This window comes from Lotus japonicus, chromosome 5 (genome assembly GCF_012489685.1).
Source record: "Lotus japonicus ecotype B-129 chromosome 5, LjGifu_v1.2".
Lineage (NCBI taxonomy): Eukaryota > Viridiplantae > Streptophyta > Magnoliopsida > Fabales > Fabaceae > Lotus > Lotus japonicus.
This window is the reverse complement of record NC_080045.1, coordinates 60,900,361-61,143,241: the sequence shown is the minus strand read 5'-3', so window position 1 is coordinate 61,143,241 and position 242,881 is coordinate 60,900,361. Positions and strand designations below refer to the sequence as shown.

The 242,881-nt window shown below is 36.4% G+C and overlaps 22 protein-coding genes, 5 long non-coding RNA genes and 3 pseudogenes across 41 annotated transcripts; 13 read left to right on the top strand and 17 right to left on the bottom strand.

Annotated features, from left to right (window-relative positions):
* Positions 1 to 7,298: 7,298 nt before the first annotated feature.
* On the bottom strand, positions 7,299 to 8,906 carry LOC130717309 (acidic endochitinase-like). Its single transcript, XM_057567491.1, has 2 exons — positions 8,733 to 8,906; positions 7,299 to 8,238 (listed from the first exon to the last, which is right to left on the bottom strand). The coding sequence occupies exons 1-2, from the start codon at positions 8,842 to 8,844 to the stop codon at positions 7,466 to 7,468; spliced, it is 885 nt and encodes a 294-aa protein (XP_057423474.1). The 5' UTR covers positions 8,845 to 8,906; the 3' UTR covers positions 7,299 to 7,465.
* Positions 8,907 to 10,672: 1,766 nt separating this feature from the next.
* LOC130719935 (uncharacterized) lies at positions 10,673 to 26,290 on the bottom strand (annotated as a pseudogene).
* Positions 26,291 to 29,036: 2,746 nt separating this feature from the next.
* Positions 29,037 to 32,604, bottom strand: LOC130720719 (uncharacterized). 3 transcript variants are annotated; one of them, XM_057571406.1, is made up of 7 exons: positions 32,360 to 32,604; positions 32,207 to 32,271; positions 31,436 to 31,521; positions 30,168 to 30,656; positions 29,845 to 30,072; positions 29,636 to 29,760; positions 29,037 to 29,550 (listed from the first exon to the last, which is right to left on the bottom strand). In XM_057571406.1, exons 2-7 carry the CDS (start codon positions 32,207 to 32,209, stop codon positions 29,381 to 29,383), a joined length of 1,101 nt encoding a protein of 366 aa, XP_057427389.1. In that variant the 5' UTR covers positions 32,210 to 32,271; positions 32,360 to 32,604; the 3' UTR covers positions 29,037 to 29,380. The 3 variants fall into 3 exon arrangements, with proteins under 3 accessions (XP_057427389.1, XP_057427390.1, XP_057427388.1); XM_057571407.1 differs by having other exon boundaries at positions 32,207 to 32,266; XM_057571405.1 differs by having other exon boundaries at positions 32,207 to 32,604.
* Positions 32,605 to 33,507: 903 nt separating this feature from the next.
* Positions 33,508 to 35,833, bottom strand: LOC130720348 (L-type lectin-domain containing receptor kinase S.6). Its single transcript, XM_057570974.1, has one exon. The coding sequence runs from the start codon at positions 35,737 to 35,739 to the stop codon at positions 33,664 to 33,666; it is 2,076 nt and encodes a 691-aa protein (XP_057426957.1). The 5' UTR covers positions 35,740 to 35,833; the 3' UTR covers positions 33,508 to 33,663.
* A 1,659-nt stretch (positions 35,834 to 37,492) lies between these two features.
* On the top strand, positions 37,493 to 41,346 carry LOC130716829 (receptor-like protein EIX2; annotated as a pseudogene).
* Positions 41,347 to 46,672: 5,326 nt separating this feature from the next.
* LOC130716828 (PH, RCC1 and FYVE domains-containing protein 1) lies at positions 46,673 to 54,061 on the top strand. The gene is made up of 9 exons (XM_057566836.1): positions 46,673 to 47,168; positions 48,138 to 48,224; positions 49,035 to 49,124; positions 49,259 to 49,345; positions 49,448 to 49,567; positions 49,979 to 52,102; positions 52,275 to 52,421; positions 52,783 to 53,309; positions 53,552 to 54,061. Exons 1-9 carry the CDS (start codon positions 47,121 to 47,123, stop codon positions 53,697 to 53,699), a joined length of 3,378 nt encoding a protein of 1,125 aa, XP_057422819.1. The 5' UTR covers positions 46,673 to 47,120; the 3' UTR covers positions 53,700 to 54,061.
* Positions 54,062 to 62,669: 8,608 nt separating this feature from the next.
* LOC130720671 (RNA-binding protein 2-like) lies at positions 62,670 to 66,454 on the top strand. 2 transcript variants are annotated; one of them, XM_057571348.1, is made up of 6 exons: positions 62,670 to 62,893; positions 64,496 to 64,635; positions 64,721 to 65,012; positions 65,127 to 65,188; positions 65,309 to 65,390; positions 66,107 to 66,454. In XM_057571348.1, exons 1-6 carry the CDS (start codon positions 62,812 to 62,814, stop codon positions 66,208 to 66,210), a joined length of 762 nt encoding a protein of 253 aa, XP_057427331.1. In that variant the 5' UTR covers positions 62,670 to 62,811; the 3' UTR covers positions 66,211 to 66,454. The 2 variants fall into 2 exon arrangements, with proteins under 2 accessions (XP_057427331.1, XP_057427332.1); XM_057571349.1 differs by having other exon boundaries at positions 62,672 to 62,893; positions 64,724 to 65,012.
* Positions 66,455 to 83,086: 16,632 nt separating this feature from the next.
* Positions 83,087 to 85,190, top strand: LOC130716904 (extensin-like). The gene is made up of 2 exons (XM_057566943.1): positions 83,087 to 84,554; positions 84,854 to 85,190. Exon 1 carries the CDS (start codon positions 83,119 to 83,121, stop codon positions 84,544 to 84,546), a length of 1,428 nt encoding a protein of 475 aa, XP_057422926.1. The 5' UTR covers positions 83,087 to 83,118; the 3' UTR covers positions 84,547 to 84,554; positions 84,854 to 85,190.
* Positions 85,191 to 89,292: 4,102 nt separating this feature from the next.
* On the bottom strand, positions 89,293 to 99,959 carry LOC130717452 (serine/threonine-protein kinase STY46-like). Of its 6 annotated transcripts, none has more exons than XM_057567678.1 (16): positions 99,558 to 99,951; positions 99,297 to 99,411; positions 98,147 to 98,247; positions 97,910 to 98,032; positions 97,038 to 97,110; positions 96,409 to 96,519; positions 95,688 to 95,738; positions 94,997 to 95,136; positions 94,770 to 94,877; positions 94,484 to 94,560; positions 92,930 to 93,105; positions 92,248 to 92,343; positions 90,987 to 91,097; positions 90,832 to 90,882; positions 90,007 to 90,144; positions 89,293 to 89,763 (listed from the first exon to the last, which is right to left on the bottom strand). In XM_057567678.1, the coding sequence occupies exons 1-16, from the start codon at positions 99,740 to 99,742 to the stop codon at positions 89,731 to 89,733; spliced, it is 1,689 nt and encodes a 562-aa protein (XP_057423661.1). In that variant the 5' UTR covers positions 99,743 to 99,951; the 3' UTR covers positions 89,293 to 89,730. The 6 variants fall into 6 exon arrangements, with proteins under 6 accessions (XP_057423661.1, XP_057423662.1, XP_057423663.1 ...); XM_057567679.1 differs by having other exon boundaries at positions 94,484 to 94,557; positions 99,558 to 99,950; XM_057567680.1 differs by having other exon boundaries at positions 97,910 to 98,023; positions 99,558 to 99,950.
* Positions 99,960 to 100,935: 976 nt separating this feature from the next.
* Positions 100,936 to 104,974, bottom strand: LOC130718650 (uncharacterized). The gene has a single exon (XM_057569271.1). It carries the CDS (start codon positions 104,972 to 104,974, stop codon positions 101,447 to 101,449), a length of 3,528 nt encoding a protein of 1,175 aa, XP_057425254.1. The 3' UTR covers positions 100,936 to 101,446.
* Positions 104,975 to 113,604: 8,630 nt separating this feature from the next.
* LOC130718652 (serine decarboxylase 1-like) lies at positions 113,605 to 116,007 on the bottom strand. Its single transcript, XM_057569272.1, has 6 exons — positions 115,857 to 116,007; positions 115,456 to 115,650; positions 115,083 to 115,314; positions 114,759 to 114,952; positions 114,481 to 114,617; positions 113,605 to 114,272 (listed from the first exon to the last, which is right to left on the bottom strand). The coding sequence occupies exons 1-6, from the start codon at positions 115,891 to 115,893 to the stop codon at positions 113,697 to 113,699; spliced, it is 1,371 nt and encodes a 456-aa protein (XP_057425255.1). The 5' UTR covers positions 115,894 to 116,007; the 3' UTR covers positions 113,605 to 113,696.
* Positions 116,008 to 121,084: 5,077 nt separating this feature from the next.
* LOC130719934 (serine decarboxylase 1-like) lies at positions 121,085 to 126,439 on the bottom strand (annotated as a pseudogene).
* Positions 121,936 to 124,703, top strand: LOC130721446 (uncharacterized). 2 transcript variants are annotated; one of them, XR_009013450.1, is made up of 6 exons: positions 121,936 to 122,166; positions 122,242 to 122,301; positions 123,889 to 123,935; positions 124,057 to 124,171; positions 124,295 to 124,420; positions 124,569 to 124,703. It is a non-coding gene; the product is annotated as an uncharacterized LOC130721446 (long non-coding RNA). The 2 variants fall into 2 exon arrangements; XR_009013449.1 differs by lacking the exons at positions 121,936 to 122,166; positions 122,242 to 122,301 and adding an exon at positions 123,472 to 123,602.
* Positions 125,672 to 127,109, bottom strand: LOC130721445 (serine decarboxylase-like). Its single transcript, XM_057572242.1, has 3 exons — positions 126,985 to 127,109; positions 126,677 to 126,877; positions 125,672 to 126,597 (listed from the first exon to the last, which is right to left on the bottom strand). The coding sequence occupies exons 1-3, from the start codon at positions 127,019 to 127,021 to the stop codon at positions 126,443 to 126,445; spliced, it is 393 nt and encodes a 130-aa protein (XP_057428225.1). The 5' UTR covers positions 127,022 to 127,109; the 3' UTR covers positions 125,672 to 126,442.
* Positions 127,110 to 127,879: 770 nt separating this feature from the next.
* On the bottom strand, positions 127,880 to 133,173 carry LOC130719933 (uncharacterized). The gene is made up of 4 exons (XM_057570527.1): positions 132,430 to 133,173; positions 130,537 to 130,937; positions 128,992 to 130,430; positions 127,880 to 128,874 (listed from the first exon to the last, which is right to left on the bottom strand). Exons 1-4 carry the CDS (start codon positions 133,171 to 133,173, stop codon positions 127,880 to 127,882), a joined length of 3,579 nt encoding a protein of 1,192 aa, XP_057426510.1.
* Positions 133,174 to 135,803: 2,630 nt separating this feature from the next.
* On the bottom strand, positions 135,804 to 138,369 carry LOC130721543 (serine decarboxylase 1-like). Of its 2 annotated transcripts, none has more exons than XM_057572343.1 (6): positions 138,105 to 138,369; positions 137,724 to 137,924; positions 137,413 to 137,644; positions 137,093 to 137,286; positions 136,849 to 136,985; positions 135,804 to 136,614 (listed from the first exon to the last, which is right to left on the bottom strand). In XM_057572343.1, the coding sequence occupies exons 1-6, from the start codon at positions 138,139 to 138,141 to the stop codon at positions 136,042 to 136,044; spliced, it is 1,374 nt and encodes a 457-aa protein (XP_057428326.1). In that variant the 5' UTR covers positions 138,142 to 138,369; the 3' UTR covers positions 135,804 to 136,041. The 2 variants fall into 2 exon arrangements, with proteins under 2 accessions (XP_057428326.1, XP_057428327.1); XM_057572344.1 differs by having other exon boundaries at positions 137,093 to 137,205.
* A 13,757-nt stretch (positions 138,370 to 152,126) lies between these two features.
* On the top strand, positions 152,127 to 154,779 carry LOC130716645 (serine decarboxylase 1-like). The gene is made up of 6 exons (XM_057566630.1): positions 152,127 to 152,279; positions 152,414 to 152,620; positions 152,725 to 152,956; positions 153,429 to 153,622; positions 153,760 to 153,896; positions 154,073 to 154,779. The coding sequence occupies exons 1-6, from the start codon at positions 152,243 to 152,245 to the stop codon at positions 154,643 to 154,645; spliced, it is 1,380 nt and encodes a 459-aa protein (XP_057422613.1). The 5' UTR covers positions 152,127 to 152,242; the 3' UTR covers positions 154,646 to 154,779.
* Positions 154,780 to 163,726: 8,947 nt separating this feature from the next.
* LOC130716640 (uncharacterized) lies at positions 163,727 to 164,277 on the top strand. The gene is made up of 3 exons (XR_009012108.1): positions 163,727 to 163,814; positions 163,943 to 164,050; positions 164,184 to 164,277. It is a non-coding gene; the product is annotated as an uncharacterized LOC130716640 (long non-coding RNA).
* A 9,191-nt stretch (positions 164,278 to 173,468) lies between these two features.
* LOC130716821 (uncharacterized) lies at positions 173,469 to 175,838 on the top strand. Its single transcript, XR_009012203.1, has 4 exons — positions 173,469 to 174,053; positions 174,132 to 174,344; positions 175,078 to 175,295; positions 175,420 to 175,838. It is a non-coding gene; the product is annotated as an uncharacterized LOC130716821 (long non-coding RNA).
* Positions 175,839 to 176,850: 1,012 nt separating this feature from the next.
* On the bottom strand, positions 176,851 to 178,289 carry LOC130721537 (uncharacterized). The gene is made up of 3 exons (XR_009013494.1): positions 178,156 to 178,289; positions 177,989 to 178,039; positions 176,851 to 177,065 (listed from the first exon to the last, which is right to left on the bottom strand). It is a non-coding gene; the product is annotated as an uncharacterized LOC130721537 (long non-coding RNA).
* Positions 178,068 to 180,484, top strand: LOC130721536 (serine decarboxylase 1-like). 4 transcript variants are annotated; one of them, XM_057572337.1, is made up of 6 exons: positions 178,068 to 178,161; positions 178,268 to 178,525; positions 178,756 to 178,990; positions 179,083 to 179,276; positions 179,422 to 179,558; positions 179,782 to 180,484. In XM_057572337.1, exons 2-6 carry the CDS (start codon positions 178,273 to 178,275, stop codon positions 180,352 to 180,354), a joined length of 1,392 nt encoding a protein of 463 aa, XP_057428320.1. In that variant the 5' UTR covers positions 178,068 to 178,161; positions 178,268 to 178,272; the 3' UTR covers positions 180,355 to 180,484. The 4 variants fall into 4 exon arrangements, with proteins under 4 accessions (XP_057428320.1, XP_057428319.1, XP_057428321.1 ...); XM_057572336.1 differs by having other exon boundaries at positions 178,071 to 178,161; positions 178,242 to 178,525; XM_057572338.1 differs by having other exon boundaries at positions 178,087 to 178,161; positions 178,272 to 178,525.
* Positions 180,485 to 181,239: 755 nt separating this feature from the next.
* LOC130719932 (lysine-specific demethylase JMJ26-like) lies at positions 181,240 to 194,004 on the bottom strand. Its single transcript, XM_057570525.1, has 12 exons — positions 193,659 to 194,004; positions 190,248 to 190,502; positions 187,720 to 187,833; positions 187,238 to 187,301; positions 186,424 to 187,159; positions 185,066 to 185,395; positions 184,192 to 184,668; positions 183,474 to 183,546; positions 183,295 to 183,380; positions 182,377 to 182,496; positions 181,823 to 181,881; positions 181,240 to 181,682 (listed from the first exon to the last, which is right to left on the bottom strand). The coding sequence occupies exons 1-12, from the start codon at positions 194,002 to 194,004 to the stop codon at positions 181,655 to 181,657; spliced, it is 2,688 nt and encodes an 895-aa protein (XP_057426508.1). The 3' UTR covers positions 181,240 to 181,654.
* An 8,876-nt stretch (positions 194,005 to 202,880) lies between these two features.
* LOC130719931 (UV-B-induced protein At3g17800, chloroplastic-like) lies at positions 202,881 to 204,002 on the top strand. The gene is made up of 2 exons (XM_057570524.1): positions 202,881 to 203,167; positions 203,702 to 204,002. Exons 1-2 carry the CDS (start codon positions 202,881 to 202,883, stop codon positions 204,000 to 204,002), a joined length of 588 nt encoding a protein of 195 aa, XP_057426507.1.
* Positions 204,003 to 204,102: 100 nt separating this feature from the next.
* On the bottom strand, positions 204,103 to 205,312 carry LOC130717519 (uncharacterized). The gene is made up of 3 exons (XR_009012337.1): positions 205,176 to 205,312; positions 205,037 to 205,087; positions 204,103 to 204,944 (listed from the first exon to the last, which is right to left on the bottom strand). It is a non-coding gene; the product is annotated as an uncharacterized LOC130717519 (long non-coding RNA).
* LOC130717518 (serine decarboxylase 1-like) lies at positions 205,112 to 207,498 on the top strand. 2 transcript variants are annotated; one of them, XM_057567764.1, is made up of 6 exons: positions 205,112 to 205,181; positions 205,288 to 205,545; positions 205,770 to 206,004; positions 206,097 to 206,290; positions 206,436 to 206,572; positions 206,796 to 207,498. In XM_057567764.1, exons 2-6 carry the CDS (start codon positions 205,293 to 205,295, stop codon positions 207,366 to 207,368), a joined length of 1,392 nt encoding a protein of 463 aa, XP_057423747.1. In that variant the 5' UTR covers positions 205,112 to 205,181; positions 205,288 to 205,292; the 3' UTR covers positions 207,369 to 207,498. The 2 variants fall into 2 exon arrangements, with proteins under 2 accessions (XP_057423747.1, XP_057423748.1); XM_057567765.1 differs by lacking the exon at positions 205,112 to 205,181 and having other exon boundaries at positions 205,293 to 205,545; positions 205,773 to 206,004.
* Positions 207,499 to 208,253: 755 nt separating this feature from the next.
* LOC130717517 (lysine-specific demethylase JMJ26-like) lies at positions 208,254 to 216,580 on the bottom strand. The gene is made up of 13 exons (XM_057567763.1): positions 215,947 to 216,580; positions 215,604 to 215,707; positions 215,198 to 215,297; positions 214,975 to 215,113; positions 214,252 to 214,315; positions 213,438 to 214,173; positions 212,080 to 212,409; positions 211,206 to 211,682; positions 210,488 to 210,560; positions 210,309 to 210,394; positions 209,391 to 209,510; positions 208,837 to 208,895; positions 208,254 to 208,696 (listed from the first exon to the last, which is right to left on the bottom strand). Exons 1-12 carry the CDS (start codon positions 216,385 to 216,387, stop codon positions 208,890 to 208,892), a joined length of 2,676 nt encoding a protein of 891 aa, XP_057423746.1. The 5' UTR covers positions 216,388 to 216,580; the 3' UTR covers positions 208,254 to 208,696; positions 208,837 to 208,889.
* A 1,686-nt stretch (positions 216,581 to 218,266) lies between these two features.
* On the bottom strand, positions 218,267 to 219,948 carry LOC130720396 (probable transcription factor PosF21). Its single transcript, XM_057571034.1, has 3 exons — positions 219,712 to 219,948; positions 219,059 to 219,143; positions 218,267 to 218,941 (listed from the first exon to the last, which is right to left on the bottom strand). Exons 1-3 carry the CDS (start codon positions 219,895 to 219,897, stop codon positions 218,667 to 218,669), a joined length of 546 nt encoding a protein of 181 aa, XP_057427017.1. The 5' UTR covers positions 219,898 to 219,948; the 3' UTR covers positions 218,267 to 218,666.
* A 297-nt stretch (positions 219,949 to 220,245) lies between these two features.
* Positions 220,246 to 220,809, bottom strand: LOC130719929 (transcription factor VIP1-like). Its single transcript, XM_057570523.1, has one exon. It carries the CDS (start codon positions 220,807 to 220,809, stop codon positions 220,246 to 220,248), a length of 564 nt encoding a protein of 187 aa, XP_057426506.1.
* Positions 220,810 to 227,992: 7,183 nt separating this feature from the next.
* On the top strand, positions 227,993 to 229,145 carry LOC130721147 (vacuolar iron transporter homolog 2-like). The gene has a single exon (XM_057571888.1). It carries the CDS (start codon positions 228,082 to 228,084, stop codon positions 228,757 to 228,759), a length of 678 nt encoding a protein of 225 aa, XP_057427871.1. The 5' UTR covers positions 227,993 to 228,081; the 3' UTR covers positions 228,760 to 229,145.
* A 702-nt stretch (positions 229,146 to 229,847) lies between these two features.
* Positions 229,848 to 231,587, top strand: LOC130719928 (uncharacterized). Its single transcript, XM_057570522.1, has 2 exons — positions 229,848 to 230,577; positions 230,686 to 231,587. The coding sequence occupies exons 1-2, from the start codon at positions 229,848 to 229,850 to the stop codon at positions 231,585 to 231,587; spliced, it is 1,632 nt and encodes a 543-aa protein (XP_057426505.1).
* The last annotated feature ends 11,294 nt before the right edge of the window (positions 231,588 to 242,881 follow it).

Genomic DNA, 242,881 nt, shown 5'->3' with positions numbered 1-242,881 from the left:
TTTTGTCTTCTATCTGTAGTACCCACAGGATTTTGCAAGTAATCGACAATTGGCTTTCTCCAATCATTAGGTGCCATATTGTCAATGACCAGGATGTCGAGGTTAGAGGGGTTTAGTTTTTCCTTTGACCTCGATAAGCTCTTTTAACCTACATTTATCGACCATATATCCTGACTCGATTTGTGCCAATTCATTGGCTTCTTGATTGTCCACTCTGGAAACGTGACCTAGCCTAGCTTCGTCGAATTTGGCCAACAAATTGCTAGCTTTCGTGTAATACCTAGCTAGATTTTCACTAATGCACTTGTATTCCTTGGTAAGTTGCTTTATTACCAACTCAGAGTCCCTTTTACGACGACATTCTTTGCCCCAAGGGCTATTAGGATCTCGAGGCCTGATGTTAATGCCTCGTACTCAGCCTCATTGTTTGAGCAGTTACTCTTAATCCTAAACTTGAATTTCGTGGGGATGCCCCTTGGGGATACTATGAACATCCCGATCCCAGTACCATTCTTATGGCTAGAACCGTCGAAAAATAGCTTCCAAGGTTGGATGCCTACGTAAGTTATGATTTCTTGAGGCAAAGTATGGTCTGCCAGGAAGTCAGCAATTGCTTGTCCCTTAACTGCCTTTAGTGGGGCATAAGTTAGTGAATACTCGGTTAGGGCTAAAGCCCATTTACCAATTCGACTATGCAAGATAGGTTTGGATAACATGTGCTTTATTATATCATAATGAGAAAAAACCATTACATCGATTGGCTTTATATAATATTTCAGCTTTACGCAAGAGAAGTACAAGCATAAACACAATTTTTCGATCATGGTGTATCGAGTTTCTGCATCATTTAACACCCTGCTTAAGTAAAATATGGCTCTTTCTTTGCTATCTTCATCTTCTTGAGCCAACATGCTTCCGATGGTTCCATCCGTGGCAGAGATGTACAGCTTCATTGGCTTTCCTCTTATAGGTGGTGCCATTATAGGTGGGCTAGACAAGTACGCTTTGAGTTCATCGAACGCTTTTTGATGCTCTGCTTCCCAGCGGAACGCATCTTCCTTTTTAAGTCGAAGAAGTGGGGAAAATGACTTGGTCTTCTCACTGAGGTTAGCAATGAATCTCCTTAGGAAGTTAATCTTTCCCAATAGTGATTGTAGTTGTTTCTTGCTAGTTGGTGGACTAGTGTCGAGAATGGCTTTAGCTTTGTTCTTGTTGATCTCGATGCCCTTTTTATGCACCACAAAACCCAAAAAATCACCTGCAATAACACCAAAGGCACATTTAAGGGGATTCATCTTCAAGCCATATTTTCTCATCCTCTCAAAGGATTTCCTTAGATGCAACAAATGGTCATCCCTTGATGGGGATTTCACCACAATGTCATCAGTATAAACCTGCATGAAGGTTTCTATAAAATCATGAAAAATGGTATTCATTACCCTTTGGTAGGTCGCGCCAGCGTTTTTCAACCCAAATGGCATGACCACCCACTCGTATGTCCCCAAGGCACCAGGACATCGAAAAGCTGTTTTCGACACGTCCTCTTCTGCTATGAAGATTTGGTTGTAGCCTGAGTAACCATCCAACAAGCTTAAGTATTCGTGACCAGCAGCTGAATCCACCATCATCTCAGCAATAGGCATGTGATACTCGTCTTTTGGAGTGGCAGCGTTAAGATCTCGGAAATCTATGCAAACTCTCATCTTTCCATTCTTCTTGATTACTGGAACCACGTTGGCTAACCAGTCCACATATCGAGCTGTTCTGATAAATTTACACCTGAGGAGTCTTTCGATTTCTTCCTTGATTTTCACCAACACATCTGGATGGAACCTCCTGGGCAATTGCTTGACTGGTTTCTTGTCTTCTTTGATGGGTAACTTCAATTCCACCACTTCTCGACTGAGGCCAGGCATTTCATCGTAATCCCAAGCGAAACAGTCTTTGAATTCCTTGAGTAATTTCACCATCCTGTCTTTTAGCTCCGGGTCAATGAGAGCACTGATGTACGTTGGCCTCTTTTCTAAGCCATCACCCAGGTCCACTTCTTCTAAAGGGTCTTGCGCTTCCATTTTCTTGGAAACATCGACCACTGGCTTCTCGAAGCCCAATGGGCCGTCATCATAGATGCAATCTAGCCTCAGATTGCAAAGGTCCTCGAATCCGCATTCCTCGGCACTCTGCTCGTTTTCTTCTATGCACGTGTCATCCTTATTTGTTGTTGCCTCCTCCTGGGGTGTCAATTCGACGGGCAGGATTGAGACACTAGCTTCATCTATAGCCATTTCTTTGGCCATCCTCTCGGCCTCCAAGGCCGTTCTTATTTTGTTTTCGGCTGCGTAAGCCGAAATTCGAGCCATGCTCGAATTAATCATCTTTATCATTGGCTTGCCACCCAACAGTGGCATCTTTCTCTTCATCACTGTGCCATCCACTCATGGCATCAGGTTTGCATGCTTCATTGAGGTTTAGGCCCCGGATGGGATCCAACGTTACTGAGTACTCTGAGTAGGGGTTGAAGTATTGGCTAGCCACTGTGTCTAAAGGAGCAATTGTGGCTAAACTCTTCTCGAAATTCTTCTTACCAACGTAGCTTGTTTCTGCTAAATAGTAGCTTTGATCTGCTTGTACATTTTCGACAACTCCATCAGCTTTCCAAATGGATATACGTTGGTGTAAGGTCGAAGGCACTGCCCCCACGCCATGAATCCATTCTCTTCCCAGCAGCAAATTGTAATTGGCCTTTGAAGGGACCACAATGAACAATGTGGAACGGGCTACTGTTCCTACGGTTATGTTCAACATAATTGCCCCTAGGGAAGAACCTGTCTTTCCTTCATAATCAGAAAGCGCCATGTCATGTGAGATTAGATCCGCTTCAGTTTTACCTAACTTCTTGAGCATAAATCCGGGCATGAGGTTGATTGCAGCTCCCCCGTCGACAAGGACTTTGTTAACACCCTTCTCCTCGACTCTGGCCCAAACAAATAGCGGTTTCAAATGGCTCTTCATTTGCTCGGTTGGCCTTTGGAAGATAGCTCTTTCATCTTCGACAGATCCTCTCTGCATCACATAATAACACAAAGGATTGTCATCTGGTTCGTCGTCGACATAGTAGTCTTCCTCGCTTTCAGTGACCTCTGAGATTCTATCGAATTCTGCAGGTAGGATGGACACGATGCAGATGATGTTAAGCTCTTCTCCATCACTGTCGTCGAAATCTTCGAGCATGTCTTCATCCTCATCTTCGACAACATCCTTCCCTTTTTCCTTAGCTGGATTTGGTGGTACGATTGTTCCTTGTTTGATGGCGTGGTCCAGCTGGTTGATAATCGACGCCACACTAGGTTCATTGCGAGAGTTGTCTTCTGGCTTTATGTCCCATAGTGAACGGAACTTGCCACCTCTTTCCCTCTCAGCTTTCCTTTTCCTCAAAAAACGCATGAACTGAGTCCTGGTCATTTGTTCAGGAGCATAGTAGTTCCCAGAGCCATAGGAGTAGCTTCGTGACACACGGGAATTGTTGATGTAAGAGGATCCCTGGCCTAAGTCGATTTTCTGCCACTTAGGGTATGGTTTTGGCCTTGGAGGCGCTGGCCCGAACCATTGGTTTCTTGGCAATCCAGCATTGGGGAGGTAAGTTTTGTCTTTATTGCTTGCTTTCTGGCCTTTATGGCCATCGAGTTCCTGGTCTCTCTCGACCCACTCCTCGTGAGGGTACTTCAGTCTCCTGGATACAGGAGTCTTCCTCTGATAATGCCTTTTCATTTCTGAATCTTGATAGGCCTTGGCTGCGGATTTGTCGAAAACAGCGCTGCATCGAGGGCACAGCATAACTTCTTTCTCGCCATTTTTGCTGCGGGATAAAAACTCGACAAGGGTTTCTCCAGCCTTGGGGTAAACCTCTTCCAAGTTCACTTCTTTCTCAACCTCTGGTTCTTCGACAGCTATGTTTTCCTCTCTTACTTCTCCCAGCGTCAAACCCAAACTCAGCTTTTCGGAAATGTCGACCATGCCAATGTAGAAGGGCTCTACATAGTTGGCCTCAGCTATCTGCAGTGGATCAGAGTCGATCTTCATTTGACCTTTGGCTTTTTCATCATACTTGAGTCTTCCTGAGTCCAATGCTCCCTGCACAAGGTCCCTGAAACGAACACATTGTGAGGTCCAATGACCAAAAAAGTTGTGATATTTGCAATATTTCTTCCCTTTCCTTTGTTCATGAGAAGGAAGTTTTTGGTCTTTAGGGACCACAAGCAAACCATCAGACACAAGTATATCATAGATTGCATCGCATTTGGCCACATCAAAAGTATAAGTTTTCACAGCAGGAATCGTGTTCTTGGGGTTTTCCTCCCCAAGTTTGTTTTCACGTGGTTTCAATGCTTTACAAACATAAGGATCCCCTGGCTGAAGTTCAGCCAGATTGACGTCATTCAAATCGACGTCCGCCGGGACTTCTCGATAGACACATGGACTCTGACCTACTGAATCCGCATCTATGTACGCTACCTTCTCCTTCTTTGGCCACTTAGTAGTCTTGGCCCTTTCCTCTGACTTTTCGGCCTTTAGCAATTCGATGTGCCTCACTCTATCTGCGAGTAAAGACATATCTCGAATATACTGAGTGTCGATTTTCTTTCTAATGGAATATTCTAGACCACCAGCGGCTAAGACAACTAGCTCGTGTTCAGGGACATGGGTGAAACATCGGGATTTAAGCATCCTAAACCTGTTTAGGTAATCATCAATAGACTCTGCTGGCTTTCTTTTAACACTAGCCAGATCCTTCAAACTTACTTTGCACTCTCCCCTAAAGAACTGTTCATGGAAAATTCTTTCCAACTGAGCCCATGTATGGACTGACCTAGGAGCGAGGGTGGTGAACCAGGTAAATGCATTTTTGGTTAAAGAACTCGGGAAGTACTTCATTTTTAAATTTTCATTGATGGCTAAGTCTCCTGCTTTGATTTGGTACCTGGCTATGTGTTCTACCGTGGACTCTCCTGAATCCCCCGAGAACTTAGTGAATTTGGGGACCTTCCAGCCTCGAGGAAGTTCTGATTCGAGAACCTCCTCTGTAAAGGCTGACACAAAATGGGGTCTATTCGCGAAACCCACGTTGAAACCATGTTGGTTCAACAATTGCTCCACCACAGCAGCAACATTTTGTTGCCCCCCAGCGTTCTGGTGTCGAATTCTTTCTAGCACACCATCAGCTTGTTCTTCCCTGTTTACCATATACACATTTTGCAATGGTGGCTGCACTGCCTCGTACAAAGGGTTTGCCCTCATCTCTTGGTGTTGCGGCGCCTGATAGCGCACCGGGGCAGGGACATGGTTAGGCAACGGGATTTGGTTAATCCCTGGTGCCGGTTGGATTTCGACTGGTGCCCCCAGGGCTGTCGCCAAACGATCCATCTGTCGTGCCAAATGCTGATTATTGGCATTATTATTTTGGAGCACAGGGTTGATTAGCTCACCTATCTGTCGAGATAGCATGTTAACCATTTCATGGTTACTATCATCTACTTGCTGCCTAATGGCTTGAAGTGAACCATTATTCATACCTGTAGATAAATAAATTTGTGAACTAGATCCAGGAATAGGGGGACTAACTCGACTTCCCAAGTTTAACATTGTTCCATTTGCCCCAAAAGGGGGTATGCTGAATGGGGGAACATTTTCAGGGAACGTCGAATACGTGCCTTGTATGCCTTGCATCATAGATGTAGGCATACCATAAGGCATGTCCCTCGTAATCGTTGGAACAATTTGTGCCTGTACTGATGTAGATACAGGCATTTCTGCAACTGCAGAAATTGCCACGTTCTGGGTTGGCATACTGGTGCCATGCCCCATTCCAGTAGAAACTTCTTCATTATTGTTACCGCTACTTCCCCCAGGGCTACTCTGATTACCCACGTTAGATCCTTGAGGAGAGGTTCTTCCTCGATTACTTGCCATACTCAAAGTCTTACCACTTCTCAGGTGCATATAAATCACAATCAAGACAAGTAGCAAATACCAAATAGCATGCAATAAACCCAAACACACAAAATGCTTCTGTAAAACTTAGTTTTCACAAAAACGGTCCCACTGGGCGTGCCAATTTGTTTACACGGATTTTTGGTAAACAAATATCCTCTTAGTTCGACTAAAGGAAGTTTAGATTCGGGGTCCTTTTGAGAAAACGCTTTGCCAAAGTGTAGTGTGTGAACGAGTGTATTCTCGACAACAATAAACAACTCAAACGAAACTGGACTTTATTGAATATGAGTCGATTACAAAACAGTCAAGCAAACTAAAATAGCATGAAAGCAAATTTCGACAAAACAAGCTACACACAAGAACTGGAAATCAACAAACTGAAATGCAGGGAAACTAAAGCGTTGGTTCTGCAACATACTCCTCCATCATCACGTTCTGCTCTCGAAGTCTCATTGATGCGGACGTTTAGAGCTTTTGGTGAATTTTCAGAGTTTTTAGTTGGGAACCCCTTCTTCTGCTGCTGCTTCCTCTATTTATATTGTTCTTTCTGCCCATGTTCTTGGCGGTTTTCCTTGGATGCACGATGGCTTCGTGGGTTTTGAATTTTGGCGCCATACCCCACGTTTAGCCGATGGTCTTCGCGCACGTGACTCTATTGCCACGTGGATGGTTCTGAGTCGTGGGCAACCGTTGCTATTCGTGGCATCGTGGGTGTACGCACGTGCTTGTAGTTGCTTGTTATTCGGTAACTGCCTCTTCCATTAAGATGATCGAGATTTCTTCATCTTCTGAGTGTGTCGAGTTATGGCTTTTACTAACTTGTCTTTGAGGGACATCGTGTGCTGAGTTGCCGGCTTCGCCCAACCCTTTCTGTCGAGAAACCACTTTTGCACCATGGTGTCGAGAATTGTGGTACTTGTAATTTTGGCTTCACAATGGGCATCTAGTCAAATGGTGTAAGGCAAGTCACCAGTGATAAGGCTTGGCTTTTGGCTTGGTTGAGTTTATCTAGGGACAATGGAGCTAACTTGATACTTACTCCATCTTTGACAAAAGAGTAAGTGTTTTAAAATACATGGTAGATAATCTTCCGATCAAACTACTAGGGGCATCCTAGAAGGATATGGCAGACATCCATGGAAATGACATTCACCACACTTGATTGTGATGTTTTTTCTCAATTGAGAGTGCTACTAAAGGTCATTATTCAGCTTTAACTTCAATGCATTCTTTAAGCAGTTGTAGGCTTGTAGCTTGTATGGATGCAAGAGTGATGAAAAACCACATACACAAGTAACAAGTTCATGTTTCACGAAAGTCGAATTATTTCAAGGTGATTTAATGTTATTTTTAAGTATAATGAAGTGATCACATACAGTACTCAACAATATGTGTAGCAACAAAACCACCTAAATGTGCTACTTATTCCAAACATGTAGAGTTTTAATTAATTATATAACCTGAGACTAACTAATCAGACACTGCCCTTAATAGCAGTACTGTATCCGTTTTGGCCATCATTGAACCTGTCCCAAAGCATGACTCCACCATACTTAGGAGAACTCTTGACAGAAGGAAGAACCTGAGAGTTCAGCACATCAGCAGGAACAAAACCCCCACTAGGAGCAGCACCTTCAGAAGCTGGTAACCCCAAAAACACTTGCTTAATTTCACTAACGTCAGTCCACTGTTTCCATGAATTTAGAAGATTGTTAGTGTTCCCACTAGAGTACTGGCATTGAGGGTTGTTGTAGAACTGAACCCAGACATGATCAAAAAGCCCTGTTTTGATAGCAGAGTCCAAATGAGCATCAGGGTAAGGACACTGTGGTGCTGCAGCTAAGATCACATTGTGTTGTTTAAGTGCCCTTGCAAGTTCATCAAAGTGTGCTCCACCAGCCTCAATGTCAAAATCTATGCCATCCAACACAGCATCACCCAGTGGCCTTGAATTTGAACTCCCACCAAGGAAATTGTCCCACAAGTAGTTTGCAAGCTGTGTGGCTTCATCAGCTGAGTTGAGAGAGTAGCTTCCAGCACCACCTCCTAATGAGAGAAGCACTTTGATGCCTTTGCCTTGGCATGTTTTGATCTCAGAGCTGAACTTGGAGCACCCATTGGTGGTTGCATCACAGTGGCCAGCAAGGTTTATTTGTGGGGTAGCCCCGTTGCCAAATGTGGACAGGAATGCTATGTTCACAAATTGGTAGTTGCCAGTGTTGCAAGCATCTTCCAGGGAGCCCTCACCTGTGTTTTTTGCCAATTAACTTTTAGTTAATCTGAACTTCTAATACTTGCATGGTAAGATACATGGTTTGTTTTGTAAAACAGGCATGCAATTAACTTAATTAAATATATATATCACTTCTGAAAAAATGTTCTTCCATCAACTATGTTTTTACAAACATTCAGTAACATAACATGTTATTTACAATATGCTCCTTATGTGCTAAAATTAATCCACATAGTAACTCTTTTAACTTATCAACCATGTTTTTCTTGGTTCACGGTAAACAAAGTCGCCTTAATTAATTAACTGGTTAATAGTTTTTAATAATTAATTAGTGGAGTAAGAGCTATAATTACATTTTTCAGTACATTGACACATATTCTTTAGTAGTGACCAATTTTTTATTGAGGAAGCTAAACAATTAACTAATTAATTTTAACTACTACTATAATTTAAATGAAATAAAGTTATATTAAATAAACTAGAAAGAACTAAAATTTAGAGCCCTGACCTGTGTTTTGGCCCCAGTAGACAGCAATGCCAGCAGCATGGGAGGACTTGAAGAGGGAAATGAGGAATAGAGGGAATAATAATAGGACTGAAACTTGTGTGAGGGAAGCCATGTTGTTTGTGTGTAATTAACTAGTATTTGCTCTGTTGGTTTGGTTCAAGGAATGTAGAGAGGGTTGCATTATATAGGTGTTGGAGGGGAAGCATGTAAGTACAAAAGTTGGGTGAGAAATGGGAAAAACAGAGAACCGTGCCTTATGGGTTAGAAACTGCTAGCATTAGGGAAGAAAAGTAAACAAGCGTGTTACGTTTTTCCCGTATGTTCTGGTGTAGAGTCTAGTTGACTAATTCAAGTTCAACTATCATTTTGAAGTCAAGTTCATGAGGGACCAGCGAAGCAAATTAAATACTTTAGTATGTTTATGGATATTTTCATTGATGGTCAAGTTGGGATTCATATGATGCTTTTGAAGTTTACATATGCATTTTTGGTTTTGAATTAGTCAAATTAATATGCAGAAAACGTTCCAAGCTGGGAATGGGAGCCACCAATGTTGAAATATGTGTTTGTAAATTTGGCCGTGATAAGCGGGAAATAGATTATGTTGCCTAATCATCCTCATAAGACCATTTGTATTTTGTATTGTATTGGTTTTCTTGTTTAGGGATCAGGGCATCTAGAACACCAATGGATCCTATCAAGCCATAACAAAACCCACTAAAAATAAAGACCCTTCTTGACGGTGCAAATCCGCAAGATCAACATCATAACATCGATAAAAAGTTAAGAAAACCGAAACCACGATGACACAAATCAGAAAACAAAACTTGAACATTAAATCTAAAAAAAAGATAACATGGCCAAATGCCTTGACATAAATAACGCAATCATTGGCCATACAAATCAAAGCCACAACGCGAGAGACCTAACCCACATCTTGAACCTCCAAGCTACCACTAGCTTCGAGATCGAAATCCTAGTAAAGTAGCACAACCAACAAGAATGAAATAACCAACAATCTTGATCTCAACAAAACGCATGAAATGAAGATCCCGGTCTACTCTACACTTAAGGTTTCCTCTGCTCCGATGAACAAACCATTGACCACCGCGAAGCAGACATCGTAGTCGTCGTCATTCCAGCCTTAGAGCACCTCTTGCTTTGTCTTGCCACGCTCAGCTACGGCCAGCCAACGCGAGTTCGCTCCTCCATCGTGAATTTAAAATGAATGTCTTTAACATTAAAAAAATGTTTATTCTTGAATTCTTATTTATTACTCCCTCGGTTCCTATTTAACTGTCCAGGAAGAGAAGAAACACACATATTAAGGAGTGCAATTAATTTTGTTACTTTTCATAAAAGTATTATTTGATTTCCTATTGCACCCTTTAAAATGTATATTATCTTTCCTCATTTATTGTTCCTGCAAGGGCATTTCTTGGAAAAACATCATCTAATGCTCTTTTGAAACTCTAAGTGGACAGATATATAAGAACAAATTTTTTTCTTCAAAGTGAACAGTTAATAAGGAACGGAGGGTGTATAAATTTCGATATATATTAAATTGAATTAATAGTAGATATAGGTCACTTAATCTTTAGAGAGAAACTCACTAGTCACTTCAATTAAGTTTATTGATGTTTTAACCTTTAATTTACATTTCCAAAAAAAAAAACCTTTAATTTAAATCTTTTTCTAATAAATGAGCTTCAAAATAAGCGGATTTGAACTTTAATTATATGGCTTTTCTGTAATATTTTGTATTTTTCCCATCATCTAAGTTTTTTTGTCCGAAATGATTTAAAAAATTCACTATCAATAGTACAATGTTGGGCTTGTAGTGTTTTTCATGAACCAGATGATATGGCCCAACGGGACCCATGTCACGATCTGAGCCCAACTCATATATCTTTGACAAAAAAAAACTGAACACTAGGAAATTAAAAAAACAAACTCCAATTTTCACAAGAATGAAATTATAAACAATCATTCAGGATGAGGTAAGGAGCCATAAATGGTACATTTGAATCCCTATGCACCATTTTCTTCCAATTTCTTCCCCACTTCTCAGACCTCACTATTTGTACAAAATATAATACTACATTTTACATTCTACTTATGTTTACACTTTCTTGAATTCTAAGCATTTTCAACTTCAAAGAGATTCTGCAGACTGAAAATGAGACCAATATTCTTTGACAAGCTTCCCAAACAGTGATCCTTCTCTCTTCATCAAGTTCATTGGCTCATCATAATCTGCCAGTTTTCCTGAAAAACACAATCAAACAGTTTACTCTCTTAGAACAAAATAAAAAAAGGATCCAATGTTTGGTTCATAAAACAGTTTGAAAAAAAGCATGTATTCATTGAGAATGATCAGGTAGAGGATAATTAACATGCAACGTACCATCACTTATGGCAAGAACCTTTGTGCAATCCATCACAGTTGGAATCCTGTGAGCAACTGTAATTACTGTACAATCTGCAAACTCAGTCCTAATGGTTTTCTGCAGAATCAAATCAGTTGCATTATCGATTGAAGCAGTCGCTTCATCGAGCACCAATATCCGACTTCTCCTTAGGAGAGCGCGCCCTAAACAGAATAACTGCCTTTGTCCCATGCTCCAGTTTGCCCCATCTTCAACAACTGTATAACAATTTAGTAATAGTCATCATTATTAATTAATAATCACTGGAAAGTTGTAATAGAAAAACATGGAAGTGTACCTGAGGAGTCTAAGCCCCCTTTCTCTTTGACAGCTTCATGCAATTGACACTTCCCCAGAACCTTCATAAGGAAGCTACAATTAGTCCACATTTGCTATGGAAAGTGAGATAACCAAACAGAGAGTTCATCTTGTAAAAAATCAAAGTCTTTCATTTGGTGGTATGGGATTAGGGTTATAACTTATATGAATCAAAGGACACACTGAACAACATGCTCAAAAGACTAATGTAGCAGGTATTACCTCCCATATAAATTGATCAGAGTGTTGAGATAACGGGTCCAAATTGTATCTGACAGTCCCATTAAAAAGAGTAGGGTCCTGAGGTATAATACCAAAACGCGACCTCAGATCATGAAGTCCAATTAAACAAATGTCAATGCCATCAACTGTGATTTTTCCACCTGCTGGCTCAACAAGACGGAATAAAGCACCAATTAGGGTGGACTTGCCACTGCCTGTCCGGCCAACGATACCAATTCTGTGCCCTCCTTCAAATGTGCATGTGATCCCACGGAGCACTAGGGGTGCATCAGGCCTATATCGTAGCTGTTTTGATAAGAAGAAGCATAATATCAAAATGTTTTCAGTTCAACTCTCATTTTGCAGGACATTATGCAATGTGTTCTAAAATAGTGGCAAATACCTGCAGTTCATTTATTTCAACTCTACCAGCAATTGGCCAATTAACAGGAGGGCTTTTTCCTTCTATTACTTCTGGAGCTTCACTTGGTATATGCATATATTGATTTAGCCTCTCCACGGATATTATATAATTCGCAATGTTGCATTGATTTTGAATTGAAGCTACTAGCGTAATGTTAAGTGAAAGGCCATAAGAGAGAGCCATGCCAATAAATCCTGGAATAACATCAGATATTGAAATTGAAATACTTGCATTAGACAGAGCCATTGTTTATGGTTTGAGAGACATTTCAAAGTATAAAATAATAGAAGTCTCACCAGAGTTGAAAGTCCCAGGTGGAAGTATAACCATGCCAAGTGCCGCAGATGCAAGAACAACTGCACTTACTGTTTCCAACCGTTGGATCAACCACTCATTTGCTGCAAAACTATGGAAGAAAGGAGTAGAATTTACATCAATTAGGTCAAGGTTCTTCACAAAAAAGCGATCTTCCTCCTCAAAAGCCCTTATTGTCATAGCTCCAGCAACAGATTCAGCAATATGGTTAGCTACAAAGGATTTAGTTGTGCCATTCATCCGCATCAGTTCTTTTGCAGAAGCGAAATAATATTTCTGTAAATGTAAGGAACTTTTAGCTTATACTTTCCAACAAGAACATTATAAATCGATGAAAAGTCTATGAAAAAAACCTTGCTAGTAACTAACATGCAGAATTGAGAATAAAAACAAGAAGGATTAAATAAAAAATTATTGGCATCAATTACAATTTGATGTAAACTCTTATTTGTTAAACACTAACAATGAAAAAACGCAGCATGATTGCTATTACTTCTAGTACTTTAGGAAAATAGAAATCATGAAAAGCAACACGTGCCAATACTGATTTTCTGCATTCCACATTTGTTTCACCAGTGACTAGGCTTTCAGAAACCACATTGAGAATTATTTTCTTGAGAACAAAACTTTGTCTATTAATGGCTGAACACCGGCACAACCCCTCTACATACCTTAATTTTTAAGTGGAATCCTAACTGCATAATAAACTATTCATTCATTATTGTAAAGTTCACAATTTTCAGGATAGAACAAGTTTCAGACCTAAATTGTCCAAAAATACAGGTGTGAAGTCTACTTATACTGTATCATGCAGGATGTTTTGTATGTGCTCGAACAATAGCATTGCATGGTTAGATATCACGATGGACTCAAATTAATTAAAACACAACACCAAATCATCACTTCTATTTAATTTCCAAGAACTTGTTCATTACCTGCAAGCGAATTGCAAAACAAATCATTGGTATGGAGACAAACAAGACTTGCCAAGTAACAACTGCTAAAACTGACAGACTAGAAAAACAATTTGTAGTAGCTCCCACAGTAAAAAGAAGGCCAAATGGAATGTCTAGATCAACAATGCTGAGATCAGAAGAGACCTGAGCAATGAAACAACAGTCAAAACATCAATACTTCCATTGATTGCATTGTAATGCGTAGGAAAAATCGCTGTTTAATATGCTTACCCTCGTAAGAATCCGTCCCAAAGGTGTGGAGTCATAAAATGACATTGGTGCACGAAAAAGAGAGTTCAGTAGCTGTAAAAATAAAGATTTTGATGATTGAAGGCCCATAGCAACGGTGAAGAGACTTCTCATCAATAAGAATAATGTTGAAGTAACTCCAATCAACAAGTAAACCAGAATCAATTTCAAAGTGCTGACTTGAGGATTGTCAACATTAGCAGCCATCCATGAATTTTGCAATATCTGGCCAATCACAAATATAAGGTGAGAAAGGGAAGCTACGGAGAAGTATATATATCCTTTGTTCTGATTAAGATACTGTAAGTAAGGCTTGAACCCTTGGTCTCCTGTCTCTTTCTCTTCTTGCTTAATCAATTGATCTCCTTTTGATGCTTCAACATGCTTCTCCTTATCCACATAAGTTTCTCTAATCTCTCTACCACAACTTGAATGTCTCTGGGAAGAAGTAACATCCACAAGCCGGTCAGAACCCGCAGTCTCTTTGTGAGCATTCACAAGTTCCTGAAATTCTTTGCTTGAGGTCAACAAATGTTGATAAGGAGCAGCTTGTATGATTTCCCCATCTGACATCAACTGTAAAGTGTAAAAAAAAGTAATTATGCTCATGAACAATTTTCAGTTAGTCAAATATCAAAGCAAAACCATTACTTTGAACTCTTTTGTACAAGTTTCTTCTCTTTTTTTTCCAAGTTTCAAATGAAAATTAACAACTGTTGATTATATGCAGAAAAAGAGAAATAGACAGAACAGTGACATAATGAATGCTTTTAAGATGAGAGAAATTACCAAAACAGAATCAAATGCTGGAAGGAAGTCAACTTGATGAGTCACGAGCAAGACTGTCTTTCCAGCAAGTCCTTCCATAATGTATTCCTGTCCAGTTAAAAGTCCATCTATCAGTAAATAACACTTGAGTAATAAACTGAAAATTATTAAACCAAAGTTGAAAGGGCTATGGGATAAAAACAATTAAGGGGTTCAATTCATACTAAACATTTCTCCTCCATTTTAAGCTTTAGTGCTTTACACTATGGTAACTTTATTTTCTATGATACTGGTACCTTTGAGGATTAGCCAAGCACTTATTGGTTATATTTGACGTTCAATAAGTATGATCATAGCCAAAAAAATGTTTGCATTGTAATAAAGGTTCCAGAACCTAGGACTACACACACACACACACACATATATATATATATAGAGAGAGAGAGAAGGAAGGAAGCGATATTACATAAACATGAAAAAAGTAAGTTGTCCTTACAGTAAACAAATTTGTGGCAGTTTGTGCATCAACAGCACTAAATGGATCGTCCAAGAGATATATATCAGCATTCTGATACAGAGCACGTGCAAGTTGAATTCGCTGCTTTTGACCTCCACTTAAGTTAACACCTCTCTCTCCTATTTCAGTGAGATCTCCATGGGAAAACAACTCAAGATCCTTCACTAGTGAAGTCCTATGAAGTGTTTCTTGATATTTTTGAGCATCCATAGCTGATCCAAACAATATGTTATCCCTGATTGAACCTGTCTGTATCCATGCTGTTTGAGAAACATAGGCAAATTTCCCATAAACGTCAATCTGTAATCCAGAAAAGTGAAACACACACCCTTTAGTATTGCTACTCAAATGAATGGCAGAATTTAATTTGTGTGCTAACTTATAATAACACTACCAGCAGAAAATAGAAATGCCATCCAATTATCACAGATTCACAGTTTATATAAGCAAAAAGAGAATAATATCTTACTGTTCCCTGAGTAATAGGAATTTCTCTGAGAATTGCTGCTAAGAGAGTTGATTTGCCTGAGCCAACCTCTCCACAAATAGCTACCTTTTGTCCAGGCCTAACCTCCAGAGTTATGTTTCTCAGTGTAGGCTTTGGTACATTATCTTCCCATGAAAAGTCAGCAGACTTAACTGAAATTGAGCCCCTCATATTGTCAGTAAAACACCTCTTCGTAACATTCTCACTCTGCAGTTCAGGTGCCTTTAGGAATTTTACAATCCGGGCAAATGCAACTTTTGCCTGAATAACCACCCCAATTACATCAGGGATGGTTCTAATTGGATCTTGAACAAGGCGCAACGTTGCCACAAAAGTGAAAACATTATTTGCATGCAAAGGAACACCAAGAAAGTAACATGCTCCGAAGGTTGCAGCTGAGACCAAAACAGGTGAGGACCAAAAGAGAAAGGTGTTGTATCCTTTTCTCAACTGCACTCCAGACAACCATTTGAGCTCCACATTCCTTAATCCTTCTATAGCATTTTTAAAGTTGTTTTCCCATGCATACAACTTCAACACCTTCATATTCACAAGGGCCTCAGACATAGCCTTCAATCTCTCATCTTGTGCCTCCATTAGTTTGCTCTGAAACTTGTGTTGTAACTTTGCAAGTGGAGCATTGCAAAGTACTGTGATAACTATCACCACCAAGGAAGCAACTGTAGCTAGCCCAACAGCGCGGTAAAGTACTAATATTGAGATACATAGCTGGAAGCTAGTTGTCCATGTCTGGTGAAACCAATAGGAAAATTCTCCAATTCTATAAGCATCCACAGTCACATAATTCATTATCTCACCACCAGAGTGCATCAATCTAGCAGAACTTGATAACCTCAATTGCTTTCTATAAATGGCTGCAGTTAGCAGTGACCTAACTTTCAGACCAACAAGTCTAGAGCGGAAGTACCACTGCCTTTGTGACAGTGATTCTACCATTTTGATAAGGAAAAGTGATATGGCCAACACAAAACCTTCATACTTGAAACTTTCATTACCCTCAGCAACCAATATAAAGGAATTCAGAAGCAGAGGTCCAGAAGACAGAGCAATTACCTTGAGCATTGCAAAGAATCCTGATATCAGGATTTCCCTCCGGTGGCATAAAAATATTGTCCTCAAAAGTGATGTTTGTGAGAGTTTATCTTTCTGTTTCTGCTTGCTCAGTTGGTCTAGAAACAGTGAATAACAACTTTCTGCTTTGTCTTCTTCCCGCAACGAAGGGACATCCTCATCCTGAAGAGTTTTCTCTTTACCCCTTTTCATCAAGGGATTAAGCCACCAAAATGACAACCTACTTAAGAATCCAGCTTTGGCAAATAGGGTTACATTGCTAATAGAATCATCTTTATTGGACTCACCATTTAAAGGGGTGTAAAGGCTGTCATCGTTTTCTCTATTTCTAGAGACCTTAAATGCACATAATCGCAGTAAAAATGCCCCGGGAAAAGATAGAACATCTAATGCTACTTTGAGGGACAGTTCTCTCATTTTGATTGCATAAAACAAAGATGAACCACAGAAAATCCCAGAACCCCACAAAATTAGAATAGAAAAAAGCCTTAACCACACTCTTGGAAGTTGTTTCAACTTGAGACTTGAAGTTAAACCCACTAACAGCCATGTTAATCCCTGAAAGAATTCTAACAACCAGAAATCAAGAGGCAACACGGTTCGGCTTTTCCTCAACTTCTCTTCTAAAACCCAAATGCCTAAAACCAAATGCACCAACCCAAGAGCAGCATTCACAATAGTGGAAACTAGCTGCAAATTTGAAAATCTTTCCCCCCTTATTAGACCCTGAAATGGTTTTAAGGATGGCTTCTGGAACATTAAAAATAAGAGCATGATAAGCAGCAACACATCAAAGCAAGTGATCATCAAATGGTTGATGCATGCAGAAGGATCAAGGAGAAACTTATAATCATAGCTGCAAGCCTTTGTTCCAGAACAACCGGATTCCCCACAAAACAAGACCAAAATTCCCTCCATTTTGTCTTTGCTGCTCTAACTCTGTAAAAAACCATAAATCACAACAAAATTATGCCTTTGTCCGAAAGGTTGGAGATTATTTAAACCTAAAAATAGTTTATTAACAAGGGTTTGCAAAAGAAACACACTTGAAATCAAATCATGTCTCCAAGTTGATTGTTAATGGTGGAAAAAGGAGCCAACTAGATTGAACATTGTCAATAATTTAAAGAAATAAATAAATTAGTATATGTATTGTCAAATAACCAATGTCAGAGTCTTCCGATGTATAAAAAAAAAAACCAATATCAGCTGAGTAAGAGTCGTATGAATGATTTTATATCATTATTTCGAATAGGTCACTCACGCAAGAGCGAAGCGTGGGAAATGTACAGGTTCACCTACCATGTTCACCTACCAAATGCTTTAATTCCTTTTGTATTAGAAGAATTGAGGGCGGCAATAATCGAACTCTAAATGGTTCTGATAACATGTTAAACTATAATATAACATTTAAATCTCAGGATAGGAATAAAATTTTGTAATTAATTACAATGAAGACTCAAATTGACAAATTTGGTAGTTATTATCAGTTACCATGAACCAAGAGTAGTAGACACGATCGTAGCAAGTGACAATGGAGAACACCACCACCGTGTGGTTCTGTGGAGTAACGCCATTTCAGAGCATCATGCAACTCCAGAGAAGAAATGGTTTCAGCGTTGTCTTTGGTGAATGGTGATACAGCCAAATACCTTCACTTTAGACAGAAAAATGATGAGAAAGAATCAGAAATTTCTAAAGACCAATCAATGAAGAATGAAGAACGTAACTGATAATCATGAAGAATGAAGATGATGATTGGAGAGAATGAGAAGCTTCTTCTACACGCATCAATGAAGAAACACACTTACATTACCGAGAGTGAAAAGAACGAAGCGTTTATGATGATGATAGAAATCAAGAAATCAAATATATAAGAATTTTGGAGAATGCAGAATGAGTGAGTTAATCAATAGACAATAAAATGCCAAAAGATGGTCAATAACAAACCAGAAGCACTATGACCCATTGGTGGCACGTGTTGGACCTGTAGATAGCACGTGTTTGATCACTCAGTCTTGTATTACAAGTTACAATACTTTTATATTTTAACTATTTTCATTATTAAAAAAATAGTTTAATTATTTTTAATGTTTTATAGAAATAATCATATTAAAATGTATGAGATAATGTTTACCAAATTCAAGGAAAAAAAATGAGTATTTAAAAAATAATTTGTGGTGAAAATCATGGTTAAAATAGTTTTTGATTATTCAATTTATATAATTTTATAAAACTATTTTTCTAATATCTACATTACTTATTTATGCTCCCTCAATCTCTCTATATACTCTCTTCTGACTTAAGCGTCAAAATACTCTATCATGTCAACACAATACTCTTGTGCCGAAAGATCCTTCAAGACCGTGCACCATCATGAGAGATTCTGAGCATCTTGCAACTCTAAAAGAACAATAGTTCAAGAGAGGCTACAACTCATGACGAAAAAAAAAGGGGGCTCTAACTCTGTTGAGTAATCCTTCATCCAGATATGTTCATCTGAAGGTAAACCATGCAACCTCCCTCCTTCCACGTTATCATTCTAGGAAAGAGAGCTTTGGCTTTATAAAGCAACATTAACGTAGGTTTTGATTGTACCCAAAAAGTCAACAATGGCATTAAAATTTATTTTTAAACGAGGAAAGTAGAAACGAATCTTGAATCTAAGTTGATAGGTCATTAATGAAGGAGGAACTCCATTCTTGATAGATAATCAGTCAATCTGTTATAATGAGTCAACTTTGAAATGTTACATTTGAATCCCTTTGCGCCATTTTCTTGTAATTAAGTCCCTCTAATTCCTTTCCCATTTCTCAGGCCTAAGAATTGTCCAAATATAATAATACATCTTACATTACATCCAACTTCTATTTACACTTTGTTTGGAAGATCTACACTTCAAAGCATTCAGCTTCAAAGAGATTCTGCAGACTGAAAATGAGACCAGTACTCTTTGACAAGCTTCCCAAACAGTGATCCTTCTCTCTTCATCAAGTTCATTGGTTCATCATACTCGACCAGTTTTCCTGAAAATACAATCACACATTTTATTCTCTCAGAACAAAATAATTAACAAATGACTGTTTAATTCATGGATCAGTAATTTAGATGCAGTTAACTCACCATCACTGATGGCAAGAACCTTAGTGCAATCCATCACAGTTGGAATCCTGTGAGCAACTGTAATTACTGTACAATCTGCAAACTCAGTCCTAATGGTTTTCTGTAGAATTAAATCAGTCGCATTATCGATTGAAGCAGTCGCTTCATCGAGCACCAATATCCTACTTCTCCTTAGGAGGGCGCGCCCCAAACAGAATAACTGCCTTTGTCCCATGCTCCAGTTTGCCCCATCTTCAACAACTGCATAACAGTTTAGTACTAGTCATTAGTAATTAGTAATCATTGTAAAGTTAATGTCATAGAAAAACTTGAAAATGTACCTGAGGAGTCTAATCCCCCTTCTTTCTCTTGGACAGCTTCTTGCAATTGACACTTTCCCAGAACCTTCATATGGAAGCTACAACATTAGTCTACATTTGATATGGAATGTGAGATAAACATACAGAAAAAGGTTTGATCTTATAAACAAGCCAAGTCTTTGATAAGGGTATAAGAATAAAAAAAGACACTGAATAACATGCTCAAAAATAATCTAGTACGTATTACCTCCCATATTTCTTGATCAGAGTGTTGAGATAAAGGGTCCAAATTGTATCTGACAGTCCCATTAAAAAGAGTAGGGTCCTGAGGTATAATACCAAAGCGCGACCTCAGATCATGAAGTCCAATTGAACAAATATCAATGCCATCCACGATGATTTTTCCACCTGCTGGCTCCACAAGACGGAATAAAGCACCAATGAGAGTGGACTTACCACTGCCTGTCCTGCCAACAATTCCAATTTTGTGTCCTCCTTCAAATGTGCATGTGATCCCACGGAGCACAAGGGGTGAATCAGGCCTATATCGTATCTGTTTAGATAAGAAGAAGCAGATTATGTTTTCAGTTCATCTCTCATTTTCCAGAACATTATGCAAAGAGTTTTAAAATAGAAATATACCTGCAGTTCATTTATTTCAACTCTACCAGCAACAGGCCAATTAACAGGAGGACGATTTCCTTCTATTACTTCTGGGGCCTCACGTGGTATATGCATGTACTGATTTAGCCTCTCCACTGATATTATATAGTTTGCTATATTGCATGTATTTTGAATTGTAAATACCAAGGAAGCATTAAGTGAAAGGCCATAAGAGAGAGCCATGCCAATAAAACCTGGAATAACAATAGAAATTGAAATTGAAATGCATTAGACAGAAATATGGTTTAAGGAGAAAGAACATGACTTGGTCGATATCCGAATCAAACACTCAGTGACATTCAAAGGCTATAATTTCAGAAATGTTACCAGAGCTGAAAGTCCCAGGTGGAAGTATAACCATGCAAAGTGCTGCAGATGCAAGAACAACTGCACTCACTGTTTCTAACCGTTGAATCAACCACTCATTTGCTGCAAAGCTATGAAAGAAAGGAGCAGCATTTGAATCAATTAGATCAAGGTTCTTCGCAAAAAAGCGATCTTCCTCCTCAAAAGCCCTTATTGTCACAGCTCCCGCAACAGATTCAGTAAGATGGTTAGCTACAAAGGATTTAGTTGTGCCATTCATCCGCATCAGTTCTTTTGCAGAGGCGAAATAATATTTCTGAAAATATAAGGAATTTTTAGTTTATACTTTCCATCAAGCACATTTGAAATTGATTAAAAATCAATGACACCTTGCTACTAAAACGCAATTGAGAATTGAAAATTAAAACTAGAAGAGCAGACTAAAAAACAATTGGCGTCAATTACAATTTAAAAGTAAATTTTCATTTGTTAAAAATTAACAATGTAAATAAGCAGCATGGTTCCTGCTGCTTCTGTTTCTTTAGACAACTAGCAAGCATGAAAAGCAAACATATGTTCAAATACTAATTTTCTGTATCCCACATTTGTCTCACTAGTGACTCGACTTTCAGAAACCACATAGCTTATTTTTTTTAATGGTTATTTTCTTGTGAACAAAACTTTGTGTATATCTGAACACCAGCACCACCCCTCTTCATTTGTTTCTTTAATTTGTAAGTGGAATCCTAATTGAATAATAAACTTTTCAGTAATTATCAAAACAAGTCTACTTTGTATTCGTCTGCTGTCAGACAATAGCAATGCATGGTTAAATATTATGATGTTCTCAAAATAACAAGGTAACACCAAATCGTTGCTGCAATTTAATTTCAAAGAATTTGTACATTACCTGCAAGCGAAATGCAAAGAAAATCATTGGTATGGAGACAAACAAGACTTGCCAAGTAACAACTGCTAAAACTGTAAGACTGGCAGAGCAACTTGAAGTAGCTGCCACAGCAAAAAGAAGGCCAAATGGGACATCAAGATCAACAATGCTGAGATCAGATGATACCTGAGCAATGAAATAACAGTCAAAGCATTAAACTTTCATTATACTGCTAAGTGAAAATAAACTGTTTGATATGCTTACCCTACTGAGTATCCGTCCCAAGGGTGTGGAGTCATAGAATGACATTGGCGCATGGAAAAGGGAGTTCAGTAGTTGTAAAAATAAAGACTTTGATGATTGAAGGCCCATAGCAACAGTAAAGAGACTTCTGATCAACAAGAATATTGTTGAAGTAACTCCAATCGACAAGTAAACCAGAATCAATCTCAAAGTACTGACTCGAGGATTATCAACATTTGCAGCCATCCATGAGTTTTGCAATATCAGGCCAATCACAAATATAACTTGACAAAGGAAAGCTATGGAAAAGTATATATTTCCTTTGTTCTGATTCAGATATTGTAAGTAAGGCTTGAACCCTCGGTCTCCTGTTTCTCTCTCTTCTAGCTTAATCAGTTGATCGCCTTTGGACACTTCAAATTGCTTCTCCTTCCCCACAAATGTTTTTTTAATCTCTCTAGCACAATTTGAATGTCCCTGGGAAGAAGTAACATCCACAAGCCGGTCAGAACCAGCGGTCTCTTTGTGAGCATTCACAAGTTCCTGAAATTCTTTGCTTGAGGTCAGCAAATGTTGATAAGGAGCAGCTTGTAGGATTTCCCCATCTGACATCAACTGTTAAGTGTAAACAAAAAATAAATATGTTTTTGCATAATTTTCAGATAGTCAAAGATCAAGACAAAACCATGACTTGAACTCATTAAAGATTTACAAGTTACAACTAATCAATTGTATGTAGAAAAAGAGAAAAAGGAAGAACAAAGACAATGAATAATTTAAGATGGTTGAAATTACCAAAACAGAATCAAATGCTGGAAGGAAGTCAACTTGATGAGTCACAAGCAAGACTGTCTTCCCAGCAAGTCCTTCTACAATGTATTCCTGTCCAGTTAAAAAGCCATCTATCACTAAATAAGTAGAAAAATTATTAAACCAAAGTTGAAAGGACTATGTGATAAAAAAAATTGTCCTTACAGTAAACAAATTTGTGGCAGTTTGTGCATCAACAGCACTAAATGGATCATCCAAGAGATATATATCAGCATTCTTATATAGAGCACGTGCCAGTTGAATTCGCTGCTTCTGACCTCCACTCAGGTTAACCCCTCTCTCGCCTATTTCAGTGAGATCACCATGGGGAAACAACTCAAGATCCTTCAGCAGTGAAGTCCTATGAAGTGTTTCTTGATACTTTTGAGCATCCATAGCTGATCCAAACAATATGTTATCCCTGATTGAACCTGTCTGTATCCATGCTGTTTGAGAAACATAGGCAAATTTCCCATAAACGTCAATCTGTAATTCAAAAAAGAGAAACAGGCACCCTTTAATATTACTACTCGAGTGAATGACAGAAAAAAAAACTAGAGTTTATGTGCTAAGTTATACCATAAGACTTCCTGCTGAAAATGAAAATGCCATCCAATTATCACAAAGTTAATATAAGAAAAAGGGAATAAATCTTACTGTTCCCTGAATTATTGGTACTTCTCTGAGAATTGCTGCTAAGAGACTTGATTTTCCTGAGCCAACCTCTCCACAAATAGCTACCTTTTGTCCAGGTCTAACTTCCAAATTTATGTTTCTCAGTGTTGGCTTTGATACATTATCTTCCCAAGAAAAGTCAGCAGACTTGACTGAAATTGAACCTCTGATATTGCTATTGGAACACCTCTTCCTAATATCAGCACTCTGAAGTTCAGGTGCCTCCAGGAATTTTACAATCCGAGCGAATGCAACTTTTGCCTGAATAACCACCCCAATAACATCAGGGATGGTTCTAATTGGATCTTGGACAAGGCGTAGCGTCGCCACGTAAGTGAATACATTGTTTGCATGCAAAGGAATGTTAAGAAAGTAACATGTTCCGAAGGAAGCAGCTGAGACCAAAACAGGTGAGGACCAAAAGAGAAAAGTGTTGTATGCCCTCCTCAATTGCACTGCAGAAACCCATTTGAGCTCCATATTCCTCAATCGTTCTATAGAATTTTTGAAGTTGGTCTCCCAAGCATACAACTTCAAGACCTTCATATTCACAAGGGCCTCAGACATAACCTTCAATCTCTCATCTTGTGCAACCATAAGTTTGCTCTGAAACTTGTGTTGCAACTTTGCAAGTGGAGTATTGCAAAGTACTGTGATAACTATTACCACCAAGGAGGCAACTGTAGCAAGTCCAACAGCTCGGTAAAGTATTACTATTGAGATACATAGCTGGAAGCTAGTTGTCCATGTCTGGTGAAACCAATAGGCAAATTCTCCAATTCTATAAGCATCTACAGTCACATAATTCATTATCTCACCACCAGAATGCATCAATCTAGCAGAATTGGACAATCTCAGTTGTTTTCTATAAATGGCTGCACTTAGCAGTGACCTAACTTTGAGACCAATTAGTCTAGAGCGGAAGTACCATTGCCTTTGAGACAGGGATTCTACAATTTTGGTTAAAAAAAGTGATAGGGCCAAAACTAAACCTTCATTCTTGAAACTCTGATTACCCTCAGCAACCAATATAAAGGAATTCAGAAGCAGAGGTCCAGAAGACAGAGCAATTACCTTGACCATTGCAAAGAATCCTGATATCATTATTTCTCGCCGGTGGCATAAAAAGATTGTCCTCAAAAGTGTTGCACTGGCATAAAAATTACCTTGTGAGGATGGATCTTTCTGTTTCTGCTTGTTCAGTTGATCAAGAAACAATGAATAACAAGTTTCTACTCTTTCTTCTTCCCGCAACTTCGGGACATCCTCATCCTGAAGTGTTTTCTCTTTACCCCTCTTCATCAATGGATTCAGCCACCAAAACGACATCGAACTTAAGAATCCAGCTTTGGCAAATAGGGTTATATTGCTACTAGAATCATTTTTATTGGACTCGCCATTTAAAGGGGTGTAAAGGGTTTCATCAATTTCTCCATCAGTGTCTCTATAACTAGTGCCCTTATATGCACATAATAGCAATAGCACTGCCCCTGGAAAAGATAGAACATCTAATGCTACTTTGAGTGGCAATTCTCTGCTGCTGATTGCATAAAATAAAGATGAAGCAGAGAAAATACCAGAAACCAAGAAGACTAGAATAGAAAAAAGCCTTAACCATGTTCTTGAAAGTTGTTTGGACTTGAGACTTATAGTTAAACCCACTAGCAACCATGTTAATCCCTGAGAGAATTCTAACAACCAGAAATTAATAGGCAATGCAGTTTGGCTTTTCCTCAACTTCTCCTCTAAAACCCAAATTCCTAAAATCAAATGCACCAACCCAAGAGCACCGTTGATCGCGGCAGAAGCTAGCTGCAAATTTGAATACCTTTGCACCCTTATTAGACCCTGAAGTGGTTTCAATGATGGCTTCAGGAGCATTATAAACAAGAGCATGATGAGCAGCAAGACATCATAGCAAGTTATCATCAAATGGTTGATACATGCAGAAGGATCAAGGAGAAACTTATAATCATATCTGTAAGACTTTGTTTCGCCACAAAACATGATCCAAAATCCAGCCATTTTCTCTTTGCTGCTCAAATTCTACAAAAAAAAAAAAATAAGCAACCAATATTATGCCATTGTTAAGTAAAACCAAACAGATAGAACACAGTCAGAAATTTAAACAAATATATAGTGTGCATAATACATGTTAACATCTGATCTCAGTATGAATAATATTCTCTTATTATGTACAGCAAAGAGTCTTATTTAACCATGAGGTCCGGGTTTGCGAATACTCGCGACGAATGGATTAGTCAGTGTTGTCAGCAGCAGCGATGTGGATTAAAAAAAAAAAAAACATGTAAAGACAAATTTGCAACTGTAATCAGTAATCACCATGTAAATATGATTGTAGCAAGTTACACAATACAGTGTGCTTCTTCTGTGGACTAAGGCGACGGAGACCTTTCCGTCATGCAATAGTCACAGAAGAAAATGATGATGAGAGAGTGAGAAGATTCTACACGCATCAATAAAGAAACTTAAGAAAAGAATAAAACAAACACATACCAATAAATTTAAAGGCCTTTATTTTTTATGGTTCAGTTTTACAGGGGCTTAGTGGAATAGTGGGGAGAAAAAACGTATGGACAGTTGAATCATAATTGTAATCATGATAAAAAAATAAGATATTATTTTTTGAGACAGGACCATCCACATCATGGTTGAACTAACTCTTTCGGTGAAAGTTTTTTCATACACAATACTCGAGGAAGAAGAAGAAGTTTAAACGATGAAAATTGCAGGGAAGTGTAAGTATGTAAGTGCAAGACTGCAAGTGTAATCACAGAAGTACATGTATGTATATGGCAAACTACATCTCAGAGTCAGAGCAGCTCAGCACTATGTCGTCACGGCTCACGTCTAATATTATTCTGTTTTTTTGCGGTTCAAAATATTTTTAATTTCCAACCTACAACTTTTATTTTTAATTCATTTCTTACAAAAATTAATTTTTTTTGGACGGATTCAAGACATTGCTAACTCCTTCATTCTTATGAGTCACTATCAGGCGAACAACTCCACGGTCTGGCCTGGCGAACGATTTTCTATTTGGCAAGCAACTTCCTATCTTACACTCGACGAGCCATCAACTACGACTCGAGAATGTCTAACACAATTAGTAGATGGTTGACTTTTTTTTTACAATAGATAGTTGACCTTAATTAAGTACTTGGTCAATAGTTCTTTCTTAATAAGCGTATATAACAAAGATTTGTTGGTAGAGACTTCTCATTAATTAGTCTCATGAGTTATGACTACCGACTAGATGGATATACAATTTTTAAACTTAAATAATAATAATAATAATAATAATAATAATAATAATAATAATAATAATAATACACTACGTGTTACGTGGGTCATCAGATTATACCTTTCAACGATTTTAAAATTAATAGTAGAGTAATCAGTAATCACTTTTATATGTTTGACGTAATCATGTAAAACAATTAAATAATGTATATGTTAACACTATCGAATGTCCCCAACATATAAGTTAACACTAATCTCTACTGCCATTTTAATTATTTGATTTGGAAATTATAGAAAAGAAATTAAATAGTATTTTGGTGATTCAAATGTTTTTTAAATCATCTTGCCAAGAACATGAAGTCATTTTTGTAAGGACATTGTTGTCATTATCCCCTTTTCATTGTTGGATCTGAAATCTCCCTGAAAGATTACATAGTGGACAGGTGATCCGCAATTTTAACTATTGTTTCAGGATCGTCAATTAAAAATTTATTATATTAACGGCTAAAAACTTGGGTTCACTGTTGAACCACTTAAAAAATTATCATTTTCAAATACTTACTAGTTACTTCTTTTCTTTGTCTCATTTTTTTATCACTTCACATTTATCGGGTGAATGGTCACTTTCGTCCCTAAAGTTACAAGCGTCGGGCATATTAGTCTCTATTCTATGGAAATGTCGCCCGTAGTCCTTAATATTGCAAAACGTCAAGCACGTTAGTCCCTGGCTTGACTCCCGTTAGTGAACGTTAACGGAAATGATGATTTGACACGTTATGTGCCCCAGTGGAATTTCCACATGGATTTAAATATTGGATAAATTTTGTGAAAACTTAAAAACTTCAATTTAGTCCCTAAACAAAATCCCTAAATCAAAAAAACTTCAAATCTCTCCATCATCTTCTTCCTTAGAATTCCAGAAACATCTCCACCTCTGATGCATCTTCAACCTCCTCCTTCCATCTTCTTCAACCATACCCATAAAATTCATCCCCCTTATGAGGAGACATTAATTCGTTTCCCAACAGCTTCAAAGTAACTAACAAGAGCCACCTTCTGCAATATGTAAGAACAAGAAGGCTTAGGCTTAAAGGTTGGATTTTTAGGGCGAAAATGGGTAAAAAGTGAAATCCTTTTTAACCTGGAAGAGCGGGGAGTGGGATCTGAGGGTTGGAGTGACGACCCACTTCACTTCACCTTCCTCCTCAATCTTTTTCTTTTACCCATTTTTCATTTCATTCGAATTGGTGAAATGGGTTTTGTGCTAAATTGTTGTTTGTGGTGGTTAATGATTCTTCCACTGTTTTCTCCCTTTTCAAGTTTTAATTCTTTCAGTTAGATTTGATGGTTATTGAATGTGTATTTTGCTTATTGTTTTTAGAGGTGAATGGACTTTGATGGTGGGAAAAAAACAGGGAAGGGGTGAGGCGAGAACGGTTGAACAGACATGGTGGTGCAGTGCTTCAAATGGAAGAAATGTCAAATCCTTCTTCACAATTCCTGGAACTTCAAGGCCAAATTTAAAAATTTTCTTTCTGGAATTGATTTTTTCTGGGCTAGATGTGAGGAGGAAGAAGATGATGGAGAGTTTGAAGCTTTTCTGATTTGGGGATTTTGGCCAGGGACTAAATTTAAGTTTTTAAGTTTTCTAAAAAATTTCCCCAATATTTAAATCCGTGTGGAAATTCCCCAAGGGCACATAACGTGCCAAATCACCATTTCCGTTAACGTTCACTAACGGGAGCTCAACCGGGGACTAACGTGCTTGACGTTGTGCAACATTAGGAACTACGAGCGACATTTTCAAAGAATAAGGACTAATATGCCCGACACTTGTAACTTTAGGGACGAAAGTGACCATTCACCCCACATTTATCATTGCTTTTTCTTCTCTATTTTTTGTCGTTTTACTTATTTTATGTGTACTCAAATGGGTATCTACTGCCATTTTTCTATTTACATGGAATGGAATGTTGGTCACCACGTGGTAGTTGGATATGAATCAGATTATCTGACTCTGGCTTCATCATTCCCTCGATGTATGATGTGAATTGTTTAAAAAAAAAAAGTGGGGAAATTTTGTTATGTATTTAATTCTTAAAAAACTACTTGCCAATTTTTTTATGAGAACAATAAACATTTATGTATAAACTTTCACCTATCTGAACAATCTTATACATTGATCCAACTATGGCCTCTGCTCCAAGAGATCAATATCATAATTATGTATTTAGAAAACTAGAAATACCAGTCAATACCAGAACACAAGAATCCAGAGACTCCACCCTTCAAACTTCTCAACATAGCCAGAAAGTTACATGCCAAACCTCTCTAAAGATAGAAGTAACATTGTGATGAGAAACATAATAGACCAAGCCTTTAGCAAATCATACCTGGCACTTGCTCTAATCCTAATTATCTCTTCTAAGCAGTTAAATGCATGTTTGGAAACACTTCTTCAATTGATTATGAAGTCGAAATTAATTTTGGGGAGAAACTTATGGGAGTATTTCATAATTGATTTTGATAAAAAAGAAGTTCATCCTAACATCGTCATGTTCATGTATATGTTAATTAAGTGAGCAGAAGCACAAGAGTACTATGTAGAACCATAACCACCACTATTTCTCGAAGTATTTGACTGGCTATGTTTATGCCATGTTAAGCGCTTGTGAAAATCAGCAATCTCTCTGCACTCAGCATCATTTGTCCCTGGTAAAGTTTGCTTTCTTCTGAAGACGCCCCACAAGTAATACTTAGCTTGAAACCCTGCTCAAAGGATAACACATGTTAACATGAAATCTTAAATGAGATTGAAATGTGCCACCAAAGAGTGAGAATAAATGAAGCTCACTTCGATGCGAGGGGGGAAGCACAGTAGAAGGAAAAATTAAAAGCTCTGCATTTTCAGCTATAACTCTTATAGCAAGTTGAATCTGAATAATGTCATCAACCAGCTTGTCAAAGACTTTCTCATCTCTGTAGGGGAAACATCACTTAGATATATCAAATTAAAGCAAGAGCAACCCAGTAACAACACGTAAAACCGGTCTCGGAAACCACCTTTCATTCTTGGGAAAGAAATAAAGAGCGATACTCTGATCTGTTGGCCCCTCGTTCTTGAAACTATTAGGCCACACCATAGATCTCGGAAGCAAATCTGCGCGAAGCACTTCCGGGAAAAGCAGTGTCTCCTCCTGAACTTTGGAGCATGCTAGACTCGACAAATAGGCCTCAAGTCCATTGACAGTCACAGTACCAATAGTTTTGTTGCAGAAGTAGAGACTTCCCCTATGAACCAGAAAATTAAACTTCAGATGATATTTACTGTAAAAGCTATAGAAGTTCATGAATTTCAACTGAAAGTAGCAAAACATATTTCACACCGCCAGATTGGATTGGCAATAGGAAGCGCCTCAACACGACAATGTGATTCTACGCAATTTGAATTATCATCGATAGTTACTTGAGCGACTTGAACAGATTTGGCCTCTTCATTAGAATTGCTTGTATCTCTTGAAACCGGTCCACTTTTGATTTTAAGCTCGCTTTCTTCTGCGCAGTTGATACTACATTGAGGGATCCCAAGCTCAGGTGACCTGTGACTATCAGATAACGGGACCTTTGCTTTCTTCTTCACGGCTTTTTTCTGCTTCTTTTGTCGCTTTTGATTGCTTATTTCCACTCTATTATTGCAATGTTTTAGTTCTCCGCTGGCTTGAATTGCATCATCAGCCAACTTCACAAAGTCACATGTTTCAGGTGAAAGAGGTGTAGATTGGTCATGTGAATATGGAACTACTAGCTTTGCTTTGCAATCCTCACAAGACCATGAAACATCATCATAAAAAATCACAGGCCCATCTAAACAGTACCTGAAAAAAAAAGGACGACTAAGGAATCGAAGTCATCAATGCTAACATGAACTTGCAACTTTATAAATTGCAAACTTTATATTTTATACAACATTCGGGGGGGCAAAGTCAGATTCAATTTAAAGTCAGGGTGTTAATCGTGTTGTGTATCTATTCAGTAATCTTTTGGTTTTGGTTTAACCCAACCGAGGAGTAGTGGAATGGTCCACTCCCCTGTCTCACCTTCAATATGAGTAGGAATTTTAAGAATGCCCATATTTCAATAAAAAGAGAGGCATCTATAGCTATTAAGGATGATACTGAAGTTATAGGATCGGGATCCTACTCAGGATCGGAAGGGGGGTGAAAGATTGTACATCATAAAAATCGGGATCGGATGGTAAGATCCTACTAGAAATGCAAAATATACTTAATAAAATACGCATAGATAGAAAATTACTTAGAGGATGAAAATAACCTGCTACCAATGTAGATCATAATTTTTAAAAAACTTTTACTGAAACCCAAAATCATTATTCTGCTTTATATATAACATATGATACATAAAAAATCATCACTCCAAAACAAATTAGGTACAGTAGGTGCAATGAGTATCGTTCCAGGTATTCCTCAGATACTCCAACTATAGGGAGTCCACTCCCACCTCTACAACTCTCAAATGGAAATTTGAAAGGATGCTCAAGTGAAATTAAAGGTGGTGGTATCAGTAGCAAAGTATGATGACAAAATTTGCTATAGGTGCATCAAATAATGCAGAGAAAAGGAGTAGAGAAAAGTACCTATGCACAGAATAAGACTGACACTCATTGCAAGAAACCAATGTCTCCGAATAGCCTCTATCACCACACTTGAAACAAACAGGTTCCTACAACAGGTGTAGTGTAGGAGTTTTACTGAAATGGTTCATAAGAGCCGATGTGAAACTCCAAATATGCACTCATTTATAAAACACTATAAAGCCATGAATTCTAAGCACTAAATAGGTTTAGTTTTGAGTCATGCATGTTTGGTGCAAAAACAACTCCTACAAGTTAACTAAACTAGCACCACTTCTTGCTCCAACATTTCTGCTTGAGATCAGAAGGCTATTTACTTGTCACAAAAAAAGCTAAATTATTCTTCCGCCTCTAATTTCAATTTTGATTATCATGTTTACCCAGTTTTCAAAGCAATCCTCAGCGCAATCAAGCTGTGGAATCAACCTCTAGCAAAAATGCAAAGTAAGGCTACCTTCATTAGATCACAAAGTGGGTCCGGCCCCTCCCTGGACGTGGACATTCACCCAATTTTAAAACAGAAGGAATCTCTAAAATGGTACCGAATCGATTAATTCTTCTAATGCTATAAGCTAAACCAGCTGCAAGGATTCTAGCAGAACTGTTATTGTTGGTTTGGAAAAATCCAAGTTAACCAAAATCTATAGGTTCTTCACTGAGTCTAAATAAATAACAGTTCATCATCTACCTCACCACTAAAACCATTACATTAAACCCAAAATTGAAAAACTATACCTCTTAAGAAACAAAAATTGTATAAAATTGAAATCATACCATGATTGTGGATTGCCAGCAGACACTGAACTTCTAGAATGCCACTGAAACTGTGCTATCCTGATCTATGAAACAAACACAACAAATGTTACTGCATTACATGGGAGTAATCAAAACAACAACAATTCAATAATGGCATGAAAGAAACGAAACTGAGGAATGTGGTGTTGTGAAGGGTTCTAGAAGAAGAGCGAAGGGCGTGAATGAAGCCAGAACAGAAGCTCTGTACGACACCGTACGAACCCAACCCACTGTGAATGAATTGGACGTGGGAAGCCAGAAAGGACTCCGAAAGTTAATCACAGAATTGATTGAAATATATAAAGGAAGGAAATATTTTTGAAATTTTAGAAAATAATTTATTTCTTGATATAAAATATTTTTGATTGGAATCAAGATGAATAAGATTGGAGAATGTAGGTCGTTTTGAGGATATTTAGAACTTAATTTTGGAAAGTTCAAAAGAAAATTGTAATCAATGATTATTAAATATAGTACCAACTGCCAAGTTTAGTATCATACTATCTTTCTATTCTATAGTATCATACAGGAAAAGATATGTTTAAAAAGAAGATGAAGAGAAAAAAATATTGATAAGTAATAAAACCTGTAAAAAAGAATTAAATAAAGGATATTGACACGAATATCCCACTCACATCTAGTACGATACATGAAGATAATATAGAAAAATAAAAAATATGATGTGTAATTTAGTAGGAAAATAAGAAGAGATATGAACATAAAATAAATTGGAAGAAAAAATACGGTGTGACAGAATAAAAAACCCTTAAGGTGTGTTTCTAAGTTTTTAGGGAGAGAAGAGGAAGGTTTTGAGGGAAAGAGGAGGCATGTGATGGATAAGGGGGTAAGTCTTCCCTTGTTTGCAAGTTCAAAATTCTCTAAACCAGACTGGCCACTGAAGAATGCTCTTAGAGGGGTATTAAATCAAAGAATATAGTAGTACTTCCATTGTTTTATGTCGAGTCTATTTTAAAAAAGTGGAGTTTCTCATTTTATAGTCATGATATCATGTTATATAACATAACTGTTTCATACATATTACTCAAATCTAAGACCTTGTTTAGAATTGAGTATGTATTACTTGAACTTTTTGTAAATTCAACAAAAATGGTATTGCTATTAGAAGAAAAAAAACCTTAAAAGAACCTGATAAGATTCATTGATATCATTCTTTACAATGGAGGGAGAGGTTCTCTTTCTCACTGGTGAAAAAAGTTGATTTCATAGATATGAAGAAATGAGCCAATTAGTTGCAAAAGGGACTCCAATATGTCCAAGTATTTCAATCAGATATTGTCATTAAACAAGAAAACAACCACTTCTCCTAATGGTTGAAAGCATTACAAGACCCAATTATTATTCACATTCCTGACACTATTTTCTCACAAAGTCACAAACTAAGAATCTAAAATAATCTGTACTTCAATCTACAAATTCTAGTAAAACTGGCTTCTAGGAGTCAAGTATGGAGCATCATCTGTACTAATCCAATCCCCAGCAACACTTTGTGTTTCACTTATAACACTTGGACAAATAGGCCTAATTCTCACCCTTGGTTTCTTATGAGGCAACACTGGAAGAGGTGCTTCTTTCTTAAGAATCCTAGTTGCTTCTCTCACTGTTGGCCTCTTTTCACAGTCAGGGTGCACACAAAGAAGCCCCACCAGTAGCATCATTTCCATCTCTAGTTCATCAAACTTCCCCATCAGTCTTGGATCAGCACCCTCAATGAGCTTGGTCTTCTCCCACAGTTTCCAAACATAATCAGCCACCACAGTGCCATCGTCTTCCACAGGCTTCCTCCCAGTGGCCACTTCAATCATCACTACCCCAAAGCTGTATACATCAGTCTTCACAGTAGGAACCCCAGAGTAAACATACTCAGGAGCAAGGTACCCCATTGTTCCTGCTGGCACAGTAGCATCCCTTGTGCTGCAACTATGCTCATACACTTCTGCAAGCCCAAAATCCCCAAGCTTGGCAGTGAAATCTGCATCAAGCAATATGTTACATGTCTTCACATCCCTATGAATGATTTGCCTCTCACATTCCTCATGAAGATAGGTAAGAGCAGAAGCAACCCCAAGAACTATGTTAACTCTTTGCTCCCATGAAAGGACAATTGAAGAATTGAAATTCCTATGCAGAACTTTGTTTAGGCTTCCATTGGGTAGGTACTCATAAACCAGAACCAACTCATTCCCCTCACAGCACCATCCCTTAAGCTGAACCAAGTTTTTGTGCCTCAAGTAACCAACCATTGTAGCAAACTCAGTAGCAAAAGGGTTATGCATACAGTCTAAATCATCAGCTCTCTCAAACCTTTTCACAGCCACATCCCCTCCATATGGAAGAAACCCTTTATAAACCTTTGCTGATGCACCTTCCCCAACAAGCCTATCTCGATTGAACCCCATTGTTGCTGATTTGATCTCTGAAAGTGACAATCTCATAGGCACCTTGTTATCTGTCTGAAATCTACAACTCTGGCTTTCCCTTCTTCCCTTTCTAACAAAACCCTTTTTCTTTGTCACCCAGATAACAGTCACCACTGCCAAAACTGACACCACAAATGCTGCTATGCCAACCAATCCAAGAGCAACCTCCTCAATCCTTTTCCTCCTGTTATCTCCACCATTGTTGTTCTTGGTGGCTGTGGTTGAATCTGAATCCCCTGGATAACACAAGAAACAGTCCCCTTCTTCTACATTCTCCATAGGACTCACAGAATTGGAGTAACTCAGAGTCTTGAACTGCCAATGATGAACTAGGTGAATACTTGAGCCCTGCCCATTAGAAGCAGAGAACCCCACATGCATGAAATCCTTGAATCTCTGAGAAAGGTCAATCTGTGAAGCGAGAATCGGAGTTGGAGGCCTAGTTGAAGAGTAACCAACCCACACACGAACCATCTTCATGGAATCCCTGTACTCAATCCACGCAGTGATCAACTTCCCACTCTTCAGATCAACCCCACGAGACAGAGCATCCACAGAAGCAAAAGAAACAGCACTTCCAACATCAACTCCAATATGGTTCCCATTGATGTCACCAAGAGAAGGATCAAGATTGGTGTCAAACTCCACTGCAAAATATGAATCTCTCTGGTTCAGAACCGGTCCAGGAAGACCCAAGTACCCACGAGAGAGGCTTCGGAAGTCAGTGTTTGCTGCTATGATGAAGGCAATGCCGTCGCCGGAGGGGCAAGAAGATGAGGAGATGATGGAGAAGGTGAAGCGGCATGAGAAAGAAGCGGTGGAGTTTGTGAAAGGATCAAGAAAACGAACTGGGTATGCGTAGAAAGCTCTTCCGATTCCAGAAGAGGAGGAGGAAGAAGGAGAAGAATGGCAGGTGAGTTGGTTGGTGAGACTAATGGCGGTGTCGGTGTAGAAGGCGTCACCGAAGAGTGTGACGTTTTCTGAAGGGACAGAGAGTGAGAGTGAGAGGGGAATGAGGTTGGTGAAGAGGAAGAGGAAGAGAATGCATGGGAGTTGCAGAGAGTGGAAATGCATGGTGAAACAGAGAATGGTGGTGGTTGTGGTGGCAAGTTTTCAAGATTGGTGCTTTCATGGTAGGTGGTTTAGTTCGTTGAAAGCCCAAAGGCTAGCACGGTTTTGTATCATATTCTGCAATTGGGCTGAACTTTTTTCTTTTTAATAACATAAACTCGATTGGACAAAACTATTACTATTAGTGTGATGATACATAAACATACATTTTTCATGAGACCTACTATTTTGTGACGATTTTTAACTCTGAGAAGTTGCGCGAAGTAGTATATCTAAAGGATGTATGCAAAAAGGCGTAAAATGTTTGTTTATGACTCTGTATATTTTAACGAAACGGTTAATAACATCCTCAGACATTATCCCAACATCCCCATTCTTAAAAAACCTAAAGTTATCCCTAACTTCAAAACACATTCATGATCCCCTCCCATCCTCTCTCATCCCAACATACCGTACATACCACTTGCTCTCACCATCCCTCAATCTTCTCTCTCGAACATTCACCTTTTCACTAACATTCACTATCTTATTCTTCAACAAATCAAGGACGCTCTTTTTCTATGAATCTTTCATCTTTTGCCCAGGTCGTCAATAACGTTATCGACGGCCTAACCTTCGGTAACAATGAGATTTGCGACGGTTTTTAAGTCGCTGGTAAAAAGCTGTTGGTAAATACGTGTTTTCTTATAGTGGTAGCCGTGATTAGTGGGAAGAGAGGAGAAGATTCGATGGTGGTGTTGTTGAAGGATGGTGGAGGCCGGGAAGGGTGGTTAGGAGTGGTGCTGTTGGAGGGTCTGGGGGCGAAGTGGTGGGATAGGGGTTGGGTGGGGTCGTAACATGATTTAGGAAAAGTTTTGGCTAGATTTGAACAATACTTTTAAAAATAACTTCATTACACTTTTTGTCTTTATAGTTTCAACAGTGCGTGATTTTTTTTTTTTTAAAAATAAGAGTGTGTGATATTTTCTAAGGTATCTCACAGCTAGTAATCATAACACTAATTCCCTAAGAGTCTCGAGATTATCGGTGAGTAGACATTTTCCAACAAATGTATCACCGGAATTTGATTTTATTTTTGCTTTTACTGAATGAGGTTTTCTAAGGAAGCCACTTGCCTCGCTTGGTCCTCTTTGACGGCATCACCACACCACCATTGGAGGAAGATCATCAGATGACCCATGTCCCTGTACGATCCTTCCACTCTCTTTGCTTCTTTTAATGTTTTCACTAGGTGAGTCTCGAACATTACTAGCAGAATTGGTAATGTGTTGCCTAATTCGTAAACCCCATTTGACTCTTTATCACTATGTCATCCTCATCAAGAAAATTTTCATCATTTTTACAATTATACTCATACTCTATATTACTCTTTATTCAACTCTCATATTATTTGAACTGGACCACTTTATATAGAGGAATACACATATTCTCTTTCCAAAATGAGTTCTTGGTGTCTTTCATTTTCTAATTTTTTTTATTTCTTTCTGTCAACAATGGAGTCCTATCTTTAACCATGACCATAGTTTGTGCATTAGATGTTTGAACTTCGAAGAAATAACATGTCTTCTAGAAATGCAAATTAAATAATCAACAATCATGATTCACTATAAGAAAAGTAAAGTAATGTGAAAACTGGAAAATGCTAAACGAAAAGGCGTCTGATGGTCAAATTAACAAAGAAAATCGATAAAAAAAACTAATTAAGAATCAAAGTTTAAGAAGGGGAGAATAAAATGTAGCAGAACAGACATTTATACTTTTCTTGAGCACAGTTCTATCTGAAACTTCAATCTGTTTTCTTGGTGGTACTATAATGAGGGGTTATATTCTTTTACTCCATGTGTTATTGGTGTTCTTCAGTCTTGAGTTTAACTCAGCAACCAAGGACGGAGAAACCAAGTGTATGGAGAGGGAGAGACATGCACTCCTCATGTTTAAACAAGGTCTACAAGATGACTATGGCATGCTATCATCATGGAAGGAGGATCCTAATGCAGATTGTTGCAAATTGAAGGGTGTCCAATGCAACAATGAAACAGGCTTTGTTCAAAGGCTTGATCTGCATGGTTCGGATGCTAGTTCATTGAGTGGCAAAATCAATCCTTCGATAGCTGAGCTACAACATCTGACATATTTGGACCTCAGTTATTTATACACTAGAAGTAATGTTCCAAAACTCATTGGCTCCCTCAGCAATTTACAATACCTTAATCTCTCATATGGTGGTTATGTTGGCCAGATTCCTTATCAACTTGGAAATCTCTCCCAATTGCAAGTTCTTAGTCTTAGAAACAATAATCTTGTTGGAGCAATTCATTTTGAACTTGGAAATTTGCCACAATTGCGAGTTCTTGATCTTAGAGGAAATAATCTTGTTGGAGCTATCCCTTTTCAACTTGGAAATCTCTCACTATTGCAACATCTTGACCTTTACAGCAATAGGCTTGTGGGAGCAATTCCTCTTCAATTTGGAAATCTCGCACCATTGCAACATCTTGATCTTGCCAACAATAAGCTTGTGGGAGCAATCCATTTCCAACTTGGAAATCTCTCACAATTGCAGTATTTAGATCTTAGCCACAATAATCTCGTTGGAACAATTCCTTTTCGACTTGAAAATCTTTCATCGTTGCAGCATCTTCATCTTAACCATAATTTTCTTGATGGAGCGATCCCTTTCCAACTTGGAAATCTCGTACAATTGCAACATCTTGATCTTGGCAACAATGGGCTTGTGGGAGAAATTCCTTGTCAACTTGGGAGTCTTCCATGTTTGCAGCATCTTCATATTTCCTTCAATTATCTTGTTGGACCAATCCCTTTTCCACCAGGACATTTCTCACAATTGCAAGTTCTTGATCTTAGCTACAATTATCTTGTTGGAGCAATCCCTTTTCAACTTGGAAATCTCTCACAATTGCAATATCTTGATCTTAGCGTCAATAATTTTGTTGGAGTTATCCCTTTTCAACTTGGAAATCTCTCACAGTTGCAGTATCTTGATCTTGGCGTCAATAATCTTGTTGGAGTTATCCCTTTTCAACTTGGAAATCTCTCAGAATTGTGGTATCTTGATCTAAGCTGGAATAATTTTGTTGGACTTATCCCTTTTCAACTTGGGAATCTTTCACTATTGCAACACCTTGACCTTAGTGATAATTATCTTGTTGGAGCAATTCCTTCTCAACTTGGAAATCTTTTCCAGTTGCTAGTTCTTAATCTTAGCCACAATAATCTTGTTGAATCAATCCCTTTTCAACTTGGGAACATATGCACCTTGCAAGAATTTTGGGCTTTTGAAAACCGTTTGAGTGGAGAGTTTTCAAGTTTTATTTATAACTCTTCAAAGTGCATTGGATCCTCATTACAGTATCTGTGTTTATGGGACAATCAGCTTCATGGTACTTTGCCTAACCTTTCAATCTTCACATCTTTAAAAAAGTTGGCCCTTAATGACAATCAGTTAACTGGAGAAATACCTACAAGCCTTGGATCACTTGTGAAATTAAAGTATTTGGACTTGAGTGGAAATTATTTTGAAGGTGTCATCTCTGAAACCCATTTCACTAACCTCTCCGGATTGGAAGTCCTATTGCTAGACATGTCTGATAACTTGCTGACTATGAAGGTTAGTACTGATTGGGTTCCTCCTTTTCAATTAAGATATTTGTCTCTAGTATCTTGCAATTTGGATTCCAGATTTCCTAATTGGCTCCAAACTCAAAACAACTTAATCTATCTTGACATTTCAAATGTTGGAATTCTGGGTCTAGTACCTCAATGGTTTTGGGGGAAACTGCAATCACTAAGGACCGTGATAGATTTGACCTCAAATCAACTTGAAGGTTCCATTCCCTTGTTTTTCTTGCAAGCCTTTGCACTGCATCTTTCCAACAATAAATTTTCAAATTTAAATTCATTTGTATGTGGCAAAAGCATGCCTAGTACTACTACTACTGATTTGGAAATTCTGGATGTATCAAACAATCAATTAAGAGATAAGTTGCCTGATTGTTGGAATAAATTAAACTCATTAAAGGTTATTGACCTGAGCAATAACAAGCTGTGGGGAGAGATTCCCTTCTCAATGGGTACACTTGCAAAAATGGAGGCTTTGGTTTTAAGAAATAATAGTTTGACTGGTCAATTACCATCCTCCTTGGAGAATTGCTCCAAGTTGGTTTGGTTGGAGTTGGGAGAAAATAAATTTCATGGTCCAGTACCTTTATGGATTGGAGAGAGCTTACAACAATTAGCAATCTTGAGCCTTCGATTCAATTACTTCTATGGAAGCCTATCTTCAAATATTTGTTTTCTGAAGAAACTTCAAGTCTTGGATCTCTCACTAAATAACTTATCGGGAGAAGTCCCAACATGTGTAAAGAATTTCACTTCAATGGCTCAAGAAATTGCAAGCTCTGCTCCATCAATGGATCGTGTATATACATACAATACTACATATGGGGTTTATACTTTATACTGAAGAATATGATTTATACCTATTCTTGATGTGGAAAGGTGTAAATCATGGCTTCAAAAATGCAGATAGATTTCTGAAAAGCATTGATCTCTCAAGCAATCATCTCACAGGGGAAATACCAACAGAAATCGGGTACTTAACTAGATTGGTTTCATTGAATTTATCAAGAAACAATCTCAGTGGCAAAATCATTTCAAAAATTGGAAATTTGAAGTCACTAGAGTTTCTTGATTTGTCAAGAAACAATCTTTCAGGCAGGATTCCTTCTAGTATGACTCAAATTGATCGTCTAACTATGTTAGACCTGTCAAGCAATCAACTCTATGGGAAAATTCCAATTGGAACGCAGTTACAGAGCTTTAACGCTTCCAGCTTTGAAGGAAATCCCAATCTTTGTGGAGAACCACTTGACAAAAAATGTTCAGAAGAAGAGCCAATGGAACATCAGAAGCCACCAGGGCTTGCAAGAGATAATAATTCAGAATTTTTAGAAGCATTATACATGAGCTTGGGGCTAGGATTCTTCACAGGCTTCTGTGGCTTCATAGGAACAATATTAATACTACCATCTTGGAGAGATTCCTTAGGCAGGTTCTTGAACGCTTTGATAATCAAAATCTGCATGTGTTGGAAGCAGTGAATGTGGCTACTGGATGAATAATGAGCAGGTAATTATTTATGTTCTTTCATACTCTTTTATTTCCACTTTTACAGTTTAATTGAATCATGGTTGATTGTGTCTAGTACATAAAAATGCAAGAATTGTTAAAGCTATACATTGAAATTGCTTTGCATTAGTTTAATGTTGTTTCCATGTACTTAAATTGAATTTCTTTTGCAGGATTTCTTATTTCTATTGTATGGGATGAATGCATCTTCTGTTATTAACCATAGAACAACTGTACTCTGGTTAGCATGCTGCAGCATGTTTAATTATGTATAGGATGAATGCCTCTTCATGTGTACTAAATAAAATGAATGGCATTTAGTTAAAATTTTCCTTTGATTGTGTTTGGTTGCGTTTTGTTAGAATTTCAAGTATTGTGCTTTTGTAGTTTTTGAAAGGAAATGTTGTTGTTTCTGCTATCAAGTTATAAGTGATACATTCTCTAAACATAATCAGAAATGATTCTTCGCAATTTAGAATTGTTACTAGAGCCATTCTTTCTTGAAATAAGTTTTCCTACACTAACCATCCCTTTCTCTTACTATCAGATAAAAAAATGGAAATAGGCACACTCTTGTCTATGAAAACTATCAAATGAAAATTCTTTCTAATTTTATTTTTCTTATTGTTAATGATATATATCTGATATTCTTTATCCTATAGTAACATTCAACATCTAAGACCTTAAAGAAGAGAAGCGAGAGAACAAGTCATGGACTATGATATGCAACCCAGATAACGTGAAATAAGCTGTCTTTCCCCAAATAACAGTATGGACTATGTCTTGAATACTGAATCATCAAAATATCTCACAACAAAGTTATGATCACCATTTGAATTTAACATATTGGTAAGGTAAAAATTCACGCAATTTAGTCAAAATCACATGTTAACATTATCATAGTAATATAGACAAATGAACAGATTTTTCTTTTGTGCTGAAATGAACAGATGAATTTAACATTGCAAAATATTACATGTTTCAAATTATCTAAAAGAACTAGCTCTAAAATATTTCAGCAATGCTATCTATAGCCTGAAACAAATAAACACTAATTTAACAAAAGCTATTTTAACTTTGCGGGTTTGTTAGTTGTAACCATACATACATGATAGGCTGATTAGCTATTATCGAATGAAACATACAAAACTCAGATAATGATCTTTATACAATAAAAAGTAAGAATTTCATTTCTTGCCATATGGCATTTCTGAAAATGATGATATCAATTACTAACAAAGTGCGTAATTTTTTTTTATCAATAGTATTAAGTGTTGTGAAAAGGACAGTAATCAATTTTTCGCAATGCTCGTCATTAATTTTGTAAAGTAACAACTCGCCCTTAATAATACTCCCCTAAAGAGGTAACATTTCCAATGATTTTGGGAACACAATGCATTCACTTGAATATCTTGACATATCAACTAACAATCTAGAAGGCAAGATTCCAAAATCCATTGGAAACATATACACATACCATACCTTGCAAGAATTTTGTGCTACTGATAACAGTGGTTTGGGAACATACGCACCTGAGAGTTACAAGTCTAGGCAACAACAATGTCAAGGTTTCACAGCATAGAACACACTCAATTCTCCTTCCCAACAATTGGAATCCTTCAGGTCAATCTCTATCTGCAAGTAACAGTGTTGGGGAATTTCACCAAACACCTTCATCCTATTCCTACCTCAAGCTCGCTCGTTGATGTAAGATTGTGCCCCTCATAGCCTCATCTCCATTCGTCATTCATGTCCATGGCACCATGCATAAGTAAAAAAATTTAGCATCTTGAGCGAAATGTCTTCTAACATGTCTCAAGTTAGTTACTAGTTGTTTGTGAATCAACCTCGTAACGTGATTTCACCTTTAAAAGTATCAATGGATAAGTTATATTGTAATTTGTCATGTTGGGTACCTGAATTAGAGAAGTGAAATTTTGACACATGGACTTCAGTGTGGATTTATGTCGAGTTCAATGGACATACAAAGTACAAACATACATTTAAAATTGATGAATCATTAGGATAAGATAATGGCAAATTTCGTGATACCCACAATAAGTTATTTAATAGATTATTACTATGTTGTTCAATGTAAATTTTACATCTTCAAATTTTATTTTACTTTTCAATTAACTTCATTCCATAGAATTCACTTTTTAATGAAAAATGGACGAGTGGTGGAGATGAACAATGGTGGTACCGATGCGCGTCAAATGACCATATTTGACGGAATAACAAAGGTTAAAAAACACAACAAACAAATTTCACGTCTCTAACAATGGAATACTACATTACTATGATATAATGAAATCGAACTTTTTACGGATATATAAATTTTTACTACTATTTTAACTCATTTTGGGTACCACGCCTTGAATTGAGTCAAGGTACCACAACAAGCACCTAAAATAAGTTATCACAACACAACCATCAACATTAATTAACATATTAATGATTGTGATCATCTACTTGCACATTCATAATAACTTATTGTGTTCCTTAAATTACAATCATTGATTTCTTAATTAATGGATGTGATAGTTTATTTGTATTCTAAAAGTGAACTATCATTTTATAAGAGTCAAATTTGTAAACAATGGTTTTTTTTTCTTCTGCAGGTTTAATGTTATTTGAGTTGGGTATGACCACTATGGGGCTAAAAGCTCTTCATACAAAGATTTAAAGAAAATGCCTTCACATAAACTCAAACATGAGGCTTCTATTTAAGTTAGATCAATCGCAATTCAGTTAATCCAAGTGTATGAACAAGTTAATTAATTAGCGTCAACCTTTAATTATTTAGAATAGTGGAGTCACTTACGATAACGATTCCAACATTCAAAGTACTCCCTATGTTTCTATTTATAAGTCACAAATAACTAATTCTCTTAGATTAAGAAAAGTAGTTAGTAACAATAAATTTGTCAAGGAAATGATTAGCTTTCCTAGACTACCCTTATTTACTTTCCTATGATTTTCTCTCTCCATGTTAATATTCAAAAATTTCATAATCTCTTTTATATTAAATATGAGGGTGAATTTGGAAAAAATTATTTAATTAATGCTTCCTAGATATTAGAAAGTGGCTTATATTTAGGAACAAATTTTTTTCAAAAAATGTGACTTATATTAAGGAACGGAGGGAGTAGTTTAAGATGATCATAGATATGTAGAAAGTATGCATTGATTGTGACTAGAAATAACTTCGTTTTAAAAAAGCAAGGTTGTTTACCTTGGTGGTTATTTCACCCTATTTGGATAGTCTAGATATTCAGAGATGAATTTAAGAAATAAAGTTTATATCTCTTTGATTCGATGATATCCATAGCATTTGGGTCATGTTGGTCCTAATCAAGCTTGTCAGTAGAGCTACTCGATCGGTTGAACCAAATAGGCAGAGCCGAAACAAGTTAAACCGACATATTTCAGACCTGATATGAACTGGGCCAATGCAGGATGAACGAGTGAGGTCCATCACAACATTCTTTTTCCTCCCTCAAATTGACCAAATAGGTCCCATAAGCATAACAAGAGACCGACCAAGGCTTGTTGGTTACCGTGATTGTGTTAAATCAAGTGGGGACCTTGGTCATATAATTTTGGCTTCTTGTCCCCAAAGCAAAGCCTTTGGATTTTGGAACCGTCTCATCTTCATTCTCTTTTTCATCATTCCAAGCTTTGCTTCCCTTGCATCGAGCTCTTACTCACTTTTTCACCCACCAAAATTCACACCAAATCAACAAAGTCGGCTTTCAAGGTGATCATGTTCCTATTATTGTAATTATTTCAATTAACCACTAGCTCCCAAGTAACCTGCACGTAGCAGCCACCAACTTGAGATCTTTTAGGTTATCAGCAAAGTTAATGTTGGTTTTGTAGTATGGCCTTTCTTCATTCTACACGTATATGTGTTTCGGTGCTAAACAAAAAAGGTTGGGGAAGTTGTGGCTAATTCTTTATAAAAATGTCAATTAGTTTCATTAATTTATGCAATGGATTCTTTTCAAAGCACCGAAAAAGAATATGCAATGAATATTTTAACCAAATAGGATACATTTCATTCTTCCATTATGAAAATTTATAATAAATTAAAGGAGTTAACTAAAGTTGAATATCATTTTTCATCGGACTAAGTTTGGACCCAACAACTTTTTTAAAATTAAGGAACTAAGAACAAATTCTCAAAATTTTTATATAATGAATATGAATTAAAGGGTGTGCATTAATGTCAGTGTAAAATTTATTTACACGGCCAACCAATTAATTTCTGCTAAATAATAAAATGTATTTTTATTTTAATTAAAATTAAAAAAAAAAGTAGTTATTCATTCTACGTCGCATGATGTGATTGAATAATTGTAAAACTATTTCACACTGACGGCGTATATCCATTAAACTTAATAAATATTTGAGTAGATTTCCAAAATAAATAAGAAAATATATGAACATCTAATAATAGAAGTGTCCATTTTCCCACCACAAATTTATTAAAGTTTTTAAGTTATGAAATCACGAAGTGTAACGTAATGGTTGCTCATCAGTTTATTTTTTAGTTATGATGTTGGAAATTCAAGTTTTATTTCATCAAAGTAAAATATATTTTGTGATGAACTATTACTTCTCGTTTCTTGTTGGAAACATTTGTGATTGAAGAATTAATGAGTGAGGTTATTGATAGATACTCTTGGGTCACAAGAAAGGAAACAAGTTATAGCTAGGGGCTTCACTCTCTCTGCAGCATTAAATTAGAAGGAGGTGTTTCTGTTTTACGTCTATATCAAAGTTATAAATATTATTCCTCTTTCAGAATAATCAGTATAAATATAATCAAAAAAATATATAATATTTTTTTTTGAAAAGAAAAAAAAATAATAAAACAATTTACAAACATATAGTAATATTACTCTCTTCCCATGGTGTGCCTTCCAAACATGGGTGAGAATGTGAGATTGGAATCTCAGCTACATCTCTCTTTTCTATTTATTTCTTGTCCAACTCTGCTCAAAGAAACAATACATAAAACAAGTTACGACTATTTTTTTTAGGCCAAATTACAATTTACAACTTTTAACAAAACATTGACATTCAATTAACAGTACTTAATCCCTCCAAGTTAGAATTCTTAAATTATAACTTTAAACATACAGTTATATGGAATATCTAAAGACATTATTTTATTACCCATATAATAATCCAACCACAGTTTTTTTTAGATATCCAACCACAGTTAAGTATGTTGGCTATAGCGATGAATGAATGGTAATAGAAAAAGAAAAAGAAAAAGAAAAAGAAAAACACCTGCCTTGTCCCCTATCAGATTACCAAACCTCTCACCTACGTGCCTCTTTCCCAGACATAAAATAAAATAAAAAAAATGTTATTTAACTTTTTGAGTGAGAAATAAAATAAAATAATTTAACTTTTATAAATAACATTTTTTTTATTTTTGAAAAAAAAATGTGCTTTGTAAATGTCTTCTCATTTCTTTTTCTTTTCTTCATATTTTTCTCTTCATTCTACTTCTTCCACCTCAAAAAAAAGATATTCTGTTATAGTAACTTTAACATGATCAAAACTCTCTCAAAAAGTACAACTCATAGCAACCAAGCTCTCAACCTTACCCGTTCAAACAACTATCTTTTGACACATCATGTCTTTCGGGTCCAATCCAATTTGATCTTTTTCACTTCTAGTTTCAGGAGAATTTATTTATGCTTTTCCTCATTACCTCATATAAAATCATTTTTAATTTAATTTTAATTATTTTCTTCATGTGTTCTTCTTTTTGACTAGTTGTACTTTTTACACGCTCCGATTCTCTCTCTCTAAACTCTGTTTCTCCCTCCTCTGTCTGCTCCCATCACCCGCTTCGGCGACACCGCCGGAACTCGTACTCGTTGCCGGAATTTCTCTCCCGCCGCCGCAAACCGCCTCCTTCTCACACTTCCAATCAAACCGCTTCAACCGGGTTTCCTTTCGTTTCTCTCCCTAGTCCAAGTCGCTGCATGAGTTGAAGAATCAACGAGTTTGACTTGGAATTGTCAATGGGGTTACTGGGTTTCTAGTTTCTTTGCATAGGAACAGATCCACGAAGGTTTTTCGCATTCTAGAGCGAGAATAAGAAGTGGGTTTTGATTTTCAGAGAGAGAGATTGAGGTTGAGGTTTATCATGTACGGAGCTCTGAACAGCGATCGCAGAGGGTGGTGGAGTTCCGGTGAATCTTTCACCTGGAATGGCAGATCTTGTTAGCCACAGGAATGCCGACCGTGACATCGACCAGGTGAGTTACTAGTTCAATGTGAAAGTTCAACGTTGTGATTTTTCAGTCAAATTTTGTTGCTATGTTTCGGTTTACGGTCAAACATGGGAACTGGTTTTATTGTTGAAGGTGTTTTTTTTTTCTTATTTGGTGGCTAGGAATGTTATGATCATATGATCAAGTTGTTTTGTGTGTCTACTTGTTTGAACTGATTGGGAAATTTGAGGGAAGTGAGAAGCTGAGAATATAGTGAAGACATAGCGTGTGAATTTATGTATTGCGGCGTCTATGTTGTTTTGGGATGCCAAAATTAGGATGAAAATTTTGATGGGTTTTTGGCCCTAAATGGTGTGGTTGATTTAAAGGAATTGTTCCTTTATCAGCTGTGTTGGAATGGTGTGTCTTGAAAAGGAAAGATATGGCCGGCACCCTTGGGGCCGTGATATGGTTTGACTGACTTGAATTAAATTGTTAAAAGGTAAGTGCTAACTCTGTATGAGGGTAGATAAACTTTTGATGCCATCTTTTAATGATAACATTGTGAAGGGCAGCTCCTTATGAAAATGTCTTGGATCATTTGATTCGTGATGTTGTACCTTAAATCAGTTTTCTTGTAATGGCTGTACTAAGTAATAACTAGATGGAGTGATGTCTGAAGTAGCATTTGGATAATGAAATGGAGCCTACAATAATGTTGATTACTTGAAGAATAATAGTTATGTCCCTAGAAATATCTGTCCTGTAAAACAATTTTCAGCCATCTATTTTGGTGAAAATATTAAGTGGAAAACAGATTCGTCCAGAAGAAACTGAATGTTGTGAAATTACAGGAATTCTTATGAAACTTTACAAAATTTGTGTTATAATATGGCTTAAATCATGGTTATATTTCATTACTCCCGGTCCAGGCCAGCTATATATCTTACATAAATAATTGTTTGTCTGTTTAATCTTTCATTTGGTTTACCATGTTACCTTTTCATTGTGCAGGCATTGATTGCTTTGAAAAAGGGTGCTCAACTGCTTAAATATGGTCGTAAGGGAAAGCCTAAGTTTTGCCCATTTAGACTTTCCAGTGTAAGTTACATAAAATCCTTTTCAGGGAAGTGTATGTGGATTCTCTATATCGCTTGCTAATTATCATTGTGGTTGGACAGTACACAACTCATTATATTCTCAATTTCAATTAATCTGTGATAGATAGGTACTTCCACATGTTAGTTGATGTTATATGAATCACATAATAGGAAAGGACATTTGAATTGTATTTTCTATACTTTTATCTGCTCTTTTATTACACGTTAACGCTATTTTTAGGTGTCTTGCTCAGGAGAAATGTACTGATTGAAACCATTAAAAAGACCTAGTTTTAAATGGTTTTGTTGAAAACTGGTTTATGACAATGTTAAAGTTATAGTGGTACTAATGATATCAAATGCAATTGACGTAAGATTTCTGTGAGTAGACCTTACAGGGCACCATTCAATTCTTCTATAAGATTGATGTCTGTCATACACTCCTACTGTTTATCTTTTTTGTTTCCATATCCTTAATTTCATTAGCTAGGAGTGATTATTAAGGCTCTGTTTGCGAATCAGTACTGTACAACGCCATGTTAATGGAAAAAATATTTGCTTTGACGTTTTTGATCTTGGAAATTTGAATCCTACTTTCTGAGACATATTAAATGGATGTTTTGCTTAAAACAAACATACTCTAAGTTGTGATCTCTAGCTAACTTAATGTGTTGGTTGTAGATCCTGCTCCTAGTCTTTTAGTGCCCATTTTCTGTCTTTCCTTCTTTTGATGGTGCAGTCTATCCTTGTTTACTGCATTTGACAGTCATGTATTTCTAACTGTACTCATTATAATCTCCATAAACCACAGGATGAATTGTCTTTAATCTGGATTTCAAGTAGTGGAGAAAAAAGTCTGAAGCTATCTTCGATCTCAAGAATTATTCCTGGACAAAGAACTGTGAGAATTCTACCCTATTACTTTATATCATTCTAACGCCTGAGAGTTCTTTGTGATTAGCTAAGTGATTTTTAAGAATTGTTCTATAAATGTTTCTTCTCTGTTATTTGATTGTTTTTCTTATCTTCTGGCAGGCTGTTTTCCAACGATATCTGCGTCCTGAGAAGGACTATTTGTCCTTTTCACTTATTTATAACCACGGGAAGCGATCCCTTGATTTGGTTGGTGCTCAGCTCTGAAATTCCATGGAAAACTACACCATCTTTTATTTCTATTTTCTGCATTTTCCATTCTAACGAATAATTTTTCTTGTTGTGTTTCAGATTTGCAAGGATAAGGTTCAGGCAGAATTGTGGATTACTGGTCTCAAGGCACTGATTTCTTCTGGTCAAGGTGGGCGTTCCAAAATAGATGGATGGAGTGATGGAGGCCTATGTCTTGATGTAAAATTCCTACTTGTTGTCTTGTCTATGTAATTATTTCATCATTTTCCTTGAAATAAATGTTTTGGTGAATCTCAACAGGGAGAACTTATTGATTTTCTGCTTCATCAGAAAACTAGTTATTGTTTCCTTTGAGGGAAAAATAATCTTTATGTAATGGATTTGCATGACTTATCTTGAAAAACATTTATACTATAGTTTTTTGAAACAACAGTTTAGGAATAGTTGCTTTTGGCATTTGCCTATTTTAGTTTTTCTGTGCTGATTTCATTTGTAGGGAAATTATGGACTGACTGTATTAGAATTTTTAAATGCATCTATTTCTTATGATGCCATTATTCTCTGTAATAGCTTGAATGATTAAATGCATGGAATCTTGCATATAACTTTGTCTGGCTCAAAAACTTTCAGGATAGTAAAGACTTGACATCGAGTAGTCCTAGTGAAAGTTCGGTTAGTGCTTCACATACACAGGACACCAGTTCTCCTGATATTTCTGTTAGTGTGCCGAATACTTCTCCAAAGTCATTTCAACCTGAGAATACCTTAAATATTGAGAGGTCACATGCACCATCAAACCCGTCAAATATGCAAGTGAAAGGATCCAGTTCAGATGTTTTTCGTGTTAGTGTCTCAAGTGCCCCCAGCACATCCAGCCATGGGTCTGCACCAGATGATTACGATGCTCTTGGGGATGTATACATATGGGGGGAGGTTATCTGTGAGAGTGTTGTGAAAGTCGGTGCTGATAAAAATGGCAGTTATTTAAGCCCAAGGGCAGATATTCTCCTCCCCAAGCCATTGGAGTCCAATGTGGTTTTAGATGTACTTCAAATAGCATGCGGTGTTAAACATGCTGCTCTAGTTTCAAGGCAAGGTGAAATGTTTACATGGGGTGAAGAATCTGGAGGACGCCTTGGGCATGGTGTTGGGAAGAATGTGGTTCAACCTCGTCTAGTTGAAGCACTGGCTTCTACAACTGTTGACTTTGTTGCCTGTGGGGAGTTCCATACATGTGCTGTTACAATGGCTGGGGAACTCTTTACATGGGGTGATGGTACTCATAAAGCTGGACTTCTTGGTCATGGAACTGATGTTAGTCATTGGATACCAAAGAGAATTGCTGGTCCATTAGAGGGGCTTCAAGTTGCTTTAGTCACTTGTGGTCCATGGCACACAGCTTTGATAACTTCAACCGGGCAGCTCTTCACATTCGGTGATGGAACATTTGGTGTCCTAGGCCACGGAGATAGGGAAAATGTTTCATATCCTAGAGAAGTAGAATCCTTGTCTGGTTTGAGGACAATAGCTGTTGCATGTGGAGTGTGGCATACTGCAGCTGTAGTAGAAGTTATTGTGACACAATCCAGTGCAAGTGTATCGTCAGGTAAATTATTTACTTGGGGTGATGGGGATAAGAGTCGTCTTGGACATGGAGACAAGGAGGCCCGGCTTGAACCAACTTGTGTACCTTCACTAATTGATCACAATTTTTATAGAATTGCTTGCGGGCACAGTTTGACGGCAGGCCTGACCACGCCTGGACAAGTTTTTACAATGGGAAGCACTGTTTATGGTCAGCTTGGGAATCCCCAGTCTGATGGAAAGCTACCTTGTTTGGTTCAAGACAAGCTTGCTGGAGAACCCGTTGAAGAAATTGCATGCGGGGCTTATCATGTAGTTGTTTTAACATCCAAAAATGAAGTTTATACTTGGGGAAAGGGTGCAAATGGGAGATTAGGTCATGGAGACGTTGAAGATAGAAAAGCACCCACTTTGGTTGAAGCCTTGAAAGATAGACATGTGAAATATATTGCATGTGGTTCAAACTACTCTGCTGCCATATGCCTTCATAAGTGGGTTTCTGGTGCTGAGCAGTCTCAGTGCGCTGCTTGTAGACAGGCATTTGGATTCACTAGAAAGAGGCACAACTGTTATAATTGTGGACTTGTGCACTGCCATTCATGCAGTTCAAGGAAAGCATTAAGAGCTGCCCTGGCTCCTAATCCTGGGAAGCCATACCGTGTTTGCGATTCTTGTCATGCGAAGTTGAACAAGGTTATAGATTCTGGCAATAATAATAGGAGGAATGCTATGCCTCGTTTGTCAGGTGAAAACAAGGACAGATTAGAAAAGTCTGATCTGAGATTGACTAAATCAGCAGTGCCTTCTAATATGGATTTGATAAAGCAGCTAGATAGTAAGGCAGCCAAACAGGGGAAGAAGGCCGATACATTCTCTCTGGTTCGTGCCTCTCAAGCACCGTCTTTGCTACAGCTCAAAGATGTTGTCTTGTCTACTGCTGTTGATCTGAAACGCACAGTTCCTAGACCTGTTCTTACACCATCTGGAGCAAGTTCCAGGTCTGTCGTGAGTTCCAGGTCTGTCTCCCCTTTCTCTAGAAGATCGAGCCCCCCTCGTTCAGCTACACCTATTCCAACAACATCAGGACTTTCCTTCTCAAAAAATATTTCTGATAGTCTGAAGAAGACAAATGAACTATTGAATCAAGAAGTGCTAAAGTTACGCGCTCAGGTATGTTATGCTTCCTTCATTTGTCTTATTGGTTTGAGTTTGGCGAATAAACAATGTAAAACATGAGCAGTATCATGCCAGAAATGTTAATTTCTTGTCTTCGTGCTTATAATGTGATGTGCACTTATTACGGTATCAAGAGAGATCTAAGTTCTAATGTAAATCTTGTTAGGTTGAGACACTGAGACAGAGATGTGAACTGCAAGAATTAGAGGTTCAAAGGTCAGCAAAAAAGACTCAGGAAGCTATGTCACTGGCTGCTGAGGAATCTGCCAAATCTAAGGCTGCAAAAGAAGTTATAAAGTCACTTACAGCACAGGTTAAATTTTTTGTTAATTTTACTGCTTCCTGAAGTGTGATGTTTATTTTCATGTGACACTTTTTCATTTATGGCTTTATTGTGCTGGATCTTATTTTATTTTTTGTAGTTTTCATTCGAAGAAAATGAAAACCTAAATTAAACCATCTATCAAATTGGAACCTCTAATTGTAACAAAATACCAAGAGTTGGTTTTTGAGCAATGACTTTCGCTTTCACATATTATATTAACACCTACACTCCACGCTGAATACTGTTTTCCGTTTTTTTAAGAAAAAAATTCCCTACAGTTCCATTCCTTTTCCCTTTCATTGTATTTTTGTTCTATACTTGTGCTTATTGGTCTGTCACATTGTTTCAGCTCAAAGATCTGGCTGAGAGGCTTCCTCCTGGTATTTATGATGCTGAAAACATCAGACCTGCTTACGTGCCGAATGGTCTGGAGCCAAACGGCATCCACCATCCAGACTTAAATGGGGAGCACCACACCAGAGCAGAGTCAATCAGTGGCTCTAGTTTAGCTTCTGTAGGACTTGAATACTCTCTGATGAGTAGAATCGAGGGGACTTTGCCTGGAAGCTATGGTCTTTACCAGCAAAACCGCGGGCCTGTGACCACCAACAGAACAGAAGATTACCCGGACGTCAAATTGCCTAATGGCAGTAGTGTGATTCAGGCAAGCAACAGTAGTGTGTCAGATACTGTTGATGGTAGGGATTCTGGGAATTTCCAAGATGACGAGAGTGGTTCAAGATCAAGGAATGCTGTATCGCCTGCTGCTAGTAATCATGTTGAGGCAGAATGGATTGAACAGTATGAGCCCGGCGTCTATATAACACTGGTTGCCCTGCGTGATGGAACTCGAGATCTAAAGCGAGTGCGCTTCAGGTAATAGAAGAATTCTCCACAGTTCCAGGTTATGTTTATCTGGTTCAACTGGTATTTGTGGCTGCCAAATAAATTATTGGTTAATTGCCTTGTAAATAATTTTATTTCTTTCACTAACTCTGCATGTGGGTTGATTTTTTACTCCTGAAACCCTATCCATGTTTTAACTAAGATATTGCTTAAATTATATTGCAATCATCATCTTGCATGTGTAACATGTTTGATAATTAATGTGTATGCAGCCGGAGAAGATTTGGCGAGCACCAAGCAGAGACTTGGTGGTCAGAGAACCGCGAAAAGGTATACGAAAAGTACAATGTTCGAAGCACAGACAAGTCTACGGGCCAAGCATCACGCAGGGGAGAGGGTGCTGGTTCACCTGTTCTATAATCTTAGGAAAATAGATGGAGGGAAGTTCTCCATTAACATATTTTGTTGCAGTGAGCATCGTTTTAGGAAATCAAGAATATGAAAGGAACCAGGCACCCTTTTTGAGCTTCATTGTCTATCATTGTTCCCTTCAATCTTCTCACCATTTCTCTTAAGTTAAACGTCTTCATTTTATTTGGGCAAGTGCCCTTTACTGTTGTATTGTAGTGTATATAAAATCATCAATCGATATAACCTTCGTATTTTCTTTGTTTTCCCTCCTTGTCTCATCTCTTTTCTTAGCACTAGATGTATATCTCATGCATAAGATGTACTTGGTGATATTTTTTGTAAATCGATATTTAATTATTAGAGGGAGTAGTAATTTGTACTTGATTTAGCATTATTCTTTGTAAAGAAGCGTCCCCAGTTACGGAAAGCACTTGCAGATGTCATCATCAAGATACGAATGAATGTGCAGGTTGTGTGTATGTTTGGGTGCAAAACCCTTGCTATAAGTGGATATGGAAAGTTGTGTATGTTTTTAAATGTGTTATTCTAAGGAGCCCTTTTCAACAGAAGCTTCAAATACTGGTGTAGATGAGCAAGAAGCCCTGCATGCTTGTTAAGTGTTAACCACCTTTGACTTGCTCACATTTGATACAAATGATGAATGATTCTAAATTCCTCTCTAGAACATGTAACTTTTTCTAATAATATCGATAGATGCTTAAAAAAATTATGGGTTGGCTATGTTTTGGCTGCAGGGCTCTTCTTGTTTCTTGGCCTATTCATGACGAGCATGTTTCCCTAGATACTTTTTTACATGGTGGCTATGACTGGGAATTTGTGACACATGGACCGATTTCTCCAAACCGTTGAGTCATTACTCAATGTGTTTAACAAAATTTTCCAGCTTCGGCATATGATTCTCTGTGTGGCCAAATCCGCCAAAAGGAATTGGCTCTTCAATGAGTTCTTCGCGAGGCATTCCCAAAAAAATGTTTCTTCCATGGTGACTCTTCATCGGATTGTTGCCTCTACGTGTTTGAACCATTGTGATGGGAGTTGATTATCTTCCCCACATGCGGGCACCAAAATGTTATTTCAAAATCCAAGTTGCAAGATGCTCTAGATCTCTTGCGATGATGCACGGTTCTGAAGGATCTTCTAGCACAATAGTAAAGTGTTGACTCGGTGGGGGAGGTGTCTGCAATGGCACTCGGGTGCTCAAGTGAGTATGAGAGTGTTTCGAGAGAAGCTCAAAGTCATAGAAGAACAATGAGATAACAAAACGAGTAATGAACTACCAAACTTGGATTTATAATAGGCGTTGTAAGGTTCATGCTCGACGTTGTGCTTTGATGAATTGCAGTACTCTTTATGTAAGTCTTCTGAGATAACGTTTGTTCGTAAGTAAACCTTGCAGTGATGTTACATACGTGTCAGGTTAAGGTCGCTCGGCTGTAAGTTGGACAAAATGAAACTCGCTTCTGATCGTCTCGGTTGGCCAACATGAGTTATGGATCAATTAGTTATGGATCATTTGGGTTGCCTTCAAACGATATCGCATCGCAATTATGTACATATCTGAACACTATCAACACCCTGCATACACTTTTTTTCTCTATCCAATTATTTTTATTACATTATATTATATATCACGTCTCTTGATTATCTCATATAAGTGAATGTATAAAATCCGTTTTCCGGCCTCTTTCTTATATTAAACCAGCAAGGTCCACAGAAGAATAGGCATTAAAGGTGAGCAAAAGGATACAAAGTTGAAGCAACATAGTAGGTGCAGTGTAGTATAGGATAGCTCGGAAAACAAGGGTGTCCTCGTACGAACATTTATTTGCTACACTAGAAATCAAATCAAAACGCAACTATAGACGATTCGCACGTCAATTCCCGAAATTTTATGAGAATGTATGGTCACTCCGTGCAACAGTTACAACTTCTTATCAGCTTCAAAAGCTACTGCAGATTTCACACAAGGAAACTCAAGTTTTCAAGAACCACAAGAACAACAGTACTACAACTCATGATGAACTTGAAGCAGCAAACTAAATTCCTAATCTAACATTTACTTCATGAAAATTCATGGACAAGTTGCATATTGTTTTCTCCAAGAAGAAGAATAATGACAACACATGCATTTCCAGATCAAAAGTTTAGTACGTGTTTAGATATCAATTAAGTGCAACATGAACTGTTTACATATCGGTGCAACAAGTATCTAAAGATAGTGTTGCTTGTTAGATACACCCCAGAAGTGGATACACATAATTAAGCTTAATTTCAAAGGCTTTTCATCACCTTTATCTCTTTGCTTTCACAAGATCTTCAACCGAAGTCACAAAACACTTTCTTGGTTTGAACCCTCAAGCGTGTTCTACATGTATCCTTTACTTTGTCCCTTGAAAATGATATTAAAAATATAAACAGAAAAAGGTAAAGACAAAATATAATTAAGACACAATATACATTATGATATAAAAATAATTTTAAGAAATATTGGCCATGTGAATAAGAGCAGATATCCATCTATGGTTTCCCCAATGAGCTTTGCAATCCAATGCTGTTGTGCCTCCTAGAAGGCCCTGAAGGAGGGATTGGCATTGCTTTTGGCAACAAACCAAAGAAATTTGGAGGTGAAGAAGTGTGAGCCTTAGGTTGCACCCTGAAAACATGAGTGTGTCTAGAGCCATAACTATGGCCAAAGAAGCATAACAACAAAAGCAGCAGCACAAGCAACCCATGAAGGTGTCTTTTCTCCATTTTGTCCAACCAAGTGAGTACTTCCTTTATAGCAAGAGAAAGTGAAGGAGTTAAGAAGCAAGACAGAGAATTATAATGAATGGTGCAAGCTACAAAGATCTTTTGTTACATAATAAATGAAAGAATTTAAGGAGTGATTGTAGTGGCAAGAGAAGCTTGTTGGTGAAGTATATATGAAAGAATGGAAATGCTACCAAGTGCCATCGGGTGGAGTAAATGCAGCAGGGTCATGTGCTTTAGGATATGGTAGGTTGTAGCAATAAATGAGACAACATGAAACAATAGGACTTTTACCCAATTAAAACCAAGAGACTAGGAAAGCATTTAAGAGGCCTTGGAACGGGTCCTCGCTCCTCAGGGAGGGTGTTCTGAGTCTTAACAAGTTGTGACAGTTGAAACAAGCCAAAAGAGTATAACCAAAATGCCCAAACCAAATGAATTAAGAATGTGTTTGTTTTTTAGTTGAAAACACATTATAATGACATATTTGACTTTTTAAGACAGTTTTCCAACTGAGTAAAGTTGTTGGATTGAGAAAAATTATATTCACATTCTATTTAATGAATAAACAAACACACATTTAGTGAATGGGAGGAGAGGAAAACAATGGTACATATTCTTGTGTTTACATAAAGGATACATGTATTGAGAGCAAATTGGGGGGAGTTTTGTCTGGTTAGGTGGATCAGTGGGCCTTCATGGAAATTAATGGCCGACTAAGGTTCTGAAAGTCTGAATCTGTTGTGCTAAGTCTCCCACAGCAGCATGTAAATATGTCCCTCATCAATGACTTGGGTACTTCAGGGCATTCAATGAAGTGATGTCATATGTGGCTCTCTTTGTCTATCTCCTCCATGCTTTCTTTGGTGCAAGGTGAGAAAATGTTTTCAAGTTATTTGGTAAAATAGAAATAGAGGAGAACACAATGCAAATCCTCTAATTCCCCTTTGATCAGACCAGTCTAGTCAAATTACTGCAAGAGTGTTGAGATGGGAGGAACTGACAACTTTTCGATGGTTTGGATGGAGTGTCATGGCTCCGTCATCAACAACGTCTAGGAGTGGGTTCTAGCAATGACACTTTGATGCCTATGTTAGATATTGGGAAGAAGGGGATATTGCAATTATGAGTTGGGGAAAATGTATGTCTACAGTTACTCCTTTAGGCACCTTTCATGTGGGAGTGAGAACTTGAGATATACAGGAGGTAATTAGTGCGGGCTATGATCCCGAGTGTTCGTCGTTGGATCTCTTGTCCATCCCTTGAATCAGAGGGCTAGGTTTCGCTCGTGTGCGATGCTCGAAGTTGCGAGCTCCACGTCTACGCATGAGGCTAGAGGATGAGACCTTTGATAGGACGTAGTGAGAAGACGTAGGTAAATGTCCTCGTTCGTGAAGTCAATGGTAAACGTAGGTAAAGATGATGAGGAAACTCATTAGTTGGAGAGTTGGGGTTGAGATGATCGGGAGGCCTATGATCGTTGAACGGCATGGCCTGGTCGAGTTTGGATGAGATCGGAATAGACATAAGAAAAGTGTCCCTCAACTCTAGTACCCAGTCAAGCGAGTGCCAAGAGTTGCAAAGAGGTTGAGATTGGGGAGCAGTGTTGCCTGGTTGGGTGATATTATGGTCGGAGTGATCGTCGGAAACTCTCATACCCCATAATAATGGGTCAATAAGGTTGTATTACTCATATTCAACATCAGAGACCTGCCCAAATTTGTTTGCATGACCAAGAATATTAAAAATAGGGGTAATATACCAATTTTAGTTTCCCTTTGTAAGGATTTTTATAGGAAAATAAATTATATGATTAAATATCCTTACTCATATATTAAAACTCAAAATCATTGGCTTGTGATGTAGTCGATCGTATTAGGAGCATGATGGTGAGATTTCAAAGTATTCAGATCAATCATGTGAGCGGGAAAGGAATAATACAGCAGACTGTTTAGCTCGTGAGACGGGGAGATGTGGCACCCTAGTCTAAGTTTGGAGGAGACCTCCTTCCTTTTCTTTGCATCTTGTATTTAGATGTTGTTAGCTAGTTTTTCTTTTTTACTGTTAATTTTCCTCATGTAATTAAAAAAAATACATATTTTGAAAGTATGGGCGAAATAAGTAAATTTATTTAATATCCAAATTTCTTCTTGAACCAACTATAGAAGATTTGTTTTCTCACCTTCTCGCTCTTGGCAAGTGCAACTTGTTCATATGCTGCGTGAAGGAAATGCATGTGCTGACTTACTCGCGAAGCATGGTGCTAACCAGGAGGAGGAGTTGGTGATTTTACAGAGTCCCCCAGCAGAGTTGAGTAGCTATCTCCTGGCGGGCGCGTTAGGAGTTTCGTTTCTGAGGCCTTAGCCTCGTTTTTCTTGTTTCTGTATTTCTTTTATCCTTGCACCAAAAAAAAAGAGTTGGCACTTGCGCAGGTGAGGGATGAGGAGTGTCTCCTTGTTCCCATCTCCGCACCCCTTCTCTTATCCTCATCCCATTCCAAATACTTGCATAGGGATATTTGACCCTCGTCTCCATTCCTGGCCTCCCCATATGTCCTTGTGGAAACCTTTATTTATCTTTGAAATTTATAAAAATGAAAGAAGAAAGTGAATAACATAAAAAATATGCACTAAATTTAAAATCACAAATGAATGTATATTTTGCTACATTAAGTTCATCATAATTCTACAATTAATTTCAATTAAAATTTAACATTAATAACTATGTGAAATCTTTAAATTTTCCGGTGTAAAAAAAAAAACTATGTGAAATCTTCAAAGTAAACAATTTGAAATGTAAATGTTAGCATTTAAATTTTAATTAAATGATTCTCCCCTCCCCCCAGGTTAAGGTCTTTATTATATTTTTATCTATTTTTTTTTGTCAAGGATATTGTTATATTTTCATACACATGGGGCGAGAACTCTGTAAGAGTAGGAAGTATGATCTCTATCAGTCTATCTTCATCGTCATATTTGTGTCGATGAGATTTTCACTCCATTGTTATCTCATATGGAAAAAAAAAATTCCAAAATGGGATCCAAACTCCAAATGGGGTAACCAAAAAATTAGGTAGTTTGTGCAGGGATCTCCATCCTTATGTTATTTTTTTAAATTGACCTGCATTTAAATTAAATCAAACTAGGCGAATACGCCATTACATCATTGATCACCAAGTGATCCACAATATTCATCTTATGTAAAAGTTATGGTTCATATTATACATTTTCTCTATTTTTATCTAAGCAGCTACCATGTTTGAGTAATTTTCACATTGGCGCTCCTCCCTGAAAATCCCTTATCTCTCACAATCTCCTTTGAACCAAAGATAGCATGTGACAAAAATATAATTTGGTGCAATTCTTCTTCTTTAAAATTTATTAAAACTGATAATGTCCCTTATTTTAAATGGAAAGTCTGCCTGCGTACACACAGAAGATCAGGGAATTGAATTTGATGAAGGAGGCGAGCACTGCATAAGCAGCAGGGTCGGCAAAAGGATTGGGGTTTCTTTGACATAATTAAGTTAAGGGCCCCATGAATTGAGGCACATATATAGAGTTGGACCCACGTGCTCTGTGAAAATAGGGACAAATTGATGAGAATGAGATGGTTGATTGTGTTGTAACTTGTAATAACTGCTTATAACTTCTCACCACAAGGAAATATCCATTCACAAAAGAAAAGAAAATGTTATCATTACATACAATTGACGTACTAGTTAGCAGCAGTTTTTAACCGTAACTAGCTAAGTGATATGTCGATTGAATGAATGTCATAAATCACATGTACATATATAATCATTTATTCACAAAATGCAGAGAGTGAAGTGAGTTGCATGAATGAAGTAGGATTACAATATAACCCTAGAAATAAAAGTATTAGATTACTACTTACTAGTTTACTACCATTATTACTTTTGGGTTTTTTGACTCTCTTTTATAGACTGTAAACTCTTTAATTCAACACTTAACTCATCAACATGAGAGCATCTGGGTGTTGATGAAGAGAATTTTCTATTTTTGAATGGAGAAACCTATAACAAATTAGTAAAGCTATATAGATGCAAATAAATAAAGAATTGTAACGCAAAATTTAGTAATTCTACAATATTTGTAACCTGATTTCTATAGGACACGTGATTGCATATATGTGAGTTTCATATATTTTTATCTTCTTCTTCTTCTGAGTTGCAAATAATTTATTTTTTCAAACATGTTTGTAAAAAAATCTGAACACTGGGATACTGCACTCACACACACTGTTAGTTTGTTCTTTCCCTCATTTAGTTTCCAAAAGGCAAACACAATTTGAAACCTTTTCATACCCAACACTACTGAAATAAAGAAAAGAACAAAATATGGGAACTACACTTGCCATTTGTTTGGGTACAAATTGGAACTACAGTTATACTCAAGTGAATAATGATCCTTTATTTTCTACAGACCTTATATGCAGTTTGAGAATGAACTTGCAGTATTCCAGAATCAATATGGTAACTGTAGCTACATTGACAAAAAATAGAGAATATATTCCATCCAAAATAAGGTAAAGAAAGAAAAAGCTACTGTGTGTTTTTCTTTTCCTGGTACTCATTCATTTATCTGTAATCTCTTATGAAAAGAAACAAACATATACAGAACTACCACACTCTGTAAACGTCTATAGCAACCTACAATTGTAAAAAAAAAACAAAAATGTTGATTTTCCTTTGACATATTGTGACCAATTTGCCATATGATAGAACTTTTTTTTCTTGATTCAATGATTCTAAGATGGGTAGGAAGTTGGAACTTGAAGGCAGCAATTTTTTGGGCCTTTATCTGGCTGGTTGAACATATGTTGGGCTTTTAAGTGGAAAGTCACTTTCGGCCAGATTTAGCTTGCACATGAGTTCTGCACTACAAAACCAGACCTCTTCTGTTCAGTCTTGAGACTACACTCTCTTGACTTTGTTTGATTTGGGCCTGTCTTTTGGTGAGCTTAGATGTGGGGTGGCCCCAATAGTTTCGCCCAAAGAGAATTGCTAAAAAAATATTTTGCAGCATCAGTTCACTTTCTATTCTATTTCTATTTTAAGAGACTAAAAACATATATAATCTAAATTTGAAGTGCAAGGATGAACAATGTTGCTTTGTTGGGCAAACCGGCAAACATATATGGAGATTGATCTAGCAGGCTCATAAGTTTTGGGTTCAAATCATGACTTCTAAGTATGTTGTAAGAAGTGATTTCATGACTTCTACGGACAGTAGACTCTTTATTTTAAAATCATTTTAAAAATATAGAAATACGTTGTCAGATGTTTTTAATTTTTTATTAGGTCATGTGAATTCTTTTTTCTGGTATTCCAATTGGTCTATTGGTATCCCTTGGAGTGAGAAGGTTTTGTGTGTTGATATTCATTATTCACATATTATGTTCAAGATGTCTTCACTTCTAGTCATTTTGATGATTCTCGGTTGTTAACTTTTTCTTCCTCCTAACCTGTCTCATTTCTTATCTCAGTTCCAACAAGTTATTTTTATGATGATATTCCAGCAAGACTGTGATTGCAAATGTGTTTCACTCTTTTGTGTCGGTTAGGTAGAGCTTTCTCGCGCTTAATATTGATACAATTCTTTGGGCAATATGGGGTTGTCGAGTTTTGGTAGTGCGGTGCAATATGAGGATGAAGGCTGCTTTCTTGGATATATCGGTCACGTTTGTATTGCTAATAGCTTGCATGCTGAGCTGTAAGCAATTCTTTATGGGCTAAATGTTTGTTGGCAACACGATTTTAGGCAAGTTGAGTTTCTTTGTCCTGATTCTAAGCTTGTTCAAGCTTCATTATGCTTCAATTAAGCTGTGTAATTCCATCATTCGCAAGGGTAATGCTATTGAAGATTTATTAGCTAAGTTCATTATTTTTTTCTTCATCTTAGGTTAACAATTTGGGACATTCTTCTAGAGAGACGTTCCCTCTATTATGGACAAATTCTTCGAGTACAGCATTCTTCGAGACGACCGTAATTTTTTAGTTTTTTTATTTTACTTCATGAAAAATAAAATATCCATAATGCGACATTAAGTATTTGCCAAACTTGACACTTTATATTTTATTTTAATGTATTTAATTATTTTCGCAATTTTGAGCAGGATTCTATTTTATTTTGTTTAACTTGACTTATTATATTTAGTTTAAAAAAACTTGACTTATTATATTTAAAAAAAAACGAAAACGAAAAGAGAGCTCTCGAATTGTTCCTTTCTTCATTCTGCAGGCGAGTCCAGAATTAGGGTTTGGTTTTGTGCAAATTAGGGTTTCTGATCAGCATCTCCTTGTTCACATTCATCTTCATCTCTCGACATGACGGACGGCTACTGGAATCGGCAGCAGGCGATGTACCCCTCTGCCGGCGGCATACTCAAACGACCGCGTACTGAATACGGTTCGCTCTTATCTCTTTTTCTCTGCTTTTTGTTTCGACACTTCATAAATTTGAGGCAATTTGTGTTTGGCTTTTCAAAGTTTGGATTTTGCAGCTAGGCTTGTTAGGGTTTCATAATTTTTTGATTGTGGGCATGCCTTTATGTTCTTGAACTTTTAAATTCAGTGTTTGATGTTATAATTGAGTAAGGATATGGATGCTGTTGCTGGGGTTTTTGGGTATATCATAGGGAAAGGGAAGTCTTTTTATGATTTTGGGCAAATTGGTTTTAATTTGAGCAACAGTCAACACTGACTGAGTGATAGATAGCTTTGAGAAGATTAAAGTTCAACTCTAAAATTGTCACCCATACATATATTAAGTTACTTTACCATCCTATGTTATAAATTCTGAAAATCCTTTTGCTAGCATGTATTATGTATATATACACTATACAGGGTGTCATAATTTAGTTTTTGGTTGAACTCAATGGCATAGTGTGATCCATATAGCCGACCTCACTTAGCGAGATAAGGCTTTTGTTGTTGTTGTTGTATATATACAGGGGTGGAACTAGAATTACAGTTTTGGTGAATAAATGTATTTTTTTTGGAAGGGCCAAAACTATATATTTCCTACATGGGTGAATTTTTTAGGAGTAGTATTTAAAATTTCCCTCCCCCAATCAACAAGATAGGTCCATATCTCTCAATTCTGTACTTATATGGATGTGGTAAGTTTTTTTTTTTTGCTTTGATGATCATAGCTTCCCACGTTGGGGCATTTTCAACTCAATTGCATATATATGCACTGAGCGGGTAAAGGGTTGATAGGTGAACATATCATCATTCTGTTTTGTGCATGCAATCTGGGTAGAATACTTAGAAAACTTAAAAAGGACCTAATCAAAATTTGGGTCAAATGGAGACCTCAGCTACCCTGAATCTTTTCTGTTTTTTTTTTGTGTGACATGAATCTTTTTCTCAGTGATGTGATGGGGATATTGGCAGTGAATATTATGAGCTTTTTAAGGTTGATAAGAAGCATTGGCAGGGTGGAGTAATCTGCTGAAAGCTTACAGCTCTGGTCGAACATGAGGGTTTAACAGTTGACCTGGTAGAATTTTGATTACAACCATCACTAGTGGCTCCCATTTTATCAGTTGAACGAGAATCGTGAGAACTGTCCACAGAAGTGTAGTGGATCTTTAGGAGTTTTCCCTTGCCCCACCCTCGAGGACAAGGTGGATCTTTGAGGGTAGGGTACTCGTAGGAACTAGACCTCTTAAGGAGATGCTTTTTGTAATTAAGTAGCCAATAGTTATAGTTAGCAGAATGGATAGTTAGTTATAGGGAGTGGGTTAAAAAGAGAATGGTGTAAGGCTATTATAAATAAGAGGGAGAAGGATTAAGGAGGGTATCAAGATTGTAATTAGGGAATTTTAGGGAGAGTACTGGTTCTCTCGAACAATCAGTAACCGTTGTAGTACTAGTAGTTCATTTTTAATGTGTTTTTCAACTTTTATTTTGTATACTGTGAATAAAAGGAAACTCTTAATGTGTTTTTCAACTTCAGTTATTTTTGCTGAAGCATGTTGTGATACTAGATTTTGTTACATTGCAGATATGTCACCTTCGGGTCTTACTTCAGCTAATGACATGCATAATTTTATTTCACGAGATAATGACCGTACTGGTCACCAGGGGATAAAGGACACAAAAACTCTTGGGTCTGCTTATGACCGCTACCTTCAGAGTGCGGGGGTAACGTATTTACCAATATATATAATGTGTGTGCCTGCGTGCTTTCTTTGTTTGCTAAAAGTGTTCAACGTGTTTTGTTTTGAAGCAGCTTACTTCATTTAATTCTGGGGAAGCCAGCACAATTGGTGGTGTTGGATTGGGAAGGGGTGTTGGTGGGTTGCCAGGCCATTCACTAGGTGATCCTGCGGTCATGGGGCATCTGGGTGGTGGTGGCCATGATCTTGCACGAAATGGACGGAATGCCAATTACGGCGGTCAGTTACCAGTAGATGCAGTTTCCAGGCCTGGACCTGAAACAGTTCCTCTACCTCCAGATGCTTCGAGTACTTTATATGTTGAAGGTCTTCCATCGGACTGCACAAAAAGGGAAGTGGCCCGTATCCTTTTTGTTCTGAGATACGCTTTAGGAGTTGTACCATCATGATTTTATCTGTCTCCTGAGCTTCATTCCTTTTAACTCAGTTATTTAGGTTCCTCAATGTGATCTTTAGATATTTTTCGCCCTTTTGTTGGATATAGAGAAGTGAGACTTGTGACCAAAGAATCCAAACATGTAAGTGCGCCATTCATAACAGTTGTGCTTGTCCACCTTTGACATGGTTTGTCATTGCTCTGGTTATTGGTTGAAAGTTCCATTGTCCTATCTTAATGGTGAAATGCTTGTTTATTGCAGCGAGGTGGAGATCCTTTAATCCTTTGTTTTGTAGATTTTGCTAATCCGGCTTGTGCAGCAACTGCTTTGAGTGCCTTACAAGGTATAACTTATAACTTGCTGACTTAAGGAAATCGATTTCATGTTTTAGTTGTGGAAGTCATTTAATAAAGAATCATATCACCATGTTGAAGACTGCCCTTTGGATGTGGTTATTAAGTCATAATGAATTTTCGATGTTTATAAGCAAGTGCATCAGTATGATATTCTTTATCTAACTCAATTTGCTGAACTAAAAGGATTTCAACATGGAAAGTTTTTAATTGCTCTGTTATGCTGAATGTCTATATGTAAGTTACCTGTGATGTAAAGGTTTGTTCAAATGAGTGCCAATGAGTACCCACATCCATGGTTCTATTGGTTATTTTATCATTCAAAGTACTTAATGAACACACACCAAGATATCTATTCTGTTCTATTAACTATCATCATCACTTCTGAAGTTGTTATTGTTCTGCACTCTTGTTGTGTACGTCTTCTTTGTACTAATGACCATCACTGGGAGTGTGTTTTCTCTAATAAAAGTTTGACATTTTCACCATCAGTGTCACCAGTATCATGATTTATTTCTGGAAGTCACCTAAGTAAGCTCCAAAGTTCTGCAATAGTCAGCCGTGCATGTCGTTGGCAAACTAATGACCATGCTTCTGAGTATCTTAGTCACTCAAACTTATAGGATTTTTGAACTCGATGATGTATTCACATATTTATGTACCCAAATTTCATTATGTTTGCTGACATTATGGTTGGATGGCACAGGTTATAAAGTTGATGAACTCAGTCCTGAGTCTAGTCACTTGCGGCTTCAGTTTTCTCGGTTTCCCGGTCCCAGAAGTGGAGCTGGACCTCGTGGCAAGAGGTGAGCTGATTCACCTTAGGGCGTTTTGGTTATACATAGGGTTGGTGTGCACTATGTGCAAATTTAGTCTCTCCTAGCTAGAATCCTAGTTAGAGCTCGTGAGGTGCACATAGTATTAACGAGCTGAGATCAAACTACTATTGCATTTGAGAAAATGTAACACATGGGCATTTTTGGGATGGTCACTGCTGTTGATTGTGTTGTATCAATGTTGGTAATTTTAATATGAATCTGATGTCTTATTTCTAGTAGCGTTTGCTTTTTTGTTGCCAAAATGTTACATGATATCTCGGTCCATAGCTAAAAAAATTGGTAATCTGATTGCTATTGAGATTGATATGGAGAAGCATATTCTCTGTTTCTCTTCCACAGCCTACAGCTATTTTCCTTGGTGAGATAGGTCATAGGTATAATAATTTAGGGAAAAAATTGCTCCAATAATCTTATTTTCCCTCAAGAGATGCAAATCCGTCTTCATACATAAGAGACTTTTTGGACGCCTTTTTTGACCTGGTTTGATAGGTTCTTTTATAATTCAACTTTTCCTTTATGTAATTTTTTTTATATACTAAGATGATATCATTGATATTTTAACTAATACAAAATTTTAATCATTTTAATTATATTTATTAAAGGTGTTAAACAAGTCTTTTTAGTATTTCTTAATTATTTAAAACGTGCAGTATCATAAAAAAGCTATATAATTTGGAGGTTGGAACTTAAATCGTTCTGCAATTTATTTTTAAAGTAACTAAAAAGAATTTCTTATCATAAAGAGGATTTGAAATTTGGATATTGTCGTTAAGTCTATTATTATTATCAAGAAAATCAATATGCTTTCTATTATTTGTTGGTGTGATGTTTTTTGGTAAAATGCATTTGAGAATGCTGTGTGATTTTGAAGCAAATAGTCATTTACAATAATGAGAATGCTTTCACTTTCCAAAAGCAATTTCACCTTGAGGGGAAGGTGGTCCATTCTGCCTCTTTGACGTACAAAAATAATACAAGTGAAAGAAATAGATATCATACAAATTAAAGCAATTATTGTGGGTGTCAGAAAAGTTATGGTATTGATGTTGTTTTATTGTAATTATTTTCCAGACTAAAATAATTTCGATCGTCATCATTTGAAAATAAAATAAACACCCCATCAAGTAATAACCAACCTATGAAAATTCCCATCAAGAGCAAACACATGGTACCTCATAGTTAGTCTCATGAAGACATGAATCTTCAGCATTAATGCATTTTCTGGGTTGTTAATTCATCAATGAGCTGTGTTACTTTTCTTTCTAGTTGCTACTACAGGAAAAATGTGATAACTCGGAATGGTATGAGAGCCTAAATTGAAATGATGGAAGATGGATAGTTACATGTCTTAAATTTGTTAAAGTAGTAGAGTTCTGTTACTTTCAATCAATCTTTTGGTGTCATCCATTGGCGTCATTTTTGGAGTTGGTGGCTGACTTTTCTTCTGATTTCCTTATTTAAGCATATTGTTAGTATATGAAAGTATTGCATAAGGAAGCAAAAATAATAAATGATTGTGGGACCTTGCCTTAGCCAGAGCTCGCATGGTGTTCCCTTTTTATTCGTTAAGGGAAATTACCATGGGGTCTTGCTTGATGGTACTAGTACTGTTCGGGGGACCAGATTGATTGTAGTCATTTTTTTATGTACTCACAACAATAACTCGATATGTTTCGCTAGATTTAAATTTGATGGCTCCTATTTGATTCATTGAATAAAAAAAAATTATAAGCAAAAATATATAAAGAGGTACAAGGAGTACTCCTATCTATATACATTAAAAGATATCATACAAGACTTAAACCAGCCGGGGATACTATATAAATACATGCTTAAAATATGATCCATCAAATCTTAATTAAATGCGTGACTTGCATTTGTGACTTTGATGCAATCAACCCCGGTAAACCCATATTTGTGTCATCCTTTAGAGTTGGCAAAGTAGACTAACTCGTAATGACCTGTTAAATTGTCTTAAGCGGTGTGAACAAGTTAACCCACCAAAAATTTAGTGCAAATTGACGGGTTGATCGGCCATACAATTTAAAAATAAGCAATGTAACTTGAAAGAGTTACAAAAACATTTTTTTGAGAGATGGAGAGTTAACATGCTAAAATATTTAAAATTACATTTAACAAAAATGAAAAAAAAAAATGTTATGTCAAGTTGGATCGGCCGCCCCGTTCTTCCCCTTGTCGTTAGCTCATCGGGCAGGACAATGAGTTCCTTCGCCAAACCCGTCTCGTTTGCATGGCAGGTTAGAACCTATTTGAATAACAGTTGGAATGAAAGTAAACATTCATTTATCAACGTTGCAAGTAAGATTTGTTCGCTCACTTTGCTCTAAAAATCATGATTCATACTTTGAACAACATTTCAACTAACTTGAACACAAAAGCAAACACACACTAAGTGAGTTGTTCCGTGCCTTGAACCCACTTTATCATTTCGTCCCGATCTAGAGTAATGGTACTAGTGTAACTTCTAGAGTAATTGTACTAGCATTGCCAAACCTATATATTTGGGCCAAACCTACATATTTGGGCCTGAAGTTGTCATGTCATGGAAGTAGCAAAAAAGCAAAGCAAAAGTTGTAAGGACCTAAAACAGAGATAAGTAATTTTGGAAATTATGCTTTGTTGTTAGACAGAATGCATTTGGCTGGTTTACTGGAAAAAACGATAGGCTAATTGATGCTGTGCATGGCATGCACATGATTGCACTCATTCAGGGCCAGAGATGAGGGGAAAGTGAAAAAGGCAACATGTAATCCCCCACTTGCCCCACATGTGCAAAAGCATTGTTTCAAGCTCATATCTTTTCTTTACTCTACTTGGCATCTCCAAAGGCATATACTTGATATCATTGTCTTGCCTAACTAATGTTAATTATCAACCTGAGTTGCGTGCAAGAACAGAATTTGGTTAAAAGCAAAAATACATTAATCCGAGAGACCGCAGTATATGCTATTTCTATTTTCACAGTAATACTATCTTTGTATACCATAAATATGGTTTGCTTTATACTAGTTATTTTGTTTAATTAATGCATAAACATTTAATATATGTATGGATTTAAAATTTTACATGTAATATTTTATTTTTTATAGATAAGGCAGTTCTATAGTGAACTGTGTTAAAAATTAATCCCTATATAATTTTTTTATAGGTAGATTAATTTTTAACACATGTTATTTACAATATATTTCTGATCAGAAGCTATCTTATGAACCATTTTTTATCTGAATTATGTTGTAAATTTATATATATATATATATTAACTCAATAATACCTTTAAAATATTTTATTATAGAATAATAAAATTTGTTATGAATCGACAATTTGGTTGAAAAAAGATATATATATATATATATATATATCATGCTAACAACTTAAACTCACATCTTAATTTTGTAAAATATGTCAAATTCTATATTTAATCGTTAGAAAGTTGAATATAATCAACCCACAATAAGGATGAAAGCAAGTATATATACATAAACTTAGTATTATTGGGGTGGCCTTTTTAAGGCCATAGTTTCTTCTGTCTTTTTTTCTTTTCTTTGCTGTCGTTATCAAAAGAAAACCCAACACTAACACTATTAATTGGTATATAATTGAGTTTTCTAAGCATTTAATTGAATATTGTTCCATCCTTAAATGATATGTGTGGAGAAGAATTTATTGAGAGAAACTTACTCAGTTAATTTAATCTCTTATATAGTTTCGAGATAATTTACTATACTTTAATAATAAATTTAAGATTTTTTATCTTATTCCATTAAATTACATTCTCATTTTAAAGACTTAATAATTTTGTTTGGAAAAAATATAATAAAATAATTGTAATTTTTAATTCATTTATTTCTTGTCCATTTAGAATAGAATTATTTAACTTTATACAAAATAAATTAGACAACCACCAAAACACTTGTATTTTTTTTCAAGTGTCCAAAGATATAAGACAACCAACGGACGCGTTTACTATGGACCAGTTTTTGCTGGTCCATGGTTACACCACCTGCTTTTTACCTGCTACTACAGGTTTTGTAGGTAATTTGTAATTTTTCAAAAATAAAATAATTAATATATTATAGTATAATTAGTTATATAATTAGTAATGTTAATGTATGATTTAAGCTAATAGGATCAGTTCATTCATCATCAACAACCTTCACCTCTTTCCTTTTGTTCCTCATCTTCAACTCCAGACCACCATCCCCAAGAACCCACCAGAACCAGAACCAAAGTTTATGCATCTTAAGTCTCTTTTTTTCTTTCACCAGATCGTTTTCTGGGTTTTATAAGTTCACAAAAAAAATCAAATATTGCAGTAAAGATTAGGCTAAAAAAAACACCATAGAACACAAAAAACGTAAGCAAAACAACTGCTTGGAAACACCAGAAACTATCTCAAAAATTATGAAATTGGGAAGAGACAAGATGCAAGTTCCCATTTTTCATCACTGTTACAACATCTATGTTTTACCAACACAACAGAAACCACTGGTTTGCAGCCATGGTGGTGCGTCGTCTCATCTCAATCTGTCTCGATCTGGGTTTGTCGTGGTGGGTATGGCTCGATCTGGCTCTGGTTCGTCTGGATCTTGCTCAAACAGGGTCAAGAAGGAGGTGGTTGGTGGAAAGGGGGAGCTTTGGGGGTGAGGGAGGGAGGGTTTGAAGGAGATGCAAACAGCCAAGCCACACCCACCTAGCTTGGTTTACTCAGGGACAATAGCAAGAGGAAAAGAGGAAGAAAAGGAGAAAATTTTACCATCTGCTTGTATCGTTTGTCAACCTGGAAATAATAGGATTTTGAAGGAGGTTGAGTGGTGGAACTTCCAGATCCTGTAGGCACTAATCATTCTATTATATATTAATTAGCCCTAAACCTTTTCGAGTTCTTGATTGTTGGCTAGATGATTCTTCCTTCAAAAAGTGTGTAAAGGATAGTTGGGGTAGAACAGGGATAGATGGTTGGGGAGCTTATGTTTTAAAGGAAAAATTAAAAAGACTTAGGAAGGACTTAAGGGACTGGTCCAAGAATTCTTTCGGGGATCCAAGGGTTCATATAAATAAAATTGTTGAGGAAATAGGCAGGCTGGATGCGTTAGATGAGAGGGGTGAGCTTGATGTTTCCGGCATTAGTAGAAGAAAGGAGCTGACAGCAGAATTTTGGAAGATGGCTAGAATTAATGAATCTATACTATATCAGAAATCCAGGTCTAGGTGGGTTAAGGAGGGGGACACTAACACTAAATATTTTCATGCTGTTATTAATAAGAGAAGAAGGGTTAATGCAATTACTGGGCTAAAAATAGAGGATGAGTGGGTTGAAGAGCCAAATAGGGTTAAAGAAGCTGTTAGACAATTCTTTGAGGTCAAGTTTAGATCTGAAAAGTGGGACCGTCCACAGCTAGATGGAATTAGTTTTAAATCTCTAAGTGAAGGGGATAGAGAATTCTTGGTAACAAAATTTGATGTCCAGGAAATAAAAAATGCAGTTTGGGAATGTGAGGGTAGCAAGTGTCCGGGTCCTGATGGGTTTAATTTTAACTTTATTAAAAGTAATTGGGACTTGGTGAAGCCTGAGATATGTAGGATGTTGGACGAATTTTGGGAACATGCTAGGCTGCCAAAGGGATGTAATTCGTCTTTTATCACTCTAGTTCCTAAAGTGGAGGCACCTGCAGGGCTAGGAGACTATAGACCGATCTCACTGATTGGCTGTGTCTATAAGATTATTGCCAAAGTATTAGCTAGAAGGTTAAGAGAGGTCATAGGCTCGGTAATTGAGGAAAATCAGTTTGCTTTTGTGGGGGGTAGGAACTTACTAGATGGGGTGGTCATTGCAAATGAAATAGTAGATGAGGCTAAAAGAGAGAAAAAATCTTGTTGCATTTTTAAAATTGACTTTGAAAAGGCATATGACACTGTGGACAGGGATTTTCTGTATTACATGCTCGGGAGGATGGGGTTTGATGGGAGGTGGGTTAGGTGGATGAAGTGCTGTGTGGAATCTGGGTCTGTATCTATCTTGGTCAATGGTAGCCCATCTGATGAATTCACCATGCAGAGAGGAATTAGACAAGGCGATCCGCTTGCCCCTTTCTTATTCCTAATAGTTGCTGAAGGGTTGGGGGGTTTGATGAGGAGAGCTGTTGAGTTGAGTTTGTTTAAGGGGTATAAGGTGGGTAAGGATAATGTTGAAATCTCCCACTTGCAGTTTGCGGATGACACGTTAATTGTGGGTGAGGTGTCTATCGGGAATATACTCACAATGAAAGGAGTGCTGAGGTGGTTTGAATTGATATCAGGACTTAAAGTTAATTTTTTTAAAAGTAATCTGCTTATCTTGGGAGCACCAGAACCTATGTTGTGGAACTATGCTGGACTGTTAAATTGTAGGACGATGAACACCCCCTTTAAATACTTGGGGGTGATGATAGGGTCTAACCCGAGGAGGGCTTCAACTTGGGACTTTATTATTCAGAAGTTTCGGAAGAAGTTATCCCCCTGGAAGGTGAAAAATCTGTCCTTTGGTGGCCGCATTTGCCTGGTAAACTCTGTTCTGACTTCTCTTCCTCTTTTTTATCTTTCGTTTTTTAAAATCCCTATTTCTGTGGCAAGGAAACTAACTATGTTGCAGAGAAATTTCTTGTGGGGGGGGGGAGTGAGAATGAAAGGAAGATACCTTGGGTTAAGTGGGATAAGGTGTGTTATCCAAAAGAAAAGGGGGGGTTGGGAGTTAAGGACATAATTGGGTTTAATAGGGCTCTATTAGGGAAGTGGAGATGGAGGCTAGTAGTAGAGAGAGGGAGTCTTTGGTGTAAGGTGTTGGTATCAAGGTATGGTGAGATGAGAGGGATGGGTAACTCAGGAGCTTTCTCGCAGGGTTCTATATGGTGGAGGGATTTGGGTAGAGTAAGTGAGGGAGGTAATCATGGGGAGTGGCTTATGAGTAGCATGAAAAGGAGGGTTGGGGAGGGGAGGGAGATAAGATTCTGGTCTGATTGCTGGGTGGGACACCACTGTCTGGAAGTAAAGTACAAAAGGTTATTTGATGTCTCAAATCAGCAAGCATTGAGTATAGCTGAGATGGGACATTGGGATGGGGATGTGTGGCTTTGGGATTTTTTATGGAGGCGACCATTCTTTGAGTGGGAAAAAGAGATTTTTACTAACCTGTTGCAGGAACTGAATGGGATTCAATTAACAAGGAATAAAAGAGATGGCTGGCAGTGGATATGGGACCCCTCAGGAGTTTATACTGTCAAGTCTGCATACTGTCAGATTATGGTGCCTAATGATCAGGAGTTGGCTGTGACTGAGGCTGCTTTCTTCAAGGAAATATGGTGCAAATTTGTTCCTTCGAAGGTGGCAGCTATAGGGTGGAAGATTGGGCTGCACAGAATGCCAACTCTGGATAACTTGATCAAAAGGGGATTGGTTTTGCCTTCTAGCACCTCTGCTGTGTGTGTCCTCTGCAGGGAGCAGCCTGAGACCATCTCGCACCTGTTCTTCTCATGCAAGGTTGTGTACAATATATGGATGTTTTGTTACAATTGGATAGGAATTCAAGGTGCCTTGCCGCAAGACGGAGTGCTGCACTTTCAACAACATGTGCTATTGGGAAAAGGGAAGAAAGTAAATGGGTTGTGGAAGACCATATGGTTTGCTGCAATATGGACTGTGTGGCTGTGCAGAAACGCCTATATTTTCAAAGCAAGAGCCATTGATATGGAGGAGCTAGGCAGCTTGATTAAATGGAGAGCTTGGTTGTGGCTTAGGGCGAAAGCTCACACTTTTAAAGCATCTTTTTATGAGTGGGAAAATGATCCTGGCTACTGTTTGACTAAGGGAACAGTGTCGTAAATATGATTTGGGTGGGCTTGTGAAGGCAAATAAGTAGTATTTATAAGATGCTGTTACTTTAGTGGGTGGGTCTGTTCTTTTCATTTTCTTCTTTGGTTAGGATGGTCATGTACAGCTATTTTCTTCTTTCATCTTTTCTTGTTCAAATCTTTTGCTTTGTATTATGGGTTGGAGTACCCCTTGTACTCCCTTATAATGCATTCTTATTTGGCTTTTCAAAAAAAAAATTATTTTTTTTCAAAATTTCAAAAAATACAAAATTACCTCCAATAACAGGTTATCAGGTAGTGGTCTAAGTTTACACCAGTGAAAAGTGGTCCATAATAAATTTTTCCGACAACCAACATGGGTATCTACTTGTAAAATTAAATTATATCTGTGATTAATAATGGGTGGATTGAAGCGAGTTAAAAATTAAAATTAAGTAGCTGCCAATTGGAATTGGAAAAGGAGGTGTCAACGCCAATAAAGTAAAATTTGGATTTTCTTAAAATATCATCGGATTCTTCGGTGAGAGCTAGGCAGCAAAAAGAGGTAAAAAGTTGGAGAGATAAGAGACTAGAGAGAGACCTTACACAGTCATACTGTAAATAGATGTGGTCCACTTGAACACACAACAACGTACGTACATGCATCATATTACAAGATGGCTTTGGCAAAATCAGTAAATTCAGTATGCATGCAGTTACTGCAGGTTTCCCTGCTAATATTTTCAGATAATTTCAATAAGGAAATGATTATACTCACACCAACTCACACTCAATTTTTTTTCTCTTATTTAATCATCATTCATTATATTTTAATTATATAAATCAGTGGTTGATTCAAACCGTAAGTTTGATATCTCTTTAATAAGGTCTCAATTTCGAGTTTTTTTTTTAATGGAAAAAATAATAGACAAACTACAAAGCTAAAACATCTCAGGATAAAAGCGAGACAACTATGTTCGGGAGAACATCAAAACAAGTAAAATCACACTGCTGAAAAGCTCCAAACCCCGCCAAACAATTCGCCGGCCCATTAGCGCGTTTCACGGGGAATATGACGAAGCCTAATATTCCACTGCTAAGCCAACAAAAAATGAATGTCCATATGAACATACTAGCACATTCATGCAAACAAAACCGCTCCTTGGTGAGAAGATCAACAACCTTCTTACAATCAGACTCGCAATACGCCTTACGAATATTCTTCTGCCAGAGTAGATGAAGACCCCATACGAAGAGTTGTGAGCTCCGCAGCTAAAGGGTCGCCCTCAGACATACCAGCACAGAAACCAAATTTCCACACCATACTGATCTCGAACCACACCTCTCATGCCCATACAACGACGAGCATGATCATAAGCACCATCTATTGCAAGAGACACAAAGCCAGCAGCCGGGGGGCCTCCACCGCTCAATCTGCAAGGGGTCCATAATCCTATCTTGATCTTTGGTAAGGTATAGATTATACTCCCTCTTTTGACCAAAAAAAAGATTATACTCCTCTCCTCATTGCAAACCCAAGAATAAGTGAAATCCACCGTCCACTTGGCTTTCGCGAGCACCCTCTCATTCCTCCACCACCATATGGTGGAGACAAAAAAATTCTGCTGAAAAAATTAATCCCAACATAATTAAAATGTTTAGAGTCAAATAAGATTATCTCATATTATCTCTATAAGAGTATAAGATATTGTAAGAAAATAAATTTTTTTTTCTATTTTCTGATTGATTGAGTGTGAATCAATTATTTTCCATTTTTGGACATTATTGCTTTGCTCCCATGTGTTTGGCGACTGTTCAAACTCGAGAACTTCACAAAACACCAAATTTCAATAAAAATAAAGCATAAAGATATGTGTTGATGTGAACCTTCTTTGACTTTTGCTTCTGGATTTTCTGTCTCTGTGACGTGGTGGATGCTGTAGTGACTCACTCTCATTTCGATAGCTCCATCTGCTCAATTTGTAGCCGTTGGATACATCATATGGTCATGATATTGCGTTGCATGTCCATAATGTGCAGTGAGCTCTCACGTTAACATTTCACTGTCGGTAACATGATTTATATATTTATATCTACTAGTTTCTCTAAAAAGTTTGGAAGAGAAATTGCAAATGTTTTCTTTACAGCTTTTCAACCAATTATATATATTAATTTCCACTTAAAAAAATATTTAAAATGTAGAAAAAAATATCTTAGAAATTTAATTAATTAATGTATAAAATTAGTACATAAAATTAAGTTTTACATTTGTTAATGATTATAAACCCATTCATAAAACATACTACTGAATAGTTTCTCGCAACATGAATTTAAATTAGAGTCAACACACTTACAAGTTACAATAATATACTAGCTCTTGCATATCATATCAATATCAAATAACAAATTGAGCTCAATAAGAAATCTATTTATTTTTTATTTTTTTTGTCCTTATCAAATGTGCTCAATTTTCCACCTACGACACGACTGCAACTAAACAAGTGTTAAATAATGATAATAATACATATCTTTTCTTTTCTTCTTGTTTGTAACGTTGTCTATATTTTTTTACCGTTTTTGATGCTCGTACAACCAATCAAGATAATATTTTTCTTCATCGTCACTAGGATACTAATTCCAAATCTCTCGCTTTCAAACTGTTAACAAAATCAGACACAACCATTTGCCCGCACATATTTATTTGACACATTTTATATATAATCGTCAATTAATCATACAAATAAAATTGAAGGAATTGTATTCCATGAATATTATTGATGAGCCTAATTACATGGCTAATTAGATAAAGAATATTGTACCCTAATATTCTATTATATTCTAACAATCCCCCGCAGTCGAAGCTGGAGGTTCGTCGATGCTGAGACTGGAGCGAAAATCATCAAAAAGAGAACACGAGGTAGGCCTGTCGTGAAAATAAATTACCCTTCAAACGCAAGAGCGGCCGGAGAAAACTCTAGGTGACTTGAAGAGGAGGAACCATTGTTGGCGTAAGGAACAACCGTTGGCGTCGGAGAGCCGGGATCGAAGTGTGATATGCCATATAATGGATAAGAAAAAAATATATATTTAAAAAACTTTTTTTTTGGATTGCTGCTGAACCGGTCTAGAGAGCGGTTCAGGGTTTTCTGATTGAACCGGGCGTGGTCGGGTTGAACCGGTCTGGAGAAGGGTCCATGGTTTTTTTTTTGGGGGGCTAGGGTTTGAAACGCGGGTCAAGCCTTGGTTTGGCTACGACCCGGATCTTGAAGAAGAAAGGGACGCCGGGTCTGCTTAGGCGGCGCGCGAGGCGGCCGGGCTCGCGACAAGGAAGGCCGGCGCGGGCAGGGGACGGTTGTTTGGATGAGGGCACGAGCCAAGGAGATCGGGGCTCGGCTGGTGCAGACCCGATTCCTTATGCAGTGCGGGCGAAGCTCTCGTGGGACAGAGGCTTGCGGTGGAGCGGGCGCTTGACGGAAGAGCGGCGGCTGAGGGAGGATGCGACGGCGACGGGGCTAAGAGCAGCAACGGCAGTGGCTTTTGCAAAGGAAGGAGAAGGGAACGGATCTGTTGTAGGGCCCTGTTGCAGATCCGGTGCTTTTTGTTTTTTTTTGTTTTTATTGAAATAAAATAAAAAAGGCGGCGGCGACGCTCGACTCTAAGAGAAGAGGGCGGCGGCCCAATCACGGCAAGGATTGCAAGTGAGAGCGAGCGGCGGCGGCGACGCTCTAAGGGTAGAGGGCAGCGACGCTCTAAGAGTAGAGTGCGTAGGAAGGGGGCTCAATCACGGCGAGGGTCGTGCACGTGAGAGCAACGGCGGTGGCAGCGCTCTAAGGATAGAGGGCGGCGACGACGACTTTAGCACGCGGCGGCGACACGTTCAGGAGAAGGTGCGGCGGTGGCTGCCAAAAGAAAATGAAAAATAACAAAAAAATAAAAGAAAAATAAAAACTGGGTTATAAGATCGGAACCAGCTTCTGATACCATGAAGGAATTGTATTCCATAAATATTATTGATGAGCCTAATTACATGGCTAATTAGATAAAGAATATTGTACCATAATATTCTATTATATTCTAACAAAAATAACCTAGCACATGAGTAATTTTGTGCTTCAGATTTGTCCTAGCTGTAAAAGATTATTCAATTTTCAAGATTTGTGGCCTCTAGCGGGCTGTACACACTTCTTGCAGACATCTTGATTCAAAATTGTCCAAATTCACATGCTATCTACCCTACTGATTTTGATATTATTTTTTAAAAAAGTAATTTAATCAATTAATCATTAAGTCTATTAAAAAAAAGAGTAGTTTTTATCAACAAACATGGGCGTATGTTGGCACGATGGGAATATATGGGCCAAGCTAAGGAACAAGGATTAAGAATCCTAACAAAAGTCTTCCCCAAATAACGAGACCACGATTTTGTTGAATAGAAAAAACCTAGCTAAATTAACTATGCAGGTCGACCTAATAAAATCACTTGAGGTTTTATCTTAAAATTCGATCTGCTTGATCTGTTTCGGAAAGAGAAATCAATTTTTTTAGGAGAGCTATCTTTAAATTCGATCTTTTCGATCGGTCTAGTCTCGCATGTTATGATATGTTTATGTTTTACTTTCTCTTGCAATTTATTTTCACTTATGACTCATTTGGTATACTGCACTAGTCATGATATTATAAGATTATACAATATATTATAGATTTGCTAACATTGTATTGTATAAATTTACCTGTCAATACTCTTTTATACAGTAAAATGATGAATTATTTATTTCACTTTATAAATGATGGATAAGACATGATAATAGTGTATTGTATAAGTTGCATGAATATACTTAATCAACTGCCACAATTACAATCCTCCACCGCCACCACCACCACCCTCCATCTCCGTCACCACCGCCTCCTCCAACACCACGGCCACCCCCGCTATTGTTATTGCTACAACTACTACTGTCGTCGCCGCCGCCATCACTACCACTACATCATTGCCATCACCTTCTAATGTCACAACCTCCACTACCACCACCACAACACTCTCCACCCATACCATCCACCACCACCACCACTATCGCCACAATTCACAATTCTACCAGTCTGCCATCCTCCATCACCACCATTGCCGCCCATCATCACAATTTTCACGACCCAATAATATCATCATTATCTATTTCTATACTATCTATCATTGTTCAATATTTCTCAAACATAGGATTATATGAATTTAATCGATATGATAAGGTATACAATGTATAATCAAATGTTGTATAGTACTCCCTCCGTTCCTAAATATAAGACCTAGTTTCAAAATTTTGAAGTTCCTAAATATAAGACCTAGTTACAATAATCTAACAAAAGGTTTTGTACTCTTCCATTTTTACCCTCCACATTAATTATATGTTTTCAATTCCTAAGTTTTGATTACCACTTATCATTAATTAGTGAGAGAAAATGACAAAGGGTAAATATGGAGGAATGTATGCATTTTTAAAAAACCAATACACTAATTGAACACATTTAATGTTTTCTTAATAAGCGCAATTTTTTGTATTAGGTCTTATATTTAGGAATTGAGGGAGTATTAAATATTTATCAAATTTTATCTATCGGACATAAAACTATTAAATTTTGTGCTATAAAGTCTTATACTATATCACATACCAAACTGATTCTTAATTTTTTTGAAATCCCCACCTCTATTTTTATACCTCTCGTATCATCTATATATCTCTCTTTATTTCTATATTGCTTTAAAAGTATAAAATGGACAAGTGTTAACAAAAACTTAATTGAAAAACCTCTGGTCAATGGAAATATGCCATTAATTAAGTGATCATACTAATAAATGTCAGAGACATGCAGAACTGGATCAGAATACCAAATATTTTTTTCTCCTTTCGAAATGTTTACATATTCTTTAATGTATACGTCCATAATTGCTTGTGACGGTGAAGGAAAAAAAGTTCTTTTGAAAACATAAAAGTCCTAACAACATGCATGTTGATTAATTGGTGCCTGGAAAAAGGTTGCCGGGAAAAGTGGTTTTGAGAAAAGATTGTGGCTGTAGAAAATCAAAATGGAACTGTATATATATGATCTAAAATTGGCTTTTGTGTTCAAATAATTAAAAGTGAATCTAAAAATGCTATTGGTTAATTATCAATTAAAATTAACCACACAATTACCGTTTTAGATTCGATCAATTAAAGTTCAGCAGGTAATCAACGTAGACACGTAGTAATTGCCAGCTAGCTAGCCATACTATTTTAAAGTATTTTTAAGGTAGGCTACCTAATAAAGTAAACATCTAGCTACATTGATTTGTTAGCTGATATTATAAATTTCCGTCTTTTAGTGTGCAACGAATAACCATTCAAAAGTAATTATATGATTGTGGTAAAAAAAATAACTTCCACCAAATTTTACTGCTAGAAGAGCATGAAATTAATAGGCAATTATGTCCACTTTGCTTCCAACTTATTAATTAATATAACAATTGATACAAGATTCCCATCCCTCTACTTTTTGTGGAACCTTTACATCGCATATAATTAGAGAAATGTTCTCTCCCTGTGATCACACCTCTCAACCTTATCCTACAAGCTACCAACCTTCAAGGGGTGCGATTCTTTTATCCATTTAAATTCAAATTTAGTCAAGAAAACAGTAGTATAAGTTGCAATTATTTCCATATATATCAATTGATTGAATTTTAAACCTACTCCATGTAAGGAATTTCAACCAAGCATGACGAAAGAGTGGTATTTTTATAAGAAATATATGACGTATATGACGTATGGCGTAAAGAATTTTCTTTTGCGTTAAGATCTCCAGACACCTTACGATTCCATTGCTTCATCAGTTTCTCTTTGATCACAGTTCACAAACGCTCTACATCCCTGGACATGTATATTCCTTCATTCTTCCTCCACAAGTTTGGATCTGGGGTTTGTGAGAGTAAAATCTTGAATACAAAAAACTCAAAACTTTGATGATGACAGTGGGTGGATTTGAATGCAAAAGCACTGATTTTAAGAGATTGAAGAGATGAGATGAAGTGTTGTGGTGATGGAAGAAAAGGTGGACGATGGTTGGGTGGGAGGAGTGGAGAAGGAGGACATGAGGAGTTGGATTGAATTGAAGATGATGATGAACAACCACTTTTAATTATAATGTGAGTTATTCACTAATTAATTCACTAATCACACACTAATAATTTTATTGTTTAAATTTTTGAAAAATTCTAATTTACCTAGAAACCTTCTGCAGCATGCAGCAGATCAAAAGCACCTTGTGCATGATAAATTCGTCCAAAAATATGACCATTACCATTAGTTTCAAAAAGAGTACAAAACATGGTGTAATATATTTTTGAGAGTAAAAAACTAAAAAGCTGAAAAGTAAAGGTGTCATAGTCTACTCTTGTCTTTATCCCAAAAGGACTAAGCTGAATCAATGCCATGCAGAATGTGCAAGACGTGGGAGAGTGTAGAATCGAGAATCCCCGGCCCCAAAAGCCAATTACAGAGAGAAAGAGGCGGAATAAATCAAGGCTTTTTTCTATTCCGAACCAAGAAATACATAATTCATAAATTCAAAGTATTTCTTTACAAATAGATTTTAAAACATAAAAAGTATATTAAACATATACTAAATGCTACTATCATTTATGGACTAGCTAGTTTAACATGGTCCACCTTAAAAGTGTCCCTAACTAAATTAAAAGTTACCAAGAAAATTTACTTTTTATGGAGATTAAATAGGTGAGATTTTATTTAAATTTACAAATATTATTTATAAAGCAGATCAATAAATATATAAAAAATTGGTAAAAATGTAACTTTATAAAAATTTCACGTGGAAGTGTCGTCCCAAATAATCATTGAGGCTGCTATGGACCCGGTTGTACTAGCTTCTTAAGTCTTCTAATGAAACAAACATCGCACGAAGTTAGGTGGCCGAACAAGTATTTTCTAAGTTGGCCTTCTAAGTTTTCAAAGACTAGTAGGATATTTGAAAGACGATAATTGAGGAATTAAAAATAATCAATGATTAATAATGACTTTGTGCTTGAAAATATCTCTGATACCGTTAAAGTAATTAACAGTGTAATTTCTCAATTACTAGCTATATTATTTCACTAGTGATACATAAACCATCAAAGGTTTTGGGAGATGGTATGATAAGTTAAAGGTTCGAGCACGTGTTGTTCCTTTTGGTGAGGTATGTGAGTATTTTATAAGTGTTTTTAAGTCCGACGACATTTCCTACACGCCTTGAATTGGGGACAAATTAGTCAAAAGAAAATGTATTTGTATTTTTATTAGCACAAATTTCAAAATAAATAAAATGTACTTTTGACCAATTCACGTCTCTTTTATCATTAAAGTGAACTTACTTTTCACCAATTTTGAATGTTTATAATACAAACAATACTCTAGCTATGACTTAGTTTTTGTTTTTTTAATTAGGTCCCTTTCCAATATACATTTGTGTGAAGTCGGAGGCATAACGAGTTAATTAGGTTAATTTAGCGCTCGTTTGCACTCACTCAACATTATATTTAAACAAAATACACACTCAACTTAGATTCTTCGATACTAATGTAAATAGAGTGATTACTTACTCAAAGATAAAAGTGGTGAATTAAATTATCTTTATTGATCGAGATCAAAACTACATTTAAACTGTAAAAACACAATAAAACATTTGTTTATTTAATATACATCATCATTACTAAAGTTGTCCAATTAAATATAAACAATGTGTGACAAAGTTGATCAACACTATTTTCTATTCTAATGGTGTGTTTTTTGTGCTAAACTATGCATTAGCTTTTTATTGGAACATTTGGGAATGCCACAAGCCCACATGTAGCAAGAACACCTTATTGGTATCCGGATTTTGGCATGTCTGAAGACAAAAATTACCATTACCAAAAGATGAATATTGAATAGTTGGCAATGTTGAATGAGGGTAAAGAAAGAATCTATATAAAGGGTATCACTTGGCTTGGTTTAGAGCACAGAGCAAACATGGGGTCTCTGATGGTCTCTGCTACTCTGACTCTAGTCTTGGCCATTGTGTCCCTCACCTTGCCATCTCAAATCTCTGCCGACGGCTACATTTACTCCTCACCTCCGCCACCTAAGGAGTACCCTCCGGTGTCTCCACCCTACCACTACCACTCACCACCTCCTCCAGTTTACTCTCCTCCACCACCTAAATACTACTACAAATCACCACCACCGCCACCAAAGAAGCCGTACAAGTACCCTTCTCCTCCTCCACCAGTGCATGTCTACCCAAAACCCACTTACCACTCACCACCACCACCACCAAAGAAGCCATACAAGTACCCTTCTCCCCCACCACCAGTGCATGTCTACCCAAAACCCACTTACCACTCACCACCACCACCACCACCTAAGAAGCCATACAAGTATCCTTCTCCACCACCACCAGTGTACTATCCCCCAAAGCATCCTTACCACTACAAATCTCCACCACCACCACCAAAGAAGCCATATAAGTACCCTTCTCCTCCTCCACCAGTGCATGTCTACCCAAAACCCACTTACCACTCACCACCACCACCACCAAAGAAGCCATACAAGTACCCTTCTCCACCACCACCAGTGCATGTCTACCCAAAACCCACTTACCACTCACCACCACCACCACCTAAGAAGCCATACAAATACCCTTCTCCTCCACCACCAGTGTACTATCCTCCTAAGCATCCTTACCACTACAAATCTCCCCCACCACCCCCGAAGAAGCCATACAAGTACCCCTCTCCCCCTCCACCAGTTTATGTTTACCCAAAACCACACTACCACTCCCCACCACCACCACCCCACAATCCATACAAGTACCCATCTCCTCCCCCTCCATCTCACCCACTCCCTCATCCTTACCCACACCCACACCCACACCCACACCCGGTTTACCACTCTCCTCCTCCACCAGTTCACCCACATCCTTACCCTCACCCACACCCTGTTCCACATCCAGTGTACTCTCCCCCTAAGCATCCTTACCCTCACCCACACCCTGTTCCACATCCAGTGTACAAATCTCCCCCACCATCCCCCAAGAAGCCATACAAGTACCCCTCTCCCCCTCCACCAGTTCATGTTTACCCAAAACCACACTACCACTCCCCACCACCACCACCCCACAAGCCATACAAGTACCCATCTCCTCCCCCTCCATCTCACCCACTCCCTCATCCTTACCCACACCCACACCCAGTCCCACACCCAGTTTACCACTCTCCTCCTCCACCAGTTCACCCACATCCTTACCCACACCCACACCCACACCCTGTTCCACACCCAGTTTACCCACATCCTTACCCTCACCCACACCCTGTTCCACATCCTGTGTACCACTCTCCTCCACCTCCAGTACACAAGCCTTACATCTATGCATCTCCTCCCCCTCCTTACCACTCTTAGATCACTATGTAAGCTCAACTAGCTTCTTCATACAATCTACATTGTGATCTAGTTAATTAATTTTCACATTTTCAATTTCATGTATCTTTGTCTGTAGTACATCTTGTACTTTACCTTTTTTTTAATAATATTTATGTTTCCAAAACTGAGCAATAGCCTTGATTCTTGTCAAGGTTTATGTTGTATCATAATTAATAGCATTTTGGTCTGCGTTTAAGAATTGTTTATTTTTATGTTTATATAATTTAGATTTAGTTGAGGGACCAATTAATTAATATGCGTGCGTGTTTTATGGCTTGTTTTGTAGGATATGAAGAAGAATATTTGGAAATAAAGAAAGCGATGGAAGGAAGAAGCGCTTCATCATCATAATACAGGAAAGAGAAGAAGAAAGGAAGCAAAGTTTCCGCGTTTTGTCGTGAATGATCATAAGATCGAACAAGTGTTTATTTATTATGGTAGGATTGATTAGTATATGTATGTTTTTATTTTATTTTGAAATTTGACAGTTGTAAAGCACTGCGTTTTCCGCTATGGTCCACGTAGTAGTACGAGTACATGCATGGCATGCTGTGTAATTCTCAACCTGCTGCATTTGCAGAGGTAGCAATCAATCATATTGTAATAAATTATAATATTTTCTCTCTCGTTGTATCACTCTAATTATTAAGCCTACCATTGTGTAAAACCATGGTATATGTGCATTATCAAGCGGTCGGATTAATGAAGAAAAAAAAGTTTATAGTAGACTCAAATTGTTTTAAAACATAAACTAAAAAAAAGACAAGTTAAAACCATTTATATCTTTTTAAACGTTTAAAATTGTGATATGTGTTTAACTTTTTCGTTAATTATTGGATACCGAATCAAATATTTGTATTAAATTTGTTCAATTTTGTAAGTAAAGACTTAGGACCAAAATTATGCCTTCTTGAAACTAAATGGAGTAAAAATGTATTTAAGCTTAATATTTAATATTCTTGATTTTTGGTGGTGTGTATTGTATAAACTATAAAGTATAAACAGTGAAGAGTGAAGACTGGAAAAGGGGGGAATTTAAAAAGGACAATTTGTGGCGAGGCAGATCTGATACAGTAGGGTCTAGTGGTTCCATCATAATTATTATGATCCTGCTACAATAAAACCGGGACCTCTTCCGTAATTAAAAATTTATTGTGAAAGACCCTTTTTTAAAATTCTTTATAATATTAACTTTTACAAAAAAACAGGTTAAGTATGTTATTATCACTCTAAGTCGGTCAAATTGAGGTGTGAAAATATAATTATTACGGTCGAATTTAGTAATTTTTAATTGAAGTATAATCTTTTTTTTTTGAAATAGAAGTATAATCTTATTTGAGTCTCTGTAACTTTGGAAATTTATAATTTTAATCCTCACGGCGGTTAATTTTACTTTTTCTAATACTTTTATTAAAATCTCAAAGTAAGTATATGAAAGAACAAGAGTTATGGAAGAAGTGCAATAATAGCACTTAAACTGAACCTAAGAGTCTCAGATATCCCAAGAAAACAAGAATTTGCAACCAAAAGTAGTTAAAAAGAAGATTCACAATTGATGAAAATGATGTAGTTCTTATACTTAATGACTACTGACAAGTGCTCAGCATAAACAAACATGTCCACATGGAAACAGCATTCATCCTACTTCATGACTCTGGTTTCAGATTAGTGTCTTGTTTAGGCATTCACCATGTCTTATTATGTATCGTTTTTTCCCCATTTCATGTGGACCATTCTAATCTTGTGTTTCTTTAATCGCTGAATAATCAATGTATAATTTACGAGTTATAATAGCACACGGCGAAAAAAAATATGTTTGAATATCTGTTGTACCCGTATAAACAAATGTAAAAACACATTTAAAAGTAAAATATGAACATATATATTCAAATAAATTGAGATAAAAATTCATTTACAAATTAAACACACTATTTGTTTCTATTCTAAAATCACATACGGTTGCCCTCAAATACACGTATGGTTCTTACACTGTGGGTCTTTCTCGTTGACGCATGTGCTCCTCACCTAAATCCACGTGCCATATGAGACATCTTCAATTTTACATCAAGATCGAAAATCACGAAACCACGAAATTTCAGCCTTGCAAATTGCCAAAACAAGAGTTGATGTGATGTTGTACCTTTTACATGTCACGCTTTTTCCCGACAATTTTTTTTACCCAATTTTAATCTTTTTACACATATATATAAAGTATGATTAGTTAGTCCCAAAATGATAGATCAAATGCTAAAGGGGGTTTTGGCTTCGGTTGGACAGTTTCCAACTGTCCCATGGTGGTGCAGTTGAATAGTAGCCATTAGATATATTAATTTTAAAATTGAACAGCTGAGATTGATTAGGATTAAAATGTTAATTTACAAAAATATCCATTACTCATATTACCCATTTACCCCACCATTCTCATCTGAGGTTCCATTTCATCCTACCTCTATCACCATGCTGGTTGCTTGGCTACTGTTTCTTAGATTAGGAGTGATCGGGTGTGCTTGGGTCGTTGTCTCTGATTTCAGTTTTGGTGTGGGTGGCGATATCATGGACATTGTGGGGGCGTTGGAAAGCTTCTACGGGGCTGCTGCTACCTTCGTTGCGTGATTGAATTGTGATTTGTGATTTTAAGACTTTTCTACCCTGTTTTGTTCCTGTTTTCTTTCCATCTGTAGTGTGGGTTTTCCCTTCTTTTGTTTGCTGTGTTTGTTCTTATGTAACCATAACTTGTTATTTCAGATTTCTTTCTTAAATATATCAATTCTTATTTTGTGAAAAAAATCTCAATTTTGAATGAGTAGTGTGAGTAAAAGAGATAACCAGGTGTGAGTAAAAGAGGAGATGGTGAAGATGGGGATACTATTGTCCAAGGAAGAAATAAATTAAGGGTATTCATGTCCTTACAATTAAAATTTTCAAGTGTACCACGGGGTGTCAATAAGCTCACTGTCCCACCAAAGACATCATCTGCTAAAGGCCGGTGTATATATAATGTTGAGGAAAAGGCACAACTTGATTCAGACAGTACGATAGAGCGAGAAAACACAAATAAACTACACATAAACTTTGTTCACGCAGTTCGGCTAATTGTGCTACCTCTGCGGCTATAGAGTAGCTATAGCTCCCTTTATTGATTCTCAATAATCAATTGTGTTTACAATAGCAGTTTATATTGTTATGTGTCATCGCACACCGTCAAATTGCGGCGCACTCCGCACACATCTGATGCACACTAGCACACTTTTAGGGTTAGGGGTTTTATCTATTAGACACTACTAACTCTAGTATTAAAAGATAATATAATCTTAACCGATAAGATATAATCATATCTAAACCCATAAGATAAGATAGAATCCCTCTACACCCATATTACAATCCCCTTAAATCAAATCTAAATAACTAATAAGATAATGAGCCAATCCCAACAATCTCCACCTTGGCGAATTCTCGAACACTCGTGAAGATCAACTGATAAGCTCTTGAATCTTGATTTTCGGGATTGTGTTCTCTATTAAATCAAATCCTAATAAACTGAAAATTTAGCCTCAAAATAAAATCCGTGGGCCCCAGATTTTCCTAATGAGCCAATTCCCAACATATAAATTGGAGAGGAGGAGGACAAAAGATTAATCCCAAATAACAATAATTTATTTTTTCGATGTACCAAAAATATATTATCAACCACAATATAATTCACCAAGAAAAGAGATAATTGCATATCAGATTAATTTGTAGGAGGATTAATATGACAAATAATTACAATTATTCAAGTTAAAAATCTGCTTGTTACTCACTAATTATAATTTTTTCAAGAATTATAAATCTGCGTAATATTTAACCAAATTTTAGTTGAACTATTGATTACTAAGCAGAGAATAAATTTCGTTCCCAGACATTTAAATGAAAAGAAAGTCGATGAAGTCTTTTTGTTTTTGAAACAAAATTCAATGAAGTCACTTAGAACCTGCTTGCAAATGATAAAAAAAGGAAGAATCATTCAGATGAATGAGATGATACTGGACAATGTGTATCTAGACACGATCAAGGGATTATTCATCTTGATAAAAAAAAGGATTATTCATCTCATGGAAATTGAAAGCACCTTTATATTTTTCGCAGGTGCAAGCAAAATGAACTTAGACGTGATTTGGGTACCCATCCCCATCCCATATTTGTTTAGCTTATAATTTGGTACTAATCATACTTTATCACACTTTTTTTTACATAAATATCCTATTTAATGTATAAGTAAATAAGAAAATACAAACACTTGAAAATTCGTATACATATTTGCCATAATTATTTCACTTGTTTAATCAATAATTTTAACAGTTTCATATTTTACAACAAAAAGCTATTAGGCCTTATAAATGTGCCAATAGTAGACACAGATTGATGACAAACGAAAGAAGTTTAATTACAAATTGATGTGCCTCTAATTCAATGCTCATGCAATTTTAGTCCTTAACTTTTTTTTCCCCCAAATTCAGTCCTTTTTCAAGATTAAAAATAAAAGAGACTTGTCCATTAATTTTTTTTGTGCCTACACAGATCCTCCATGAGAGACAATCCTATTCGAATCGGAAACATTCATAATTGTCCATCAATCCACCGTCACCCATTTAACGGAAGTTTATAACGTGGGAGACATTTAACATCGATAGAATGTTAAACAGAATAACATTCTGATGATGATAGTAAGGAAGACAAAGGGAACACTTTGCATTAAGCTAAGTTTAGATACCTGAGCTCATCACTCCATACCTGACATTAATATACAGTATGAAACATTCATGCTCAACAGAATAGCACCCTCACTATATACACTTAACATTTTAATTGATTTTAAGTAAATTGAAAGAACACATTGATAGCAGCGTGGAATGAGTTCTTACAAAAACAACTTTTTCACAGTGAAGTTTGACGTGATTTTGCAAGGATATATATTTGAACACTAGTATGCCTCTTTACATTTTCTCATTTTGTATTGGTCAGCTTCTGTGAACACCTTTTTCCGTCGGTGCAAAAAGGAAGGGAACGAGTAAAACTCTACAACTACTTGAATAGCCAAAGCAGGAAGGGGAGAAAGAGCTGATCTCACCCCAACTGCCTGAAAACAACTGGGATCTAGTCATCTAGTAGTTTGTGATGAAAATGTCAAGGACCATTAGTTTCTGAATCATTCTGCAACTGGCATATTAAAAAAACATTAATCAGGCCATCTAAATTAAACGTTAATAAGAAAATATGGAATAATTTTTCATAGCCAGTTTCTAAGCAAGGATAAAGGAGGAAGGCCGTGTTAGGCCTGCGGCAGGCTATGAAAGCTGTGTCTTTAATATGGAACAAGTGATCCATATAGGCTATAGCTGACCTGACATAGTGTGATATGATTTTTGTTCCATGCTATGTGTAACAATTGATATAATTTACCTCTGTTTGCAAAAGACTTTCAAGCTCAACTCTGATCTCATTAAAGGATGGCCGGTCGCTTGGAATTCCTTCCCAACATCTTTGCATCAAATCTAATAGTTTAGGGTGCCCATGCTTTGGAAGTTCAGGTCGCAGTCCCTGAAAGGATGTACAACATCACAGCTGGGTCAGACCCAAAGTGGATACTCCTAGTTGAAACACTGAAATTTACAAACATTACCAAAAAACATGAATAAAGGTCAAACCTTAACTTCTAGTGCATATATGTTATCATAATTGCCTATGTTCACTGCCAAATATGAAGAATAGTGAAAAGATAGAAATACTTGTACATCATTGACGAACCTCTTACTGACTATAACCTATGACTCCTATCATGTCAGCTTTTCGTAACTTGAAATTAATTCAGCATTTATCTCTTCCTAGTATAGTATATGAGATATGGTAGAAGCAATCACTGAAAACTATTAGAGATTCTGTATACTTAAAAACAAGTCAAGTACTCTTAAGGTTGAGGGCAGAACTTATTCCTGCCATGATATCCTCGGTAAGACTGTAACAATCGCACAAAATATAGTTATGAAAACGAAGAATCTTTTACTCAACCGATATGAAACATAAATACATCACATGCACTTTTCTTTAGTCGATGGTAGGAAAAGCCAAGCATAGTTTTGTATCAGCAAACCCAGTTCACGATTTACAAACAAATCGAGCAATGTAATACTACTGATGCAATTAGGTATGGTGTTTGCAGCAAAAAAATTGAGGTTTCAATTTGTAAAACATTATTCTTAGACAATCTTATTAATAAATAGAGTGAACCTGTCTCACACCCAATGCAGCTTGTAGAGGAGTCATGGTATCATATGGCACCTGAAATACCAGAATACGAAAATTGTTTACAAGAATCTCCTTAATACATAAAAGTCAGTTTAAACAATGGGAAAGGAATATATTAAGATATTAAAAAATTATACCTTTGCTGTCACTAGTTCCCACAGTACTATGGAAAAACTGAAAACATCTGCTTTCTGATCATAGGGCTGATGGTTTATAACCTTGTGAGAAAATCCAATAGCAGTAAGATACTGAAAGTAAAATCATATCAAAACAAAAATATTACATGGCAAGTATTTCTAGTAATAATGAGAAATCTATGAGTGTAGAAATGAGATTCTGAATGTTCATTTCTTCTCCTAAGTTGCTTCTATTGTAGCTTAAGTTTAGGCAGAAAAGGGAATGGACAGAAAGTAAAATGTGTCATGTCCATTAAGCTTAAATTATAAAAGATGATAAATAAAACATCAGTAGTGAATAGGAATTTACTCTCACACTACCCAGCTGACACTTATGTAAGAAATTATAGTTTTGTGCTAGGAACCTAGGGCGGGAGAATTTTTAACTAGTTCTGATTAGCTACAAAAATTGTTTGCAGGAAGTAATGAGGAAAGATTTATAATGGAGAGTAATAGGTCTGATTCTTTGCTGTAATTGTATGGACACCAGGGAGATATATGTATATATATTTATTGTCAGATAGGATTGTATTTATGTACTCATTTTGGTGGTCACCACATGCCAAGGTTCCTTTTATTATGAGGATCAAATCTCATGGGCATACGGGAAATTCAAGAGCTCGTCTATATTATAAATGAATTTTTTTCAGAGCATTGTTTAAAGAGAATACAATATCCCCTCGTTGTTTGTACTCCAGACCTTCCTTCCTTCTAATAAAATCTCTTCTTTATCTTATACACGACAAAGGCATAATAACAAAAAAGGTAACAGATACATAAACAGTTGGAAAAAGAAGAAAAAAAAAGTCAAGGCCAAATATCAATATGGATATTCTAAGATACAACCTTGTAGAAATTAGAAAACATTAGATAGAAAACAGAAATTTGTGCACAAAAAATGTCAATATTTTTCCAGAAACTTCACATTTAAAGTGTCATAGAACAAAGCATGCGCTGTCCTCTTCATCAGATGTACAAATTTGATTCTGTAGATAAACTTTTGTAATTCACAAGAGTCTATCATGGTTTAAGTTGAAGAAGTAAATGAAAATGAAAATTATAGAAGCCAATTCTATATAACAGGTGAAGAAACTCAAGTAGGCAACAGAAGAAACATTTAGTTTTCATCATTAACAGACCAGCAGCATTACAATGTTCATTACTTAAGCACCATCATTGATATGAAATATCAAAAAGCACAACATTTTTTTTAATAACCAACCTCTGGTGCCATCCACCTATAAGTTCCAGTTTCGGCTGTCATCACTCCCCCCTGAGTTAGGAATCGAGCAACTCCAAAATCTGCCACTTTAACAACCTAATTGGAAATGTAAAAAAATATTAAAAACCGAAATGATATAGAATTTTATTAAATTATAAATATGCAACCAATATTTCCACCAAAAACAAAATAAATGTAATTGTCAATCACAATTCAGCAAGAGCAGCTCATTCAAACAAAAAAGCAAGTCATTATGCATATAAACCGATGATTTTGTGAAACAAGGTGCACTCCATGCACTGTTTCTGAAAGTTTCATTTTCCCCAGGCCCCAAACTTCATATAATATTTTCAACTTATACTGTTTGTCACATACTTTGGGTGAATCATACTGTCAAATGAAGTGTATTATGAACATTTTTATTTTGGATACAAAGGAAAGCTAAAAAGTGAGTGTATTATGAATATATGATAATTATAAACATTTATCATTTATCTCATACATTAATAAACTATTCACAACAACCTAATCTACCACACAACAGAATAAAAATGCACCCAAAGTTAATTGCATAGATATGGTTCGTTTATGTTGCTAGCTTACAAGAAAACACCCATTTTGGTAAGGATATTGTTATATGTTGCGGAAAATTAGAAGTTTCAAACATTCAGTAAATTTTTACACTGTGTGTATCCATCAGCAAATTGGCTGTCTTCAGATCCCTGTGAATTATGTTGTTTGCATGCAAATACTCCATACCCTTGCAGACATCAAGTGCAAACTTGAGTAATTGAGACAGCTCCAAAACATTATGATTTTTGTGCAAGTAATCATACAGACTTCCACCAGGCATATACTCTGGAAGAGAGAACAAAAATCTCAAAAACAAATTTTGATAGATTAAACTGAAAAGAAAAGACAAATTTAACAATTAACAGACCATATGCACAGTTTTCAAAGTATCAATTATATATTCCTAAGCCTAAGTGGATATAATTATTTAAAGCCATATTTAGGGTTATGCCTTCACATAATTTGAACTAAGACATTCTGTCAAATACTTGGGCACAAAAGGTCCACAAGAAACATTACACGTTGTTCCGTACTAGGGAGTTCTGACGTCGGAAACTGACAGAAAGTAAACCCTAGCAGAGTGCTAAAAATATCACAAAAGGAATATTCTCATTAAATGTTCGAAAGGTACTTTTTACAAGGGGTTGACCTCTCCTTTTATAGAGGGAATGATCATAACATGGACTGTCACTGTACTTGGGCCTGACAACCGGGGCCCAAGCCTCTATACATATAAGACAAAACTAAAGGAATCTTCCAGCTGGCGCGTGGATCCATCCAGAAGACGGGCGGGCTTCGACGTTGTTCCCTAATCCCGCCATGGCTGCTTTCGTTCATCTAAATGCTTGATTTGGGCGGGAATAAGGGATACTTATATCCCGCCCAGTCCACACGTTGAAAAAATGAATAAAGACATAAAACACTGCCAGTATGATGGTATATATCATATGGGTGAAGTCAGTTAGGAAAAACTCTCAAATGCAGGGGAATAAAGAATGCTGAAGCAGTCCCAGTTGATTCAATATTTTAGTTTCACAGCCAATGCCATTAGAAGGAATTCAAATCCAAAATCATTTCAGTAGGTTTAGTTCATTAGAGTTGGTAAACGAAGTCCAAGAAGTGCACTAGTTTAGAATCAACACATTGTGGATATTATACTTTCAGATATGTTCACAAGAACGAGAATCTAAAACATGACACCCAAACATAAAGGAACATATTCTCCGTAAGATATTAATAGCTGATGCCATTAATTCGTGAAAACGGATTAATTGTGATTGATTTTCAGACCATTTTTGTGGCATCATAAAACTGATTGCCAACATTGATTAATTTATATACCTCAAGTCTTGTAGCATTATTTGCATTATAAACAAGAGGTGCATTAATTGGTGCATTATAAACAAGTCATATAGACTTATTTTCAAAGACCACAGAATTCTGGGCAAATAAGAGGTGTATTGAGGTAAGTACTTTTTTTTTCCTCTTTTTGAAGCGGGGTTCAACTTCAAACCTCAATTTTTTTTTTGGAAGGGGCAGTCAGGAAAGTATTTAGTAACGTAAAATACATCCCCATAGGCAATAAAGGATGGCCTATTAATTGCACAAATTAATTGGATAATATACAACTATATATTGCAGAACCAAATGGATAGATCTATACCTGTTACTATGCACAAATGTGGACACTTTGTGCATGCCCCAATGAAACGAACAACATTTTCATGATGCACCTGCCTGCTTTTAGAAATACAAAAGTCAAATTGTCAAAAGATTTCCATGAAAAAGAAAAGAAAACATAATTATGAGTTTAAAATAAATGAATTCTACTAAAGAACAGACAAGAAAGATGTTCAACAATTTTTAAAAAAAGAACTCATAAGAAAATTTAAAAAACATGTTATGCAATTTGCACTATGGCCTTAAACTAAGAGCGGCAAAACACTGACCTCAGAATTGCCACTTCTTGAGCAAACTCATCCTCTAAGGAATCATTCAGTTGCTCATTTCTCAGAACCTTAACAGCAACCTCTTCACCTAGATAAACTCCACGATACCTAAGTATGAATCATAAAGCCAATTAGAAGCAAAAAATATAAATACCATGATATAGAGAGGAATAGAAAGTAAAAAAAGTAAAATAAAATAAATTTAATAGCACAACAACCCAACTTACAAATCCCCATAGGATCCAGATGCTATTCTTTCTCCTATCTTTAGCAATCTCCTGTCTATTTCCCAATCTCCAGATTTTCCTTCTGAAGCTGAGGCTTTCTCAACAGCTGAATGAGAATCTGAATAACGAGACCATGATCCCTAGAGAGGAAGAATATTGGTTACAATCTTACAGGACTTGATAATATACAAATGAAGTGTTACCAACTAAAGATTATTACTGAATCCCAAATATCTGGGTAAAATTCAAAATACCAGCTTAAACTTTGGTTGATGTGTAATTTTCCAGAAATTCGAGTGGAGTAAACTAAAAGCCTCCTTCAACTTACTAGATGTGCAAAAATATAAAAGAAATTTACTCAATATTTTTAAAATTCCCCTCATGCATTTGAATAACTTTATCAATATAAAATTCAAATGTACCTAAGATGATCATTTGAAAAAGAAAAACTCTGAAGTATCAGTGAAGCCACTCACTTGCATAACCTTAGTTAAAATTTCATTCTTTTGTTCAACTATGTATTAATTAAGATTTGAATGAAATTTAACATCAAACTCCTTTATTTTAAAAAATAATGTCTATTGCTAATATAATGTCAATCATTTATTTATTCTGTAGAGATATAATTCAACATCTCAAGCAAAAGCAACATATGAAAGTGTCGATACAAAGTCAAGGAGACACGGTGCACCTCACTTCTTGCTACAGCCTTTTCCATAGCATCATACAAACCACCTGTTTCCTGAGCACAAGATTGCAAAGTCAGCAACATTGGGACTCAGCACAATCCCTGTCACATATAATAACAATGTTCCTTAAAAACCTACAAGCTCAACTCCCGGCCGATTTTTTTTATCTAAATTAAAAAGTTTGTTAAGTAAATATTATTTGTAAGTAATTAAGATGCAAATGAAAATTTGTGAGTATAAATAATTGGGTTCACACATGATCTGTCATCAACACCCAGAAAACAGTAGTCGAGTTGATTGCTTGAATCACCCAGTACATAATTGTACAATGAATTAGGCGGGTTACCAAGTGCATGCAGCAACACAAATGCCATTGTAAAACTAACATTAATAGATACGGACAGGTTTCAAAGATGCAATTTTGTAGATGTGTTTGGTGGAATTGGATTTGTGTTTTCTTCATGTATATATATTATGTTTATATGTGTTATCATGTATGCTTAGCATGATGATTAACCTCCATGTTTAATTGGTTCAATAAAATTGGTTAAGTCAAAGTAATATGATAACTCAGATTTAATTAAACGACACGTCCAAGTTAATAAAAGAATTTTTTAAAATTTCTACTACAAATTCATATCAGATTGGTTTGAGTGTAAAGGAACTAAGGAAGTGCAAGTAGGTAGGGAAATAGCACGAAATTCATCAAATGTAGCAGTGTACCTCTACTGGCCATCCATCTACCACAAAAACATCAAGGGAGTAGCCATCAGTTGTGCAAAATACATGTGCTTCACGGATGTTGAGCCCAATATCAGACAGCAATGCAGACAGCTAAAAGAAATAATATCCATCAATTATATTTGAAGGCAGCAACAAATTAGAACCGCACACTTGATTACGGTAACAGAATGAAGCTAAGTTTACAAAGGAAAGCCCCAATTTCAAACCATTGTAAAATCCACTCCAGTTTTTATTTTATATCCTCGAGCTACTTTCTAGCCATTGTTGCCGGATTATGTAAGAATAACAATGATTGTTCACACCAGAAAACAATGATACAGAAAGACTTTTGATTAAAACATTCGTATCTAACATCCCACATAAGCTTCATTTTATCTTTGCTTTATAGGTCAATATACACTGGAGTTCTTAATAAATGTCTACTTATTAAAGACTATTAATTTTGAGGAAATTTTCCTTTTCATTCCACAAATTCGACAGATAAGTTAAATCAAGAAAACGGTGGAATAATTGAAAATTTTCAGCTATTTTGTTTTGGATTTTCAATTTAATTTAGAAAGTATTTACATTTTAATAATACACAGATAAGATAAACTTTGCAAACATACCTGGCTTAAAAGCTTAGGCCTGTCAACAGAGGAAAATATTATTTCGTGAACTGGGACACTTGAATGTTCATGGCTGCATGTTACATTATAATGTTTTAACTTATTTTCCACAAGCAAAGATATCTAATTATGCAGGTAACATTTGGCACACAAGTAATACTTCAAGTAGCAGTATAATTAGATCACATGTTTAAAAGGTCCAACTCCTCCAACAACTTGGAAGGAGGTCAGACTCTGACATTCATAATAATGAAAATATACCTGAAACATGTAAGTCACATGTAAATAACAAACATGCATACACTAGTGTAACCCCAAAATTAAAAAAATTATAATTATTTGAAAAGATAAGCAACTTCGTTAGTATAAAGCAAATTTTCCAACCTGAATGCATTTGTTATAATGCACATGATGTTCTTGTTGGGGCATCCTGTCTATTTTATATGAATCTATAAATGGGTTGATACTAGAGAAAGAATGTTTCTTTCACATATTTCCCCCTCCCTTCACCCATAAAAAAAATTCTTTGCTTTTCTTCCTTTAAGAGTTGGACATGCATGGAGATGAAAAAATGTTCAGGCCATACAATCTAGAAAATATGTTTTTAGTTACAACTGCTATCAACACCAGTGCTCCATCAGGACATACTAATTCAACTCATAAATTTCAATTCTAGGGGGTTTTAATCTTAGAAAATAAACAGAAATATTTGACACTCATAAATCTGGCAATTGGCATAGAGCTACTTTCCTTCTCTCTCTCCAAAGAGGGGAAAAAACAGCAGTTATTGCCAGTTCGGATGAATGTAACAATATAGTTATTTCAAAATTAAAAGAAAACTAATCAGAATTATAATTTTATTCAGATGGAACCTCTGGGAAAAGTTGTCGGTAAGAAATTTTTCCTCTGTCTCCTTGGAGTTCTTTATGACATCCAAATTTAGGTCCTCAAGCTTCGAGCAAGGCTCAAACTCAGTTGCAAGATCCCTGGTTGTACTGATTGAATTAGATTATTAAGAGACCGAATTGATACTTACAGTAAAGGAAACCTTCACGTGAATGTGTGAGCATATATATAGTATACACTTCACATTTCACTGGATACCATACCTCTGATGAGATGACGCAGCTCCACCATTTATTGAATTGGAAGAGCTAGGATGACTATTTACAATTTGTTGATCCTCATCATCTGATCTAGTAGAAATATTCTGCCAAAGAAATTTTGGTATAGACATGAAAAATGTATGACAGACTCACTGATTAAATAAAAAAATCAGGCACATGAAAAGAGATTTAGTATTTAAGTTCAAAAGCATTATCGCTTCATGAAAAGAAAAGATCAACAATGGATGTATTAAAGAAAAGCTTGGAGTAGCACATATTAAGAAAACAATGACAGAATCTTGATTAAGATGGTTCAGCTACAAGGAGAAAATTGATAGATGTCCCACTAATAAGAGTTATTAGATGAAGCATAGTCCACGAAACAGAGGCGAGGAAGAGCAAGGCAGGGAAAACCAGCAGCCTAACTACCATTGCCAATATATATATATATTATATCGTTGAGTGTCCAACTAAATACGTAGATGCACAAGTCAGGAGAGAGTAGAAAGTAGGATTTTTACAAAGAATTCTTGTAACAAAGAAGCAAAGACAATTGTTGTAGTTGCCTAAATGTAAAAGTACTTTAACTTCAAAGGAGAGCTCTAGCTCCTTCGACATTTTGACATTGGAGAATGTACTTTTCCTTTATGATCACATTGGAATTGGAAAGAACGTAAGTTTGTGTGTTTTCCAAAGTCCAAACACATACTAAACAGGCAATCTATCACAATTATGTGCTTAAGTAATGTTAGAATTACAAGCTTCATGGCATCATGCCCAGGTCAAAGAGTTCACAAATTCAGAACATGTGTTTTCTAATTTTTTTTTCTTAGGATTCATTCATCAAGTATTCATGTTACATCACATCATAACTCCTGATACCAGCATAGTATCTATCTGCACTGACATGATCCATGCAAACCTCTACGAATTATTACGATCATAAAAAAGGATCGTTCTTACGCGCTAATAATCGCGATATTCTAATATTCGGAACCAAACTAATGGCATGTTTCGACTTTCAATCAACTTATTTTTTCTCAGAATCAATTCGAACACTCAAAGCTACTCCCATTTTCTCCATTCTCCATAATTGATTTTGGTTTTAGAATCCATTACAGAAGAATTTTCAAAGAATTACTAAGAGCAGTACCTCCAAGAAGCGTATATGGTAGACAGGGCGTTTGTCCGGGTCTCTTGCCTGAGCAAGAAGGTTCTGATGCAACAACACATCTTCAGCTTTATCAATATTCACATCAAGTCCATAACTGAAAAGGAAAACACAGCAACAAATTGAAACCATGGCACAAAATTCTAACGAACACATCCAAATTTAGAAATCTTGAAAAATTGACAACATCAAGAAGAAGAAGCGATGGAATGGAATTGATGAAGAAGATGAACGACGAAGAACCTTGGAGGCAAGCGATTGAAGTGAGCTTCCAACTGTTGACGAAACTCGGGATTGGAGACGGCTTGGTCGTGACCGGTTTGGAGCAAGCGGTTGAAGACGTCGTTCTTGACATCGGAGTTGGTGTAGCCGGCGAAGGCGGCGCGTGGAGGCGAGTTGCTCTCTCCGATGCCTTCAGCAAAATCCATCGCTGTGTGTAACCGTCGCTCTCAGTTTGTTGAGTCAATGGGAATAAGAGGGAAAAGAAAGTGCGAGAAATCAGGGAGAATTGTCGTGAGAGAAAGAAAGAGTGTGTGTTTGACTGTGGTGTGGAAAAGGAAGGGAAAATGTTGGGAGATTTCAACGGAGAGTAAAATTCGGTGGTGCTATGCTAAGCCTAAGGCTAAGAGGCTAAGACATAGAGGAAGAATCTTATTAGGAAGAGAGAAAAACAAAAGGTAGTTGGGAATGTCATTATTCGACAAACATGTCTAGTTGATTCTTATTAGTATAATAATCTATCATTTTAATCCCTCCAATTAAGAAGTTTTAGCATAAGTTTTGTCGGTAAATAGGTTGCTTGTGTGTAAAATGAGTTATGTTATTAGGGATTAACATAAACTCCAATGTAACTTTACATCCGATCTCAAGGCGATGTGTACATATAAATATTTGTTGAAAATTTTAGTTAGTCAACATAATTTATGAGTCTTGGAGAGATTAATCTTATAGCTGTCACCTGTGAAATATCTTGAGAAACTAAAAATTATTTGTTAATTTTCATGAATCAATATTATATATTTTTTATAAATAAATAGTTTAATGGATATGGAGTGTCGGTGTAAAACAGTTTTACACTGACAACCAATCACAACATGCCATATAGGAAGAACAATAAATTTTATTTTAAATTTTAATTAAAACACAAATATTTTGTATGATGTGGCAGAATTTAATTGGATGTCTGTGTAAAATTTGTTTATACTGACGGTGCACATCGTTTTAATTCGAATAAATATGAATTTTTTATTTCATATATGTTTTTAAAGACTGAATTAATTGTAACAAAAAAAAAGACTGAATTAATTTCACTTCCTATATAACCAAAAAAGATTGAACTAATTAATATTAACACATTTAGAAACTTTTTGATGAAAAAAGTTCTTCCATAAATTAAAGTAATCAACATCTACAATTTCAGGATTAAAATGAGATTTGATCATGGTCTATGATTTAGGATATTTATATTTTTGTTACATGAGTTAACAAGTACTCCAAGAATATAAGGATAAATGGCCTTTAAAATATTTATTAGGAGAAATCTTAATTTTTAACGCATATCATAATTTTTTTTTTCAGTTTGGTTTGGGTTCAGCCATTAACCCATAAAAAAATCCATGAATTTAGTTTTTTTTTTTGGTCAAAGATATCAATCTTCAAATAAACAGGCCAGGCAGCCAAGGCCCACTAACGGGGAAGGAACAAGGCCAGCAAAAGCCCAAGAAGCAGAGAGCAGAAAAAACAAGGAAAGGGAGCAGTTACAGATACAACCGACACAGGTAAAGACAAGATGGCCAGCTTTCACATGGTACATATTCAGCTTTAAATGATCTAGTAAAATTCCACCCACCTAACGTTAAGATGGTTTAGATTCCCACTCAAAGCACTGGCACCAAGGCCATTAACAATTCTTTGCACTATCCTCCAGAGTACCATTATCAATTCAAACAGTTAACAATTTCTTCTTTCCTGTGAACAGTCATTTCTTCTTTCCTCCAGACAAACCGCTGCCCCAAATCAAAATCTCTCCGCACCTTCTTCTCAAAACCATAGATGGAGGGACTGCATTAGAGAACCAGATCAACAAGAGGCCAAACAAAGAAATGAGAGAGGAAACGAATGTTTAGGCTCCATCAGAAAGATCGCCAACTCGGGAAGCCATTCTTTGACGCTGCCACCATAGCATCATCAACAAGGGCCTTCTGAAGCTCCTGAGGGGGCATAAACAGCCAATTCCATTCCAATAATCCTTGCATGCAAGACTTTGCAACGAGGTGAGCAACTTTATTTCTTTCTCTATTAGTCCAAGAGAAGACACAACTATGGAAATGTCCTTTGAGATGAGAGATGTCTTGCAAGATAGAACTTACTTCACCAATTAAGAATCCTGATCTGCATGCATCCATAAGAGTTTTGTTGTCTGATTCCAAAATAATCTCTGTGCAGCCAAGATTGTAGGCCAGGTTCAAGCCTTCTCTGATAGCATACGCCTCTGAAATCAGTGGAGAAGAGCTGTAGATCCTCGCATGGGAGCCCGATAGGAGGGTCGAAAATTTGTCCCTGATAAGCACTCCTACTGCAGAAAGAGGTAAGCTCTCTACCCAGCTCGCATCCACATTAATTTTGAGGGCATTCCCTGGAGGGGGAATCCAGTCTGAGGGGCGAGCTCTTTGGCTTTGAGCACAGTCACTAATTCTATCTTCTTTCACTGGTTTTGCTAGATCCATAGTGGAGAGGATTATAGTCGCTTGTTGGATGGCAGATTCTGGGTTAGGTCTTACTGCTTTAAACACCGAGTTGTTTCTCCCTCGCCATATGGACCAAAGGAGACTCGCCAGGATGGAGAAATCTTTGTTAAAATCCTGGGACATACCTTTCAGAATGTTGATCCTCTGCCAGAGCCAAGTATCAAAAGAGCTCAATCCTTCCAAGGAAACAATCCATTGCATAGAAGACCCAAACCACACAGCACGAGTCCAGGGACAGATCAGGAAAAGATGTTCCACGGTCTCAAGGCCCTCTCCACAAACAGGGCAAATACCACAAGGTGAAATTCTTTTCTTCCACAAATTGAATTTTACTGCCAGTGAGTTGTGACTTGCTTTCCATAGAAAGACTTTAATTTTTTGTGGGATATTAGATTTCCAAATCGTCTTCCAGAGTTCATCTGGGATGCGATGAGAACAAGAGCTTTGAGGTTGTTGTCTGATCGTGTTTTGTCTGGCAACTTTGAACCCAGAATTAACTGTATAATCACCCCTCGGTGTATGAGGCCAAAACAAAACATCTGGTTGGTGTAACATGCTGGCTGGAGTTTGAAAATTTTTTGTTGCTAGTTCTGGTTGGAATAGACCCCTGATCAGGGCGTCATTCCAGCCTTCCCCAAAGGGAGAAATAAGCTCACTGACCTTCATATCAGGAGCATTAGTAGGTTTTACCAGGCAATCACCCGAACTCAACCAGTTATCACCCCAAACATGTATAGAGTTACCATATCCCACAGCCCATCTGCTGTATCTGTTAATGAAGTCCCTACCTGCTAATAAACTCCGCCACATCCAAGAAGGATTCTGACCCAGTTCTGCCTTCATAAAATTGGTGGTTGGGAAGTAAAGGGATTTCAAAACACAAACCCATAATGCATCTGGATTTGTTAGAACACGCCAAGCTTGTCTAGCTAGGAAGGCTAGATTCTGGATCCTGAAGTCTCTGAAACCCATTCCCCCCTCATCCTTGCTCATAGTCATTTTTTCCCAACTACGCCAATGTATACCCCGATCCTTCCCTTGGCTTTTCCACCAGAAATTAGCCACCAAAGCATTAAGGGAATTGCAGAATGTTTTAGGGAAATGAATAATCGCCATAGCATAAGAGGGAATTGCCTGGATGATGGCCTTGATCAAAACCTCCTTACCTGCTTGGTTCAATAAAGTCTCCTTCCAACCTTCTAGTTTCTCCTTAATCCTCTCTTCTATCCAAGCTAGGGAATGGCACTTATTTCTCCCCCAGGTAGCTGGCAGACCCAGATACTGTCCAGGATTAGTCCAAATAGGCATATGAAGCAGATTAGCTATGTCCCTCTTGTTGTGATTAGAAGCCAACTTCCCAAAAATAAGGCCAGATTTTGCAACATTTATTTTCTGACCCGAAGCACTATTGAATAAATTCAACACATGGATAAGGCTCGTAGCTTCACTAATAGATGCTTCAGCAAACAGCAAGGAGTCATCAGCAAAAAAAAGGTGAGTTAGAGCTGGAGAATCGATTGAGAACCTGAGGCCAGAAATCTTCCCTTCTTGTTGGGCTTTAGTCAACATAAAGGACAGAACATCTGTGACAAGTACAAAGAGATAGGGAGAAAGGGGATCTCCCTGTCGTAGTCCTCTACCCGGAATCAGAGGTAGGCTTAGAAAACCATTTACTTTCAACATGTAGGTAGCCCCTCTGACAAGAGTTAAAACTCTTTCAACCCAGATGGGATGGAAACCGTAGGCCAAAAGAGTCTTTTCTATGAAGACCCACTCTAATCTGTCATAAGCCTTGCTCATATCAACCTTAATTGCCATGTAATTCTTCGATCTTTGTCCCCCTTTAAGTAGCAAGTGAAAGGCTTCCTGAGCTACAGAAATATTGTCCTGAATTAATCTCCCACCTACAAAGGCAGATTGGTTAGGGGAGATAAGGGAATTCAGGTCTTCCTTGAGTCTCGAGACCATTATCCGGGAGATGACCTTAAGAATATAGTTGCAACAACTAATAGGTCTAAATTGCACAACGCTTTCTGGAGAGTCAACCTTGGGAACTAAGGCCACTATCGTCTCATTAATCTCAGAAGATAAATTCCCAGATCTGAATAACTCCTGAATAGCAGGGCAAACTGTGCCTTTGATTGTATCCCAATGGTTTTTAAAAAACAGGCCATTTAGGCCATCCGGCCCCGGAGCTTTCAAGCCTCCTAAATTGTTGACTGCCTCAGTGATTTCAGAATCTGAAACTGCCAAAACCAACTTATCATTCAACTCTTGGGAGACCTTCTTAGGGAAATTTTGCAAGTAGACCTCAATTTGGCTAACCCCTTCAGTCTGAAAGATATCCTCATAGTGGGAGATAAAGGCCCCCATCACTTCCGATTGGCCCTCCTTCCAAACCCCCTGTGAATCACGAACCCTATCAATGCGATTCCTATTCCTTCTCTGGATAGTTGAAGCGTGGAAAAATTTGGAATTTTTATCCCCATATCTAGCCCATTTAATTCTGGATCTTTGGCCCCAAAACAACTCTTCTTGCCTCCAAAGAGTGTCAATTTTCAATTTAATATTATTGACCTCGGCCCAATCAACAAGGTGGTTTGGTTTATCCTCCAACCAATGCAGATCTTGTTTCAGTCTTAGGATTTCCTTGTCCGCAGCTTTAAAAGTTCTCTTCTGCCAAGACCAAAGGTTATGTTTAGAGCTTTGAAAATCGATTAGACAAATTAGTCCAGCAATCTTCATGATGAATAGGCAAAGTCCATCCCTGGGTGACAATATCATTACATTGCTCATGCTCATCCCAGAAGATTTCATATTTGAAGGGAGTCTTGCTCCAAGAAAGAGGAACTGGGGTGAATAGGATTGGGGAATGGTCAGAAGTAATTTGTGGGTAAGCCAAAGCAGTCGCATTAGGGAAGAGGTTTCTCCAAGCCCAGCTAGCCATAACTCTATCAAGCTTTTCTCTTGTCACAAACCCATCCCTAGGGTTGCTCTTCCAAGTGAATCTGTTGCCTTTAAGAGCCACATCCATGAGGCTCGAATGATGAACAAATTCTCTAAACCTTTGCAAAATAGCAGGGGGTTGTGGCCTAATTCCTTCCTTCTCATGGGCAAACAGAATGTCATTATGAGACACCAAGGGGTATCCTCACTATGTCTGAGGGCTGAGATTTGGGGCCATAGGAATCTTCTTCTATGTGGCACTGGGTCTCCATACACAAAGGTGCAATCCCAAGCAAGGGTGGAACCTAGAGCATTGATTGAAGTGTGAATAAAATTATGAGAGGAGCGGAAAATCTGTATGTGTGTAGCCTTCTTCCAGAACAAAGCTAGTCCACCAGAGAGGCCCCTCGGGTTTACCGTGAACAGAAAATCAAAACCCAAGCTCCTTCTTAAAACTTCTAAGTTATCCTTCCTTGAACGAGTCTCCATTAAGAAGATAATAGCAGGCTTATTCTTTGAACAAAGGCTTCTTAATTCCCTTGCCGTCGGGGTGGCCGCCACACCCCGACAATTCCAACTAAGGATCATCATGGGGACAGGTGGGGCGTGGTCTGGCCCGCCTCCTCAGCCTCAATTTGAGCTAAATAAAAGGAATCCTGCACCTCTCCATCTCTCCCAGCTTGTTCTTTTCCAGTCCTGACCTTCTTAGTCGTATACTTGGTGGAGACAACTTCTGAATCAGCCTTGTTCATAGGGCCTTCTTGCCAAGTCCTCTTTAGAGATAGTGAAACAGCTAGTTCAAGGCTAAGTTGGGCTTCACTCTCATTAGTGATTTGTTTTACTTGAGTACTCTCACGATCCTCTTTCTCCGGGGGGAAATCAACAAAGTATTCTTGATCAAGCCCCCTTGTCCCTCCTTGATCAGTAGGTATCTTCCCCTTCTGGTTTTGCACAGGGCAGTGGTGTCTCCTCAATCTTATTTTTGCAATCTCCTCAGCTCTTTTCCTCCACCCAAAAGCACCCAGCTCCTCATTAATGAGTCTGATTCTCCTCCTGGCCTTCTGTTTCTATTCTTCACTTAGGAAAGCAGCAAATGGGCTAACATACTTATCTGACTCCTCAAAGCTCTCCACCACAGAGTTATTCTCGAAGCTGGGTTCTGGATAAGGCCACTCAAATTGTAAGGTACTCTGGCCAGAGCTAGAACTTGACTCCTTTGAAGGATCCACCTCCTTAGCAGGACTCTCTTGTTGCTGGGGTTCTCTCAGTGGGGCACCTTCCTCTTGACTTATTTCAGGAGCTCTAACTGAAGCCTGGGGGCATGCTATAGCAGTCTGCAAAGGCTCATCCATCTCCACTACCTGTGCCTGTAGGCCTAAGGGCATATCTTGCAGGGGCTGAGCATCATCAGCGACATGTTGTGGAAGTTTCCCTTTATCCTTGGCAGCCCCTGAACCAGTGGGTATAACATAAGAGAAGGGGTTCCCTTTTTCCAAGGGTTCCTCTAAAGGCTGATGTCCATCCCTTGAGGCTTCAGTAGATATGCTTGTATGTGATCTACTTTCCCTGGCCTGAAACTCATCACCCCTCTCAACTTCAACACTTGAACTTGTCTAGGCAGAACTTGACTTCTCTGAGGCATTGCGCATCATTGAAGAAGCCTGCAGGTTAGATAATGATCTGCACGGTGGAACACTGAGAGCAAGCGAGTATCTGGGGTAACTTGGATTATTCACTGACATGGCTTTATTTTTCTTGCAGGTTGTTTGTTCATGTCCAAATATCCCACACTTGAAGCACAAGCCCTGGAGTTTCTCATACTTAACTGAAACCCAGGCCTTTGGTAGATGTTGTCTTGGTACCCAGAAACCTGTAACAAGAGCATTCTCAACATTCAGAAGAACTCTGGCTCGATAATAAGTGCGGAGGAGACATCCATCAACCTTAGGATCCTCAAGCTCTAATGGCTCTCCCACTACGCTCGCCAGTTTCCTGACATTAGCATCAGTCATGAATTCCATGGGAAGATCATGGAACTGTACCCAAAACTGAACAAGATTAAATTTAACTTCAGAAGCTGAGAGCTTTGGATCCCAGTTCTGCAAGCTTAACAGATTCCCCATGACATTCCAGGGGCCTTCAGCCAAAATATTATTGGCAGTCAAGCTAGTGGGAAAAGTGAAGGTAAAAGTATTCTGGTTCAAGTTACCCACTTGTAGGCCTTGTGGGTTTCCCCAAGCTTTCATGGCAGCTTGCTTCACTGCTAATTTGTTCAGAGATTTGTTGGTAATAACCCGACCCACCAGCATTCTCCGAGCCAGATCCACAGTCGTGGTAAGGCCAGGCTCCAGGGAGATAGTGAGGCCATCCAGATCTGTTCTCACATCCATCATATGGTCTTGCTCCATCATCGACTAAGCGTCAAGGAGTCAGTCAACAAAGAGCCAAGAAAGCACTCAGATCAGTGCTTAAGAAGGAGCACAAGCACTCCAAAAGTTCCACAAAAGGAAAGAAATCCAGCTATACTGGAAGAAAGCTCTTCTTAGATATTCTTCCCTCTAGAGATGCCCTAGCAGAGGAGAGACCTAAAAGAGAAGATTTTTTATCCATGAATTTAGTTCAACATAGCTAATTATGTCTTAATTAGGGAGAGGGGTTATTTGACTTCTTATTATCTAAGCCCAGCCCAATGTTCAAGGTGGTCCAACGTAATTTTTTTTGAATTATGGTCCAAAGTAACTCAAACGAGACTAGAAGCGGAAGAGACAAAGCCTGGCAAAAAAAAAATCCCAATGTTCAACGTGCATGGACCAAAGTATTTGACACTAGCTTTTTTATTTTTATTTTTATTGGCAATAGAAATATATATATTGAATTGAAGCACAAAGGGTACTTCAACCCAATTCAAAAAAAGAGATGATACAAGAACAAACCTCATTAAAATCTTACTAGGATAAACCCCATTTTCATCCACCCCATTATTGAAACCAATTTCATTAGTACACGTCCGGTTGCGAACCACTCTCGTTTTAACCATCATTTCATCTCTAAACACCAATAACTATTCCTCTCAATACTAATGAGTTGGTAGTGATATCCAGTCACAATCAAATACAAATACAGTCGACTAACTTTGACCCCTAAAAATGTATGTGTAGAATTAATCTAGAATGTTTGTTGTCTGAATAGAAAAGAGAACTAAAATCAATATAACAATGCTAGGACCAACCACTGTCAGTGCCTATTTTCCGCTTGTGGTGTGCGGGCATGCATGCAAATTAAAATGCAGCCAAAACCAAACAAAACATGCAAAACACACACTGTGAAGCAGCTAAACAGATAGACAGAGATCAGTAGAGACAAAAAAGAGAATCAAATATTCAGAGTCATGAAGGATATCATACTTGAATCCCTTTTACAACTAGGCAAATCCCTTCACCATCGATCCTTTGTTTCTTTTGATCTTTTTCAATAAAATATGTTTTACTTCTGCGTAATGCTTAATGACACGACAATGCCACACACACTTCCATGAGCTAGTTGTATTAGAAAATTAGTAAAACAGAACTACAGAAGTTAATTTCCTGTTTTATCAATCTTATTTTATGAAAATATATATGATTTGTTGTTACTTTAGTATTGTACGTCATGTTGAGTAGTGTCTTATAGCACTGCTGTTTATGTCTATAAAATTTGGAATTACTAGTTTTCGCTTCTAATACAATTTTATCTACTTTTAGTAGTTCTGCAAAATGAAAACCGTGTGATTTCAGTCACTCACTACAAAAAAAACGTTATTTAGTGGGGGTTTTTTAGCGGGGGTTTTGATAACCCCCGCAAATGTCGTTGCTTTTTAATAGTTAAGGGGGGTTTTAATAACCCCCGCAAAATTTTCATTAATTACCCCCTCGTTCTCGTTCTCCATCACTCTCAGTCACTCTCACTCGTTCGTTCTCGTTCTCAACTCTCACTCGTTCGTTCAACCATGGATTTCCACCGATTTGATCTCGATTTCCACCGATTTCAACCTGATTTCCACCGATTTCAACCTGATTCCACCGATTCCAACCTCCCGATTCCAACCTCCCGATTTCCACCGATTTCTTCTGTTTCGAGCTCCCTTCGATCACTCTCTTCGATCTCGCTTCTCAATTCTCTTTCAGATTGCGATTTAGGGTTCTACGCAAACGTTGATAATTTCCTCTGCACATTCCTCTCCATTTCCATAGAATCGCGATTCGCAATTTGAAGATCTGTGTTGTGCCGAGTCTTCGCGTCAAGCTTGGGTGGTGAATATCTCAGGCAGCCGCGGACGGCGGCGACGATAGCGGCGGCGGTTGGTGGAGGAGCTGGAACGGGAAGAGAGGTGGATAATTGTGATCGGAGAAGAGAATGATGTATTTGAAGCAGCCTAGGATTTCGCAGAGCATGGAGTTGTTGTTGTTGTTTGATTTGGTTGTTTGCGTTTCTGTGTGTGGTTGTTGCTGTGGCTCCTCCTCCACCTTGTGTTAGAGGTGGTGATCTTGTGAAGGGAAATTCAGGTGGCTACTGTTTGCATGCAATTTTGATGGTTTCCCTCTGAGCCTGTGGCTCGGGGGATCTGAGAGTAGCTATAGCCATGGCGTCGTCAGAGAATGAGGCTTCTTCTCAGTCTTCTTCTCCTCCTGCTTCTGCACCTTCCTGTATGAACAAGTTTAGGCTCTATGAGACTCTATCGGTATGATGCTATGCACTTTTATTCTTCTTTCTAGTGTTTGTGGATATTAAGTATTCCAGTGAATTTATTATCATTGGTGGTTCTTCTTTGTTTTGAAATTGCAATGTTAAATGTTTGAATCAGGAAACTATGTAATCATTGGATTTCTTTTGTTACAGGCCTCAATGTATAGGTTCACTATTTTACAGGATGAGAATTAGTTGACTAAGTAGACAGAAGTAGATAAATTGGTAAACTAATTCCATTGTCTGATTTAGCTCTCATTCTTTCACTAATTTGATGTTTTTATACGTACCCTATTGGATGCAAACCAAAGAGCACTTATTGGAGCTTATTTAGTGCATTTTCTAGTAGATAATCTCCAATAAGCATATATACATATACCCTTTACTTCCAAAGTGAATTTGAATGTAACTTTTATTCCCTGGCAATGTGAGCATCTATGCGAATACTTCCTATTTCTATTTGACCTTGAAATGGGATTTGCCTTAAATTTGGAAGGGGTTATCTTCTGGCCTCTGTTTATGATTTAGATACTTGGTTTGGAAATATGGCCCTAGAATTACAATGCCTGTCTAATCCAATGTTTATATTTAACTCTTGATATCCCATTTGAGATATACTGAATTACGTGCTTGGATGTGCTTTTGTTTTTATGTTTGTGCCACAGAACTTTTACATGATAGGAAAGGACAAGAACAGGACATATTGGAGAGTGCTAAAGATTGATCGGCAAGATCCATCTGAGTTAAATGTGTGCGAAGATTCAACCACGTATACAGAAAGTGAATGTTCTGACCTGTTGAGGCGTATCAATGAGGGGAACAAGTCCACAGGTGGACTGAAATTTGTTACAACTTGTTCTGGAATTGTTGGTATGTAGATCCAATGTGTTTTTTATATTGTGATTTTTTGTTGTTGGTTTGTGTCTAAATTGTAACTGTCAGTGATTGGTTCCGTCATTTTATCTTGCTGAATTTAAATTAACCCAAAAGATCAGTCAAATCATGTAGAGACAGATTAAGCATGTTAGTTGTGAATGAATTGATGATAATAAGAAAGTAGCTATATGAGTCATGAGATTTAAAAAAATGGGTTGATGATAATTAGAAAGTAGCTATATGATACTCTCTGGTTAGGCTACCCTTGTATAACTTCTTTTCTTGGGTATGGCTCATCCATTTTCTTTTATTCTTTTGCAGGCCTTGGTCTCTATCATCTTGGTTTCCCAAAGGTATAAAACAGTTATCTTATGTTCTATAGAGTCTAACTTTCTCTAAGTTTAGGACTTGAGAATAGGAATATGTGATTTCTTCCCTTTATTTTGGCCAATTACTGTTGCAGCTGGCAAAGTGTGTTGAATAAATGGTGACAGGAATGTGATTATCTAAGGGCTATAGCCCTCCATCGCCAACAAATTTTAACACTAGTGGATACCAAGACTGGAAAGGTACATTGACAATTTTATTTTCTTTTGAAAATTTATTTTTACTGGTCATGGCCATCAATAGATGTTATGATAGAAATATATCTCAAGCAGAGTCTAGAAGAGGAGAAATAGCAGAATGTAGGGGATCACTACCCCTGATAGAGACTGTTATTGTAACAAGATAGCTGATAGTTGTTATGGTTAGTTAGTTGGTAGAATAGTTAGTTAAAGGGAGTAGGCTAGATAATGAGTGAGGAGAGGCTATAAATAGTGGGGAAGGGGTAATAGGTAGGGCAATTGGTTGACCAAGGTGTTTTGTGGAGAGTGTTATTTCTCGAATACCAGTAGGCATTGTACTCTTGGAGAGTGAGTTGTTTCAGTAGTAACCATTCCATTTGGGTGCTCTATCTGATCCAGTTTCTATCAACTGGCATCAGAGCTTCTTTAAACCAAAGCACGGTTCTAGTTTGAGGTCATTCATATAATTTTGAGCTAATCATGAGAAAGTAGTAAAATTGATTTTGCCTCTTCCAACATGGCCAAGCAACTGCAGTCAGATGTTTCTTGTACTGCATAAATAGACTAAAATGAAAAGGAAATCCATATCAAAGAAAACATGGAGATGTAGCACACTTGTAGCATGTGGGGTCATTTGCATTTATAAACATGTATTTCTTCACAAATCATGATGATATTTCTGTCTTCCACAGGAATCAAGAGTGATGTCAGGACAAGCTCTGGTATGTTTTTGACTCCTGAAGAAAGAAAATACCCTACGATACATGTAAGTTATCGAGTTTAGTCTTCCTTGGCTCTTTTGTTTTGTCTCTATGTTCAATTTGTCATCAAACCAGTGTTAAAACCTGAACTGTACCAGTTGATGTGATAATAAAAAAAGATACTGAGTTAACCTTTGGCAAATTGACTAACACTACCTAAATTCTAGTAAAAGAAGCAACTCATAGAAGATTTTAGGATAGATGGAGTGTGTGATTTATGAGGAGAGAAGATGAATGGAACCAATGGGAGTAGTTGGAAAACCCTGTTATTACAAACACCATGACATTGGTTTTCTGCTATCTTATTTTTATATGTAGCTTTCTATATGGATGGCTGGCGTGGAACAACAGCTACTACAAGTATTTTCATTGCTGCTTCGGTTACAGATTGTCTTGATGGCTATATTGCTCGCAAGGTACTCACTCAAACTGAATTCAAATACGTACCAGACATTCCTTTTTCATTGTTCCATGTTTGAGATGTTTATCACTTGTCTTTTCTATATTTGCAATGCAGATGAAGTTAAAATATTCATTTGGTGCGTTCTTAGATCCCGTAGCTGACAAGGTATCTATTACTACTCTTTGGACTACTTGATGCTTACATACAAGTCTCTTTAAGTAATAACATATTTCGATTCCTCAGAATCAATTCTGTCACCCATAAGCTTCTCCCACAATTGGTTTTGGCTTTGCGATAAATAGTAGAATGATTTGCAAACATACTATAAGTGACATGTCAAAACCGTGCTTTCGTTATTTTCTGTAAGTGAATGATTTTCTATTGAATGCAGCTTATGGTTGCTGCAACATTGGTTTTATTATGTACTAGACCTTTGTCTGTTGATGTTTTTGGACAAGCACCCTAGCTACTGACTCTCCCTTCAATTGCCATAATTGGTAGAGGTAATGCTACTTAACTTATTGCATCTTTGATTTCTATGACATGCAATACCTTCAAGGTATTGCTCACAGGGAACCTTACAAAGGGTCGCACATCATCACCAAAATCATGCATCTTCATTGTTATGGATTCCTTATCCCTTCTCTCTGCTGTTATTTTTTCTATGATGTTCAATTTGTAATGTGTCAATTGGCTCTTATTCTAGGTTAAAAATGTCCCTAGAATAAACTTTGGTAGCCAAGGCAAGTTTAAAGCTGTAAATAATCTCTTGCATTTAAGGGGGTTGAAAACTCCCGTTAAAAAAAGCTTGCGGATAAGGGAGGTTTAAAACCCCCGCTAAAAAACGCCGCTAAATGTATATGCAGGTACCAGGGTTTGCTGAAAAACGCCGCTAATAATTTGTGGCGAGTGTAACTTCGGGATTTTTCAAAACCCCTGCTAAGTAACTCGCGGGGGTTGAAAACCCCCACTAATTGCAAGAAAAAAACCCCACTAAAAAACGTTTTTTTTGTAGTGACTCATGACAATGTCTTGCAATATTTCAGCATCCAAAGACTATTTACTTCAGGTGGTTCAAAAAGTTGATAAACCCTCTAGAGAAGAAGAGAATGGAGAAATTCAAGAGAATAGAAGAGATATGAGCCTCGCTATCACGAAAAGTAACGGGGAGACACGTGCCAATTTAGCTAAAATAATTGCCAAATACGTGGTGATGCTATATCAAAACAAATTGCGTTGTTTAGGTATGTAGTATAATGTCATCTAGCATTATATCTAAGAATATTTATAAAAGGAAGTATAACAATTCATGAGTACATCCATCTTGTCAATTACATTTGTAATATCCAAGGCATTCCCTGTCAAAATGAATAATTATGCAGTGCACAAGCACAATTTTTCCCACCAACATTGTTCGCGATGCAAGGAGACTTTTTCTGTCCGCCTTGAAACCAAACTTTCCGTTTGTTAACAAGTTCACTTACAAATGAGTCTAGCATTTCAATTTTGACATGTTGCATCACAACCACATGTGCAATATTTCCTTCACAAGACAAATTCCACTTTCGCACAAAGTCATCATCTGGAGGTCTTTCAAATAAAACTGTATTACTAAACTCATTTCGCATTGCACCAATACCATTATCATGTAGTTTATCCAGTAAGTACTGTGCACTTGTGATGCACATTTGTGCTTCTCTCTTAAGTCCGATTAAACCTCTTTCTTGGAGAGCATACCAGAGGTAGATTGCTGCAAGCCCACATCGACTACCTGTGATTGTGACATCCCTTGATTCAATGTATTCAACGTCTCTAGAAAGAGCATTGACATGTTCTGAACATGTTAATATAACACCACAAGGAATTGGACATCCTAAGAACTTATGGCCAGAAATAGATATACTTCCAATGGGCTTCTTGAAGTTAACCCTTGGAGCCTGCACGACCATCCAAACAATTTATAAAATGAGTTATATTGAACAAGGAATCATGTATATTTTTTTTTTCAATTTGTATTAATCTGAAGCATGCAACTTTCGCCATTCATAATTCGTTGCAATTTTTTATTGTTCTTTGTATGTGAACCATCATCAAAGTAATATCTTTATTAAACTTAAAAATTTAGGGTTAAGGATTTTCACTCACTTGTTTAAGAAATGGTAACATTATTCCAGAAAGAGCTCCATCACAATGGATATAGAATCGATCACGAGGGTAGCCACAGTCCTCAAGTGTTTGGACTACGAGATCAATGTCATCAATAGCTCCTTTCATGGTTGTTCCTATATATTTTAAGTACACAAAAGAAATATAGATTTAGCCAAGTGTGTATATATTTTGTACATGGGGTTGTATTGTGGGTGCGTGATTAAGCTCATTAATTATATGTTGTGCACATAAGTAAGTTATCAAAGATGAGATACCTATGTTTAGGTTGATGATGACTGGTTTGTCCTTGTGAGATAGAAGTAGAGCCTTTAAATCAGCACAATCAATCTCGCCAGAGGTCAATGTGTTGACCTTTACACATTGCATTCTGTACATCATTGCAATTTTGAATAATGAATAATGCGAGTTCTCTGAGGTATATAGAATCCCATCTTGAAATTTTTCCCTCCTACAGATAATAAAGACGATATTTAACGATCTTGTTTGGAATATGCATAAACCTATACAAGAAGCATTATTTCTACTTAATAGTAAAATTTCAAAAGGCTTTCTAGAATTGAAATTCAACAAAAACTTACCCCATTAAAATTCCATGTAAGTTTCCTTCGGTTCCACCTGTTGTAACATATCCCCAATATTCACCCTTCTCCATTTGCCATAGTTTGGCAAACCAGTCAAGCACACTAACTTCAAATTCTGCTGAATTTTGACCATAGCCGCTCCCAAGAAATGGATCACCAGCATTATTTAAGTGATAATGCAACAACGGTGTCAATGCATCATAGTCAAATTCCTGGTTAACAGGGAATCCTGCGGTCGTGGATAATGTTAGCGAAAACAGTACACAAATTTGTGGATATTTACTTTGGGATCAATGCTTGCTATATCGAATAAAAAAAAGTATGATAAATACACAAATCAATTAGAAAAGTCAATAAATATCCTACATACCTAAACAACGTGATTTGTTTTGATCTAGCTTCACCACATAATTGGCAATCGTTTTAGATAAATTGGCTCGTGTTTCTCCGAAGCACTTCGTGATGTCGAGGTCCATATGTCCTTCTAGGATTTCCCCATTCTTCTCTTCTTCTCGGGTGGACATTTTGATTTTTGGAACCTCCTTATGTAAATACTCTTTGAATGCTGGAATATTGAAAGACATTGTCATTAGGGACTAAAATCAAGATAAATTTGTTTTTAATAAGACTAAAACTAAATAAAATTTTATTAGAAACTAAAACTGAGAATTTTAAGTTTAAAAGTGATAGATGCAAAACAGATTTTATCCAAAGGAAAAAAAGAGAAACAAATTAAAGGATGCAGAGAAGGGGAAGAGAATTAGTTCTTACCTGCTTGTAAAAGGGATTCAAGAATCATGTCCTTCATGGCTGCCTCCGAATATATATCTGATTCTCCTTTCTGAATCTCTCTCTGTTTTAATTGCTTTCTCTCTAGCTAGCTGTGAACTTCACTCTGTATTTTCTGTTTATGGTGGTGTGTGGTTTCCACTGCATTTATATGTATAAGGTGCAGAAAGGGGAATGTTCCTACTTACTACACTGGTGGTGGGTCCTCGTATTAATACATTGACCAGCTAAGAAAATGTGATTTTATTTCTTCTCTTTTTTTTATTTAACACAACAAACAAACATGTTTTACACGTAGTAGGAGTCAAAGCTAGTTCACTGTATTATTTTCTTTACTTTAATATAGAAAGCCTGCATCATCATATTGCTTCTAAAATAATGTAAGTTATCATAGAAGAATAATGAATCATTGTTTCAATATTGAACAGCTTAAAATAGTATTTGGAAAGAAATAAAATAAAGCGTGGGTGTGTTTCAACTGAGGCACGTTCCAGTTTCAGAAGTTTCTACTTTCTAGCTACTTTGGTTTGGCATCTAAATGAACAATTGCATAAGATATTCGTATCGAGATTCTTTAAATCACCTATGTGGGTAATTTTATTCAAGCCTAATTGATCAATGATTTCAAGTAAAGTGGATTTAAAATTTTATCAAAGAATTATTTATTATTTTATAATAATTTATTAGTGGTAATATGGAAACCATTGAAAATGTCTGGACACTCACTTTTATGATGGTTTAAGACAATCATAAGGGGAAAACGTGAAAAAATTAAATAAAAAATAAACATGTTTTGTGGCGGTTTCAACACGTGTTTGGCGTGTTTACCACTGTAGAGTGAAACACCAATCATTTTTGTAATCTTATTAATCTATTAAACTTTAGTAAAATTTCTCACATCAGTGATTTAAATAACCATTCTTGTAAAATGCCTAATTTCTTTTCTTTGTGAAACTAAGAAAAACGACTGTAAATTAAAGGTTAATTTAATTGCTTCATTTTTTTAGGACTATGTATTATCTGACAGAGAGTTCTGCCTTTGATACCTACAGTGTACAGCCTTTGGCGGTCTTGAACATGCAGCCGCAGTTCACTTGTCATATTTTTTTGTTGTGCTTACTTTCTCCCTCACCTCATTCCCTACAATATAACTCAACATAGTCCCTTTGTTGCCCTCTTTCGACAATGATAGGGTGTTGAAACTTGAATGAGACTCTTATACAACTTATATATATCTCTGATTTTGTGACCGGAATTTAAGCCATCACAAAATTGTAGGGAATAATAAAAAAAAAATTCGTGACGGATTATAGAAAGAGAGGTTTCTGTCGCAAATCCGTCACAGAAATTAGTGACGGATCATTCCGTCACTAGTTTCATTTTATTATCCACTAAGAGTTTGTGACGGATGGATTTTCTCGTCACAGATGTCCTGTCGGAATTTGCGACAGATGCTTCCCTTACAGCATTTCGTCGCTAATTTCTTTTTATCATTCACTAGAATTTTATGACGGATTAATTTTCCGTCACAAAATCCAAGTCATAAAGAAATAAATCAGGAAAAGAGTCGCCAATCATACTGGCGATTTCAGTAAAAAAAATATGAAGTGTTGCCACTCTCTGTGGTGATTTTAGTATTTCAAAAAAATGTGTCGCAATTGCTTAATTTGTGAGAAAGTAAGTTGAAAGTAAATATTTTATATCTGACCATAATTCTTAAAATACCCAATTCTGTGTGGTGTTGTAATAGCACATTCAGAACACGCCAATGTCATATCTAGGGATGTTGAATACATTGAATCAAGAGATGATACAATCACAAATAGCCGTTGTGGGCTTATTATGCCAATCTATCTTTGGTATGCACTTCAAAATAGAGGTTTAATAGGATCGACTTAAGAGAGAAGCCTAAATGAGCATCACAAATGCACACCACTTATTGGATAAACTACGTGTTAGGGGAGTAACAACGGAGTGTAATAATCTATAATGGAGTACACCCTCCGGTCATTATTATAAGCAAAAGTTAGTTTTACGTTCATTCAATACATGATGTATGTGACCATTTTAATGACTACATACATCATTTATTAAATGAACCTAAAAAACTAACTTTTGCTTATAATAGTGATCGGAGGGTGTACATTATAATTGTCCACATAATTAATATGATGTATATATACTACCCTGCAAGCTGATGTTAAAACTTCCCCTTCATGAATCCAAGGCCAGCGTTAATCTCAAGTTCACTTGAAGCTAGCATCCATATTGATCTTGATATAGTCCACTGCAGGGGCACTGAATGGCTGAAACAGAGTTATGGTCGGCAATAGCAAGAGTCTGATCAACAGTCATGATGGATATATTAAAATGTTCCATGTAACTACTTTGCCAAATAGTCCAAGCTAGCTAATATAGAAATAAAGGTCGAAAACAGCCTCGGTTTTGTTGGGAAACAACAGAGCTGAAGAAAAATAAAACACAATCACAACACAAGAAAATTATGTGGAAACTTCAAAACCGGAGAAAAAACCACGACCGTTGTCTAAACCGACAACCAGAGAAATATCACTATGTGAAAATTGTTACAACACATAGACTTCTCTCACTCTCACTCTCACCCCAATGCCCCAGTACAACCACACTCTCACAAAGCAAATATTAAACTAAGTCAGATATAAGCTTAAAGTGCTACTGACTGGTGCATTTAAAAACAAAGAGCCTAGATCCAATATATAGCCTTGGTCTTCCCCTTGCTTCACCACACTAAGCGATGTGAGACTTCTCCAATAGCTAATTTTTAACCTCCTTCTTTATTTTAGAAACTTGGGCAATGTGGGACTTGACAATCAACCCCAACAATCTCCACCTTGATTGTAAGAGTTACACATCTTCCGCTTGCATTGTCTATACCGACAATCATACTCCACCATAAAAGAGTACACTTTACTTGGAAACAAACCATCCCAAGAATTTTCTTCACTTGGAACTAAACCATTCCAAGAATTTCCACATGTCGAAACCTTGCTGAAATTTTATGGTGCAACTCCCATGTTGGCTTCCAGGAAGTTCTTCAGCCATCGACACCTTTCACCACAGACCTTGCATAAATGCCAACCAATGCCCGTGTGTTGTTTCTGAATCCGCTAGCAATAACTTGTCCTTTTCCATGGTATAGCGGAAATACCATAAGGATAAACTGTATCTTCTAGATGAGATCATCACCATCATCTCCCAAAACAAGGGAGACAGTGCTAGCACTTACCTCAGAGTCTTTTTCAGATACTGCTCCACCTGGACAATTTCTCTTCACATGCCCAGACTTTCCACATTTCCAACACGCCAGATTCTTTGCAAGGATCTTCTTCCCATTAGCCCCACCTCCAGTTAGCAATATTGAGCTTGTTGAAGTGCTTTCATCATTTTTCATTCTCCTTTCTTCCGAAATAATTTTAGTTGCAACTTCTTCAAAACTCAAACTTTCCTTCCCATACATCAAAACAGGTTTAAGATGAACATAGGAAGATGGAAGGGACAAAATGAGCCTTAACGCTTTATCTTCATCATCAATCTCTACTTTGATAGATTCCAGCTCGGAGATAATATTATTCAAAGTACTCAGATGATCAGATATTTTCGTACCTTCATCCATGCGCAGATTGTGGAATTGCTCCTTCAGCAACAACCGATTTGAGATGCCCTTTGCCTGATATAACCCTTCAAGCTTCTCCCAGAGCTCCTTGGCTGATGACAAATTCTGCACATTTGCAAGAACATTCTTTTACAAACACAGACGAATTGCACTTGCAGCCCTCAAATCTAGTTCCTCCCACTTGTCGGCCTCCATGTTAGAAGTGTTTCCTTTCAGCGCCTTGTGTAACCCTGATTGTATCAGCACATCCTTGACTTGTACTTTCCACAAGCCAAAGTTGATTCTTCCATCAAACTTCTCTATGTCAAACTTCATAGCGCTCGAGTAAGACATAGCAGCTGCAAACTTCTTCTTCAGCACCTCCACAATATCACACTTCTTTTCTGGTGTGGAAGATCAGATAATTCTGCGACCACAGAGCATATTAAGAATTGTGATATCTCATCGAACCGAAGCTCTGATACCACTGTTGGGAAACAACAGAGCTGAAGAAAAAATAAAACACAATCACAACACAAGAAAATTACGTGGAAACTCCAAAACCGGAGAAAAAACCACGACCGTTGTCTAAACCGACAACCAGAGAAATATCACTATGTGAAAATTGTTACAACACATAGACTTCTCTCACTCTCACTCTCACCCCAATGCCCCAGTACAACCACACTCTCACAAAGCAAATATTAAACTAAGTCAGATATAAGCTTAAAGTGCTACTGACTGGTGCATCTAAAAACAAAGAGCCTAGGTCCAATATATAGCCTTGGTCTTCCCCTTGCTTCACCACACTAAGCGATGTGTGACTTCTCCAATAGCTAATTTTTAACCTCCTTCTTTATTTTAGAAACTTGGGCAATGTGGGACTTGACAATCAACCCCAACAGGTTTCAGTTTGACTGATCTGAAATGTATTATTTTGGTGATTACTTCTTGCTTTATACTAATATTATTATATTCTTACATAAGTTTTGGTTTCTGGCTCAGTATATTATTGTGCTACTTGCTCTTTATACCTAAAAAAGAAATGACACTTAGATCATGAATAGTTGATGAGTACCTCAAGGTGTAAGTGTAATTAACTTGATGCTCGTGAAAAATCACAGTAAGGCTACAAAGTAGTGAAACAACAGATTAATTAACCTTTTATTTTTTTTACTATTTGTTCTTATCATGGTAGACAATGAAAATGTTGTTTGATCACAATGTATGGTACTTTTATGCTTTTATACATACATTCTAAACCAGACTAGAAGGTTCAGTTGCAGTTTTTGAATGTCAGAAGAGCTCTGTTGCAACTCAAATGTTAGGAGGACTAACAATATTTAAGATATTTTATAAATAATTTTAATAGTCCACTAAGTAGTGTTAAATAACCTCATTAGATAAATTAGACAACTAGTATATATTTTCAAGTTGTCCACAAGATTCTCTATGGAACAAAATTTTGTTTTGCTTTAAAAAAATTTATAAATCTTTGTAATGATTGAAGAGTACATTAATCTTGTCAAATACAATAGCATGGATCTCATTTATATTGTTCAAGACATTCCTCCTTCCCTCAAAATGAATTATGAGATCCACAAGCACAATTCTTTCCACCAACGTTGTTCGCGATGCAAGGAGGCATTCTTTGTCCATCTTGAAACCAAACTTTCCGTTTGTTAACTAGTTCACTAACAAACGAATCTAGCATTTCAATGGTGACATGTTGCATGACAACCACATGTGCAACATTTCCTTCACAAGATAAATTCCACTTTCACACAAAGTCATCATCTGGAGGCCTTTCAAATATAATAGTATTACTAAACTCATTTCGCATTGCACCAATACCATTATTATCACTACCAGAAATTCGCTGTTTAGTGACTGATTTAGTGACCGAATTAATTCGGTCACAGTTGTGACCGATTTTGTGACCGAATTAAGGTTTTTTTTCACTACCTCCAAATATGAACGATTAGTGACTGATTTTGTAACGGAAAAGTTTGTGACGGACTATTTCGTCGCTATTTTAAGTAATTCATCAATTGATAATTCGTCGCTATTTTTGTGACCAACTTTTCCGTCACAAATTCACGTTAAAATTCTTTGTAAAATTAGAATATAATACAAAAGTCTCTCAATTGGGGATTCGATCCTTGGCCTCTTTTGAATAGGTGTACTAACCTTGCTTCCACTTGCCAACTGGACTGAAATCTCTTCTAACCTGTGTAACGCGTTTGTTTTTGTTAAGTGTTTTATAAAACACTGGAAACAAAATCCTCAATCTTACTAAACACTCGAACCCTGATAGTTTCTTTCTCAGTACATCTTTGACTCTTTCTCTCAAACTCAACGCTGTCGCTCCTTTGCTCTCCGCCGCGGCTGCACCGTCCTCCGTCGAATGGAGGAGGGGAGATGGTTTGGATCTGGGTGGCTCGCTGGAGGTTCTGGGTTCGTGGGGTTGTTCTGGAAGGGTTCTAGTGCCGAGGAAGGGAGGATCGTGGTGGTTCGTGGCTGGTTGGGTTTGGTTGTTAGTTAGGTGGTGCGGTGGTGTGGTGGGTAGTCTCTCTTCCAGTTCACAACTCTGCATCTGAGTTATGGAACCAGTTGCAGCAAAATGTCTCTAAGCATTCCTTCGATACCCCTCTTTACAGAGTAACCAACTACCTCATCTTCTTCTTCTTCAATTCACTACTTTTATTGATTCACAATTTCACATTAATTTCGCAGTTCAACATCCCCAATCTCCGGGTCGGAACCCTAGACTCTCTCAGCGATGATCTCGCCGAAGTAAGTCCCCCTTTTCCCCCTTCTCGATTTCGTCGGAACCCCACCATGTCTCCGTTGAAGGAGATCGTAGATGGTATACAAGAATCTCATGGTTTTTATTTTGTTTTCCACCCTTGAATCTAGTTAGATTTAGGAGATGTGTAGTTAGTTAGTTTTGAGCATAGTATAAGTCTTTGTTATTCATGGTCTGTGTAGTGATAAATCATTGCTTTATAGTGATATAGCATCTCTATCACCCAGCTATATGTGATTTGATTAAGTGATGCAGAGTTGAATACTCAGTTTGTGGAGTTTTTATGTTTATTTAGTTTAATGGGTTTGGGGGAGGAGAAGAATGAGGCTAAGTGGAGATTATAAAATTGAGAATAAATTTTTTTCCCTTAACCCACTGAATTGATTATAGTCAAATTTCACGTATTTATGTCACCTGCAATGGTTCTCTTGCTGCTCTCCCCCCTTTGTGTCTCCTTTCTTCATTAACAGATCAAAAGACCTTTCTTTCCGGCAGGGGGAGAGGGGCAGGGGGTTGTTAAAAGATCTTATGTGTAATTTTAGGAAGGTCTTACAAGTTAAAATGGTTTCCCCTTATCCCTGATTATATATTTTTTTTTTGCAAGAGAAATGCCTTTCCATTTTATATATTACATTATTCTTATCTGTTGATGCTGATCATCATGAGAGCAGCATCAATAATACAGGGTAAATAATATATACAGTAATATACAGTCATTTGCAACAAATTATAGGATCCAAAAGGAATGAGATATACAAATTTGGAAGAATCAACTTCATAAATTTTCCTGCTGTGTTAAGAATGTAATGTAACTCCTCTTTCCCTGCTCAGAATAACCTTATCTAGACTACATTTGTTGACAGTGAAACGATATTTATGTAGAAGCTGTTTGCTGGAACACGAAGTACTTGTTGCAGAAAGCGTGCTGCAAGACGCTGAGTGATGCCACCCATAACACTCCCCCCAAGTCTTCGTGCCTCAGGTTGCTGAAGGACCTGTAGTATAGGTAGCAAAAGTGCTGGATCAAAATCATTAGAGGACTGCAGAAGTCTCCATATCCTGAATACTTGATCTCTAAGCTCTATCATGTATTGTAATTCAGCTTCTGACATCATAAGGGGTGCATTCGCATTGCCATTGAAAACAAGAGTCCTCATAAAATCAGGAACTGACTTGAATGAATCAGAAATTGTGCTAAGAGTAAAAGCTTCAGTGACACGAACAACCTCTTTGATAACAAGAGTCCTGAGCACTTCTCCATCAGAACTCAATAATACCTTTAGGACAGGTTGTAAAGATTCTTTAGCAGAGAAATCTCGGTCCACTCTCCCCTGAACAAGAAGCTCTGATTATATATTTTGCTCTTTTCTGAGGAATATAGTAAATAATAACATCTACTTTTTTGCATGATATGGATTGAATTTTCTGTTTGACCCTTAAAATACCAGCAAGTTGTTGGGAGGGAGTGTATCTAAATCAGTCCCCAAAAACCTTGTTTCTTCTTATTTCATTTATGATTTTTGTAGCCATCATGCCTTCTATCCTAAAACTCTTCTCTCTTTGTCTACTTGTAGGCTTACCAAATATTGCAGTATGTGGAATCATATCAGAAAGAAAATAGGTTCAAATCCATGTCTATTGTACTCTGAGTGAGTTTATTGTTTGAATTACTAGTGATATTTGAATTTCTACTGGAATCAGATGTCCTTATAGTTTGAACTCCATGTTTCAATATAATGCAGTGACTGGAATGGAAGCAAGCTTGGACATGTTTACAAGTTTCTTAGGTCCCAGAGGTTTGATTCATCCTATGATATTGCTAATAAATACATTGACAGTTATGCAGATGCTCACAAGGTAAATTATCTCACATTCTCACTAGTAGATAAAATTGTACGTATGCTTTGCTTTCAAATTATTAAAAGCACAAGGTTAACTGATTTTTATTTTCCATGGATTTTTATTTTCCTAAATCGGCAGTAGGTTAGTCATCAAAATCCTAGAGGAAATATCTGTGGTGTTGACTTCATTTGTATTTTCAATCCTAACCAAGCACTCAAACCCTTGAAGACAAGCTGGGCTGAAGCTGTTTTAACAATAATAAAGGTGAGTGTTTTCTGTTGTCTTATACCTCTAGAAATAGGTAATTAAAGCTGTTGTAAAACTGTTTGATACTGTTATGGATGCTGTTGGAAACTAACGTTTTCTAGTTAAAGATTATAATAGGTCTTGGTTTGGTTTGCTTTTGATATAGATGTACAACAGGGGTGATCATGGAGCTTGGCATTTGGAGCATACCAGTTAGGTTTCTAGCTATATTTTGTAGATTAATTTAGTTCTATCACATACTTTCTACAAGACATAATTTCATGAGATAGTCTTTGAATAACAGGAAAGATTGGTTTGAGTTTGATCCTTGAAAGGTATTATACTATTATGTGTAGGTGCTTAGATAATTCATGAATTGTATCATGTCTATGTGCTTAGATAAGTTGTTGGACCTAAAATGATAGTGTGTATTAGATTTGATATCATCAATGCTACTGAACTAGCCGGCTAATACTAGACTGCATGCCATGTTGGAAACAACAAAAAAATTATATCTATTACGACGGTTTTATGTGCAACCGTGGTAGTAGAGGATGGAACAAATTCAGTCACTAAATCAGTCACTAAATCGGTCACTAAATCGGTTACTAATTCAGTCACTAATTCGGTCACTAAAACGGTTGCAAAATCAGTCGCTAAATTCGGTCACTAAATCAGTCGCTAATTCGGTCACTAAATCGGTCGCTAAATTCAGTCACTAATTCGGTCACTATTTCGGTCACTAACCGTAGCGACCAACGTTTTAACCACTGATATAATTCGGTTACTAAATCGGTCACTAAATATTTTAGTGACCGATTTTACCCATTTAGTGACCGATTTTGCGGTCACTACAAGACTGTTTTCTTGTAGTGCATGTAGTTTATCCAGTAAGTAACGTGCATTTGTGATGCACATTTGTGTTTCTCTCTTAAGTCCGATTAAACCTCTTTCTTAGAGAGCATACCAAAGGTAGATTGCTGCAAGCCCACAACGGCTACCTGTGATTGTAACATCCCTTGATTCAATGTATTCAACATCTCTAGATAGAGCATTGACATGTTCTGAACGTGTTAATATAACAACACAAGGAATTGGGCATCCCAAGAACTTATTACCAGAAATAGATATACTTCCAATGAGCTTCTTGAAGTTAATTCTTGGAGCCTGTATGATCATCCAGACAATATATTAATTATATTGAACAAAAAGTTATGTAGATACTAAAAAAAGTTAGATACAAATATATTCAGATTTCTATTTGGGATCTATTTGCAACATTTCTCGTTGTTATTCATAATTTGTAGCACTTTTTCATTGTTCTTCGTATGTGAACCATCACTGAAGTAATACATATGTTAAACTTGACATTGAGGTTAATAACTTTTATTCACGTGTTTAAGAAACGACAACATTATTCCGGATAGAGCTCCATCACAATGAATATAGAACCGATCACGAGGGAAGCCACATTCTTCAAGTGTTTGTATTACAAGATCAATGTCATCAATTGCTCCTTTCATAGTTGTTCCTATAGATATTCAAGAAAAAGTGAGTTAGCAAAGTGTCTATATATTTTCTCTACATGGCTATATTGTGGGTGTGCCAAAGTAACTTATCAAATATGAGATACCTATGTTTAGGTTGATGTGATGGCTGGTTTGTCCTTGTGAGATAGAAGTGAAGTGTTGAAATGAGCACAATTAATCTCACCCGAGACAAACGTGTTGACCTTTACACGGCACATTGCATTATGTACATCATTGCTATTTTGAATAGTGAATAATGTGAGTTCTCTGAAGTATATAAAACCCCGTCTTAAAAATTTTCCTCCTACAAATAATAAACACAATATTTAACGATCTTGTTTGGAAAATGCATAAACCTATACAAGAGGCATTATTTCTACTTAATAGTAAAATTTCAAAAGGCTCTCTAGAAATGAAATTCAACAAAAACTTACCCCATTAAAATTCATTGTAAGTTTCCTTCAGTCCCACCTGTTGTAACGTATCCCCAATATTCACCCTTCTCCATTTGTCATAGTTTGGCAAACCAATCAAGCACACAAACTTCAAATTCTGCTGAATTTAGCACATAGCCGCTCCCGAGAAATGGATCACCTGCATTGTTTAAGTGATAATGCAATAACGGTTTCAAAGCATCATTGTCAAATTCCTGATTAACAGGGAAGCCTGCATTGGTGGATATCATTAGTGAAAAGGTCTCAAGCACAAATCAATTAGAAAAACCAATTAATGTGATACTATGTACCTAAACAACGCGATTTGTTTTGGTTTAGCATCACCACATATTTGGCAATAATTTTAGATAAATTGACACGTGTCTCCCCGAAACACTTAGTGATGTCAAGGTTCATGTGTCCTTCATTCTCTTGAATTTCCACATTCTTCTCTTCTTCTCTATAGGGCTTTTTGATTTTTGGGACCTCCTTATGTAAATACTCTTTGAATGCTGGAATATTGAAAGAAATTGTCATAAGGGACTAAAGTCAGAAATTTTATCCTAAGAAAAAAAAAAAGAAACAGAGGATGGAGAAGGGGGAAGAATAATATGCTTGCCTGCTTGTAAAAGTGATTCAAGAATCATGTCCTTCATTGCCTGTGATTGTGTGAATATGATTTTCCTTTCCCTCTGTATTGCTTTCTCTCTAACTGTGAACTTCACACGTACTGTATTTTCTGCTTATGCTGTTTGTGTTGTTTGGGACTACATATTTATATAAGGTACTGCAAAGTGGAAAGTACCTCCCCGGGTCACGGGTGGGTTATCGCATTTATAAATTTACCAGCTATGAAAATGTGATTTTCATTTTTCTCTTTTTTTTTTGATACACAAGAAACATGTTTTTGTGTTTTAGACGACGTAGTAGGAGTCAAAGTTAATCCACTGTGTGTGATTCTTTCTCTTAATTAGTAGATGAGCCTACATCATCATCATATTACTCAAAAATAATTTAAGTTATCATGATTAAAGAGTGAATCATCATTTCAATATTGAACAGCTTAAGTATTTAAAAAAATATATGGTATGTCCTGAATTGAGGCACGTTCCGTCTTGCAACAACTATTGTTTTTATACAAATTAAACAAGTGAATATGTTAACATTACGTTTCATTAAACGACAAAAGAATTTTTTTTGACCGACTTAGTAATAGAAAAATGAGTTGGATTGATTCCGATGCGTAAATAACAGTCCGCTAACGTGGAGCATGGTAATGTGGTGATGACACATAGAGGAGAATATTGAGAATTTTTTTTTTTGAAAGCAACAAGCCACTAAATTCATTAATCAGGAAAATCTGCAGCAAGGTGTAAAAGGATACCCACAGGGGGATCACCCCACCAAGTACAATCACAGTACAAATAACTCTCAGCTGCTAAAGCATGAGCAACTAAATTGGTGTTCCTACTTTCAAATTGAAAAGTGCATTTACTAATAACAGAACTAAGATGCTAGCAGTCTAGCAGGATTTGATGCAAGGAAGGGAAATCAAGACATTGATGGAAGGCTTTCACCAGTTGCTGGCAATCAGACACAATAACTAAATTCTCCAGATTCCATTCTACGGCTAACCGCAAGGCCCATCTGAAACACAAAGCTTCTGCAACAAGAGGGTCCATCCTATGGTCTTCATAGTGAGATGCTGCAGCTTGAAACAGACCTTTATCATCCCTAATGACCAAACCAAAACCCGAGCCTCGATTACCCGACCAGCCTGCATCGAAATTCAGTTTCATGTAGCCTGAAGGGGGTGGTATCCACACAGCGCTAGGCATAACCGTTTTAGCAGAAATTGGTTGGTGACTTAGCCATTCTACTCTCATATTAACTGCCATATCTAAAGTCTTGCGCACATCAGGCTTGATTCTCTTAAAGGTGCTGTCATTACGTGCCTTCCATATGCTCCAAAGTAGCATAGCAACTTGGTCAATAACCTCTCTTTCTCCTGCGGAGGACAACAGATATAGCCACTTATCTATGTCAACCTGAATATCCCCATAACGAATGGACATAGGAGAGGCGAACCAAACTTGCCTAACCCAATTACATTGCAGAAAAATGTGAGAAGGAGTCTCCTCTAAGCACTCACCACAGAGAGGACAAATAGGGGCCACAAGAACACCTCTTCTTTTCAGATTGTGCTGGCAAGGGAGAGATTTATTAACCAGTCGAAAAATGAAGTGCTGCACTTTCTTTGGAATTTTTAATTTCCATACAAATATGCAATCAGTTCTCAGAGAAGAAGAAGATGCTACATTAGAAACCTTATGTTCGAGTATTATAGAATAAGCTGATTTAATAGTGAAAGCACCAGTAACAGTATGTCTCCAGCTGAGAAGATCATTTCTATCAACCCAAGCGAGAGGGATATTCTTTATTCTCTCAGCTTCAGCAACCACAAAAATCTGATCCACCACATCACTCCTCCATTTTCTCTGCTCATTATCTATAAGAGAGGCAACTTTGGCTGTTGAAGGGAGCTATTTAACCGGGCTAAGAATTTTTCCTGAACTGGGGCCTGGAAGCCATGAGTCTTCCCATATAGAGATTGATTTTCCATTACCCACTTTCCACAGTGATCCCTCTGTGATTATTTTCCTCGCTGAGCATATACTTCTCCAGGCAAAACTTGGTCTAAAACCCACTGGAGCACTAAGAAGAGAAGCCCTTGGAAAGTATCTTGCTTTGAGACATTTGTACAGTAGAGAATCTTCCCGCTGGAGTAATCTCCATACTTGCTTGGCCAACAAAGCCTCATTAAAGCTCCTGAAATCTCTAAAACCCAAGCCACCACAAGATTTTGGCTTGCATAAGTTGGCCCAACTCATCCAGTGGATCTTTTTTTCAGAGTTCTTTTGCCCCCACCAGAAATTAGCCATTTGAGAAGCCATAGAGTCACAAATATTATCTGGAATTTTAAAGCAACTCATGATGTAGATGGGAATTGCTTGAGCTATAGATTTAAGTAAGACTTCTTTTCCAGCCTTTGAGAGGTATTTTTCTTTCCATCCTTTTAGTTTTTTCACCAATCTCTCTTGTACCTTGAGGAAAACCTCTTTCTTGGACCTACCTATAACCGTTGGCAAACCAAGGTATTTATCATGAGAGCCCACAACCTTAACATCCATCCTATTCCGGATTTGATTACAAATCTGTTCTGGCACATTTTGGCTGAAGGACAACTCAGTCTTATCAAAATTGACCCTTTGTCCAGAGGCTTCCTCGTATCTCTTGATGATAGTGAGAACATGCTCAGCTTCCACAAGGTTGGCCCTCATAAAGAGTAAACTGTCGTCCGCGAAAAAAAGATGAGAAATCTGAGGAGCTCCTCGAGCTATCTTAATTCCATGGATATTATTTTGAGCAACTTGTTCATCAATCAGACCCGCAAACACTTCTGCACACAAAATGAACAGGTAAGGTGAAACCGGGTCCCCTTGGCGGAGACCCCGGTGGGGTGAGAACCAATCTCTTGGCTCACCATTCAGTAAAATGGCATATTTAACTGAAGAGACACACTTTAGGACAAGGGAGACAAAATGAGAAGGAAAATTCATAGAATTCAGCACCTCCCTTAGGAACTCCCATTCGATACGGTCGTAGGCTTTGGACATATCAAGCTTGAGTGCCATCCATCCTTTCTTCCCATGTTTCTTTTTCTTCATGTAATGGAAAACCTCCATGCCTATAAGAGCATTGTCAGTGATGAGCCTACCTGGTATGAAAGTACTCTGCGTTTCTCCAACCAGATCAGGTAGAATGCACTTAAGCCGATTAGCAATACACTTTGTGACTATCTTCATTAACACATTGCATAGGCTTATTGGCCTTAGATCCTTGGGGGTCTGAGGTTTAGAGACCTTAGGGATTAGACAAATATAGGTCTCATTCATGTCTGCCACTTCTCTTCCATTGTTTAACACATCCAGAACATGTGAGGTAACTGCACCCCTACCAAATCCCAATAGCGCTGAAAGAACAAAGCGGGAAGGCCATCTGGGCCTGGCGATTTAATAGGATGAATTTGGTCAATGGCATACTTGACTTCTTCCCTGGAGAAAGGTCTGTTCATGTGCTCGAACATTTTTTGATTCAATTTAAATCTGACCCTCTTACAAGTATCCTGTATATTCTGGGGGTTCTCAGAGGAGAAGACCTGCTGAAAGTGACCTTGGATAACTTGTGACACAGCTTCATCACCAAAAACCCATTCATTCTGCTCATTTTTAATCTTCTTGATGTTGTTGTGTTTCTGTCTTTGAGAGGCCTTTTTGTGAAAAAATTCTTATCTCCTTCTCTCAACCATAGGGCCCTTGAACGTTGCTTCCAATATATTTCTTGTTTGAGCAGCAGGTCATCAAATTCCTTTTGTACTGCTATCTTCTTGCTTAGATTTTCATTGGAAGCTAAACCCTTTTCAATTCTAATCAATTCTCTTTCCTTTCGATCAATCTGTCTCTGAAGATTGCCTTGTTCTTTACGAAAAGGCACCAGGACCTCTTTGACAGCCTGCACTCTTTCAATACAACAAGCCCCAGGTCTAAACCATGCCCCATGAATAAGTTGTTCACATTCTTCTGAATTAGCCCATGTTTCTTCAAATCTGAAAGGCCTTTCTTTCTGATGACCCGGGTTTATATGATGTTTTTAGGGTTTTTCTTTGTTAGTTTTGAGTCTTTTTCTTATGTCTCATATAGTGTTTCATGCATTCTCATGCATTTTAACTTTTATTTGTGCATTTGCATTAGTTTAGTAATTTTGTAGTTTTATAAGGGCTTTAGTTGCATTTTAGTATAGTTTGAGTCTTTTGTTAATTGTCATTAGTTTTGAGTCCCTTGTGCAATTAAATGGTTGGTATTCTTGATATTTTTCCCTGAGCTTTGATGAGAGTAATCAGGTCTGAAATTGAAGAAGAAGGAAGGTCAAGAAGCTTGGTGAAATGAAGGGAGGCTTTAAGAGGCATAAAGATGAGTTAAAATGAAGATCAAGGGACTTTCCAGCGAGTCTGAGAGCCTAGGCATGCTCCATTGGCGCCTAGGCGCCAATTGCCCTGTTCCAGAAATTGGAATTGGCGCCTAGGCGCTCTGAATTGGCGCTCAGGCGCTCTGAATTGGCGCTTAGGCGCCAATTACCTTCCAGAGGCACTTTTTCAGCATGGAATTGGCGCTCAGGCGCTCTGAATTGGCGCCTGAGCGCCCAGAACAGCCCAGCCTCGTTTATTTTGCCTATACATAGGATTTTAGTCATTTTCTTTTAAAAATCCTTGATACTACTTTCATTTTTACATAAACTCAGAGGTAGAGGAGCATCTAGGAGAGTGTGAGAGGGCTTCTAAGCTTGTAATTCAGGTTTTTAGCCAAGCATGCCATGCTTGGCCAATCTCTCTACTTTCGCTTTGGATTTCTTTGTAAGACTTTTTATATTTGAGTTATAATCTTAAGTTCTTTCCCACATGTTCTTCTTCTTCCCTTGAATATCCCATTTTCTGAATTTCAATCTAAGCTTGTATGCATGCTTGCTTTATACTATTCTATAATCAGAACGGAAGTTTGTTATAGATTAGGGAACCGATTTGGGATTACCCCTTCTATACTTGCTACTAGGAATAGAGGAAGGGTTGGGGTTTGATGGCCTGAAATTGCATGATCTAAAACCTCATATAAATGACTAAGTACACAAGGAATTTGGCTTAGCTTTTAGTATGAGAGAATTGCTTATGTGAGGAATCAATAAGTGAGTAACTAGGCTATATTATCAAGGAGAGATCCATGAGAACATGTGCATAGAATGATGTGCTTAAATTGACTAGTTGAACAAGAACCCAAAGCATGTTATTTTCTGAATTGTCTTTTTATTTTCCTTTTTCCTTTTTACTACTTCAACATATCTCTTATTCAATAAAACAAACCTTCAAACTCAAAGCTTGAACCGAATCTATTCACTCACAATCCCTGTGGTTCGATATTTAAAACCGGGTGGATTCGTACACTTGCGGATTTACCAACACTTTCCTAACTCTTGTTTCTTGTTGTTCTATACCATTCTTCAGAGAAATCGCTAGAACAGTATGATCGGATCCATAGCTACCCATATGTTCAACATAGACACAAGGGAAGCCAGTACTAAAATCAGAATTTGCCAAGCACCTATCTAATCTTTCCTTAATGTTTTGATCACCATCCCTTCCATTGTTCCAAGTAAAAGGGAAACCAGTAAAGCCCAAATCTGTTAGACCACATTCTTCCAAAGTGTCCTTGAACTGCCTCATTTGGTTTAGATTCGCAGTTCTACCCCCACTTTTTTCAGAGGAATTGCAAATTAAGTTAAAATCTCCAAGGCATATCCACATACCCTGATACTGGGATCTTAGGGAGCCTAGCAGCTCCAAAGTCTTAACCTTATTCTCTTCTTCTGGATAGCCATAAACTCCGGATAAGCACCATTTTTGGTCCCATTCATCAGTGACAATCACACTAATATGATTTGCTGAACAGGACAGAAGGTTCACATCCAAATTGCTTTTCCAAAGCATAGCAATCCCACCTGCTCTCTTCCTACCTGAACAATTCATAGCCAAACAACAGTCCAAACCAGTGACATTTTTAACTCTATCAAATTCTGTTACATAACTTATAGTCTCCATTAAGAAGACAATTTGGGGTTTAAGTTTTAAAGAGAGCCTTGACAAGGCTCTAACTGCCCGTGAATTCCCCAATCCACGGCAGTTCCAGGATAGCATTTTCATGGCTGTCGGCGGGGCTGGTCTCCAGCCTCCACCGTTAGCTCTTCACAAATTCGTTTCTGAGGGGCACTGTAGTCGTTATTATCCAGAACCATAGGGTCATCCAAGACACAACACTTTCTCTTAGAAGCTTCATGAGAGGGTGTCTCAGCAGTCCCTAAATGTATCTCCCTTGCCTTCTTCTTCCACTTGCTCCCACTGACCTTTGCTCAATCCTGTTTCCCCAAGGAAAACTTCATATCTGGAATCACCTTATCTGCATACGGTTCAGGCTCCTCCACCTCAGTTGAAGGATTTGGGCAGACAGTGTTGTCCCTATTCACCAACTCCTCGGAAAAAGCTTCAATCAAAACTACATTCTTTCCCACCAACTCTGCCCTTCCACCGAGAGCATCCTCAGGTGTTTTCACTTGGAGCTCATTTTTCTCTGGTACAGAAGCATTGGAACACCCAGCAGAAAGAGCTGCTTCCTTCCCTGGGGCCAGCACCAGCTGAGAGCTCTCAACAACCTCCTTTTGAGTCTTCTGCTCCATATTAACCTTTGCTAGAGTAGAGACTAGGGCCTCCACTGAACCTTCAGACCCAGCCACTTCCTCACCCAATAAATCACCAACCACCCCCGACACAACCGAAACTTTATGGTTGTTGTGCGGGCTACCATTAAGATCCTGCACACCCGAGTTTGAGACATTTCCACGAATCCCAGAAACCACATTAGAGCGTAGCGGTGGTGCCCGGATCCAGGCACCGTAAGGCAGATCCACCGAACCCACTTCATCTTCATCGCCAGCAGAATTCTCACAGTCTCTAAGCACATGGTCAAAACTACCGCAAATATAACAGAAATTCCCCAAGCGTTCATATTGGAACCAAACTTTCATTGGTTCTCGTCCAGGTCGGGCAATCACTGTCCCTCTCCTTAGAGGACCAGTTATCTTTACCCAAGATCTGAACCTCAGGAAGACTCCCAAACGATTGTCCTCATTCTTGTCCCATTCTAAGTATCCTCCCAGTGAATCGCTGATAGATTTCGCCACCGACTCCCTACGCCAAGCCAATGGGAGATCATGAACTCGGATCCATAAAGGGATACGATCTAGAACCACCTCAGACGGATTCGCCTGAGGATCTAATATCTGAATCGCTACTAGAAAACGGTCAAAAGACCAAGGACCCTACTTCAAAACCCAGGCACGATCCTTCTCATCAAAGAATTTGAAAGTGAAGAGATTCTTTCCAGCTTCTCGGATTTCCACTCCGTTCTTCACTTTCCACACCTGAGCTATGGTGTTTTTGAAGGCCCTTACATTAAAGTTGTGTTGGGTAACCACCTTACCCACTAGCCAGTATTCAGAATGTTGAGAGGGGCCATCGTCATCAGCGATTTCCGTAATCAGGAGAGGTTCGGTCTCCTCTTGCGTAAGAACTAAATTTTTTCCACGATCCGACGCCATAAATATAGAAAGAAAAGTTAAAAAGTAGATCTGACCAAGTCAGAGGGTGACAATGACAACACACAAGAAAAGAGGAAGGAAAAGGAGACCCACGCAGGGTAGGTAAGACCAAGATAAGAACTTGGGGGAAAAACTCTCACGAGGTCATCTCGCTAGAAACCCTAGCAGAGAGGAACGAAGAGAATTAGAATATTGAGAATTTAAGTGTGAGTTGAAATCCTTCTTTAGTTAAGAATGAGTGAGGTGAAGACTTTATAATAAATATGACTCATAAATCAAATGCCTTTAGATTTTAGGTAAATATCTAGCTTCAAATTCCCTTTGTGTCTTTGTTTACTTGACCCATGGGCTCCCATATCTCACAACAATTTATCATTTCAACCTTGAGTTGATTCGAAACCCTCTCGTTGACAAAAATAAATATTTGACTCTTTGATATGGGTTTTACCCTTTATGATCTTTTACTTTAATGGCCTCATTAAGTTTCTTTTATATTTATGTATGAAGGTTACTCTTCTTTTATATTTTCTTTTAGAGTTAAAAATTAGCGTCGGCCTGGCGCTGACTCAACAACGTAAAACGATAAACAAAACCACTTAATTTTAGCTTCGGCCTAAACAACGTTATTTAACGTCGGCTTACTATCAATTAGCGTCTGTTCTAATAGCCACTGAAACTAACGATCAACTCAGCGTCAGTTGAGACAGATGGTCATGTCAACTAGGTATGACCCATTTCACAAACCCACATTGACTTGTCTTCCCAATCTTCCTTATAAACCCCTTCTTTCCTTCAAACCTTCACATTCTCTATCGTCCCTGCCGCCCCCTTCAGTTCTTCACTGGTATACTGGTCTAATTTGTGAGTTTTATTTTGCTTAACATATTATGAATGCAAATTTGTATGAGTTTTATTTTCCTAGGTTGTGGTTATCAATAAAAAATTTACAACGACACTAATTCCAATAATTAAATAACAAGGGTATGACCAATCTCTGTTCATAACTCAGTATATGTGATAGAATATCTTGAAATAGACTTAGATATGTACATTTTTTTGGTTACTAGTAGCTTACATCTTTTTAAAGACACCGAGAAAAATACCTTAGATGAATTGTAGAAGCATGCAAGACATTAAGAAAGAAATTGTTGTTGGGGAAGTAGTAAGAGGCAACGAGGATTGAATGAACAAGCAAAACCTCTACTACTCTTGAGAAACAAAATTTTGAGATGATACATGAAACAAAATTATGAGATTTTACATGGAACTCGACAATAAAGATTATGAAATTATAATTTTCTTTTGCTTAAAAAAATTATGAATCTCAGTAAAAAAAATTGAGTAATGATTGATGACTACATCCAAATTGGTAATTACATGGTTCACATTTATGTTGTTAAGAGCATTCCCCCTTCCCTCAAAATGAATTATGCAATCCACAAGCACAATTGTTTCCACCAACGCTGTTCGCAATGCACGGAGACTTTCTTTGTCCATCTTGAAACCAAACTTTCCGTTTGTTAACAAGTTCACTAACAAATGAGTCTAGCATCTCAATGGTGACATGCTGCATCACAACCACATGTGCAACATTTCCTTCACAAGACAAATTCCACTTTCGGACAAAGTCATCATCTAGAGGCCTTTCAAATATAACAGTATTACTAAACTCATTTCGCATTGCACCAATACCATTATCATGTAGTTTATCAAGTAAGTGACTTGCATTTGTGATGCATATTTGAGTTTCTCTCTTAAGTCCGATTAAACCTCTTTCTTGGAGAGCATACCAGAGGTAGATTGCTGCAAGACCACATCGACTACCTGTGATTGTAACATCCCTTGATTCAATGTATTCAACATCTCTAGATAGAGCATTGACGTTTTCTGAACGTGTTAATATAACACCACAAGGAATTGGGCAACCCAAGAACTTATGACCAGAAATAGATATACTTCCAATGGGCTTCTTGAAATTAATCATCGGAGCCTGTACAACAATCCGGACAATATTGTAAAATTAGTTATATTGAACAAGAAATAAAGTAAATACTAAAAAAAGTTAGATGCCTCCATATTCAGATTTGCACTTGGGATATATTTGCAACATTTCTCGTTGTACTTAACAATTTTGTAGCACTTTTTCATTGTTCTTTGTATGTAAACCATCATCGAAGTAATACTTTTGTTAAACTTAAAATTGAGATTAATAACTTCCACTCACTTGTTTAAGAAACGGCAACATTATTCCGGATAGAGCTCCATCACAATGAATGTAGAACCGATCACGAGGGAAGCCACATTCCTCTAATGTTTGTATTACTAGATCAATGTCATCAATTGCTCCTTTCATAGTTGTTCCTATACATTCAAGAAAAATGGATTTAGCAAAAGTAACTTGATAATTATATGCTTAAACTTGATAATTATATGTTGTGCGCATAATTAACTTATCAATGATGACATACCTATGTTTAGGTTGATGATGGCTGGTTTGTCCTTGTGAGATAGAAGTAACGTCTTGAAATGAGCACAATCAATCTCACCCGAGACCAACGTGTTGACCTTAACACATTGCATTCTGTACATCATTACAATTTTGAATAATGAGTAATGAGAGTTCTCTGAGGTATATAGAATCCCGTTTTGAAATTTTTCCCTCCTATAAATAATAAACACCATAGTTAACGATCTTGTTTGGAATATGCATAAACCTATGTAGGAGGCATCATTTCTACTAATAGTAAAATTTCAAAAGGTCTAGAAATGAAATTTAACAAAAACTTACCCCATTAAAATTCCATGTAAGTTTCCTTCAGTCCCACCTGTTGTAACATATCCCCAATATTCACCCTTCTCCATTTGCCATAGTTTGGCAAACCAATCGAGCACACAAACTTCAAATTCTGCTGAATTTTGTCCATAGCCGCTCCCGAGAAATGGATCACCAGCATTATTTAAGTGATATTGTAACAACGGTGTCAATGCGTCATAGTCAAAATCCAGATTAACAGGGAAGCCTGTGTTCGTGGATATCATTAGTGAAAAGGTCTCAAGCACAAATCAATTAGAAAAACCAATTAATGTGATACTACATACCTAAACAACGCGATTTGTTTTGGTTTAACATCACCACATAGTTGGCAATGATTTTAGACAAATTGGCCCGTGTCTCCCCGAAGCACTTAGTAATGTCGAGGTTCATATGTCCTTCATTCTCTTGCATTTCCCCATTTTTCTCTTCTTCTCTAGAGGGTTTGTTGATTTTTGGGACCTCCTTATGCAAGTACTCTTTGAATGCTGGAATATTAAAAAGATATTGTAATGAGACTAAAATCACGTGAATTTTACATACCATATAGCACTAAAAATAAATAAAATTGTATTTCAAACTTAAACTGATTTTTCTAGGGATGTAACAAGACATTTTATCTAAAAGATGAAATGAAACAAGGTGGAAAGGGGGAAAATAGTGCTTGCCTGCTTGTAAAAGGGATTCAAGAATCATGTCCTTCATGGCTGCCTCTGAAATCTGAATATCTGATTCTGTTTTCTTTCTCTCTGTATTGCTTTCTCTCTAGCTGTGAACTTCACACTCTATGTTCTGCTTATATGCTGGTGTTTGTGTGTGGTTTCTCTCTAGCTGTGAACTTCACACTCTTTTCTTTCTCTCTGTATTAATTGCTTGCTCTCTAACTCTGAACTTCACTCTGTATTTTCTGCTTATGGTGGTGTGTGTGGTTCCTACTGCATTTATATATAAGGTAGTAAGGTATTGCATCATATATATCCCCACACGGCGAAAGCGGAAACTCCCTTCGCTAGTGGGTCCTCTCATCTATATAGATACTATATATACAGTGTGTGACTGTGTGGTCTTCTTTTTTCCTTATTTTATTTGAGACAACAAACATTCTTCACGTGGATATATAAGGAGTCAAAGTTAGTACGTAGATGTATTAATTCTATATTTGTAACTGGGTATCACTAGCTTAGCAGCTTGATATTAGTCCCTTAGTTACAAATTCAGCCGCGTATGCATGTACTCAATGCTTAAAAATGAGAGTGAAGTGATTTTTTATTTTGTCTTTGACCTTTGACCGATGTAATCACTAAATCTACATCTTGATGTTAGAATGAACTGGATTAATAATAATAGACACGGAGGACTTCCGTCGCAAATAAATTTTTGTTGCTTCATATTTTCCGACCGAAGTCTTCTCACTCCACATTCTGTCACTAATGTTGTTTGTATTTTGCACTAGATTTTGGACGGACTTTCCGTCACAAAAAAAGTGGTATAAAAAAAGGTATCGCCACTTAGAATAACGATTTACACCATTTTAGTAAAAGAAGTTACAAAAGAATAGTAATTTACTAAACCTTATATTTTCCCCCTCTGATTAGTATATAAGAAAGCCTACACCAGTACATCATCATATTATTAGTTCTAAAATAATGGAAGTTATCATAAGATAATATATTTATATGTATATACTAGTACTTTTACCCGTGCGATGCACGGGGATATTCATTTTAATTTATTTTGTGGGTTTTAATGATTTTTACGTTATTTTCTAAAATATATTTTCGTATTAATATATTATTTTTATATTAGAATTTTTTTTTTGATAGATGTGTTTTTTTTTGTTTGGTTGTAGCATGATAATAGATTTAATGTGTTTGTAGTGTCTTGTCTCCCCTAAGACGACATAACACATACTTTTAACTTGTCTTATTTTATAACCCTTGTCATGTATTGGGTTGAAGTACCCTTGTACTTCTTACAATACAAATTTGGCTTATCAAAAAAGAAACAACCCTTGTCGTTTGTGTGTTGCTTTGGTAATATATATATTGGATTGTATTACCTATATGCAGGATTTTATATGTTTTTTTTTACTTTGGCTAATATTGGTAGTGCAGGTATCCTCATGTCTTTTTTCTACACTGTTCGGAAGGATCCAAATAATATGTATCGTCACATTGAGTATTTTGTTGTGACATGCTGCTGCGTGGTGTCCATATTTGGTGACAACAAATACCTCATATGCGCCAAAATCTCCAGGGAGCTTCCTCCCCGGCATGTGCTCGACATCCTCCAGATTTGGTGAAGGTCAATTTTGATACAGTATGCGTCCATATTTTTGTTTTGAATTAATATTTTCTTGAAATTTGTGATACAATATTTTCATGTAGGTTGAAGCTTTCAGTTGTTCTTGTCATTCCACAACAACAACTTCTCCTCCAAAAGGTTGGTTGAAACTGTGCTTATTAGTAAATATTATAATATCTCCGAGTATTCAATCTACAATTTCAAAATAATGCTTGTGAGTAATGGGTTCTTCATCCTTTGATCTTATAACTGTTGTTCATGTTCTCCAAATAAAAGTTCTCTCTGTTCTCTCCAAATAAAAGTTCCCAATTTGAGTCATTCAGGGAAGACGTCTAATGACATGTTGTTGCTCTGTAATAAAGTGGTTATTTTTGCAAATACGGAAACTTTTATTTGCTCCTAAGTAAGTTTTAAATCTACAACATTATAAATGATAGTGTAAGAAAACTATTGTATTATAAGTAGTGTTGTTTTTATATAATCTTTGTTTTAAATGCACCCATTTCTACGTTACATAGTAAGTTTCTATCTTGCAAAATAAAATATCATTATAAGAATTGTTTTTATTTTATTTTAAAATGACATTGTTTACTTTTAGTTGGATCGTTTTTCTTTTTTTTTTTATTTTAAACTCATAAAATATGATTTTTTTATTTGGTCTATGATTATTAAATGATATTAATGCATAATATGGAACACTGTTTTTTTTTTTTGAAAAATATGTAAATATTGCACATGTTATATGGAGTTATGGATGTGAAAAGTGCTTTGTCTCATGAATTTAATTCCTTTTTTTTATGATTAGACACTTTGAAGTGAGGTTTAAATTCATTTTTGAAAGTTACAAATTTCTTAATTTCTATTTAAATCCTAAAAGTTTTTTTATAGAACACTTAAAAGGTTACAAAGAACAACAAAGATGAAAACTAACGAACGATCATGATTGATCTCCTATAAAAAAATCTGCACAGTTAGAAAGATATACATAATAAAAAAACATTCATGACTCGTAGTTAACTGAATGACTACTATATTCTTCAATTTTTCAAACTACCTTCTCTTAAGACTTTATATAAGAGAGACACACTTGTGTGTTTTGATCCCCTCTCGTATTTCCTACAAATATTTATATACAAAAATAATATAATTAATTGAATTCTGACACAGTATAACTAAATTTTAATTTGATGATTTTTTATTTGAAACATACCATTAGTAATATTAATTTGTTGAATGCTTGTAGAGGCTCATAAATAATGTCAAATTTTAATGAAGATATTGAATTGATAAATAATTTATGAGAGAATTTTTTTTCAGAGAACACGAAGTTTATACGTACATTGAGATAGATGAACAATCTCAGTCATTTATATAGTAAGCAAATGAAAATGAAGATGTAAAAGTGAAATAACTTTTGCCCCTTGAACTTAATCCTTAAATTTGGTGTCATGATTTGATACTTTCATGTGAGATTTAAATACAATCTTGAAAGTTATAAACTTCTCAACTTCTATATAACTACTTAATGACATTAATTCATAATATGTAACCGTCCTTTTTTTGTGAGTAAAGCAAATAATACTTATTTATGTTTATGATAATGATGTGTAGCCAATATATATTGTTGAGATGAATTTCAGAAACATTTCAATCTATATTTTTAATTTTAAATTAAAATTTGAGATTAATTTATTGTTCAATTTTATTTTTTAATTCACAAATAAAAGGAAGTACCACGTTAAGAATATATTTTAATTTTATGAATTATGTATAATAATAAGCACATGTAAATGGACTTGTAGAAGTGGAAATTTTTTTACCTCATGAATTTAAACGTTGAATTGTGTCATGATTAAGCACTTTGAAATTTAATTTAAATTCAATTTTTAATATTTTTACCTTTTGAGCTTCTACATAACTCCTAAATTATTTTAATGCATAAGATTAACCATTAATTTTATATATTGTAATCAATAGATATACATATGTAAATTTCTAAAGCCTTCACAATATTAAATTTTAAGATTAATTTTAATAACATTTTGATATATTTTTCATTTTTGTACTTTTCAAATTCATAATTTGTAAATGTTTTTTTTTTATAATCTAAATTAATAGATATGTAAAAAAATATGTATTTTATGTTTGTTTATCCACGAACATAAATGAAGCACAATTCTGTGAAATTTTCCTTTTGTTAAGTTTTAAAATGAGAATATTTTTTTAATTTTACACTCGTCACATTATAATGTTTTTTTAGATATTAAATAAATTTATGTAAATGTTACACATGTTTTATGGAGTTGGGTAGGGAAATTTTTTTTGCCTCATGGATTTAGTTCTTTGTTTCTAATGATGTATTGACACTTTGAATTCACATTTTAAATTCATTCTTGAAATTTACAATTTCTATCTAACTCCTAATTGGTTTTTTAATTAAAGTTATAAAGAACGTTCAAGATGAAAACTAATGAACGATCATGATTGGTCTCCCATAAAATAAATCTACACAACTACAAAAATATCCACGGTAAAAAATATATTCACGAGTCATGGTTAATTGAAGGACAATTCAAATAATTTAACATGAATGTCATTATTCCTTCAATTTCTTTAAAAAAAATTAAGGATTTGATTTCAATAGGAAGATAAACAAAAATTAAGTACACTCACCAAATAGTGTTGATATATAAAAGGAATAAGAAGGCATAACAAAATCAAAAATTGAAAAAATAATGTAATATTAGTGACCACATTCATAGTGTAAGTGGCACCTAAAAATGTCAGAAGTGGAATTAAATTTAATGTATTAGAAGAGAAGAACCTCGGTGAAAAAAATGGAAACGGAATCAGTTAAATGTAAGAGGATAACAAAGACTCCATTGAACTACATTAGAAGAAAGGACAATCATTTGGTTGATTAAGTTGATAATAAAATAATGGAAAAAAAAGCAAGAAACTTACATTAACTAAAGATTAAATTATCAAAACATGCATCAATGACGAAAGTGACATAAAATGGGTAACTTTCACCGATTGAATTAGCGATAACAACATACATATTGCGAATCAACACTGAATCTCTTACCGTAGTGAAAAATAAGGAATGAGAAGAATGAATGGAAAAAGAAGACATGTTGAGACAGAACAAATGTGAAGAAGAAATGATGTTGAAATCATAATAAATAATTCAAAAGAGAGAGAGAAAAGGAAAATAAAAATGAGGATCTTACCGGATGGACAATGATGTTGAAGAACATCAATCCCTAGAAATGAAAGTTGATGAAGAAGAAGTGACTGATGAAGAAGAAGAGATTAAGAAGGAATTTTTCTAACTTGATGGAAGATTCTCTTATGCAAGGACCGTGTTATTGGAGAATATAGATGAGTGAGATTTCTTGCATACAAATAGAAGCTTTGGAAATCAAGATGAGAAATATTAAAAGAATTTGAAAGGGGAATGAAATGACGTTTCATATATGGGAGAAATAGGAAGAGACTATTACTGATTTTTGTAACCACAATCAACAGTTACAAAACAACCAAGAATGTGAAAATGTTGTTTAAAAGGTTTTGTAAAAGAATGCACTGTTAGGATTAGAAGAAATCAACGGTAAAGATTTATTTCGTAACTAATTATTCACAAATTTACATATATGCCCATAAAAAAATACTCACTCATGTGCATTGATTTATTGAGTTACTATTTTACCCTCAAAGTTGTAAAAACTTCTCTTTTATATAGATTATAGATTATAGATTATAGATAGATAGATAGATTATAGATAGATAGATAGATAGATAGATTATAGATTATAGATTATAGAAAGATAGATAGATTATAGATTATAGATTATAGATTTTGTTTTCAAAAAAAATAAATACATTTTAAATTGTAAGGACAGTCAAGATCAAAACTAATCAACGATCATGATTGATTTCCTAGAAGTTATTCTACGAAATTACATAAAGACCCATGGTAAAATATTCATTCATGAGTCATAGTCTATTGCATGACTATTTTACCCTTCTTGTTGCCAAACTTCTCTTTTATATAATATATATAGTTATAGTTATAGATATTGATAGATAGATGCATAGGAGAAAGATGAAAGACTAACAAAGATTTTTTACTGCTTCTTCAGTTCAAGAGGAGCCTGGACAAAGGATTACCGACTTCGCGAGGCCTTTTTGATCTACTCATGGCCTTTCTCTATATGAGTCCTTGCTTTCTCGATCAACTAACTTCGTGCTGAAGAAAGACGGGTCCTTGAGATTCTTGTTCATGAAAAAGTGGGATGAAATCAAAGAAAAAAATTATGAGAAAATCAAGATGGAAAATCAATATCAAACTGGTAAACTAAGCTAATCATTTTAAAATACATTATAAGTACATGCAAAATGACTCAAACTTTGAGCATTTGAAAAAATCAAAGCAAATACTTCAACACACACTATGTGAAGTACACATTCTAAATGAGCTTTATGACTAATTTATATAGTTATATAGGAAAAGGTTAGTGGTGTGTTTTTCTTTTGTTTGAGTGAAATAATATTTAATGTGCCCTATGGAATTCCATAACATATAATATTTAAGTAATCATAAATCCATTTAAATTAGTTGCAAGGTGAATATTAAATGGATATAATATGATATTGATGGAAGAGGAAAAGGTTAGTGACTTTTTAGTGAAATCATATTTAATCCATTCAATAAATCAAAACTAATTATGTTTTCCCTATGCAATTAGTTTTCTTTTAAGTTTTTTTTTCCTCTTGTAACAAAAAAATCCTTCAACTTCCCTTCTAAAGGATTATTAATATTTATTAATATTAATATTAATTTAGATTGAATTAATAATTTAATAAATGAAAATTAAGTATGTTTGTCCTATGAAATTCCATAACTAATAACATCCCATAATAATAAGTTCATTTAAAATTGTAAGGACGACCAAGATCAAAACTAATCAGTGGTTATGATTGATTTCCTATAAATAATTCTACAAAATTACATAAAGACCCATGATAAAATATTCATTCATGAGTCATATTCTATTGCATGACTATTTTGCCCTCCTTGATGCCAAACTTTACTTTTATCTATCTATAATCTATAATCTATCTATCTATCTATCTATCTATAATAATCTATATAAAGGAGAAGTTTTGGAAGCCTTGAGGGTAAAATAAGAATTCTATAAATCATTGTGTATAAAACTTGATTTCTCAAATGGGTAGTTCAGTAAATTGAAATATAATTAGTCAGAATTAAATCTTAGCCCTCGGTGCCTTTCAATCTTGGCCGTTAAAGTTTCTATTCTATTTTTTTGAAACAAAAATTTCTTTTCTTTTATGTTCCTTTTGTCTGCAGTCTTTCCTTATTCTTTCCGTTTTGAAATGTCACTCTCTCATTTATTATTCAAACTTTTGAGCTCTCCCATTTGCTTTCTCTAGAGACACCGTTTGAACAATGACCAAAACGCCTCAATGAATTGTGTGAAGTGTGAACTCATGGGCTGCTAGCATTAAGTGTGTGTTTGGATTAGCGTTAGCAGAATTTGATCTTATCAGAATTGGATCTGGTCAAAATTGGATCTGAAAACGTGAGTTCAAGTGATGTGATTTATGTTTGGATATACATACCCAAAATTGATTTTTGTATCAGAATTTCATTTGGATAACTTTGATTAGATTTGATTTTGATTGTGTAATGACCAAAATGGGTATATGACTATTTATTCATTATATATTGCATCATTTTCTAAACTTTATATTCATATAAATTTATTTGCAATTTGTGTTACCATAATCATTTGTGTCAACAATTATGTTCTCATCTTCACATTGATTGAAAACAATATCCATTTCAGCTCTCCTAATAAAGTTGTGTATAGTCATTGTTGCACAAACTAGTTGAACTTGCGTTTTAATTTTGAACTTAGGTATCTTCCGTTTCAATTTGTGTCACCATAATCATTTGTGTCAACAGTTATGTTCTCATCTTCACACCGATTGAAATCAATATCCATTTCAGCTCTCCTAATAAAGTTGTGTATAGTTATTGTTGCACAAACTAGTTGAACTTGCGTTTTAATTTTGAACTTATCTTCCGTTAATTTGGTGCTATTATTTTAAAATTCTAATATACATGCAAATGAAGAAGGGAAAAGGGGTAAAATTGAGTTTGTTTCGATTTGGTTTCTTGGATCCACGTTTGGTTGATGGAGAAGCTACCTTTCCTAGCATCACCAGGATCCAATTTTACTCTCAAAACGTGGATCTAATTGAGCCTTCCCAAACATGTTTTAAGACATGAAGATCCACGTTTAAGGCTTTGATCCAGTTTTGGGACTCAGATCCACGTTTTGGATCCGCAACCAAAGTTTCAAATCTAGAGAGGCCAAACGTGGATCCAGAAATTCAAAAGCAACTATTTCTTACTTCTGTAAACGTGGATGGGGGCCAAACGTGGATCGTGAATGAGTTTTCCAAACACACACTAAAACTCTTCCACCATTATCAATTTCCATCATTTCAAGCAAACGACCGTAAACTAAAGTAGGAAATCCAATCATCACACCCGAACATAATACGTTTCTTCTCATCCTTTGCTCGCCTCCCTCCCTTTTGAATTCTTATATATATAATGACAAAACTGCTTAGTTCGATTATGCTAAAAAAATTGTGTATTGATCGATTGATTTAAAGAAGCCAAAGTTTCAGTTGAGAGTGAGACGAGATGGCTTGGTACTCGCTGCAGCTACGGTGGTGTTGGGTGTGGCTACGACTACAAGGTCATCGAGCTTCGAGGAATCGGAACTACAGGAGCAACTCCTTCATATGCAAGATAGTGGTTGCCTTACTCTCTTCCTCCGTCCCTCGCACTCTTCGCTTGCAGGTATCGTAAACTCCATACAAGAGATGAGGTATTGCTTCACTTGCAGTTTAATTATGCAGCTTATTTAGTTAGGCATATAGGTTGCCGTTGCAGTAAAGATACTTGGCAAGAACAATTAAATTATTCAGATTTGGAAACCATGTATGTATACACATAAGAAATCGAACATGTTTGTTTGAGTTTCGATATGATATGCTTCGTGCCTGTCAACTGGATTGTTTGATGCTGATGCTTGGATAAGTTTCTGCTCAAGTGTGTAGATTTGGATTTCTGCTATATAATGCAGCAGGTTTTGGGGTTCAAAATGAGGGAAAAACTCCTTGGATGTCCATGCCCAGAGGTAAGCTGCATTTTTTCTTCTAGCAGTTCTAATTATGTAATTTCAGATTATTTTTGTAATATACTTCTGAAAGTTTATTTCTTACCTTCAATTTCAGTTTTGGAAAGGTTTAATACTATTTCTCTAAAAGGTTTGACAATTTATTACTGGGAGGTCCAATTTTTCTCCCCCAATTAAAGAAAAGAGACTTATGTAAGATACTTATTCATATGAATGCTTTCATTTTCATGAAGTTATTAATAAATAGTTTTTTGTCCCATTGGATGAAGGTAATCGGAAAAATTGTCTGTCCTTGAGCTTGAATGGTGAAAATCATTTAATAGTATCTTGAGCTGATATCCTATTTGTTTATTTTATTGAAATTGTTTTTCCAAAATATGAATCAATTTTGTACCGCCTGGTGCTCAAAACTCTCATTGTTAGAAACTTTTCCAATCATGTGAAAAATTAGTGCAGACTAATCCAGTGCATAGGATTTGGCCTCTGAATGCAATGTTCTATTTTTTTAGGAAAGTAAAAATCAGAATTATGGTTTCAAAGTAAATTTTGGTGTTTTCAAACTGATATAGAGTTGCTGATTTTGATGTGTATTTCAATTCTTCTAAACGGGGATGGAATTAAAAGCCTTTTTATTTTCTTCTTTCTATTAACCCAGGATTTACATGATTAGTCAAATGAATGAATTTTATGATGTGTTTTGATTTACGATGTTTGCTGCACAGATTGCTAGCTCACACCAATCTTTCTCTTATATACATCTCTTTCTCTCTCTCATTTGGTGAAACTGAAGTATATATCATTAACTATTAGATTAAAATTTCTTAGTGGTGGGGAATTGAATAGATAACCAAGAAGGAATTTGGAGAGTCTATGTGTAGATATGATGATTATAAGCTTCCAGAAGACCTACCAGCGCCAATGAACAACATCATTTTCTTATTTATTTAGCTTTATTTCATTTCTTAATTTTCTTTCTTTGGTTTGGGTGCAAGATCTGAGACTGAATGAGAAATCATAACTCCCTGTGATCTGCGGGAAAAGATATGCAAATAAAAAGAGTTCGTAAGTTTGTTAACAAATGTTGAGTAAAACATATAAATTGGTACTGAAAGTGAGCACTTACCTGTTATAGTGAGAGTTTCCATGTAGAAAAATGGAATTTGGTTCATATTTGGTATGGCTATTAGGATGGGAATAAGTGAATGACATTGTGAAAAAAAATATCCAGCTTTAGAAATGGAATCTAAATCTAAATGTACACTCTAAGTGAAACCATTATGAAGGATTTAGATGTAAATGGTCTCTAAATAATTCAGTTAAAACATGATAGAAAGGTGTCAATTTTTTCCCCTGTATTTTGGTTTTGTTAACAGAGGAACATTTTCATTAAGTAAACTCAACATTGTATTGTGATTTGTGACCAAATAAAAAAAGATGAGAACAATGAGCTGAGAGAGAAAAAATTGGGATTTCAAGAAACAATTTGAAGAGGGTTGAATTCAGAGCTATCCACTTTACAAGAAAGACTTCTTGAAAAACATATTGAGGCTTCAGTAAGAGGTTGCCTTGACAAGCAAAGTTAATAATCCGCAAACATACTTTCTTTCCGGATGTGCATACCAATATGCAATGGTTGCTGCTATATGCAGCTATTTATGGTGGTTTACTATTCCCATGAGAAACCAATGGTACATTACTTCTATTGCCTGCAAGCAGGGCTGGAGAGAGACACCATTTATACCTTTTATTGTCTTTAGAATGAGACACCTTTAGAAATTGAGATTAATTTCTATGCATCGACGGTGTAAAAAGTTTTACACCATCATTCAATCATAACCTTTCATTTTCTATTTTTAGATATTCTTAAATTCAAAATTAATTGTAAGCTAACAAAATGGAGGGATGTGATTGAATGATGGTGTAAAACTAATTTACACAGTCGGTGCATAGAAATTAATCTCTTAGAAATTTCTCTAACTTAATAATAACAAAATTAAATTAACTCTCCACCAACATAATAGAGAGCATTACAAAATGAAAGTGAATTTTAAAAGTGATTTGTTAATGTAAATCTTATGTTTAAGTGGAATTTGAAGTGAATTTGAGAAAAATTAGTGAATTAATATCAATTATATAATAGAAATATAATATAGAGAGAAAAGATGCAATTCTTTTACTTCTTTCATGGTCTTTTCTACTTCCTTTAATTCATTCAATTTTTTTTATTCATGGGAAAACTTTAATTCATTCAATAAATGAAAACTTAGTCCATTTTCCTTGTGAAATTACATAATCTAAATAATAATAAGTCCATTTAAATAAATTGTAAGGAAGATCAAGATTAAAACTAATCAGCTATCATGATTGTTTTCTTGGAAAATATTATGTGAAATTACATAAAAATTAGGGGACATAAGAGTTGTGGGGAATAAAGGGTGAGGCTCAGGTTCAAAACGTGGTGAAAGAACTAATTAAATTACTTACATTTGTAATAACTAACATTTTTCACTATAAATATATATAAAAAAAAGAATACGCCCGTGCAACGCACGGGTCACAAGAAGAGGATAAATAAGAAGAAAAAAAATAGTAACTCAAAACCAAAACAAACATTCAATAAAAAAAATATATTTTTGTTCCTTATATCTAAAATAAATTTTGTAATATTAATCCATAATATATCTTTAAAAAAATAACACATATTTAAAAAAAATCATAAAAAAATAAAAATGGATATCCCCGTGCATCGTACGGGTAAAAAATACTAGTATAATATATAGATAGATATAGATATAAATATAGATAGATAGATATAGATATAGATATAGATATAGATATAGATATAGATATAGATAGATATAGATAGAAGATTAAATTGAACAGCTTAAAGTAACATTCGGGTTTTTTTTTCATTTATAGTACACTTAAAATTTAAACATATTTACTAATGTAGTTTATTTTTTTATTATCAAATTGGTGTAAATCATCATTCTAAGTTGAGATACCATTTTTGTTTTTTTACTCTTTGCTTGTGACGGAAATTTACGTCACAAAGTCCTAGTGCAAAATATAAACAGCTTTAGTGACTTTCTTTATTTGCAACGGAACACTCAGTCACTAACAATCCGTCACTCAATTCTTTGCGGCAGAAAAGTTCCCTCTCAACATTCCGTTGCTAATTCAGTTTCTATAATTGACAAGGATTTTCTGACGGATAAACTTCCGACGCAAATAAATTTCCGTCCCTTTATTTGCGACGGAGGACTTCTCACCCAACACTCCGTCACTAGTGGTGTTTATATTTTGCACTAGGATTTTGTGACGGCATTTTCTGTCGCAAAAAAGAAAGTCAAATTAGTGGCATCAGCACGGGCAATGACGATTTTACTACAAACAGAAGGTATCGCCACTTGGAATTTGATAAAAAAAACAAGTTGTAGTAAATTAAATATGTTTAAATGTATACTATAAATGTTTTTTTTTTTGAAAGAACTATAAATGTTAATAAAATCAATACCAATATTCAAATATGTCTTTGACTGGTAATTGGTTCCGATATATACTGATAGGTGCACCTGCTCGGCCCTGCCATATATAGTCACGTTTCAACTGGCAACAACTGTTCCATTGTTTGATACTAGTATCCAGCAACCAGCATAGTTGGGAAAAATAAATATCTTTTAGCGATAATATTCTTTCCAACTTTTGTCGCAGTGGTGTATAGACGATACCAGGCTTAGTTTTATCTTTTAGCGATATTCTCCCCGAAAATATCTTCTAGCGATATTCTTTCCAACCAGCATAGTGTTACTTTTATCTTGTCATATACTATAAATGTTTTTCCCAGTTTTTGTTTAAACAGGAGAGCCCAATTAACCGTGAACATACACATCGAGAGCCAATAGAGTTATGGTTCCATGATGACCACCGCTTGGAGCAGCCACTGTGTGCGATTGAGATTGCAGGAAGTATAAAGGAGACAAGAAAGAACAGGTAGAATATGAGATAGCCGTCCTCGAATGATAGCTCAAATGGTAAGAGTTAAGGACATAAGAGTTAGGTGGGATGAAGGGTGAAGAGTCTCAGGTTCGAACCCAGATTGGAGGAACTAATTTACTAACATTTCTAACAACTAACATTTATCTATAAAAATAAAAGAATATGAGATAGCTGTGAGCATAAACGGAAATTGGGAAAAAGAAAGATAATAGCCTAATAGGTTCCTCAAGCGAAAATTAGAATTGGAAGAGATTTTAAGTTACCACGTCATATATATGACAACTCATTCGTTGGATTCGTCGTATATTGATTTATTCGAGCCATTAAGCATTTCCGATACAAGAAAGATCGGTCATCCAAGCTTACTAAATGTAAGAGACACGATTACGAACACCCGAAACACTATAAATAGGGAATGGTAATTTTTAGTACAAAAATACAATCACAAAATTATCAACTAAAATACACATTTTATAGTCAAAGATACCTTGGAATAACATTCCCATCAAAATATTCATAGGAATAAGATTCTTGGGTATCATTTCTTAAAACTTGTAACAAACTCCCCTAAAGAAAAAAAATTGGATATTAACCAAATGGAACCAGCATGTTCTACTGTTTTCCAATAGTAGAAAAACCATATCTGTCACTAAAGCATCCTCTTGCGGTTCACCATCCACAAATAGCAATTAAGCAAAAGACAAATACTAATTAATCACGCAATTTCGAATTGATTAGTTTAAGAATGTCAGGCTACCAATCAAAACTTATTCACACAGCCACACCAACTGGGCAAGTGTGGTTACTTATATTGAAAAATAAATTCCTGGTCTTAATTAATATCTAGGTCATTTTCTAATCGTTTCTCAGCATTAACTACATATACGCTTGCATGTGAATTAATGGTAGTTAAGGCCCGGACTATAATAAAAATTAGCTACTACTAGTTGCTACAGAAATCGAGTTATAAATACAATTCTCAGTCGACTAACTTTGACTCTATAGTCATACCTACGTGTAAAATGTTTGTTGTATCAAATAAAAAAAGAGCTATTGGAAACTCACATTTTCATAATTGGTCAATTTATAGATGCGCGGCCACCAGTGTAAGCATTTTTCCACTTTCGCCGTGCGGTCATGCAGCTTATATAAGTGTAGCAGTAACCAAACAATAACCATCATCACAAAATTATACACTCTGAAGTAGCAGCTACACAGAGAGTAATAATACAGAAAGAAACCAGAATCAGATCACAGAGATCATGAAGGACGTGATTCTTGAATCGCTTTTCCAAGCAGGTAAGCATTATTCTCCTTCTTTTGCATCCTTTGTTTTCTTTTCTTTTTTGGATTATATAAAATATGTTTCACGACATCCCTATAAAACCTATAATTATCATTTTTAGTCCTGACAATATTGTTCAACATTTCAGCATCCAAAGAGTATTTACTTAATGCGGTCCCAAAGGTTGACAAGCCCTCTAGAGATCAAGAAGAGAAGAATGAGGAGATCCAGGAGAATAATGAACAAATGAACAACCTTGACATCACCAATTTTTTTGGGGAGACACGTGTTAATTTATCTAAAATTATTGCCAAATATGTGGTGATGCTGAATCAAAACAAACAGCGTTGCTTAGGTATGTAGTATCATATTTGTATATGGGCTTTTATTTTTTATTTTTATCTTGAAGTCGATATATGTGTGTAAGACGCTTTAACTAATGAAATCCATACAATGCAGGTTTCCCTGTTAATCTGGAATTTGACTACGATGCGTTGACACCATTGTTGCATTACCACTTGAATAATGCCGGTGATCCATTTTTAGGGAGCGGTTATGCTCAAAATTCAGCAAAATTTGAAGTTTGTGTGCTTGATTGGTTTGCCAAATTGTGGGAGATAGAGAAGAATGACTATTGGGGATATGTTACAACAGGTGGAACCGAAGGAAATTTACATGGGATTTTAATGGGGTAAATTTTGTTGAACTTCTTTTTATAGCCTTTTGATAATTTACCACTCCCTCCGTTCCAAAATGATTGTTGTTTTAGGTTTTACGTATTTTCTAATTTTCTAAAATGGTTGTTGTTTTAGAAAGTTAAGATTATTTGTCACATCTTTTTTTTTACATCTTATTTCATATACGCCGTCATTTAGTATTACATCTCTCACCTACCACCTTAAATTTTAACCTATCACAATTCTCACCAATCACTTAACTTTTTTTTTAATCACTTAACTTATAATTATCATTATTTATCTTAAATATAACTCAATTTTAAATAGGGGTGTTTTAGTCAAATTTTATATCAATTAATTAACTTTTAAACTGTAAACACTACCTTAAACAACAACCATTTTAAAATGGTAGGAGTAATCACTAGAGGTAATGCTAATATATATTCTAAACAAGATTATTAAATTGTGTTAATTTATTGTGTGCAGGAGAGAAAAATTTCAAGATGGGATTTTATATACCTCACAGAACTCGCATTATTCATTATTCAAAATTGCAATGATGTATAGAATGCGATGTGTAAAAGTTAACACATTGGTGTCTGGTGAGATGGATTGTGCTGATCTAAAGGCTTTACTCCTATCTAATAAAGACAAACCTGCAATCATCAACCTAAATATAGGTATCTCATTTTTGATAAATTACTTATGTGCACAACATATAATTAATAAGCTTTAAGAACACACTCGCAATATAGCATGTAAAAAATATATAAACTTGGCTAAATCTATTTTTCTTTTTCGTGCTTAAAATTTACAGGAACAACTATGAAAGGGGCAATTGATGACATAGATCTCGTAATACAAACACTTGAGGAAAGTGGTTTTTCTCGTGATCGATTCTATATTCATTGTGATGGAGCTCTATCCGGAATAATGTTGCCTTTTCTTAAACAGGTGAATGAAAATTATAAACTCAAATTTTTAATTCTGAAATTGTGAAGAATGATAAGAAATGCGAAATATAGATACCAAGTACAAATATAATTATAAGAGCATCATAATTTTTATTATATACATGATTCTTTCTTCAATATAACTAATTTTTTAATATTGTCTTAATTTTCGTACAGGCTCTAAAAATTAACTTCAAGAAGCCCATTGGAAGTATATCCATTTCTGGCCATAAGTTTTTAGGATGTCCCATTCCATGTGGTGTTGCAATAACACGCTTAGAACATGTTAATGCTTTATCTAGAGATGTTGAATACATTGAATCAAGGGATGTCACAATCACAGGTAGCCGTTGTGGGCTTGCCGCAATCTTCCTTTGGTATGCACTCCAAGAAAGAGGTTTACTTGGACTTAAGAGAGAAGCTCGAATGTGCATCGCCAATGCACGTCACTTACTGAATAAACTACATGATAATGGTATTGGTGCAATGCGGAATGAGTTTAGCATCACAGTTGTGTTTGAAAGGCCTCCAGATGATGACTTTGTGCGAAAGTGGAGTTTGTCTTGTGAAGGAGATGTTGCACATGTGGTTGTGATGAAGCATGTTACTATTGAAATGATAGACTCTTTTGTTGGTGAGCTTGTGAAAAAAAGATCCATATGGTTTCAAGGTGGACAAATAAAACCCCCATGCATTGCAAACACTGTTGGTAGAGAAAATTGTGCTTGTGCATTGCATAACTCTTTCTAACCGAAGGAGGAATGCATCGGGTAATATAAATGGGTTATGTGCTATTATAATTGACAAAATTGTTGTACTCTCAAATATTAGACACTTTTTTTTAATGACTCAAATAAAATGGTTGTATTGAACCATAAGTTGCACTTTTGTATTTCGCTCGTTGTATTGATGAATATTCATACATCCTATATATAGTATTTGAAAAAAAAAAATACATCGAGCCTATAGCAAGTTTTCAATGTTAACAATTGCACTATTGTAAAGTTAGATTTATTTTAGTAAAACATGTAGCTAGTTTTGAACTAAAAGTTTTTTAGAATGACGAGTAATGATACACACCTCACTTTTTATTTCACGCATTTTCTTTTTATATCTCTCTGCATTTCCTGTCACATCAAAAATATATCACTCATTTCTCTTTTTTCTCTTCTTCTTTGCCTAAGATTGAGATGGAAATGGATTGTTTTTCTTTTCTTAAAAGCAAAAGTTTTATTTGATGAAATTATTGATGGTACAAACAGAATTCAACAAAGTGAGCAACTGAGCATAATCTCCTCCAATAATACACGTACAGAAATACCTTAAAAAAGTGCTCAGGTGCGCTCAAAAATATAACTTTGAAAATCCAGCACCTAATGAACACATACCTGCACAAAATGCAGGAAAAACCGCAAGCGACACTGACAAGGTCCAAAACCGGATCAAGCAGTATGCGACCAATGAGAAGGAGCATTTGTTGGGTACCGAGATATGGCAAAGAAACGCCACATAACCCAATAAAAAAAGAGTTCATCTCGCGATTGGAGGGGATGCGAATCAACACAAGATAACAACCGGAAAGCGAAATCATAAAAACCTAAGGGGGACGAACCCGAAAACGACCCCGATCAGCATATGGTCGACCCGAAACATTACCACCTTCACCGCCGACCTCAAGCAGCACTCTGGAGCCCAGAACCACGACGCCCAAAACAGATCGATCCATGACATCAAACAACACCACACAGGCTATACCATGCCTTCGACCATAACTCCACCTTACAATACCTCACGAACAAATCTTGAAGAATCCCCAGATCTACCGCCGACATCAAAGTTGCAAAAAGGCGTAGTTGGAGACATGGTTGACATTAAATTCTCTTTATGTATGTTGGGTTGGGGCAGCCCTTGTGCAACCCATTAATATTATTTGGCCTTTCAAAAAAAAAAGTTGCAGAAAGGCGGAGGAGAATAAACAACATTCAGCACTCTGAAGGCTCCAATTCAAAACGATACCGAGAAACATGAAATGTAATGGCACCTCTCCCGACAATGATAATTGGTGTTGGATTTACCTAAGAAACGGGTAGAGGAAGCTAGAAACGAAGATCAAAGATGATCCGAATGAGGATATGCACCCTCTACCTATTACCTAGAGATTATATAAGACCTGCAGTAGACCCTATATTGTGACACCGAAAGCTCTATGGATGAACTAATGCCTCGTGAAGAGAATGTGGAATGATATATGATCGATCGAGAATATGGAATGATATATTAGAAGGAGTGCTATTATATATGTGTGGAAGAAAAAAGATTTGAGAGGTTGGTAAATCCGCAAAGCATGTCGTGTGATGAAGAACATATTATGATCAATATATGTTAAAAAAAAATGGAGTTTGGCCATTGAGTTTAACTTTGTTTGGTACAAATAGGGGGTTTAGGTGTGGGGTATAATATAAAATTAAGACTATTTGACAAGTAGGATTGAGAAATCGGCAATTGGCAACGGAAAATAAAATCCGTCACAAAAACATTGGACTAAAACTGTTCATATATAATCGGTATGTTTGTTACGGTGTAAATCGGATGGCAAATTCCTAGGTATTTTGAATTTTTCTTATGATACTCGTATTAACTAATTCAATAGATTATTATCATGTTATTCAATGTAAATATTACATCTTCACATTTTACTTTACTTGTTAATTAAGTTTATCCCATGAAATTTATTTTTAATAAAAATGGAAGAGTGGTACAAATGAATGATAATGATGAGATGTGTTAAAATGATCATGGCTGATGGATGAACAAAGTTCAAAAAACATAATTCGCAAATCTTACGTCTCTGAGAATGGAACGTTGCGTTACTACGATAGAACAAAATCAAAATTTTAACCGATATTTTTTTTTTTGTAAACAAATAATGTATATAAAAAAAAAGAAATACTATGTGTACTTCAAACACTACAACAAAACTGGTGTTTAGCGGCGGACTTTCTGCGGGTTACGCGAAAACCGCCGCAAAATGTAAAATAGAGGCGCTTTTTCAGGCGGTTAACGCAGCCGCCGCAGTTTACTTACAATTTGCGGCGGTTATTTTCAATTAGTGGCGGTTTTTCACGCATTTGCGGCAGTTATTTCAGAGGCGGTTCGACCAGGCGCCGCAGAATAATTAAACCGGAAAACCCTAAATTAAACCCACTTCACCTCTTCTTCATTTCATATCGCGATTTTCACGATTTCACCTTCACCTCTCAAGCGATTTTCAGAAGTTGAACCCACCACACCTTCACCTCTCAGATCACGATTCTTCACCACACCTTCACTCCTCTCGCATCGATGGCGATTTTCAGAAGCAAAGTTCCAGATTGAAGCTCAATCACTGATTGAAGGTAAGCACTTCGTTTGTTTTGGGATTTTAGGTTTTAGGTTTCAGGTTTCTGATTTGGATCTGTTTGTTTTGGTTAGGAATAAGGGATTTTAGGTTTCAGATTCACATTCTCATCAAAACTGGTGTTCGTGCTCTCGGTTCTCACTCAGATTTTCATCTTGGGTTTAAGTTTCTTCTCCTTGTAGCTTTGATTGAAGGTAAGCACCTAGTTCTTGGTTTCAATTTCTTCTCAGATGTGCAATTTCTTTGTAAATAAACCTCTGCTTTCACTTCACTCAGTGAATGTGGTTTCGTAACATACTATACCGCACACACTTGGCACAAAGACCATTGCAAGGAAGAGGCATGAGCTGGTAAAATCACTAATTTGATATTTTTTTATTTCATTTCTCCTATACTGTTTCTCTCCTCTGAATGTTCTCGGCCTATGTCATTGATATTCCTGGTTGAAATCAGTTAGTTTTCTGCTATGCAAGCTGGCATATGCGGATTCACAGATTGCAGTTTCTTTTGCTTTTGTATGGTTTTTTCTTGTGGTGTATTTGGCCCAGGTAGGTGTCGTTATTTGTGTATTTTTAATGCTAATTTGTTCTTCATCAAGCTTGTTTTTCCTGTGGTTGCTGGTACCTGGTTGTGCTGAAATTTATGTGCTTCAAAATTGTTTTGAAGATGTTGCTGCTGCTGTTAGGATTAGAACTTTTATTTTCTCCTATTTCCTTATTCTAGAGTTGTTGCTGTTTTTAACTGGTGGTTGTGCTGATAATTTTTTTAGGAAATTGAAATCGGCCGATCGTATAGTAGAGCGAAATGTACTCCATTTCACACAAGAAAAGTGATGGCTCTTTTGTAAATGAAGAAGCAAAACAAAAGAGAGTGAGTATAGTTACAAGTTTCTATTTCCTTTGAAAATTTTATAACTATCAAATATGCTTTGTATGTTTGATGGCATGCACATGTTTAATTTTTTGTGTAGGATTTATTGGAGAAGGAACTTGAAAAGAATTGTTCTGAAGAGGCTGCCTATGTTAAAGTTTTTGGGAAAGATCGCTCAGGATACGTGAGAGGCATGGGCTTTGGTGTTTGTCCATCTCAAGTGTTGGAATCTGCTAGCAGCTCTAGTAGCTCGCAATTTGCTGGCATCACATTGGCTGAATGGAATGCCATGAAATCAGAATTGCAGGAGAGCAATGCGAAATTTCAAGCTTTAGAGGAACGAATGAATTCTTTCATGCAACAGTTTGGAGGTCAAGGGCCACCTAACCAGGTATTGAAGCTTTAGATTTCAAGTGTGTTCATCTTGTTTTAATGTTTCCCTTGCTCTTCACTGTTTTCTATTTCTATTTCTCTTTCACTCTTATTTTTGTGACTGGACACTGGAAAGGTTGATCAATTTATGGTGATAATGCTAATGTGACCTTACTTCTATTTTGTAGAGTTAAGTACAAGTCCAATTTATAAGTAAAAATTTCCAAGATTGTTGTATGTGATGTTTACTTCAGATTGATTCAGACTATAAATTGAACTTGTACTAAGAAAGAGTTGAAGTGATTGAGTATTGTTTATTTGAACTAGTAGTAATCTTTTTCTTTTCTTGGTTTTTACAAGTCAATTTGCCATGACTGAACCCTCCAAGGACATCCTACTTCTATTTTGTTATATTTAGTATTTTGCATTAATCCCCTATCCACACTTATTATGTGATAAACACTTATTTTGTAAGTTGTACTTGATCATATTATACTTACTTCTATTTTGTAAGTTACTTTTTATGAATCCTTTAAATACATTTGGGTGGATGAAAGTGCTAGTACATTTGGCATATTTCCAAGGTGTTTGGAATTGGTTGATTTCTTTGCTACTGTTTATAAATATTATAAGCTTCATTTTATTTAAAGAGATCATTTTATAAAGATTATAAGTTTCATTTTATTTAGTGATTAAATATATAATTTGAATTTTAAAAAAAATTGAAAAACTATTTTAAAACTCCCTGTAGCAAAAAAAACTCACTGTAGAACTTTGCGGCGGTTAGAAACCGCCGCAAAACAGAGGCGGAATGAATTACAGGTTTTGCGGCGCTTTTAACCGCCGCTATATACTGCGGCAGTTATTCCAACACTTGGATATAAGCGCCGCAGAACGGCCCCCGACGCTCGTAACTGCGGCGCTCGAGGAAACGTTCCATTATACAATCTGCGGCGGTTTTAACCGCCGCAAAATGCTTCCAAAAGCGCCGCAAAATGGCTTTTTTTTTGTAGTGAAACCATGTACAAGAGGTAGTCAAAAGAAAAAACAGCACAAAGAAGCAGTGCTTAAACAGGGACTGATGCAGTATAAGCACACACTCCCACCACCTAAAGCCTTAACAAAAACAGAAGAAAGTAACTACTCAAAATAGAAGACTCAAGTCCCATAATCAAATTCCACACAGGTCCACAAAGTAGCATAAACCGCATCATAATGCCGTGAGAAACACGTGTAGCAGAGCTCCACCAACAAGATAAAGAAACCGAGCACACTCCAAGCAGAACAGAATCAGACAACATCCTATTTCTAAAATCAGAGGTACTCAATACAGCTCCTTGGATTTGTGCTCCAGTCACTCCAAGACACACAAAACTTCTTGTTTTTTTTGCTCTTAACCAGTTCCATGATCTCACCTGAGCTAACTCCCAAACTCTAGCTACATCTTTCTCTCCTTCTTGAAAAATAACTTTGTTCCTACATTTCCAAATGGACCATAGGACTGCCACCCAAACAGTTTGAGCCCCCCTTCGTTGTCCGCTGTCCTCATGTCTCCACCATGTTGGAGAAAACGGAGAAAACGCTCTTGGCAGCAGCCTTGAGGAAGAACCAGTGCAGACATTAAGCCACCTATGACATAAGTTCCAAACCTTTGTAGAAAACGAGCAAGAGAATAGAAGGTGCTCCGATCCACTGACTCTTCCGCTTCATCACACAAACACAAGCTAGGGAATTTGCATTTGCTAGGATCCCCCTCCTGTGTAAGTTCAATTTCGATTGGATTCTACCCCACAAAGCCCTCCAAACGAATACAAGGACATTTGAGGGTGCAAAACACTCCCACAATTGCTTGAATACCTCACTCAGCTCTTCCATATCAAAGCCTTGTTGTAATTCAAAAGCTGATTTTACTGTGTAAGTTCCTCCACTATCCGCTGCCCAAGACCATGTATCTTTCCTTCCCTTCAGTTAATTTAGCTGGCTGCAATACAGCAATCAGGTCTGCCACTTTCGCCATCTTTACGAGCAAGGAGAGGTCTCCTCCACACAAAACTCCATCCCCAAGAACCTTGGGTCCAGCTGCCCATAATGCCAATCAAAGCATTCACACAGTTTTTGCTGTCCCAACCAGTGAGCTAGCCAAAACAATGTTCCATTCCCTTTGCCCAGCTCCTTTTTCAGGCCAAGGTTGAACCAACACTCCCCTCCTCCACCAAAACAAGTACGAATTAGGTCCTTCCACCAAGTCGAGCAATTCCCTTTCTCCATCACTTGATCCGGTTGAAGTGAACAATTATACTTCGCCCTAACCACTCGACTCCAAATGCTATCACAATTGGCAAGGAGTCTCCACCGCCATTTCCCGAGTAGGGCTTTGTTAAAAGAATCCCAATCCCTTAGGCCCAAACCCCCTAACTCCTTGGGCTTATATACCAATTCCCACTTGATCTGAGCTACCTTGTGAGCACCTGTTAACCGATATATTTGACAAAAAAAAAACCGATATATATATGAGTTGTTATTATTAAACCAACTCATTTTGGGTTCCACACCTTAATCTGACTTAAGGTACCACAACAAACACCAAATTGGAAACATTGGAGAGAGATACAAGAGAGGAAAATTAAAGAAAATTAAAGACTTGAGTTACTTGGTTTGGTGAAAGAGAGACATAGGAGATGATGATAAAAGTGGTGTAAGTTTAGCCCTCTTCTAAACAAGTAAAATCATTCAACTAAGTATTTTTTATTTAATAAATAGGTTAGAAAGATGTAACTTCAAATTTATACTTTTAAATATTTTAATACAGTTCTAAAGTTGCAGGTTATTAACTTACTTACCTAAAATCATACACCCTCCGGTCACTATTATAAACAAAAATTAGTTTTTAAGATTCATTGAATAAATTATGTATGTGGTCATTATAATTTATAATGACTACACCACATATATCATTTATTCAATGAATCTAAAAAGTTGATTTTTGCTTATAATTGTGATCGGAGGGTGTACACTGTTATGCTCAATCCAAACCATTCATCTTAATTAAATCCGATGGTCCTAATAATCTACTACTTCTTAATCTTTCACTATTGTAGCTAAATAACAGCCAATTACACATTGACACGTGTCCTGCTTTTACTTACTTATGTTTTTTATTTTTTTTTCAACTCAACAAAGGAAGAACGACGTCGTTTTTCCATCTGCACTGTTCATCACCTTCTCCCGTCAAACCTAGCTTTCTAATCGCGTGTGTTCTCTCCCTCTCTACCTACTCCGCCGTACCATTCATCTCCTTCTGATTTCGAGTTTTCTCTCTCACAGCCTTCCCTTCATCCACATCAATCTCAAACCCTAGGTGTGCTTCCGTGTTAGCCTTCCTCTCTCAACCTACTTCTCACCAATCCATCAATAGAGTCTCTTCCGATTGATCTGATGAGGAATTGCTTTCGGCCGCCGCTTGATGTGTATTTGAAGCCAACTTTGCCGTCGATTATGGTAGAACCAATCTTGGATCGACACCTTAAATGGCACACTATTCATTCGTCATCCTTCCTCATGAGAAACCCAACTACTATGGTTGAATGCATCAGCAAAGGTTGAATACTCTATCAAATGGTCAGTTTCAATCCCAATCCTAATTCATTTTATTCATTTTTTTTTGATATATTTCGTACAACTTCAATGTGTTAAAAGAGATTTCTCTGTCAGTATAGTGAGATCTGATGTGGTCAGTTCACTTTCAAATTTTGGCTATAAGTACCCCATGTTGTGAACTCCCATTCTCACCATTCTCATATCCCAATATTTCCGCTTGAAACCCTCCTCTTCTATTTTATCTCACTCACTGATCTGATTGAATCGTGCTTTTATTTATTCTGTATCTGCACACATGAATTCTATTTGAAGCTTATACATAAACAAGATACAAAGTTAATAGCTCTGAATTGATTTCTCTGTTAAAGTATCTGATTGTTGTTGTTTATATGATTTTTGGTAGATATTATTGGATTGATTACAGAATACAAGATATTTGGTGGTTGTTAAGGGATTGAAGCCTTACGACATGAAGTTATATTTTCAATTAGGCCCCTGAAAACTTTGATTTCTATTCTAACAAGTTTTCTAGCTCTTCACAGGTGGGGAGATCTTTTTTTATGTTTTAATGGCGGTTGAGGCATAGAGGCATAGTCAGTGTCTATAACCAAGTCGCGTTTGGCTTGCCTGACCAGGTTATGAGGGAATGTGCATGTCAGGTGAAACTTGTGGATCTTTCTATGTGAGGAGTGGTAAGTCATTATGAGAGCTTAAGATCTTATATATTTTTCAGTGTCTACATAATTGCACTTCACTGATATTTGTTTTCTTATGTCTGCAAAGCTAAAAGGGTTTGTCCCACAAGCTTGGTTGTGCTAGATGCAGTTTCAAAAATCTTCTTCAGGTGTGTTTCTCCCTTCATTTTAGCTTCCTTAATTTGATTCTACATTTTTCCTTTCTTTATCCATTCATGCATTTCTAACTATTTTTCTTTCTTTCTTTCTTTCTTCTTCAATGATTTTTGCTTCTCTCATATTCGCAGAAGGTTGTCTCATTGAGGTGCGTTTTCCCTTTCTATATTTGTTTCTCTCTTTCTCCATATGTTCCTGAATTTCTCCCTTTCTCCATCTATTCTAAAATGTTACTTTTGTTATTTTTATGAGATAAAGGATTGTCTAGACTTGATTACATGTTGTGAAAATTATGATGAAGTCTTTTTTTTAATCTTAATGAAAGAATGAAAACTATGAGAAGGGGACACAGGGATCAAAGTCTAATTTTGATAAACACCCTCAACCACTAAAACTTCTTTTTTCTTTCCATTGGCTGGATTTTTTTATTTGTTTTCATTTCAAATTCATTGAGGCTATGAAATCAGTTATTTGATAGCTTTGGTGACATGTATGACTTATACGAATGGGGAATTAAGCTGCCTACAGATATACTGAATAAAATTAATCCTTTACCAGTGTTAAAGGAAGTCTTCAGAACTGATGGTGAACAATTCCTCAAGTTTCCACCTGCTAAAGTGATTCAAGGTACTCTACCTTTGTCAAAACAGCCACTTGCAAGCAAAAATGTAATAACTTTTTTACATTTAGCAGCTTGAAAGAATGGATATTTTGACAATGGTTATTTCTTTTTATATGTTGAACAGTGACTAAGTCAGATTGGAATACTGATGAAGAATTTGCAAGAGAGATCATTGCTGGTGTAAATCCTGGTTTAGATCACATCCTTCAAGTAAGCTCAACATTTCATTGTATACTACTATATTAGTTTCGATTTGGTATCAGCAACATGGATCCACTTAATGTCCTAATGGTGAACAATTGGTTAAATTCCTCATAATTTTTTAAAATTAATTCCAGGAGTTTCCTCCAAAAAGTAAGCTAGACAGTGAAGTCTATGGGGATCGTACAAGAACAATAACCAAAGAACAAATAGAGCTTAACTTAGATGGGCTCACTGCAGATCAGGTAAAGATAAATTTTTGTTTCCCATGATAAAATATTACGTTTTTTTTTATGGTAAACTATGTTATTGTTTTGTTGCCATAGTCGCTCAAGTAATGTCGATATTATTCTAACCAAGTTAAATTTTGTTCGACAGACTATCCAGAACAAGAAATTGTTCCTGCTAGATCACCATTTCAGCTATTCGGAAGATAGGACCTTTACTAAAGGTGAGGTGGTTCTGCTGCTTCATTTGTTCTAGGATGTTTTTCATGTGACTAGTTTCAATTTAAATCAAAGAAAGGAAATACATTTGAAGCTGAATTTTTTCCCCAAAATGCTCATGGTCCCCCCCTCCCCCCCCCCCCCGCAAGATAGGACCTTTACTAAAGGTGAGGTGGTTCTGCTGCTTCATTTGTTCTAGGATGTTTTTCATGTGACTGGTTTCAATTTAAATCAAAGAAAGGAAATACATTTGAAGCTGAATTTTTTCCCCAAAATGCTCATGGTCCCCCCCCCCCCCGCAAAATGCTTATTCTTTTCATGACACTAACCAAGAAAGCTGCTAATTCATTCCTTTTTGTCTCTTTTATATTATTATTGTTTTGTGTTTGGATTGAACTTTGAACCATAGAATAATCTTTTGGCTTTTGTGTGGTAGATATTAGTGTCTATATACGATATCTGCAGAAAAATACATTTTTTATCACTTATGCTTGGGAAGGAACCCACATTTATATAGTGAAATTATGGTACTTTGATCGGGTAATGATGATCCACTTTGTATGTGAGATATTTTAAAGCAATATATGAAAACATTTTTTTGTTGGTTAGCATTTTCAATTGAGTTTTTTCACAGTTTGGTTTAGCTACCATAGTGAGATGAATGTAGGTTTGGAGTTAAGAATGACAAGTGCAGTGCTTGCTACAAAATTAAAAAAAAAGTGAGAATGTGGGCAAAGTTGCACATATTTGCCTTTGTGCACATTTACCTCAATACAAGTTAGTCTTTTATCTTTACTGTGCTTTACTGCAGGTCCTCTCTTAGAATCTTGAACCTTTGTATTGAGTCAGTCTTGAAGAACTATAGAAGTAGCTTATAAAGTGGTGGTTCTCTCCTAAAGTTGGTTTGCTCTGGACTTTGGAACCTTTCTATTGAAGTGAGTCTTGAAGATCTATTGATCTAGCTAACATATTGGTGTATTCATTCATTCTTTAACTATTTAGTCCTTTCCTAATTGCTAAATTTTATGTTTAACATATTGTGGTACAATTTTCAAATGAAATATAAAGCGATTCTTGATTGATTTACTGTGTCTCTTGAAGTTGATTGCTTTAGTAATCAACTTTGCTTATTTTATAAGTATGCAGGGTGCAAGTACTTTTAAAGTTTGACTCTTTATTCTCAAGAACTATTGATAATACAATTTGGTTTTAGAGTAGTGTAATCTAATTTATTTGTCATTTGCTACCTTGATGTTCATTTAAACTTTTACCATGTGGTGTTCATTTGGTTATTCCATTCACTTAATGGTTTACACCCGTTTCAATCCGTATTGTTAGTGTTGTATTGGTTTTGGCAGGATATTGGAAATAGTTGGTATGATTATTGAGCTGTGGGTTTGCTTAATATACCAAATTGTGTTTTGGTTTTTTCTACCTATGTTCAATTTAATTTCTAATTGTGTATTGAAAATGTGTTATTAAAATCAAACATTTTACCTAAACTGTATTTTTTTTCATAATCCCATAAAAAAGTATAAAAAATGGTAAATGTATTTGCAATAGAAAAGAAAAATGTTTTTTTTTTTATTTAAGCTATAATATATTTATAGTTCTTTCAAATGCATCCACAAAATAATTTTTTTTATCAGTTTATTTTATTAGAGCTAAAGATGAGAAAATCTATCTATACTATACTATACTATACTATACTATACTATACTATACTATACTATACTATACTATACTATATATAAAGGAAGAGTTCTTGCAGCCTTGAGGGCAATTTAGTAAATCAACAAATCATTGCGCATGAATTGAAATTTCTAGATGGGTAATCCCTTCAGTAAATCATAACATAATTAGTTAGAGATGAAATCTTGACCTTTTGTTTCCCTTCAGCATTTTGATGTTGCACGTTTTTGTTTTTCCGTAACGGTTCTACTTCCGCCTCTTCTAAAGACGTCGCTCGCTTCCTCCCCCCCGACTTCCGTTTTTGTTTTTCCTTTTATAGCTTTCGTTTCGTTGCAGCATGTCTTTCGCTGTTTCATACCTTTCATTTGGTTTTGATCGTTGTTTTAATTCTGGCGCTGTGCATACTCCAATTCGTTGTTTTCATTGTGTTGGGTGTGTCGCGACCCCATGGTCGTCGAGCTTCGAGGAGTCACACATGGAGGAGCAGGTCTTTCAGATGCACTCGAAGTTCTTCCTTTCTCTCTTTTTGATTCACTCGCAGGTACCAACACCGTAGAGGAGATGAAGTATCGCTTACCCTTCACGCAATTTTCTCTTCTTCTTTTGTTCACCGAATTTTCCTTTACCTGCAGAAACGATTTCCTTTATATGAATTGAAGAATTTAAATTTTGTTTTTTTTTAATTCTTATTCGGGGAAATGATTACGGGTTCATGATTTCAGTGTTTTCTTAAATTGAATGATAGAGTGAATATAAGGGTAATTGTTTTTTTTTTGCCAGATTATGATATTGCAGGTTAGAGAATTGTTTTGAAAAGGAGGGTCCATGTTATCCCGGGTGAAATCTTAACATTCACATAATGTGTTTTAAGTGAAAATTAAATCTCAATTTTGTGGTTGTGTGTGTTGGGATTGCAGGCGCTCTTTGATCTGAGTGGAACACTCAATGATGAAGCTGAGACCTAGAAGGCAAGGTATGGGTGCACTCCTAATTTTAGTAATAAGGCACTCTTTTCCCCAGAAGGAAAGGTACTACTAGCAGATTATGTAATCCTAGCCTACGATTACCTATTGATTCACCTTATAAACATTAAGAGTTTTCTTTGGCTGGGTTTACTACGATTACAGATTGATTCACTCTATAAATCTCCTAAGATTACATCTAGACTATACCACTTTGATTGAACCTGTTTTATCTAGGACTGGATTTTCATAGGATTATTTTGTGTTTCAGTTCTTCTCTATAGGGTTTGGAAATCTAATCAATTTTGGTTCAAGCTCATGCTTTGACAGGTAATTTTCCCATCTTTCCTCCTACCATTTCAATTTGTTACTGCCATTGATATATAAATACGTTAGCTGTGTTACTACTTCTTTTTGTCCAATCTGATAGGGTTTGTAGCTTCTCTTCTGCTTTGAGTAATGCATGCTTCCCATTTGAAACACAAATGTAATACTTGATTTTGCTGGCAAGCCTTTACTAATTAGAAAGAGTCCTAGAAGGTTATTTCTATTTTTTCAGGTTAGTCCTGTATATATATTTATGATTGGCTCCAAAAGGTATGTGAAATAGAAACTCAATCACACAGTAACTAAGGTGATATTGAAATGAGATTCCAAACAAAAATTCTTACCACTTCATAGTATACCTTTATTGTATTGATATTTAACCATTGCGGCATCTATTTTGATTTCTAAATTTAACCACTTATTCATTGGCCTTCACTGACTTTGACCCCTCACTTTTCAGTGCGTCTTGGATCGTGTCTCCTGAAGCAATCCCTGCTACGTGAATATCTTGGCTGGGATTGCTTCAGGAGACACGATCCAAGACGCATTGACAAGTTTCACATTGTTTTGAGTGTGCTGGAGCCTGATGACGACCCAGCAGCAGTTCCCCTGAATAAGATACCCTTTTGGGTGCAAGTTCAGAATCTGCCCATGGGCCATCGTTCAGAAGTGGTAGCACGGGCTATGGGGTCAGCTATAGGTGAATATCTTGGTTGGGACTCCCATGACAGGAGCAGATTGGGGGGTTCCCTTCGTGTGAGGGTGAATGTGGATGTCTCTAGGCCGTTGCTTCGGAGCAAGGTCTTGGCTAGGGGTGCTAAGGCCCCGTTGCGAGTGGTTTTCAAATATGAAAGGTTGTCTGCATACTGTTTCAGGTGTGGCGTCCTCACCCACCAGATTCGCGAATGTCCGTTTCCAGCTCCAGAGATCGTTGGTAGGGTGCAGCCACCTTTACCGTTTGGGCCTTGGCTGCGTGCAGACTCGTCTAGGAATGGCTCTTCTTATGGCGGAAGGAACCATGGCCATGATAATTCCTCTGATTTGCGTGCGGGGTCTTCACACAAAGACCGGTCCCCGCGTCCTTCTCCGTCGGTGGCTTCCCATGGTGGGGGTGGTGCGCCGGAGGATGTACCAAGAAATGAACCCGCGGTTGTATTGGCGACGGTGGATGCTCCTGATCATGGGGAGGAATCTGGTGCGGGATCGGTATCCATGCCTTTGTCTAAGAAGCGCAAGCAAGATGAGGCTTTGGGGGTTCTTGATGATGGCAATACTACTGTGAGAGAACATGATGTTTTACCAAGGTCAGGTGCGGTCTTAGGGGAGGCTGGGTTGGACTCTCTACCCCCTAGGAAGATTCTTTTCGATGCAATATCGGCGGACGCTGCGGGACAGCGTCGCCGGAAGCAATGAAACTATTATCGTGGAACTGCCGTGGGCTTGGGAACCCAGAGGCAGTACGGGCTCTGAAACAGCTCATCCACTCAGAAGGTCCCGATGTGGTTTTTCTTATGGAGACTCGGAAGACGGTTGCGGAATGGCAACGTGTTCGTGGTTATTATGGTTTTCCTAATCAGTATGCAGTGGATTGTAGAGGTCCAACAAGAGGTGGAGGTTTATGTTTACTTTGGAGAGAGGAGGTTGATGTTTCTATTTTATCCTCTTCTCCAAATATTATTAATTTTCATGTTCCTATGGATGATGGAACTACGCAAGGGCAAATTTCAGCAGTGTATGGCTATCCTGATTTACCAAGGAAACATTTGACGTGGGCTTTGCTTGATTCTTTGAAACCTGCGGAGGGTGTTCCTTGGCTTTGTTGTGGAGATTTTAATGACGTGTTGTCACCGGCAGATAAGGTGGGGGGCGCCCCGGTTGATGTGGGGCGGCTTCAAGAAGTTCATGCTTCTTTGGTTCGTTGCTCATTGGTGGAGGTGGGCTTCTCAGGGCCCCCGTTTACATGGTCGAACAAGAGGACAGAACCAGATGTTATTCAAGAAAGGATTGATTTTGCTCTTGTCAACAAAGCTTGAAGGGAGACGTGGTGCCAGACTAGGGTGGTTCATCTTCCCCGCCACCAGTCGGACCATAATCCTATCCTTGTTTTTTGGACAGCTAGTCCCGGGTTGGATGTTAGGCGTCAGCGACGTCCTTTCCGTTTTGAGCAGCTTTGGCTCGAGGATTTTGAGGATTGTGAGGAGACTGTGACTTCTGCTTGGGCTCAGGGGTATGGCTCTTGGATGGAGAGAGTTGGATTCCTTGGTGAGAACCTCCGTGAGTGGGGGAAGGCGAAATATGGTCATTTTATGCGTGATATTAAAAGTTTGAAGAACAAATTGCAGGCTTTGCAGAGCATGAACCAGTCTGAGGAAGTGCTTGCTGACATTTTTAATACTGAGAGGGAACTTGATGGTTTATTGCATATGGAGGAAATTTGGTGGAGTCAACGATCCCGTGCATCGTGGTTAAAGCATGGTGATCGGAACACTCAGTTTTTTCACCGGAAGGCCTCACAGCGCCAATCCAGAAATTCTATTGTGAAGATTAAGAATGATTCTGGTGCATGGGTCAAAGACTTGGTGGGGATTGAGCAGGTGCTTAAAGGGTATTTCGTGGACTTATTTACTAGCTCTCGGCCCACTAGGGTTCAGGAGGCGACTGATTTGGTGCGAGGTCGGTTAACAGACAATCACAGGCTGTTCCTCTCTGATCCTTTTACAGCTGAGGAGGTTATTACTGCACTGCGCCAGATGCACCCTACAAAGGCTCCAGGTAGTGATGGTTTTCCAGCTTTATTTTACCAGAAGTTTTGGCATGTTGTTGGAGATGATGTTCTCCATTTGGTACTTGGGATTCTGAATGAGGGTGTCTCCCCTGAGTTTATTAATCAGACTCTGATTGTCTTAATCCCAAAGGTTAAGGAACCGATGTATGCGAGTCAGTTTCGCCCGATAAGTCTTTGTAATGTGGTTTTTAAGTTGGTTACGAAGACCATTGCTAATAGAATGAAAGTTGTGTTGCCTGATATTGTGGACGACACCCAGAGTGCCTTTGTCCCTGATCGCCTAATCACTGATAATGCTTTGGTGGCCTACGAATGTTTCCATTATATGAAGAAGAAGGCCACAGGGCGTCAGGGGACTATGGCTCTCAAGCTTGATATGTCAAAGGCTTATGACAGAGTGGAGTGGGATTTTTTAGAGCAGACACTTGAGAAGATGGGGTTCCCGGATCATTGGGTTACCCTTATCATGGGATGTGTTCGTACGGTTTCTTTTTCTGTCATGCTAAATGGCAGGCCTACTTCGTCATTTAGACCGCAGCGGGGGCTCCGCCAGGGTGATCCTTTGTCTCCTTATCTGTTTATCCTGTGTGGGGAGGTCTTCTCAGCTATGTTGTCCCAGGCATGTTCTGATTCAAGGCTCCATGGTTTGAGGGTGGCCCCAGGGGCGCCCATCATATCTCATTTGTTCTTCGCTGATGATAGTATTATCTTCTCTCATGCCTCCGCGGAGGAGGCTGCCACTATTTTGTCCATTCTTGCTTTTTATGAGGATTCTTCGGGTCAGAAGATCAACTTGGATAAATCTCAGCTTTCCTTTAGCCGTAATGTGCCTACTACCAGATCTATTGAGCTTTCAAGGCTGTTGAATGTGAAGTCAGTGGAGAGCTTTGATAAGTACTTGGGTCTACCGACGATTATGGGGAGGTCTAAAACACAGATTTTTGCTTTTGTAAAAGAACGAGTTTGGAAGAAGCTGAAGGGTTGGAAAGAGCGTGCTCTCTCGCGTGCAGGCAGGGAGGTGCTTGTGAAGTCCGTTGCTCAAGCAATCCCTACTTATGTGATGAGTTGTTTTGCTCTACCTGGGTCTTTATGTGATGAGATCGAGAGGATGATAAATCGGTTTTACTGGGGAGGAAATGTGGAACGGAGGGGAATGAACTGGGCTCGTTGGGATCGGCTTGCTCAACCTAAGGATTCTGGTGGCCTTGGGTTTCGTTCCTTTAAGTCTTTTAATACAGCTCTTTTGGCTAAGCAATGGTGGAGGCTTATGAGAAAGGATGGTTCTTTGTTGGCAAGGGTTTACCAAGCATGCTATCATAAGAGGTCGGCCTTGTCTGCAGCTAGGTTGGGTTCGAGGCCAAGCTACACATGGTCCAGCATTTTTAACGCGAAATGGGTGATTGAGAAGGGTGGTTTTTGGAGGGTGGGTTCTGGCCGAAGCATCCATATTTGGAACGATTCCTGGCTTCCTTCTAGGGCCGGTTATCGGATGTTTTCAGGTTCCCAGCACCAGAACCGGGTACAGGTTGTGGCCGACTTGATTGATGAGCAACGTCGAGTGTGGAATGCTCCTTTAGTGAAGTCTATTTTCTCTGCTCATGAGGCAGCTTTGGTACTTAGTATTCCTCTGTCTAGCTCGACAAGGGATGATGCTTTTGTTTGGGGAGGTACAGATGATGGGAGATACACAACCAAGTCAGCTTATGAGTTGATCATGCAGCATACTGCAGAGTCTTCCCCTTCCTCTTCAGGCTTTGATATCCCTCCTGGGTTTTGGGACCTGTTGTGGGCTTCCAAGGCAATTCCGAGGTGTAAGGAAATGGTGTGGAGGGCGTGCACCGGGGCACTTCCATCGCGGATTGCTTTGCTCCGTCGAGGGGTGCCTATCGATGCCGCTTGTCCTTTTTGTGCTACACAAGTTGAGACGACAGCGCATGTTCTAATGGGTTGTCCAGAGGTTCGTTGCATTTGGTTTGGCTCACCATTATCGGTGATGCCCCCTCTTGATGTTTCTGGGTCGGGTTCCCTCATTGCATGGCTCTATCAGTTCTTTAAGCTGAAGGATGAAGCACTCACGGAGCATGTTATCACTTTGTTGTGGGCTATTTGGGCTAGGAGGAACAGGTGGGTTTTTGAGCAAGTGAAGTTTTCTGCCGAGCAGACTTGGCGATTGGCTTCGTCTGTGCGGGTTGTGAACACTAGTGGGGCTGGTAGGGCGGGGCGTAGAGCTGGAGCAGTGCCTATGGTGGGATGGAAGCCTCCGTCGGTTGGCACGGTGAAGATCAATACAGATGTGGCTCTTCTTGGGTCGGGTACTTGCGGAATGGGGATGGTGGCCAGGGATTCCCGGGGCCGTGTGCTGGCTACTGCTGCTGCAAGGGAGTTCCATTGTCTAGGCATTGCTGTTGCTGAAGGACTTGCAGTTCGCTGGGCAATTCGTTTGGCCTTGGATTTGGGTTACCAGGCAGTGGTGCTTGAAACGGATAACTTGGCAGTTGTCAGAGCTTGGACCACTTTTGCTTCTAATTTCTCATATTTAGCTTCTGTTATGTCGGATTGTGTTACTTTGTCTTCTAGTTTTTCATCTTTTAGTTTGGGTCATGTTAGTCGCGGTGCCAATAAGGCCGCGGATTTTATGGCAAAGTATGCTTTGTCTGGTCAATGTTTTGTCTGGATAGATGATGCTCCTCCGGGTTTGGAGAGTATCCTGTCCAGGGATGTTGCTATTTCTGAAGTTTAATAATATCATTGTCCTCTTTTCAAAAAAATTAGAAAATGAAGGTTTCGCTGTTACAAAAATGAATGGTCATTAGTTATTATGCATTAAGAAGCAATAAGTGTGTTTAAGGGACATACTTATTTGTTATGTAACCAGTAAGCATTAGCTTTGTCTATTTAGTATTTTTAATTGAGATGTTAGTGTATTGGTTATGAATTACTCTTCTAATATGGAGTACCTTCTCACCCGTATGTGTAGGATGTATGAATGAAGTGAAAAAAAGCTTTAGAGCATAGAGTTCCTGATGTCACTGTCATAGTGAATCCTAAAAAGGTATTCTCTGTGTTAATGTATTGTCTGATAATTAATATTCATATCCGCCCAAAATATCAAATGTAATATTTGAGGCATAATTTTGCATTTTCGGCGAGAATAGGCCTTTAGAATATTTTTAAAATTTTAAGGAGAGGTTCTTTGAAATCCACCAAGAAGGATGCGAGAAGTTCATGAGCCTCTTGATAAATACTATGATCTTATCCTATAATTTGTCAAGATTGAACAATTGGAGGTTATCATGTTAAAATACCAATTATCAAATAGTTTTCCATTTTTACAAGAAAGCAATCTCTGAGTGTAGTTTGGAGAACAAATTCAAAGAAATTCATACTTGTCTGGAGTTATGATAGAGACATGGCACGATGCATAAACTGAAAAGCGATTGGTCTATAGCATGGCTTTTCTTAGTGCTGTTGTAGTTCTTTAGCCAGCACTATTTTGATATGCTAAGATTGGTGTTATTTGACAAGGACTGGTGCTAATCAAATTTTAATTTCTTAGTGAAGACCTTGCACAAGGACTGGTGCCATCATCTTCTACTGGAACTAATATTCTAATGCGAGTTCCAAATGAGCCCGGAAGGAGATACTGTGAAGCATACATAAGGGGAACAAGAACATGTTTTGATGCTATCTTTCCATTTCTGTGCAAATCTATTTTACTCACTTTCTATGTATGACTTGGGCTGTTAAAATTGGTGTTCTCCTCGCTTTTTCTTAATACGATTTTATAGCTTTTACTTTCACTCCCGTTTTGACTGAGGGATGTTGTGGATGAGTATATTGATTTTGCGTATTTTGATCTTTAATAAACTGATATTGCATGTTTTGGATTTTGATGTGTGAAAGACTTTCCATTTAACTATTTACTTTAAGTGATGAGGATTCTTTTTATTGGCAGAAAATATACAAAATAAAATATTCAAGTTTGTTATTGATTGTTGGGGGATGTCACAGTGGTGTTGAGCTCGCAGCAGAGAAGGTCAGTTTTTGCACTATAGCATCCATATGTTAGGAATTGCAGTCTATTAAGTGATTCTTATAGTCTATATATGTGCAGAGTGGGCATGGTCTCAATGCTTAATGAGGTTGGGTTGGTGGATAATCAGTGATGCTCATGAAAGACCAGGAACCTTGGAGAAGGTTTCACCTATTATTCTCCTCGAAGAAGCTCTATCAACACCTCCTAAATTTCTCACTACCAGCTCCCTCATCTACTTCCTACTTCCCTTTTCTCAGCTTTATGTCTCATGTGCATCATCTCTCCATTAAGGTGACTATCTTTTTCTCTGAGTTCTCTCAAGTTTCTTTTTGCTAACTCTGTATTCTTGGCTTCTTCAAATTTTGAGTTTTCTCCCTGTATTTCAAATACAACTGAAATCATGCAGCTGCGAAGTTCATCTTTGTAAATTCTATTGACTGAATTTCCCCATCTCTAGGCTTTTACTTCAGAAGTTTGGCTTTCAAAACTGTGTTAATGTTCATAGGGTCCACCTGGAAAAGTTTTTTTTCCTTAAGATTTGGCACGAAGAAACGTTTCTTCTCAAGATTTTCCACCGATAAAAAAAGCTTCTTCCACAATATAAGTCATTGCAGTGAAATGTATAGTCATTATAGGTTTAGAATTTCAGGTTGTATTTGAAAATTATTTGAATGGACTATTTAATCCTCTTTTTTCCTAATCCTTGCTAGATCTACTAAAAAGTATGGACATTCAGATTCATCTTTGACAAATTTATCTCCTTATATTCTCACCTGCTGCAGACTCCCTCTCTAATTGAGTTTTGGCCTTCAAACAAGGCCATTCTCTTGCACGAGGGAGGGATTCGGATAAAGGGTCTATTGACATTGTGGCAATCCCTTCCATAAGGATGCACCTCCATTATCTTTTTCTTTTCAATTCAAATATTTCTGGCTTAAGGTGTTGCAACTTTTAATTAAGAATTTTTTTTTGTACCCTTTTAACCTTGCTTGAAGAATAGTATTTTGTTTGTTCTTCCTTGCAGGTTGAATATCGGTAACTGCTGGGAAGTCAATGATGAAGTTCAAGATTGGGTGCACAGTGGAAAGAAACCATGTTTGATGAAAGCAAGCTAGGAATAGAGCCTTATGCAATTCAGGTGTAAGTTCTGAAGACCTTGAGAGCAATTGAAGGTCATACAAAAGCACCATCAAGTGTACAAATTATTTTGTGACTCAGTCAGTCAAGGGCCATTTATTCTAGGTAAGCTCATCTTTTCTATGTGAAATGCAAGTACATACTCCAGAATAAGTTATATGAATATTTATGTTAAAAACCTCTCCTTGGCTAATATTGTTTACCATTATTGATCAAATTCTCTTTGTAGGTAGCATATTTCGTTGAAGAAGTAGAAGAGGTGAGGACATTTGTTCCACAGTCTTTTCCGGAAAAGCGGAAGAGGGAAGAGGAATGTGCATTAGTGAAAAAGTAAGGAGCTTGAAACTGCTAAGAAGAAAATAGTCGAGAGTGGTACACTGATCTACGGTAGAGCTAAGCAGTATGCCAAGGAGTGCAATGAGCAGGAAAATGAATTGATTTGATTGAAATGTGAGGAAACGTTGAAAGGTCGATTTTATGTTGATTCTAATGCTAAGACAAGGAGGATCTTGCAGCTATCGAGATTGAGACAATTTTTTATGGTGTTTTTCTTTAAGTTTACAAATCAACAATGAAAGTGTTGCTTAGTTGAGCCCAAATATGAAGAGTGCAAGTATGGAAAGTAGAACCAGTAGAGAAGATATGGAAAGTTGAACAAGTAGAGAACTCTGATTGTTCTCTGTTATTACTTACATATTTATATTTTTCTACACCTAAAATAAATTCCATTTTTTAATTCATAAATTATCTTTTAATAAACAAAACAAAAATAACACAGATTCTTAACGAATATGTGTGATTAAAAAATTAATATCCTTCGTGCATCGCACAGGTCACAAAGGAATGGTTATGACCAACAATCGAGCATTTAGGAAAACAAGTACAAAAGATAAAAATAAAATAGCAACTCTAAAAAACAAAAAACAATAATTCAGTAAGAAAACGTACGAATTTATGATTTCATATATGTAAAATAAATTTAGTTCTTTTAATCTATAAAATATCTTCCCTTTTCGATGAAGCAAAAAAAAAATATCTTTAAAAAACACACAAATTTAAAAAAAAAACCCTAAAAACAAAAATGAATATCCCCGTGCATCGCACGGGTAAAAGTACTAGTATGTTATATAAGAGATATTTCTGTACATGTTGAGAGAGGTTGATTGTCAACACTATATATATATATATATATATATATATATATATATATATAATATTTTAGAAAAATAATAAGAGATATTCCTATTTGTTTAGTGAATTTAGAAAAATCTTAAATATGTGGATAATAAATTGTTCCCTAAATTTATGGTTCAAAACTGTGAACAAGTTCCTTGAAGACAAAGGCCATGTGGCCAAACTGCGAAGCGTTGGTCAATAAATTTGTGTAAAAATATTTTCTTTTAGTTTCAAATATCCCTCTCACAGTCTAATATGTTATTACATTTCAGCCAACTTTTCATCTTTTACAATAAAAGATTGCGCCAAAGTGCAAGTCGACGGGGTCAAATACAATTAACATTCGAAACTCATCTAATTCATATATATATAAAGAAAGATAAAACACACTTTTAAAAAAAAAAGATAAAACATAAGATAATAACGACATATAAGTGATTAATAGTGAAATTTTATTTCAAATACTCAATAATTATGATTAACAGTGGAGTTCATAAAAAAATTATCCGTGCATCGCACGGACAAACGGGGATAATACTAGTATATCTTAATCTAATAAACACGTGATCCTAAATCCCTAAAACTTCGAGGGATCACTCTTAATGAATTATTAAACGTGCCACCACCTAACAACCACTATTTCCAGCAACAATTGCATCACCTCGTGTCTTCATGATCACCAAGAGTCCAAGACACATTCTGGCACCACAAATCGATTGTTATCCATGTGTTATGATGTTATCTCGTGGTTTATTAAATGAATGAGATCTATTAAGTACAATCTCCTCTTTTTTAATACATAAGTACAATCTCCTCTATTTGTTCATTTAGAATTTCTGAAAAGATTAATTGATAGTTTTTCATATAATGTCCTTATAAAAATAATAAATGAGAAGAAATAAAAATACGCTGCAACATAAACTAGGAAAACAATATATTTGAAAAAGTTAACAAAATAATTGTATTTCCTAATATGTGACTCTTTTTGAACACTTAATTTAAAATGGAGGAAGTACTCCTGTGAGATCTATCAAATACATCTTCTATTTCAAAATAATTGTCTAAAAGGAAAATTAAGAAACACAAATATTAAGAAATACATTTAATATTATTAACTTTTAAAAACATATCATTTATTTTTTATTTTACCCTTTAAAATGTATTTTTTTCTTCTCATTTATTCTTCTCATAAGGACTACTTATCATATAGAAAAAAATTAATTAATACTCACTTGAAATTCTAAGTTAACAACTACTCCCTCCTTATACAAAAAAAAAAACTACTCCCTCCGTTCCACATAAATTATTATTTAAGGTTATGACACAAAGAGTAAGATGACAATTATTGATAATATAATGTTATTAAAGTCCCCTTAATATTTAATTTTATTAGTATCATGTGCATTATACTTAAATAGAGAAAAAAATGTAGTGGACACAAACATTTTAGAATTGACTTTCCTATTAACCAACAAACATTTTAAAATATTAAAAAAACACAAAACAATAATCTTTTTAGAATGGAACGAGTATTTTGAAACAAATTGTTTTCTATGAGTGGACAATTATTTCACAACAGTAGTAGTATTTATGAAGAAAAAAATAACTGCAATTTTACTTACATTCGATCTTAATTCTTTGAACACACGTGGCCGATATCAGCAACAAAAAATCTGAATATAAATTAGAAAGGCATGGAAACAAGTTTAACACAGTGAAGTGTAGAAATCAAACTAGAACGAGCTAGAGGGAAAGAAAGGCGAAATCTGAAACGTGAAAGTAAAGATACCTGCGGGTAAGCATTCAATTCTTCCCTTTCAGCTTCTTTTTTGGTGTTAGATTCACTTTCAATTATTGCTTCCCACTCTTTTATAGTGTCACTCTGATCTCAAACACAATAGACAGAATGGAGAATTCAACAGAGAAGAACGTGACAATATCTTTAAACATTCCACAAGTTCGTGACAGTAATGAGTCTCCTAGGGTGGTCAGCAATGCTAAGCCCTTTGGAGAAGAAGAGAAGCATAAAGAAATTCCAGAGAATAATGGGCATATGATCTGTCTTCCCATCAACAGCACTGGAGAGACGCAAGCGAATTTGGCTCAAGTAATTGCCCATTATGTTGGGACCCTAAATAAAAAACAATTGCGCTTTTTAGGTAAGCATTTGATATTATCACTTTATCTAATGATTCATGCAAAAATCAAGAGTTAGAAAGAAAAATAAAAAAGATAAATAATGAATGTCATAAATGATGAAAGAGATAGAAAAAAATTAAGATGTTAACAAGTGTCTAACTGTTTAGACATTAAAATTTCATTTTTTATAATCGCACTATATATATATATACAGTTGCAAGACCTTGGCTAATGATCATATTTACTAAAGCAGGTTATTCCACTAATCAAGAATTTGACTATGACGCATTAGCACCATTATTGCATTTTCACATAAACAATGCTGGCGACCCATTTATAGGGAGTAGTTATAGTCTAAATTCAGTGGAATTTGAAGTACCCGTGCTTGATTGGTTTGCCAATCTGTGGGAGATAGAGAAAGAGGAGTATTGGGGATACGTCACAACTGGTGGAACAGAGGGAAACCTTTATGGGATATTATCTGGGTAAGTTTTGTGAACTTCATTTTCAGAGGCTTATGGTGTATTACAAAACTTTCATCCTAACTATAACCTTGATTTGTGTTTATTGTACACAGGAGGGAACAATTCCCAAATGGAATTTTGTACACATCACAGGACTCGCATTATTCAATATTCAAGACTGTAAAAATGTATAGAATGCAATGCATAAAAGTTGGCACTTTGATCTCTGGTGAAATCAATTATGTTGATCTAAAAGCTTTACTTCTTGCTCATAAGAACAGGCCAGCCATCATCAATCTAAATATAGGTATCTCATCTTTCATAATTGGCTCATGTGCACACCATTAACAAGCTTAAGCACACACACCCACATTATAACTACAAAATAGAGTATAGACTCATGACTAAACTTAAATCATTCATTAATTGTTTTGTGTACTTCAACTATATAGGAACTACTATGAAAGGAGCAATTGATGACATTGATCATGTAATACAAACACTTGAGGAAAGTGGCTTCTCTCGCGATCAATTCTATATTCATTGTGATGGAGCTTTATCCGGAATAATGTTGCCATTTCTTAAACAAGTTAGTGAAAGTTATTAACCACAATTTTAAGTTTAACAAAAGTATTGCTTTGATGATGGTTCAAAAGCAAAGAACAATGAAATGTACCAAATTTTTTGAAGAATGATGATGATGAAAATGCTACAAATAGATACCAATGGCAAATATCTGACTTTTTTTACTACATACACGTCTCTTTGCTCAAGAAAACTTATTTTAATATATTGTCTGCATGTTTGCGTAGGCTCCAAAGGTTACCTTCAAGAAGCCCATTGGAAGTATATCCACTTCTGGCCATAAGTTTTTAGGATGCCCAATTCCTTGTGGTGTTGTCATAACACGCCTAGAACATGTCAATGCTCTTTGTAGAGATGTTGAATACATTAAATCAAGGGATGTCACAATCACGGGTAGCCGTTGTGGGCTTACCCCTATTTTCCTCTGGTATGCACTCCAAGAAAAAGGTTTAATAGGACTTAAGAAAGAAGCACAAAAGTGCATCACAAATGCAAACCACTTACTCGATAAACTACATGAAAATGGAATTGGTGCAATGCAAAACAAGTTCAGTAATACCGTTGTATTTGAAAGGCCTCTAAATGACGACTTTGTGCAAAGGTGGAGTTTGTCTTGTGAAGGAAATATTGCACATGTGGTTGTGATGCAGCATGTCACTATTGAAATGCTAGACTCCTTTGTTAGTGAACTTGTTAAAAAACGATCTATTTGGTTTCAAGGTGGACTGATAAAGCCTCCATGCATCTCAAATGCCATTGGTAGAGAAAATTGTGCCTGTGCATTGCATAAATCGTTGTAAAAGAGGGAGGAATGCATTTGATGATAAAAATGTAATCCATGATATTATAATTGATAAAATTGATGTACTCATCAATCATTAGAAACTTTTATTTTATGAAGAATCATAAATAAAATGGTTTTAACCATAAGTTGCACTCGTATATTTTGCTCGTTGTATTGATGAATATTCATACATCAAATAGTAAATTTTCCATAATAACAATGCATTATTGGTGCTACTTTTGGAAGTGGATTTTTGCTAAATAAGTAATGCAGATATTGGGAGAAATAAACATATAAGGCAGATAAGTCTTAGAAATATGAACAGGAATTAATCCTTGAAAGAGTCAAATATCAATCCAAGAAAGTATACTTCATACAGAGCAAAGGTGCCTACGGTTGGGAGAGTATTGGAAGTTAAACTTCTTGAACACATAAAATTTAATTTTGCAAAAGTAATTTTGGAAGTGTATTTGTTCTAAACTTATGGAACTTAAACTATCAAAACTAAACATTTTCACTTTTAGAAGCTAAATTTGTAGAGTTCCAAAAGTTCAAATTGCGAAAGTGTATTTTTTACCGGAACTTAAACTTCTGGAAAATTTATGAAGTGAAGTCTATTGTATAACAAGGGTATTTAACGAAAAAATTATTTAGGGTGTGAGTATAGCACTTGAATGAAGTGCATAGAGTTGTGGCCAAAACACTTCAGTTTATTACAAAACATCCCTGTGTGAAGAGCATTTGGCCGGTTTTTACCGGTTCTTTCGTCCTCCAGTTTAATGGTCGTTCCAGACCGGTTGCTCTCAGTGTTTCACATTTTTTACAGCAGCAAAAAGTTGGCAACAAAACACCCGTCATTGCTATGTACAAAGTTTTTGAAAACAACAAACTAACAGGAGGATGAAAGAACCAACAGTTTAGTACTATTCTCATACTAGGCGGAAAGTGTTAACAAATAACATGATTACATGACATCAAATCAGCAAAGCTAATATTTTGCCAACGTACTGCAACATAGAATTTCATGATCTATCCAATCACAAGTTCCAAAAGTACAATGCTCATAACAGCATCTGACTGTAAACTTGAATCAGCCTAAGCACCCTAGTTATATATACAGGGTGTTATATTTATATGTACACCATCACAAGTTAATATATGGTGTTTCAAAAGACCTCATCAAGGTGTGCTAGAGAACAAAATATGGAGTCTTCCTAAGAATCATGATTCATGGAACCCAAGATCACCGAAACCTACATAAGCAACTCAATTTTGCACATCCTGTGGGAATATTCATACTGTCATCACAAATACACTTAAGATGGAACCTTGGTTTCTCTAGACCTGTAAGATACACATAAAATAAAGGCAAATCTTAAATGTGTGTATATAAGACATAATTCAACAATGCCTTCTGTAGGAAAATGAAGAATGCATTTAACAAATGCAATTATACTCAGAGCCTGAAGTCTGCAATCACTAACCTTGCATTCTCCAAGTTTTTGACCACATCAACCACAGCATGCACAGTCATTTTCTTCACCTGTTTCAAAAGAAGCAACAATCAGGAAAAAAATTCAATTGACATGACAAAACAGAACAATGGTTAACTTGGTCATAGAAAAAGGTTTTACAATCAAAGCCTCAAATTGAAATGATTAGAGGTTTTAGTAATTTTTTTCAATATAGAACCAATTAATTATGTATCTACACCCTACAAATTGCTGAAACATTGTGTTTCTTTTCCATCCATTCTTCAGTGATTAAAAAAGTTATCACAATTACTAAAGTGAATTGTTCATCATCTTGTAGTCTAGACGCTAAGAGAGGTTCAGTTCAACAATGTTGGGGAACAGGACATATGTCATTCAATGGAGCTAACAATCAACCTAACTGAAAGCCCCAATAATTATAGTCAGACTAGTTCAGATCCTAGAGCTGCTATTAAGTTATAATTGAAATCTAACAAACAGTTGAACAAAATTATCATCAAAATAAGAGGTGCTATATCACAAAACAATAAAGCAGTCTGCCATACCTCGTATTTGTCCTCGACTGACCCGTGATTTACCGGAAGCCTGCGGAACTCTTCAGTCAAACGGAAGCACTCACCAACACTCTCAGGAGAGACAAAATCAAGTGCAACGCTGATGCATGACTGCAAAAGGAAGATGCACATCATTGACACTTGCATGGAAAACACTTCAACCATTACTTATAATAAAAGCAATCAAGCCATGGAAAGTGTGAGAAAACTTCCACGAGAAGAGAGAATATTCAGTCTGATTTTGGGAGAAAAAGTTATTTTCATTATTGTATCAGACCATGGAGCAGCACCTGACTGCTAAGCCAAAACTACCTTAAGAGTTAGAAGGCTAACATTCTGCAGAGTAACATAATCAGTTACATTGATCTAGTACACTAATTTCCGTACATGACACACAGCTCAAACATTCATTTGCACAATTCAAAGAGTAGAGAGACAACACAATTACACAAACTCAAGTGCAAATTCTAATATTCCTCCCTCAAACCTAAGGTGGGTGACTAAGTGAGGACTTATCCACCACCCTTAGTTTGTCACTTCGAGCAAAAAAGCATGACCATGAGTCTGGTTTACTGAGGATGTCAATATATTGATGGTAGCAGGAAAAAGACTCAGAATCTCCGATCAATATTAGTGTGTTCACATTGGTCTTAATCCTCTTCATATTCTGAAGCTGACATCAACCCCTTCTTTGGAGTTAGCACGAACACAGGTTAGTAAACAATAAAAACCACACAGGGCGCTAGACCAAATACACTGAATTTAAGATATTGGGCCAGGATACTGTGTCCAAATCAACTTACCTAATACAATAGAACATAACGCACTTACACTTACTCAGAAAGCAAGAAAAATCACACCTCCAATAAAGATGAATGAAATTCACAATGCATGTTAACGTGTCTTTACCTTCAGATTTCTGACTTGGTAAGGACAACCAGCTGGAATAAAAACAGAATCTCCTAGCTTCTGGACAAAAGTCCAGGGCTCAATTCCTACAGGATATAACAGAACAGTCATTAGGTACAGGTCAGTTGATCAAATGACACCTCCCCAAACAAAGTATAAAATTTACAAAAAGTACTAACCATACTCCTCCTTAAGCTTCCTCTTATGCTCCACAGTCAGATAAAAGACCTGATCATGGATGGGATGAATAACCTACATCACAAAACAATATGCCATTCAGGTAAAAACATAGATGCATAATGAGTCAGCAACAACTGAACAGAACAGTTCTCAATATGGAGTAGATATTGACCCCAAAGTACACTTCAAAAATGTCAAACCCAGAGAAATAAATTGTATTTATTTAATCAACCAATGATTTACTTTCAACAGGTAACTACATCAATTATACAGTTCCCAACTCTTTGATTATTAAATGGAAGCATCTTTACCTAAATGAAAGGTCCATTGACAAACTTGCCTCAGAGGCTCAGACAATATTTCGTGTGTTTCAAAATGGCTGATAACATGAATATATTTCCTTACTCATGATAAGACACACAATTGATTGAACAGATATCATTTTTCCATCTTCATAATTAACAATGCATAGATATTTACTACCAGCTTGAACCTGTGCCAAATCCTGTGACATATATTTCATAATCCTTTATTAGAAGAAACATGGGATAAAATCAATTTGATCAGTGTGCAGACCTCCATAATTACAAATACAGGAAAAGTTATAAGTATGCTCCCACAAGTAAAACCACTCAGTAGGAACCAAGCTTTATTTATGACTTAAGTTAACAAGAAGCGTCCCAGATATTTAAAGGAAAATTATCTTACTAATTTTACCTTCATTAAAGGACTGCAATGGACATGCCTGAACTCTCTGAAATGCTTTTTTAGATACTCCTGCAACTTAGGTACATCCTTTCTCCTAAATATATCCCAAAGAGCACCTTCTAAAGCATCCCCCTCAATCAATATACCATTTTCTTCTTTCATTGTCACTTTCCCAACCTCTTTGAGTTCTGACCCACATGAAAGATAACCTTCATTAATACTAGGGTGTGGATAAGAATGACCACTCACTTTCACATCACACAGTCCACTTCCATTTTCCATGACCTGAACACTAATTTGCTTGTCCAAGGAATTTTTGGTAGAAGATGAACTATCAGGCTTGTCAACATTACTTTCTCCATCCTGACTATCTCCAAGTAGCTGCTCCCTTTTGTCTTGCTCAAGGTGGCGTGGCATCAAATTTGCAATAGCAGTAATTGTCTTAGGTTTCCATTTCACTTCAGCAGTGTGACACAACACATACACCTAGAAAAGGGAGATAAGAGAAATATATATATCATATTTTCCTCATTCAAGAGTACACACTCAAACCCACGCAGAGCAATAAGTCGAAAGTGCACACAAATATCTGATCAGGAAAAACCATGTAACTGATGGAAGTATTAGCTGATTACAACTTTCTCTAGTTGAAAGGCCCCATTCATTTCAAATACTTTAAATAGTGTGATGATACCACAATCATAAAAATTAAGTTTAGGAATTATCATTTACTAAAACACCCAGGGCAACACATTGAACAAAATAATACCACATGGGCATGAAACCACAATTGTCACGTAATAAATAGAGTAGACAAATGTCATAGCTAACGATACAGTCACTAAAAAATAACAAAAAAATCAATTAAAGAAATGAAGCATACAGCATCAGACATATCACAATGAAGCTTAGTCACAGAATCACCACGCCCAAGCTCTTGAGCAAATCCATAAGCAATATATGATTTTGGACCCATGTCTGGCTTTAGACAGCCCCAAGGCAACTTCACAGCAAGGTTAAGAGAACCTTTGTACGGACATGTATATTGTTTAAAGGGCAAGGATGATATGAATTCTGCACAATGACGAGGTAAACGTTCCTCAAATAAATTAGAAGGGGGCCAATCTTTTAATTTCAATATTTTAGGCCAACCACACCAATCCTCACGATCCTCCGTATACCCAGTAAAGAAGTGGTGGATATTGATCGGTTCCTGCAATAATTCAACAACTCAAATAAAAAAATGCTGAAATATCATTAAAAAATTAGTAGATATGATTTACTCTACTCTGATTATAGAATGGGCAACAAAAGAGAAACTGGGAAGGATAATGTTTTCAATGAGAAAACAAAAAGCATTGCGTTTTACCTAACATGAGCCAGGTGACTATGCCCATTGCCCAAGTAACAAGCAAATATAGCAAAAGAAAAACTGAATCTTGGTGATGAAAGGCCTGTTTGGTTTGTTACATATTATATTTCCATTCCTGATTACAGTTCTAAATTACAAAACTGCCACCTTGATACTAGTTTGTTTCCTATTTTTTAAATTTTGCACAAGAAAGAGTGAGAACTGAAAACAACTATTTATTTCATTGTTTCCTATGTAAAACTTTTAACACAAGAAACAAACTTAATACAAGATGGGAGAGATATGTAAATTAAAACTGAAAATATGAAATGGAACCAGAAAAAGGAGGGAAAAAAACTGACCTACAACACTAAACTGAGAAAATGTTGAAAGATTAGGTGAGTAGACAGAGTGAAATTCAGGTAAAAGAGGAAGATAACAATAACAACAATAATAATAATAAGAATCAGTATGCTATCCAATATTCATATTTGTAGACAGTACTGAGAGAGACAGCATATAACAAGCACCCGGGACAGCATATAACACCAAGTTAATGTATTCTGTCTGTTGAGTGTTGACCAGTAGCATATCTATCCAAAAATTGGTATCAGTTTATAAAGCAGAAAACAGAAAATCTGGAAACTGTTTCTTATAGGGGAACTATCCCCCAAAAGTTTGTACTCTCTTCAGTACTCCCCAAAGGTTGTAGTCTAAAATAAAAAAAGATGCAAAAAAAATTAATTTATTACCTAAATGCCACTTTAAAGCAAAGTAGTTCAAGTACAAAAAGACATTAAAGTAGAAACAAGCTTCATGAGAATAAAGGAGTGAACAATTGCATTTTCAGAAAAACCTCTCCAAGTTCAAGATTGAGAAATTGATCGAACCTCACACCAATCTAAACAATCAATAGCCTCCACATCCAAATGTTTATCATGCTTGGACACTTGACGTAATGCGCGCCACATGACAAGAGGTTCCCAGCTTAAACCTGACGTGCATTCAAGAACATTGCTTACTATTGCAGGCTCGCCTTTGCTCCAATGCCATTGAAAATGTCTTAAATCATCGTGCCCTAGATCTACAGCCCTGGGAGAGTATAAATAGTTGTCACTGGAATCTTCACGAGAAGCTGCCTTCCTCATATTAATATATCTATCATCGTTGGTATTTCTATCAGGCTTCAAACAAGAACAGCAATTATTCAGAGTCTCAACAGCATCTTCAAGCTTATATGCTTCTGCTAGTTTTTCAGCTTTAGATAGTAACTCAGAGATGAAATCCGGAGTACATATGCTTCTCAGTTCAAGAAAACCATGGCTACTCTCATTATTGACTTTTGGACATGGAATGTTACCATCACTATCAGCACGCCACCCAGACATTGACCATTGACGAATCTCAGCATCAGCATTTGCATGTGATGTATTTTTTACTATGCTGTTATCTTCTCTTGCACCATGCAAATAACCACGACCTCGGGAGACAAACTTCAACTCAACTGGATCTGCACCACCAAGAAGCCGCCCACTACGAAGCTCACGGCAGCAGATAAGACAAAGGTCAAAAGAGCATTTCGCACAGCTTCTGTGATAACCAAATATTGACGTTTTACAGTTTTCACTGCAAAAGAGTGTTAAATCAATAACTCAATAATATAAGGATACTGAAAAACCAATAAGAAATCAGATAAGTCCCAACCAATACACACGATCTCCTTCATAGTGATCTGCCTCTTTTATTTTTAGCTCCGAGAGTGAGAGCCCTGTAGTGCACAGCCCAAAAGCAAATTAAACCATGAAAAAGATATGGAACTAGAGCTGAACTCTGACTGAGGCATTAGATGAGATACAAACTCAACCTATGCTGCAATCATGCATGCAATAAAAAACTGTATAAAGGAGTATAGCAAGTAGGTAAGTAATCCAAAACCCAACAAGAGAGACGGAGAGAGACAGAGAGAGAGAAATTGTTATAAGAAAAAGAATCAACGAAACCCACAAAACATTAGCAAGGCAAACCACATCAATAAGAGGGTAATAAAAAACTAGAAGAAATGGTTGCAAGTAGCAACAGTCATGCTGTTAAAAAGCCAATAGTTTACCAAAGCTTATAAAACAGGCAATTCTTTCACTTTTGCAGTCATCATTCAGGATGCAAAGAGATTCATTCTACCAGCCTACCACGCTTCTTTCTCACAGCAACTTGAACAGAAGCAGAAGCAGAAGAAGACCCTCTTCCTCCTCGTACCCCACCAACAACATTGGTCGTTTTGGTGCCTCCATTGTCAGCCAAAGCTTATGATCAAAGAAAAGGGAAGGACAATAAAATATAGAAAAATTCATTGTCTTATAGTGATTGTTTTTTGGCGAGGAAAAGATAAATAAATATGATGCGTAATTACTATTTTATCCTCTCATTTAATTGTCGTCATGCGAATTAGGAAAAAAATTAGTTATGTTTGTGTTAGAGTCTATGCTTGATAGTTTAATTAAAAACATTGTGGATGATAATGTCAGATTTTTTAGGAGAAGGATGATATTTCTAAGGTTTATCTGTTATTTTCAGAATGAGGTTGTTACCTCTTTTATGGCTAACAAAATCTCCTTTGAGCGCTTTAAGATTTTATCACCTCCTTTTACCGTATGAATGAGATTGAGCACTCTTTTTTTCTTGTACATCAGAAAACTAGACAAGACACGATACATAAGGGATTAACAACGAATCTCGTAATAAAAGAGCATCAAGCTCGACGTGAGGCATAGCAAAGCTGAAAGACGCGGATACTGGTATCTTGAACCTGCTCGAGCAAGCCAATCTACCACTGTATTTAAACATGCATATTTGACAAAAGCTCGGGAGATAAATGGTTTACCTACCCTCTTTTACCAGAAATTTTGACGTATTATGAGAAGGATGTCACCTAATTTTACTCACAGTCGACTTTCACCGAATTCGATCAGTAAAACTAGGTTTCGTCTACCGTGTGTCAATTTGAAACTGACACACGGTGCTGCAGTTTCATTTTTCACCAATGGATATAATATTTTTTTAATTCAATGGCCAAGATTAATTAACATTAAAAGAATTTATTTGTTAAATATATATTAATTTACTAAAACACACCTACTTCTTTCTATTCACCCACATTATTATTTCCAGTGACATGTTAACTCCGGCCACCACCATTCATGCGACCCACCACTTCTTCCTCCACTGCTACCCTTTCTTCTCCTTCCCACTGCTCTTCATGTTGAATATATTTTGATGCAAGATCTGGAAATTTTGAATTTGGGATTCATCATGTTGCAGCTAAAAATTAAAATCAACAATTCCAAATCTACTTTGCTCATACCAAAAGGGAATAGAAATCTCTGTAATCGTAATGGGTATTTCCAAGTTCCAAAATTGCAACCAAAATGACATCAATTCCAGCATGATAGAGCAATTTAGCTAAATAGGGGTGCAATTGATCCATCAGTAACAATCTGAACAATCCTCTTGAACGCAATATATATTGAAATTCCAACACCCCCAAATCTGTTGAAATTCCAACCACCGCCTCTCCCACCGAAACAACCACCGCCGCTGAAAGGACCATCTCCACCACCGCCACCGAATAAAAACCCAACACAAGCAAGAATGATGAAACAATCAGATAGATCTTATATGCATGCTGCTCCAAAGAGAGAAAACCAGAGAAGGGTTTTGAAGAAAGAAGAGAGCAAGGGTCGGATCTGATTTTGGACCCTTTCATTTCGACCTCAAACAGATCGGAGATGTTGGCGGTGGCTCAGGTTTTGCAGATCGGAGATGAAGAAACTGTCTCGACGCCACCATCCTCTCCGGTTCCGCCGCTACTGGTTCTGGATCTGGGTATCATGGGTGTGCGATCTTGAGTGGTGAAGGCGGAGGAGGGTGGCAGCACTGGCGGGTGGAGGTTGCGGCGGCGGAGGAGCTGGGGTGGAAAGGGAGGAACAGCAATAACAGTGTGTTGGTGACGGTGGAAGGAGAAAGATGGAAAAATTTGAGCAAGGAAGATTATTTTTGTCTTATCCCTCAAATAGTAAAACTGAAGCACCGTGTGTCAGTTTGAAACTGACACACGGTAGGCGCAGCCGTAAAACTATGTTTGTTTTAATTCCTAAAATAAAAAATTAATGATGCTTTTTATAATAAAAATTACTTTTATTTTCATTAAAAAAAACGGCCTTAACATCATAACATGGCTTGGAGCTTAAATTTGAACCAAGCGATGATTGCTAACTCTGCAGGTTGTACACAAAATTAACCTGACCGAAGAAGGGTGCTGCTACTGCTACATTGCAAGAACTACACACGATTGTTTATAGCTACCCACCCAATGTATTATCATAAATTTGTCCTCCTACATCTTCATCTGAGAAAGTTTCCATCCAAGATTAGAACATATATAAAACATAGTCTGGTTTCAACATAGAAAAACATAGTATTGTTTCAACATAGAAATGCCGAAAATGCATGAGATTAATATGCTATAGTCGCAGGCTTGCAGTCTAAAATTGAACAACAACTAACAAGAAAACCACCACCAAGAACACTAAACTGCACATTGATATCATTCACAAGCCTCATGCAATTACACATATAGGCATAATGCATGTATGTATAGATGTTAGTACTTGTGATGATTAGATATCCTCCATAACCAATCATTTTCCGTTGCTATTGCCAGCTAGTTCCTGTGATTGTAGATATCCTCTATAACCAAAATGACCACTGAAATCTTGACCAGATGGAGGAAGAGGAGGTGGCGGCGGCAGCGGGAAAAGCTGTGGTGGTTGCTGAGGGGCCTGCAGCTGCGGTGGGGGATTAGGAACCTGATGCACACCTACTCCATCAGAAAAATGATTAGCAATGACAGCAGCATTTTGGAGAGTTTGCTTCCTAAGGAAATTCAATTCTTCCTTTATCGTTTGGTCCAGATCTGCAATTCACATGAGTATATCCATGATAATTTTTTATTAACTATATTAATTTGTAAAATAGCAAGAGAGTAATTTTGAAGTGATTAAACCAGAGTAATGTATGAAACCATGCATACCAAATTGAATTTGAGATTGTTGTTGTAACACCCCTTTTTTCCCATTGTTTTATTTAAAAACGTTTATCAGAGTTTAGAAAACATATATAAGGGACTATTACACTTCTTCACGAAAACTCATTAAAATTAACACTGATTGTGTTTGAAAATTTATAAGTTCATATGGTTTTCAAAGAATAAATTATTCCTGCCAATAAAATTTCTAAACCAGCCAGATAATTCTATGACACTTATTTAAATAGGTTTATCTTCCATGATATTCCAATAAAATTGATCATACTCAGAACTTAATTTTATAAACACTTCGGTCATCAACAGTACGACATCGCCATAATTTAGAAAATTATTCAACAACTTCCATAAGGAGAGGTTATAAAATCCTCTCAACAAAAGTGTAAAAGTAACGTAAAATATCTACCCAGTGTTACATTACATAGCAAGACACTTATTTTATAATAATAATAATAATAATAATAATAATAATAATAAAAATAATAACATAAGCTAAGACTCTCCGAAGCTACTCCTCATGGGCCACATCTCTACCTCCAGTACCTGAGCGATGTCGCATAGAACATCATTCCAACAGAAGGGTAAGAACTTACATTGTATAAAATATAGCATAACAAAGAGCAAGTAAACAATTCAGATCCTGCTTTATAAACTCTCTTCACCTTTTCTTTAAAATCTGAGTGATTATAATATTTGCTCTCAAGACAGTTTCATCATTCTTATTGTTGTTTCGGAAAATTATAAGTTTTAAGAAGAATAATAATTCGACTTTACCACAACAGCAAAACAATTCACCAACAATTCACCAACAATTCACCAAACACATAAAACCACTGAAAACGTGAAACTTAGTGTGTGAGACTCTAATGTATGCATGTGGTACCAATTGTTAACCTTAGCGGTATCACCGCGTCCACTCCAGACAGTTAACCACCAATGAAATCCACTCCAGACTTCCAGAACCACTCCAGTTCTGGGACAAACCTCAGTTTTCCGATGAAAACCGACACGTTGCCTCTTGACTAAATGAAGTGTATTTCGTGCAAACACTCATAAATTAAAACATGCAATTTGAGACCACTCCAGCCCCAAATATATAACAAATTTTCTCACCAAATTTCATAACGGAAATCACACCAAAATTGCACAAAATAACACTTCAATATAATTATCAAATCATTCACTATTCCACCAACATACTAGCAACACAAAATCATCAAATGTTTCACATCAATTACCAGAATCAGTTTCAGAATCAATCCCAGAAATAAGCAGAAACATAGCAAACTTGCATATAATCCTGGTACTAAATGAGCAGTCCAAAAATTATGAAAATTTTACCAAACATAGCCTTATACGCTAGCTTTCATATAAAATTGGTTTCACCCAATTTGGAATTCAGTAGAGAGAGTTATGTTCTCTACAGCACAGGCTGTTAGGGTGTCTGCGAGCAAAACAGAGTGAACTTGCAGATAATTCTGGTATTGAACCAGAAATCCAAAAATTATGAAAATATTACCCAATATAACCCTATGAGTTAGCTTTCATACAAAATTAGTTTCACTCAATTCGGAATTCTTTAGAGAGAGGTATGCTCTCTACAACACAGGTTGCTAGGGTGTCTGCGGGAAGAAACAGAATGAACTTGCAGATGATTCTGGTATTGAACGAGCAATCGAAAAATTATGAAAATATTAGCCAACATAACCCTATGAGTTATCTTTCATACAAAATTGGTTTCACTCAATTTGGAATTCTGTAGAGAGAGTTATGCTCTCTACAACACAGACTGTTAGGGTATCTGCGGGCAGAACAGAACAGAACCCAATTTTCCCCAGAACTCAATTTCACTCAAAATCAATTTTGCTCACCACATGTTAACACTCAACACAGTCTCTCAGTTCTGAATTTTCAAAGAAGATGGGGTTCCTTCATGTTAAACTCAACCTCTGTTATTCTACAATTATACAAGGTAAATTCAAACCCTTACCTTCTATGACACCGGTACAAAGCCTCCTAGACCCTTTTCTTCTTGAAGATCGAATTCTAGGTTTTCTCCACCTTTACTCCTTTCACGTGTTTCTCTGTTCTGCTGCTTTTCTAATCCTAATTTTCTGATTTATCTCTTTTTAATTCTCTCATAACCCTTAAATAATCTTACAATGGGTCTCACTCCCAACTACTCACTTAAACCCTAAAACCCTTATTTATCTATATCACATAATTATTTAATAAAATAACTTAATGACCTTATCATCTAATTAAATCACATAATCACATAATCATCAAATTAAATCACATAAATTATCAAATTACCATATAACATAATAATTAAAATAAAATAATAAATAACCTAATAACGAAAAGTGGGGTGTTACAGTTGTCCCATGTTCTGTAAGTTCGTCTTGAGCTGCTCTTGCAAAGTAGTCAAATCTGCAGTGTCTTTCTGCATTGTATGAGATATTAATATGATTGTTTTTGCTTATTATTGTTCTGATTATATGACTGCATAAATTGAATATATAAACATATAAAAAAGACAAAAATGGATTTGCCAACCTTTATATTTTAAAGATGACACCATGGGAAGATAAATAAATAACTTTTTTTTTGTCAATGAAGTATAGAATAAAAGCCCATAGGGTTACCAAACGACACTTACAACATGCGAGAACAAGTCTCTATGAGTGCTTTCACAATGCACATACACATGAGGAAATGAAAGAACAAGCATGCCCACTCTTAGAGTTTTGAACATGCATGTGTGTGTTTATTTCATATTAGAATCACTTTGAAGCTTTCAAAATCACTTATTTGAAAAACATAATAAAATAAAATGTTTTATCAACCTCCTAGCTCTCACGGGATCAACCCTTTCAAGTTCTGCAAGCTGATCAGGGGGCATGGCCCTCTTTATCAAATGCGATGGCACACCCTGAAATGGCATCGACGTCGAGGACCCATCAATGGAAAAGCTATGCCGATGACGGCGCTTGGCCTTTTTTTTACAACCACTACCCTACCCGCCATCAATTGCTCCAATCAGGTCATTGGATTTGACGGTCAAGCTCCTAGCCAGTGGCACCAACATCCCGGAACTCGTATCGGAGCCGTCCAGCCTCCCTGTTTCATCCGAACCAACTACGACTTCAACGATATCTGGCAGCCGCGGTGAAGGAGGCGGCGTTGGAAATGTGAAATCAGTGTTGATGAAATCCGAAGGATCAAATAGCATGTCATCATCATCAAAGCTTCCGGCGAGATCGAATGGGAAGTGAGAGAAGGCCCTCCGGTCGTGGGACCTTAGCTCCAACTTCGGCTCCTCCTCCTCCTCCACCGTTTCTAGGGGAGCTCCGGTGAAGTATGGATCCATTAGCAAAAATATTAGTTAATTTTTTTTTAATTCTCTAAGTAGAAGTTTTGGTTTAGTGGTGAAACCTGAGGTAGAACACCGTAATGGTTGATGCTTAGGCTTAACATGTAAGTACTACCCGTTGGGAGTGTTATTAAATGAACTTGAAACTCCTTTTCATTCTTAATTATTTTTAGAAAATAGTAATTGTTTCATATTGAAAAGTCTAAGAAGAACATTAATTATTTTTAACTTATTAATTAGATATTGACTCAAAAAATAGTACTAATCCATCTCTTCATTTATTAAGTAATTTTTTAAGAGTTTTTGTCTCAAAATATAATTCAATTTATAATAGCATTTAATATTATTTTTTTCAAACTTACCCTGGTACTTAATATGGAAGAGATGGTGTGATATTGAATTTATTTTAATTTAAATAGAGATGGTCCATTTCATCTTAATCTGAGTCGCAGATCTTGAAGGGCAAGGCTATTGGATGGAAGCCCAGGGTTTGGTTCACCCTTTCATCACCCCCAAATTGAATCGAGTCTTCCTCTATTGATTTCGACCTTGAGAGAGCGGTTAGGATTCGATTGAAACTGAGTTCGATTGTTGTTGTTGTTGGGTTAGATTGCATGTCCATGAGGAAGTTGAGATGAGAGGATCTGAATGAGGGGCTTCTGGAAAATTTCTGGAAATGAGTTTCTGGAGTGAGAACGTTCCAGATTACTAGATTAGGGATTTTTTATCTGGGAAAAAAGTTATTGTTTTTAATTATAGTTAATGAGTTTTTGTTTTTTTAGCTTTAATAAATTTATGGTGAAATTGGGTTTTTAAATTAATTTTGGGCTTTTAAATTAATTTATTTTCCTGATGTGTAATTTTTATTTTTATTTTAAAATCCATGTCAGCACACTAGCCCAGTCAGCATGCCATTTCATCACTCACCGGAGCTCCGTTCTCCGGCGAGGACTTGCTCCATACGTTTTGCAATGATGAGGACCTTTTGCACAAATTTTTCCGATGAGGGACTTAGATCAGACGGCGATTCAAAGACAGGGACCAATTTGAGGATTAAGCCAAAAATTTATTACTTGATTAAAAACATTTCATATTCACTTAATTATTTTTTATAGTATTAAATGTATAATATATCCACACAGCACATTTTGGGGGAGAGATGAAGAGCCTTTACTGTGACTGAATCCTGAATCTGGCGGCATCTAATTAAAGGATGACTGGGCACGGGATGTTTATACCAAAAAATAATAATATATTAAATTATTAAAATTACTTAAATGTTAGTTATTAAATATGAAAATTATAAAATTTTAGTAATATTAACTATTTATCAAAATGTCTCAATACAGTTAATTTTATTTTATTATATTCTCTTAATATTTAGGCTATGTTTGGTTCGGAAAGAAAAGTAGAAGGAAAGAAAGGAAAAGAAAGGAAAGAAAAAGGAAAGAAAGAGAAATGAAAGTGAGATGATTTTTTAGGTTGTTTGGTTTAAGAGAAAGGAAAAGAAAAAGTGAGTGGAAAGAAAAGTGTGTATGTATAAAATGACATAAACATCCTCAACATTTTTATATTATATTCATTATTCCAAATTAATGTAAAACTTACCTTTTTTAAAATATTTTTTTAATAAATTGTTCCACGCATTAAAAGTTTAGAAGTAAAATAATTTAAGTTAAATCAAATGGAAAATATATATAAAATAATGAAAGCTTTTGTGTTTTGTAAAAGAACGTATTGATACAAAAATTGGCAGTTAGAATAAGCAAAGTGGTAGGGGTAAAATTGTCTTTTGAGCAAAAATCATACTCATTCTGTCCTTTTCTCTCCATTTTGGGCGGAAAGTTTTTCTGGAGGGGCCCACAAAAAAACCATCCTTTCCTTCCTTCTTTTATTCATACCAAACGGGGGAAGGTGCATTGGTTTGTGTGCTTTCTTTCCACAACCAAATCTTTCCTTTCCCTTCCCCCAAACCAAACAGATCCTTAGGCTTAATCCTCAAATTGGTCTCTGTCTTTGAGTCGCCGTCTGATCTAAGTCCCTCATCGGAAAAATTTGTGCAAAAGGTCCTCATCATTGCAAAACGTATGGAGCAAGTCCTCGCCGGAGAACGGAGCTCCGGTGAGTGATGAAATGACACGCTGACTGGGCTAGTGTGCTGACATGGATTTTAAAATAAAAATAAAAATTACACATCAGGAAAATAAATTAATTTAAAAGCCCAAAATTAATTTAAAAACCCAATTTCACCATAAATTTATTAAAGCTAAAAAAACAAAAACTCATTAACTATAATTAAAAACAATAACTTTTTTCCCAGATAAAAAATCCCTAATCTAGTAATCTGGAACGTTCTCACTCCAGAAACTCATTTCCAGAAATTTTCCAGAAGCCCCTCATTCAGATCCTCTCATCTCAACTTCCTCATGGACATGCAATCTAACCCAACAACAACAACAATTGAACTCAGTTTCAATCGAATCCTAACCGCTCTCTCAAGGTCGAAATCAACAGAGGAAGACTCGATTCAATTTGGGGGTGATGAAAGGGTGAACCAAACCCTGGGCTTCCATCCAATAGCCTTGCCCTTCAAGATCTGCGACTCAGATAAAGATGAAATGGACCCAAAGGCAGAACACCAGGGGAAGATGTTCGTGACCGGAAAAGCTCGCTGTTGACGCTCTGAAAAAGCTCAACGTTGCGAAGGGAAGAGGAGAAATTCTGCAACGGACCAGGACGCGAGACGGTATTCCAGGAGCTTCAGGTTCCACTCTCGAGAGAGGGAAAAGAGAGGTTGCAACTCTGGATCCTCGTGAAGGTGAGGATGAATGACAACACCACAAAGAGGAGGCGGCGGTGGCGTACAGATCCAGGGAAGACGATGATGGTAACGCTGGTTTCCATGGCTATGCAGATCCCTCCCTACTAGGTTGTGGATTTGCTTTCTTTTGGGTTTGTTATTGTGAAGATTATGGGTTTTGTTCATACCATTTTTTCTCTTTATTAAATTAACAGTGCTTCGTGTATGTGTTTTGAGCTCGGTGGGAGGTTCCAAGGGGTGCTGATGTTGTGTTCGTTCCAGCCTTTGAATTGTGGTTGTTTGTTTATTTGTTTTGTTACTCTCTGTCTTTTATGCTTTCTTTCTTCTTTTTATTGTCTTAGTATTGTACCTGTGTTGCCACCCCACATGAGTTTATTTCAAGATTTTGAATGTGATAAAGATGATGGGAAAAAGATGATGAGATAATGAGATGAACGTAGTTGATGATGAGATAATGGGATCAAGATTATGAATCAGTGATTTAGAATTGAGGTTAATTTTGGGGAAATTGGATTAATTTGGGAGGAATTTTTTTTTAAATTAAATTACGGTTAATTTTGTTAATTGATTTTATTTTTATTAATTAAATTAAAATTTATTATGTGTAATTTATTTTTTAATTCCACGTCAACTTCATTAATCCAGTCAGCGTGTCATTTAATCACTCGCCGGAGCTCCGGGCTCCGGCGAGGACTCGCTCCATACATTTTGCAATAATGAGGACCTTTTGCACAAATTTTTCCGGTGAGGGACTTAGATCAGACGACGACTCAAAGACAGGGACCAATTTGAGGATTAAGCCTAAATTTTTAACATCATCAAATAAATTCTATAAAAAAAATCATCAAATAAGTCTTAATAACTTTTTTTATACTTTGTATCAACATTAAATTAAAGTAATTTTTACTTTTAAAATTATAAGAATTTATAACTTTAATAGCCTAAAATATTATTTAGTAGATTTAAATTTATTCAGTGTTGTTTATAATTTTGGTCCTCTATTATAATTTTAACTGTTGATGTAATTCTTCACAAATATATAATATATGAGAAAAGGTTGCATGCACTAACAGTGTAAATTTTTTTTACACCGTCAATCAATAAAATTTTGTGAAGGTGGATGAGATGATTTTTTATTTAACTAAATTGGCTAACATGACAAATATTTAAAATCCGATTTATTGACGGTGTAAAAGAACTTTACATTGTCATTGCATCAAAATTAAACTCATAATAAATCAAAATTATAATTAAAGAATTTTTTTTCAAATAATACATCAATATTGCATTTAATACTCATTAAATATCTAATAGTGACATTTTTTAATATTTTTATATTTTGAAAATTAAATAATATCTTATTATTAAGTAATTTTAATTATTAATACTTGTTTAGAAATTAAAATTTTACTTAGTTTAATTTTATATTATAAACTTCTTTGCTTAATTTTTTAGTTGTATGTATAAGAAGTTTTACAATTAATATTTAAATAATAATTATATATATATATGTGTGTGTGTGCCCCGAATGATAGCTCAAGCGGTAAGAGCTAGGGACATATGGGTTGGGTAGGGGGGTCTTGGTATCAATCCTTGGAAAGTGCAATGATTTTAATAAATATTATGTGTTACTGTTTATGCATTTTATTTAATACAAAAATTAAGTGAGTTTTAATTATTATTGTTGGGTCTTCTTATCTTTGTCTTTGTTCATTTAATAAAAATATCCATTCTATATTCCTAGTAATATCTGTCGCAAACAGACAAAATAGATACGGAATATTTGTAACAAAATAGTGACAAGAATATCCGTTACAAAGTAGAGATAAGTATCTGTCACAAAGTAAAGATCGAAGTATCTGTCTCAAACAGAGACGGAAATATCTGTTGCGAATATTTCTGTACAAGTTAGCGATAGACGTATCCGTCACAAAGTGGAGACGGAAATATCCACATATGCATCTGTCAAGATGTAGCGACAGAAGCATCCGTCACGAAACAGCGACAGAGTTATCCCTCACAAAATTGTGACGGAATACGTCAGAAACCCATCTATCACAAGATAGTGACGGACGTATCTGTCACAAATTTGTGACGAAGAGATTCGTCACAAAATTTGTGACAAATCTCTTCGTCACAAAATATTGATTTTATAGTTTTTTAATTGATAAGAAAATTATAACTTGACTAAGATATTGTTTTTAAAAATGAACTATGTTAAAGGGAGAAAATGATTATAAAAATGGGCATACTTGAAGCATAGATATCGACAATTCTGAATGCCCTCATCTTCTACAAATAATTTCATGTGATGAATATCATTATTGAGAGTGACTCTTCACCAACACTAGGTTGGGTGAATATCATAAAAACCCCCCTTTGAAAATTATAAAATGAACCAAATAGAATATAGATGCTCTCAAAATGAACTAATTCTTGTTTTGTTCAATACTAACATAATGTCCAATATGCTATGGTAGAAGTCCCAATCTCTAATGAGCATCTATTAATGATTTTTTACCAGCCAGAATTATGAAGCCAAATATTTCTATTACCTTAAATTTACTTTTCTTTTACATTTGGAAAGGAAACAGCAATAAAACAACTAAGGAATGATTAGAGAATCCTTCAACAAAAGGAGCTTTAACTCAGTCTCGCGATGAACAACAACGTGCACACCAGGAGAAGGAAGGCACGACCCATGCTTAGCAAGTCAATTAGCAGTTGAAAATTACCATCATGATGAATTCGCTAAGAATATGAGCCTGCATATACTAGCTGATTACCCAACTTTAACTATGTATTGTACTATTTGTTGATAAATAAGATAAGAAGAAGATTGATTGTTACCTCATTTTATTTTATTTTTTAGGTTTTTATAGCTTTCTTCTTAATAATTCATAGTTGATCCTTCTTGATAGGAATTTCTTCATATCTTGTTATTTATTAGAGAAAAAACAGACTATCTCATTACCTTGCTAAGCAAGGATGTTAGCAAGATGCTAAAAAGAATAGCCTAATTAATATATTAGCTCGTCAGAACGAAATCTTCATAATCAAAAAAAGAAAAGAAAAAGACTTCACTATATGCTTTTGTATCTCATCTTTGACAGGAATTCAACTCAACCACGCCATTTGTTAATGGATGTCACTATTCAAGTAATTAAAACAACCTTTATTTGGGACTTACTTTAGTATATTGGGCTTTAGTGAGACAAAGAGTTGTGGACCTTCTTGGTTTTTTCCCCGTCATCCATGAAACAAGTTGGTGACCCAAATAATGCAATTACAATGTACAATGTTGGAGAGCAAAAATAGTGTAGACTCTGGTTTCTGTCTCTAAAATGGACCATGGTGGTCTTCATGTGGAATGCACACTCTGTTCCATTATATAAATTAGGCTTAAATATGTTGAGATCCCTCTAAAATAGGGGTCCTTTGGTTAAGGCCCTTACAAATTTTTTTGGGTGGAATAAGCCCCTAATGTGAAAATAATATATAGTGATAAGCCCCTGCCGTGAGGTTTCGTTAAATTTCTGATGATTCTGCAAACAGCGTTGACATGGATTATTTTTTTTTTTTGAAAATTATTAGGGTTTCACATAAGTAAATTAGGGTTGAAAAAATAAAAATCCAAAGTAAAAAACCTAAGTAAAATCCCCAAACGTACTTGGGTTTTTTACTTTGGGTTTAGATTTTATTTCTATTTTTTTAACCCTCATTTACTTACGTGACACCCTCTTTAATTGAATAATTTTCACAAAATATAATTCATGTCAGCGCCGTTTGTAGAATCATCATAAATTAAACGGAACCTCACGGCAGGGGCTTATCACTATATATTATTTTCACATTATGGGCTTATTCCACCCAAACAATTTTGTAAGGGCCTTAACCAAAGGACCCCTATTTTAGAGGGACCTCCAACATATTTAAGCCTATAAATTATCCAATTCCCTTCTCTTCCTTTTTATCACTGCATACTTAGTGCTTTCCTCTTCAGCAATCCATTCTTTTACTCTTTTCATTCTACATTTAGTTCAGCTTTTCAAGTCTTCAAGATATATAGATTATGATGGTCAGTTATATATAATAATTAAAACCTAGCTAGTAATCGATCAGTTCTGAATGTAGGAGTTGAAATTTAGTCTTTTGTACTTAGCTAGCAAGAGTTACTTCTATTCAATGATCCTTATTGCCTATAAAAAAAAAACAAGAGTTATTTGAGCTTTGTGTGTCAATCATATGCTAATTAAATAAATCATTTCTCTTCATTCACTTTTATAATCTTATTTCTTGAGATAAAAAACGCAGACTCATGCATTCCAACTAGTGTATGTGTACTTATTAATCACTCTTGCATATTGTTGAAGGAATTTACTAATTAACTGAAAACATGTTTCCCAAGTTAAAAGCTTATTGTTTGGAGACTAAGTAGTGTTTGGCCCAGCTTTTTTATGACTTAAAAGTTACTTATAAGTAAAAGTTTAAAATAAGAGCTTTAAAAAAATAGAAGTTGTTTGGCAATTATTTTAGAATAATAGCTCAAAAGTTACTTTTAAGTTAAAAGTTATTTGGTAGTAAGTGCTTATTGAATGATTTCAAAGAAACAACAAATGATTCTTTTAATAGAAAAATGAATTGAATCAACAAGAAACAATTGTCAAGATCCATGTAGCAGCACTAGCCAATGCAAATAATAATTGCAAACAATTATCAAAAGGGTTAAACATCATATTAGTCCCTGTCTTTGTGTCGCCGTCTGATCTAGGTCCCTCGTCAGAAAAATTATTGTGAATGGTCCTCATGTTTGAAATATTTTTGGAGCGGATCCTCGCCGGATGTCAGAGCTCCGACGAGTGCTTAAATGACATGCTGACTGGGTTTAATGAGGTGACATGGATTATAAAAAAAATTAAAAAATTAAAAAAAAAAATACATGTCAGTTTTATTAATCTAATTAACTAAAATTAAACATAATTAATTAACAAATTCATTTCCTTCCCAGATTAATTTCAATTCCACAAATTAACCCCAAATTCTCAATTATCCCTACCAATTTAGGGTTCATATCTAAGTTCTTCTGCATCCCCTAACTCAGAATCATTTTCCAGAATATCATCATCATCATCTTCTACCATCCACCTGCAACCTCACTCACGGCCTCATCCACCCTCACCCTCACCCACCTGCAACCTCACCCTCACTCTCACCCTCAAACCTCACCCGCACCCACACCCCCTCACCCCCAACCCCCACCCACCTGCAATCGGAACCAAACCAAAACCCCAACCCCCAATCAAAATCCCTCCCAATCTAAGTTTGGATATGAGTTTATGAGAGAAGGAGAAGATGAAAAGCATGGAAGCAAAACCCAGAAGAACCCAGACCAAACAACCGCTTGGTGTTGCTGTGAAATGTGAATCGAAAGCCGAGAAAGAGGTTGAGGGCTCTATCGTGCGAAGAGGAAGAGGAGAGGTTGAGGGCTCTCTCATTTTGATTCGTTTGGACTCACTAAGGTACCCGTTCGCACCCATGGTTTGCGATTTTCCCCATCTGCACAGGTTCTGCATATCTTGTTTGGATGCTGAGAAAGTGCATGAGACAAATTTGATGGCTTTGATTGTGTCAGTGCAGGGAATTGCTATAACTGAATTAGATTCACCAAGGACCATGAAATAGATGAATCGATAGCAAGTTTTAATTTGGGATTTCATTCACCAGCACAAATTGAATGGGGTGAATAGTCACTTTGGTCCCTAAAGTTACACCAGTCGGGCAAATTCGTCCCTATTCTTCCAAAATGGCTCCCGTCGTCCCTGAAGTTTGAAAACGTCGGTCACGTTGGTCCCTACCTCAGCTACCGTTAATGAACGTTAACAGAGATGATGAGTTGGCACGTTAAGTGCTCTGATGGCCAAGTCAGTCCTCAATGTTTCTTACAACAGGCAATTCAGTCCATCAAATCTAAACAATGAATTGCATTATCAAATACCATTACACAACTAAATAAAACTAAACAATGCAAACAAGTAAACACATTACCTTCTGCATGTCTGATATGAAAGTCCAGTTATGCTCATTGTGGTCTCCCAAGTCCTTAGTTGTTAGAGCAGCAGCGTCAGACTCGGATGAATCCGCTAACAAGATTGCTCCTCTTCAGCTCGAGTCCCCGATTGGACAGTTCCTTTCTCAAATTTTGATCAATCACCCGCATCTCGTGCTTGCTGCGGTTGACCAACAGCTTCAACAGCTCCAAACTGACCGTGATTCTGAATCTGATCCCAATAAACAAAATCAAGATCCTTCTTCTTCCTCCACTGATTTAGTTTTGTACAGGTAGGTTTGTTGCATCTTTTCTCATTTCTTTCTAATTTCTAAATCTTATGCGCCCTGCCCTGCCCTGCAAATGCAATTTTGATTTTATTATCAAGTATAATAGAATTTGTTTGATTCATGTCAAGTATTTTTTATGTTTGAACTGGATATGTCTAGTGTAGTGCTTTCACGGTATATGAGAATTTCACTTTTTATGGTTTAACCCGAGGTGATATGCCATTGCTGATTGCTGTCTCTTCTCATGTGAAAAACTGATTAAATCAATGAATATGACTTCAATTCTCAGCAATCAAATCGGTTTGCTTCAAGGATATTAGCTGTGTGCCATTTCATGATGTGGATTTGACTGTGTTCAATTTCAATCCTGCTTAAAATACAAACTCAGTATGCATGAATAGCTTAATGTGCTAGGGAGATGGTTTGTAATGCTGACTTCTTAATCTTCTTTCTCTTTCTGCTTTTTTCTAAATCTGATAGTTTTATTGTCAAGCAAGTCAGTTGTTGACCATTGTGCTGGATTGCAAACTTTTTTAGGAGGATTGCTGAGGTGAAGGCTAATGAAAGGAGGAAAGCACTGGAAGAGATTTTGTATGCACTGGTGGTGCAAAAGTTCATGGCTGCTAACATTTCCCTCATACCCTCCATAACCCCAGACCCAACCGGTAGAGTTGATTCATGGCCAAATGATGATGAGAAGCTTAAGCAGCTTCACTCATACGAAGCATATGAGATGCAACACAAACAAAGAGGTTCAATCAATGACAGTGTCACAAAAATAGAAACCCTCATCAGCGATTACAATGTCACCATTTGCAACATACACAAACAATCTTAATCTTGAATCAATTAAGTGCAATTGTTTGCATTGTTTGCATTGTTTAGTTTTATTTAGTTGTATAATGGTATTTGATAATGCAATTCATTGTTTAGATTTGATGGACTGAATTGCCTGTTGTAAGAAACATTGAGGACTGACTTGGCCATCAGAGCACTTAACGTGCCAACTCATCATCTCTGTTAACGTTTATTAACGGTAGCTGAGGTAGGGACCAACGTGACCGACGTTTTCAAACTTCAGGGACGACGGGAGCCATTTTGGAAGAATAGGGACGAATTTGCCCGACTGGTGTAACTTTAGGGACCAAAGTGACTATTCTCCCAATTGAATGGGGTTTAGCCTATCGGCAATTAGAAAGAATTTTTTTGTCCTTTTGTTTCATGTTTCACAATAGCAAGTATGAAGAAGAATGAAAGATGATGTTTTGACAGAATTAAAATAGGTATTAGGAGAACTGGGATTTTTAATGTTTTACTTAATAAGTTTAATTTTAATTAATTAATTTGGGGTAATTTGGGTTTTTTTAATTTTTTAAATTTTATGATGTGTAATTTATTTTTCATTTTTTTTGTTTAAAAATCCCCATAAGCATTTTGATCACAGTCAGCATGTCATTTAAGCATTTATCGGAGCTCCGACCTCCGGCGATGATCCGCTCCAAAAATATTTCAAACATGAGGACCATTTACAATAAGTTTTCCGGCAAGGGACCTAGATCAAACGGCGACACAAAGACAGAGACTAATATGATGTTCCTAATAATATATCTTAATTTAATAAACACGTGACCCTAAATCCCTAAAACTTCGAGGGACCACACTTAATGAATTATTAAACGTGCCACCACCACCTAACAACATTAAATTACTACACTCAGCCAACTACTGCTTCCAGCAACAATTGCATCACCTCGTGTCTTCATGATCACCAAGACACATTCTGGCACCACAAATCGATTGTTTTCTATGAGTGGACAATTATTTCACAAAAGTAGTATTTATGAAGAAAAAAATAACTGCAATTTTACTTACATTCGATCTTAATTCTTTGAACACACGTGGCCGATATCAGCAACAAAAAATCTGAATATAAATTAGAGAGGCATGGAAACAAGTTTAACACAGTGAAGTTTAATCTGAATATAAATCTGAAACGTGAAAGTAAAGTTACCTGCGGGTAAGCATTCAATTCTTCCCTTTCAGCTTCTTTTTTGGTGTTAGATTCACTTTCAATTATTGCTTCCCACTCTTTTATAGTGTCACTCTGATCTCAAACACAATAGACAGAATGGAGAATACAACAGAGAAGAACGTGACAATATCTTTAAACATTCCACAAGTTCGTGACAGTAATGAGTCTCCTAGGGTGGTCAGCAATGCTAAGCCCTTTGGAGAAGAAGAGAAGCGTAAAGAAATTCCAGAGAATAATGGGCATATGATGAGCCTTCCCATCAACAGCACTGGAGAGACGCAAGCGAATTTGGCTCAAGTAATTGCCCATTATGTTGGGACCCTAAATAAAAAACAATTGCGCTTTTTAGGTAAGCATTTGATATTATAACTTTATCTAATGATGATTCATGCAAAAATCAAGAGTTAGAAAGAAAAATAATGAATGTCATAAATGATGAAAGAGATAGAAAAAAATTAAGATGTTAACAAGTATCTAACTGTTTAGACATTAAAATTTCATTTTTTATAATCGCACTATATATATATATATATATAGTTGCAACACCTTGGCTAATTATCATATTTACTAAAGCAGGTTATTCCACTAATCAAGAATTTGACTATGACGCATTAGCACCATTATTGCATTTTCACATAAACAATGCTGGCGACCCATTTATAGGGAGTAGTTATAGTCTAAATTCAGTGGAATTTGAAGTACCCGTGCTTGATTGGTTTGCCAATCTGTGGGAGATAGAGAAAGAGGAGTATTGGGGATACGTCACAACTGGTGGAACAGAGGGAAACCTTTATGGGATATTATCTGGGTAAGTTTTGTGAACTTCATTTTCAGAGGCTTATGGTGTATTACAAAACTTTCATCCTAACTATAACCTTGATTTGTGTTTATTGTACACAGGAGGGAACAATTCCCAAATGGAATTTTGTACACATCGCAAGACTCGCATTATTCAATATTCAAGACTGCAAAAATGTATAGAATGCAATGCATAAAAGTTGGCACTTTGATCTCTGGTGAAATCAATTATGTTGATCTAAAAGCTTTACTTCTTGCTCATAAGAACAGGCCAGCCATCATCAATCTAAATATAGGTATCTCATCTTTCATAATTGGCTCATGTGCACACCATTAACAAGCTTAAGCACACACACCCACATTATAACTACAAAATAGAGTATAGACTCATGACTAAACTTAAATCATTCATTAATTGTTTTGTGTACTTCAACTATATAGGAACTACTATGAAAGGAGCAATTGATGACATTGATCATGTAATACAAACACTTGAGGAAAGTGGCTTCTCTCGCGATCAATTCTATATTCATTGTGATGGAGCTTTATCCGGAATAATGTTGCCATTTCTTAAACAAGTTAGTGAAAGTTATTAACCACAATTTTAAGTTTAACAAAAGTATTGCTTTGATGATGGTTCAAAAGCAAAGAACAATGAAATGTACCAAATTTTTTGAAGAATGATGATGATGAAAATGCTACAAATAGATACCAATGGCAAATATCTGACTTTTTTTACTACATACACGTCTCTTTGCTCAAGAAAACTTATTTTAATATATTGTCTGCATGTTTGCGTAGGCTCCAAAGGTTACCTTCAAGAAGCCCATTGGAAGTATATCCACTTCTGGCCATAAGTTTTTAGGATGCCCAATTCCTTGTGGTGTTGTCATAACACGCCTAGAACATGTCAATGCTCTTTGTAGAGATGTTGAATACATTAAATCAAGGGATGTCACAATCACGGGTAGCCGTTGTGGGCTTACCCCTATTTTCCTCTGGTATGCACTCCAAGAAAAAGGTTTAATAGGACTTAAGAAAGAAGCACAAAAGTGCATCACAAATGCAAACCACTTACTCGATAAACTACATGAAAATGGAATTGGTGCAATGCAAAACAAGTTCAGTAATACCGTTGTATTTGAAAGGCCTCTAAATGACGACTTTGTGCAAAGGTGGAGTTTGTCTTGTGAAGGAAATATTGCACATGTGGTTGTGATGCAGCATGTCACTATTGAAATGCTAGACTCCTTTGTTAGTGAACTTGTTAAAAAACGATCTATTTGGTTTCAAGGTGGACTGATAAAGCCTCCATGCATCTCAAATGCCATTGGTAGAGAAAATTGTGCCTGTGCATTGCATAAATCGTTGTAAAAGAGGGAGGAATGCATTTGATGATAAAAATGTAATCCATGATATTATAATTGATAAAATTGATGTACTCATCAATCATTAGAAACTTTTATTTTATGAAGAATCATAAATAAAATGGTTTTAACCATAAGTTGCACTCGTATATTTTGCTCGTTGTATTGATGAATATTCATACATCAAATAGTAAATTTTCCATAATAACAATGCATTATTGGTGCTACTTTTGGAAGTGGATTTTTGCTAAATAAGTAATGCAGATATTGGGAGAAATAAACATATAAGGCAGATAAGTCTTAGAAATATGAACAGGAATTAATCCTTGAAAGAGTCAAATATCAATCCAAGAAAGTATACTTCATACAGAGCAAAGGTGCCTACGGTTGGGAGAGTATTGGAAGTTAAACTTCTTGAACACATAAAATTTAATTTTGCAAAAGTAATTTTGGAAGTGTATTTGTTCTAAACTTATGGAACTTAAACTATCAAAACTAAACATTTTCACTTTTAGAAGCTAAATTTGTAGAGTTCCAAAAGTTCAAATTGCGAAAGTGTATTTTTTACCGGAACTTAAACTTCTGGAAAATTTATGAAGTGAAGTCTATTGTATAACAAGGGTATTTAACGAAAAAATTATTTAGGGTGTGAGTATAGCACTTGAATGAAGTGCATAGAGTTGTGGCCAAAACACTTCAGTTTATTACAAAACATCCCTGTGTGAAGAGCATTTGGCCGGTTTTTACCGGTTCTTTCGTCCTCCAGTTTAATGGTCGTTCCAGACCGGTTGCTCTCAGTGTTTCACATTTTTTACAGCAGCAAAAAGTTGGCAACAAAACACCCGTCATTGCTATGTACAAAGTTTTTGAAAACAACAAACTAACAGGAGGATGAAAGAACCAACAGTTTAGTACTATTCTCATACTAGGCGGAAAGTGTTAACAAATAACATGATTACATGACATCAAATCAGCAAAGCTAATATTTTGCCAACGTACTGCAACATAGAATTTCATGATCTATCCAATCACAAGTTCCAAAAGTACAATGCTCATAACAGCATCTGACTGTAAACTTGAATCAGCCTAAGCACCCTAGTTATATATACAGGGTGTTATATTTATATGTACACCATCACAAGTTAATATATGGTGTTTCAAAAGACCTCATCAAGGTGTGCTAGAGAACAAAATATGGAGTCTTCCTAAGAATCATGATTCATGGAACCCAAGATCACCGAAACCTACATAAGCAACTCAATTTTGCACATCCTGTGGGAATATTCATACTGTCATCACAAATACACTTAAGATGGAACCTTGGTTTCTCTAGACCTGTAAGATACACATAAAATAAAGGCAAATCTTAAATGTGTGTATATAAGACATAATTCAACAATGCCTTCTGTAGGAAAATGAAGAATGCATTTAACAAATGCAATTATACTCAGAGCCTGAAGTCTGCAATCACTAACCTTGCATTCTCCAAGTTTTTGACCACATCAACCACAGCATGCACAGTCATTTTCTACACCTGTTTCAAAAGAAGCAACAATCAGGAAAAAAATTCAATTGACATGACAAAACAGAACAATGGTTAACTTGGTCATAGAAAAAGGTTTTACAATCAAAGCCTCAAATTGAAATGATTAGAGGTTTTAGTAATTTTTTTCAATATAGAACCAATTAATTATGTATCTACACCCTACAAATTGCTGAAACATTGTGTTTCTTTTCCATCCATTCTTCAGTGATTAAAAAAGTTATCACAATTACTAAAGTGAATTGTTCATCATCTTGTAGTCTAGACGCTAAGAGAGGTTCAGTTCAACAATGTTGGGGAACAGGACATATGTCATTCAATGGAGCTAACAATCAACCTAACTGAAAGCCCCAATAATTATAGTCAGACTAGTTCAGATCCTAGAGCTGCTATTAAGTTATAATTGAAATCTAACAAACAGTTGAACAAAATTATCATCAAAATAAGAGGTGCTATATCACAAAACAATAAAGCAGTCTGCCATACCTCGTATTTGTCCTCGACTGACCCGTGATTTACCGGAAGCCTGCGGAACTCTTCAGTCAAACGGAAGCACTCACCAACACTCTCAGGAGAGACAAAATCAAGTGCAACGCTGATGCATGACTGCAAAAGGAAGATGCACATCATTGACACTTGCATGGAAAACACTTCAACCATTACTTATAATAAAAGCAATCAAGCCATGGAAAGTGTGAGAAAACTTCCACGAGAAGAGAGAATATTCAGTCTGATTTTGGGAGAAAAAGTTATTTTCATTATTGTATCAGACCATGGAGCAGCACCTGACTGCTAAGCCAAAACTACCTTAAGAGTTAGAAGGCTAACATTCTGCAGAGTAACATAATCAGTTACATTGATCTAGTACACTAATTTCCGTACATGACACACAGCTCAAACATTCATTTGCACAATTCAAAGAGTAGAGAGACAACACAATTACACAAACTCAAGTGCAAATTCTAATATTCCTCCCTCAAACCTAAGGTGGGTGACTAAGTGAGGACTTATCCACCACCCTTAGTTTGTCACTTCGAGCAAAAAAGCATGACCATGAGTCTGGTTTACTGAGGATGTCAATATATTGATGGTAGCAGGAAAAAGACTCAGAATCTCCGATCAATATTAGTGTGTTCACATTGGTCTTAATCCTCTTCATATTCTGAAGCTGACATCAACCCCTTCTTTGGAGTTAGCACGAACACAGGTTAGTAAACAATAAAAACCACACAGGGCGCTAGACCAAATACACTGAATTTAAGATATTGGGCCAGGATACTGTGTCCAAATCAACTTACCTAATACAATAGAACATAACGCACTTACACTTACTCAGAAAGCAAGAAAAATCACACCTCCAATAAAGATGAATGAAATTCACAATGCATGTTAACGTGTCTTTACCTTCAGATTTCTGACTTGGTAAGGACAACCAGCTGGAATAAAAACAGAATCTCCTAGCTTCTGGACAAAAGTCCAGGGCTCAATTCCTACAGGATATAACAGAACAGTCATTAGGTACAGGTCAGTTGATCAAATGACACCTCCCCAAACAAAGTATAAAATTTACAAAAAGTACTAACCATACTCCTCCTTAAGCTTCCTCTTATGCTCCACAGTCAGATAAAAGACCTGATCATGGATGGGATGAATAACCTACATCACAAAACAATATGCCATTCAGGTAAAAACATAGATGCATAATGAGTCAGCAACAACTGAACAGAACAGTTCTCAATATGGAGTAGATATTGACCCCAAAGTACACTTCAAAAATGTCAAACCCAGAGAAATAAATTGTATTTATTTAATCAACCAATGATTTACTTTCAACAGGTAACTACATCAATTATACAGTTCCCAACTCTTTGATTATTAAATGGAAGCATCTTTACCTAAATGAAAGGTCCATTGACAAACTTGCCTCAGAGGCTCAGACAATATTTCGTGTGTTTCAAAATGGCTGATAACATGAATATATTTCCTTACTCATGATAAGACACACAATTGATTGAACAGATATCATTTTTCCATCTTCATAATTAACAATGCATAGATATTTACTACCAGCTTGAACCTGTGCCAAATCCTGTGACATATATTTCATAATCCTTTATTAGAAGAAACATGGGATAAAATCAATTTGATCAGTGTGCAGACCTCCATAATTACAAATACAGGAAAAGTTATAAGTATGCTCCCACAAGTAAAACCACTCAGTAGGAACCAAGCTTTATTTATGACTTAAGTTAACAAGAAGCGTCCCAGATATTTAAAGGAAAATTATCTTACTAATTTTACCTTCATTAAAGGACTGCAATGGACATGCCTGAACTCTCTGAAATGCTTTTTTAGATACTCCTGCAACTTAGGTACATCCTTTCTCCTAAATATATCCCAAAGAGCACCTTCTAAAGCATCCCCCTCAATCAATATACCATTTTCTTCTTTCATTGTCACTTTCCCAACCTCTTTGAGTTCTGACCCACATGAAAGATAACCTTCATTAATACTAGGGTGTGGATAAGAATGACCACTCACTTTCACATCACACAGTCCACTTCCATTTTCCATGACCTGAACACTAATTTGCTTGTCCAAGGAATTTTTGGTAGAAGATGAACTATCAGGCTTGTCAACATTACTTTCTCCATCCTGACTATCTCCAAGTAGCTGCTCCCTTTTGTCTTGCTCAAGGTGGCGTGGCATCAAATTTGCAATAGCAGTAATTGTCTTAGGTTTCCATTTCACTTCAGCAGTGTGACACAACACATACACCTAGAAAAGGGAGATAAGAGAAATATATATATCATATTTTCCTCATTCAAGAGTACACACTCAAACCCACGCAGAGCAATAAGTCGAAAGTGCACACAAATATCTGATCAGGAAAAACCATGTAACTGATGGAAGTATTAGCTGATTACAACTTTCTCTAGTTGAAAGGCCCCATTCATTTCAAATACTTTAAATAGTGTGATGATACCACAATCATAAAAATTAAGTTTAGGAATTATCATTTACTAAAACACCCAGGGCAACACATTGAACAAAATAATACCACATGGGCATGAAACCACAATTGTCACGTAATAAATAGAGTAGACAAATGTCATAGCTAACGATACAGTCACTAAAAAATAACAAAAAAATCAATTAAAGAAATGAAGCATACAGCATCAGACATATCACAATGAAGCTTAGTCACAGAATCACCACGCCCAAGCTCTTGAGCAAATCCATAAGCAATATATGATTTTGGACCCATGTCTGGCTTTAGACAGCCCCAAGGCAACTTCACAGCAAGGTTAAGAGAACCTTTGTACGGACATGTATATTGTTTAAAGGGCAAGGATGATATGAATTCTGCACAATGACGAGGTAAACGTTCCTCAAATAAATTAGAAGGGGGCCAATCTTTTAATTTCAATATTTTAGGCCAACCACACCAATCCTCACGATCCTCCGTATACCCAGTAAAGAAGTGGTGGATATTGATCGGTTCCTGCAATAATTCAACAACTCAAATAAAAAAATGCTGAAATATCATTAAAAAATTAGTAGATATGATTTACTCTACTCTGATTATAGAATGGGCAACAAAAGAGAAACTGGGAAGGATAATGTTTTCAATGAGAAAACAAAAAGCATTGCGTTTTACCTAACATGAGCCAGGTGACTATGCCCATTGCCCAAGTAACAAGCAAATATAGCAAAAGAAAAACTGAATCTTGGTGATGAAAGGCCTGTTTGGTTTGTTACATATTATATTTCCATTCCTGATTACAGTTCTAAATTACAAAACTGCCACCTTGATACTAGTTTGTTTCCTATTTTTTAAATTTTGCACAAGAAAGAGTGAGAACTGAAAACAACTATTTATTTCATTGTTTCCTATGTAAAACTTTTAACACAAGAAACAAACTTAATACAAGATGGGAGAGATATGTAAATTAAAACTGAAAATATGAAATGGAACCAGAAAAAGGAGGGAAAAAAACTGACCTACAACACTAAACTGAGAAAATGTTGAAAGATTAGGTGAGTAGACAGAGTGAAATTCAGGTAAAAGAGGAAGATAACAATAACAACAATAATAATAATAAGAATCAGTATGCTATCCAATATTCATATTTGTAGACAGTACTGAGAGAGACAGCATATAACAAGCACCCGGGACAGCATATAACACCAAGTTAATGTATTCTGTCTGTTGAGTGTTGACCAGTAGCATATCTATCCAAAAATTGGTATCAGTTTATAAAGCAGAAAACAGAAAATCTGGAAACTGTTTCTTATAGGGGAACTATCCCCCAAAAGTTTGTACTCTCTTCAGTACTCCCCAAAGGTTGTAGTCTAAAATAAAAAAAGATGCAAAAAAAATTAATTTATTACCTAAATGCCACTTTAAAGCAAAGTAGTTCAAGTACAAAAAGACATTAAAGTAGAAACAAGCTTCATGAGAATAAAGGAGTGAACAATTGCATTTTCAGAAAAACCTCTCCAAGTTCAAGATTGAGAAATTGATCGAACCTCACACCAATCTAAACAATCAATAGCCTCCACATCCAAATGTTTATCATGCTTGGACACTTGACGTAATGCGCGCCACATGACAAGAGGTTCCCAGCTTAAACCTGACGTGCATTCAAGAACATTGCTTACTATTGCAGGCTCGCCTTTGCTCCAATGCCATTGAAAATGTCTTAAATCATCGTGCCCTAGATCTACAGCCCTGGGAGAGTATAAATAGTTGTCACTGGAATCTTCACGAGAAGCTGCCTTCCTCATATTAATATATCTATCATCGTTGGTATTTCTATCAGGCTTCAAACAAGAACAGCAATTATTCAGAGTCTCAACAGCATCTTCAAGCTTATATGCTTCTGCTAGTTTTTCAGCTTTAGATAGTAACTCAGAGATGAAATCCGGAGTACATATGCTTCTCAGTTCAAGAAAACCATGGCTACTCTCATTATTGACTTTTGGACATGGAATGTTACCATCACTATCAGCACGCCACCCAGACATTGACCATTGACGAATCTCAGCATCAGCATTTGCATGTGATGTATTTTTTACTATGCTGTTATCTTCTCTTGCACCATGCAAATAACCACGACCTCGGGAGACAAACTTCAACTCAACTGGATCTGCACCACCAAGAAGCCGCCCACTACGAAGCTCACGGCAGCAGATAAGACAAAGGTCAAAAGAGCATTTCGCACAGCTTCTGTGATAACCAAATATTGACGTTTTACAGTTTTCACTGCAAAAGAGTGTTAAATCAATAACTCAATAATATAAGGATACTGAAAAACCAATAAGAAATCAGATAAGTCCCAACCAATACACACGATCTCCTTCATAGTGATCTGCCTCTTTTATTTTTAGCTCCGAGAGTGAGAGCCCTGTAGTGCACAGCCCAAAAGCAAATTAAACCATGAAAAAGATATGGAACTAGAGCTGAACTCTGACTGAGGCATTAGATGAGATACAAACTCAACCTATGCTGCAATCATGCATGCAATAAAAAACTGTATAAAGGAGTATAGCAAGTAGGTAAGTAATCCAAAACCCAACAAGAGAGACGGAGAGAGACAGAGAGAGAGAAATTGTTATAAGAAAAAGAATCGACGAAACCCACAAAACATTAGCAAAGCAAACCACATCAATAAGAGGGTAATAAAAAACTAGAAGAAATGGTTGCAAGTAGCAACAGTCATGCTGTTAAAAAGCCAATAGTTTACCAAAGCTTATAAAACAGGCAATTCTTTCACTTTTGCAGTCATCATTCAGGATGCAAAGAGATTCATGGCCCCACTTAAAAACAAGAGAAATTTGTTGATGCATTGTCAGTGTAAACTTCTTATACACATGCATCCAATTGACAGAGCATATCCACCAATCTCTAAAAACAATGTTTTTTCTTATTTGTAGCATAATGGGTACTGGAACAAGATGCACTAATCAAATCAAATTATGCATCAGCATCATTTTCACTTATTTACAGAGCAACATGAACCCGTACATTAAAAACCTCCTCTAAGACTTATCAATGAAAAAATACCTTGTCTCTTAGCTTCTATCTCTTTCTCCATCATTTGTTCTTCATCCAACTGTCTTAAATACGGAAGAAGATGCTTCAGCAAATACTTATAGAGCTCAACCTCCTTGCCTTCATCAGTATTTCTTTTTACCTTCAGTCTCTAGAGTAAAAAAAATGATCTAATTCATATTTAGAATGCAGAAAATCACAAGACCACTTAATCTAGAAGGGAGGGAGAACTGACTTTAAGAAGATCACCAGATTGCAAGCATGCTTTGCAATTGCAATTACCACAGCACACAGGACATGCCTTAGCAATATCATCCTCTTTCAAGTGAGGATACCTTAACAAGACACCACAAAAATATCAAGGACTGACAACATTGATGAAGAAGATCCTTCAAACTTGTAATCTTAAATAACATTTCAGCACAAATATCTTGCAATAATTTCTCTAAATTATGAATTAGCCCCATATTTTATAAGAAACAGTAGCAGCTTAATTATAGCATTTGTAATCTCATGAATTCCCCATATCATTTAGACCTCATGATTGCCACCCAACTGAACAAGCTATATTCGATAACAAGATAACTGGCATGCAGGAAGAAAAATAAACAAAGTGAAAGAGAGGTTAAAGAAAGTTATACCAGTGTTTCAAACAGACTAAGCAAAATCTTTTCCGTTTACAATTCGTGCATCTTACAACCGGGCCTTTATCATTTCTCTGACATTGATGGCACATTAAGGACTCCTGTCAATTGAGAAACAATATCATCACCACAATTACAAGCTACATCATAATCACATCCATATCACATGTATAACCAAACCCAGAACATTTAAGTGCATCTCAACACAAACATGATTTCACATATCCCAACACAGAAATGGAAAAACAGGATTTTAAAGTGTTGAAGTTCAACATAAATCAAAACACACACTAACTATCTACAAAAAAAAAACAATGAATGAGCATAGAGATGGTGTCACCTTAGGATCTCTCTTATCCTGAACCCCGAAAGCAGAAGTTTCTGTCTTTCCCTCGCTAACTGAAGCTCTACGCTCCCTTGAACCTCTCTGATTTCCACTTGACCCCTCTACAAAAGTTTCTGTCATTCTCTGTCTCTTACGACCTCGTTTCTTGAGTCCCCTACCATTTTCTTCTCCTTCTTCATCATCTATCAAAAGGGTCTTCCGTTTTGCTCTACTACTACGTTTCTGCTCCATAACACCCCCACCATTTGCTTCCTTTTCCGCATTACTCTTTCGGCCACGCTTCTTTCTCACAGCAACTTGAATTGAAGCAAAAGCAGAAGCAGAAGAAGACCCTCTTCCTCCTCGTACCCCACCAACAACATTGGTCGTTTTGGTGCCTCCATTGTCAGCCAAAGCTTGTGTTTGTTGCTGCTGCTTCTTCCGACCGCGAGCCATGTAGAAGGTTTGAAAACAGACAAAGAAGGGAGGTTTTGTATGTTTTCGTATGAGTAAGAAAAAAACAGAGAACGAAGTGAGAATCTGAATAGAAAAAGAGTGAGTGAGTGAGTTCAGAGGAAAATGAAATGCTAAATCAAAGCCCTAGTTACTATACACCACCCAGCAGCATTTGGACTAGCTCTCTCTTGAAGTGAGAAGAAAGGAAATATGATCAAAGAAGAGGGAAGGACAATAAAATATAATAGAAAAATTTTATTTTCTTTTTTTTCCTTTCGTCATTTGTCTCCACGGTGAAAGAGACATCACATGACTAATCTGATTCGGGATATCTCTAGCCAAATAGGTATTATTTCTTACCTCAAAGGGGATCGAATCCGGGCCAGAAGCCTAGGCGAAATCCCTTAAGGAAATGCACATTCACCGCTTGTGGTTAAATTCATAGTGTTTTAATTGTATTTTCATTTTACGAAAAAAAAGTTGAAAAAAAGATAAATAGGTATGATATGTAATTACTATTTTATCCTCTCATTTAATTTTCGTTGCGAAATTAGGAAAAAAAATAGGTATGTTCGTGTCAGAGTCTATGCTTGATAGTTTAATTGAAAACATTGTGGATGATAATGTCTGATTTTTTTAGGAGAAGAATGATATTTCTAAGGTTTATCTGTTATTTTCAGAATATTTTTCTTCCTGATAGGCGGTGGGTAATGAGGTTGTTACCTCTTTAATCTAAGGAAATTTTCTTTGAGCACTTTAAGATTTGATCTACTCCTTTTACTATATGAATGAGATTGAGCACTCTTTTTTTTTCAATAATTATTTATCCACACCTCAAAATGAGGTGGAATAAGGTGGAGGAAGAGAGAGATAGGAAGAAAAGAAAAAGTAAGAGTGAGAAAGTATAAGATGTGATAGATGATAAGAGAAGAGAGATAGAAATAAAAATAGGTGAAAATGAAGTGTATAAAAATAGAGGTGTGTATATATCATTACCCTTTTTTTTTACATTCCTTGTTTTCTTATGATTTGGCATCTCAGTTCCACTTGTGTTTGTTGGTGGTCACATTGATTTTAAAAAAAAGGTGATCTAGGATCTTGTGGAGACAAGCAAAATCCCCTGGCAGATACCAGAGCAGCCTTGGTACATAAACTCGTCATACTCATTGTTACTTGTGCTGCGATCACAATAGTTCTCTGCTACTTCCAGCTGTGTAGTGTTTTTTTTTTTAGTACTTTTGTTCCTTGTATTTCAGCTCTGTTGTGTATTGGATAGTTATGTTCTCAAGCTTGGTAGTGTTAATATTAACCACTTCCAAGCTTGCGGGGATATTAGAATATAGCTAGAGTGCAAGGACTAAATCTTCAAATACTTCCTAGTTAGTTAGAAGAGTTAGTCTTGTGTATAAGTATCAGTGTCTTTGTAATGTTCAATTAACTTTTTACAATGTAAACCTTTACTCTTTGCTATGGCTTCTATTAGCTTTTGGGTTTACAACTTTATCATGAGGCATGCCAAAGCTGAAAGACCCGGATACTAGTATCCTGAACTCGCTCGAGCAAGCCAATCCGCCACTATATTTAAACATGCATATTTGACAAAAGCTCTTGAGATAAATGGTTTACCTACTCTCTTTTACCCGAACTTCTGGCGTATTATCAGAAGGATGTAACCCAATTTTGCTCACAGGTGAATTTTCACTGAATTCGGTCAACAAAACTATGTTTGCTTTAATTCCTAAAATTAAAAATTAATTATGATTTTTATAATAAAAATTACTTCAATTTTCATTAAAAAAATGGTCTTAACATGGTTTGGAGCTTAAATTTGAACCAAGCGATGATTGCTAACTCTGCAGGTTGTACACAAAATTAACCTGACCGAAGAAGGGTGCTGCTACTGCTACATTGCAAGAACTACACACGATTGTTTATAGCTACCCACCCAATGTATTATCATAAATTTGTCCTCCTACATCTTCATCTGAGAAAGTTTCCATCCAAGATTAGAACATATATAAAACATAGTCTGGTTTCAACATAGAAAAACATAGTATTGTTTCAACATAGAAATGCCGAAAATGCATGAGATTAATATGCTATAGTCGCAGGCTTGCAGTCTAAAATTGAACAACAACTAACAAGAAAACCACCACCAACAACACTAAACTGCACATTGATATCATTCACAAGCCTCATGCACCCATTACACATATAGGCATAATGCATGTATGTATAGATGGCAGTACTTGTGATGATTAGATATCCTCCATTACCAATCATTTTCCGTTGCTATTGCCAGCTAGTTCCTGTGATTGTAGATATCCTCTATAACCAAAATGACCACTGAAATCTTGACCAGATGGAGGAAGAGGAGGTGGCGGCGGCAGCGGGAAAAGCTGTGGTGGTTGCTGAGGGGTCTGCAGCTGCGGTGGGGGATTAGGAACCTGATGCATACCTACTCCATCAGAAGAATGATTAGCAATGACAGCAGCATTTTGGAGAGTTTGCTTCCTAAGGAAATTCAATTCTTCCTTTATCGTTTGGTCCAGATCTGCAATTCACATGAGTGTATCCATGATAATTTTTTAATAACTACATTAATTTGTAAAATAGCACGAGAGTAATTTTGAAGTGATTAAACCAGAGTAATGTATGAAACCATGCATACCAAATTGAATTTGAGATTGTTGTCCCATGTTCTGTAAGTTCGTCTTGAGCTGCTCTTGCAAAGTAGTCAAATCTACAGTGTCTTTCTGCATTGTATGAGATATTAATATGATTGTTTTTGCTTATTATTGTTCTTATTATATGAGTGCATAAATTGAATATATAAACACATAAAAAAGACAAAAATGGATTTGCCAACCTTTATATATTAAAGATGACACCATGGGAAGATAAATAAATAACTTAGTACAAACATAAACACACGTTCAAGTAGAGTTATCAAATTTGTCCATGGGCCTGGTCAGCCCACCAAGCCCCATCTCGGCCCAAACAGCTCACTTGTTAAGTGGGTTGGGACAGGGCTAACACCAAAGCTCTCCTCTCCTCTCTCTCTCCCTTCATCCTCTCTCTTTGCTTCTCTCCTCAGTCCTCACACTCTCCTATGGAGGGTTGTACTAATAAATTTGTAGCTCAATTCAATTTAGAAACATTTCAACTTGGCCCAAAAATTCCTGGAAACTTCATGGTAATCCTAATCCCGAATCAATTTAAAATAATAGGACACAACTTTCAAATTAATGAGTTTATGTGTATTTTCAAGTGTGGTAAATGGAAACTTCAAAAAGAAAAGTGTGGTAAATGGAAAGCACGCACCTTTAGGATGAGAAGACGTTGAGAGAGGTTGGCTGATTGCATCTGAAGATCTTGCAGCTTCTTTTCCATCTCACTTACATAACGATTTTTCCTCTCCTTCGATCTAGCAGCAGATTCCCTATTAGCAACAATCCTACAATTAACACCAACAACAATTCCATCAAACTTCACACCCCAAAACTTCATCAATCCCTAATTTCCCACAATCCAAACCAACCCATTTTATTTCATTCTTCAAAACTCAAAATAAACATCCATGATAGAGCATCCTAAGCATAATTAAATTAGTGAATGTTATCAAGTTGGTCCCTCAGTCTTTAATTGTGTAAAATCCATGTGATGAAATAAAACGCCGATCAAGTTAATTGTTGTAGAACTAATTTGATGGCATTTCACTCAATTTGACCTCTGCTCCTGACCAATTTGACCATTCACTCATGATGAAATTCATTCAATTTTTGCTTATCTTCTTAGAGTTTTGAACATGCATGTGTGTGTTTATTTCATATTCGAATCACTTTTAAGCTTTCAAAATCAGTTATTTGAAAAACATAATAAAATAAAATGTTTTATCAACCTCCTAGCTCTCACGGGATCAACCCTTTCAAGTTCTGCAAGTTGATCAGGGGGCATGGCCCTCTTTATCAAATGCGATGGCACACCCTGAAATGACATTAACGTCGAGGACCCATCAATGGAAAAGCTATGCCTGTGACGGCGCTTGGCCTTTTTTTTACCACCACTACCCTCCCCGCCGTCAGTTGCTCCAATCAGATCATTGGATTTGACGGTCAAGCTCCTAGCTAGTGGCACCAACATCCCGGAACTCGTACCGGAGCCGTCCAGCCTCCCTGTTTCATCCGAACCAACTACGGCTTCAACGATATCTGGCAGCCGCGGCGAAGGAGGCGGCGTTGGAAATGTGAAATCAGTGTTGATGAAATCCGAAGGATCAAATAGCATGTCATCATCATCAAAGCTTCCGGCGAGATCGAATGGGAAGTCGGAGAAGGCCCTCCGGTGGTGGGACCTCAGCTCCAACTTCGACTCCTCCTCCTCCACCGTTTCTAGGGGAGCTCCGGTGAAGTATGGATCCATTAGCAAAAATATTAGTTAATTTTTTTTTAATTCTCTAAGTAGAAGTTTTGGTTTAGTGGTGAAACCTGAGGTAGAACACCGTAATGGTTGATGCTTAGGCTTAACATGTAAGTACTACCCGTTGGGAGTGTTATTAAATGAACTTGAAACTCCTTTTCATTCTTAATTATTTTTAGAAAATAGTAATTGTTTCATATTGAAAAGTCTAAGAAGAACATTAATTATTTTTAACTTATTAATTAGATATTGACTCAAAAAATAGTACTAATCCATCTCTTCATTTATTAAGTAATTTTTTAAGAGCTTTTGTCTCAAAATATAAGTCAATTTATAATAGCATTTAATATTTTTTTTTCAAACTTACCCTGGTACTTAATATGGAAGAGATAGTGTGATTATGAATTTATTTTAATTTAAATAGAGAAATTCATCGATAATTTATGAAAGTTAATAAATGTTTTTAGAAATTTATTGTTAGTAATCACTACTACTTTTCTTTATCATAGAAAATTAATAAATGGGACATTTAAATAGGGATAAAGGAGTAAATGAGAAACAAAAAAATTACTATTTAGTTTGAGTAAATAAATAAATATTAACTCTTCCTAAACCAAAAAATATATATAAATATTAAGAGAATATAATAAAATAAAATTAACTGTATTGAGACATTTTGATAAATAGTTAATATTACTAAAGTTTTATAATTTTCATATTTAATAACTAACATTTAAGTAATTTTAATAATTTAATATATTATTATTTTTTGGTATAAACATCTCGTGCCCAGTCATCCTTTAATTAGATGTCGCCAGATTCAGGATTCAGTCATAGTTAAGACTCTTCATCTCTCCCCCAAAATGTACTGTGTGGATATATTATATATTTAATACTATAAAAAATAATTAAGTGAATATGAAATGTTTTTAATCAAGTAATAAATTTTTAATATCATCAAATAAATTCTATCAAAAAAAATATCATCAAATAAGTCTTAATAACTTTTTTTTATACTTTGTATCAACATTAAATTAAAGTAAGTTTTACTTTTAAAATTATAAGAATTTATAACTTTAATAGTCTAAAATATTATTTAGTAGATTTAAATTTATTTAGTGTTGTTTATAATTTTGGTCCTCTATTATAATTTTAATTGTTGAAGTATATAATTCTTCACAAATATATAATATATGAGAAAAGGTTTCATGCACTAACAGTGCAAATTTTTTTTACACCGTCAATCAGTAAAATTTCGTGAATGCGGGAGAGATGATTTTTTATTTAACTAAATTGGCTAACATGACAAATATTTAAAATCCGATTTGTTGACGGTGTAAAAGAACTTTACATTGTCATTGCATCAAAATTAAACTCATAATAAATCAAAATTATAATTAAAGATTTTTTTTCAAATAATACATCAATATTGCATTTAATACTCATTAAATACCTAATAGTGACATTTTTAAATTTTTAAATATTTTTATATTTTGAAAATTAAATAATATCTTATTATTAATTAATTTTAATTATTAATACTTGTTTAGAAATTAAAATATTACTTAGTTTAATTTTATATTATAAACTTCTTTTCTTAATTTTTTAGTTGTATGTATAAGAAGTTTTACAATTAATATTTAAATAATAATTAAATATATATATGTGTGTGTGTTACTGTTGTCCCCGAATGATAACTCAAGCGGTAAGAACTAGGGACATATGGGTTGGGTAGGGGGGTCTTGGTATCAATCCTTGGAAAGTGCAATGATTTTAAAAAAATTTATGTGTTACTGTTTATGCATTTTATTTAATACAAAAATTAAGTGAGTTTTAATTATTATTGTTGGGTCTTCTTATGTTTGTCTTTGTTCATTTAATAAAAATATCCATTCTATATTCCTAGTAATATATGTCGCAAATAGCGACAGACAAAATAGATACGGAATATTTGTAACAAAATAGTGACGGGAATATCCGTTACAAAGTAGAGATAAGTATCTGTCACAAAGTAGCGATCGAAGTATCTGTCTCAAACAGAGACGGAAATATCTGTTGCGAATATTTCTGTCACAAGTTAGCGACGTCTATCCGTCACAAAGTGGAGATGGAAATATCCACATATGCATCCGTCAAGATGTAGCGACGGAAGCATCCGTCACGAAACAGCGACAGAGTTATCCCTCACAAAATTGTGACGGAATACGTCAGAAACCCATCTATCACAAGATAGTGATGGATGTATCTGTCACATATTTGTGACGAATCTCTTCGTCACAAAAAATTGATTTCATAGTTTTTTAATTGATAAGAAAATTATAACTTGACTAAGATATTGTTTTTTAAAAATGAACTATGTTAAAGGGCCGGGAGAAAATGATTATAAAAATGGGCATATTTGAAGCATAGATATCGACAATTCTGAATGCGCTCATCTTCTGCAAATAGTTTCATGTGATAAATATCATTATTGAGAGTGACTCTTCACCGACACTAGGTTGGGTGAATATCATAAAAACCCCCCTTTGAAAATTATAAAATGAACTAAATAGAATATAGATGCTCTCAAAATGAACTAATTCTTGTTTTGTTCAATACTAACATAATGTCCAATATGCTATGGTAGAAGTCCCAATCTCTAATGAGCATCTATATATTAATGATTTTTTACCAGCCAGAATTATGAAGCCAAATATTTCTATTACCTTAAATTTACTTTTTTTTTTTACATTTGGAAAGGAAACAGCAATAAAACAACTAAGGAATGATTAGAGAATCCTTCAACAAAAGGAGCTTTAACTCAGTCTCGCGATGAACAACAACGTGCACACCAAGAGAAGGAAGGCACGACCCATGCTTAGCAAGTCAATTAGCAGTTGAAAATTACCATCATGATGAATTCGCTAAGAATATGAGCCTGCATATACTAGCTGATTACCCAACTTTAACTATGTATTGTACTATTTGTTGATAAATAAGATAAGAAGAAGATTGATTGTTACCTCATTTTATTTTATTTTTTAGGTTTTTATAGCTTTCTTCTTAATAATTCATAGTTGATCCTTCTTGATAGGAATTTCTTCATATCTTGTTATTTATTAGAGAAAAAACAGACTATCTTATTACCTTGCTAAGCAAGGATGTTAGCAAGATGCTAAAAAGAATAGCCTAATTAATATATTAGCTCGTCAGAACGAAATCTTCATAATCAAAAAAAGAAAAGAAAAAGACTTCACTATATGCTTTTGTATCTCATCTTTGACAGGAATTCAACTCAACCACGCCATTTGTTAATGGATGTCACTATTCAAGTAACTAAAACAACCTTTATATGGGACTTACTTTAGTATATTGGGCTTTAGTGAGACAAAGAGTTGTGGACCTTCTTGGTTTTTTCCCCGTCATCCATGAAACAAGTTGGTGACCCAAATAATGCAATTACAATGTACAATGTTGGAGAGCAAAAATAGTGTAGACTCTGGTTTCTGTCTCTAAAATGGACCATGGTGGTCTTCATGTGGAATGCACACTCTGTTCCATTATATAAATTATCCAATTCCCTTCTCTTCCTTTTTATCACTGCATACTTAGTGCTTTCCTCTTCAGCAATCCATTCTTTTATAGCTCTTACTCTTTTCATTCTACATTTAATTCAGCTTTTCAAGTCTTCAAGATATATAGATTATGATGGTCAGTTATATATAATAATTAAAACCTAGCTAGTAATCGATCAGTTCTGAATGTAGGAGTTGAAATTTAGTCTTTTGTACTTAGCTAGCAAGAGTTATTTGAGCTTTGTGTGTCAATCATATGCTAATTAAATAAATCATTTCTCTTCATTCACTTTTATAATCTTATTTCTTGAGATTAGAAATTAAGACTCATGCATTCCAACCAACTAGTGTATGTGTACTTATTAATCACTCTTGCATATTGTTGAAGGAATTTACTAATTAACTGAAAACATGTTCCCAAGTTAAAAGCTTATTGTTTGGAGACTAATTATGCTTAATGCTTTTTTTTTCATGAAGTACACTTGGTGAACATATATTTTCAATTGTCTTGGTTTGTTTACCGTTTTGCCGGTCATTTAAATATTCATTGTCATCCTAGCACTTGATAGTTCGGCCTTTGCCTCTTCGCGACGATTAGAGCTAGATGACTATTGTTCAAGTGGTTGGTTTAACCTTCATCCCCCTCACGACAGCTGATAGTTCGACCATCACCTTTGGCGACGACCAAAGCTAGGGACCTACTATTCTGATGGTCGGTTAAAATCTTCATCGCCCTCACAAGACTAGATAGCTCGACCCCCACCTTCATCGACAACAAAAGCTAGGGGGCTACTGTTTCGATAGTCGTCATTCGAAAAACTGTCCACCATATACCTCGGCCAAACCACGATGTCAACTTCCTACCACACTTAACTCAGGACTCCTTACCTCAGCCAAACCTCGATATTTCTCAAAACACCGAGTCATAAAGCATCAAGTCTGATGAATCTATCAGTGTCTCCCAACCTGCTGGGACATAGGTAGGAACACCCAACTTTTCCCAAAATCTACTCCCAAACCGCCATAACAAGCAATGTCCGCTCGCGTTAAGTGGAGGTTGCAGGAACATTCACAACACTCGGCCCCCAACAACGAGGGCCACTAGGCCGTATAGGGATGAAAACTTGACGTAAAAGGACCCACACAATCACAACAGTACCTTAGCATACTCCCACCTTCATAATCGTTGACCCAAGGCATCTAACGAAGATTGGGCACTACGCCCGAGAGCGGGTCAACAGCCTGCAAATTTAAATCCTCACTCTCCATCTCTGAGAACATGGTGAGCATGTACAATATTAATTGAAGGGGTATATGCAAAGCATATATGCCACCTGCGGTACAAGATGGCATCAACCCATCCTTAAGAATTCAAGAGAGATAAACATGACAAACTAACACCGAACCTATATATAAACACAAATGTAGTTGTTCGTTTGCGTACGCATTACTCATTATGCAAACTAAGTTTTTTCTAGAAATCTCATGTTTTTAGTTTATTCGATCTCATTAACTTGAGCTTCGGTGTGTTTTATGCAGACATATCCCCACCATGTCAATGTAGCTACGTCGTTCCAGAAGAATCATGCTAGGTTGTGCACCACCGCCAGAGATAAAAAAATTAAACAATCTCATCTCATGAAGAACAAATGGACATATCTAACTTTCATCAATTTCCGAAACTTTTTTTTTTTGCGCTTGATGTGGTACCTTAAGCCAGCTTAAGGCGTGGTACCCAAAATGAGTTCGTTCGATAATAAAGACTCAATATACCAATTCAAAGTTTGATTTTATTATATCGTATTAATGCAGCGTTGCATTCTTAGGGACGTGAGATTTGCGAGTTATGTTTTTTGTTCATCCATCAACCATGGTTATTTTACGCGCATCTCCATCACCATCATTTGTTTCCACCACTCATTCATTTTTCATTAAAATATGAATTTCATAAGATAAAGTTAATTGATAAGTAAAGTAAAATCTAAAGATGTAGTATTTACCTTGAATAACATGATAATAATCTATTAAATTACTCCATGCGGGTACCATACCCAAAAAAAATTCAGGGTACTACAGAATTTACCTTTTTTTTTGAATGGATACTGCAAATACATTAAGCAAAAGCGGGTGTAGAAGTCATTACATCAGCATGAACCCAATCGATAACTTCAACCGGAACTTCTTCCAACCAAACCATGTCAGAATAATTGAAAGCGTTACCAGGTAGGAAATCAGCAGCAGAATTGCCCCCCGACGAACGAAAGACAAGTCAACATAATCAAAAAAATGAGATAACATGAAACAGTCACTAATAATACTAGATAAATACGATCTGTCATCCAGCGACTTCTTCCAACGTTGGAACAGCTGCAAACATCCCGTCTAAAAAAGCACACAACAAAACCCCATCTGAACGGCAAGCTGCACCCCAAACTCTTTACTAGACCCTGTGTTATAATGGAAGAAACAAATTAAAGATCCCTCAATATATAATATGCTTTCTCCTTTTCCCGTATAAAGAGCCATTTCATGTTGGTTTACGTTTTAATTTGTCCTTTGTGAGTCATGCTATGCTCATGAGCTTTTGGTATAATTCCTTCAATTATACTACATCATATTTTCGATGATCTATATATGATCACATTCTTCATTCACATCCGTCACTACTTTTACTTTCTTTTCCATCTCACTCCTTATCCTTTAGTTCTGTTGCTTCCGGGATTCAATGATATCTATGTAATGATACTATATATATTTTTTTTGTTGGAGAAGCTTTTTAATTATATGATCAACATGCTTTATAATATTGATTACGGAACTTAGAAAAAGTGATGCTCCTTTTTGTGAATAAAAGCAGTGACATACATTACTGGATACTCCATTTTAAAATGATTGTTATTTTAGTTTTTTACATATTTTATAAAATGGATATTGTTTTAGAAATTCAAAACTGTCCTTAGTTCAAGTAGTAAGCTAGTTGAAAATGATGGTTATTATTTCCTCTATCAACTTTCGCATAATCCCCAATTAACAATAGAAATTAGGAAAAAAAATAGAAATCATCGTGAGATTAATATATGTAGAATATAATGTAATGTCAAGTATAATCAAAATTAGACCAAGAATAACTTCTCTTAATTACCACAGCTGCAATTTACCAAATCACTGATTCAGTGTACTAAAATTAAAAGGCAATGAAAGCACCCACAGCTTGATTGCACATTTAAAGCATATACTCCAATATTAGTAACCTAGAATAAAGCTACCTTTTGACCACATTATCCTTTAATCCATGTCACAATTAAAGCATACACTCCCTCAATCATTCCCTTCTTTTTAGTTTTTATTGAGTGCTCCTTTAATAAATGGGGGCGAAGTTAGATTATTCCCCTCTCTCTCTGTAAACAATTAATTACTACGTGATAATTGTTGTATTTTTTCCACAACAAGTTATATTTCCTCACATTGCTACCTTTTGTGTTTATGACTACAAGTTTCATTGTTTTTTTTGTTTTTGAATCTAGTTTCATTGTTAAAAACAAAACAAAAACGTTAGAGTGATCAGTGGGCTTGCTCACTTTTTCCTCAAACATAGGCCTTTTTTCATCTTTAAATACCCTACTTCAGTAGCGTGTGTTCTCCACACTCTCTCACACAGCCTCTAATTCATCATCCTCCATCACTTAAACTATTTCTCAAGTCATCTCTCTCACCTTTTTCCATGGCATCTGATCATTCATCCCTTAACCAAACCAAATTATGTGTCCATCAAAACGGAGACCTTGAGCAACAAGAAACTCTAGAGATTGAAACTGATGACTTTGATTACTCAAAACGATCCCAATGGCTACGTGCTGCCGTTTTAGGAGCCAATGATGGTTTAGTCTCCACAGCAGCTTTGATGATGGGTGTAGGAGCGGTGAAGCAAGACCTCAAGGTCATGATCCTCTCAGGATTTGCAGGGCTTGTGGCAGGTGCTTGCAGCATGGCCATAGGAGAGTTTGTGTCTGTGTACTCTCAATTGGACATAGAGGTTGCTCAATTAAAGAGAGACAAGAAAAGAGTCAGTAATGGCAGAGAGGAGGATCAAGAAGATGATAGTGAAGAAGAGAAAGAAACCTTGCCAAACCCTTTGCAAGCAGCAGCAGCTTCAGCTTTAGCCTTTTCAGTTGGTGCAATGGTTCCTCTTCTTGCAGCTTCTTTTATCAAGGACTATAAGGTAAGGCTAGGAGTGGTTTTTGTGGCGGTTAGTTTTGCTTTGGTGGCGTTCGGTTGTATGGGAGCATTCTTGGGTAAGGCGCCGGCATTGAGGTCTTGTGTGAGAGTCTTGGTTGGGGGTTGGTTAGCCATGGCCATAACTTTCGGGCTAACCAAGTTGATTGGGTCAAGTGGGCTCTAATTAATTAGCTCCCTTGAAGTGAGTTTTGGTAATAATTGGATAATTACCTTATGTTTCATTATCTAGCTAATTATATGTGGTTTATCTCACTTGTCCATCTAAAGTCCAAGCAATCAATTATCTTCACTACTCTTGTGGTGTTGAAGACTCACTGTTGATTGTCTCACATATTTTTCATCAAGCCCGTGGTTTTTGCTTTTTACAAGAAAAGATGATCGAGATGAGGTTGAATGGAAGAAAGTTGGCGTGGCCATAAGCATTAATGGGAGTACATCTATCAAAAACTTCTATATACGTGTAATTATCTTTTATGTATGATAAAAGTTGGAGTCTTCCATTCCTATAGTGAGTGGAGATATGATACATGCATGGCAAAGCTTTACACATCTCCCTTTCTTAGAAAATATCTAAATTGACTAAATTAAAATGAAAATCTGAAGTTCAAACCTATAATTTAGAGTGTGTTTATTTTATTTTTTTAAAAATAAGATGTTGATTTATAATGCGTTTGTGTCATTTTTTCTTTAAAACATTATTTTTAAAAATTAAAAAGTACTTTTTATTATTATATAGCTATTTGTCTCAAATTTTTAAAATAATCAATAATTTTCAAAATCTAAGAATAAATCATTTGAATAAGCTACTTTGATTACCTTATAAAAAAATTATTTCGATAGATTAGAGAGAAAATAAAAAATATTTTTATTAATGTAACCAAATATAAACAGCTTATGTTTTTCATAAAAGTCTCTAAAAAGAAAATATCTTTTTAAAGAGCTAATAATATTTTTTTATAATCTTAAACAGATACACTCTTAAGCTTTTTAGAAAACTATAATTTTAAAACGCTCAAATAGGTCATTTCATAAAGTTACTTTGATTGACTTATGAAAATATTTGTTGTGATAAATGAGAGGTAAAATTAAAATTGAAAATACTAAGTATTTATAGAGTAATGATATATAATGAAATATAGAAGGCCAAAATAAAAGATGGTGGGTTAGAGAGAGAAAGTCTGCCTTCTCTCTAGAGTCAAACCCTATCTGATTCTCCCCTTGACCCTGTCGAACAACCGCCTTGTTTCCTCCATGGCGCCGTCAAGCACCATCGGAGGGGAGTACCGCCAGCCACCAAGTGACGAAGAGGAACAGACTGACCGCACCAAGAAGAAAGTGAGAACCACCTCTGACGAAGATTCTGAGAAATTTCAGGATACTATGATGCAAGCTGATGACGAGGGAAACCCCAACCTGGGTGAAATACAAGAACCAAAAAAGCTTTCATACAAGGACAAGGTGATGGCAGGGGAATTTGCCTCATCTCCTTTCACAGACCAGGAAATTGTGGACCTGGTAAGGGAAGAACTGATGGTGGGGGGACTGGATTTTGAGGAGGCCCAGAAGGAAAGAGGACCTTTCAACCCGAACCCAGTGGTTCCGATCTCCCTAGAGGAATATGAGCAGTGGTGCCGCCCTTGGAAATTCACACTGGTAGTGAAGTTGTTGGGAAAACGAATTGGCTTCAAATGGATGAATCAACGCCTCCACCGTCTTTGGGCTAAGGAAGGTGATGTGAAGGTGATAGACCTGGCTGATGACTACTTCCTGGTGCGCTTTGCATCTGAAAATGATTACAAACTTGCTCTGTTTGAAGGACCATGGATGGTAGCTGATCACTACTTGCTAGTCCAAAGATGGCGGCCCATGTTCAAAGCTGAGGACGATGCTGCTAGGAAGATTGCTGTCTGGATAAGGTTACCAAAACTCCCTGTGGAACTGTACAACAACACTTTCTTGTGGCGGCTAGGCTCGATGATTGGTACAATGCTTAAGATTGACCACCACACCACGGTCCACTCCCGTGGTAAATTTGCCCGTATCTGTGTATAGATTGACCTCAGTTGTGAATTAACCCCAAACTTCACAGCCCTAGGGGAGGAGCACCGCCTAGAGTACGAGGGTTTGCACTCTATTTGCTTTAACTGTGGTAAGTATGGCCACAAGAGTGAGTGCTGCCCTGAAATCCTGATTAATAGTAAAGTCCCTGTTGGCAACTCTCCAGTTTTCTCTACTGGACCTGGCCTTGACCCGATGCAAGAAGAACAACCTAGCAGAACCCCCTTACCCAAACCCCAACCAGAAGTAGACAAGGAGAACCCCAAAGGCTTTGGCCCTTGGATGATGGCAAAAAAGAGTCAAAAGAGGAAGCCCCTACGACCTCTCAACCAGCAAAACTCCCAACAAGGGAATGGCTCTCGCTTTCAGGTCCTGGAAGAGGAATTGAGTACCAAAGACAACAGTGATGACCTCCATAGTAAGGTGGACCAAGGAAACCTACCAAAAAACAACAGCAAGCCTAACCATGGCAACCAGAAAATCTCTCAGAAAACAAACAACAGACATAATCACCCAAATGCCATAGGGTCAGGAGCTAACCGAAAGACACCCCCAATGGTGGAGAAAATACATAGGAAAGAAACTGGAAAAGCCCAAATGACGCCAACAGCAAAAACACCTTCCCAACAGGAGGAGAAACCAGATCACATATTGACCCAACAAGAGAATGACTTACTAGAAACAGTAAGGAAGCACCAACTTGCCCTGTGGGAAGAATTCAAGGCCAGAAAAGCTAATGATGAGGAGTTCCAAGGCAGCCTACACACCCCCTCTAAAGAGGAACTAAAGTTCGTTCAAGCCTTACTCCTCAAGAAAGGTGTTGGGGACCCCAATGCCAATCTGCAGATCAGTCACAATATGGACATGGACCATGAGGACAATGGATCTTCAGGTGCTGAGATAGTGCAGGAGGATTCTCCTCAAAGCTTTTAGCTTCTGTGAGCTGCAGGCTCTGCTACCCAACCTATTGTTTCAAATGAATTACATGATTTGGAATTGCAGGGGAGCTGGGAAGAGAAATTTTTCATCTATGATCAAAGACTGTACAAGAATTTACAACTTGAGTTTTGTTGCTATCTTGGAACCAAGAATAAGTGGTACTAGAGCTGATAAAGTGCTTGCTAATTCAGGATTTGACAGTTTTGCTAGATCTGAGTCAGTAGGCTTCTCTGGAGGGATTTGGTGCTGTTGGAAGCAATCCCACTATACTATCCAGGTAATTGAAATAAAACATCAGTGCATTCACCTCCATGTAAACCCCAACGAAAATGGAGGATGGTACTTGTCTGTTGTGTATGCGAGCCCTCAAGAGAGGAAAAGACTTGAATTATGGGAAGAGCTTACTTCCTTTAAAGAACAAGTAATGGGACCTTGGTGTGTGGTGGGGGACTTTAATACAGTCCTTTATGAAGCTGAGAAAGTAGGTGGTGCACCTGTAAACAGACCAGCCATCAATAAATTCCAAGAGTGCTTGAATTTGTGCCTTTTAGATGACCTGGGAGCCAAAGGTACCCCTTTCACTTGGCAAAGAGGGAACCTACTTGAGAGACTGGACAGAGCTGTAGCAAATGATCAATGGAGGGGAGCCTTTCCTGTAGCCTCTATTACTAATCTACCTCTTCCTTTTTCAGATCATTGTGCAGTGTGGATCAGATTAAATGTTGAAGACAGAAGGCCCAAACCTTTCAAGTTCATTGCCGCATGGCTCAATCATCCAGAGTTCCAAGCACAGGTTGAAAGGCACTGGAGTACCACAAGGACTTGGCTTGATAACATTGAACGATGTACCACAAGTCTGCAGGAATGGAACAAAATCATCTTTGGAGATATCTTCAGAACCAAGAGGAAATTACTGTCCAGATTAGATGGCATTCAGACAAAACTCTGCCATAGTATCAATCCTTATCTCCTAAAACTAAGGAAGAGGCTCTGGCTTGAATATGAAACCGTCCTACACCAAGAAGAGCTATACTGGGCCCAACAAGCTAAAGTCAACTGGCTAAGGCTCGGAGATAAGAACACCAAATTTTATCACCAAAGCACGATTTGTAGACAACAGAGGAACAAAGTAGAAGCCTTGAGGAATGAAGCAGGTGATTGGATTTATAACCCGCAGGACCTTCAAAAAATGATGGTAGATTATTACAAAGTGCTCTACACCCCAGACAACTTCCCTACTACATCGCTGCCAGTGCCAGATTCTTTCCCGAAACTTAGGGACATTGATAGTATGGAGATGATCCAAGAAATTACGCAGGAGGAAGTTAGAGGAGCGTTGTTCAGTATTGGTAATCTTAAATCCCTTGGACCAGATGGTTTCCACGCTGTCTTTTTCAAAAAGAACTGGGAGCATATTAAAGAGTCTCTTACAGACTTTGTAAAGAAAGTGTTTGCAAGACCTGAAAAGATCTTGGAGGTTAATCAGACCATCATTGCCCTGATCCCTAAAGTTGCAACTCCTGATCGGGTTTCTCAATTTAGGCCCATATCACTCTGTAATACTAGCTATAAAGTGGTGACAAAAATTCTAGCCTCCAGAATCAGCAAAGTCCTCCCTAGTCTCATTTCTCCGAACCAGGCCAGCTTTGTCAAAGGAAGAAGCACCATGGATAATGTCCTCATTTTCCAAGAAGTTACCCATTCCCTGAGATCCTTGAGGGGGAAACAAGGGTACATGGCTATTAAACTTGACCTAGAGAAGGCCTACGACAGATTGGAATGGCCTTTTATAGGAGAAACTCTGAGGTTTTTTGGCTTTGATGAGAAATTTACCAATCTCATCCACCAGTGCATCTCCTCTTCCTCTATGGCTCTTGCTTGGAGAGGACAGTATACAGAATCTTTCAACCCTCACAGAGGCATAAGGCAAGGGGATCCCATCTCCCCTTACCTCTTTGTCTTGTGTATTGAGAGATTGGCTCTCATGATACAAGAGGCTTGTGCAAATGGGTCTTGGAAACCTTTCAAGGTAAGCAGATCAGGTCCATCTATTTCCCACCTTCTGTTCGCAGATGATGTCATTCTTTTGGCTGAAGCTTCATTGGACCAAGCAACACTTATACATGATACCCTCAAGATATTTTGTGAGGCCTCGGGCCAAAAAGTAAGTCTTGCTAAATCCAGGGTCTTCTTCTCTAAGAATACTGAGAAGAATCTTGGTGACCAAATTTCCAGCAGCTTGGGAATCCAGCAAACTCTCAATTTGGGCATGTACCTTGGTGTTCCTCTCTTGCATTCCAGGATGACCAAGGATAACTTCAATTTCTTGACTGATAAAGTTAGAAGAAAGCTGTCAGGATGGAAGGCGAATTCCCTCTCCTTTGCTGGAAGGGTATCCCTCACACAGTCCTGTCTGCTTAGCCTCCCCTCATATGTCATGCAAACTACACCCATCCCTTTAGGGGTGTGTAATGAAATTGAGAAACTTTGCAGAAATTTCATATGGGGCTCAACAGTGGAGAAAAGGAAGTGTCACCTCATCAGCTGGGAAACAATTTGCTCCCCAAAGGATTGTGGTGGTTTGGGCTTCAGAGATCTTCATTCGATAAACAAAGCTTATATGACAAAGCTAGCTTGGATTGTGAAGAAAGATGGTAACTGCCTATGGGCAAAGGTCTTTAAAGCGAAGTACAAATTCAACCCTGCAATAGGAGTGCTTCCCCATGCCACGAACTCTAGCTCTCCTACTTGGAAAGGTATTTGCCAAGCTTGGCATCTCTCAGATTTGGGATCCCACTGGTCTCTTGGCAATGGAAAAACTACCCTGTTTTGGAAGGATAACTGGATCCCTTTCTTTGGAAACCTGTTGCATTTGGTGCCCGAAACAGCTCCAAATTGGTTCAAGTCTACCCCTGTCAGTTATTTTGTAGAAAATGGGGAATGGAAGAAAGAAGCTCTGAGTCAGGCCTTGCCTCCAGACATCTATAACAAAATCATAGAGATCACCCCACCTAGGGAGGAAAAAGGAGAAGATAGCCTTTCGTGGGGACTCACCTCAGATGGTTATTTTAGCATCAGTTCTGTGCATTCCCTTATTCAGTATGGGAATACCCAATCCCACAATCGAACTTTTGATGTGATTTGGAAGTATAAAGGCCCTCCCAAGGTCCAAACCTTCCTTTGGAAAGTAGCCCATGTTCGACTCCTGACAAATGAGGAAAGGAGGAAGAGGAACATGACTTCTAATGCGCTTTGCCTCGCTGCCAGGATACCGAGGAATCAATAATGCATGCGTTGAGGGACTTCCCCCATATCAAACAAATCTGGAATGCTTTCCTTCCTAACCGAGAATGGAGCAGATTTTTTAGCCAAGGTATCTCTAATTGGTTAGATTTCAACTTGCGTCGGAACTTTGTGCAATGTGGTGGCCTTTCTTGGCCCTTGCTGTTTGGAATTGTTGCTTGGCAGATTTGGAAAGATAGGTGTGACCTGGTCTTTAACAACCATATCACTGTGCCAAGCAACTTGATCATTATAGCCACCAGTTTTGCAGCGGAAGTCACCCGATCCCTCTCTAAACCTCTGGAAGTGAACCAGCTCCACTGCAGGGAAATTCAGATTGGGTGGACCAAACCAGAACATGGAACTTGGAAGCTGAATACTGATGGATCAGTTCACCCCAATCATGGCAAGGCAGCGTGTGGAGGTCTCATTAGGGATTGGAATGGAACTGTTCTACAAGGCTTTAGTACCACCTTAGCCTTCTGTAACCCTCTTCGTGCGGAGCTCACTGGAATTCTTAAAGGATTGCAGATGGCCTACGCCCTCAATGTTATTCGCCTCCTGGTGGAAACAGATTCTAGTGATGCCTTCAAACTCATCACTCAAAGCTGCTCCATGGACCACCCTTGTAGAGACCTTGTTAGGGAGATTGTTCATCTTGCTGATAGGAATTGGGAAGTCTGGTTTAGAGATACTTACAGAGAAGCAAACAAGAGTGCCAACTTTCTAGCCTCTTATGGTCATAAGGTTCAAGACCTTACCTTCAATGGGGACAACATACCTATACCTACTGGTCTCCTTGCTTTTGTTACTAATGATGTAATGGGAGTTTTAACTCCTAGACTAGTGTAGTTTCTTGTGTTTGTTCTGGGCTTTGCCCTCCAAATTATCAAAAAAAAAAGAGTAATGATATACACACACCTCATTTTTTAAACATTTCATTTCCACCTCTTTTTATTTCTATCTCTCTCATCTTATCATCTATCACATCTCATATTTTCTCTCTCTTACTTTTTCTTTTCTTCATATCTCTCTCACAATTCCACCTCTCCACCTCAAAAGAAAGGTGTGGATGAAACATTACTCGTATTTATAGGGTAACAAATATTATTTTTTTCAAACAAAAAAAAATTATTTAATGAAAGCAATATATAGGTGTTACATTTACACCCAATACATCATCTAGAAATAAAACAATCAAATCTGGTGGAGCATCCTCAACCCAAATAACATTCAGGTGGTGAACACTAATGTAGAACAACATCCTTAAAAAATCATAATAAGACAATCACTACTCAATTCATTTTTTACACAAACTTAAATCAGGGTTATGCTTCTTCTTTAAGCAATTTCTCCCGTACCCCGCAAAAAGTGAATGAGTCCCATACCTTTCACTTTTATTTATCACATTTTCTCCATAATAAATTTTTTAAACTTATAATCTACTCTTTTTTTTCTACAAAATGAACTGAATAGTATCATACCCTCCCATTTATAGCAGGGGAGCAACGCCTTTTTTTAAATCTCTAAAAAAACTATTTTTTAGACAATCAAAAAATAATTTTGTAAACTAAATAATAAATATGTACATTTTAGCTAGGATTAAGATAGAAAAATATATTAGTGAAATAAAAAATAGTTATTAATTAAAGATAAAAGTCTAAGATATATTTAAGGATCCTATTTCTTAAAGAATAAAACTCGTTGGATTGTCTTAGGGACCAACAAAGGACCAATTGGGTTATTTGTAAAATATAAAGAAGTGGATTATGAAATTTCTAACCCACTTATCTTAAACATCATGAGTGGCCGGTAAAGTTATCTTCATAAGTGGTTTAGACACTACCTGAAATTTGATGTTTACAGTGAATCAAAAATAGTTGTCGTAGTGGCGCCCAATTTTGAGATCAAATTTATGTATGATATACGGGATGTGTCAACTCCTTATCATCTTCGTCAATTAGATTCATTTTGAAGAAAGAAAATAAACTGGATTACAGTAGAAATTTGAATTGCTTGAATGGAATGGTCAATGGTGGAGAAGTTAACGTGAATGGCAGCGGCAGATTCGCAGATATGACATGAAGAGAGAGAGAGAGAGAATTGGGAAAAAAGTGTTTAATTACCCATTACCCAAGTGTTGAAATTTTTAAACATGAGAAGTGACAGGTAGATTTTATCCAATAGAAATGTGTTAAGTGGTAACTTACTTCTTCACAAAATCAAGTGGGAGTGGAGTAAATTAACTGAATGCCTCGACCTTGTCCTAGTGAAAAGGTGTTGCATTCTTTCCTCCACCCCTAATTGAATGATTGAGAGAGAACATTGAACGAGTTAACCGAATGCCCAATATAAATAGAGTCTGTAATGGGTACTGTTTCGTTGGACTCCTAGCCCATGGAAGCTTTTGGAGAATCTTGTCATTTCAAGGTCGAGGTTGAGTAGCACTAGATTCATGGTGGGAAACCAGTGACTGTTGAGATGAGGATTTGACACCCCACCCATTAGAAATGCCACCCCACTTAAAACACATTTTGAAAACTTAATTTCCGAAATATTTCGGAAACTTAATTTCCAAAGTATTTTCTCACTCAAAAGTGAGATGTTACGTTGTATCAAGGACTACTAAGTATATAAATTTCAGAATATTAAATTCTAAAATAATTCGGAATATAAAAATCTGAAAATTGGGGGTGTGAAATTTAAGTAGTGGGGTGGAAAATCCTCCTCTCGTGGCTGTCTGATGCAATGGTTGAAACTTGAAAGAAATGGTTACACTTGAGGTTTCAACTTTCAATGGGACAAAACAAAAGAAAAGAAAGAATACAAGAAATTACACGGAGAAGATATATAGAGGTTCGATGGTGAAGGAGAAGAATGTGAAAAGTAAAGAAGGGTAATAAATAGGAGAGAGAAAATTTGAGTATGTGCAAGCAAAATTACTAAAAACCCAGAACTTAACTATTTCTTTATAGAATAAGTGAAGGGCAGATTTTGTTTCAATGAAAACTAGTAAGTTACCCGTGCATCCGCATGGGTCGCGGTCGGTCGACTGCGATCGATTTTACTTAACAATTTTTAAATCGTTTAAATTTAACATAAATTAAATATTAAATAATTTTATGACGTGTCGTTTTTTTAAGTTTTTTTCATAACTAATCTCTATATAATATAAAAAATTATTAGATAATAATTTTAAAAAATTATTAATTTTGTTAGCATAGATCTTTTTCCCGTTAATTGATAAAATTGTTTATGTAACCATTCAAAAAATAATCTATTAGTTAATAAAATTATATATTTATTCATTAAAAATAATTTTATATGAAAATTTAATGTATAGTAACTCTGAATAAATAAAGATATAACTAATCTCTATATAATATAAAAATCCTAAGAATTTTTTAAAATAAATAACTTTCATTAGCATAGATATTTTCCCTGTTGATTCATGAAATTATTTATTTAAACAATGAAAAATAAATTATTTAAATAATTTATTACTTTACCAAAATAAATTATTTATTTAATAACTAAAAATATTATTTTATATTAAAATTTAATGTATATTAACTCTATATTAAAGTAGATTTAAATTACCTTCATAACATATAAAATTTCATTAGGAAGAATTTAAAAAATAATAATAATTCTTGTTAGAAGAAATATTTTTCCCATTGATTTATGAAATTATTTATTTAAAAAATAATTTATTTACACACCAAATAGTTTAAATAATATTCAAATTATTTAGTAAAGTTTAAAAATCATTTTATAATAAAAGTTAATTTTATTTCTACTTTTGTCCTCGAATAATAGCTCAAGTGGTAAGAGCTAGGAGACATATCGATTAAGCGGGATCAACATATGGACGGTGCAATTTATCTTTCCGATACACAAAAAAAACTTTGTGTAAATGAAAATATAACTAATCTCTATGTAATATAAAAGTTATTATGTAATATTTTTTTAAAAAATAGTTAGCAAGGATACTTTTCCGTTGATTAATGAAATCATTTATTTAAACGTTGAAGAATAGTTAATGTAAATAATTTATTAATTATCCAAAATAAAAGTTAACTTTGTTTTACTATTGTCCTCGAATGATAGCTCAAGTGGTAAGAGTTAAGAGACATATGAATTACGTGGGAAGGTCTATGGATCAACATATGGAGGGTGTAATTTATCTTTTCGATACACAAAAAGAAAACTTTGTGTAAATGAAGATAGAACTAATCTCTATATAATATAAAAATTATTATCTAATATTTTTTAAAATTTGTTAGCCAGGATACTTTCCCCGTTGATTAATTAAATTATTTATTCAAACGTTGAAGAATAGTTAATGTAAATAATTTATTACTTAACCAAAATAATTTCTATTGTAATGAAAATAATTATTTAAACTTTTTTTTTGGTAACATGGTCGGGCAAGTCCCCGAAAAGCAAAAAGCTACACGACATGAACTCTAAGGGAAGCAAAAGCCTCAGTCGCGTCCTGGTACAAGAGATGATGACATTTAATCAACAGAATATCCAGGATGTGCACTCCAAAACCAAAAACATGAGCCTATTTATTTAAACTTTGAAAAAATAATTTTATACTAAAACTTAATATAAATTAACTATGTATAAATGAAGATATGTCAATCCCTATATGATATAAAAAATTATGAGATTAATTTTTATGCATTGACGGTGTAAATAAATTTTACACAATCATTCAATCACATCTCTCCATTTTGGTAACTCATAATTAAAAAAATTATTACTTTAGCTAGCATAGATAGTTTCCCGTTGATTATTTATTTAAACATTGAAAAATATTTTATTTAAATAATTTATTAACCAACAAAATTAAATTATAATGAAATTATCAATTTAAACTTCGAAAAAATAATTTATAATTAAATTTAACGTAAATTAACTCTGTATAAATAAAGATATGCCAAGTCCCCGTAGGATAGCTCACGTGGTATAAGCTGAGGGACATATGGGTTTGGTAGGGGGAGGTCCAGGGATCGATTCCTGGCGGGTGCAATTTATCTTTCCAATGTACCAAAAATGATATGTCAATCTCTATTTTAGGTAGCACTGATATTTTCCCCGTTAACTTTGAAATTTATTTATTTAAATAATTTATTAATTTAGAAAAATAATTTGATTATAATTAAATGAATTATTCTTTTAGTTAGCCACTTAGTGTAGACATTTTCTCAATTGCTTAATCACATTATTTATTTAAACATTAATAATATGGTTTATTTAAATAATTTATTAGTATATGAATTTTTGTTTAAGAAATACTATTTTTATCACACTTAAGTGTGTGTACCATTTAGATTTCAGTTACTTTCAAAACTTTTAACTTGAAAGTGTTTTCAACTCAATGAAGGAAATTGTTACTTCTACTTTTGGATTCTTAGAATGTGCATAAAGTTGGTTAGATACATTTATACTGAAATCCAAATATAGCCTTCTAAGTTGAGCAAATAATTTTTTGAAGTAATACTATGTAAATATGAGATTCTAGTTGTAAAATTTAAAATTAAAAAAAATCATATAAAAATACATCATTTGACGATAATGAAAGAACCATGTAAGTATTTTTGTTAAACTCAAGTCAGCTTTTTAAATAGGTTTAATACATCAGAAGGCCCCTGGAATTGTAAAGGGAATCAATTCCAGGGCCTGAAAAATTTTCGCATCAAATTGGGTCCCTAAATTTTTTTTTTAATTCAATTAAGGACAAAGTGGTCCAGCAGATGATGTGGCTCGAACTTTAGCCTACTCAGCTTTTCCACGTGGCATTTCTAATTTTTTTTAATTGAAAATTTTGAAAACTTAAATTTTTTATTCCAAATCATAAATTAACAAAAAAAAAACCCAACCCCCACCCCACCAGGAAACTCAACCCGACACCACCCTCAACCCTAACCCTCCACCAACCCGCAGCTTCAACCCTTATGATCCATCCCTCTCCACCATTATCAACACCTCCTCCTTCTCCACCACCACAAAATCGAAAGAGACAAGTTTTGGGTCGTTCTCCACCCCTCCCATTCAGCCACCGTCCACTGAGAGCTACTACTAGCAACCCACACCCCACTTTCATTTTCCACTGAGAAGCACGAAGCGAAGCCCCTCTCACCGTCTTTGAAATCTGAATCTTAATCAGAGAGAAACAGAGAGAGAGAGAGAGAGAGAGAGAGAGAGAGAGAGAGGAAACTCTTGTTTCTGCATTTTTTCAAATTCATGGATCCCACAACCAAAATAATAGCAGCAAACGAAAGGGGAATCGGTGGGGGTGGTGGTGGTGGTATGAGGTAGAGCGGAACAGACTCAGATGATGGCGCCATTTCCCTCTTCTATCTCTTGTCCTCCATCTGGGTTGCGGGTGGGGTGGGGTGGGTTGTGATGGGTTCTGGGTGGGGGTGGTTTCTGTCGTGGGTTGCAGGTGAGGGTGGGGTGGGTTACGAGGTGGGTGAGTTTCTGGGTGAGATGTTGAAAATGATGACAAGGTGAGCTGGGTGCTGGGTTTTGGTGGTGCTTCTTCTTGCCTAGATCTGATCGCAAGGTTGTTCCTCTCCCTCTCCTCTTCCTCTTCTTCATCTTCTCTTTGTGGGCTCAGTTTCTGGGTGGGGTTGGGGGTGAGGGTGGGGTGGGTTGCGATTGGTGGGGGTGGGTTTCCGGTTGGGGGTGAGGGTGGCGTGGGTTGCGGTGGGTTTCTGGGTTGGTGATATGGTGTTGAAGATTAGATTTTTAAATTAGGTTTATTAGATTATTAGGTTGTTTAGTTTAGGATTATTAGATTAGGTTTTTATTAAGTTTTTTAAATTTTTTTTCTGATTATTTTGTTGACTTGGAATTAAAAATTATTTTTTTAATTAAAAAAAAACTTATAAAAGCCAGGTGTCACTGATGACTAGGACAAAATTGAGATTTGGCCTTAATTGAATTAAAAAAAAATTCTTAGGGGCCCAATTTGATGCGAAAATTTTACAGGCCCTGAAACTGATTCCCTTTACAATTTCAGGGGCCTTCTGATGTATTAAGCCTTTTAAATAAGTTATTTCTAAAACAAAAGTTAGGGGAGAAGAATAGCTAAAAAAAATGAAATTGTAAGATTAATATAAATTATAGTAGCAACTAAACAAACATGAGAAATCCAATTATAAGTATACTAATAATGATCAAATAGAAAGCATCCTTTAGAGTGAGCCAATATTTTCCGTAAATCAATGTTGTACTTGAAGAACCATATAATGGCTCTACCATAACAGACCATTATCTTCATCATCATGCCTAATAGTCTTCTTCCACATGCTCTCCATCTTCCTGCCATAACACAATTAATCAAACATTATAGTGAAACCAAAATCATCTCCACAAATAGATCAACCATTTTTTTTTTGGTAAGCAATAGATCAACAATATGATAGTTATATGTTAAACTATGGAATCCAAATTACGGAGTAGTATAACACTAATCAAAATAACTAAAAGAATAAGAAAAGTAGCATCACAAAGTTGACATTAAAGCACAATAAGTTAGCAACTATCAAATAGAACCAATAATTAGGACCCAGACCATAATGCCAAAGAGATAGAGCACCCGGACATTCTCATAATGTGGGAGCATTTAGTTATTTCATGAACAAACTTCAAGAGGTAGACATTGTAATATGAATATAGTCCCACTAAATTCATCATTTACTATATAGAAATTCAAAGAACAATAGAAACAAAAGAATAGTCATCTCTATAACACTAAAAAAAAGACATTTGAGGCTGTCACTTGACAAATTAGAAGAGAGCAGCAATGACTTATTGCAAAAAGTGACAAATCCAAAGCTATCACTAATGAAAAGTGATGTGGAAAAACTAATGAACAAAGAAATAGAAACAAAAAGAACAAAGAGAACTAATTCTAGCTAACAGTAAAGGGATATAAATGTAGATTACAAGTAGCATCTAATACACAATATTGCTATATAGCTTGGGGG

Coding starts and splice junctions, on each gene's coding strand:
- LOC130719929 (XM_057570523.1), bottom strand. CDS start 220,809: ATGGATCCATACTTCACCGGAGCTCCCCTAGAAACGGTGGAGGAGGAG.
- LOC130717517 (XM_057567763.1), bottom strand. CDS start 216,387: ATGGCTCGCGGTCGGAAGAAGCAGCAGCAACAAACACAAGCTTTGGCT. Junction 214,174..214,251: donor GAAGGAGATCGTGTGTATTG/GTTGGGACTTAT, acceptor ACTCTTTTGCAG/TGAAAACTGTAAAACGTCAA. Junction 211,683..212,079: donor ATTGTGATATGTCTGATGCT/GTATGCTTCATT, acceptor TCCCTTTTCTAG/GTGTATGTGTTGTGTCACAC.
- LOC130717309 (XM_057567491.1), bottom strand. CDS start 8,844: ATGGCTTCCCTCACACAAGTTTCAGTCCTATTATTATTCCCTCTATTC. Junction 8,239..8,732: donor CTACTGGGGCCAAAACACAG/GTCAGGGCTCTA, acceptor CAAAAAACACAG/GTGAGGGCTCCCTGGAAGAT.
- LOC130718652 (XM_057569272.1), bottom strand. CDS start 115,893: ATGAAGGACATGATTCTTGAATCCCTTTTACAAGCAG. Junction 115,651..115,856: donor TGAATCCCTTTTACAAGCAG/GTAAGAACTAAT, acceptor TCAATATTCCAG/CATTCAAAGAGTATTTACAT. Junction 115,315..115,455: donor AAACAAATCACGTTGTTTAG/GTATGTAGGATA, acceptor CCACGACCGCAG/GATTCCCTGTTAACCAGGAA.
- LOC130719928 (XM_057570522.1), top strand. CDS start 229,848: ATGGCGCCGTCAAGCACCATCGGAGGGGAGTACCGCCAGCCACCAAGT. Junction 230,578..230,685: donor GCGGCTAGGCTCGATGATTG/GTACAATGCTTA, acceptor CAAACTTCACAG/CCCTAGGGGAGGAGCACCGC.
- LOC130716645 (XM_057566630.1), top strand. CDS start 152,243: ATGAAGGACGTGATTCTTGAATCGCTTTTCCAAGCAG. Junction 152,621..152,724: donor AAACAAACAGCGTTGCTTAG/GTATGTAGTATC, acceptor CATACAATGCAG/GTTTCCCTGTTAATCTGGAA. Junction 153,897..154,072: donor TGTTGCCTTTTCTTAAACAG/GTGAATGAAAAT, acceptor ATTTTCGTACAG/GCTCTAAAAATTAACTTCAA.
- LOC130719933 (XM_057570527.1), bottom strand. CDS start 133,173: ATGAAAATGCTATCCTGGAACTGCCGTGGATTGGGGAATTCACGGGCA. Junction 130,938..132,429: donor CAAGAGTTAGGAAAGTGTTG/GTAAATCCGCAA, acceptor GAAAGAGTGCAG/GCTGTCAAAGAGGTCCTGGT. Junction 128,875..128,991: donor GGGATCACTGTGGAAAGTGG/GTAATGGAAAAT, acceptor CCTCTCTTATAG/ATAATGAGCAGAGAAAATGG.
- LOC130720348 (XM_057570974.1), bottom strand. CDS start 35,739: ATGCATTTCCACTCTCTGCAACTCCCATGCATTCTCTTCCTCTTCCTC.
- LOC130721147 (XM_057571888.1), top strand. CDS start 228,082: ATGGCATCTGATCATTCATCCCTTAACCAAACCAAATTATGTGTCCAT.
- LOC130720671 (XM_057571348.1), top strand. CDS start 62,812: ATGACGGACGGCTACTGGAATCGGCAGCAGGCGATGTACCCCTCTGCC. Junction 65,013..65,126: donor CACAAAAAGGGAAGTGGCCC/GTATCCTTTTTG, acceptor TGTGATCTTTAG/ATATTTTTCGCCCTTTTGTT. Junction 65,189..65,308: donor TGACCAAAGAATCCAAACAT/GTAAGTGCGCCA, acceptor TGTTTATTGCAG/CGAGGTGGAGATCCTTTAAT.
- LOC130716904 (XM_057566943.1), top strand. CDS start 83,119: ATGGGGTCTCTGATGGTCTCTGCTACTCTGACTCTAGTCTTGGCCATT.
- LOC130719931 (XM_057570524.1), top strand. CDS start 202,881: ATGTCTGATATGAAAGTCCAGTTATGCTCATTGTGGTCTCCCAAGTCC. Junction 203,168..203,701: donor ACTGATTTAGTTTTGTACAG/GTAGGTTTGTTG, acceptor AAACTTTTTTAG/GAGGATTGCTGAGGTGAAGG.
- LOC130720719 (XM_057571405.1), bottom strand. Junction 30,657..31,435: donor CAGTCTTATTCTGTGCATAG/GTACTTTTCTCT, acceptor TTTTTTTTTCAG/GTACTGTTTAGATGGGCCTG. Junction 30,073..30,167: donor ATTGCCAATCCAATCTGGCG/GTGTGAAATATG, acceptor TCTGGTTCATAG/GGGAAGTCTCTACTTCTGCA.
- LOC130721445 (XM_057572242.1), bottom strand. CDS start 127,021: ATGAAGGACATGATTCTTGAATCACTTTTACAAGCAG. Junction 126,878..126,984: donor TGAATCACTTTTACAAGCAG/GCAAGCATATTA, acceptor TCAATATTCCAG/CATTCAAAGAGTATTTACAT. Junction 126,598..126,676: donor AAACAAATCGCGTTGTTTAG/GTACATAGTATC, acceptor CCACCAATGCAG/GCTTCCCTGTTAATCAGGAA.
- LOC130716828 (XM_057566836.1), top strand. CDS start 47,121: ATGGCAGATCTTGTTAGCCACAGGAATGCCGACCGTGACATCGACCAG. Junction 48,225..49,034: donor GCCCATTTAGACTTTCCAGT/GTAAGTTACATA, acceptor CATAAACCACAG/GATGAATTGTCTTTAATCTG. Junction 49,125..49,258: donor TTATTCCTGGACAAAGAACT/GTGAGAATTCTA, acceptor ATCTTCTGGCAG/GCTGTTTTCCAACGATATCT.
- LOC130717452 (XM_057567678.1), bottom strand. CDS start 99,742: ATGGATTTTGCTGAAGGCATCGGAGAGAGCAACTCGCCTCCACGCGCC. Junction 96,520..97,037: donor GGCCTAAGCTTTTAAGCCAG/GTATGTTTGCAA, acceptor TATTTCTTTTAG/CTGTCTGCATTGCTGTCTGA. Junction 94,878..94,996: donor TCTGGATCCTATGGGGATTT/GTAAGTTGGGTT, acceptor ATTCATACTTAG/GTATCGTGGAGTTTATCTAG.
- LOC130720396 (XM_057571034.1), bottom strand. CDS start 219,897: ATGAAGTTTTGGGGTGTGAAGTTTGATGGAATTGTTGTTGGTGTTAAT. Junction 219,144..219,711: donor AACGTCTTCTCATCCTAAAG/GTGCGTGCTTTC, acceptor CATACAATGCAG/AAAGACACTGTAGATTTGAC. Junction 218,942..219,058: donor ACAATCTCAAATTCAATTTG/GTATGCATGGTT, acceptor TGTGAATTGCAG/ATCTGGACCAAACGATAAAG.
- LOC130718650 (XM_057569271.1), bottom strand. CDS start 104,974: ATGCGACTGCTTTGGCTTACCCACAAATTACTTCTGACCATTCCCCAA.
- LOC130717518 (XM_057567764.1), top strand. CDS start 205,293: ATGGAGAATACAACAGAGAAGAACGTGACAATATCTTTAAACATTCCA. Junction 205,546..205,769: donor AAAACAATTGCGCTTTTTAG/GTAAGCATTTGA, acceptor TATTTACTAAAG/CAGGTTATTCCACTAATCAA. Junction 206,573..206,795: donor TGTTGCCATTTCTTAAACAA/GTTAGTGAAAGT, acceptor ATGTTTGCGTAG/GCTCCAAAGGTTACCTTCAA.
- LOC130719932 (XM_057570525.1), bottom strand. CDS start 194,004: ATGGATCCATACTTCACCGGAGCTCCCCTAGAAACGGTGGAGGAGGAG. Junction 184,669..185,065: donor ATTGTGATATGTCTGATGCT/GTATGCTTCATT, acceptor TCCCTTTTCTAG/GTGTATGTGTTGTGTCACAC. Junction 181,683..181,822: donor AAAAACTTGGAGAATGCAAG/GTTAGTGATTGC, acceptor TGTATCTTACAG/GTCTAGAGAAACCAAGGTTC.
- LOC130721536 (XM_057572337.1), top strand. CDS start 178,273: ATGGAGAATTCAACAGAGAAGAACGTGACAATATCTTTAAACATTCCA. Junction 178,526..178,755: donor AAAACAATTGCGCTTTTTAG/GTAAGCATTTGA, acceptor TATTTACTAAAG/CAGGTTATTCCACTAATCAA. Junction 178,991..179,082: donor CTTTATGGGATATTATCTGG/GTAAGTTTTGTG, acceptor TATTGTACACAG/GAGGGAACAATTCCCAAATG.
- LOC130721543 (XM_057572343.1), bottom strand. CDS start 138,141: ATGAAGGACATGATTCTTGAATCCCTTTTACAAGCAG. Junction 137,287..137,412: donor TTACATGGAATTTTAATGGG/GTAAGTTTTTGT, acceptor TATTATTTATAG/GAGGGAAAAATTTCAAAACG. Junction 136,615..136,848: donor TGTTGCCGTTTCTTAAACAA/GTGAGTGGAAGT, acceptor ATTGTTGTACAG/GCTCCGATGATTAATTTCAA.